Source organism: Helicoverpa zea, chromosome 31 (genome assembly GCF_022581195.2).
Source record: "Helicoverpa zea isolate HzStark_Cry1AcR chromosome 31, ilHelZeax1.1, whole genome shotgun sequence".
Classification (NCBI taxonomy): domain Eukaryota; kingdom Metazoa; phylum Arthropoda; class Insecta; order Lepidoptera; family Noctuidae; genus Helicoverpa; species Helicoverpa zea.
Genome location: NC_061482.1, coordinates 15,933,937 through 16,175,584, shown reverse-complemented (window position 1 = coordinate 16,175,584; position 241,648 = coordinate 15,933,937). Strand labels below are relative to the sequence as shown.

At 36.6% G+C, this 241,648-nt stretch overlaps 7 protein-coding genes and 2 long non-coding RNA genes across 15 annotated transcripts; 3 read left to right on the top strand and 6 right to left on the bottom strand.

Annotated features, from left to right (window-relative positions):
• Nucleotides 1-5,540: 5,540 nt before the first annotated feature.
• On the bottom strand, nucleotides 5,541-22,591 carry LOC124644835 (zinc-type alcohol dehydrogenase-like protein C1773.06c). Of its 3 annotated transcripts, none has more exons than XM_047184440.1 (5): nucleotides 22,436-22,591; nucleotides 13,474-14,212; nucleotides 12,598-12,745; nucleotides 12,108-12,260; nucleotides 5,541-7,062 (listed from the first exon to the last, which is right to left on the bottom strand). In XM_047184440.1, the coding sequence occupies exons 2-5, from the start codon at nucleotides 14,202-14,204 to the stop codon at nucleotides 6,946-6,948; spliced, it is 1,149 nt and encodes a 382-aa protein (XP_047040396.1). In that variant the 5' UTR covers nucleotides 14,205-14,212; nucleotides 22,436-22,591; the 3' UTR covers nucleotides 5,541-6,945. The 3 variants fall into 3 exon arrangements, with proteins under 3 accessions (XP_047040396.1, XP_047040398.1, XP_047040397.1); XM_047184442.1 differs by lacking the exon at nucleotides 22,436-22,591 and adding an exon at nucleotides 21,921-22,059; XM_047184441.1 differs by lacking the exon at nucleotides 22,436-22,591 and adding an exon at nucleotides 14,353-14,449.
• Nucleotides 22,592-23,493: 902 nt separating this feature from the next.
• LOC124645501 (longitudinals lacking protein, isoforms H/M/V-like) lies at nucleotides 23,494-48,469 on the top strand. 3 transcript variants are annotated; one of them, XM_047185322.1, is made up of 9 exons: nucleotides 23,494-23,622; nucleotides 30,979-31,036; nucleotides 34,550-34,729; nucleotides 35,095-35,226; nucleotides 35,489-35,655; nucleotides 39,006-39,174; nucleotides 39,691-39,766; nucleotides 46,581-46,771; nucleotides 46,997-48,469. In XM_047185322.1, the coding sequence occupies exons 3-9, from the start codon at nucleotides 34,562-34,564 to the stop codon at nucleotides 47,363-47,365; spliced, it is 1,272 nt and encodes a 423-aa protein (XP_047041278.1). In that variant the 5' UTR covers nucleotides 23,494-23,622; nucleotides 30,979-31,036; nucleotides 34,550-34,561; the 3' UTR covers nucleotides 47,366-48,469. The 3 variants fall into 3 exon arrangements, with proteins under 3 accessions (XP_047041278.1, XP_047041277.1, XP_047041276.1); XM_047185321.1 differs by lacking the exons at nucleotides 46,581-46,771; nucleotides 46,997-48,469 and adding an exon at nucleotides 42,248-45,768 and having other exon boundaries at nucleotides 39,012-39,174; XM_047185320.1 differs by lacking the exons at nucleotides 46,581-46,771; nucleotides 46,997-48,469 and adding an exon at nucleotides 42,248-45,768.
• LOC124645502 lies at nucleotides 26,465-27,069 on the bottom strand. Its single transcript, XR_006986242.1, has 2 exons — nucleotides 26,952-27,069; nucleotides 26,465-26,772 (listed from the first exon to the last, which is right to left on the bottom strand). It is a non-coding gene; the product is annotated as an uncharacterized LOC124645502 (long non-coding RNA).
• A 2,803-nt stretch (nucleotides 48,470-51,272) lies between the features above and the next one.
• LOC124645500 lies at nucleotides 51,273-57,320 on the bottom strand. Its single transcript, XM_047185319.1, has 2 exons — nucleotides 56,991-57,320; nucleotides 51,273-56,912 (listed from the first exon to the last, which is right to left on the bottom strand). The coding sequence occupies exon 2, from the start codon at nucleotides 56,813-56,815 to the stop codon at nucleotides 51,542-51,544; it is 5,274 nt and encodes a 1,757-aa protein (XP_047041275.1). The 5' UTR covers nucleotides 56,816-56,912; nucleotides 56,991-57,320; the 3' UTR covers nucleotides 51,273-51,541.
• A 2,935-nt stretch (nucleotides 57,321-60,255) lies between these two features.
• On the bottom strand, nucleotides 60,256-113,792 carry LOC124644885 (tyrosine-protein phosphatase non-receptor type 61F). 3 transcript variants are annotated; one of them, XM_047184532.1, is made up of 10 exons: nucleotides 113,451-113,792; nucleotides 111,662-111,823; nucleotides 76,935-77,197; nucleotides 74,935-75,160; nucleotides 73,009-73,158; nucleotides 70,086-70,224; nucleotides 69,232-69,339; nucleotides 68,419-68,554; nucleotides 64,188-64,301; nucleotides 60,256-61,660 (listed from the first exon to the last, which is right to left on the bottom strand). In XM_047184532.1, the coding sequence occupies exons 1-10, from the start codon at nucleotides 113,535-113,537 to the stop codon at nucleotides 61,603-61,605; spliced, it is 1,443 nt and encodes a 480-aa protein (XP_047040488.1). In that variant the 5' UTR covers nucleotides 113,538-113,792; the 3' UTR covers nucleotides 60,256-61,602. The 3 variants fall into 3 exon arrangements, with proteins under 3 accessions (XP_047040488.1, XP_047040487.1, XP_047040489.1); XM_047184531.1 differs by lacking the exon at nucleotides 60,256-61,660 and having other exon boundaries at nucleotides 62,963-64,301; XM_047184533.1 differs by lacking the exons at nucleotides 60,256-61,660; nucleotides 69,232-69,339 and having other exon boundaries at nucleotides 62,963-64,301.
• A 1,139-nt stretch (nucleotides 113,793-114,931) lies between these two features.
• LOC124644812 (ADP-ribosylation factor GTPase-activating protein 1) lies at nucleotides 114,932-172,021 on the top strand. The gene is made up of 9 exons (XM_047184401.1): nucleotides 114,932-115,138; nucleotides 115,224-115,391; nucleotides 125,513-125,626; nucleotides 159,680-159,834; nucleotides 163,030-163,159; nucleotides 165,585-165,707; nucleotides 166,705-166,838; nucleotides 168,481-168,653; nucleotides 169,645-172,021. Exons 1-8 carry the CDS (start codon nucleotides 115,079-115,081, stop codon nucleotides 168,647-168,649), a joined length of 1,053 nt encoding a protein of 350 aa, XP_047040357.1. The 5' UTR covers nucleotides 114,932-115,078; the 3' UTR covers nucleotides 168,650-168,653; nucleotides 169,645-172,021.
• Nucleotides 172,022-172,511: 490 nt separating this feature from the next.
• On the bottom strand, nucleotides 172,512-175,689 carry LOC124644813 (peroxisomal membrane protein PEX16). Its single transcript, XM_047184402.1, has one exon. The coding sequence runs from the start codon at nucleotides 175,473-175,475 to the stop codon at nucleotides 174,489-174,491; it is 987 nt and encodes a 328-aa protein (XP_047040358.1). The 5' UTR covers nucleotides 175,476-175,689; the 3' UTR covers nucleotides 172,512-174,488.
• A 509-nt stretch (nucleotides 175,690-176,198) lies between these two features.
• LOC124645038 lies at nucleotides 176,199-179,245 on the bottom strand. The gene is made up of 3 exons (XR_006986141.1): nucleotides 179,149-179,245; nucleotides 178,664-178,745; nucleotides 176,199-177,085 (listed from the first exon to the last, which is right to left on the bottom strand). It is a non-coding gene; the product is annotated as an uncharacterized LOC124645038 (long non-coding RNA).
• A 224-nt stretch (nucleotides 179,246-179,469) lies between these two features.
• LOC124644979 (mitogen-activated protein kinase kinase kinase 12) lies at nucleotides 179,470-219,815 on the top strand. The gene is made up of 8 exons (XM_047184679.1): nucleotides 179,470-179,522; nucleotides 179,612-179,822; nucleotides 185,725-185,901; nucleotides 195,935-196,136; nucleotides 201,938-202,276; nucleotides 203,393-203,530; nucleotides 205,042-205,227; nucleotides 215,018-219,815. The coding sequence occupies exons 2-8, from the start codon at nucleotides 179,642-179,644 to the stop codon at nucleotides 215,412-215,414; spliced, it is 1,620 nt and encodes a 539-aa protein (XP_047040635.1). The 5' UTR covers nucleotides 179,470-179,522; nucleotides 179,612-179,641; the 3' UTR covers nucleotides 215,415-219,815.
• The last annotated feature ends 21,833 nt before the right edge of the window (nucleotides 219,816-241,648 follow it).

Below are 241,648 nucleotides of genomic sequence, written 5' to 3'. Positions count from 1 at the left end.
ATGTATATAAGTGCATGCACCGCTTTGATTGCAGAAAACCCACCTACTTTTGGATATATAAATATATTGCAATACATAACATACATTACACGTAACTTTTTATTTACTTGAAATGCTCTAAGACTTAGAGTAACCTAAGAAGTCCTGGGTCAGCCCATAAGCAAACTAAGCAATTGCTTAGGGCATCAATGCAGTGCAATTATTACCCAAGTAGCCATAGGGGCTAGTATTGAAAGATTGTGATTAATAGGCAGGTACCAACATATGTATATCAAAGTGCTTAGAACAGATTGTGGGTAACTTAAATATCTATATCATCATCTCAGCCATAGGACGTCCACTGCTGAACATAGGCCTCCCCCTTTGATCTCCACAGATACCTGTTGGAAGCGACCTGCATCCAGCGTCTTCCGGCGACCTTTATAAGGTCGTCTGTCCACCTCGTTGGTGGACGTCCTACGCTGCGCTTGCTAGTCCGTGGTCTCCACTCCAGCACTTTTCGGCCCCATCTGCCATCTGCTCTGCGAGCAATATGGCCTGCCCATTGCCACTTCAACTTGCTAATCCGGTGGGCTATATCGGTCACTTTGGTTCGTCTACGGATCTCCTCGTTTCGGATTCGATCACGTAGAGAAACACCGAGCATAGCCCTCTCCATAGCTCGTTGAGCGACTTTGAGCTTTGAGATGAGGCCGATAGTGAGAGACCACGTTTCGGTGCCGTAAGTCATCACTGGTAACACACATTGGTTGAAGACTTTCGTCTTGAGGCACTGAGGTATGTCGGACGAAAAGACATTGCGTAGTTTCCCGAACGCTGCCCAGCCGAGTTGGATTCGGCGGTTGACCTCTTTCTCGAAGTTGGACCTACCTAATTGGACTACTTGTCCTAGGTAGATATATGAGTCAACAACTTCGAGTACCGAGCTTCCAACAGAGACTGGGGTGGGCTGAACATGGACATTTGACATAATTTTCGTCTTGTCCATGTTCATTTTCAGGCCCACCCGTTGTGAAACTCGGTCGAGGCCCTCGAGCATCATACTGAGTTCCTCCATCGACTTTGCCATGACTACGATGTCGTCGGCAAACCGAAGGTGAGTGATGTATTCGCCGTTGATGTTGATGCCAAGTCCTTGCCATTCCAGGAGCTTGAAGGCGTCTTCCATTGCGGCAGTAAACAGTTTCGGGGAGATTACGTCCCCCTGTCTTACGCCTCTTCTCAATGGAATCGGCTTCGTGCTATGCTCCTGTACTCGGACCGACATGGTGGCGTTATTATACAAACACTTCAACACCTCGATGTACCGATAGTCAATATGGCATCGTTGGAGTGACTCAAGTACCGCCCATGTTTCCACCGAATCAAAGGCTTTCTCATAGTCCACAAACGCTAAGCATAATGGCAAGTTATACTCCTCGGTCTTCTGTATAACTTGCCGCAGCGTATGGATGTGGTCTATGGTACTAAAGCCTCTTCGGAAACCGGCTTGTTCGGGAGGCTGGAAGTCATCAAGCCTGTGCTCGAGACGGTTCGTGATAACCCTTGAAAACAGCTTATAAACATGGCTTAGAAGTGTGATGGGTCTGTAGTTCTTCAATAGGCTGTTGTCACCTTTTTTGAAGAACAACACCACCACACCCCTGCTCCATGCTTCAGGCGTTTTGCCCTCGGACAGGACGCAGTTAAAGAGCTTCTGGAGGACTTTAAGTGCCGGTGTTCCACCCGCTCTCAGAAGCTCTGAAGTGATTCCGTCCTCACCCGGCGCCTTGTTGTTCTTAAGCTGCTTCAGGGCCATCCTAATCTCGTACAGACTGATGTCCGGGATATCTTCGGTATAATGTCGGGACAGCTTGGCTCTTGGATCTCCTGCCAAGCTGTCAACGGACTTTGCGACCGAAGTGTATAACTGTCCATAGAACCTCTCGATCTCGCCTAAAACCTCTGCCTTGGTCGACGCTATGCTGCCATCCTCCCGTTTCAGCTTAGTCATCTGGCTTTGCCCAATAGACTTGTCCTTTGCGAACACTTTGGAGCCTTGGTTTCGCTGTATGGTCTCTTTAACACGATTCGTATTAAAGAGACGCAGATCGTGTCGCAAGGATTTGGATATTCGTCTATTGAGCTGCCTATATGACTTCGCATCATGGGAAGACTGCAACTGTAGCAAGCGTCGTTCAGCCATGAGGTTTAAGGTTTGCTCGGTTAGTTTTTGAGGCCTATTTTTACGGCAGGGTCTAAAAAACTTAGACCCTACCGTGCGGACAGTTTCCACTAGTCCGTCGTTGATCTCGTCCACTGACACTAAGTTCTCAAGGCAAGCAAAGCGATTAGAGAGCTCGAGTTGAAAGCTTTCCGGGTTTTGAATATGGGACCGAGTAGGTCGGAGCGTAGACTTCATCAGACTGGACCTTTCAAGTTTAACATTGATATTCAGTGAGGCTCTTACGATTCGGTGATCGCTTCCGGTTTTTACCCTGTTGATCACAGAGACATCACTGAATATCCGTCTCTTGTCGGTCATGAAGAAGTCTATCTCGTTTCTCGTGAAACCATCGGGACTCAACCAGGTCCATTTCCTGTGAGGCGGCTTCTGGAAGAAAGAGTTCATCATGAAGAGTTCCTCTTTCTCCAGAAAGTCAGCCAGCCTCTGTCCCCTATGGTTCCGTTGCCCATATCCAAATTGCCCCACTCTCAACTCATCACCGCTTTTCTTGCCCAACCTAGCGTTAAAATCCCCCATAACAACAGTGAAGTGGGTTTTGGAACTATGTATGGCCCTACTTACGTCCTCATACATAGTCTCCACCTCATCATCGGAGTGTGACGAGGTCGGTGCGTATACCTGAATGACCTTCAGCGAATATCTTTCGGATATTCTGAGTATTAGGTATATCACCCTGTTCGACACACTGTCGATGGTTGTTATGTTGCTTACGAGGGACTTGTGAACGAGAAACCCGACACCACCTTGGGACTTTTGGTCTCCCTCCCGGTAGTAGAGCAAGTTACCAGACTTCAGGGCTACGGTGTCCTCTCCCTCTCTACGGACTTCGCATAACCCCATAATGTCCCAATGTAACTTGCTCAACTCCTCTTCCAGCTCGCAGATCTTTTCGTCAGTCCTCAATGTGCGTATGTTGTGTGTTACCAGGGCCAGTCGTCGTGGGGGTGGGTAGCCGGATCTCTTCCGGAGATTCTTAGCACCCCCTGCTCCGCCGTTACCTTGACCGCTACCCGCGCCAGGGATAGCGGAGCTGCCGGGGACTGGGGGCCTGGTTTCTGTGCTTCTCATTGGGGGGTAATTGCCTTTAATCGCCACGCTTGGCAGGCGGGTTGGCGATCGCAGTGAGGGTATGCAGTACGCGGAGGACGCTGCTGCCCGACCTCCGGTTTGTCCCTTAGTCGCCTCTTACGACACCCACGGGATGATTTGGGGGGAGCGCAATTCTAAGCCGGCGTCCCACGGCAAATAAATAAAATATCTAAAAAAAATATCTATAACAATGTTGAAATTCAGTAAAATATGTTATTTATTTACGGTTCCACGTTGAAAAAGTCAACGCTGAAGACACATTGCATATGTAAGGAAGCGCGAGCGAAGCGAGCGCGAAAATTTTTTAGTCTAAGGGCACAAAACAAATAAAAACCACTGTAAATTAACAAAGCAAAGTCAAAAAGTAAGATACGTACAGAAACGGAGTGCAAATGTGTAGGTATGAAGCCGCGAGCGAAGCGAGCGCGATTTTTACCTTAGATTTTTCATGAAGTAAACATATCATGAAAAGCCAAAGTGTTCAAAAAGCTATAACGAACGTGCGCGAAAAATGACTTTTCGGAACTGAAAATGAATGCCTCAACAATTAAACAAAGTTAAATTGTGATCTGACAATGAGCCGCGAGCGCAGCGAGCGCGAATTTTTTTGGGGATGCAAAGGGTGAACCCGTCAAAATTGATAGGAGACGACCAAAGCGAGGGCGGCTTTTTCTGAAATGTTATTGCTAATCTACTCATCTATTTTTAGTAAAAATATTTTTATTACGTAATTGTGGCTTAATTTTGCCGTATGGTTTAATTTTCCGCCCCCTAAATAGTGCCGCCCTGGGAATTTGCCTCCCCAGCCCTCCCCCCCCACGCTACGCTAATGGTTGATCTTTCAACAGATGCACAACTGAAACCGGCTGTGTAAGTAATATTCTTAGCGCTATTGCTGTCGGAAATCAAATCAAATTATTGGTAAAAAGATATTGTATTTTTTTAATATTACGTGATAAGTCGCTCGATTTGCCGCCCCCTAGGACGTGCCGCCCGCGTGCGGTGCACGCCTCGCACGCCCGCTTACGGCGGGCCTGCTAAGACGCTCCATAATCGTGAGGTGTAAAAATCTCAGGGGTCGGTGTACCACCTGGATACTGCTTCAACTAGTCCTATTATATTAGCAATGAAACGATTATAGACAATCGTGGTGTTTTTTCATGCCCTCACCAGATGCGAGTGTATCAAAAGACTCTAACCACTTCTGGTACTCCGTAAAATAAAATATTATGTGCCCGATTTTCAGCAATAGAGTTTATTTTTGTGTTAGAATTTTTCTTTTTTTTCTGTGATGAACGAGGAAAATTTTAAAGCTACCAATTTTTATGTGATTTTAAATAATATTCATAGAGCAGTATTTACAAGCTGTGCTATTAACTAGATTACACAAAAGGCTACAACTTAGTATGAATTAAAATATTTTGCGATTACATCATGCTAATGGTGGCGTGAAACCAGTATTTATTTTAATTTCTGATATAATTTTATTTAATTAAAGCAATTACCCTTACTGATTGGTACTTGAGAGTAATGAATTAAAATAAAGATGACATATCACAAAATTGATGAGCAAAAGGTGTGCAAAGTTAACACTACTTGGTATTCACAAAGAATGGAAACAGTGTGCTTATAATGTCTTAAGCTACTGAATAATTATGTAAAAAGCAGAGATATATGGGAAGTCAGATTGCTTGAAAGTCACGGTGACCCCAGTTTGCAGAGGGCAATTGAAGGACAATTATTAGGAAAGTCTACTTTAACTAACTATACTATTATTATTTATTACTATATTACTACCCTGAACAGCGATAATCACCGGTTAGTCGGAGTTAGAGATATTGAAAGCCGATTTGAGATCCAACGTTCAGACTCACTGTCGATCACATGCATTATAATATAGCATTGACGTTTTTAGCTAAATTAAACTAATCTACGATTATTTTATATGAGATATTTTTGGATATCAATAAAACAAAAAAAAAAGAAATTGCGTCGTGGATTTTGTAGAAACACAAACTCTTTGTGATAGATACCACAAAAGTTGAACCGACCTGGAATCGAACCCACGACACGCGGCTACTGTGTTAACTCAAAGCCGACAATCCTTCGACACCAAAACATAGATCTAAGAAGTTGTACAACGGTCAAAATGGAAGCTAGTTCTCTTCGTCCTATATGTACTGTGCGGAATATCACGCGAAGAATACGTAATATGACTTGAATCGTCGCGAACGCACTTCGCCCGAGGCGAATCCGAGAGAAAAGGCATCTAGGGACCTGTATTACTACGTTTAGAGATGCTGCACTGCGTCTGATCCGAATACGAGCCTTCATAGCTCTACTAATAAAATAAATATCGAATAAAATACTTAAAAAATATGGGTTTAATGATTTTTTATGTCGTTTTCGGGTCGGACGCAGTGCAACGCAATTTATTCCGTCTCTAAATAGTAATTGACAGCTTAAAGCAACGAAACGTGTATGAATTAGCCCTTCTTAGTAAGCACAAACTCCACGATGTTGTTAAAAATAAAATAATTATTAAAACATCGGTTTTTGGAAACCATGCTTAGATGAAGTTTGAAAGCCACCACATGCAAATTGTCATAGATATACTAACGCAAATAGACATGGCATAAGCATTTACCGTTTAGTGAAAAAAAGTTTTTAGTCAAAAATGTGGAAACACCACGCCAGCTACGCTACCGAACTTGGTGATTCTTTAGCAGCCAGACCTATTTCTGGCCGTCCGTTTTGAAACTAATGAGGTTGCACTTTATTCTCGACTGGATAAAGCATAAATTACAACAAAACAAGAAATATTGAAAGTGCCTTTTCCAAGCGCCGCAAGATTTTCTTGCATTTCGCCTAAAAGGTTTTAGAATATTACTGATAGTCAACTACGGGAAAACGGATGTTAATTTAGGATCAGCGGCTCAAACTCCGTAGGTATTATAATAACGATTTCAAAAAACGATAGTATTTGAGGGGTGCCATAAATCGAGTTGTGTGTTATAGAAACTGATATCCACCAACTTATGCTCGGCCGTAGTGCCGAACATAGTTTGCATGTCACAGCCATCAGACATAGATCATAGAGACTTTAGAATTTTGAGTTTTCACAATATCAAGTATCAAAGTTTGCTCAGCAACGGAACAAAATCATCAAAACACCAATGTAAACGCCAGCAGTAAATACTAAAGGTTTGAATATTGTTCGCTTCGCATATATTATTATAAGGAAAAACAAAATTCGCATCAAGCTCAGTACGAATCTCCGTGAAATCTTACACTCTTCAGTAACTCTAGCGTATTCGGTGCGGAAACCCATGAAGATCACTTACTTACAAATATTTAACATTCGCGTTATTTTCAAGGTTTGCCGAAAGATGGCTCGATACAATTTTATTGATATAATTTTGCTTCGGTTACCGCTATAATCTTCAATGAAGCTTAAATCTCAATCAGCTTCATTCCGTTTGTTGTTTCCACGTTCAGCTCACGAGGGTAATTTTCCCACTCACAGGGTAATTTCGACGGAACAAGGTCCAATCTATTTGACACTAACTCTACTTGCTACGTACCGTCTAATCTAAGCAAATGTTTAGTCAGTAATGGACTGCGATCGGTTAATCGATGTTGTGGAACTTGAGAATCGCTCGGCCCTTGATCTCGGAGTTGCAGAGTTTCCTCACCACCTCTTGAGCTTCCTCCGCCGGGAACACAGAGTGCGCTGGTGGTTCGATCTGTTGAATACAAACGTTCTTATAGATAGGTACTGTATTATGTCATTTCACATACATTTCGTATAATTTCTCCTCGATCTAATTAAAAAAGCTGTTTTTTGGGGGTTTGGATAAAACCGAATCCTATTAATAGACTTCGCTGTCCACCTGTCACCAAGCTGTATTTCATAAGCTCTGATAGATACAGTTGAAATGTTCACAGATGATGTAATTTTGTTGAAGCTGAAACAAACTCGAATCACTATTGATAAAAGCGTTAGACCACCGGTGTGTGGTACTCACAACAAACATACAAATGTGTTTTCCGGTCTTCTCGCTCTAGTAAATACTAAAATTGCGTGCGAACATTTCTAAAATGTCCGCGTAATTGCAACCTTTGTCCGCGAACATATGCAAGCAGTGGACTTTGGGACCTAAAAAATAATTTAACCAGTTTATAATTAGACAGCGACTACTTAGTATAGGCGAGACAACTATACTAATACATATAACAAAGAGGAACCATTTTTTTGTTTATTTGTTTGAGGCTTCAAAACTACTGAATCGATTTTTAAAAAGTACGAGTAGCGTAGGCTATATTTTATCCCGGTACGGGCAGTAGTTTCCACGGGACGCGGGTGTAACCGCGAGAAAACGGCTAGTCGTGTAATAGGTACATTTATATGGTGAATACTGCAGTATGAGACATACCGATGATGATCAGTGCTAGACTGAAACTAACCAAATGGTTGCGCAGTGGACAAATTTGTTCCTGAAAGATCGACTGCGCAACCAAACACCTGGCTTCAGGCTCGCTCATATACCGTACCGAGTAGACGCGAACATATTGATGGTACAGTAGACTGCGCATCAGTGGTAGCTGTCATGCACCGTAACTCAATAGTAATAAGTACGATTTTCCTATAAAACTGTTGAAGATGACTGTACTAGAAGGTTTGCTAACGGCCAGGACACAGTTTTCCTGATTCGCGTCAAGGTCGCTTGTACCGAGAGATTGACAGTCCCCGCCAAGTAACTTTGTACGGGGCTGCAGTTGACTGGTATTGTGCAGTTATGTATATCGGGTGTGTCGTACCGAATCACATTGAATCCTATCACATATACTTTATGATATTCTATGACGAATTGTAAAAAAATTAACCCAATCCATTCAGTAGTTTAGCCGCAGGAGTCTTTTTTCGTTTTCATAATTTACAACATCATGTGTAAGGGTGCTTACATAAAGAAATAGGTTTCCGGTACAGACAAACCTGTACGGGTAGGTACCGATCAGTGCAGGTATAATATTTCAATACAATCCTATTCACTCACTTATAAAGAAACAGGTAAGTTGAAACAGGTAAACAACCTGTTTCTTTATAAGTGAGTGAATAGGATTGTATTGAAATGATACCTGCACTGATCGGTACCTACCCGTACAGGTTTGTCTGTACCGGAAACCAGTTTCTTTATGTAAGCACCCTTAAGCAGAGATAAAGTAAGGATTATCGAATGTTTTGACCAGTTGACAGCTGTCAGTTCCTAAAGGAGTATTTCCGTTGTTCGTAATGACTAAGGCCGCGTTTCCATTGACGCGGAGCGGGGCGGAGAGGAGCTTAGCGGAGCACAAATTGACCAATGACTATGCTTGAAATCTCCGCTCCGCTTCAATGGAAACAGTACGAGTGGGGTGGAGCAGAGCTGGGCGAATATTCATACATCGAGGCGGTGCAGTGCGGAGGACAGCGAGCATTGGGGTGCAGAGCGGAGGACAGCGGGGCGGCACGGAGCGGTGCGGAGCGGGGCGGTGCGTGACTCGCGTGCAGTGTGTCAGTTGTCTTCGTTACGTCACTAGGTGCATTCAAAATCTTCATCGCTCTTCTCCGCCCAGCTGCGCTCCTCTCCGCCCCTCTCCGCCCAGCTCCGCTTCAGTGGAAACACTGACCACTTTTCACCGCTCTTCTCCGCCCCTCTCCGCCCAGCTCCGCGTCAATGGAAACGCGGCCTAATGACCGACTCTTACATGGTGTTCTAATTCTCGCACATTTATTTTATTTATACTCTGTTTGATTTTTTTTTACGTTTTTATTTTTTTCTTTGTGCTAATCGACATAATATTAACGTATTTAATTTAATGTGATTAGGTACGACACACCCGATGTAAATATGTATTTTTTTTTTCATAATAATTTTGAAGATTGTGAAGTGAATTTCGGACAATGTTCTCGACAATCTTCAGAAATGCTAAGTTATTTGGCGCGAACTGACCCTACCAAGATGTGGACTGGCAACTAAAATAATCTACTTTGTGCGCCCTGGTTACTTACTATTAAAGTACAATTCAATTAGCTTAAGGAGGTCCAAAACATATACTTAGTCAAGCCAATTTAATTTCATTTTAAAATAACGGTAACTAATGAATAATAAAATCCTATGAGGGTAAAAAAATAATTGCCGTGAAAAATATAAATATGTTTTTATTTTTATATCACACACAAGATACTTAAGTTTCCTACATATAATTGAACATCAAAATGCACAAACGTACCCTTATATTAATGTACATGCACATTGCACTTGACAATTTCATTAGTACGAAGCAAGATACGAACTTGTTTATTAATGGTCATTCCCAATATGCTATCTATCTGTTGATTTGCTTACTAGAGATAGAATTTTGACATTAGCCCCATGCAAGCATTGGAGTACCAATTTTTTTGTGCAGTTGACGTCTAAAAAATTTTGAGGGATGGTAGCATTTTTAACTATTTGACAGAATAGGCATGATGACTGTAAAAAAGTAATTAGTCCGCTTTCAAGATAACCCTAAAACAATGGACACGTATTTTTTATTTTCTCTCACAAACAAGTATCAACGAAGATATAACACGATTAAATTTTGTGTTACGTCACATCTCAGTACAAATTTGACACAGCCGTGACGTCACTAGCCCCCACTCTCAATCTTTGTTGCGTTATATCTTAGGTCTTACTACAAAAACTTAACCATGTGTCAAACACTCGTCTAAAAAAAGTGTGGTTCCAAAATGGATTTACTTATTTCACAACGTCATAATTTGAATTTTTTTAGACAAGTCTTAAACTGACGTTAAAAAAATGTTGTGGTAAAACGGTTAATGTTTTGTTAAAATAAAAAATACGTGTGTAATATTTTTGTCTAATCTAAAATGTGGACTAATTAGAATCACTATTTTTTAACTCTGTCATCAAGCCTATTGTGAACTGCACCAAAAAACGGTCAGGCGGTAATATCAAGTACCTATCTCTAGAAAGTAATCGATAGGTTGAATGTTGGGATCGGGAGCAGTCGCCCGGTATCAGCGGGCCACTAACCTTGCGTAGATAGGAAACATGGTATGTTCTCCTATATAATGATTGCATACCGATTATTATTGAACATTGTTTGCGCCAAAGTGGAAGCTATTTTTAGAATACGGGTTATTTTTTAGTGGTGCAAGACTATTTAATCTACACTGTAATAAAAAGGAAATATTATTTGTTTGCTTGTACCCTAAAGGCTGCAAAACGACAGAAACGATGTGAAAAAATTCTTTCACTGTTCGAAACCTGCACTCTTCCCGGGTAACTAGTAGTAGTAGTACTCATAAGACGAAGGTGAAACCGCGGGAAAACGGCTAGTTTATAATATTTTCAAGTGGATTTTGCATGGAATAAGACCCGAAACAACCGAGTCGAAATGAATAATTTCACTGTTGGGAAGCTGCACTCTTTTCCGGGTGATATAAGCTATATTTCATCCGGGTAAGTGAATAAGTTTCTCGGGATGCGGGTGAAAGTATGAGAAATAGCTAATCTCGAATAAAGACACAGACTACAGGCTAATACAAAGCGTAAAAGGTAAGGCCTAATCATATGTTCTACGAAAAAACTTAGTAAATGTACTTCTTCATGGATCTATTGGGTGACAATATAGGAAAAACAAAACAGCATCCAAAACAAGACGATGTACGCCAATCAAGTTACACTACCGGAATCTCAAAATTATACCACGAAGGAGTTTAATAGGTATATTGGCTAAAACAACATCCTGCGAACACGCCGAACACCTGATTCTATTATGTAGTATCAATCATATTACCTGTCTTCCCTATTCCCTATACAAGCTTGTCAACAAAATTGGAGAACAAAACACAACAAAGGAAAATCAGCTTTAAAATCCCAGAAATAAAGACTAGCCAACAAAATATTCGAGCCGAAAAATTAGCAAAAATAAAATCACTTACGCAAAATATATCACCGATGAGCGAGGACCAAGGGCCTTCTGCATGGAAACACAGGACCGATTGCACTGGTAACATGCACCGTCGAGAATGAAATATGTACCACGATTGGAAGTTAACACTGCAATTGACTAAATTGGTCTAAATTGGCCTTGCATTGAGGGAGCGAATTGCCCCCTTGTGAATCAATCAGTGCAGTGTTAGCCAGTATGTGTGTGCAATAGTGGTAGATTGCGACCCTACTTATTTGCTGTCGTTGATTTTTTGCACGTAGTTGCGAATTGGAGCCAATCTATTCGGTATTTGACCCTGATCTCTTTAAATGTATGCCTAAGTTGCTGACATACCATACATTGAAAACAAAAGCGAGCGATCACTCTGTAGATTCCTGTATCTATGGAGCAAAATTGACATTGAAAAAAAAATCGCCAATGGCCTCGGATTTCAAACCACCCCCGTTCCTAGATAAAAAAATATATATAAAAGAAAATCGTGTTAGTTAAGCTACTTATAACTCAAGAATGACTTAACCGTTGAAGCTGAAAATTAGAGGGAGAATTACCGTCAGTTGCACAAAAGTCCATTAAAATTAAAGCTTCATTAAATCTATTGCTATCACTTATTATCTTGTTGACAGAGAAAGAGTCGGCAATATATTTAAAGAAGCTTTAACTTTAATGGACTTTTGTGCAACTGACGGTTAGTGGTTTAGACTAGAAAGGAGGACAAAGGATGGTTCTCGTCATCATCCGGCTACGGGAAGCAGGTCGGGAGCTAGCGTGTGTTAAAATGCTGGATACTCACTTCGCCTCTTGCCACCAGGGTGACCAGTTCCTTCAGTTGTTCTATGGAGCCGTTGGGAACGATCACAATATTCACGTTCATTTCTTCAGATTTCTTCGCGAATTTCGGCAGCAGTTTCTCACCGACGTCCTCCGTTACTAGTACGACACCACCCTGTGAAAAATTGAGTTGTGATAAAAAAGTTTTGGTACAAAAGTTAGTCTACTTCCATACTTCTATAATAAAAGGGATTTTATGTTTGTACCAACAATCTTTCACTGTCCCAGAGTAACATAGGCTGTATGTCGTTCGTGTGCGGGAAGAAGTTCCCCGGGACGCGGGTGAAGCCGCGGGAAAACAGCTAGTATATTATAGGAATAGTAGATTTTATGCTTTTATTTGTCACTGAAACTGATAACCTGTCGGCTCTGCCACCGAATCTACATGAAGAAGTCCCAGCATCAGACCAGGTGGGCCAACAGTCTATCCTACAGTATGCGAGGGTACTTACAGGGGCCAAGCACTGCAATGAACGATGCAGCGACCTGGATGTGGTACCAAAGTTGAGCACCACATCCACGGGGCCGCCACACGCGTCAGTCGTTCTCTCTATGAGCTGCTTCTCATAGAGATCCTCATTCCATTGTACTACGTTCACTCTGCACAAAATCAGATTACCTTATTAATATTATAAATAAGAAAATAACTCTGGATGCAGGTGGAACCGCGGGGTGGAGCCAGTAATAACAATTATGAAAGCGAAAGTTATATAAATGAAATATATGTAAGTGCGTTTGTTGTTTCTTAACACTGGAATAAATGAGCACATTTTGATACAATTTGTTCTGGGTTTAGCTGACAGCGTGGAACAACAAATAATATGTTTTATTGGATTATTTCGTGTGATCTAACTTTACAATAAAACAGTTGAACCGATTGATAAATGCGAAAGATTTGACGCAAGTGAAGCAACGGTAAAATGCTATACATATGTGTGCAATTTGTAAAGTTAAGTGCTCAATAGGCAGTAGGTACAAAAGTAGAAGTGTTAATTCCGAGGACAGATCTCTTGACTACAATAAAAGCAAGCCGACGAACCGATCCTTCTTTTGTGCACTAATAAATGCAATTTCAATTGTTAAGAGTTTCAATTCTATTCGAATATGTGTCGAGATGTTATTTATGCACTTTGGCCGTGCGAATATTTGTTACGATAGGCCAGGGTTGTCAGACCTGCTAAGTCTAACAAATAATAAAACTGTTCCTCCAAACAAAGATAAAAATTATCTCCTAATCTCCGCGCCAACAAAGAGTTTAAAGATATCAAGATGGAAAATATTATATAAGATAAAACAGAAGCTATTAGGTGCAATAAAATAAGACTTACTCTTCGCATTCCTTCGCCAAAATGAAGCCTTCGTCCGTGAGTATAGCTACACAGATCCTGATGCGATTGTTGTAGGATGCATGCTTGAAGTAATGAGTCGCAATGCGGAGCGCCCACAGTGCCAGGCCACCAGTACCAACGATCAGAACCGTCGTACTATCTTTCTTAGCTGGTCCTTCCAGCACTCTCTTGAGGTACGCTCCAGCAGTGTCCACGGTATTCATAGCAAGCAAGGCACCAGTGGGAAGCATCGCCGCCACACTCAACGGCAACTCATCAGGAATAGGCACTAAACACTTAAAATCCGGCACCACAATATACTCCGCATACCCATTTGGCACGCCTTCATAAGGATACAAAACTATTCTGGAACCTTCCTTGATCCCGTCAAGTCTTTCCGCAGCCTTTCCAATGGCATCTACGACTCCAGCTACTTCATAGCCGGGGAATAAGGCACCGTCTCTTAATCCGATGTGAGCAGGTGTGGCGTGGGTGTGTATGCCGAAGTTTTCCATCTCTCCTGAAAGGCTGCCAATAGAGGATATTGAAGATGTACTGCAGACGGAAGCTGAGCGCGTCTTGTTGGCTCTGTAGCAAGCACCAGCGTAAACCACACGAATCCTAGCTCCGTACATAGGTACGTCTGGGACGGGAACGTCGAAACTGAACACGCATTCCCTGAGGGTCGGCCCAGGGGACTCGATGGAGACCTGTCTGCACAGCTTACTCATTTTGATACCTGTGAACAAAAAAAAACATTTCATTAATAATAAAAATATTTAAAAAATCTTTTTTTATTTATTGACGAGGGATTTCTACAATTTCAAATAAACCTAAGCAATGATAAATTGTAAACGGCTATAACTTTTCCCTACGTACCTCAGAGTGCAACGAAAAAACACGTATAATATTCAGACAGTAAAATAAAGCACTAATTGTCTATCACAGTGGTTACGTCCGTTCTCCCTGAGACCGGAGACAATTCTGAAAGGATAACTCCACTATCTTTCCGTCAACAAATCGATATCGAGAGATAACAAAAAACCATTTAGCACAACAATGTCATTAGGAAAATGTTGTTCACTACACAATGGAGGCAGATAGGCTTCCGTAAAACAAATTAAATAAAAAACTTCCGAATTTTAACTTCGCCGTTTTTTAACAACTAAAATTAGATTAGCGTATCTTAGTTATCTTACACGTGCTATTTATCTTCTCATCTGCTGATCTTGGGGTTATCAGATCACTAAAGGTCACGGCATCGGCAGTGTTTTATTTTACGAAATTCTTTTGTAATTTTTTTGAATGCGATCGGAGTTTTGATATACCGTTCGTCTAGACTCTAGACGACTGTTTATGTAAATCTTAGTGACGTATACAGGAAAAAAAATATTTGTTAGACATCGGACTGGTAACAAAAAAATGAAGTCTCAATAGTCCTTAGTTGTTGTAGTGTATACGTGCATCCTCACACATTGCTCTGCTCGAAAATCGATAACGAGTTTATTTCCATACATTAACAAGTGATTAGTTAATGAGTGAGTAATGTAAGCGATCATTCTGTGCGCACGCAATCACGCATCGAACAAACAAATCCTGGTGCATGAAGGTAACCTAGGTTAATACTACGTGACTGTGAATGATGTTCGCGTGAATTTACGCCCATTAAGGTCTTAAGATCTCCGCCCGCTTCAATAGTGCAGACTTAATAATCGGCCGACAGTTGACCTGATGGTTGAGGAACATTTTTTTAAATCTTGTTTCCCGTCAAAGTTTCAGACGGTTTGGTATCGGTTTGATACCTGATCTTTGTAATGTGCGCACTGCTATTCATCTCGTCAATTTAAGAGATTTATGATGAGGAAAAATGAACAAAAATGTGTAACTACAAAACGTCATTATTGCTTTTATGCCGAGTTTGATGACTGTGCTATATTGAAAATGTTTTGCATAATAAAAAAAAAGGTACGCAGCCATATTTTAACTCCAATACTATGTATAGGTACTAGTATACCCTTATGTCTCCCGGGCCGACCAGCCTCATATTATATTAGCCTTAATATAATATTATAAAAATAATTTACATATTTAAGTAGAGATCAGAGATCTCATATAAATTGATTATCTACTATATCTACATCAGAAGACTATCTATAAATTGACATTGACAGCTGCGTGGTATGTGTGAGCACCTCCCATTTTGTGGGTGAAAGGCACAGGCAACCCAGAGAAATGGGTTTTCTGGTAGCAAATAGCATGTCCTTGGCAAGATTATGTGTTTAATGAAATAATAACTACGTCTAAAATCTGCTCTAAGTTATAAAGTATTGACAATCAGTGGGTGTTATATTACTACGAAATGTTGCATTTGTAAACGGTATGTTAAGACAGAATGTAGCGCTTAGAAAAGCCTTTTAATTGCTATGTGGTTCATATGAAATACTTTATTAAATAATTGGTGTAATTAGTCTGTAAGCTTTCTTTAAAACATTATAAATCAATAACTAAAAAAAAACCTGTGTTTAGGAAACACAGTTACAGTTACAGTTACAGTTACAGCCTTTTTATCGTCCCACTGCTGGGCACAGGCCTCCTCTCTCACGGAGAAGGATTGAAGCATTAATCACCACGCTTGCTCAATGCGGGTTGGTGATTTCAGACTATATAGTCCAGGTTTCCTCAAGATGTTTTCCTTCACCTTTTTATCAGCCATTGGTGTCTAAGATATACTTAGAAAGTACATACAAACTTAGAAAAGTTGCATTGGTACTTGCCTGACCTGGATTCGAACCCGCGCCCTCATACTCGAGAGGTTGGTTCTTTGCCCACTAGGCCACCACGACTTTTTAGGAAACACATAACACTGCATTTTGTGTAAGTACTTTACGAATAACATGTAATCTTTTAATATTGTTCCAGTAAACACGAGCTATCCATATGCTCGTCACGTCATATAAAATAAAAACAACTTGATCTCGGTCAGGTAAAAAACCTGACAAGGTTATTCAAAGTGAGGTTTAGCAGCCCTACGTGACAAGTGCCTGAATGTCATAGAGGACTTTAAATCTAGGTCGTAGTTATCACCTATAGACATAGTTTTAGTAGGTATTATACTTATGTGGAATTTCAAGGTTCTAGAAAACTCTTTAAAGCCCTGCTTTGCTAAAAAACTATAATGAAATGGTGACACAAAATGATTAAATTATTATTTTTCTTAACGTTATTTATTTCCAATCACTGCAATGACTAAGCATGGTCATTCAGAAGATTACAAATTATTTATCGCACTTCATTGCCAAATCATGCATTAATAGCAAACTACTAGAAAATTTTCCGCCGCCAACAATATCTTGATCGGTAGTCACTTTGGGTGTCTTCATTTAAATAACACTTTACATTATCATATATCATAAGCTGATAACCATTATTAAATAAATGGTATACAATGTCTTGTTTGTTCGGAAATCTTATATTTTTACTAATCTTGATAATATTTTTGATAGAATTTAATTTCAAACAAACATGATCTGCCTAGCCTTTTCTCTACTATGGGATCGGTGAGTACCACTGTTATACATGATATACATGTTATAGATTATACATGAGCCTATCTGAATAGGCAGTCGCCCCTTGTATAACAGGAGGTCAGCCTCCTCAAACCAGAAATCCGCGCAAACCGATACCCCATGGTAAGAGGTTGTTTGTTAGACTATCTGGGGCCCGATTCTCCTAATTTTACCTAAGCGACATACGATTCACATTCGGTTGAGATCCAATCACGACTCAATTACGATTGAAGCGTATGTGGCATTCCTCTATTTTTTCTTTAAAGTAAACGTTTTTATCCGTCTCTGTGATTCAATTATGAATCATATTGCCTGCAAATGATTTACAATTGCAATATGATACCAAAATCACCAAAATAGCAGACTAATCGCAAACCAATCGAATGTCGTTGGAATACGATTGGGCTTATATTAGTAGCAGTATGCCCGATATGGTTAAAACTGCTATTGCGATTCAATTTTGGCACATTATTAATTTAGGAGAATCGGGCCCCTGACATCTGACTATTCGTAAAATCATCATACTGTCAAGTTATTATATGAAGCTCTTGAACTTTGTACTACATACTTTTCCTTATAGTTTTTAGGCTATCTGACGTAGGTAGGTGTATGGGAACAACAATAAATAATCTTTACATTTCATGTTATTGACCGAAGTATTCATTACAATTTTTGCAGTTGTTTTAAGTTATCATCAGTCTAGCATTTTCTCAACTAAGTTGGGGTCGGCTTAAGTAAAAAGCACAATGGTTCAAAGGTTGTTTTTTTTTCAGGAAACCGTGATGTTAAGATGTAGTATTTAGTCGATCTGATACCAGTCAGATCATTGTTATGTGCGTCTCCAATGCATATCCGTTCTGTGGATACTGTAAAACTTTCAAACATTACCTATTAAGATTGCACAAGACAAAGATTTGTGTTCGATACTGATTTAATTTTTCTCAGCGGATCATCAATTTAAGTTTTTATTCTTTAGAGCCCTTTTTTCAAAGTCCAAATAGTTCGACGGATATAATAACGTTGTAAATATGTATTATTGAATATACTATGAACTATGGGGACGGGGCGCGGATGTGCAAACTTATATTGGTGGTCTACTATAAAATATTAGGTACTAGCTTCCGCCAGCGGCTTCGCTGTGTTGATAAAAAGTTGCCTATGTGTTAATCCAGGGTATCACCTATCTACATACCAAATTTCAACCAAATCGGTCCAGCCGTTTTTGCGTGATTGAATAACAAACATACATCCATACATTCTCACAAACTTTCACGTTTATAATATAAGTAGGAAGTAGGATTTGACTGCCTACTAATGGCTCCGAAAACAACAAAAAATCTGTTAATATAATTATTTATTTACACAAACTTAAATACGCATTATTTTTACATTCAAAACTAAAATTATAGAATTTAAAAAATCTAAATAATAGTTTTTTTTTTAATTTTAATTTAAACTGTTACTACGCACATGAGCTCCGATGCACCAATTGATTGTGATAGACGGCAATAATATGCAACAGCAATAAATTGCAAGCCACAATTGGCGTCAATCGCCCCCTTCCGTTTGATACACAAGGCGCGAATTGTTACGAAAATTGCTATAACATCTTACTCCAGTACAGACATCTTTATTATTTAATCTAGAACGACACGAGTGGCTAAGGGCATTCTATAAAACGTTTTATGGTCATCAAATTGTTTACTTGTCGACAAATCAAGCCGATAGTTTCACGATATTTATAACGCTAGGTCAACTTAAAAGTGTTTAAAAGATGAAAGTACTACAGTGCAAAAGAAATGTGTTTACAAATCTTAGTCAAAATATTTATGAGGTAAGTGGTATCTTAAAAACTACCGATATATGTATTTGTTGATAATAATACATATTTATAAATTAGAAAAGAGCATTTATAAAAGCTTGTTTTTCTAGTGTAAACACGATTTAAACTAGTAGATTATGATAAGCTTTAGCCTGCGCGCACACTGCAGACTATTTAGTCGGCCCATCGTAAAAAAAAAATACCGAACAAATACCTAATCGTTGTTACGTGTGTACTTCCATTCATCTTCATACTGATTTATGAGCCCAAATCAACTATCAGCCGACTAAATCTTTGTAGTGTGCGCGCGCTCTTAGCTTGCATTACAATTGGAATTCTTCATCAGCCATCTTTACAACTTCAAACGGCTGTTGTTTTTAATTTATGGCCCGGTAAAGCGATTAAGGTTGTCAATGAAGTACAGCATTCTTCGTACTTAATTCGAAATTAATGTTTTTTTTTCTAATTTCCGTCCTAAGACAGACTCAGGTTCAAAGGATTTTTGATAGGACCATTGTCGTGCTTCGAAAGAGTTATCAGCGTGTTAGTTTTGTTTTGGTAAATCTTTATATGACACATCTTGCTGTGGATGACACGGAAAAAAGGCGTCGCACCAGACTCTTTAAAGTCAAATATTTTTATTTCATACTAGCGACCCGCTCCGGCTTTGCACACGGGATAACATTATTTCCCCACTTTCATACATATAAACGTTCTTCTTTAATCATTCTATCAATTTAAACCGCATTAAAATCGGTTGCTTAGTTTTGAAGATTTCAGCGTACAAAGGGACAGAAAAAGCGATTTTGTTTAATACTACGTAGTGACCTATAAATACTGCAAAGACTATTACGAGTATTGTTAAATCACGCACAAAATGTGAGCAATGCCTAGAGTAAATATCACTTAAGTCGCGTCAAGAGGTACTCAAACAAATAGATTTCAATTAATTGAACTGTTAAGATGTACGAATAGATTGTACAACTCTGTTTATGCTTTTGATATAATTTGCGGTTTATTTCAATTCAAGGCCAATTCATTTAATGGGACCATGTTTTCCTCTAGAAAATAAAACATTTGGCCATCATCACCGACAGATTTTTAATCGTCCCACTGTTCTTCTTCTCAAGTTGAGAATAAAAGAAGACCGATAAGCAATGAGTCTTATTACCACACGCTTGCTCGAGATGTATTGGTGATTGCAGACTTTTAAGTCCAGATTTATTCAATGTTCAGTCTTTGATGTCTACGATACGTTCAGAAAGTTTATTTTCGCTATTTACGGTGAAAAGGGCTAAAGTGGAGAAGTATGTTATTGATCTGTAATGTGTATGGGAACATAAAAGAGAGAAACGTCTAATTGAAAGAATTGTCATATGCAGGATGGAAGGCCCTTTTTTTTAACGACGTCAAAAAATCATCAAATGACCCCCTCCCGCTGTGGGTTAGCAGCGGTGAGGGAGTGTCAGACTCTTACTGACTAAAAACCGTCGTGTTCCGTCATAGGCCTTTTATGTAGATACCAGGGCCGCGGTAACTCTTTCGAACAATCCGCAGCAGGATGGAAGGCCTCAAAAGAACTTCATGTATTATCATATTTTTCCCGATCAAAAATCAGTTGCATTTGTTCAACGTACGAGGAAAACGACGTATTCAGATGTTGTGTATTTTTTCTTGTGCAGATGCCAGAATGTTGAGATAATGATGCAAAATATATGTTCTTGACTGTATTGCATACTAGAATTATAATCAAATACAATTATTTTTATTTTTTGGTTGCACTCATATTTGACTTTGGATATGCCAGTGTTGCCAGTTATGGGTCTAGTTGTCATACCCTTAGTTAAAGCCTTTATGTGGCCTTGGATGACCGAGCCTGGCTACAAGCTACATTGCCTATCCGTACGGGAGGTCAAGGCATCCACAATATTACTAGCAATAAATTTTGCGGCATTCATATCGTCTGTTCGCGGTACTGAGAAATTAACCAGGAACATGGAGGAAACCACAACTTGTAGTGCAGCCGCTCACGGCACTCAAATATCAACGACATTACACCCCACGCACTTGTTACCGTCGGGGTCCCAGTCGAAACCAAATCGCACACAGTTCTTTTTTGACAATTTAATTTGTAAAAGTAAGAGTTTGAAGAGAATAAATAATTCTAAACGAAACAAAACATCTTTAAGATGAACCTTAAAGGTGTGTTTGTGTTTTGAATGCTAGCCGCCGACTGCAACTGCCGACCGCACTTGCAGCGACTGCATGAAACCGAGCGATATCTAAAAGCGACTGCACATGCTGCTGCCGTTTCGATCAAAAACAGGTTCACGTAAATACTGGTTTGTATTCAGTAGTGCAACTGCGGTCGATTATAAGCAGTCACGGCAAGTTGCAGTCAGCAGCTCTTGTCTTCAAAACGTACCAATCAATAATCAGACATTTTTTTTCTACTTTAACAATCGTTAGGATTGTCAAATATCTAGTAATCTAGTAGTAAAACAGACGTTACTACGCATCGGCAATATTTTGTTATTCGCGAGAGTAAACATGGCTCATGATATAGGTCACTGACCTCTTGTCCAGAAAGAAGTCTTCTTTGTTGATTTCCCGCCAATTCTCATGAAGATGCGTCTTTTTTGCGTTCATTGATTCGAATTATAAGAAATAGGTTTTATTTTGGTTTTTGTTTGTGCACGCCTTTGTTAAATGATAAAATAATAACTATTGCATGCCTTGCAATATTTTCATAGTGATAATCCGAAATAAATACGATTTACGATTATTCCCTTTTATAACTTGTAGATAGTAAAACGAAAGCTTATAAAACAAATAATAAACATGAAACAAAATTACCTATTCGATTACATAATGATTTGCATTTCGAAATTGGAATATCGGAAAAAAGACAGTGCGCGGGAAAAATAAGTTCTTTGTTTCGAATAAATACCGGTATTCCATTGTTTTCTCAGCTCAAAAAATTATGCGTTTTCCGATGCTGTTGACAAAACGTACATAGGTAGCTAAGTAGGTAGCAAACAAAGCGGAGGAGAACTCACCTTCACAAATACGAGACAAAGGTTGGCCTATTTAACTGTTTATAAACGTAAAACTTTGCTCTCAGCGTAATTTTAAATGGTACATTTGTAAACCAACAAGCGCCCAAATCAATACTAAAGTCCACTTTGAAATTCTAGGGCTCTAAAAATAGTGAGTGAGCGAGAAGGGGCCGGATCACGACAACCGGGTGTTTTGAATAAGGCAAATAGTAAACAAGGGTGAGACAATGAACGATCAGCAACCAGCCGAGTGATCGCACCAAACATCGCTAAATTATATAAACATTGCTATGACCTTCCCTTACGCTGAAGGTCACACAGAAAAAAATAAAAAAACAAATCTGAGGCCAGGTAAACAGAAAAATAATCTTCTGCCAAATTTTAGAACTTATTAAGAGCAACTCGCGAGCAATTATATAAATAAGGCGTTTTATAACATTCTGTGTCAAAGTTTTATCAATCGGAAATTCATTGTAACGCCCATCATCAAACTTTTTGAATATAAAGTTTCTTACCTGAAATCTCGACCAATCAACACTATGTATTTGTTTCAGCGATTGCTTTTGTGCTTGATTTTTCAAATTCACGTTTTTATTTACAAGGACGAAACACGAAATGACAGAGGGATGACGTCAGTAACGTTTTTATATTGCGTTCCGTTTCGCTTCCAAATAGTCATCTGAATTCAAAGCAACGTATCTTGTAAACGCTTTGTTGAAATCCTCGTGTTTTGTTTCACTCTATCATACGCGTGCACAATGCATATTAAATTAATAGTTTATTATTTAATGCTGGCAGCAACTAGATGCATGGGCAGGGATGTCAACATTTTCATATTTGTTATCGAGCTCTAGTGCAACTTATTACTTAAATATAATTCGTCATAATCATCATCTTAGTAAAAGTAAAGACTAAAGTTAATTTGAAGTATCTATTAAACAATCGAAATTATTTCTTTTGGTCACTTCCTACTTTTTAAAATAAATAAATATTGCTAATAATCACTTTCTTCTTTATATAAATATAAATCACTGATGACAAGAGACCAGACGGGATGTCGTTATCCCCGTGGAAGATGGGTAGGTCTTTAGTATGGGACCTTCCTTGCTCGGTGCAATGTGCTGGTTCCGCTGCTGTGGCTGAAGAGAACCTCAAACGGCGCAATTATAGTACCCTGGTGGGTAACTATACCTTTAAGCCGTTTGGGGTTGAAACCCTCGGGCCGTGGGCTCCAAGTGCTTATCTGCTTGTTAAAGATCTGGGAAAGCGACTTGCTGACCCTTCTGCTGATCCCTTCGAAGTGACCCAAAGGCTGGTTTTTACTTTGGTCAAAGTCAAAAATGAAGCATTGCCATCCTCTTGGGTACACTCGGTAGGCAGCGATGAGGAGTTTTTTGATGCCATTTTATAATTGTTTTTAGTTGTATATATAAATAAGTATATTTTTAGGTCATGTAAATACACATAATTCATTATTAATTTAAAAAAACAGCACTTTATAAAAAAACTATCCTCGATTATTGAACATTCATACACCGTTTTTTTATTCGCCGACCGCATTTTTATGAGTGGCAACTCAGGTCGGCGTGGGTTTCGATGAATATTTTTGTAAGCGTGGGTTGATTGATAATTATTTACATGGAATTGATAGAATAAAAAGTGCACCAACACCGTCATATTATAAATATAAGCCACAACGAAGGTAAGTCGATAATTTGTTACCTATTTAAGCAAAGCTCGCGATATTCTTTTGTTATTGATTGATGTCATCTTCGGGGTGGTCTATCGGTGTGAAGCTTTATTTTTTTACGCCTTTAACTATTTGTGCGGATGCAAACGTGTTTGGGCTAAATAATGAGTTATTTTATGTATTTCAGCTGAGCTATATTTAGTAATTTTAATTAAAATGCAAAGATTGTCGCATCTATTGTGTAAACTGACGGTTAGCGTACTATGGTGATTGTTATAGTAGGAGACCTATGTATTATGTTCGCTCAGATTGTTTCTTTGAAGGGCTGTCCACCGTAAGATATTCGTTGATGACTCGTTTGCTGCCTTTGTAGCCATTCGCCTTTTAGTACGATACAATTTAACGTGAAAACTACTTCAAAAATATGCATTGCCACACTCAGTTTGAGTTGGTATCCAATGTTCACTAGTATAACTTTTTTTGTTGTTACATTATGTCATATAGACAAACATTGAAGTTGAAGTTGGAGTGAATTTACGCAAAATATTACTTTAGGCTTATTCTCTTGTTCAATATACCATGTACGAATCTGTAAATAAAAGAAACAATGAGTTTATATTAACTTTTATTTTCTGATCCTGGCTGGTTATTATCGGATATTACAATAACTTGAAAGAGATCTTACTTACACCTTTTTAACCAAAGTTTTTTTTTAACACAACTTTGTTATTTGTCAAACAATTATGTTAGGTTGTTGCAAAGCGTCCGACCCATTGTCCTAAGACCCTGATCTGATGCTGAAATTGAGGGTGACTTTCTACTCTCTTGAACTTATAACTTATGAAGCATAGTTTAGGGAATTCTTTAATCTTGTTAAGGTCTTCAATTTCACAAAAGTTGACGTGCTTTGGGTCAGATTTGACCAAGTAGTAGAATTAAACTAAAAAAATTACCAAAACAAATATTTTTGCAAGATTTATTTAAATACTTGTTTATTGAATATTTATAGTTATCTTTTTAATAATTATGAATATGTTTACCTGCCTAATATAAACGTAGTACACAGTATTGTTATACATAAGAGTAAAAAGAGGCTGAGCAGTAATGAAACAAAAACAAATTAAATTATATCTTATTATATTGGTTACACAGCACAACTGTATTAGAATACTAATATTATAAGAAGGCTGAAGGAGATGGCTAAAAAGACACCCAGATTAGTCAGAAACTTTGTTTGTATGATTGGATTCATATCATCTAAAAACCGTGTGGTTCTCTTTGTATAACATATTTCAACTTTCCACTTATGCGGATAGCGACAGCTATACTTGTCACTTAGGTCCAGTTGTTTGTACATTACGGTAAAGTTAAAATTTTACCATTGTCAATTTTCACCATGGTTAATTTGACATTTTTATTATGAAATTTTGACGTTCGTTAAACTAACTGGTACTTCAACAACGCTTTTTGAATTTAAACCCTGTTAATTGTACTTACGTACGTTACGTAACTAGAATTTAACCCTAACCTTAACGTCACTGAGCTTTGAACATCCGGGACCAAAGAGCCAAAAATTAACCTTGGCCAGTTATGAAAGTTGCATGTAACTGGAAAACCTCTCCATACTTGGAGATAAGGTCGGTGTTTAGTGGTTTATGGAGTGGTTAATGTCAATAGTGCAATGGGAAGGGGTCACTTTTAATCAGCAGGCAAACTCTGTAACTATGGGAATATTAATATTGGCTTGTATAATCTTAGTGCACCTTGTTTTTTTGTTCCTTGATGTAAATAATCTTAAAAATCAACATAAATTCAACATAACCTATTTTTGTGAAAATATGATATAGCTCCTATACCCCATGGATTTAAGGCTGGACTTTTTGGCACCATCAAAGGTCTATCATAATGAACCCATTGGTACCCATTTCGTAGCTGTCGATTCTGGGTTTTTTGACTATGAAAGCCATCTTTCTGCCTTTAGAAGAGACAGTACTCAAAACCATTTCCTATGTGTTTTTTGCTGGGAATGTTTACCATGTTACTAAAAAAAACTTGGAACTTTTTGGCACCTTGTTTTCATGGGTTTTTTTGAGGGCATGGGCAAGATAGCTTTATCCATGATGACCTAAAATTGTTGTAGTATTTTTCAAGAACATCTATATTTTGCTCATTAAGTGTTTGGTATACCAAACAGCTATAGGATTCAATGTCTTTGTTACAATCATCTGTTTTCGCTTCTATTCAACTCTTTGTATTATAATTTTGAAGCAAGTACCAGCAGCGTTTTATAGCAGTTCAGGCAAGTACCAATGCAACTTTTCTAAGTTTGTATGTACTTTCTAAGTATATCTTGGATACCAATGGCTGATAAAAAGGTGAAGGAAAACATCTTGAGGAAACCTGGACAATAAAGTCTGAAATCACCAACCCGCTTTGAGCAAGCGTGGTGATTAATGATTAATCCTTCTCCGTGTGAGAGGCCTGAGCCCAGCAGTGGGACAATAAGGCTGTAATAGTAACCAATGTCACGATTGTAAACTAGGGTATATTATGTTGTTTGGTGATTGTATAACACTAATATTTATCTAAATAGAATATAGTCTTATACTTTCAAAATATTACGTTTTTAATAAAAAATTCTAATAATGGGGTTATTGAAGTGAATAAAAAAAAGTCATAGAATATCAAATTCGTTGAAAGGTTATTTTCGGAGAAAATCACCTATTTACTTCAAAACTGGCCAGAGAGCAACAATGAATGACTTCTATGAAGTGTTTGGGTATGTGTTAATATATGACAATGGTTGATACTAACCTAAATGCTGAAAACATAAAAATAAATAAAGAACAACAACTGTTTTCATACTGTTTTTATTGTTGGACAATGTGATTTAGTGATAGAATTTGTATTTCGGAAGTTACTCAGTGCATAATGTGACAATCTTAAATCCTCTCTAAATATTGTATTATTTGCCATTGGAAAAGTTGGAGTGACAACATTGGACCGCCTGCAGTTGTTGCAGCAGACCACCAACGTCCTCCGTTAAATCATTTGTTTGCAAATTGGTGCACCGTCTCTCTGTGTTACAGGCTTCTCTTCATACTGATACTTCTGACAGCAGAGCCAACAACAAATCTCCTTTTTAAAGTCTATATTGTGATTCTGTAAAACAACATTCCAATTTAAGTAAATAGGTCTGTCTAAAAAAATTACCAGTAAATGATCTAATACACTTGAATGGGTCTAGTAACAACAAAAAGTTCTCAACACTCGACCCCAATTAATACTACACAAAACCGTTTTAAAAAAGATATAACTATTAGTTATGCATTATTCAGTACTTATATTTAATCCGTATTTTTTGTTTCATTCAAATGCACTCAACTTGCCATGTTCTCTGGCTGAACAATGAGTATTTTTTTTACAAAAAAAAAAATCGAATATTTATTTCACAATGTTTTTTATCGTAATCTCCTGCGCAATAGGCATGATGACAAATTTTTAAATTCCTTTGTATGATGTAGGTATACGTCTATTTTATATGAAAAATTATTAATTTTAAGAAAATGCGAAGTTTTTTTTTATCAAATAATTGCATTTTTCTCTGTCCACTTTGAATCCGGCGCGAAAACGCTTGTCAGTGTCATGTCGTCACTTGTGACGTCACGACTGAAATTACAAGACGCAAGTAAACAACGCTCGTGCAATAATTAAGTTTTTTGTGTTATTAAATATGAATTCGAAAGTGCATAGGTGTTGTGGGGTCCCCCAGTGTAAGAACACATCCAAAACAACTCCTGATAAGTTATTTGTGTACGTTCCTCACAATAAAAAAATACGAAACAAGTGGCTTAAACTTGCAAGGCGAGATTCAAAAGCAATATTGCCCAGGGTACAACTTTATTTTTGTGAAGATCACTTTGATGTAAGTTATTACATAGTTCTCTAGATTCTAACATAGAAGTTTTTTTAATTAAACTAATACACTTACATGGAAGTTTTTTTTAATTAAACTAGTATACTTACATGGAAGTTTTAACATTTCTAAATTCAGCTGAACAAAAATCTTTATTTGATGCCAAAAACTCTCCCAGCATTATGATATCAATTCTAGGCAAATTAGCGCTGTTTGCCTTGATAAATCCGGGCTCCATAACTCGTGTTATACACAATTAATTAATTAAAAACAAAGATCGCAGTGGAAGTTCACAATAACGAAATGTGACGTTCGCGCGCTTTCGCGCGAGTCGTTTTGAGAAATGACGTCACGAGCTCTGATTGGTGTTCAAGATATCATGGCGGATTGCCTTATTTCGTAATTTTATTTTATAAAAATACATATTAATCACATTATTAATAAAGAAAACAATGCGCGTTTTATATTCCAAGCTTCAAGTTTAATTTAATAAATATATTATTTTAATGATTTTTGATTACTGTCATCATGCCTATTATATTGATCGTCTATGTAGGGCCTAACAGGTCCTGGACCTCTCCTGGAACTCACGTTTTAAAAGTTACCATTCCTCCTTACAAACGCTGAGAAATAAATGGTACATATTATTGCAAAAAAGTTAAACAGAAGTTTGACACGTGTTCAAAAAAACTTTTAAGAACTTATTAAACTGGTATTTTCTTATTTGTAAAAGTACTTTCATTGTTTTCTAAAATTTAGTAATTTTAGTCGATTTTATTTTGTATGCTAACAACACGGTTGATCGATTGAATTGTTCACCATTTATTGCATACTAGCTTTCGCCCGCGGTTTCACCCGCGTCCCGTAGCCGGATGGTGACAAAAACTATCCTAAAACCTTCTCCCGGGCCTAAAGGCTAGTTCGCATTAGGCTAGTAGTTTAGTCGAGTGCCGAGTTATTTAGTAGCTAAATGTGTCTGAACACCAAAAATTTAGTCAAGTAGGTTGGTAAGTCATTTAGTCGAGCCAATCCATTTTGTTCTAGGTATTTCTATCGGGCGAGTAGCGTCCCCCACTACTCCTCCGTGCTCACTGGCTTATCGGCTAAATAAGTCTGAACCTGTTGGTTAGTCAAGTTCATTAGTGAGTGGCCGCCAAAATGACATTTCGCTGGAGCGAAGAAACCACTGTTTCCAAATATTATTTGTCTCTTCTATCAGTCCATTTTCGCACCCATGATTTATTTTTCTTTGTCTCTAAAATTTCCTCTTCCACCTTTTCTACAATAGCCATTGCGATTAGCTTAATTAGTTTATTAACTTCATTACGGCGTTCATCTTGTAAAACACCACACACTTGTGTACTGTACTGGACCATAATGCGAACGATTTCTGTGCAGTAGCGAGTAGTTTAGCTACTAAATTACTCGGCACTCGACTAGCCTAATGCGAACTAGCCTTAAGTTACCTCCCCTCTAATTTTCAGCCAAATCGGTCAAGCCGTTTTCATGTTATGTCGTGACAACGGAAAGCTGGTTTCATTTTTATATATATAGATATGGTGTATGCCGTACTCCCATATCAAAGAGTAAAGTAATATAGAGGGTCACATACTTAGCTCATATATTGCATATTTGGTGTATATTTATTTTATACTAGCTTTCGCCCGCGGTTTCACCCGCGTCCCGTAGCCGGATGGTAGCAAAAACTATCCTAAAACCTTCTCCCGGGTCTAAGTTACCTCCCCTCTAATTTTCAGCCAAATCGGTCAAGCCGTTTTCATGTTATGTCGTGACAACGGAAAGCGGGTTTCATTTTTATATATATAGATTAAATATTTTCTTTAGTTTTTTTTTTGTCGACCACGCGGTTCTACTAATGTAAGTTTGTTCTAGAATTTGTTATTTTCTTTATGTATTTTAAGTATTATTTATTCCCATACCAAAGAGTAAAGTAATATAGAGAGTATATCCCACTGCTACTGCCACTGTTAGCTCATATATTGCATATTTGATGTATATTTATAGTATACTAGCTGACCCGGCGAACTTCGTACCGCCTAATTATTGGAGGCATATTTTACACAATACTTTTTTTATTTTCGATTTTTTTCTTATTTGCTCACCGTTTAGACCTACCCTGGACTACGACAAACATTTTAAAACCAAAATCAGCTCAATCGGCCCAGCCGTTCTTGAGTTTTAATCAGACTAACGAACAACAATTCATTTTTATTTATATAGATAAGGGCCTATACACACCACGTTTTTTAAACGCGCTGGCGCGTTTTTATCCTGCAGAGCAGTCCTGACTTGCGTGCGAATCGCGTCTGTATCGCTACAAACGCGCGTCGACGGCGCGTTTAAAAAACGTGGTGTGCATAGGCCCTTAGAGATTTTCTTTAGTTTTTGTTTGTCGACCACGCGGTTCTACTATTTTAAGTTAGTTGTTCTAGATTTTTTATTTTCTTTATGTATTTTAAGTATTATTTATTCCCATGATCGTTGCTGCCGCGAATAACGTAGAAAAGTTTTCCGAGGTGTATTTTTTTTGTCGACCACGCGGTTCTACTAATGTTTGTTCTAGAAGAATTTGTTTGAACTTTGTGAACTTTGTTCCTATGCCTAAGCCAAAAAATGTTTCCATGTATTCTTAACGTAATTTTTTTTGCCCTTATAGAGTATCGGCGCAGTTGCCCCGATGGAAGGCATTCTTTTTTAAAGATAATCTTTATTCCAATCGTTTTGATACTGGCTAAATCCCTGATTTGCGAACTATTCATCTTCATACTGATTTAGCATACAAGCTCAAAAAACTACAGGCCGACTAAAAGTTTGCCACGTGCCATGTGTTCTTATCAGTTTGACTTCGAATAGGTTTTAGAATAAAACTTCTGTATATTTCTTTATAACCGTGTACGTAATACAGCAGTTAGCTACATAGGCTTTGTTATATACGAATGTAAGGTACAAGTAGAAGCGCCGTGGGCTGCCGTGCAATCCAACCAGTGACGCAGAACTCGCGGGAAGGGATGGGAGTGCGCTCCCTAGTTCCGACCTACCCTTTGCCTAAGCAACTGCGTGCCATATAAACTTAGCACAAAGTATTACTTACACAATATACTTACGCGATCCATTGTCCAATGTTGTGGAAAACTTCATAAGCGACGCCATTTTGTTCTCAAGTGATGCAGAGCGAATTCAAAATACCCTCAATTAGCCTATACAAAATATTGTAAATTATTACCGAATGTGCTACGCCATTTTCTTTATTTTATGTCTTTCGTTTATTTCGTTAGCATGTGTTGCAAAGTTGATAAGATTGAAAAGTAAATGCAATTTTTTTTCTTTTTATTATTGTCTTACGATTTATTTTCAAGTTTTCTTTTTCACTCAACCGTTTGTTAATGTGTGGCTTTTTTAATGTAATTAACTTATATATTTTTTATTTTCAGTAGCCGGCCCATCTCAGCTTCTCCTAAGCGAAAAGTTGCTGTTACAAGAAATAAAGTGGTAAGTCATATTTGCATAACATTATTATTTTCATTCTTGTTTTTTTTTAAGCCGTATAATTCGAATGCCACGTGGCTTCAAGATAAGGCTTCATCATTAAATCATATTATTATTTCGTATTGCATAAACGTGTATCTGTCACCGGAAAATAACAAGACTCGTGAAGTTGAAATGTACTATTTAACGCATTGAATTTTAGCTAATTGGTCAACTTACGGTACCTAGCCGTAAGTTAATAATTAACTACCAATCTATTTGACGGTACACTATTATCCGTCACTTGATACACTTTTCTCTCTGGTTGGTCGACAGCATTCATTATAAGCATTCAGCAAGTTTATTCAGAGAGCTTTTAGCCAATAAACGTACACCTCGCCTTTGTTGGATGATTTAACGGCAAGACGCCGTAAATTATTCAACTTACTAAAATACATACGTTAAATAGTACATTTTAAATGTCGTTTATTATTTTCCGAGAGTTGATCAAATACCTAGAAAATTGATCAACTTACGAGTCTTGTTATTTTCCGGTGATATATCCACATGAACAATTATGTTTTTCCTCTCTGTAACAGCGTTATATTTTGATGCCACCGTGTTCTAACTTAATATTAAGGTCTTGGCTTGCTCGCTTGCACATTAAAGCTGACTTGCACCCTTACTCTCTAGGCCCAAGCACACCGCTCACTAAACGCATTTATCATTTGCTCGTTGTGAGCACGAGGTCTAAAGGTCTCGAAATCACTGATTTTTAAACGAGTTTGTTTAAAAATCTGTGATTTCGAGACCTTTTTTTTTTGCTTTGCAGTGTTTTCAGGAGTCGGCTTTTCAGTGACAAGCGTAGTCACTATCCGCATTAATGGAAAGTTCTCATCAATACGAATAATATAAGACCAAATACGAGGTAGTTTACATATTCAGTTGTCGAGTTCCCTGGACCTTCTCTGGTCTCCATCATCAGGTCAAGTTTTTATCCTGCGCATGCCCACAACTTTCAAAAGTTGCCCTGGATTACTCAGAGTTTCCATCATCAGATCCTGACCTGTTGATTATGGGATCACCTGTGAGGTATACCCTATCAAACAAAAAAATAATTTTAAAAAGTGGTCCATAAATAGTCTTTTGAACGATGCATACATGTTTTCATAATAGCGCCTGAACAATTTTTAAAGCATTTGTTTCGTATGAAGGTGTAAAAAAATTAAGTTAGAGAGTGCCTATGCCATATTTTTTTAAACATTTTTATCTTTTTTTTGAGAAACGTCACTTTGTTATAGGACGTGGGGCAATTTTGACCCATCTTCTTTAGAATACACACTCACGCATGCTTGGCTCACCCTTTTGATGCTAGTAATATCCTACAGTCTTTAAAACCCTTTGAAATGCACGTAAAGTCCTTAAAACCAAGATTTCGCATAGGTGCCCGCTTTTTTTGCAAAAGAGTGCATATATCATTGTAATCTCTTTGGGTTCGAAACCATCAGGTTGTTATCGGCTAGGTGTTGCTGCTGGCCTTTGGACAAAGAATAAGCATTGCCACGTGGCAATGTCTATTACTTTGGACAAAGAATAAGCATTGCCACGTGGCAATAAGTCTGCCAAAAAGTTATTAGTTATAAAGTATGTCTCGTTTTTTTTTTCTTAAATAGAATGCTTTTTATTTTTATTTTTGTGTGTTATATCTTTATTTTATTTACATATAGTTATCGGCACGAATCTTGAGCTCTGACCTTCACCTGCGCAGAAATAATTAATTGGGTCCCTTTTGTGGTATGAAGTGAGGCGCGGGGGCGGGCTAAAGCGGTGATTGGCCCGCAGTGCATCGCGTCATAGCCGTCACTCGGGATTGGTTCTTTGCTAATAAATCACTTCTGCGCAGATGTAGGACAGAGCTCAAGATTCGTGCAGATAACTATACGTTATTGTAATACATTTATGTACAAACTTACTATTCTACTTCTAATACTATATTTACAAACTAAATTATTCCCCACCTTTTTGGGAACTATACTTTTGAGTCGTTTGGGGTCGAAACGCTCGGACCATGAGGCCCGAGTTCTCGGGCGCTGTTCAAGGACATAGCGAAAAGGCTTGTCGACGCTTCACTTGACCAGAGGGCTGGCTTGTTCTTTGGACAAAGAATTAGCATTGCCATTCAACGTGGCAATGCAGCCAGTCTTCTGGGCACGTTTCCGGGGGACAGCGATGCGGAGGAGTACTTCGACGGTTGTCCTCAGCTGGTTTTTGGTTTTGTTTTGTTATTTTTTTTGTTCCCTTTTTTATTTTTACAATAGAATGCTTATATATAGGCATTGGCACACTGCTTATTGTCAAACGATGTTGGCTTTTTTGAGTTTTTTTTTTTTTTCAATTTAGTTTGTCTTTATGCTTACATAGTGTAATTTGGCCGTGATTGTTTTTACCAACCTACTGAAAGCGTCCTCCGAATGCATAACAAAGACTTACAAAGCCGTATGTGCAGAAAAGGACGCAACATAAAAAACTCAAAATAAGCCAATGTTGTTTATAATAGCAATGTTGTCAAAGTGAGTAACATTTTTTTTTTGTGGAGTGGAACTTACTATCTTTAGTCGTGTGGCAAGTTTGTATGTAGTTTCTAAGTATATCTTAGACACCAATGAGTGTGTTTCGGATGGCACGTTAAACTGTAGGTCCCAGCTGTCATTGAACATCCTTGGCAGTCGTTACGGGTAGTCAGAAGCCAGTAAGTCTGACACCAGTCTAACCAAGGGGTATTGGGTTGCCCGGGTAACTGGGTTGAGGGGGTCAGATAGGGCAGTCGCTCCTTGTAAAGCACTGGTACTCAGCTACATCCGGTTAGACTAGAAGCCGACTCTGTTGGAGTCGGCTTAGTGAGAAAAGGGCTTATTAGTTGAGAAAAGGGCTCAGAGAATGAAACTTACTAACTTTAGTACTTTGAGTAAAACTATAAATTTTACTTTCTGCTACTCTTCTATATTAACTGTGATGGTTAAGTTCTATAATTATTATTTTAAAGATTTATTTACTGGTATTACAATTGAGCTTTTTTTAGTGGAGTAAAACTTGGATCACTGATATATAGATGTTGGAGAAAGTAGAACAAGCAGATTCATAAACAATATTAACATAATTGAGAATTACTTGAATTTGTTTAGTCTACAGACACAGGATTTACGAACTACATTGTCATATACAGGAATGAATTTTATCCAGTGCGAAAACTTTGTCAACTTATAGTTAAATAAGTTTTATAGATACGTATATTTTTCTTTTTGTAACCGATAGTACGGTCACAGTCGTCATAGTATGCACGGCGGCATCGCGAAACCGGTTTACTGACGGAGCTCCGCTCGGCGCGCTTAAGAATAGTTGGTATCCATATTTTGCTGATTTTAGGGCGGACAAAAGAATGAAAAAAAATTTTTACTGATGATGCAGATATGTTCTGTTAACGATTCTGGACCACCAGTTTTTTTTTTTTGTATAAACAATATATTTTTTTCGTTCCAGTTCCTGCCAAAGATGCCGCAACAGTACAGCCTAAAATGGAACAACCACCAGCCGAACTTTATATCTATGTTCACGACCTTCCTCAACACCCAATCCATGGTCGACGTGACCTTGGCGACCGATGGCCAACAACTCTCAGCACATAAGGTGGTTCTGGCCGCCTGTAGTACATACTTCCAAGTAAGTAACTAAGCCTCAAGTAATAAGACTCAAATAAATAGTAATAAGAATAAAATAAAAAGCTTTTTATTTCAAACTAGCTTCCGCCCGCGGCTTCGCCCGCGTACAGTTCGGTTATATCGCGTTTCCAAGAGAATTCTTGAAAAGTCCGGGATAAAAACTATCCTATGTTCTTTCTCAAGGTCAACTCTATCTCTGTACCAAATTTGATTAAAATCAGTTCAGTGGTTTAGACGTGAAAGCGTAACAGACAGACAGAGTTACTTTCGCATTTATAATATTAGTAGAGATGTGTTAGTAATACAAAAATGCTTACCCTATGCTATTAAAAATTAATTAATATTATATTTTCTTTGCAAATCCAGTCGCTGTTTGTCGATAACCCGGCGCAGCACCCCATAGTCATACTGAAAGACGTCACGTTCGCGGACCTGAGGATCATAGTGGACTTCATGTACTGTGGCGAGGTCAACGTAACGGAGGAGCAGTTACCTAAGGTGGGTGTAGAAGCTATAATTTTTCGTCGTCGTGTCAGCCGAAAGATGTCCACTGTTGGACAAAGGCCTCCACCCGAGGTTCGCCAATTTTCTCTTCCGGAATCCACATCCACTGGATGATACACATTGTTGTCGCTATATATAAAAAAAATCATAAAATTTATGTTTTAAAGGATTCCCCCACAACAAACATGATTTCTTGTAATCTAGCCTAAGATTTATGTGATGTACTTTCTTTAATCAAGAAATATTCTGGTTACAGGTGCTGGACACCGCTAAGCACCTCAAAATTAAAGGCTTGACCGAGATGCCGGATTCCACGTCCCTCACAAGATCTTCGGCAAATAATGCGGAGTTCCAAAACCAAGGGGACTCGTTAGATTCACATCGGCAGTCGCCAGCAGTTTCACCGTCGACCAAGCGCAAAAGGTGAGTGTCCAACAGTATTTTGCCCTAAAATCCTAAATAAAGTATTTTTTTATACCTTCCAAAGCAACCGTTGGTCAAACTTCGTAATAGTCTATCGTTTATATATGTCACCGGAAAATAACAAAACTCGTAAGTTGATCAATTTTCTAGATAGTTGATCAACTCTCAGAAAATAATAAACGTCATTTGAAATGGACTATTTAACGTATGTATTGTAGTAAGTTGATTAATTTACAACGCCTTGCTGTTAAATCATCACAAAGGCGAGGTGTACGTTGATTGGTTAAAAGACTCACGTGCTTATATGTTTATAACTAATGCTGTCGACCAACCAGAGAGAAAAGTGTATTAAATGACAAATAGTACACTGGGCAACTATTGGCCCATTTGTGGATGATTTTTGTAGCAATATAGTTAATTATTAAATTACGGCTAGGTACAGTAAGTTGACCAATTAGCTAAAATTCAATGCGTTAAATAGTTAATTTTAACTGCCTTTTATTATTTTCCGAGTGTTGATAAACTACCTAGAAAATTGATCAACTTACGAGTCTTGATATTTTCCGGTGACATATACAGGGTGTTTGGCGCATGGACCGACACAATTTTTTGGGGGATTCGTGAGGCCATGTACTAGTTTTCACTCATAGACCCAATGTCCTATATGTCACTGTATTCGAGATACGATTTTTTTTGTTTGTTTTTAAAAATTACCGGAACTATCACCTTTAAAACGCTATAACTTTTCAGTCTGTTGTCGAATTTACACCAAATCACTTTCATTGCGTTCTCTGATGTATTATTATTCCAAATAAAACATAAATTCATAGCACTAGATGGAAAAAAAATACTTGTTGAGCTTCCAAAGTCTTAAAAATGAAAAAACGTATGAAAAATGTCAAATTCAAAATTAATTATAAAAAAAAGTAAAAGCTTTTATGAACTTCATTTAATAAAAAAAAAATGCCTACTTAATACCCTTTCCAACGATATGCCACATGGGTGTGAAATCATTAATAATGTCGTCACAAACCTAAAGGTACACATTAACCAGTGCCAGGGTAATGAAAACACAAAAATGTTTTAAAATGTTTTAATTAAATTTAAGTTATAAATTATGTTCAAAATGACTGCCTCTGTTGCGAATGCATGCACGGCATCTTTTTCTAATTTCTACAGTCGTCGTCCTCAGTCGCATTTCTGCTTTCATAATTTCAAAGGCGCAATTTATTCTTTCGATTAAAATTTCTCTTGTGGGTACTTCAGTCGCATACACAATTTCTTTTGCACGGCCCCAGACATAAAAATCCAAGGGCGTCAGGTCTGGTGAACGTGCAGGCCAAGGAATTGGGCCGCCTCTTCCGATCCATGAATTTGGAAAACAGTTGTCCAAATGTTCTCGCACGTCTCGCTGGTAATGTGCTGGACAGCCATCATTTTGGAAAATAATTGGTTCTCCATCTAATACTGGTAATACCAATTCAGGTAAATCTTCGAGTAAAAAATTCAAATAATTTTCTCCGGTCAGGCGCTCTGGTAAGAAATGTGGACCGATCAGGTGTCTTCCAATAACCCCCGCCCAAACGTTTACACTAAACTTAGTTTGAAAGGAACTTTGTCTTTTCTTGCGGGGATTTTGTCTTTTTTGCGCCCAATGGTGAAGGTTGTGGAGATTCACAATTCCCTCGTGATTAAAATTGGATTCATCAGTCCACAAAATTCTTTTTAAAAAATTTGTATCATCTACGTCCGTATGCATCATAAATCGGCAAAAATCGAGCCGTCTCCTGTGATCATCATCTATGAGACCTAGAACAATCCATTAAAGACTGGTAAAAATTCACTTTTTGAATGGCAAAAACTAACATAAATTTAAAAGATAAAATTAGAAAAAATAAAAGTTACTAGGTATTTATTTGAAAAACGAACCAGTAAAGCTACAAGGATATTTGTAAACGTTTAAAATAAGTGTATGGTTAAAACCATTTTAAAATACAAGTTTTTTGGGTGCAAAATTTCAGCACAATAAGGTCGAAGATAACTGGTTCAAAATTTAGTTTTACGATTTCGCCTGATAAAATAAATAAAGTACTTAACGTACCTTGAACAGAAGTGTAGTGATACGCATGCTTTCCATTTTCCCGAAGAACTGACCAAACTTTCCAAACCGACAAGTGAAGTCTTTCAGCTACAACTCGAATACTTGTCGTTGGATCCTCATCAAAAGCTTGCAAAATGCTTTCATCAATTACAACATTATGTTGCCTCACATTAACGCGAGGCTCTTGGAAATTTATGTTTCCAGTCTCCCTCAGACGTCGATAGGTTGTAGCAAACGTCTCGTGGTGTGGTATACGCCGGTTAGGATAACGCTGCTGGTAAATTCTACGCGCTTCACGAGCGTTACAATTAGCGCTGCCATATGCCAACAACATGTCAGCATACTCTTCGTTGCTGAAGTTAGGCATTGTAACAAGCACGGTGAATACACCAACAGTTTAACAGAAAAGTTCAACAAACAAAACTTAACAAAAACAAACTTTAACAAAAAACAACGAAATAGGAAAACGTGAAATACACGGACACTTCCGATAGCAGAGATAGTCAAATCTCGACTAAACAAGGATCACATAACAAACTCCAACCCAATGATAGACAAAGACAAGAGATATTTTTCATGCGTAAGAAAGAGACAGGCAGTTTACCTGCCAATTACCTGCTTACCATTGTTCTATCAAACGGGTTCGTTGTTAGAGACGTTAGAGTGCGTGTTCGTTCCTGCTCTGATTTTGACGACATTATTAATGATTTCACACCCATGTGGCATATCGTTGGAAAGGGTATTAAGTAGGCAATTTTTTTTTATTAAACGAAGTTCATAAAAGCTTTTACTTTTTTTTATAATTAATTTTGAATTTGACATTTTTCATACGTTTTTTCATTTTTAAGAGTTTGGAAGCTCAACAAGTATTTTTTTTCCATCTAGTGCTATGAATTTATGTTTTATTTGGAATAATAATACATCAGAGAACGCAATGAAAGTGATTTGGTGTAAATTCGACAACAGACTGAAAAGTTATAGCGTTTTAAAGGTGATAGTTCCGGTAATTTTTAAAAACAAACAAAAAAAATCGTATCTCGAATACAGTGACATATAGGACATTGGGTCTATGAGTGAAAACTAGTACATGGCCTCACGAATCCCCCAAAAATTTTTGTCGGTCCATGCGCCAAACACCCTGTATATATTCAAACCAATTACTTGACTGTCATTCTCATTGCTCATTCACCCTGAAGCTCCGAGTTCCCTAACAAACTGGCCAAATGTAGTTCATCGTACATATGCTTAGGCGCAGACAAAGCTCGAGTGGCTCGGCCTCGATGAGTATGCTGGAGGACGTCCGGGCGGACGTTGGCGCGCAGGCCGGCGCCGGAGGCGACACCGTCACGCTCAGCAGCGTGCCACAGCACCGCCGCAGAGAGTACCACGAAATCCGCACTATTGATAACGCTCAGCAGGTAATTTTCAAGCATTTAACGTATGAATAGCGCTTTTAATCTGTGACATTTCTTAGACGTAATTGCTCATTGTGGGCGGGTGCAAGAGTATGCTACTACGTTGGCAGAAATACACAAGCTGGTGGTACCTGACTTTATTTCAGACAGTCCTGCGAACTTTGCTGCAGAAAGCGAATTCATACTTTACACGGTGTCTTGAGTTCATTTCTAAATTTTTCTAGGTCATTTTTCTTTTAACGCTATATAAATAATAATCACTGTCATTATTTTCTAATAAACTTTCTGCAACAAAGCAATGAGGTGGAGAATTTTATGCATACTTGCAAATGGGTATATTTGACTTTGCGGTTTCTCGGTCTTGCTAACGTTTGGCTTCGATTGCATCTCGGAGCCGATCGGAGTCGATTCCGGTATAGAAAAATGCGTGTCGATGCTCTCCGAGCCGGTCTGTCTGAACGGACCCTTAGTTACAATTTATTCACCCTGGTGTAATATTTTATTTTTTTTCAATTCCAGACCACCGAAAACACAGAAAATGCACCAGTCAACCAATCGGCACTAATGGAAAACGCACAAGCCGTTATGCCTCAAGGTAACAACTCTTTACTAGTGCTTGTGTGATGGCTTCAAATACCGTGTTAACACACCTTATAAAACGTACGTTTCGTCTTGCACCGATGAAATGACCTCGTGGTCGTTACAGATCAGAACATGGAACGTTGTCCCATGTTCTCATCTAGCCTGGCAAGAAAATTAAATTAATAACATAGTGAAGTGACATCATCAAATGACATTATTAAAGCCTGCTTGCACCATTGCTCACTAAGCACAGTTAAGGCTAGTCTGACCGATTTTTGGTGTAGTTGACAGGTCTGCTGCTACAGCGGCTACAGTCTGACCGTTTTTTAGAGTAGTTGACAGTTGCTGTTGACAGCTGTCATCGCTTGAACACTGACAGCTGTCAGTGGCACTGAGTCGCTTGAACACTGACACCTGCCAGTGATACTGACAGCTGTCAGTCACTGCTGTCAACTACATACAAAACTATTTTATATTTGTATATCCCGCTACCAGTTGAAGCATTCACGATGATATATTCTGCCGAAATAATGCTTAGTTAACAATGTTGCAAGCCTGCACTAAGTCGTCATAAGTGAAAAATTTTACAAGATAAGTCGCCATCACACATTTATTCGCCACAAACATTAATTTCATTCTTATACAATTTTTGTTTCTTTATGTAGTTATTTTCATTAAAATAGTAAGTGTTGCCATTTTCAGCTTTAAGTGTTGTCACAATGTATGAAAATAGATTGACGTTTTACTATACTTCGGCCGTTCAGAGAATGCGTTCCTGACACCTATCAGTTAGTCACGACTATAGTTCGGCCATTCAGAGAATGCGTTCCTGACACGTCGCGATTGAACTGACGACGTAATAACATTCATTGATTATTGATATAATAATGTTGTTTTAATGCTCCTCAATTGTTAAAACGGTAAACAACCAGCAAAAATATTTTTATCGTAACTGCAACGCCATTGCAAAGTTACGTCGTCAGTTCAATCGCGACGTGTCAGGAACGCATTCTCTGAATGGCCGAACTATAGTGATGGGCACAACATAACACTGAGTTCGTTACCGTTCCTTCAAAATGAACCGCCGCATTATTTTAAGATTATTTTCGTTTTAAATTGGCGGAATCATTTGTTTTATATTTTAGTTATTTAAGTGGAAACCAAAAAAAGGTAATATTCATATAATAAAATTGTTTTATTTATTCTTTGTTACAAGTACATTGAATTGAATGTGCGAACAGAATATTAATCAGACTCCGATTTGCTTGAGGAGGTGGTGTCTTCATCATCATCTTCGCCTACATGTATAATTATATTATTATCAATAACAGAATCAATCCTGATATCTCGGTCTAACAAAAGCCGGGTAATCAAATAAAAACAGATCGAAAACACTTGAAAAACGTGGTCTATGCGCACGAAACGACAACGGACGACTGTTTTAGCGTCACAAAATGGCGGCCCATAACGCCATTTGGGGTTACCATTTTTAATCTAAGTATAAAAATGCGGTTTGGTCATAGTTTTATTTTTATATTTCATAAACGTTATAATTAAGTCTTATAGTCCATTATTTTCCAATTCTTAAAAAGAAAATCAAAACGTATAATTTTATATTATAACTGTATAAGAACAGATTACGATACTTGCCTGTTATTTTTAGCACAGCACTACAAAATATAAACCGCTGACATAACCTTGTAATAGCGCAGTATAGATTTAGAAAAATATTGTTTACCAAGTTATTTGACACTCAGTTTGGCACAAAATTATAACATTCATTGATTATTGATATAATAATGTTGTTTTAATGCTCCTCAATTGTTAAAACGGTAAACAACCAGCAAAAATATTTTTATCGTAACTGCAACGCCATTGCAAAGTTACGTCGTCAGTTCAATCGCGACGTGTCAGGAACGCATTCTCTGAATGGCCGAACTATAAGTATGCATTTAAGGCACAATATTTCTATTTAAATGAAAATGTTAAGTTTGAATATTTTTCACTTTTACCATATAGTATGTCATTGAAAGTTATGTTCATGATAATGTCTGTTTTCTTTGATCTTCCCCTGGTAAACCCTTGTAGGCTTACAGTGATTTATCAAACCAGCAATCATATCATTCTAACAATTTGACCATAAGTCTTCAAAAGACTACATAATTGATTCATCAAAAATCACTCTGTTTCTCATTCATCTCAAAAATATCATTATTTGCTTTTGCTGTATGTGTACTGCATGTGACGTGCTATATGTAGATAGTCCGTGCTCGCTCGTACAGATTCAAACTTTATACTCGTAATGAGTACCTCCTTTACATCAGACTTCTAAACTAACTCGCCTAAGTTCCTTAAACAACACGTTACCGGGACGACGTTTTACTTTCCAGGGAAGGGAGATCAATGAGAAACTGTTTAATTAAACTTTAACTCAAAATATTATACTGTACCTTGAGCATTTTATTAAAATACGTACATTTATCTCTCTTCCCAGGAGGTCAGTGGCCAATGATGGAGCACCCATACCCGCGTTACTCCAACGCGTGTCTCAGCACGATGCAAGAGGAACCCATTTACATGAATAACGTCATGAACCAGCACATGCAGGAGATCAACTTCGGTCAGGGCCTAGAAGTGGCCGGGCCCTCCCCAGGCCCCTCGTGCGCAGAAGTGCATGCCCCGCCGGACGCTCCCTTGCCGACCCAGAAGCGTAGACGCACCATCAAACCCCAGTCAGAAGAGAACTTCCAGCGCGCGCTTGAGGCGGTTCGCTACGGAAACATCGGTTTCTGCAAGGCCGCGCGCTTGTTCGGGGTCAACAACCGAACACTGTGGCTGGAGTATAAGAAGAGGGGCTATCCGAACCACCGGCCGAGCATCAGGAACCGCATCAAGCGCGAGTGCACCACGCCGCCGCCCGAGCGCAAGGAGCCGGCGCCCGCCGCCCAACAGATGGCGCTGCTGTGCGCTCCTCCTCAAGGGTTCATCGAGCAGCCGCAGGCCTTCCCAATGCAGGGAGTACCCCAGAACTCACCCATTAACATTTTAGGCGTAAACTTCAATGCGCTACAATAGAACGCGGCTTGCGTGTCAGCTGACGAGTCGTACTCGTTGTGACACGAGTGGCGAGGCGCGGACCCCTCGCCGCCGCTCCTCGCGCCAGTATACATGCATCTAGCCTTGTAAATATACATGTACTTACTTATTAGTGTCGGCTGTGGTAAATTAAGTTTCAATTAATATCAACACTTTTGATGCCATGATAGTAATGACGACATACGGCCGCTTCCAATATTCTATTTATTGATAGATTTCGTTATTTCGGGTTAATTTAACGTTACCGACAGAATCGCTGTCACTTCTCACCGACCCCTGAAATACTATATACTAGTTGCCACTATTTTTTTTAATTTACTTTACTCGATTTTACTCCTGAACTATAAAGTCGAAAGTTCTTTACTTAAAAACAACTATTACATAAGTAACTTTGTTTTTTTATAATTTAAACTTAAAAGTAATAAATATATTATTATTTTTTAATTCTTTCGATGGATTATTCCAATACTAGAATATTAATATGTATTTTTTGTGATGTTTTACTTTCCTGACGTGTTTTCCATAGCCCTCTTGTCTATCTCTAGAAGTCAGATTCAAACTTGCTTTTGCGCTCTTACAATTATTTTCAACTCTGGTACGTTGCTATTGTTTCCACATTTTCCTGATCGTGATTTTAACATAGGATTATTATGTCATCATCACTTCATCGCACACATACAGTGCGCCTGACTTGTACTGTATAGGCCTATAAGTACACTCACTGGTTGGAAGCTCACCGTCGAAGCAATAATAGGTAAGTGCTGATCGGGTTAGGATGAAACTCGCCCGGCGAAGCTGGGAAGTATGGAAAGTGGGCCATGGCTCGATTTACCTAAGTTAGGTATTTCTTACGAGAAGTTGCCCACACATTCGGCTCAGTGTTCCCAGCTGTTTCCTTACCATGTAATTTGGGCCAAGGTCCAGGAGCGAGTTTCCCCCTACTAACCTCAAAATTAATTAGGAAAAGGCTGAGCAAGGCATATGCAAAGATTTAGTTATAAGTACCGAGTGGCAGGTTTCCAATTTTGTTCATAACTACCTCTATTTATAAGTATTTTGTAATAATTTTATTACATTATGGTATACATAATGTTACAAGATTTATTTAGTTTTTTTTTTGCGAATTTGTTCAGAAGTCACCGAAAATAAAGTACCTATTATGTGGTTATATGTATTATAATTCCAGTATTTTGGAGTGTGGTAGTGTTACCGACGTTAGATATTCGAAAATTTGTTCGGCAACCCGTTTGGTAGGGTACCCATACTTTCAAGTGATGTGCGCTTCTTTAAAAACAAGTCCAATACGGCTGACTACATTTGAGCATATGGTTACCGTACTAAACTGTTAGCCGCACGGAATCGCATCGCCATACTGAAGTTTAATGAAGTTTACTTGAAAATCAGCTGAAGGCACTACCACACTATGCATTTAATAACATTAGAAAAGCCTGAATGCATTTAATTACATTAGAAACATTCAAAAATTAGAAAAGCCTGTTCAAGTTTTTGTGTCATATTTTCAGTAATGAAATCAATTTTTTATTAAAAAAAAAATCATAGCGGTAGGTTTTACATGTATTTATTATCTGATTTTGAATGTTTCTTTTTTTAAATCATTTTTTTTAACTTCAGTGGCTCAGCGCACACCGCTAAAAGCCCGTCGGAACGCATTTGAAGACAACATTTTAACATAAACCTTAACTTCCTTGACATACGGTCTACAAAAGAATAAATTCGCATTTCACCGCTCGGGCGCGCGAGAGCATCGAAGAGCATGCATGCTAATCTTTTGTGGATCGTATGTCAAGCTAGTTAATTATCCCTACTAATATTATAAATGTGAAAGTAACTCTGTCTGTCTGTCTGGTATGTTTTCACGCCTAAACCACTGAACTTATTTTAATAAAATTTGGTACAGAGATAGAGTTGACCTTTAGAAAGAACATAGGATAGTTTTTATCCCGGACTTTTGAAGAATTCTTTTGGAAACGCGTTATAACCAAACTCTACGCGGGCGAAGCCGCGGGCAGAGGCTAGTATTAAATCATTGTCTTCAAATGCGCTCTGACGTGCTTCCAGCGGTGTGCGCTGGGCCATAGCGGTAGGTTTATTGAATTTTAATTGAAATGTACTTTTTGTTTAAAATACACTTGTATGAGTAAGGCATGTCCGACGTCGAAATATCGGTTAGTTGACGTCAATATTGGCGGGAACCAGAGATCTCTATCGTGTAAAATAATTAAAACTAGCAATAAGTGTAATTACGTCAGTATGCATTTATAGTAAGCAATAAGGTGATTAGGCTTAAGTGAAGTTACTGTCGGTATGTAAAAGTAGTTTTATTTAAATAATGAATTACACCTTTATATGAATATGAACGGTAGAACCGCTCACGAATACAATTTGTGATCTTGTCACTACCGTCAGGAGTATTATATTTTTCTATGCGCCTAGATTTACAATAATAACCAGTTTTGGCGTTTGCGATCTCTGTAACTTTTTTTGTAATTTAGACTGATTTTTTTATTAATTTAGTAAGTTTTTACTCGTTTAGGCTGTCAAATCATTAAAATTGTAAATGTGATGTGTATATAGTTATGTATCCGTGTTGGTATTGTATGAATGTTGCTCTGAAATTCATGTATCGAAATGTTCTCGAAAGACTGCTCACAATCGTAAAGTATTTGATTTTAATAATTATTATTAGCTTATCCAGGTTTTAAGGATCCTACCATGAACTTCCCACGAGGAAGTGTTGTATAGGTGTTCGAAATAGTATTAATCACATACAGAAAATGCATGAATATGTATTGAATATCAATATGTATTGAATATTGTGCTTAGCACTAACAATTGAATATAAATATAAATACCAAAATAAATTTAAATAGAAAAATAAAGAATTTTAATTATTTTGCATTTCTTTTCTTTTACTATTCCTTTGCCATTATTTTTTGTGAACATTAGATTTACATTTGATGCGAGTACATCTTATATCCAATGTTATTAATGTTGGTTAATATTCAAAAAGTATTTTGTTATTCGCTTTAATGCATTGGGTACAGAGGAGTTTTTGCAAACGTAATCTACAGTACAGACCATCATCCAACTACACACACAGACACGCACCCACTGAGGGCTGGCGCCCATTGCCGGCACAGCACGGTGTGTCATGGCAAAAGATTTCGACACTAGTTATTTTGAATCTTATTTCAATGAGTTTACAATTTATATTACTTTATTTTGATACCACGATGCCGCGACGTACCGCAGGATACGGCGGCATGACGTGTCTTGCTTTTTCATTCCACTTGCGGGATGCATCCAGCGAGACATATGGGTCAATTTGGGGTCGCGGAATTATGATTGCTAGCTAGTTGAAATAAGGTTAAAACTTGTGTAGTATTGCGGTGGGGCGCTGGGCGCAAAACTGATGAATACCAGAGCGGCTAGGCTTTCAGCAGGAAGCCGCGGGATGCCACTGCACAACCTGCAGTGCCATGCCGTCAGTTAAGAAACTTAAACAGTGTCTCATATATAAGTGTAGCCATGGTTTGGGTCCGAACATTGTACGCTGCACAAACCATGCTCATCAGCAGCTGACGGAGTGCGCGACCAGTACAGCTCACTTGCGCGTATCTGTGTTTGGAGATTACATGCAAGCCGCCAATAAGTTTGGAGACAGCTGTACCAGTAATATTAAAAAAATCCTCCAATATCCTCCTCTCTAGGTCCAGCAAACCCGAATTGTGAAGGCAGTTGGCACCGGCGGACCAAGCATTTCAAGCGGCAGTCTCGTGTGGCCGACGAGCAGAACATACGCAAGCAGACTTCGGAACCCATCCCGCCGACCCCCGCCGTCACCAAGCCCACGCCCACGCTTCAGAAACACGAGTCTTACCCACAATACAGCGCTTCGAAGGTAACTTGCCTAACTACCTTCTAGTAGGTACCCAATAAATGTAGACTAGCTTTCAGCTTCACCAACGTCCCCATACAACGCGCTATATTTGACCTATACTACTGACCAGTTTCATTAAATACGATTCGGCAGTTACTAGAGATAGAATTTGTTGACATTAGCCCTACATAAGTGTTACTCTAGCAAGTAAAACAATTGGGAAAGTAAATGTATTTAAATTTCCAGGGTCTACTTACACGGAAGCCGCGGATCGAACAAGAAGTGAGCTCAATATGCGGGTTACTTATCCGGGCCGTCTCAGCCGCCGATCGCCAATCCTCGACCACCACCACCGCCACGTCTACTTCAGCATCATTCGAGTCTAGCACATCGGACACGTCACAGACGCAACGAGCGAGCCATACCCCCGCCGTACGCTCCGGCCCCCCTCTCAGCTGCAACTTCTGCTGGAACACAGTCGACGAGTGCGGGCGGATCTTGCGACGGAAGACGCAGTACCACTGCCCCGAGTGCCGCACCAACCTCTGCATCGTGCCCTGCTTCCACGAGTACCACGACGGCCCGGAGAGCGACACCAACGCAAACGCTCGGTGAAGCCATCCGTCACACGGGACAAGGCGTTTGTCAAAGAAATGGTGGCTCTTCAGCCTCAACCCTTAAGGTATGACCAGTTTTTCTGAATAGGACAGGAATTTTTTGAACGATGTCGCTCTATTTTGAACTCTAAATCTGAGTATTTAAGTTCTTCAATTTGAACTCGTAGAATGAAGTGTCGTTGCAGTTAATTATCACGGCATTATAACCATCATACGTTATGTAGTATAATTGTATCTCTATATTGCATATTTATTCCTAGTAGGTGTATATTTAATCCCGGATCTCGAACATGGTAGATTTAATGTTTTACGAGTACATTACATTTTAGGCACATATAACGAATCTTAAATATTATTGGAATGAAATGTTGACTGGTTTAATCGGTTGGGGTAAGGTTTTCTTGTGTATGATGGAATATTAAGAGAAATTAAATCGGAACTTTCTCAAGATTCTAAGTAGTAACGTCAATGTCTTATTGTATAATACATAGTTTTGTGTCAATATAAATATAATTGAATGAATATTTCTTGTCGTTTGAAGATACTGTGTGATGGGTTAGGTATTAAGATTGTATTTTCATGAAGCGAAGTGCTCATTTATATACTTTACTGTGAACAAAAATGTTTTCACCATCAGATGGACCTAGCTGTCTACTTTAAGATGCACAGCTAAGTATCAAAACTAGTCTGATATTCATAAAAGGTATAATAATAAGTTTCAGGTATTTTTTTAATATTTTTTGTGTTTGTTAACTCGAATTTGAAAATGTTTATTTCGTTATGACTTTATAGTTTATGCAACGTACCATTTCTTTGGCAAATGCACTCAATATTTAAATATTTTTTCTTATGCAATTTGTAAATAGTTATAATTAAGTTAAATATTAAAGCGGTGCGACCGTTTCTCAGTATATTGTTAAAACACTTCTCTATTGTTTATGGATAGTAATATAATATTGTGATTTACCGATGATAACTGTTGAGGAAAGTGAGAGACTTGATTGCATTTTAATATGTCGTTATCGGTAAATTAAAATTAAATTGTACATCGATGTTAGGGTTAACAATGGGTGTCATACACAACGTGATTATAGGTGTATACAATAATAGGCATGATGACAGTAATCAAAAATCATTAAAATAATATATTTATTAAATTAAACTTGAAGCTTGGAATATAAAACGCGCATTGTTTTCTTTATTAATAATGTGAATAATATGTATTTTTATAAAATAAAATTACGAAATAAGGCAATCCGCCATGATATCTTGAACACCAATCAGAGCTCGTGACGTCATCTCTGAAAACAACTCGCGCGAAAGTGCGCGAACGTCACATTTCTTTATTGTGAACTTCCATTGCAATCTTTGTTTTTAATTAATTGTTTATAACACGAGTTATGGAGCCCGGATTTATTAAGGCAAACAGCGCTAATTTGCCTAGAATGGATATCATAATGCTGGGAGAGTTTTTGGCATCAAATAAAGATTTTTGTTCAGCTGAATTTAGAAATGTTAAAACTTCCATGTAAGTATACTAGTTTAATTAAAAAAACTTCCATTTAAGTGTATTAGTTTAATTAAAAAAACTTCTATGTTAGAATATTAGTTTAATTAAAAACAATTTTAGTTATAAATAATTCCTTAAATAAACACATACATATAAATACATGATACATGATATGAATAAAATGCGTAATATAACAGCAATGAGAGATGAAACCTAACCTCGAAATAGTTATTTACATTATAAACTATGCTAGAATCTAGAGAACTATGTAATAACTTACATCAAAGTGATCTTCACAAAAATAAAGTTGTACCCTGGGCAATATTGCTTTTGAATCTCGCCTTGCAAGTTTAAGCCACTTGTTTCGTATTTTTTTATTGTGAGGAACGTACACAAATAACTTATCAGGAGTTGTTTTGAGATGTGTTCTTACACTGGGGGACCCCACAACACCTATGCACTTTCGAATTCATATTTAATAACACAAAAAAACTTAATTATTGCACGAGCGTTGTTTACTTGCGTCTTGTAATTTCAGTCGTGACGTCACAAGTGACGACATGACACTGACAAGCGTTTTCGCGCCGGATTCAAAGTGGACAGAGAAAAATGCAATTATTTGATAAAAAAACTTCGCATTTTCTTAAAATTAATAATTTTTCATATAAAATAGACGTATACCTACATCATACAAAGGAATTTAAAAATTTGTCATCATGCCTATTATATGTCACATATCGGTCCGTAGGTCAAGTAGTGACGTAGTTCGAGTTAATTGTAACTTTGCTGCAAGCACGTATAATATCTATTTAAAATGATAGGATCAGGAATAATGTGAATTCGATATTTAAAACTATGTTCTGCTCGCGTCCCTCAGGAACTTCTTGCGAACCAGGATTTTTTTTTGCCTCTGGCCTTTCCCGGGCAATCTAGAACAGTAGTTCCTGAGATTAGCGAGAGAAATGTTTATGCGTATCTATATATATTTACTATATGTGTACGTAGTTTACCCATTTGGTAAATAAGACGATATTTAAATGACATAAAATATTTATGTATTGACTTTAATGCCAATGCTAGTTGGTGAATGTTTCGTAGGAAGATAAATGGATATTTTTGGATTGTTGGATATTTTAGAACGTTGGCTTTTAGTGGCAATCTGCCTTTTGGATATGAAATCGTTTAAAAACGATCAGTTGGCTTTGTGAAATGTTCAGATTTTTGAGCTGTTGGCAATTTCGAACGAAGAGGAAAGTTATGTAAGTTGTACTGTAATCTTTTGGAAGTATTAACTGTTAGGGATTTTAATGAAAACGAATTAGATACTAAGAACTTTAGCTATATTGAAAATTTTACGATGTAGTAGAACCGTTTACTGAAAATTTTATGAAAATAAAAATTGACGAACTTTACAAAAATAGAAATACGTTTTTGAACCATTTTTTACTATAATATACGACTTGATAAAATTTCAACTACATTCAATGTGTCAATGCACTTCACTTGTGTACCTACTTTGAAAAAAAAAAACAATGTTTGAAAAATCATTAACAAAGTGATATCACTTACATGTAGAGTACCTACATCCTAACTTACGAATTTACAGATAACATGTTACCTCCGACCTTGGAATTGCTTTAAAATTTAAACTTTACTAGCAAATATTTTGTATCACATATCTTGTCCAAAATCTCTAGATATATCAAATGATTTCATGAAAATATTATCTAAGGTAAAATGTTCTTTTCAGTTTCGGTATTTTTGTCTATTTTACAGACGGTCATCATTACTTTCCAAAGAAAGCGTTTCTTAAATCATCTAAAATCCCGTTTGATTTATTATTTATTTCGACACCTTTCAGATTCAGTTGAGTACTCTTTCAAAATATCCTATTCCACCCAAATACGATCCGAAGTTCTAAAACAACGTAAAATTGTACTCTCACTTCACACGGCTAGCATATCTCACAGTCAATTATTGCAAACAATTAATTTGTAACTTTATCAAAGTTGTATAATTTATATTCTCTCTAAAACACTAATTAAGTCTCAAGTTGTACTCGTATTTTTATATTTACATGTTTCGAAATGAATTTTGGATGTCATATCATGTATACAAACATCAATGTTATAAATAATCACCTTTAAGTAGATATACATAATTCATATGGCGTACAGTAATTAGATATATTCTCATTTTAAGTATTTCTTTAAACTTGTGATAACTTCGTGGTACGGATACCTAGCCTATAATTTTATTAGTTCATTTATCTTGCAATAAAAAATATTTATTATCGGAGCCGTCACTTCACATAATAATACATCGTTACATAATTATACATTAAAGGTGTTGCATTGTTCGGGATTCTTGTGTGTGTTTCAATGAATTTACTTTATTATTTTTCCAGTAACTAGTGCGTTTATTTTTTATACATGTAGGTACAGGTTTTACAAAAATTGTAGGGAAGAAAAAATGTGAGTGACATTTAAGACGTCACTGTCAAAAGTCGGTAAATGCAGGCTGCTTTCTGATTGGCGACACCGCTCGATAAAACAGAGCGGCGCCAGCCACGGTCGAAAACATCGTGCGTGCTATCGCCGCTGCACTAGATGGCGCTGATTGTAGACATACTCCCGGCCTTGGAAGCACCAGCTTCCAACGAAGTTACTGTGGTTGTAGTAGTGGACAGAGTTTTGGGTACGTCCTCTTGATAATTCCGGTCGCCGTCTTGATGACTGCTACACGAGAGAGGCCATCTCGACCTGGGAACGTCTCTTGCACTCGTCCAAGTTGCCATTTCAGGGGTGGAAGGTGATCTTCTTTTATTAGGACCAGTGTGTTCGGAAGTAATGTGTCTTGGTTAGATTGCCACTTGGTCCTCTTCTGAAGCTCAGAAATATATTCCGTAGCCCACCGACGCCAGAAGTTTTGTCGCATCTGTTCTATGCGATCATATCGTGGAAGGCGATGTGTGGCTGTCATCGTCAGGTCTTTCTTGTCAGCAGGCGCAGTAAGTGGCCGGCCAATCAAAAAATGAGCTGGACTTAACGGGAGCAAATCTGTCGGATCTGTGGACATAGGAGATATAGGACGGGAGTTCAGGACAGCCTCAATTTGTGCTAGCACTGTGCTCAACTCCTCGTACGTTAGATGTGCATTGCCTACAATACGACGCAAGTGATATTTGCAAGACTTGACTCCTGCCTCCCACAAACCACCAAAATGAGGCGAGTATGGCGGAATAAAAGAAAATTCTATTGAGTTATCGGATGTATAATTCAAAATGTCTGATTCATTGGTATCTAAAAATTTTGAGAATTCCTTTAAAGCTCCTACAAATGTTTTACCATTATCAGAAAAAATCTGCATTGGTTTGCCACGTCTGGAAATAAAGCGTTTCAAAGCCAATAAATATGCCTCACTAGTCAGACTCGTGACTAACTCCAAATGTATAGCGCGAGTGGCAAAGCATACAAACAGACAGATATAACACTTTGTCAATTTTGCCCCTCTACCTGCGCGATTCAGCATGAGCAATGGCCCGGCATAATCGACACCACAACGTAAGAATGGATATCCTGGCACAAGCCGTTCATTAGGTAAGTTACCCATTTGTATTTTCATTGGCGTAGCTCGCATTCGTGTGCACCTTACACACTTGTGTACAACTTGTTTTGCTAAATTGCGTCCCTTTAAAGGCCACCATGTTTCTCTAACAGTTGCTAAAAGCAACTGCGGCCCAGCGTGTAATAATACCTTGTGCTGATGTTCAAAAATAAGTCTAGTAAATATGTGTCTGCTACACAACAACAATGGATGTTTTTTGTCATAGGAAAACGAGTCAGAGTTCACAAGTCTTCCTCCTACTCTAATTAAATTATGTTCGTCCATAAATATATTTAAACCAGAAATACTACGTGAACATTTAAACTGACGTTTATTTTTTAAACTATCATAAATTTCTGGAAAAGATTGTTGTTGTGCGATTCGAGTTAAAACTCTCGTTGCATTATTCAATTCGTTTACAGATAAACAACCTGTGAAACGCTGTGCAGCTGCCCTTAGTTTACGAATATTATGTGTGAAACGAAGAATGTATGCTACCACACGGCGCAAGCGATTAAAACTTGAGAATCTGTGAAACAAAAAATCATCTGAATTTATCTGAACTAGTGCAGTAGATTTAACTGGTTTTAATTCTGGCAATTCATCACAATTAATGTCATAACAGCGCATGTTTTGATCCCATTCCAAATTGTCAACTTGTAAAAATGCGGGTCCGTGCCACCACATGTCGCACGACTTAAGTAAATCTAGGTGCATTCCGCGCGATAACATGTCAGCCGGGTTTTGTTTACCTGCGACGTGAAACCATTGTTTGTCACCAGTGAGCTCATTTATTTCTACAATGCGATTTTGTACAAATGGTTTCAATAAATTAGGCGACATTTTAAGCCATCCTAATACTACCGTGGAGTCTGACCAAAAATAGACATTATCAAAGTTTAATCTTAATGATTTCTCGATTTTTTTAAACAATCTTGCACCCACTAATGCACCACATAATTCTAAGCGCGGTATGCTAACCGGTTTCACCGGGGCGACTCGACTCTTCGCGCATAACAAATGTACTGTTATTATATTATTATCTGTAACACTGCGTATATATGCACAAGCTCCGTACGCACATTGTGAAGCATCACAAAAAATATGTAATTCTATTACACTTGTATTTTGTCCTATTACATGACGTGGAATGTGAATATACTGTAAATTATGAAATTTATTAATGAAGTTTTGCCAATCTGATAAAATAGACTTAGGCACCGGTTCATCCCAGTCTAATTTAGCTAACCACAGTTTTTGTAGTATGATTTTAGCAGTAATAACCGTTGGTGCAAGTAAACCTAATGGATCATATGTTTGTGCGATAGTTGAAAGAATGATTCGTTTAGTAACATGAGATTCATCTTGATTATATTTAGTGTCAAAGTATAATTCGTCAGAAGAATAAAACCATCCCATTCCCAATGTTTTAGTGTGACAGTTTTCACCGAATGATAAATCCTTAAAAGCGGATACGTTTGATTGTGTAACTGGTGAATTAAATACCCACTTTCTCAGATGAAAACATCCAGATTCTAGTACTTTAGAAACACTGTTGCAAATCTCTAATAATGTTTCTTGATCATCGTGGCCAGTGACGAGATCATCTACAAAAATGTCGTCATTAATGACTTGTGCGATGACGTCATCATTGCATTCCAACGCGAGTTGCTTCAAACACCTCATACTAAGATAAGGTGCGGACGCAGTTCCATATGTTACTGTGTTAAGTTGGTACACACCGAGAGGATCGGATGGATTCTCTCTCCAAAGAATTAATTGTAAATTTCTTTGGTCTTCTTGTATTTTTACCTGCCTAAACATCTTCTCAATATCAGAAGATGCTACATATCTGAATTGTCTGAATCGAAGCAAAATAGAAAACAAGTCGTTGTGTAACGCAGGTCCTGTATGTTGGATGTCATTTAATGATTTACCTGACGTTGACTTTGCACTTCCGTCAAACACCACTCTTAACTTCGTAGTAGAACTGTGTTCTCGGTAAACACCGTGATGTGGTAAAAAATAACAAATTTTATTATAATCAGAAATGCGACTCATGTGTCCCAAGCTTAAATACTCATTTATAAAATCAATATACATTTTTCTATAGGCCGGTGCGCTTCTTAGTAATTTGCGTTCGAGTGCAAGAAACCGGTTCTCGGCCATAGTAAATGTATCGCCGAGTACATCAGCTGACTCGCTTAGCGGTATGCGCACAGAAAAACGACCCTTATCTACCCGTAAAGTAGTGTCTTTAAATAATTTTTCGCATGCGATTTCTTCCTTAGTGAATTTATTACTACTAATAGGAATCTCTTCAAGTTCCCAAAAACGTTTGAGATCAGAATCTAATGTACTATGTGTGAAATTGCACTGAGTCTGTTTAATGCGTGAAACTCTTTTGTGTACAATACCAGATATGATCCATCCAAATTTTGTGTTTTGTAAGTATGGACCATTAGGCAATCTTACTAAACCCTCACTGAGCAGATCCCAGAACCTGTCCGCCCCGATCAACAAATGTATTTCACCGGAAGAACAGAATTCAGGATCGGCCAGTTGAATGTTGTCAGGTATTTCTATGTCACCTTTTGTACTCAGTGTCGGTAAGTGTGATGAAATACAAGACAAAACTAAACAGTTAAAGCGTGTGTTAAATGAATTTACTTTGGATCGCAATTGAATGCTACAAGAATTTGTGGATTGAGTGACAGTATTACCTACCCCTCTCACTTGAACAGTGGACTGTATCAATGGAATATTAAGTTTTTTACACAATGTTTCTGCAATGAAACAATGCTGACTTCCGTTATCCAGAAGAGCACGTGCTGTGTGATATACGTTATGCTCGTCCGCCACTTCCACTAAAGCAGTTGACAATAATACCGGGTTTTGATAATAGTGTGTATTGATATTATTATCTTCTGTGTAAAGCGTGTGTGTTTTATGAGAAGTGGTGTGAGCTAACTGCGTGTGTGCGTCACTTGTACTAGGTTCAGGGTGAGACTTTTGTGTGATATGCGCCACTGCTGATGATGTACAAGTGTTTACTGAATGGTCGTGAATTAATGTGTTATGCTTCTTATTACAATGCTTGCACGGTCCGAACCAACATTCGTTAACTGCGTGACCTATGCGTAAACAATTAACACATAAACCTTTTTCTTCAATGATACGTAGTTTATCCCGAAGCGATAAATTAAGGAACTCTTCACATGAATAAATGGGATGATTGGAACCACACATATTACATTTGTAGCGTTTTGAATTGTTTGACCTTTTGCTATCCTTTTGTGTTGCAACATAACTGTGTGATTTTACTGATAACGACTTCTTTGTGTGAGTATTATTATTAGTGTCTATCGTGGCTGGCTTATTCTGCGAAGGCTTCACAGTTTCTAGAAAATCAGCTCGATCTTTCAGAAATGTTAATAAATCTGACAGCAACATTTTTTTATCGACAGAACTGTTCGTGGAATTACTTTTATGAAGTTCCCACTCACGCTCAGTTGACGAATCTAGTTTTGAAACTATTATGTGAATAATTAATGTATCCCATGTATCAGTGGGTTCTCCTAAAGTTTTAAGTGCACGAATATTACGTAACATTGTGTCAATTAATTTACGGATTTGAGCAGCTGATTCTTTAGACATTGACTGCACTGAAAATATTGCCTTCACATGATTATGAACTAATAGACGGTTATTATTGTATCTGTTTTCTAAAAGACCCCAAGCTACTAAATAATTATCAGCTGAAAACTCCAGCGACTTAATGACTTGTAGGGCGTTGCCCGTAAGGACGGAACGTAAGTAATGAAATTTCTGCACATTTTCTAAATTATTACTGTTGTGAATAATAGACATATAAGTATCTCGAAATTCGAGCCATTGGTCATACGAACCATCGAAGGTTGGTAAAGAAATAGTTGGTAGTTTTACACCGTTAATGCGACTTTGACTTTGTGCTTGACTCTGAACGGATTGACTACTGGAATCTTTAAGAACACATTTACATTTAGCCACAATAGCATAATATTGGTCTTGAAACGCTTCTCTCTCCTGTAATTCTTTATCTAATTGACACTCTGACACAGCCACATCTATCTCGTCTTGAATTTCAGAAAATGTATCAAACAAGATTTTATCTCTTTGATAACGCTCCTCCAATTCTAACTTCTGAGTTGCTGTTAAGTTTGACTCGTCCAAAGATTGCACATATTTGAGAAACAATGTGAACTTTCTTTTAACTACACCTCGTTTTTTCACTAAATCACGAATAAGATCTTCACTACTTTCTATATCTAGGGACTGCCCCTTTTCAGTCATATTGGTGATTTACAGGAGAAAGGAATCAAGTACTTACAGTTTTAACTGCAATGTCGTGCTCGTGGCAATGTGGCCGCTGCACATGTGGCTGCGAAGACTGGAATTTGCACAATAATGACGATGTTAGCACAAATTGAGTAGCGGTTTGGGAAAGGAAAGGATTGATTGACCTGACCGTGACTGCCAATGCTGATTCTGCTGAAGATCCGGGTCTGAAGGTCCAATTTTGTTCGGGATTCTTGTGTGTGTTTCAATGAATTTACTTTATTATTTTTCCAGTAACTAGTGCGTTTATTTTTTATACATGTAGGTACAGGTTTTACAAAAATTGTAGGGAAGAAAAAATGTGAGTGACATTTAAGACGTCACTGTCAAAAGTCGGTAAATGCAGGCTGCTTTCTGATTGGCGACACCGCTCGATAAAACAGAGCGGCGCCAGCCACGGTCGAAAACATCGTGCGTGCTATCGCCGCTGCACTAGATGGCGCTGATTGTAGACATGCATGTTTAAGGTAAAATTTACCGAATGCAACTTCAACAAATGCTGTGTTTTGCCACCCACATATATCTTATAACTATTTGCTGTGTTTTTATGCAAGTATATATATTATAACATAATTATATTGTTTTCCTCTTGATTATGTGTCTAGAATATAAAAAATACGTCTTAAAACACATAGATGATAATTGACGCATGCCATATCTTAATTGGTGTCCATACCATATCTTAGGATGATTTGTAACACACACCTGTCGAGAATAATATTCTGGTCAAGGTTTGTCAAGCTTTATGATGTTAAAACCATAATGGATAAGTCGAAGAATGTACTTCAAAGTGTATTTTCTCGGGTACTTCTACAATATAAGCCATAAGCTTGTAAGTATAATTTTTATAACACGGTGGTGTCGACTTTAACAGAATATGTAAATATTATTTTATAATTGTACGTTATTAACGATTGGGTATTGTCAAGCAGTACATTTCACATGATGTTTCTATTGCAATAATTAATCAGATTTTTGTGTGAATGAATATATACGACGATCAACCTCCTTGCTCTGAAATATCAAATATTATAACTTACTTTATTACAGCCCCCGTACACTCTGTAACTGAGATAAGTAAAACTTTTTTCGCTTTTTTAAAAAAACATTTAACTTCAGGTTTTCAGTAAAATCACAATTGGATTAAGATCTCACTCAAGTCATCACATAAATAACAATTAAATGTTTGATTGTTGTAATAATTAATATGACGGTAATTATCAGTGTATATTTAAAGATGATCAATCATATTATTTAATTAGAACTGTCATAATATAAGTAATACTTAATCCAGAAAAGACTTATTCACACCATTCTTTTCTGAGCGATTTGTGCTAGGCATCCTGCACAGAGAAATGTTATTAAGAAAATAACTTGGTGTTTCCGAAATATTCTATTGGAATATTAATATTACAGATTATAATGTAAACTGTACTACTACGTAGCGGTGATTCCATGTTATGTAATAGTTATTGATGTCTCAGTGTCAAAATGTTCTGGACTCCTTACTCTTCAAAATAAACTGATTTTCTGTAGCTAAACGTTGTTTTATTATTTTTCAAAGCGTTGCTACGTTCCTATACCTACATTTAGACGTGAAGGCGCAACAGACAGACAAACAGAGTTATGTAACCACTAGAGATAGTTGACCTTGAGAAATGACGTAGGATAGTTTTTATCCCGGAATTTTGAAGAGTTCTCTTGGAAACGCGATATAACTGAACTCGACGCGGGCGGAAGCCAGTAGAGAATAAAAGGAGAAAAGAAGTCAGTCAGAATATTATATGAATTTCCCGAGAGATTTTAAAAACAATTTGTCCAGAAATCTGAATTTCTTGTGTGTCGACTCAAAGGGCTCGATGCAATGATTTTTTTAACTTTTCAATTCGGCATAGGTACACTCACGCAATAGGTACAACGCCATCTATAACTTTTTTGGGAACTATTTTTTTTAATCCTCAAAAAGACATAACAATGTGAAGTTAAAAAAAATACAGATGGCGTTATACGTGTGTGAGACCCTAGACAATCAGATTTATGGTCATTTTTTTTTTGGTGTACCTAGGGGTATTGGGTTGTCTGGGTAACTGGGTTGAGGAGGTCAGACAGGCAGTCGCTCCTTGTAAAACACTGGTACTCAGCTGCATCCGGTGAGACTGGAAGCCGACCTCAACAAAGTTGGAAAAAAGCTAGCCAGATGCTGTGTAGCAAATTCCAAGTTAAGGAGTATGAACAGCTCACTGTTTTGCTGTAATTTTCAGGTAAAAACTATAAAGAAAAACTCCATAGTCGAGATTTTTTAGAAACGTTTAATCCATTAACTTAGAACATAGGTACATAAACTGCAGGTGAGGTAACCTGGCCACGAATACATTATAAATACATCGTAGTTTTATCAAGATACATGTAAATGCCCTGAGTAAACATTTGTGGAAAGAACCAAACTAAATTGGTGTATGTAATTAATATAGGTACTAATCAAATAAAAATGATTTTCCTGATTGTTAAAAATAAGGACACTGTCACACTGAGATGAAGTCGCGGCGACGCGTCGCTTTGTCTCTATCTCAGTGTGCCAAGACCTAACACCACTTTCTATTCAATAAATGTAAATGCAGTTATTACATGAAGCATAAGAAACACCTGAAAACACTTTTGTCTACAGATTTTTTATGAAAACTGTCAACGCGGTGGAAGCTGTTGAAAAGCAGAAACAAGTCCAACAACAGGGCCTGTAAGACGTCAAAAGACAACGAGGTTAACCGGATCCCTAAAACTTGTTCAAAGCGAAACGAACGACCCACATCTATAGAACCTCCTACCTTCCACTTTCGACTCTATTCAATGTTTCAATTTAGGGTGCGTCTACACGGTGCATGTAGCTGGAGCAACAAGTGACAAGAGCACGCGGGTGGGTATTTTGCTTTGGTACACGCGCGAGTCGCTGGTAAGCTATTGCACCGCGTAGATGCACCCTTAAATCTTTGAAGTTAGTGATATTAGAAGTTGATGACTTTTACCAATACACGCTGGTAGTTCTGTTCAATTGTGGAAACATGTCATTATTCGTAGTGTAGGTGTAGTGCAATAGAAATATAGTAGTCAGCCAGTTTTCAGAATTTTTATAATTTATTGGAAAGTGCGCTTTGTTCCGAATTGGTAAAGTAATAGGTTGCAAAAGTAAATACTGTTGTAGAATAGGTGTTACGAGTAATATTTAATCCACGCAAAGTCGATAAAATGTACTACTGTAAGTCAGAACCTAAAGAACATTAACTTTCTACTCACAACATTTATTACATGAATTATATTTCCGAAATCAGACATGAATCCTTAACTTGAAAACATGTTCGTGGTTAAGGTACGTTTTGAATTCTTGTCGGCCGCAGCTGCACTACTGGTTTGTACAACAGAACGTGTAGTCGCTGCCAGATGTTCGGCAGTTGCAGTCGGCTGCAAGAACTCAAAACGTACCTTTTAGATGACAAATAAGAACTTCGTGATTCAGGTACTTTCGTTATCTCGAACAAGATAGTTTGTTTACAACTTGCAAATAATACTGCATAAATATGCTTAATACAAGTAATTCCAATATGGGGTCGTTATAGAGGGCGCCACATGAGTCGTGACGCGTGAAAGATAAACCATCTCGACATGACTTTTTACGTATACACTCAGTTGGAGTTACTAAGTCAATTGAATCGTTATTTTTAGCAGTTCATAGTTTATTTGTTTAATATATGATTGTGTAAAAAGTCATATCAAGATTGTTAACATTTTGTACCTACTCAAATGAAGTGTAGTACAGACTTTATGGTTCTACCTCCATTGGGGAACAAGCTGAATTACTCATTTAAATGACCGATATTTTATCAATTTTCCGAGTGTTTTTTTTTACTAATAAACAGTAACAGAATATGTGCCTTAATTTTATTCCAAGCACATAAAGAAAGACCGACCCCGCGTTCTTAAAGAAATTGACTTGTGAACGTGGTGTCCAAATAAATCAACAGATTCGTTAAATTACTGTCATACTATTATGAACATATTGCTCTAAAGGAAAGACGATTTCTCAAAGGTATATTAGTTAATTATTAAGCATTTTTATTCTAATCTATTTAAATATTCGTAGACTTAAAACTAGTGTTTTGATGTATTTACAGTTTGAAATCAAAATGATGGACTAATACAATGGAATAGGTGTGTAGATAATTTACTACACGGGCGTTATTCATCAACATAGTCACTCAATTTCGAAACTTGTGTTTTCTACAAGTTTCTCTTCAATTCATTAAAGTTTATAAAGAGGTTGTATAGGCCTATTTGAAATGAAACAGTTTAAGGTCGACTTTAAACGCCCGTGCGATATTAGTGATTTTGGATACTTAAGAATTTGAAAGCTATTTTGGTGAATAATTTTGTTCTATCGAGAGCTGCCTAAAGCAATGAGAACACAATGATCGAATGCAACAATAATAATAAAAAAAACTGTACAAAGAAAACTGTTAAGAAATGCAGAAAAATAAATTTCCAATAAACCTCCTGGTTTAAATTATCAATTAAAAATACCACAACATGAGAGCGTGAGAAAATTTTGAATTTGGCCATTATTCGGGCGGTTGTAACGGACTTTTTAAAAGAGAACAAATATTTAACGCAACCGGACGTTTTTTCATTCCCTACGTACCGCGCATCACATATCCGGTTAATAATTACTTTAAGAAAAAACTTTATCTTTAATTTTACCTAATTTCCTCAGTCTCCTCGCAATTTTCTTTCTTATCGTCCTCCGTTTTAAACCTGAAAGGAACAAACCGAATTACAAAATTTTGACTTTGTACCCCAATCTAAAACTAAAGTCGAGGCGTAAACAGTCTTGTGTTGGGTGTGTTTTTTTTTAATTCTAGCACCTTTCCTTTTCCCCCACATCCCTCCGAGAATGTTCCGCGTCGAACGCAATTAATCCTACCTTACCATCAGGTTTGCGGACAGATTTTAACTAACAGAAGGCATCTTTAGACGTTCGACACTTTAAATAGTATTAACGCCTTAATCGCGGTCTTGCCTATCCAGTGTGCGAGCATTTACAAAGCTGAAATCTTTACGATCCGTATAATAATAAATAATGTTTTTTATATTACGCCACGTTATCAAAACTGGTCGTGGAGTGATCTCGCGTCAACTACAATCGAACCAATCAAACGCGGTACTAATTGCACACCAATTATCTCATGTTCAGTCGGTGAAAAAAATATCATCCTAATTAATTCATAAAAATATATTCCTCACTTGATTTTAAAATATACCTAAATAGAATTGATGTAAAATTTAAAATAATACAGAAGTGTACTGAAGTGTACTGAAAATAAAGTAAATAAAAATATGAATGATAGTAAAGCTGAACATAAATGTTTGCGTGTTGGCAACACTGCAGGTTCGTCACGACTCCTGCGCAGTGCGGGGACCGATGACTAAACTTATACGAATTATTATAAGAAACTATTTGAAAAACTCAGGCTATATGTCTCTCGTCTGAAAACAGACTGTCAAGCACTGAAATATATACATCTGGAATATTTTAAGCGTTGTGATGAAATCAGCCCCGTACTGTACCATATCTTTATCTCCCGGACATAATATAAAGTAGAAATATTATCGCGATCTATCCATAATTCGTAGGAAATCTCTAAATTGAGAATAAGCTCATTAATTTGTTTGTAAACTTACAAAAACTCAATCGTCAAAAATAAAGAGGGGAATTTCAGACAACAGTATAACAAAATAAAGTGCCTCATTATAACACGTGAGAAAATTGACTTCCATTTCCGAAATAAACTGTACATGTTACAGCCATATTGCTCAAATAGATATTATCCATTATGACTGGTTATTATATATAATACCCAAATTGACTAGACAATGTGATAAAATGATCACTTTATTTGGATATTATTCATAATAGCTAGTCAAAGTCAAGTCAGGATATTACATAAAATTGCTAGTTAATGTGATGAATTCTGTGTCAATTATCACTTTATCTAAATTGAGTAGACATTATGTATAATGGCTAGATAATATATATATAATATCTAGATTTATTACTTTGGCTGTAACATGTACACCTAATCTTATATAATTGTTTTTTTTTTTTAAGATTTTCGATTATATTTTTAACATTTATTAAAGTGTAGTGTGCTATGACCGTAGGATAGATGGACGAAGTATGTGCACATTATAAATATATACATAAAGTGGGGCGTTTTGCCGCTCATATTAACAGAATCGTGTGTACGGAAATTTTCGTATACTCAAAGGGATATAGGAACCGTATATCTAACATATCGCACCAAAATATCGATTACAAAAGATCGATATACGAGCCACTAGTTATCGATATTTTGGTTTAAGAAGAGAAATTGACACCAACTAAGATTACATTAGGTTCTCGGTGACATTATTGAGTATTATGTATGTATCTGTTGATATATTACGAATTAAAGGTCACTGTCTAAGACCGCACGTTGTCGTCTGTCGATTGATGCGATTTTAGGCAGTGAGCCTGAATCAAAGGAGCCCTTGTTTTGTTAGTAATTATATTTGAGACTAACATGAGATTAAACGTACGTTTGATGTACTGAATAATTTGTTTTTTTATTAAACTGATTAATACAAAAAAATCGCAAAATTCTCATGTTATTATAAATATAAATTAATTCAAAAGATGATTATTATTGATAAAAGTGGTGTCATAAATTCGAATCTGTTTTTTGAATAACAAGAGCTCCTTCGAATTTGTTAGTACACGACTTTATACATGTTATTTATGTTCAAATAAAATACAAATAATTACGGTAAGGAGTTTCAATTAGCTGTTAGTTGATGATATGTATTGAACACTAATTTAATAAAAAATACTGTTCAGAACCAAAGACCCGGGTAAACTTTTAAATTAAATATTGGAACAAATTTGTGTCTTAGACTTCGAAAGTCATGATCAAACGGCGATCTATGTTTAAAACTTAGTTTAACGTAGGTGTAAATAATAATTCCGGCTAGTGTGAATATGAAGGTAGACTTGGGCCACCTTGTTATAAAACGTGATCTTAAAAAGTACCGGGTTTATACAAATCATTTAGGCCTTCAAGCACTTAGAACGTCAACGCTATTTGCGTACTTAGTACTAACCGGTACTTTTTTTCCTTTTTATAATAAGGTGGTTCAAGTGAAGCCCAAACGGGGACCTTCAACTTAATGTTTAACGTAGGTGTAAATAATAATCCCGGCTAGTATGAATCCGAAGGTGATAGTTAATGGTTTGTAGAAGGACCTCTTGAGAGCGTGCCATCGCTCCGCCTCTCTTGCTTTCCTCTTCATAGCAGAGACGCGGTCAGCCAGCTCGCGGGTTCGACGACGGCGAAGCTCCGTAGTCTCGCTGCCGTGGCTGCGGAAGTTTCAAAACAAATATATAAGTATGAATATTTCACAATACATAATAGCAAAACAAACAAGCACATATGAATAAAACTAGTATTATTATTTTTTTATATTTGAATGTTCTTTTCTTTCTATTTAAATGTCTAATATTCGCGTAAGTGTTAGAAATCAATAAACAAACAATTACAAAAAAAAGTTTCTATGTTATTGCGATAGAAATAATGAGGATAAAAAGTTTATTCGGTAAGTAATTATCGAATCACGTGCTCAAGTATGGGTCAGTAAATACCAGTCAACCTTTTTTTTTGCATTATTTGATCAGAAAGAAGTCCGATTCAAATGAAAAGATGCTTTAAAGACGGAGTTTTTTTTTCTATTTTTTGTAAAAGTAGTAATGGTTCAAATATGATTTTTTTTTGTGTTACTGTGTCATGTCATTATGTCTAACAAATAAGTTCAATACAGCAAAACAGCAACGACAAGTTATAAGCTTGACGAATTTACTAAACAGCTAAGGACGGGACAAACATCTTAGGAATCAACATCTTTACCTAAATAACATTTAACTATAGAGGTACGTTTTGAATGCCAGCTGTCGACCGCAACTGCCGACCACACATACCACGACTGCATGAAATCGACCCCAGCTGCATGTTTTACAAGAAACCGTTTTGGATCGAAGCGGCAGCAGCACGTGCAGTCGCCCTTAAATATCAATTGCTTTCATGCAGTCGCGGCATGTGCGGTTGGCAGTTGCAGTCGGCAGCTAGCATTCAAAACGTACCTTAAGGTGATTTTATATAACGTTTATTTTTTGTTTTTCTTTGATATAGCACATTGAAGCTAAGCAGTCTGCTATGTGGGTTTATACTAATGTTTAGACTTTAGACTATTACAACTTGACTTATATCTGTTTGTGAATGTTGGTTCATCCGTGTATTTGTCAACTTTGCAAGCCCTTTACTCGAGACTACGTACTTTTTTTGTTAATTTATACACATAAGCTGTTGGTTTTCCTTTACTAATAAATAAACTTGATCCGAATTTCGGCAACAAACGAGTTATTCAATCATCATCTTTATTAAAAGTAATATCATTTAACATTGGTATAATTTCAGTGGTTTGGAGCTTCAACCAATATTGGTTTTCGAAACATATTGTGGTATCGATACGAAATGTAAACGCGAATTTCACTTTTAAGTTCATAGCATACAATAGGCATGATGACAAATTTTTAAATTCCTTTGTATGATGTAGGTATACGTCTATTTTATATGAAAAATTATTAATTTTAAGAAAATGCGAAGATTTTTTATCAAATAATTGCATTTTTCTCTGTCCACTTTGAATCCGGCGCGAAAACGCTTGTCAGTGTCATGGTGTCACTTGTGACGTCACGACTGAAATTACAAGACGCAAGTAAACAACGCTCGTGCAATAATTAAGTTTTTTGTGTTATTAAATATGAATTCGAAAGGGCATAGGTGTTGTGGGGTCACTGGGGGACCAAGTAAGAACACATCCAAAACAACTCCTGATAAGTTATTTGTGTACGTTCCTCACAATACCTACAAAAATACGAAACAAGTGGCTTAAACTTGCAAGGCGAGATTCAAAAGCAATATTGCCCAGGGTACAACTTTATTTTTGTGAAGATCACTTTGATGTAAGTTATTACGTAGTTCTCTAGATTCTAGCATAGTTTATAATGTAAATAACTATTTCGAGGTTAGGTTTCATCTCTCATTGTTTTTTAATTAAACTAGTATACTTACATGGAAGTTATAACATTTCTAAATTCAGCTGAACAAAAATCTTTATTTGATGCCAAAAACTTTCCCAGCATTATGATATCAATTCTAGGCAAATTAGCGCTGTTTGCCTTGATAGATCCGGGCTCTATAACTCGTGTTATAAACAATTAATTAATTAAAAACAAAGATCGCAGTGGAAGTTCACAATAACGAAATGTGACGTTCGCGCGCTTTCGCGCGAGTTGTTTTGAGAAATGACGTCACGAGCTCTGATTGGTGTTCAAGATATCATGGCGGATTGCCTTATTTCGTAATTTTATTTTATAAAAATACATATTAATCACATTATTAATAAAGAAAACAATGCGCGTTTTATATTCCAAGCTTCAAGTTTAATTTAATAAATATATTATTTTAATGATTTTTGATTACTGTCATCATGCCTATTGAGGTTTATTGACGGTGAAGCTATAGTTTTATTTTATTGAATGTAAACAGTATTTTATAATTGAAAAAAATTATATTAGCGGGTCAAGGCTTGAGTAAAAAAGTAGGTTACGTTTCAATTGGAAATAAATAAGATTATGTATTCAGATCTACAATTAAAAATGTGTATCTTGGCAGTCGTTACGTCATCAAGTCTGACACCAGTCTTACAAAGGGGTATTGAGTTGCCTGGGTAACTAACTGGGTTGAGGAGGTCAGATAGGCAGACGCTCCTTGTAAAACACTGGTATTCAGATAGACTGAAAGTCGACCCCAATACAGTTGAGAAAAGGCTCGGGATATGACGATTTATATTATAAATGTGAATGTGAATTTGTCAAGTTTTTTTGTTTTTGTTATATGTTAATTGTTTTGTATGCTAAACACTGAACAAAAAGCGGTGTTTTCAGCATAGTGCAACATAGCTCGCACTTTGTAAGACGACACATATCTACCGGTGACACATATTAACATTTAGATTAAATTTATGTAAATGTTACCAGATATCGTCTATGTCTATGTAAACATGGCTGAAAATATATAAGCATTATTATATTATTTATTTATCTATAAGTACCTACTATTAAATGTTTTATCTATCTATTATAGTAAAAAATATTTTTTTTTTATATTTGTTTGTTTGTAAACTAAAGGCTCCGAAACTACTAAACCGATTTGAAAATTCGCTGATGGAAAGATATATTTTATCCGAGACGCGACTGAAACCACGGGACAACAGCTAGTCCTACTTATATTATAAATGTGAAAGTTTGTGAGAATGTATGGATGTATGTTTGTTATTCAATCACGCAAAAACGGTTGGACCGATTTGATTGAAATTTGGTATGTAGATAGGTGATACCCTGGATTAACACATAGGCTACTTTTTATCAACACACCACGCGGGCGAAGCCGCTGGTGGAAGCTAGTATATTATAAATTACTAATAAGGTACTTATAATCTAACTAAAGTTAATACGTTCTACCGAGATTTTTATGTTGTAAACCCTAATTATAAAGCGTATTTTTCCCCATCTTACGTTAGTACTTTAACTTACTATTTGTAATAAGAATATTGTTTTTTAACATACCTAATTATTATTGTGCTTTTATTACTAAGTATAGAATATTCATTTAAAACTATTTATCTAACGGAGGGTTGCACCATTTAACTATAACGATAACCAAACCATAACCAGCTGTGAAGACGCCCATTGGTCACATCTGCGATTTGACAACTAAAAACGATTCGGTTATCGTTATAGTTCAATGGTGCGACCAAACCCCTATACGTACTCTAATATATTTGACCGAAATAATTGAACTAGTTTTTTTTTTGTTTGTTTAAATTAATCTTTAGAACCTAAACTTTGCCTATTTTAAATGTAATAAAGGTTTATTAAAGCTATTTATATACATATTTACAAACAATCAAGTGAACTACGGCGACCACGATCGGTGCATTCGACCGAGACGTCGGGTTAAAAAAAATATACCTACCTCTACTAATCCTAACCTAATTTTTATCATTGTTGAAGAAATCTTTGGATATAATCTTAATTATCTGTCTCAAACTACCTATAATATAAAGCTAAATTTGAATTCAAAAGTCATTCAAAATTTCACACTATCACACATTTATAATACATATTTATATTTTTCATATTAACGTCGACATCTCAAGACGCCTGTGACTATTTACCATATTTTTTTATAAACTATAGAATCCATTATTCCATTTCCATTCATCACTCATCATCATCATTAATCACCAACTCAACCTCATTATTATTAGGATCCAAAGGTTCGCAATTCAGTCCTATCCTCCTCATATACTGGATACAAGCGCATCTCCTAGCCCTGCGTAGTAGTTCATTTACAAACCTTTCGGCGACGCTGAAGAATGGTTCGTCGTCTTCATCATCAGCTGATGATGCTGAACTGCTGTAGGTGCGGGAAGGTGGCGTCGGGGGGTCCTCATCCGAACTGGAGTCTTGTTGCGCTGATAGATTCAAGTTGCCTGCGTAAGAAGGGTTCATGTGTTAATTATGATTGAGGCCCACGGTGACCAATGTTTGTACTTACAAGAAAAATTATGTTCTCCTAGCCGATTATCGGCCATGGCGACTGTTCTCATATAAGGAGATTAGCCAACTACGCAGGACATATTATAGTGCACGAGTGTTTGCGCAGACACAGGTGCACTCACTATTCCTTCACTCTCAGCCCGATGGGACGATAATTAGACAAGACCAGAGAGAGAAAACATTTACGTGCTCTCCGATGCACGGGTGTATCGATCACCAACTTCCAGGCTAAGGGCTGCTTTGTGAAAGATTTGAAAACTCACAAGCGATTTCGGCCCGACCCGGGAATCGAACCCGAGACCTCGTGCTCAGCAGCCGCGCTTACGACAGCTACCAACGAAGCAGTTACATGAACACACTGAAAGCAATAGAGTAGCGCCAACGTCCTACACAAATTCATTCTGAAAATTCAGAGAATTAACGAAAAGAAACGAAGTAAGAACGTCAAACCAAAAAAAAAAACGACTTCTAAAAACGCAAAAAGCAAAAAAAACTTTTATAGATGCATCGGCCAAGAAGTCGGTGGCAAAATAAAAATAGATGCATCGGCCTAGAAGTCGGCGGCAAAATAAACGTGCTTCATCTAGAAGACTAATGTTTCTGTTCTTACTATGATTAGCTGATGATAACTGTGACCCGGTGTAGGTTTGGGTCGAAGGTGTGGGCGGGTCCTCATCGTCCGAACTAGAATCTTGAGGTGCCGACAGATTCAGGTTGCCTGCGTAAATATACGGTCCCATGTTAGCTGTCTCTTTTTTCGGGTGTTGAAGTACATCATCGGGCGAACAAAATGCTATTTTTGCAATGCGAATTCAAGATGTCGAAGATTTAACGAATAAATCGGTGATCCTGCTCGCTGAAAACGCGCGACTAAATGACTGTGTAAAAGAAATTATGGAAAGAACAAACCATGATGACGAAGCCAATCCTGGACTAGAAAAAAGGCATGTACATCCACGAGGAACGAAAGATGAGCAGAGATGCCATAAGACAAGTAAGTTAGGCGCCTTCTTGTAGGTCGAAGTAGAAGGCGTGATCAGTTACTAAGACTAAAGTTACTTAAAAAAATGGGTTGGTTCTAAAGAAGGCATGCAAGGGCGGAGCGAGTAACGTTCCTCGTGTCCCGAACACCCGCAATTTGGCGCGTTACTTTCTTGAGAGATTTTGCGTTATGACATCTCCGCTAGTCATTTTATTCTTCGTGGTAACATCAGTAATATAAGGCTGGAAAGTGGGCAGTCGTTACGGGTAGTCAGAAGCTAGTAAGTCTGACACCAGTCTAACCAAGGGGTATCGGGTTGCCCGGGTAACTGGGTTGAGGAGATCAGATAGGTAGTCGCTTCTTGTAAAGCACTGGTACTCAGCTGAATCCGGTTAGACTGGAAGCCGACCCCAACATAGTTGGGAAAAAGGCTCGGAGGATGGATGAGGCTGGAAAGTGTGTGACTAGTTCCCATAACTTACCAAGGGACTCGCTGGTAGGTATGGCCGGGAGGGGCCGAGCTGGAGCCCGGGTGAGACTCTCGGCGCGAGGAGGAGGCGGTGGTGGGGCTTCCTCTTCACCAACCATGACGTAGATGCTTTCCTCCAGCTCGTCTTCGTCCTAAGAATAGTTTTATGTATTAGCACTGTTCTTCAATAACCGTGTTTCGGGGGACACAAGTCCCGGCTGTCATTTGAGCGTCTTTGCCAGTTGTTACGGGTAGTCAAAAGTATCTGGTTACCCGGGTAACTGGGTTGAAGAGGTCAGATAGGCAGTCGCTCCATGTAAAATAGTGACACTCAGGTGCATCTTGTTTGACTGGAAACCTGCCCCAATATTGGGAAAAGGCTAGGCAGATGACGATGGCGCAGTTACAATTGTTGCTTGTAAACTATCAACTGTTTTATGTTTAACAAATCATTGAGCAAATAATCACAATTTAAATTCAATTCAGTGAAATCCGACAGTAATAAACACAACTACGTCTGTTTATCGGAAATCTGATTCAATAACTATTTAAAACTCAATCAGAAGTGCACTTTGAATCAGATTCAACCAATCAGATCTATGAGATAAGATTAATACTACAATTCCGGTATCTGATAAAGACCTTTTATACACGGTGTTACTAAAGTACTCGTAAAAATCCCTCAAGCTTGGTTTCCGAGTATCTAAATCTATAAGTTAAAAAAAACTGAATAGATAAATAAACCTACGGTAAAAGTGCTCAGAATGTAAATGTTTAATGCGTAATATTTACTCTTTGTCAAAGGAATAAAATTCTGCAAAGTATAGAGGTATCTTTAATTCTATTTACATAGCAGAAGCATTCTAAATAAACAAAAAAATATATTACGTATTTCCATACTCGGAGGTAATTTGTAATGACGTTCTACTAGTGTCAAATGGATTCCTAACAAGGAATAATAAAATTTATGTAAGTACTTGGTGATCCCGCGGATCTATTTAAGTCCGTAGAAAAAAAAATCGTTTTTTCAACCCAGATCAAATTCCAGTAAGTCAAAGTTTGTCTCAGAAAGTCCAATTTTTTCGGCCAAGGAAATAATGGAAAACCAAAAGACCTTTTACGATCCCTGTACGTCACCAAATGAAACAAAAAGACAAACACACATCAGTTACACCTCGATCATTTTTGGTGCAGTTAACAAATGCTGTCAATCAATACAAACAACGCGATTTTCCTATGAAAACTGACAGCCGTCAACCGCACAAAAATTCGGTACCCTTGCACTAAAATCGATCGAAAAGGACTTTATCGTTTAGAAAAACAGTTGTGCCATTCAAAATATGTTGACATGCTACCGCAGCTCTTTATAAAGATGTGCATTAAAAGCTTTAAAAACAGTACAAAAACAAGGCACTTCTACGCAGGTAGGATATACAGGAATTAATTTTAAGCAGTGCACAAAAAAAAGACTGGTATTTTTTTTTTTTTTTTTTTTTCATTTTTTTATCCGCCCTGAATTCCGCAAAATATGGGTACTAACTATTCTTACTCGCTTGGAGCAGCGCTCGCGTCAGTAAAACGGTTTCGCGTTGCCGCCGTGCCTACTATGACGGATGTGACAAAATAAACATCTTTCGCTATCAATAACTTTCCTTTTTTTATACTAATACACAACAAAATAGAAATATACGTATCTGTAAAAGTTATTTAACTATAAGTTAACACAGTTTGCACACAGAATAAAATTCATTCCTGTATAAGACTAGTTCTATTATAAGAGTAGTTATTATTCGCCTTCATCATCAGATTAGTTCGAGAGAATCACATTACTGTATCGTCAACAAAACAACGCACAGCTGTCCATTTTCATGACGTTGCGGTTCTTGGAAGATTTATTTATTTATGTTAACACGGTTTTACTAACCAATTACATTAACATATAAGTAACACACATAGTAATAAACAGACAAGATAACAAATGATAACACAGGCATAATAAAACATCTTACAAATAAAAATATAGAAAAAAAAAGTAAAAATAATTATAATAAAATAATAAAAAACAGTTTATAAACTTTCACAAAACTTTAAACATACTTTCTTAACAATATAAGGCTCATCTGTAAATAAATCACAATCGGGGAAAGTTTCCATGAGGCTGTTGAGCGCGGAAAGGACACGAGGGATAGGGGACGATGCACGGGCCACGGTACGGCATACGGGCACTGCCAGTAGACGGTGCTTACGAGCGCGGAGGTAGTTGTTCGGAGCGTACAAACGAATCAGCTCGTTGTGGAGATCCGGAGCATCAGTTATGCCTCTATTTATCTTCAGCATAATGATCAGCTGATCATATGCTCTCCTAGTTCCCAACATATTATACCCTAAACACCCTATCAAATATTTGGTAGGATACAAATAAGGATAGTAACCTAGAGAGAATTTATAGAGAAATCTCAGGAATTTTTTCTGGACCTTTTCAAGTAAAAGGGCATATGAAGCCTCATGTGGATTCCAGATGCAAGAACTCGCTTCTAACTTGCTTCTGACAAGCGTGCTGTAGAGGAGTTTTATGACGGTTAAATTGTTTTTTTTTTAAGATGGTTAAATTAGTCACTTTAGATTCTTTTAAATTACTGTAAGTAATGCCTCCTTTTTTAAGAAATAATATATCTGGACACCTTTCACACACGGTAGATTAGCCCTATGGTAAGCTATTTATTAGCCTGTGTTTTAGTTGCTCACACAACGGATAAACTGCATATTACATATACTTATAAATACAAACATACTATGACACTCAAACCACAGACAACACATACTCATCACACAGTTGACCGCACCGGGAATCGAACCCGGGACTATTAGTTTGGTAGTCGGACAACGAACGGTCTTAACGCAGCAAAAACTAGAGATAATTCTAGAATAAAACTTACGTAGTTGGGGTCCAAGCGCTTAGTCCCCTCAATGACGGCTTGGTAGCAGAATCTCAGCTGGTCAGGAGTCTGGATGAGTCCCATGCGATGATGGCGCATCTCCAGAAGCGTCTCCTGGATGTTCAAGTTCTGTATCCCCTCTTTCTCGGCCTGACAAATTAAAATTTCGTCAGGAAGGCTTTCAAATCTCTTCGAAACATTTTTGATTTGTATTGTGTGCCTTTGTCAATTTTCTCGCGGAATATTTTCAATGTCGATTTTGTTTTCAGTGGAATTTTATTGAAGTTATGTCTTACTATTATTTGTTTAAAACACAACATTAATTTTTAAATGACTGCGTGAAACTTACTAATTCTCGTTTTAGATTTAGAAATTATTAAAAGAAAGTAACCCCCTTACTTATAAAATCTCTAATCACCTTCTAAGCAACATTTTAACTAATCACTACTTAAAGTCTTAAGTAGTTATTAAATGTTAGTTAAGACATGCTTAAGCAACGTTTATAAGTAAGAATTTTCTTAAACAGCCCTTAAGTATTACTTATATTTAATTCACGTTTATAAGTAAGGCTGTAAAATATTTAAAAGTGACACTAATGACAGTGACGGGATCGACTCGAATTCAAATAGGAAACGGCCAATGTGCTCGCTCTAGTCTGGCGACTCTACGTACAAAACGCAAGTCCTGCTCAGCTCAGTATTTAATCGTTAAATCACTAGTTTTATTTCTCACTGAATTCAAAGAATAAATAGAAGTTGAATGAATCCGATGCGCGGATATCAAACGTCCGGATTGAATGCAAAAACCATTTCGAGAAATCGGAAAATTGCCATTTCAGTTTCCGTATTAAATAAAAATAAAAAGCACAGTCACGTAAATAAATCTTCTCTGAATCCCGACTAAACAAACACTCCACATTTAAATATGAAACGATGAAAACTGCCGATGGCACATTTGGTAAAAACCGCACTCGATTTAAAAAACGTTTTCGCGGACGTCGCGTATCCGAAACCGCGGCCGATGATGATGATGATGATGAATAAACTAGATGATGATTTAAAACCGAATTATTAATTTGAGTGCGAAGTGTTCGTATTATATACTGATGTTCCCGTTACCGATACGTCCGCACTCCGCCGCTGCTGACGTGGAAATGCAGCCCTGGACATTACGTTTATACGGTCGTACTGCAATTATTACATAATTTATAATTCTTCAACGTTAAAATGGGTCGTTCTACAAAATACCCCCCGAAAGACACTGGCCGATTTCTCATATCAATTAATTACCTATAATTATGGCATAAAATTATACTGAATATTTTATGAAGATTGAAAAACTGCTCCTTTACACAAAGCCAATAGTCAAGTTATTAGAAATGTATATTTATTGCATAATAGCATTAATAATCGCTTTTACAGATGTTATTTCCCATCGGCCCCTGAAATACACAGACAAAGAGAAATGCAAAATATTACAAACAGCAAACATCGTAAGTAAAATGCATGAAAATACATTTAAACAGGCGAGAAGAAGCGGGAACAAAACGGAGATGAATCAGTACAGCCGAAACCCGCCGAACAGAAGACACATAAAAAAAGAGACCAAAAATCTCCAGCAAACTAAGAAAAAAATTAGGTCAGAGGTCATCAAAAAATATATTTACAGAGTGTAACTAATGAAAAAGGGTGTGCATACGGACAGTTACCCACAGCACACACTGGTGATGGACAAGCTAAATTACATACAACCACATATTTTTACCAATTTTCATACTGAAAACTCTTTTGTGCCACTACATTTTTAATTCCATACAACATAAAAAAACACAATTTAACACATCACAAATACAGATAACGCTGAGACAGCAAATTACACTGTCAGGCACAAAAAACTAGCCAGTCAAGGACTAAAAATATTACTTACAATGACGAGACAGCAGTCGACTAAGCAGAATGTGCCCGATCTCCCAATCCCTGCACTGCAATGGATAACTGGAGGCCCGTCGGTGGGATCCAGTACTCCAGACTCGCGAACTCTCTTCAGGAATTGGAGGAACGCGTTGGGTGATGTGGGCACCCCGAAATCGGGCCAGGTGGTGTAATGGAACTGCATGATATCGCGGCTCTCACCGCTTTCTAGGTCGTAAAGCCTGGTGAAGACAGATTAGGTGTAATGACAGGGTTAAAATATAGTGATTCTTATTAGTCCGCATTTTAGATTGGCGAAAAATATTGTACACGTATTTTTTATTTTAACAAAACATTTTATTTTTACTGAGATATAACGCAATAAAGATTGAGGGGGCTCGTGACGTCTATGTAAAATTAGTAATTTAAAGTGACGTACCACAAAATTCAATCGTGTTGTATCTACTAATTACTTTCGTTTAACGGCCGATTTTTCAATTATCACGCAACTTCTATCTGAGGAATAAATATGGCGGTTTGACACACTATCTATACAAAAGCTGTCAAAACGTCAAACATATTCTTCACATAAATACTGTATGGGATTGAAAAATTGGCCCTAAACTGACAGTATTCTATGGCTGATTTGCAGAAACTTAGATATGCTGCCTTGAACACGAAACTGTCCGAGTTATTAGCTTTTTACAACATGATCCAAGAATCTGTAAGGGATTATTTTCTTTGTCTGAATGGATGCAAATCAAGTTACCAGTTACGTATCTAAAACATTGAAAATTATGTGACTTTATGGTTGAAATATACAAATTATCCTTAACAAATGCTGCTGAAAAAATATCTAGTTACTGATTTCTCAGATTCTGAACTGAGATCTCGAAACGGACTATGACACGCGTAACAATAATTTCTAGAGTATTTGAATCAAAATTAATATAATAATTAAAAAACGTTCCTATATGATAAACTTGGAGGTTTCGTTTCGGTAGCGACATGAGCTGAAGATATAACAGGAAGTTGAAGATTGAGCTCAATAAGCTTATATTAAGAGAGGCCTATGACACGGCTGATGACTTTAAAAAATAATCGGAGAATCTACGAGTGAACTGTCTGTTTCAAAGCCACTTATTTTCATAGTGATATCCTCGCATATCATGTCATCAGATTGGATTTTTAAAAATCGACGGATCTCTGTCATATGGGCTGATTTATCTGCTCTCAGTCAATCAATTGTCAATGAAGCAATTAAATTATCGTTCACCACAACGGGAGCGATTATTCTGTAGTGCAGAACTTGGGGTCAATTATGCACTCACTTTTAAGTGTTATACGGAACACAAGTTTTACTACGGAAATTGACAAACTTAAGCTTTATGTTTGAAATAATATCTAAATGTTGCATGTATTTTTGCGGAGTTCTACGTATCTGGGAAAATGCTCTACAGTGGTATTGTTTTCACATGAAAGTAAATATTAATCTCATCTAAGCTTATTTAAATAGAATTAATCTTGTGAATCTGAATATTGGAGCTATGATAAACAATAATTAGGATAATCTGAAGATTTAAAAGAACGTGGGAATTTTTATACTAGTCTATTAATTATTAATTCGATATTTTAGACATTGATGTTTTAGACATAAGTAAGAAAAAAATACTTTCAAACAAGTCAAAGATACATTACTGAATATTAATTTACTGAGTATTTATTGTGGTGTTAAAGGTGCCTCTAGGTTTCAAAATTTATTTTGTACGAGTGATATTTAATAAGATAATTTAATTAATAAGATGCAGTGCGACCGCGATGGAGTTCACGACGTACAACTTTTGAAGATGATATGGGTAATATCATGATGTATCTAACTAACATTATAAATAAATATGAAAGTTTGTGGTTTCGCACTTAAACTGCTGCACGAAATGAAATAGAATTTTGACTTTTTATATAATTGCGGAAAGTAGTATATAGGAAGCTGGTAAAACTATAAAGCTTGGCACTTACTTGAACAGCCTAGTGGAGTAGTAGCAGCAATCCTCCTCTTTTTCAAGTACAACTGCTAACTTGACATCATTGAAGGTCATTTTATGGGCTTCACCGATATCTTGCGGCCAGTACCAATGGCATTTTATTTCGTTTTTCTCTATCACCTTGTTTAGCATTAATATAGCTTTTGTATTCTGTTCCCAGATCATTAACCAAAAGTGGCCCACGGTGAATGCCAATGGACCTTGGGTTAGAATGTAACGGCGGTTGGCACGGTCCAGCTGCGAACAAAAACACTTTTTAAAACCATATACTAAGAAAAAATAAGGGTAGTCAGAAGCCAGTAAGTCTGACTTAATAAGGGGTATTGGGTTGCCTGGGTTGAGGAGGTCAGATATGCAGTCGCTCCTTGCAAAACAGTGTACTCAGCTGCTCGGCTCGTGAGATGCTGATGAAAATATAGTAAACTTTTTTTGACATCACCAACAAACAAGGGAAACAATTATTCCCTAAATTTTAATCTTAGAAGGTTAACCGATTATTTTGCTTAATTTTGTATCTTGTATCCATTCCAATTCAATTCGAAAACATCAATTTACATGAACAACGAGTCCACATCATACTGTCTCAACGTAAAGAAAAATCTTTCAAGTGCCGAAAAATCTGTTTCAAATATTTTGGGTTTCCGTACACCGATCTGATGTAATTCCGACAAAGCGAGGCAAGATCAATGTCCGCGAAGTTACGACCCGGAAACTTGACAGTACAAATTTGCAAAGTATAGGTATACGCACATACTTAGCTTTTAACAGTTGTAAGTTTTCTTTAAAATGTGACATTATCCTCGAAACGTGATTTCTTAAAGCGCGATACCAGAACTTGTTCGGCAGTTTTCCTTAACGGAAAATTTTGAAAATACCGTACCGGTTTTTGAACACGATGTTCGCGGATTTTTTCCATGATGGTTTTTAGTTGTCTTACGGGTAAGTCTGACACCAGTCTTACCAAGGGGTATTGGGTTGCCCGGGTACTGGGTTGAGGAGATCAGGTAGGCAGTCGCCGCATATGGTTAGACTGGAAGCCGACCCCAACATAGTTGGGAAAAGGCTTGGGAGATGATGAATGTAGTAATTATCTTATCCTAAAGGTTAGCTTCAAACTATCAAGAAAAGAGCTTTTGCTTTCTTATCTTACTTGTTGCTGTAACTCGCGAACAACAAAGAACTTTTAGTTTCTTCTAAGGAAATCTGAAAGCTGTACAAACCAGAAACGCTAGACAAGCGGGTAGTGAAAATATAAGCGATTAAACTTAACCCTGCCCTAGTTTCTTCAATGTTGTAGGTAAACGTCAAGTGCTCATTAAAGTTTGGAGATGTTTTAGAACGCAGTCAGTTTTTTTGACATAACTAGTTTAAAGCTTTCTTCCGTAGTTCACCGCTGTTATTGTTTTTTGATGAAGTAGCTAATAAAACCAACAATGTTTTTTTTTTCTGTAGTTTCCCTCAGCATTGCTGAGAGCTTCTTTACATTAAAATAATGATATATATATGAATTTGATAGTGAAAGAATGCTGAAATGCAAATAAAGCCTCAGAACCAGCTTTTAGACGAGCCTTTGGAAAGTCATACAAAATTAATTAAAAACAGATTCCAATTTGTAAATGTGTGAGTGCAATTACATATATCTATACTCAGTTGTATTTATGTTCGACGTTGCGGAAATCGGTAAACCATATCGAAATACAGACTAACCAAAATATCGAATAAAATTGGGAGTGTAAAACCAAAAAGTGAAAAATACAAACGGAATTAATCAATGAAATATTCACTAGTCATGATGTCAATTAGTCGGTAATATAATTAGCGAGTTTCAGTAGGCATACAATTATGTACGTTTAGCCTTTAGTTAAGACCGTCTATTGCACTTTGATGTCCCACAAATTAATAGGCACGGTGTTCTAGTTCTAGTTTTAGAAAGTAGTGCATCGATACATTGTCAATAGAGCAAAATTAAAAGGAGTGGGAATTAAACTATGCATTTAAACTTACTGTTTGTTTTTGTCTCAGATCTCGACTGTTCTTTGAAATATGGTTGAATGTTTTTGAGTTGACTACTACACTGACTTTTACAAAGCAACAAGTGTATGTACATTCCGCTTTTATTTTCACGGTTGCAAGGATTACAAAAAAAAGTAAAAAATAAATGACGATCGTCGTCAGCAAAACAACATAGCTTGTCAAAGGCCGTTCTACGAATTGAAACTTTCATTTGTAACGATGACATTTACCCAATACTCGGACGAATAAATCGAGCGAATTGTACACAATACTCATCAAAGGTATTCTGTGAAATTCGGATACAGTCAACAAACATGATAAAGCAACTAGTTGCTGCAATGTGAACGAACGGAAGTATCACTTCACCTGTTCGCTTTGTGCTTTAAACTGGCTCCAGTTAACCGAATTGTTATTTATATAGCTCGTGATTATGAGCCACTGTTAAGGTCCGACTATTATGAGACTTTCATAACAATACTGAGTGCTAGACCTAACATTACTATATGCAATTTATATCATCAGAGTAACTTATATTTGACATGGTGCTGAGTCTAATGACTCCTACGTTTGCTTCCAGTTTTATTGAACTTAGCTGAGTGCCGGTGTTTTATAAGTAGCGGCTGACTGTCTGACGTCCTCGACCCAGGCAACACGTTACAAGTTATAAGACTGATTGTTAGTTTTTCTAGCTTTAGACTACAAGTATTGTTCAACAGTTTATATTCCGAAGCACACTGCTCAACTGGCCCTTAACTGGAATACGTCAAAGAGGCTCCAATACAAATCTAAAATGTGCCATCAAAAGCCAATATTGAACCTGAAATGTTAATATGAACAGTTCTTTGTGGGAGCTGCTTTATTACCACAAATCACTTTGACCGTCCATCCGTTGTACAAAAGCACATGTCAAAGTGATAGGACGATGAGTCGATGACTACAGGTGTAAATATTATTGCATCGAAACCAATAAGCCTGCTTCAAAACATGTAGTGCGTGATTAATTGCCCCGATGTCACGGGGTGCAGTGTAAACAGAGAAGTTGATTATTAAATGGACGCCGGAACTTGGGCTTTTCAGCGTTTGTAGTGGAAGCGAGCCTGTACGGGGAGTGAATCATGTACTCGTAACTGTGTGGTTGATGTCGAGATTGCGTTGATAGGATTAGAGGCTCATTTTGATTGGATGTTAGCTCACATTCAGGTTACAGGAGATGAGATAGTGATCGCATGCCGTAATCCTATTGTCGAATATTCAATGGCCTTTTCATGGGCAGTCCCTTCTGTCTGATGTAGAAAGCCTACGTTAACAGGCTACGAAATGAACTCTTATTACTTAGGTATAATAAAATTTCAATTTATTCAGTATTATATTTTTCAGTAGACTTATCAATAAAATAGTTAGTCCGTTTTCCACTAATTCAGGAGGTAAATATTTCGATGTTAACAGATAGGTCGATAGTTTCATCCAAGCCCTTTGTCCATCGAAGCAAGTAATACGGCTACTGAACTTAGCTGCTGCGGTCATGCGAACTGGATTACCTAAGTACAGAGTGGTTGCAGGAGTCCGAATAACTTCCGAACTTGCGTACCTTCACGGGATTTCGTCTAGTTGCATGTATCGGCTAGTATTTGGATTTAATCCGGTACAGGGTCAAATACCACCGGACCGGATTAGAGAACTATGTAAGCAACCAATAGGAATTCTTCGCACTATGAGCGCAGAGACGAGATGTGGAACATCGAAATTCAACTGGTTGTTCGAAAATTCTTCGTTCCGCTCCGCGTTGGTGGTAACTGGGCTTTACGAAAAGCAGCTTATAGCTTTTGAAATAATGGATGTAAAACACGAGTGGTTCCACGAAAGGCTTTGGTATTATTTCGTTGATGGTTAAATGGTTTTATGCGTGCGATGGCTTTATCCATTTAGCTGGCTTCCACAAAGAACATCAAAATATTATTCAAACTTCATTTTACTTAATACGTTATTAAAAACCTTTTAACGTGGTCCGTCAATATTAAAACAGAATTGCTAATATGGATCGGGCCGATAATAAATTCAAGTGTATTATGCAGAAAGAGGTACCTTTGAACATGGCTCTAAGAGGATAGTTCGTCTAGACTGGCCTGTAGTTATATCTATAGAGTTTGTTTGCCCAGACTTTGTCGGCAACTATGTGCATTTCTAGTTTATGAACTTTCTGGCTGAAGTGGCCAGCCTTTAGTTGGTAAGGGATTTCGTGTTTACAGATATGAAATGTCTTGCTCAGTTATTGATCGAATGAAATAGACTGATGCTGTTCGCGTTCAGTTAAATTATTTCCTTTGCAGGTTTGCTATTATTATGGTTTGTATATTTTATATTTTTATGGCAGTCCATTGTTTAGGGATTATTTTAAGAACTTCTAAGGATTCTTTTAAGATCACGCGTAATTGAAATTTTGCGCAAACAGACGCGAAACAAAGACGACGAAAGAATGCTCTTGTACTGTCTATCCCTAGTTCCCCCTTACATGTAGAACACCTTGTAAGATGCTCAACATAAAAATAGACATGCCTCCACCTAGAAAGTACAACAACCTAAAACAAAAGCCGGTCGCGGGTGAACTCAGACAAATAGGTCGGTGCATCTTGGTCAAGGAAATTATTATATTGTTTAGAAAATGGAACCATACACTACCTTTACTTGATGAACTACAAACTAGGCAGTTACTTACAAACAAAGAAATGTGGATGAAGATACTCATAGGTTACTTGGAAGGTGACAATGCCATGATCTTTGTCCTACGTTCCCATCACGGAGTATGAAGAGATGAGTGGAGATGCCATAATGCAGGTAGGCCACGCGCCTTCTATTACATCAAATACGTACCGTGGGCATGACCAAGACGATCAGTTACGAGTGAATTAACGAGGCGTTCGAGTTCTTTGAGACATCTGTCAACGATTTTTGGTATTACAAAAAATTATCAGGTCCAAAAAAGGTAACGTTTCTCGTCATCTGCACACCCGCTTTTTGGCGAGCTATTTTCTTAGGATATTTTCCGTTATGGCACCTCCGCTAGTCATTTTGTTCTTCATGGCTCCCATTAACTACTTACCATTATCATTAACTACTTACGGATCACACACCACGCATCAATGCGTAGAATCGCTCCACAAACGCAAACAGTAGCTGTAGTAGGTACGAGTAAACACAGGCCTGCAACGATGCGTGGAGAGTGGTAATGTGTGATCCGCCTAACAGCTTAGCTAGGTACGAATCGAACTAAACATTGTATTATCGGACTGCTGTAGAAGAAGATATTGAATTGACACTGAATATCATCGCACGTTAGTTAATAACCATAATAAAGATTAACAATATTGTCAATCTTTTTATTACTTTATGACAGGAATATGGGCTAGTAAAATTACGACTATACTCCGAGTGAGTAGGCTGCAAAAAAACGATTCTATTAATTAAGTGGCAATCTTTATTATATTGTAAATTTAATTTTAGTCGCATTTAATTTTAAAGTTGAGGTTTTACATAAAAGTCGTATACATAAAGACTACTCAAACAGAGTAAAGTTATTCAAATTATTTAATAGGTACATTATTATTATTTCTTCAGCAACCTGCAGCACATTACACAATGACAGCTGAGAATTAATATCATAATCGGATTTACCTGGAATGTTCCAGAATGATGGAACGGCCTCTCAAAAACCGATCGGAAATCTACTTAATTAAAACAAAATTAATTAATGCGTTTAAAATACCGAGAAATGTAATATTTTAAAATATTAACTGTAATTCCGTGGTTGGTGGTTATTTTTGGGATATTTTCCTTTTAGCACACGTATCGAGAGATTACCGTAGACTCGAGTCGTTCAGTACAATTTCTGTGGAACTCTCGAACTGCAACTTGCACTAATCGCCTTTAATCACGTGTGGAAACACGCCACGTGTTGATACAATATGACAGTACTCCAAAACGAAAACCAGTAGTACACTATGGCCGAAATTTCCCAGAATTTGTATTTCTCAAGTACACGCTTACTTGCCAGCCTTAAATCCTATCAACTACTATAATATGTCCGTCCTAGAATAGTAGCCCAGGGTGCACAATTTACCACATTCAATCACTAAGGGTGCGTCTACACGGTACATGTAGCTGGAGCAAGTTGACATGCGCAAGTGACAAGAGCACGCGGGTGGGTATTTCGCTTTGTTAAATGCGCGAGTCGCTGGACCCGCACATTTTTAAAATGAATGTAACCTGCGTATGTACCTCAACATGCGCAAGCTACTTGCACCGTGTAGACGCACCCTTAATACCAGGTATTGCATAACGTTGAAGTTGTTATTGCAAATCACGATATAAATTAACTTAATCACTGTGTTTTCTTTGATGGCATTGAATTTCCTCGTCCTTCGTATGATCGCGGCTAATGATGCCCTTACAAACTGAAGAGTTCTTGTGAAATAAAATTATTTCTAGGGAAAAAATAATAATTTAAATCAAAGGTATTCAATGTTGTGTGGGCTGCATTCAGACGTAGTCATACTCGTATATCAGTGTTCTATACAATATCATCTTGCCACCGATAAGAAGTGGTAATTAAGCATCGGCACTTTTTATTTCAAGTCGATGCAGATAGATTTGTTTTCCAATACTATGAAATTGTTTTTATTTAGTTACAAAGAGATAGTAGCGGAAATTGCTAAATAGTTTTGTAGTGGGACCTACACTAATTGTTGACGCATCAATATTGTCTAAAGTTTCAATAGCGCTTCAAATTCATCTGATAATATCATACTGCAATAAATTCCACTACTATGGCTTCATAATTAAATGAAAACTATTTCGTAGTATCGCAAATCAAATCTAGCTGCATCGAGTACAAATTAAGAGCCGATGCTTAATTAGCAGTTCTGCGAAGCGTACCTATTGAACCGGAATCTCTTTTTAATAAGGTATAAGGGGGTTCTAAAATATAGTACAGGTAAGGTACGAACTAATAACTCGCTTGCTGATGCAGACAGCTTTTGTGAATCCTTCCTGAATATTACGATTTCCCGGTAGTGTACCGCCAGACTCACGGAGTAAGGAAGAGCGGAGATAGCATAATGCAGTTAGGTCAGGCGCCTTCTTCTAGCTCAAATACATAAGGCGGGCTTGACCAAAACGAGCAGTTACGAATGTTCTAACGAGGCGTTCGTATACTTTGGGCCATCTATCGAAATTATAAGGGCGAAAATTGTAACTTTCTCCATTCTCGCCCGCACGGCGCACACCCACATTTTGGCGCACTGCTTTTCAGTTTTTTTTCTTATGGGAAATCATCAAATGACTTCTCCCGCTGTGAGTTAGAAGCGTGAGGGAGTATAGTTACTGACCAAACCCATCATGGTCCTTCTTACCCTTTATGTACCAGGGCCGCGGTCACTTTCGAACAATCCCGCAGCATCGTTATGGCACCTCCGTTAGTCATTCTGTTCTCCATGTTAGTGCCAGACTGGATCGAAATATCGACTGGGGATACCTAGGTATAACTAGCGTCGCCTCTAGAGGATATTACTAGTTTAGCAACACATACACAAACAATTGTTTAGTGATTGGTGCAGCGTACACCGGTGTGGTGTAGATTGAAATTTGATTTTGAACTAATGCTTTTTCGAGTTTGTGGGGACATAATATTGTATGGGATTCTCTGAACATTATTAGTTGGCTATTGTTCACGTACCTAATATTTATAGGTTAAAGGTCAATAAGGAGAGAAAAAATAATATGATTGAATAAAAAGCCTGATTCCCGTTGATAGAGCTGTGGATGAATTTTGATGAATAGTTATAATTTTTCTTTTTTATTTATAAATAGTTTAAATATGTAGTGTAAATATGTAAATAAGACAAAGGTTCTTAAAAATCTTCAATAACAGCTAATATAGATGCTGTGATATCTATGTAAATTGACAGTGTTTCAGTCATTCCATTTTAGCCAACTTATGTTAAATCGCGCGTGAAGCCATATCTCATTGACTATCTAATTTATTCGCTACAGGAAAACATAGAAAGTCATACAAAACACGCCGTTGGTACGCGTAACTAGTTTTTTTTTATTGTACGATTACATATTGCGTATTTTTAGGTTCTTGAATTAGTGGACTGAATACTTTATGTCGACTAAGATAGAATTTAAATGGATATATTTATTTATTCATAAGTACAATACATTGGAACTGTAGCCTATTTAAATGAGGCTGGTCATATTTTTCACCTTGCTAATAACTATCCGTACCGGCTGAAAAACTTCGTAAAAGAATTTCCTACACCTACGGGTCAGATATCGCGATTCCGTTTAGCTTTTTGTTTAATAGTGGTAGAATTCACATGAACTATAATAGCCGTTCCAATATTCATATATTTTTTGATTTGCTTACTAGCGATAGAATTTTGACATTCGCTACATACAAGTATGTACTGTGAAATTCCAACAAGCGATGGGTTATTAAAAAACTGCAGTAAAAAGAACATGCTCTAAAGAGATTTATGTATATCACTGTGCGTGAGGCTAGTGCTGAAAACCGCATCGTTTGCTCGCCATAAGCCAATTAGAGGGACGCTATGCCATACCGTTCACCCTATATCTATGGAATAGTTACAATATAGTACGTTTAAACGATGTTAGGAATTTCTGACTAACTATAAACGGAACCGTTAGAAACTACATTTCATTTTCAATACTTCATGCTTTGAAAATTTTTACACGATTTTTTTTATACTTTCGTAGCCAAAGGTACGTCCATCGGTTTGTTATTAGACATTTTATGGGGCTCTCATACAAAAAAAAAATTCATACTTCGTGCGAAAAAGTATTTTTTTAGTGAATGTGCAAAAGCTATAATCATCTAATTGTAACCTATTCTAATTATATTGAAATTACTGCAATTACTTTTGCGTTCGATGATATAAAACATACTTACACGAAACGTTGCAGATAGTGCATCAATATCCAGAGTACCCAAAGTCTTAAGCGCTCTGCGTCTAATACACCCTACCTTTCTAATAACCAGTAAGACATATAATCCTACTTTTCCCAAAACATTTATGTGAAAATCTATGAGAGTGAATAGATCGGTATTTTAAACTCTCACGGGAAAACTTCTAAGCTGATGCGGTTAAAACTGTGTATCTACTACACTATATTTTGAAGTACCATATAAAACACTTGTTTGTCAACGTCTGGTCTGTATTTAGGTATAGTAAGCATAAGTTAGTGTTCAAAACGCCATTAAATTGCATACATTGTAAGTGAAAACGAAAATTCGTATTGTTTCGTACTACAGGGGGCGTTGAGAACAATTTAACAAAACACTAACGGGTTAAGGAGTAGTGAGTGGTCGGGGACGCATATCGCGTGACGACGAACGGAAATGTATGATATAAGCCGTTACTCGAGGTAACATAACTTTCCACACAGACATCACTGCTCTAGTAATGATAATTCACTAAGATTCTGATTTGTTAAACTTCACTGTACAAAGCAGTTATTTTGAATAGTTTAAATTGAATTGTGTGAAATGTAGATGGCTAGATATAATGGTACTTGTAAGATGAAGGCAGATAGAAGAGTTTGGATAGAGAAAACGTGCTGCACCGACCCCAAATAAAATTGGGATAAGGCGATGAATTTCAAACAAAACATCCTATCAACATCTATCGCGGACAGTTGCAGTTTTGATTTTATATAATTTTTACATGAGTTCAATTACAATGGCATTATATCAGTAAAAAATATCTGGCCGCTGCTGCTTCTGCCACATTTGAGACGGTCTTTAATTAGAATGCCGTAAATCAAAAGGGAAGACTCTTTCAAAAAATAAACTGTAATCCGTTTCCTTATACTAGAGACTTAAAAAATATTTCTACGTAAAGGAGAGGAGTATAAAAATACTTTTAGTCTACAGGTAAATAGCACAGATAACTAAATAGTAACAGTAACGCGAGACGATTACAGGAGCGTGGGAGTGGTGTCCGACGTACGTATTGACACGACGCGCAAATGCACCGGTACGGGACCCGATTGCATACTGCATTGGTAGACAGATTGACGCTTTACTTGTACAACTTTAAACTTAGTATTAATCTTTATCTAAACCACATAAAACATTCATTTTTAGGTATGCAATTACTTAAGATATGCAAAATTTCTCTAAATGACGCGATTCATCAAAGCAGAGACTAAACCACTAGAAAGTTATTTTTTTAATGAGATTGTATTAGGTACAGACATTTCGGGGTTTACCTACGTCAAAAAATTGCAAGATTTCAGTTCGATTTATTGACTTACGGTAAAAACCGTTGAGAAAAGGCAGGTCTATTTCTAATACAAGTACATGATATATCTTCTCTTCTTCACCCAATTATAACAAGCTAATACAACCTTTACGAACGCTGATTGTATGTGATTTACTTGGTACATAGGTAACATGTATTTACGTGGTACATTGATTGTGGTGGCGACCAGACGTCTGGGCTGACAATTTGTATTGTACGTAGTAACAAACGAGCATTTTCCGGACACGATACGACCGACAGACTACAATGCCTATATACATACAAAGTATAGATCCCGTATGAAAGTACGGGAACCCTGGCTGCATCAGTTTTCAAATTCTAACTAAGTAATATTAATATGGGATATTTTGTTTCAAGGACTCGGGAGACCGGATCTAATACGGTTTTAGTTTGCAAGTTTAACTTTCGAATTTTGGATGAAACTGTTGCAATTAGTTAAATTATTTATTAAGTTACTTATATTAAAAACCTATATATTTTTTTGTATATTACGTATTTTCCGTTTTGTCATCCATTATAATATAACTGACAGCCGTAGCATTTGCCTATCTACAATTATGATGTAACAGCCTGCATATTGTATACCATTTCGAGAAAGGAAGATTTTATTACAAATGTAAATAGTGAACAACTAATTACTGTGTACTGACGTCATCATAGTTTTATAACCACAGTTATTTTCGACACAAAAAGAATACTTTCCTGTTAGATTACACGCACTAACGCCATACTTTTTACAAGTAGTTATGAATGGTCGCCTGCTACAGGTATCTGTGGAGATCTAAGGGGGAGGCCTATGTTCAGCAGTGGATGTCCTATGGCTGAGATGATAATGATGATATGAATGTGGTAGTTTTCTATGAGTGTAATACTTGAATATCATGATGCGGGTATGTGATGCGGAGGAATGAAGATCCTGTAGTGAGAAAGGTCATAAAAGAAAGGAAAACGACCAAGGAAACGATACTTGGATTCCGTGAAAGACAATACGGCTGGAATGTTACTTGTGAGATGTCTTCAGATAGAAGAGTATGGAGAAAGAAATGCTGCGCTGATCTCAAATAAAAATTGAAATACGATCAGGTGAATGATGGTAATTTGCAACAATAAATTATTGATTAGGTTCGAGTGTAAGTCATACTGCATTAAACTAGTAGCACGGGTCCAAGGAATCTTACAGAAAAACCTTTACAAGATTACCATTAAAAAAGGTTTAGCTTAAAAAAGAGAATAATTTTAGTCTAACTTAAGTTGACACAAACAATTCTCGTTTAACTTTTTTCCAGACCTTTCGGTTTATAAATTGCTTATGACGAAGCATTTGTAGGGTTTAGCTTAGCATTAAGAAAGCGTCGGAACAAACTCACAGGCGTCGTCCTAATTGGCAGCGATCGCACGATGGCGCGATGCGTTTTTCATCTCGCGATCTCACTATCTCACTTGCGAGGTTCAAATAGGACACTCTGATGAAATCTGTATGTTTGAACTCATCGAACGACGAGAACGCATCGTGTCATCGTACAATCGCTGTCAATTAGGACGACGTCTTAGATGAAAAACGCATCGCGCCATCGCGCGATCGCTGCCAATTAGGACGACGCCACAGGCTCCTTGCAAGTCGAGACGGAAAAGAATGCTAGGACACTAGTCTTTGTAGTAACGTGTTTGGACAAATGAATGTCTGATGATTAGAAACATATGAATAAAATGTTTCATCCTAATAGTTTTCTGCAAACACAATATATAAAAGAACCGCAATAACAATGCAAGTTAACAATCAACAATTAAATTCTATTTCTGTTTGTGTTCTATTCTAAAATACGGACTTATATTAAATTCGCTATACTTTACAATTAGCATCAAGTTCCCAGAAACTTCATAGTGGACTGAATTTAACTCGAAAGCATTCACTAATTGTGTAGTAAACAAGTTATTATGGAACGAAACAGTACATTTCAATTAGGTACGAAATATCTTTGGAAAAACTCTCCAGACACCACTTGAGATGTAAGCCACTCAAGACCGATTTTACTGTTTGCTGAACATACGAGATTCTATTGAAATTATATTTGGTATAATATATTTGAAAAATAACTGTTGCTATGTAGCATCATTAATGATTAATATTTGATAAATATTACAAAAGAGAAAATATATATTAACCAGCTTAACAACCATTTCGGGCAAAACACACGATTTTAAAAGCCCCATAATTAATAACTGCAATCTGAACATAATTTAATTGAAAGCGACAAGTATTGAGCTTGTTTTACCATTTCAATTACTGAAACGTTCATCAATTTAGACATTTACGGGAGCTATAGGGAAGCGCATGCATAATATTCAATAATAACTTAATGGGGATTTGTGTGATTGACACTAATGCGTATTAGTTAAACGTAATAGCAGCCATAGCGTCCACAATATTGGTGATTAATTACACAAACGCTACTCAATTTGTGTCTAACATGATTGTGACCTGACCATACCATTTCAGAATCAATGGGACTCAATGGGACGTCCTGCTATTACTTAATATATTGTTACATTAATTACATCAGCAGCGCATCTCAGAATTCATGATTAAAGTGCGTAACGTCAACAGCAGAACTTCGGTGTAAAACAGCTAACAGTAACAGACTTGTTGCCTTCAAAACATCCGGAAGGTGCAACAGGTTAACAAGTTAGTGGGTTAAGAAAATCAAGGAGAAAATGTAAAATCCTCGGCTTACCGAGGTGGGAAAATATTTTTCTTAAGTTTTATAGCTGAAGGAAGTGGGTAAGAAAATGTTATTACCGCTGTGAACTTGAAACGCTAACAGCTCGATGTTTTAATAGTAAACGGTAATCTTTTACACCGACTTCCCCTTTTGCTAAATGTTATTACTAGTAAATTAATTTTAATATTTTTTTCGTTTCCGCCAACTTCAAACGGTTGTGGACAGAACGACGCTTAAATCTTATAACTACATTTTGATTATAGAAATAGTTTTTAGAAAAAAATCTACCTTTGAATGTTATTATGATTTTCTAAGAAACTAGTTCGAACTAGAGTTAAGAAGGTGCATAAGGAAATTGAAATACAAAATTTTCCATTCATTTTACAAGTATTACCATTCAACTGAACTTCCATAGCGTACTGAAAGAATGAAAATGTTAACGAAAACTACTCGTGAATTTCACGAAATACCTGAAATCTGAATACTAAATAGAAGTTAAGAACGTCATAAGGCTGAACAATAATCCACTTCAGTATTATTCAGACTGCAAACCGAGTGGTATTAGCCTAGAGTACAATCAGAGGGACAAATACCTGAACAAATCAAAATTTAAGTACACAACAACGTAAAGGGCAGGCCCGCCGCTAGCTGTTTGTTCGCCCGCGTGCAAAACCGATTATGCCGCCCTACGACTACATATTATACTGGGTTTTTTTTTTTAATATATAAGGGGGGGGGAGTCCAGGGGGTCCGGACCCCCCTGCCCATTCATATCCATTTTACTTGTCCAACAGAAAAAAATATGTACATGCACCGCTCTCATTGGGGCATCAATGCAGTGCAATCATTACCCAAGTGGCCCCTATGTATTGAAAGATTGTGATTAATAGGTAGGTACTTACCAACATAATGTATATCAAAGTGCTTAGAACAGATTATGGGTAACTTAAACTAACGAACTTAAATATCTATAGCAATGTTTAATTTCAGTAAAATATGTTATTAATGGTTTTTGGTGGGTTTCCCGTTGAAAAAGTCAACGCATGAGACATATTTCATATGTAAGGAAGCGCGAGCGAAGCGAGCGCGAAATTTTTTTAGTCTAAGGACACAAAACAAATTAAAACCACTGTAAATTAACAAAGCAAAGTCAAAAAGAAAGATATGCTCAGAAATGAAGTGCAAATGTACATGAAGCCGCGAGCGAAGCGAGCGCGATTTTTTCCTTAGAGTTTTCATGAAGTAAACATATCATAAAAAGCCAAAGTAAACAAAAAGCTATAACGGACGTGCGCGAAAAATGATTTTTCGGAATTGAATGCTTCAACAATTAAACAAAGTTAAATTGCGACTGCGATAACTGACATGAATGGAGGCGCGAGCGCAGCGAGCGCGAATTTTTTTGGGGATGCAAAGGATGAACCCGTCAAAATTGATAGGGGACGACCAAAGCGAGGGCGGCTTTTTCTGAAATTTAATTGCTAATCTACTCATCTATTTTTAGTAAAAATATTTTTATTACGTAATTATGGTTTAATTTTGCCGTATGGGTTAATTTTGCCGCCCCCTAAATAGTGCCGCCCAGGGCATTTGCCCCCCCTGCTCTCTCCCCCCACGCTACGCTAATGGTTGATCTTAAATCGTTTTTAATAATTTTTAATTTTGAAAATGATCAACAGATGTAACTGAAACCGGCAGTGTAAGTAATATTCTTAGCGCTATTGCTGTGTTCAGAAATATTGAAATCAAATAATTGGTAAAAATATATTGTTTTTTTTTAATATTACGTGATAGGTCGCTCGATTTGCCGCCCCCTAGGACGTGCCGCCCGCGTGCGGTGCACGCCTTGCACGCCCGCTTACGGCGGGCCTGGTAAAGGGTAAGAATTTCTTAACAACACAAACGCCAAAATTTACTTAGCATCCTAAACTTCAAAAAAACTATATATAAACTCTGGTAAGTTATCGACAACATGGTGTTTAGCAGTTTTGAAAATTTTGATTTGTCAGCCACTTTCGAAGCTGACTGTACGTATTTGATCTGGAATTGGAATGCCTTTTGAATGGAATAGTTGGCTAGCTTCTAGGAATATCAGTAATAAGTAAATATAATCAATGACGTCTGTACCTACTACTGAAAGACCTTAATTAAAAGATACTAATATGAATGTGCATAGAGATAATTTTCGTATCATATTTACGACATAGTCAAAGAAATAGCTTGAATGATTAAATCCCTTTAATACTAATTAATAAAGTAAGTATAGAAAACTATAACTTCCTTTTCATATTTCTTTATGAAAACGATATGTTCCTGTAAAATTTTTGCATTTATCACATTTTCTTAATTTTGTACTATCGCGCCCAATTTTGGTGCCTCATTTTTGCCATCGGTCTCATAAAAAATAGTTCCATGGACGTACTGTGAAAAACCCTATGAAAAACTCTATACCTACTAACAGTCACGCACCCCTCACACCCGCTTAGGCCATGGTCCTTAAGTTTGCTCGGCTATACATTTCGGACCATCACTCATCAACCAGAAATTTCATCCAAGCATGTAAGTCGTTGACAGATGAATCAACGTAATCCGATACAGCAGTCCCTAGCAACGGCAAACATATCGAGGGTTCCCGGGCTAATTGGTTTAAGCGACATTTTTGCAACTTTACAGGAGAGCCATTTAAAGTTTGAAATTTCGAAAAAAAATTCATAACAAAAAAACTTCTGCAGTTATTTTAATGGGGTAAACGGTATTGAATTTTAATTAAAAATATCTAGTTGTTGATGCTAATACCAAATAAAACGGACCTTTAATTGCAAAGATAAATGTCGCTTAAAACAATCCGCCCTTTTTTAGAAACAGGAAAAACGATTTAAGTGACTTCATAACTACAATTGGCTACAGGGAAAAAAAATTAAGCGACGACGCATTCTATTTACAGAGTAAGCCAAAAAGTATGAAGTAACGAAACCCAAAATTAATAGAACCAAGGTATTTATCTCAACTACCAATTTAGACCAAAATGACTGACAGGCTAATTTACTTATGTGACATGTGACATTGAAATTGTAACGTTTAATGTTTATGTTTATTTACATCTAAGACTTTCAATGGCTGATAAAACAACCTGGATATATCGCAATCACCAAAAATCTAAGGTGCTTACATCGAATAAATAAATAAATAAAAACAACACAATATCAATCAAAGTATTTATTTAGATTTATAATCATTATAGACCAGTCTCAATAGGAACATCAAATAATATTTATTAACTTTTTAGTCTTAATCAACAAAATCAGTTAAATTTTAGTAATTTGTATTATAATTAAGTAAAATCAGTCTCAATGTGGGAACGTCGATTATAATAAAATTGTTTATGACCTTATTCATTAGTTATCCTAAAACTTTACTGAGTTAAAGTATAATTAAACATAATAAACTTGTAGTAACATGATAACAATAAAATTTTAAAATAAAAAAAAATATAAAATCAACAAAGAAACTTCTCGTATTCATAAAACACAGCTGCTGCTGAAAACAATAATCAAGTGTAATGAAAAATAATGCAGGTACTTATTATAGTTGTCATTTTCATCGACATCCTCTATGTCTGTGTCTATTAAACATTCTTTGGTAGTATTGCTATGTTGGCAATCATCTTCAGAATCCGGAATTCATGCTGATATTGGGAAAGGACGGCGATTGGTAATTCTCCACGCTGGGAGTCGAAATGGCTTGGTGGATGATGCATTGACTATATTCAAATCAGATGCTAAAACTGGCGACTATCATGGAGATATGAACGGGCCTACTTTTTATAAGTGGGTAGATGAAAAGTTAAAAGATAAGTTGCTGCCAAGTTCTGTTGTTGTAATGGACAACGCGTCTTACCATAGCGTTCAGGTTGAGAAGAAGCCAACTATATCAAGCCTCAAAAAAGAAATGCAAGACTGGTTGCTACGCCTATTAAAGTACTTACGATTAAATTTTGATGAGCGTTTTATGTAAACACTGGCGGCCTGCGCGCGTCACGTCAGTCCTCGGCGCACTCTTGAGTGAGACATAATATAAAAAGTACTCTGTGGTGAGACTGAAGCGCCCGCGCACGATAGTCCAGTTGAAAAATCACGATTTTTGACACCCGGTCGATGAAATGAATATGGTATCATATGACATGGTTGAAATGTACCATATTAAAATTTTGTGATTGAAAGACCGACTCGTATTTTTATGAATACTGGCAAAATGTTTCATTATTCATCATTAATTTTATCATCAGTATTAAACGACACACATTTAAAAAAAAAGTAGGACTAAATGGTTTAACGACCAAACAAAACATCTGAACGAAAACGACTATTTGCTTTAAGTAGCACCCTGCGTTCAAAATAGATGCAGCCAAAAGCGTTTAAGCGACAAACCTGTCTTATTTGGGTCACGGACTATTGGTTTAAGTGACATCACACCGTGTGATTAGTGGGAAGGCAAAATGATTCAAGTTACTTCTTAATAAAAAAGTAGATACAGGAAAAACGCTCTAACTCTCATTGACTTATTTATGAGAGATAGGGTGACTGGTTTATGTCTCGGTTATTATTATGATGGTATGGTTCAAGTGCATAATTTAACAAAAAATGCAAAATCCACGTCGTTTAATACACTGCCATTTTGGAATCACCACGAAAATAGAATTGTTTCAAGCGCCAAAAAAGTGCTCCGATTTTAATGAAACCGGCACCATTCGACGGAGAAAAATTCGCTGATTCCAAATATATATATAACTCAATATCACCCAAAATGTCGCTTAAACCAATTAGCCCGGGAACCCTCGATATGGTTATCGATTACAATGACAGAATGATGCAACCCGGCCCACCATCGGCCTGTCATGTCATTTGTGTACCCGTGTTATGCAAGAGGCATTCGGAGATTCAGGGACTGACGTTTGCAGATAGTGCAATTAATCTGTGATGGGTACTGATGACGTTGAAGGATATTGGATATTGAAGCTTAATACATTTGCTTTCTCTTGTTTCTGTTGTTTATATGGGTGCGTCTACACGGTGCATGTAGCTGGAGCAAGTTAACATGCGCAAGTGACAAGAGCACGCGGGTGGGTATTGTGCTTTGGTACATGAGCGAGTCGCTAGATCCTAACGTTTTTAAAATGTATGTAACCTGCGCATGTGCCTCAACATGCGCAAATTACTTGCACCATTTCGATGCCCCCTTTGGAATAGTGGTATGAGTGCGCTACATCTAGTCTTTGAATAAATTATAAAGGAATACTTCAATTGTCGTGATGATCTAATTCTGAATGACCATGATAAAAAAGAAGGCCGGAAATGTTTAAATGTCAAGGGATTTGCATTCTCTTGTTTTTATGCAATGGTCACTACATCTAGTCTTTGAATAAATGAAAACCAATTTTTCAAATGCCATGCTATTCTAATCCATTTTCAGTGATTCTGAATGGCATATAAAGAAGGCCGGAAAAATTTAAATGTCAAGGAAAAACCTGCTGAACTTTTCAGCGTGGTTTAAAATCGGATACTGGAGCTGTCTGTACTTTACTTCTTACTTCTTACTTCTTACCTTCTTACTTCTTACCTCCCCACTCAGAGACATGTAATGGTTACTTAAGCCATTCCTTAGTGAAGGATTTGTATGACATTCCGTCACTAACGAGTGACTTAAGTAATCATTAAATGTCTCTGAGTTGAATCTCTCTAGCTACAGCTCTAGCTAACATGGTACACTTTGATGGAGATTTGATTCTATTTTCAGAGTAGATTCGCCGCTCTTGCGGTGTAGTCTGTACAGGACCCAAATGGATTTTCTAAGGCTCCTTATAGACTATGCATCGGCGCGACGCCGTAGTTCCCATCAATGGTACCAATATTAGGAGGAAAACGCTGCTTCTGTGACCTAAGAGTTTACTTAGTTTCCATAAGTACCAACGTAACTATACAATGTAAAGGTACATTACGTACTATGTAAACGTACGGTTGAATTCAACTGCCGACCGCACATGCCGCGACTGCATGAAGTCTACCGCAGCTGCAATACTGGTTTATATGTTTTTACACGAAACTGACAGTCGCTGTCAGATATCTGATATATACAAATTCAAATAAAAACGGAAAACGGAACCTTGCTGAAGTGGAAAAACACAAACTATGAATAAAAACGAAAAACCTATTGACCTAACTGAGCTAGTCTTTTTTGGATGCACGGTAAAATGTGTGGAAATAAACCGGTAATTTAGAACGTGAAATTTTAATGAAAAGCCGTTTTTGAATAGCCGTAACTGCATGCGAAGCTGTAAGCAGCTTTTCGGAGTAAAGTGCCTACAACAATACTCCCACATACACGATATTCATGTGCATTTTATTATTTCAATAATTAATCTCTTTATATTCTTTATTGCACACTTAACAATACATAATAAAATAATAAAGACAGTTTATGTACAATGGCGAGCTTAACCCAGAATTGGGTTCTCTTACAGCCAACCTTAAAGCCATGGAGAGATTTGATAGTGGTAGGGTAGATTAAAAAGTGCACAACAAACATTGAAAACTAAACAAAAATATCCAATAACAATATACTAAACATTTACAACATGTAACTTAATTAACGCACATCCTGAAATTAGTTTGTTCAGAATCGTTTACTGAATCGATTTATATCATTTTTAATATAGGTAATTTTTTATCCCAAAAATAATTAAAACTACGGAAATTATTGTCATATTAACCCTGTACAGTCAAAACAAATTCAAATAGACCGTAACTCAAAGTAATAAGATTTCGTTCGGCTTTTTCCGTAGTTTCGTTATTTTGTGTCGAGTCGAGCTGCGCGCGGCGCGATATTTGCGTGCGTAGTAGTATGACTAAAAAGTTCTCCAAGAATTGGTATAACTAATTTAGTAAATAACAATGCATATACATGATAAATTAAAAATTCAGTGTATGTATTATGATTATAACATAATATTCAAATTGGGGTGTTTGAGGGTGGGTGTGCGTTAATTACGTTACATGTTGTATATGTAGTAAAACTACACAATACATAAATTATAATACATATAATATATATATATATATACATACGAATATAAATGTCATTCATGTTGATAAATAGTATTCCTTTACTCGTCTCGTTGTGAAATTAAATTTTTCAAAGGGTTGTTTCCGCGTAAAATGTAAAATATTTTTAACGTAATTGAGAGTTGTGTCAATAATACTGTTTGCAGATTCAATTGATTGTCGATGTCGAGGGATTTTGCATACTTGATTATAGTGAGTGATTGAAATAATATTTTTTAATGGTAAGAGTTTTCCTTTGAATTAATTTATTTATTTAATACTTTATGCACATTTTGTACAACGGCGGACTTAACGCTATGGGCGTTTTCTACTGCTTACTTGTTACTTACTTTTATATCAAGTTCTTGTGATAGTTTTTTTTTTGGATTTTTAATGAAACAACTCTTCTTGCTGTAGCTTTCGCAAAGTACGATAACTTAACAGACGTCTTATAGATGATGAAATGGCAAGAAATTGTTACTGTAGGTAGGTAGGTAGTAGCTCTACTGGCGGGACCGCGAGATTGTTCGAAAGAGTTACCGCGGCCCTGGTACATAAAGGGCTAAAGAAGGAACACGATGGGTTTTAGTCAGTAAGAGTCTGACACTCCCTCTTGCTGCACCCACAGGGGGTCATTTGATAATGTCCCATAAAATAAAAAGGTAGTAGCTCTATCTAGGTTAAGAGTTCTAGAGCCTTCGCCATGCTGAGAGATCCTTGAAACCTCCGTTACTGGGTATCAGGCAAATAATAATAAAAACACTTCACTTGGCTTCTGCATCTACGTATTGAAAATAAACCTATCAGCACCAATTAGTTTCTGAAACATAATTAACTAGAGAGAAAATATTATTTCTAGATAGAATGTAATTGGTTAAAATTGTTTTCTCCACTTGAATATTTTTCCAATAAAAATATTTTTCATATTTTTTGTTAAAAAAAGAATTATTCGAGTAGTTATTGCATGATCGATCATTTATAAGTTAGCAACAGTAAACAATTGGTGAACATGGCCAAAATAAAAAAAGTATTCACAAAATTGTGTCATATAATCATCGTTCAAATTCTCGATTTTAGGCCTAAAATAATATAAATAAATAGTAAGTTTATGTAAGTACCCAACTTCGAAACGTTTTACATTTGTGCATAGGTAAATCGGTTCTGCAACATCTTATAGTGTCGAGAACTAGTTTCCACATTTCCCTCCGGAAATAATTTCCACATTGGAACGAAACGTTAAAAGAAAACCAGAAATAAACTTCTCGACGACCAAGAAGGTTGAGAGCGCTAGACACCTTTTAACCTTATTGCGCTCTAATAACATTTAAAGGATGCATATCGCACCGAGAATATTGTCCACTTTACTGTTTAACAATGTCTGAGTGCTACTAACAGCCAGTTTCTTCATCAAAAGTTAAAGCCAAAGTAAAAGTCAAAGTAATGACTAAAGTTAAAGTAACGGTTAAATTCAATTTTTCTATGAATTTTGCTGTCACTTTAGCCTTGAAAAAACGAATTTGACCGTTACTTTAACTTTAGACATTACTTTAACTTTAACTTTTGATGAAAAAACTGGCCGTAAATGAATATAAACTATAATAGAATATTCCTTGAATTAAAAACAACATCATTATTGTGCAGATCACATCGCAAACGACGTATTTTTTAAATAAGGAACGTTTTTCCAGCTAATCTTTGTATTAAGACTTTAAGAACCAAGTTTCAGATGAATATTACGAAGTGCGCAACGATTGTGCATCAGATTGCGTCTACAAAATTAAATTGAGATCTAAAGTTGTCCTTCTCAGTTTAATTTAAGTAATAGAGGGACTTCCGCGAATTCTGGATCTCAAGCTTCGATGCACTGGCATTGACATTGCCGGTGTCTAATGCAAAATTTCTAATTAACTCCACTTTCACGATAACTGAAATACGAAAGGAACTGCAGTGAACGGAAGCCTTTGCCGTCCGATTCCTCATAAAGCGACGCGGGCAAAAGTTGTAATTAAATACATGTTTGTTTGGACCCTACGCCGAGCTGCAGGTAAAAGGGTGATGCACGCAACAAAACTTTCCCTAACAAAGTTATTACGTACAGGAAATATGAAATGAATAAGTTTTAGGGAAACTCATCAGGTCTGCTAAAAGCATGGGACAGAGAAACAAAAAACCTTTTTAATAAACTTGCTCGGCGTTTAATATAAAAACCGCTGGAGCCTTTTCATCGTGACCATATTTTAATTACATGTAAGAAATGTCGTTGGAAGCCCCCTTCCTAAACGTGGACATGAGCAATCAATTAGTCCCGTCCCTCCCCTTTGTGGGTCCACATTGCACCCGTCGCCGTTTGACTTTACAAAGGTCACTCTGATTGAATCTCAACGACAAACAGCCGAGACAGATTCGGATATGCAATTTCAATATCAATCAAATCTTCCTTATAGATAAAACCGTTCTCAGAGGTAACTAAGCCAACTTCAATGTTGGTGACACTTGATATGATAAAGGGATATAACAAAACAAATGGAGAGGAAGGCCGATTTGACCGGTCTTTATGTATTGTGATACGACAAGGAAATTACTAGCGATTTCGCTAGAACTGACCTTTCAGTCCGCAAATTGTTTCTGCATGTTACATTTTAGATGAGGTCACATAGGAAACGATATTTTACCTACTTTGCTGAAGTTGAAAAGTCATTTCAATAGTTCATTTTCAATCACTTTAACTTTAAAGCTAAAAGGAGTCCTCAAACTCAAACTTTATCAGCTTCTTAGAACTTATCTAACTGAAATCAAAGCATCAAAATAATTAATTTCAATGAAACTATTCCGCTGCAAGTCAAAGCATACGATGTGCAAACGTTAGCGTTGGGTGTCAGAAACTGTCAGACACGACAAAGTTAATTAAATATGTCTGCGGGCGCACCGCCGAGTACTACCTGCCTATGGCGCGCTCGATACGAGTGATGTGAATGTGTCGGCTCACTTCACCGACAGTCAATTTTACGTTGATTTACTCAATTAATATTTGTTAGTCAACTTTTAAGTGAGCTTTAAAAGCAAATAGTTCGTTGCACATGTGTGCATAATATGCATCATATGGAAGAGCCATAGTTTTCACATAGTATGTGAAAGCAGCTCGATGAAAAATCGGTCTTACTTTAAACTTTCCATTTTTACAAAAAAAGGTTAAGATATTAATGAGCTTCAATGCTTTGAACGGGAATATTTCCACAACTACGCTGATCCACGCCCATCAAAACCTTACTTAAAATCCTGAAACTACCACCGTTAATTTTAATCAACAGCAACATTCCAGTAACAACCAGCTATTGAATTGAAAGCGCCCATCAGCAATACGGGATGATCTTAATCCTCCCATACATGCGCAAATGGGGTACAACCGCAGGTCGAAATTCCACCCTCCTGTTTTCGCGTCGATAGTACTCCATGTCACTTTGTTGTGTCTGCCCGGGGTGGACGCGAGTGAACCCCGGCGGCAGTCTAGTCTGGCAGCGCTTGGGGCATAATACTACGTTTGTATCCTGCATTGGGATAACAGCCAATCATTAGTACAGTAGGAGTATCTCTAAAGTCAATTAAATACAGAGCGTCCCAACAATTTTCATGAACGAATTATCGCGAATTTGAAAAAAACAGAATGTAAAGAAAATAATGTAGATTCAATAAGCATACAGGTTCACTGAAGCGCTACACTGAAAAGGACTATTTGTTGAAGTTCTGTCTGTCCAGGATTTTCGAGTTGAAAACAAAGGGTTTTCCAATGGGTGGCCACGCGAACTGGTAGTACAAAGAATGTCTTTCTTTTTTCTGTTTCGTGCACCGCCTAGTACTGTAAAATTCTTCTTTAGAAATTCTGCTTTAGAAGTTTTCTGAATTCATTCAGATTTTACACACATTTAGTCAAAGAATGAGTGAGCTTAAGAAAATAAATATAGGCAATATTATTATAGGTATTGAAAAAGCCACTTTTAGTCCATCAAAATAATTAGGCTTTCTTCGGACTTATTTAGTATGGTTTATGTGAAGATTATGCAAAATCAATCGAGCGATTCTTAATTTCTCAAATTTTTTGTAACCAAATGGTGAACTTTATATGTAGCGAAGCAGGTACCGCGGGCCACTAGTTTAATATAAACTCCGTCTGACCAAGAACCATCGTTCATACTTCTGACAAGTGCATTACGTTAGAAGCACAAACATCAAAAGTCCATCCATTTCCAGCACCTATCAATTTACTTCGATGCAACTTATAGTCAAAACTGTATTTGAAACTTGCAACTTAGTTAAGTCAATATCGGAATGAGTTCGTATGGATGCAAGATATATATGTTTATTATATAATTAGGTATATAAGTGCTGTACGGCTTTATACGTGGTTGAGTACTAAAATGGCGTTGCATTGAGAAGTTTGGAAGAAAGATTTCGTATATCAATTGAATAAGGAATACAAGTTTTGTCAACATCTACCTAGACTTTTCCCAAATATGTTGGGATCGATTCCCAATCTAACCGAATGCAGCTGAGTACCAGTGTTTTACAAGGAGCGACTGCCTATCTGACCACCCGGGCAATTCAATATACTCCTTGGTATGACTAGTATCAGACTTGCTGGCTTCTAACTACCCTTAACGATTGCCAAAGATGTTCAAATGACAGGTTTCGTATAGACCTATAATATGTGTAACAATTTAAATGCGTGTTTGAAACTGTCAAAGCGTGAATGCATCAAAAATAATTGGCATCAACATGGCGGCCGGTGGGCCTGCTAGACATGCACAAGCATGGTGCATAATAAGGGATGCTTATTATATGCATGCGTCGCCATTGTTGGGAACGACATGTTGTCAAAGTGTAGTTTTGCTCGTAAATTATTTCAGTAAAATTGAAGCCTAGCTAACCTCTTTATCGATCTATTAGAATGTTTTTACTACATAGGCATGGTGAAATAAAAAAAATATTAGTCCGTCTTTTAGATAACCCTAAAATAACAACATGTATGTGTAAATAATAATATGTTTTGGTAATCTTAAAGATGGACCAATAACGAAAACGAAAGAGCCACTATTTTTTATAAATATTATTACGCTTATTCAATTCAGTTAACATCAGTCGAAAACAAACCTCAAAAAATAAAAAAAACTTTACAATCCATTTGTATTTGGAAATGGATGTATGTTAAAAATTTTATACTGACTATATTTTCATAGTTGCATAGTTCAAAGCAATTTTCAGCTTACGTCAGCAATTCTGGGTAAAACACTTTCGGCTTTTATGTTGAATCGTTGCGAAAAGCGATTCTGAAAACCCGACAGATTTACTAGAGCCTGCATGAAACATAGTTTGTGTGTTACTCAAGGCTGTAAACTATAAACTGTATATTATCCCGAGTGCTGTTATGTGGGAACTGTTTAGTACTACCAGAAAAAAATAGTGTATAGAGTACTACGATGCATGACCATTTAAAATCGCCACTAAAATTAACATACCCACAGCACATTTACCTCTTATTTATCTGGCAATTATTCGCATTACATAGAATCGTTTTTCTTTACTGTACTCATTATACACGGCCTAACACGATTCTTTCTGACTAGCTGCGGATTGTTATAACCAATTGTTCAAAGTTTTTCAATTAGACATTTCGATAATCTCAAATCGCAATTCAAAGAATAGATAGGTTACAGAAATCCACCGCTAGTAAACGAAAATGCACCCTAGTGCAGCAGAGGCAGCTAGTATTTCAATTTTATTATTAAAAAGTTTGTAGCGACTAAATATGGACCAGAGCGGTTTAGCGCTGTCAGTCAACTTTAACTGTTGTAAACTTGTCATATGAACTGAAAGTTTTAAAAGCTTTTGTTATGTGCAGTTGTCAAATTTCGAATATATGTTGTAGTTTTTTTTCCGTTGTTCATTTTTAATTGTATTGGTGTAAAATGTGTACATATTTTAATATTCTCGTTGAAGTTTATGTATTGGGTTGAGGAGGTCAGATAGGCAGTCGCTCCTTGTAAAACATTGATACTCAGCTGCATCCAGTTAGACTGAAAGCTGACCTCTAGCATAGTTGGGAAAGGTTAGGCAGATGTTGACATTGAAGTGTCCGTTTTCAAACGACTATATTTCATTGTCATTTTAAATCCAATATAACTGTGGACCTGTCCCAACAAAATCAAGGCAAACTCAGCCATTCTCATACCTCCAAACACCGTACCAATTAAGTGCCGAAAACAGACTACGGCAAAGGTTTCGCTTTAATTACAAAGGCTTGACGAGCGAACCAACTGAAGGGAGCCTGAGGGCTTTCGCAGCCTGTTTACATGAGCGTTGTTCGACACCCATTACGTGTTAACTTGGCAATAAAAATAGAGTTGCAATTCGTAGTGTTCAATGTAAAGAGTTTTCGTTGATTTCTACAAATTGCTACGAGCGTAGACCGCTACGCCGTAGACGGTGAAGGCGTAGGCATGTTTACGGCTTTATGCTTTTGCGAGGAATTTGTTGAAGTCTAGTTTACAACTCAAGCGTCCGATTTTCTTAAGATAACTGTTTCCTTTGAAAATTGATCGTAAAAATTCATAGGACATGTTTTAAGAAAACTCATATTTATGTCGTCGATCAACTTGGGTGGGACTAGAACGCGCTAACCGGTGCTATTCCCTTCGTGTCAAATAACTTTACGTCAGCTATTTGAGTACCTACACGCGCGAGCGCAGTAAAACCAAAGCTTTTCATCAAGATCTATACGAATGTGTTAAATGGCTAACGTCATAACGGGCAAGAAACTCCGTGCTTACTCTTTTTAAAAACATAATAGGTGTTACAATTTGTATGTATTGATACATACGATAATAAAAAATAAATGATTAGTAATAAGTGGATACCATTGCATTATGCATGCATTATAGTACTCTATTCCGCCAATCTCTGCGCCATGAAACATATTTCATACTATATTCACCAATAAACAGAGGCAGGTTGTTGGAATATAAAATATAATAATTTAAAATTAATAATAATACCGGCACAAGGCCGAAGAGTGCAACTTTAAAAATTGTTCATTTTTGCTCTTCCCGTAAAAAGTACTCAAGTGCAATCTTTAAGTACTTTATTGTTGTACTTTTAAAGATTCACTCTACAAGTTAATAGTTATTAGAGTATAGGTACTGTTGCGGTGCTTTGGTCGGAAAAATGAAAGCCTCTTAGTAGTTCAGAACAAACGGTCTACGTGAACTAAAACTATTAGACGGTAATTATACATTTTGGTGCACTTATTCTTCCTTTGTTTGTTCGTTGAGCAGAGTACCTTTGTGCAAAATTAAGGCTACTTTTTATTAAGTATTTGGTTTGGTTACTGGTGACGAATCAAGCATAGCACTGACATCTTCACCAGAACTTAGCAATTTTTAAATCAAAACTTCGTACTGCTTTAATTATTTAAGTTCCCTTATCCAACTAGTTTAGTGTCGGCTTACATTCAAACCGGGTGCAGCTGAGTACCAGTGTTTTACATAGAGCAACTGCCTAAGATTCAATCCAGTTATCCGGGCAACCCAATACCCCTTGGTAAGGTTGGTTGTCAGACTTACTGGCTTCTGACTATGCGTACCGACTGCTAAAGATGTTCAAATGACAGTTGGTAGACTAAAACACGTACTGAATTTACGTTATTTATTTTCGAAAACTTATTAAGATTCATACTCATGCTTCATACGGTTTTTCAGTTATTCGCGGCCCGAACCCCGCACAATGCTTTGTTAATATTGATTGCAATCAATCAGAGTGCTTGACGGCAATCGGAAAATGCATCGTGGGTATGTTTTATAAAATCTTCAGCAATATTTTAATAAACAGCCGGTACTATGTAAAGGAGCTTTGTAGAAATTATGTTTATAAAGTCAATAAATAGCTTTTTTCTTTTCAATACTCAGTCTCTTTGGCTCGGCAAACGGAGGACCAAAAAAAATCCTTTTGAGTCAACGTTTGCGTCTACTCGGAAAGAGGGTAGCTTTCCAACAGTGAAATAATTTTTCAAATCGTAAAGTAGGTTCAGAGCCTTTAGGCTTTTTACAAACAAATGTTTTCTCTGTGTTATATTAGTACCTATAAAAGTTTAGTTAAGAAGTGCATATCTCTTATTTATATTAAAAGACACAAGTACAGGTTGTTACAGAATGGTTAATTTCCAGTTTAATATACATTCTACCTGGTATTCATATTATTTAATATGCACATTTTATTTGTGATTTTTTGAACATTTCTACTGATATTGTTTTAGTAACTTTTGTATGAAAATCTAGGTTTTCAAAGCTGGGTACTAACTGATGATACCAGGTGTGTACTGGTATTACGCGGAAAGCAGTGAACCGCTCGATACGTGACTGACTACATTAATACTTGACGTGCGAAATGTTACATTATGCCCATACAATTATCATCTGCCTAGACTCTTCCCAACTATGACCAACCTTGGGGTCGGCTTCCAGTCTAAATGGATGCAGCTGAGTACCAGTGTTTTACAAGGAGCGACTGCCTATCTGACCTCCTCAACCCTGTTACCTGGGTAACCCAATAGCCCTTGGTAAGACTGGTTATCAGACTTACTGGATTCTGACTCCCCGTACCGACTGCCAAAAGTGTTCACATCCGGGACCTACTGTTTATCGTGCCCTCCGACACAATATACTTAGAAAGTACATACGTTATACCCGTACAATATACTAGAAATATTCTCTAGGGGTTTCCCATTACTATTTCAAGAAACCTGCAAACATCTTCACGGCTGATCGAGATCTCGGGAATAGAGGTTTACTAGCAGTCTAGACGGTAGCGATTGTTAACGCTCAGTCGTATGTGCTGACAGTTTAGAGAGAAATAGCTGAGTATCCAGACGCTTTAAATAAATATAGGTACTTAAAATATACATAACATATAATTTCTACATCTTTGATTTTGTGGAAACGTACAAAGTTTCAAGTATAACAATGTAGCTGTTTTAACCACATGAACCAAAATAATATGTATGAAATGTCATCATCATGAATTTAAGAGCCCAGCTCTTGTCGGTGCAGTTCCTTCCATTTACGCATATCTAGTGTCAACTACTGAACTTCCTTATACGTCGAAAAAATAATGAAGTGATCCTGTTTTATAACCAAAATATAATGTATGAAATGATGATATATTATCGGGACCCACGAATTCGCGTCGCACCGCAGACGGCTTAACAAACGGATGTGAAGTGAATTGCAGTCGATGCACTGTAGGTAGGTGATAAATTGATTTATTTATAGGCCGAATTCAGTTGTAAAAGCACGCCTATAAAATAATTTTAAAACAACATACCTAAAATCGTATTGTGAGTTATGAGTATGATTTAGAAAAATAAACAAATTATGTACTGACAACAACGGCTGTAATTTGTATATCTTTGGCAGTAGCTATAGGAAGTCAGAAGCCAGTAAGTTTGACAACCAGTCTGACCTAGAACTAATGGGCTGCCCGGGTGATTGGGTTGAGGAGGTCAGATAGGCAGTCGCTTCTTATAAAGATGGTACCCAGCTGCATCCGGTTATACTGGAAGCCGACTACAACATAGTTGGGAAAAGGCGAGGCAGATGATGATGATGAAAGGCATTCTGTCACCTAAAATTATATATGTAGGTACTAACTAAACATGACAGGGAAGTATTCAAATTCCTTCAATAGTATCTTGGCCGCGTTTATAAAAAGATTCGAGATCGAGCGCAATTGAACACTCGCAACGGTAACTATGCATCTGAATAAGATGTTGATAGAATAAGCACGTGCAGTTTTCTAATTCAGTCGTTATTGTAAGGCAATTGAATAAAATGCAGCTATGTATTGTTGGACACTTCATAAGTAAGTCATGCCGACTGGTTAGTTGATAGCCTATTCTCTCCGAGTATACAAGATTGTATTGGCATATTCGACCACGCACGAGAGCCCTCGAAAAAGTGTTTCACTCAAATCCTGGGGGAACTTTTTCCCATACCTGGATAAAACGTAGCTTATGACACCCGTGCGTAGTATAGCTGCACGCCAGTTAAAGAATTTTTCAAAAGAGTTCAATAATACAACAAAAGAAAACTAATATTTTCTTACATTTCAGTCACAACTTGTTTGAAAACGCAACATTTCCAATAGTTAAGTAGTTATTCCTTTCGAAGTTTTTTCAAAGTTATTACCTAACAGGGTTATACATATGAAAATAATTTTTAAATCCCTAGCCACTAACAGTTTCGGTCACGGAACGGCCAAGTGAGTGACCCGACACAAGCCGTTCCTACAAAATGAGGCATAAGTGGCTCACTTACTCGCAATTTGTGTCAGCTTGAGCTTTGTAAAACAAACAAATAACGTCCAACCAATAAAGGTAACTCAATAATGCATTGGAAAATATATTTCTCATATTCCTTGAAGTCTATTTCTATTTAGAAGCCCGCAAGCCGATTTATATGTTATTAAACGTGAAGCAAACGTTAGAAATGTCAAGATATTACAAACATCGGTAAAGTGCGAGTCGGAATCGCGCACGATGTGTTGCGTACCATTTCCGTACATAAGCAAAAATGGGAAACTGCATTTCTTATTTATTACTCGTAGTTATCAACATTTATATTTATACGACAACATAAGAACATCATCTGTGAAAAAATTCTAATTCAAATTCTAACTGTCACGGCTCTTAAGATAGCTACAGTCTAGTAACAGAGCAAGAGCGAATTCTTAGTAATAGGGTCCCATTCTACCTTTTGGGTATGGATGGAACTCTAAAAATTTAAGTGCAACTAAATCGGTTTTCTAGGAACAAAATACTGTAAAGCATTTTTCTTTTCAATTATATTTACGATAACTTAGTATTGGAAACGTTTGATCTTTCTCTAGTCATTTAAAGAAAATATTGCAATATTGGTATTTAAGACTAAGTAAGGTTGCAATATTGGCTTGCATTTTCAATTTCTTTTGGTTCTGAGAAAAGCAAGCAATTTCATTTAAAGAAGTTCATTTCTCTCGTTGGGACAAAGAGCAAATCCTTCTGTTAGTACGTATCGAGAGACATAAAATAAAAACAATTCGCGGAATATCGGAGTCGACTCGATGTCAAAAGAATCGATGAAAGCTGGATTATTTTGTTTTTACTTTACAACGTTTTATAGGAAGCACAGCTTCGTAGTTGTGTAATTTAAACAGTAGCAAAGGTATTACAGTTTAACAAAAGCTTAATGTGTAGTGCAGCTTAAGCTTACGACATAGGAGATTTTTGTGCGGGTACAAATGCATTGTATTCGTATTGTCGATATGTAGTACTATAAGTTATAGTATAGTTATAGTTTTATAGTTTTATTTTATCCACTTTGAATAACGTGGCCATCATAGGTTCATTGCTACATACTCCTGAATATAATCATCGATAATTCGCAATTTTATTTGGGGTGAGCGTCAACACGTTTTCTCCTTCCACACTCTTCTGTCTGCCGTCATCTCACAAGTAACATTCTTTCTAACCAAATCGACTTTCACACAATCCATCCATCATATCCCTGAATTTTAAAAGAATTCCAAATATGTAGTGATTTTGATCATGAATTTAATGCAAAACAAAACAGTATCAAACTCATTACCATGTTAAAATTAATATAAAGCAAAATAACTTTAGCAAACATACCTACTGTTTAGAACAGTTGTGGTGCGAACAAATAATTTCGTGTTAATCGTCAAATATTAACATTTTGGCAGTTTCAATATTAACTGGAGTAATACCGCAAATTACATTTTAATCGTGCTGTTAAAGCTTTGCAATGGACAGGTTAAACCTCTGACACGAGAGTTAACTAATGTGCAATCTATACTAATATAATATAGAGGAACCATCTATTTGTTTGTTTCTAACCCTAAAGGCTCATTAGAAAAATTATTTCACTGTTGGAAAGCTACACTCTTCCCGAGTAACATCTATAGGCTATATTTTATCCCGGTACGAGCAGTAGTTCCCACGGGACGCGGGAGAATCCGCGAGAAAACGGCTAGTATTTACTAAGTAAATATTAATATCTACTCAGAACTACCTATGTCAGTTCGACACAAAATATGATATTGCACACTAGATTTTAATGGGAACTCGTCCACGTAACGAGTTCTGCGATTCACGGAAAAGATATATTACAAAGTTGGTTTCCTATTTTTTTACTTTTCTCTCGTTAGCGTTGCAGGCCTTTAATAATGTTTTATTACTGTCCACCTTTATACACAGAGAAGGTAATTATAATTAAGTTTATTGTCTATCTATAACACGCAGTACGATAATAAATGTATTATTTTCAGAATATCCATCCGTCTCTTCTCTGCTCTTCCTCTCTCTCTATCCATTCAAGTCTCTAAAGGTCATTCCCAATATTCTTATCTATCTTTCGTTTTGCTTACTAGACGTAGGAATATGACAGTACTTCTATAGGCGATAGATAGGATATTGTGTCTCCTCTGTAAATGCCCATCCCACCACTAACGCTGGCCAAGAGCCTCTGCCGTATATTAATTACTCACTCAATCAAATCTGGTCATCCCTCACAGTCCTCTCAACGTACTCATTTCTTCTACTCTCTTCTTAGTTATATATGACCCGGTCAAGTCAATATTAAAACATCTCCCCTAAAATTCTGCCTATCAGGCATCCACGACAATGCATTTTTCAGCGTATTTGCTGTACAAAATTCCCTGTATCCGATATTTAGCTGGAAGCGCTCTTTGTTCACGTCGCATGGGAGGCAAACTACAGTCAGTTCGAGTTCATAAAATACTTTTTGCCGTTATAAAATGTCACTAACTATCATATGAATAAAGTTAGTTGAAAACATGCAACGGAGTTTAGTTTAAACATCCTAATGGTGAATGTACATGGAGCCGAACGCGCCAACTAGTTCATATATTCCTTAGACGGTCAATTTAAATACGCAATCTCCAATATTAACCAATTTGCACAATGTTTCATTCCTAGTGCAAAAGTTATTTTGAAAACTTGACAATTTGAAATTATTTCAGTAGTAGTTCTCTAATTAAAAGTGAGACAAGGCATGATAACATTAATATTCTCCTTTGTAAAAAAAAATAAGTACATAAACAGTGCGCAAAACCTCATTCTCAATTAAATTGTCAAAAGCATTTTATTATACTAACCGCATTTTCATTATTTGCTCATATTTTCCTCTTTTCATGGAATACGTTCAAAAATCACCAATTCGAATATTAAATGTGAATTCGTAATCGACAAAGCTAACCGATATTGAATCGCGGTTTGATTCATAACTTTGTCAAAAAAGGTTTATTTCAACAGCATTCAGTTAACCGTTAACCTGTAAAATAGTGATGAAAAGAGTATTTTTATGTACCGGATTTGTTTGTTGGTTTGCATGTTAGTGTAAATAAAAGTAGTGGTTTTGATTTTGTTGTGAATCGTACCGATATTCATTTTTTTATTGTATTTTGCGATCGTTTCAGAACCGTTTTGGTCAATCGTCACTGAAATCAATCAGTTTTGTGTTAATTGTGACACAAATAAAAAGGAGTGTGCATCATTTTGTAACAATTGAGGAAAACTATTTAAAGCGCATTGAAAATATTGATACCAGTTAGATATCAGGAAAAATATAACTGATGTCATTTCATAATAGATTTGAACTGTTAAACGATATTACTGTTAATTAATATTATTTGACCTTTATTGTTATAGATACGTCTATTTTAATTATTCAATATAATTTCTATCATCGGTCGTAATTTATTTTGTTCTTAAAGAAACCGAATGTAAGGAAGGAAAATAAGGATATTCTTTATGATATATTATCATTCTCATTACGAAAAAAATATTCACATTTGAATTTGAAACTTTCCTCATTATAAGTTTCGAGTAAATGCCAATTTGAAGAAGTAAAAAAATGTAACTTGGTCTTGACTTTTGTAGTTTTTAATAAGTTTGCGTTTTACGTTTTTTGCCGTACTTTTAAGTTTTGATAAAAATAATGATATGTTTTAATTAGATTTTGTAGTTGGTTATGTGCATGAATACATGATTTTTTTAGATTCGTTGTCCTTCAGTGATTTTTACAGCAGAAGCCTTCATTCTATTAAGATTTCTATATGTGTTCATTTTGAAATTGAAAATTGAAATAACGAAAATCATCTCACATTACCACAAATGGTTAATAATAAAAATGAGCAAGGAGTATTTAGTAGGCACAAACCTTTGCTGAACACTGTCCACACGTACAATTATGCAGAGACCAACTAAGGCTCAAGTTCACCGACAACATAAATGTTTGTTTTTCATAAAACACTACTTTGAAAATTCAATGTGAATATTCGTAATAAACCCGTAATTTAAGAAAACTGACATTTATAAGTTCGGTGAACTTGGACATAAGACTGATGTAGTCCTGTCCTTTCGGACCATTTTGCAAAGACAGACCAAAATGTTTTGAAAGCACTTACCGTTACATAGTTGGCATTGATGTAGTCCCTCTCACAACGCTTCAGCACAACCCTGGTGTGGTCGAAGGGGTTGACGTCACGGTAGCGGTTCAGTGGCTTGTTCTGCGGCTTCTTGGCTTCATTCCACGAGTGCTGGAACTGTTGGCATTGCAAGCCAATTTTCTGTTGGACAATTGGATGTATTAGTTAGGGAAGAGGAGATTGTGTTTTGTATGCCCTAGAACGTAAGACTAGCATCTAGGAAATACTTACAACAAATTAAATGAAATTTACTTTTATCATTGACAAATTGGGACTAATTTTCAGCAATCTCAAATGTAACTATTATTGTTATGAAGTACATTGCGATAGCAGGACCTAACTATACCTAATATGTATTTAAATAAGGCATTTATTTGAAATCTTTGACTAGAGTTAAAGACTTGAAGGCAAGACACTTTAGGATTAAGGATCAGTGGGGTAAAGACACCCTAACTGGAAGCCTTTTAATCTTGATGATTGCAATAGAAATAACCCGCAGTAGAGGCAGGTTGCTGAAGATCAAAGTCAAATCATGGAGAAGAATGGGTAAGAAACTCCATGATCCAAGATTAAGTTAATTGGCGAACTTTGGGGGAGTCTTTTGTCCAGCAGTGGACTTCTTTGGCTGAAACGATGAGATAGAATGGATGGAAGGAGGGTGAAATTGATGTTTATCTAGGAATTTATGCAAAACATATACAGTAGCAAAAGAAGCGCGCGCGCAGCTTAAGCCGCAAGAGTTGTTATAATTATGATACTTTAAGGCCCAAGTTCACCGAATGAAACTATGAATTTTCAAATTCATTTATCAAAAACAACAGTTGTTAAAAGAAAATTGATGTTTTTCTGGTTGGTGAATTTGGATCTAAGAATGGTAAATAATATAAAATACTCATTGGTTATTTTCAATTTTGATTTTCAATATAATTTATGAGTCTTTGAGTCATCTTAGGTTTTGGTAAAAAATGGTCTGTTCTTGGATTTCAATTTTGTGACTTGACTTTTTCTCTTTTATCTTATGTGAAATTATTAGATTCCTTGGTTGTAATGATTTTTCAGATAGTGTTATAATTTTGTTTAATTATAATAGTGAATTATGTTGTTTATATAATAATGATAAACCTTTATTGATTTATAGTATCAAGATTGTCACATAATGTAACAGATTCATAGTGGATCATGTGCAGTTCTCCTTGCTAGGCTATTAGATACTCTTGTATAGTCTGTGTTAAGACAAAATAGTGCCAATCTCTTTAAACTGTATCACAGCACAATTTTTAGTAAAAAAAAATTATTGTTATTTAGGTACCTACATTTTTACTTTTTATAATGTATGCATGTAGCAGTTCCAAGTGTATGATGGTACATTCAGTGGCTGTATAAATATGTAATACCTATGTGTATGGTCCAACTAATATTATAAATGCATAACTTTGACAAAATATATGTAAGGATGTACATGAATTATTAGCTAGTAGTATAGTAAACATAATTTCATTTAGTAGACAATTATAACCTGTGGGTAAAAGGAAAAGAGGAAAGACGTGTAATTTTACTTATAACGATTTATTTAACTCCGAAAATAAAGTTGCAATCGCAGTTATTTCAATGCCACGGCTAAAATGCGCGAGCCAAAACACTTACTTGTTCAAGAAAAGGCGTAAGATGTCGAAAGTTAAAGAAATCGCGAGTCGGAAGAAGTTCACTGGGAATGTTGTTAGTTTTTAGCGCGTGGCACATACACACCGCGTTCCACCTACGCACTCACCTGATAGACCAATGCCCAAGCATTTTTAGATACGATCTCCATGTACTCCTCCTCAACTTTGTTGTTGTAGACGTTGTTTTGACTCATTGTTAAACTTGTTTCCTTCTTTTGCTCACTCTTAACGAAGTATTGTTTGGGTGTCGAGTACCGCAAACAGTACGAGTTTGGAAGTTATTAACAACCGGTGCAGGCGGATGATATGATGTAAATAACGAATGTACCTAATGCAGGTAATATGCAAGTTTTATAACGACCCGTAACAACTGTTCCAGCGACGAAATCAAAATGATTTAGTTTTGGATAGCGGCCTTCGACATGAGTGCACCCACCGCTGTCGGATTTAGTGTTGTCAGATTTTGTTTACAAAATGTCTGCTTTCGAAAAATTCTACCGTGATCCGTGGTAGTTTTTTTTTATCTGTGCATATATTCAAAATAAAAATCACGTTAGTTTTAAATGCCATATTTGAGCATGTAATCCCGCTTCTCATAGCATCCTCGGGGTCACGTAATAACATTTTTAAATACACTCTCAATCCAGTCGAATGTGATGAGGATGATATTTTGACACTTTTTATTATTAACGATAAAACCTCTTTATCATACAATTTTCTTTATTCGAGTAGGTAACAAAATTTTAATGTTGAAAACAATGAAGATTTTTTTCGTTTTCCTAGCTGCTGGCTAGTTGGCGCTGATATTGGTATATTACACAAGCGTCATTTATAATAAATGAACAATTAAATAATAAGAAAATATTGAATAAAAACGAGGTTTTGAAATCAATTTGTGTGGAAATCTGTTATAAGTTTATTGCAAAGTTCTTGCTTTATTGAGCCTTGATACAGATTATAAAGGACTTGGCACCATGTTTTCTTCAGCTTTGGCATTTTGGCAAAGGCAAAGATGTACAGTAGTACAAAGTCATCTATTGAGTACTTCGAAACTATTTTATTAAATTCTCATATCCACCAATGGGAGAATTCTTTCTTTCTGTGAATTAAAAATAATAGTTCCCAAGAAAGTGAAAAAATCAGATTTCTAGACAAATCTTTATCTCATGGGACATTCGGATAATAATCTGCCTGATTTCTTTTCTCCTTTTATTCCATTTCTATTTCCTTTTTTTATTGTGGATCACAAGTACTTTTCGTTAAACGGCCTCAAAATTCTACGACAAAATATATGTCGCTCCGTTCGTTCTAGTAACATCAGAACCACCAGCGCTATCTAGGTATCAGCTAGAAAATCTTCATTGCGCCGTATGTCGATAAAATTTTGTTCAATTTAACTATTTGTCCAGCAGTGGACTGCGATAGGCTGATGATGATGATGACATAACTGGACATAACGGAATAAATGCTCATATTTATGTTTTTTATTCACAGATTACATTCATTTTTTATAAGAAATCTTTGAAATCAGTTTAAGCTAGAAAACTTAACGAACGTAACTGCTAAGTTGGCAACACTGAATGTCAGTGAGTGCCAAGTGGAGGTATGAATTTTTTTGACAATTAACAACAATTCGTGGTGTTTGCGTGTGATAATTTCTCTAATGTCCCCAATGTGTATATGCTGCATAATACTTTAATCATTTACTTCGCTATTCCCACCTGTAAGCTAAGAAATGGCTTCCCCACGAACACGTAGGAAGCTGAACTCTATACGAAATATAGACGACAATAATGTAAGTCACTGTGCGTTTAATTGGGCCCCTTATGTTGAGGAATAATTGGTGTTACTAACTGAAGAATTGTCGTGATATTTTCCAGAAATGTTTCGAGTGTGGTACGTTGAATCCTCAATGGGTTTCGGTCACGTACGGCATCTGGATATGCTTAGAATGCTCCGGGGTTCACCGAAGCCTCGGGGTGCACCTTTCCTTCGTCCGCAGTGTCACCATGGACAAATGGAAAGACATTGAGCTAGAAAAAATGATGGTAAGACTGCCTTCTTCATTATTCCACCTTTATCATAAAAGTTTCCATGGTAATTTGTAGATAATTTCATCAAAATCGAAAGTTTTCAAAGATACTTTAGTGCTTGCGATTTCGTAAAGTAATTTAGTAACAAAATGCACAAATTATACCTCCTACTGTTACAGAACTTCTCTAACAATCTCCTTACTTAGCTCAAATTATTGTGGCTATGATGTAACACAAATAAATGTTATTTTACCAACTAGCTTCTTCACAAAGATATAAAAATACTTTCAGTTAATGTTAGGAAGTCTAAAACTTCTGTTGCACATGCTGATCTTAAAAATCGTCTTTATCAACACATTAAGATTTGTAATAATCTTCCATATAACATTATCTCATAATTATTTACACCTATATTGAGAATTTTTGACTACATAAGAAGTTGAAAGTAATCTTCAGACAAATTAAGAACAAATGAAACTGCATTAAAAAGAAAAAGAAGTATTCATATCAGCAACTATTTAGTCACTTGGCTATTGTTCATTATTTCACAAGAGAGTGTACAATGCTCATTGTTAGATCCGTTGTGTACTAGATTCATAACCAAACTATTTCTGGTCAGGCACCAGATGTATTTCATGGTTTTATCTAAAATTACCAAATTAACTGCTTGTATGTTGCTATTTTTAAAACAAGAAATCAATTGTGTCTTGCATATACCTATACTCTGGCATGCAACAAGTTAAAGGAACATTAATTTGGAATAAAGATACATATTTCTTTAAAATAGTATCAGTGAAAAGGCATTTTTTAATTCAACTTCTTTTACTTATGTATAGTTCATTGACTTAATTCCACAAACTTAGACAATTGAAGTTACATAAATTAGGCCAGATATAAATTACTTTTTCTTAAGATTCAATAATCCTTTAAGCAGATTCAATAGCATTGTATGATGTTGAGGTGACAGGCAACCCATTGACTCATGTTAAGGTTACAGTTGACTGAAGTAAAAAAAAAAAATACAATGCAACTTACAATTGTCTTAGAAAGACATCTTTTCAAACATTCTAGTGTTGTGTAACCAGCCTTGACTATTGCAATCAAATCATTTTCTCTTGAAAACATTCAAAATTCAACTCTCTGTTACATGAGATAGAGATCAGAACTGCTTTTTAAGTAAAGTTGTGATTGATATGACATCATTCAAATTTGAACTTTCTTTCCTTTTGAATAGAGCTCAAAATCATTTTTTATATAATTTACTTGTGATGTAACTTTTGTAGATAGTAGTTATTCAGTTGTTGACTTAATGCGGATATAATCAGTTGTGATAAGAATGTGTCATATTAGAATGGTGAATAATAAACTAAATTAAAATCTTTATTATGAATGAATTAGGCAGGATATGTGGGTATTGAAACTGACCTATTTTTTTTATCAGTGTCAAAATATGACCTCTGTATTTAAATCACTAGTGATACCATATGCATTGTATTAAATATGGATAAATTCCTTCTCAGTTTATTAAACAAAAACAACTATGTAAAATCCCATTTCTGTAAGATTATGTTTTTTCCGTTACATCAGTTATTTTGCAATTACTATTATGTAAAAGTCACTTGGTGGTATTTTAGATTGAAAGTGACTTTTTTATATTAAAGGCAAGTTTCCCGAGGGAACTGTTTTCCATACAAGAATGAAATATAGCCTATGTCACTCACAAATAACACAGCTTTCTATTGGTACAAGAATTTTCCAAATTGGTTCTGTAGATTCAGACATAACTCTCTCATTCTTACAATCTTTATAGATTGATGATGATCTTTATTGATGACAGCATATATTTAGGGCAACTGGTAATTAATGATCAGAGGTCGGAATTAGGTAGAGTTGTCCATGTACTTACACTGATTTTATACATCGTTATAATTGGATAACTATACTACTATGTATAACTGGATATGCCTCAAATCCCGAGATTAATTTAAAAAAGCAGAAAAAATATATTTACTTTTAAGACTATCAATAAGTATTGTGAATTAATGAGAACTTATAAGAATTGTATTTTAATTTATCTTTGTTTTATTTGTCTATCTCTGACGTTCTTATCAATATTTAGTTGTTATATCCTTGGTCACATGGGGTTGTCCATTAGAAATCCCGGGAAGATCCATATTAATATCAACATTTCGATGCAAGTACATAAATAACTCCACCTTATTTCGACCCCTGTTAATGACCAATACTTGATCATGGGAAAGTTGTTTGTCATTATGTGTTGAAGTATCTGTCTACGGTAATTAAACCAGTATGACACAATATTATAACTAAATATTAGTTAATTATTTGAACATAATGATTTCAAGTGGCTGGCTTATGTAGCTTGCGTTACCAATGCGAAGTTAATAGCAGCTGTGCTAATAATATGCGAAAGTGGCCTAGCTTTGTGTATCACAGTTTATTGCGTACATATATGCTATTGTATTAGCTTCACGACCCAGTTGGCGCAACGGTCACCGGACTGTCGAACAAATGGTCCCGGGTTCGATTCCCGGTATGGTTAGGGTCCGTTCAGATAGACCGGGTCGGAGAGCATCGGCGCGCATTTTTCTTTTCACACAGACCAGAGCCGATCAGCTGCGCGAGCATTAAAGAGCATGCAAGCATCAGCAGGCCAAACGTCAAGAAAAAATACACGATCGGAGCCGGTCGGCTCCTCTTATTATTTCACACCGAGCGCATTCGAGCATTCAAAAATAAACCTTACTTCAAATACTAAGTACTCAATTTTCAACGTGTTAAGAATTTGCTCTGCTCTCCGACCCGGTCTATCTGAACAGACCCTTAACATTTGTGTGATGAGCATGTTTGTTGGCTGTGGTCTGGGTGTTGTAATATATATTTATAAAGATACCACAGCGCAAGCTAATGAATACCAGCCATCTATTTATAGCTATTGCTTGCGGTTTTATCCACGACTTTAAGGAACTATGTACTTCCTTGCACTTTATTCTGATGGATGAGCTATAAAACTGCCAAGTTTCATCAAAATCTGTTCAAATCTAACTTAACAAATATCCGAACTCATTTTTCATCTTAGAATAATAGTAGGACTTTGTATGTATGTATATCAAACTTTGAAGAATTTTACTAATAACCCCTAAGCCTTAGTAATATAATCAGTCAGAGCTAAGGTCTACTAAAATCAGAGTAGGTGCAGAGTTCTTTACATGCGTTTGTATTACAATTGCAATTAGTATAATTTTTATGTAAATTATGAGAATGTTATCCATGATTAAGTAATTAAGAGAAATTAGTGTACATTAATACTTTGCCGGAACTCATAATCAAGGATATTACATCCACCAGACCAAATGCATTGGCTTGCACTAGCCTGAAACCCCAACATTTTAGTTCTTCGCAAGTAGGCTAGATGGCGCGAATCCAAATAATAATATTTGCGTAATATTTCTTTAATTAAGACTTTATTTCAATGCAATAATATACCTTAATAATACTTAATTTTGTATTGAAAATAAAATTAACTTTTTAAAGATTTTTATCAAGATTTAAACCAAGCTTGCTCCATCTATGATTCTTGCAGTGATGCATTCTGTTGCACACGACCTCTCGTCACTGGTAATGTTTTACGTGACTTCGAATAGATGGCAGCACCATAGATTGTGCCCATCGAGAGTGTTTGATAGATGGCTGCAAGCAACTTTGACAAATACGCATGTATAGAATCTATAAATTAGGGCTAGGTTGAAAGTTAATGAAGTACCTAGATGTGCCATTAACACATTTGTTGCTCAGATCGGTCTAGACGCTCAACCAATGGTCTTATTAAATTTTGCACGCTATGAGATACGTTCTCCTTGGTCTAGAAGATTTTAAGTCTTCCTGCTGAGCTATGCTTGCTATCGGCCAAAAACAAAAGATATATGTTCTTTTGTAATCACTGGGCGTTAGTTATGAATCGCAGTCATTGCACTTCATTCATTAGTATTGACTAATTATTGAGCTTCAATTGAAGTTCCATAAAAGCTATTATTTTCTACGTTCACGGCAGAATGGTCCGCCAGTTAATGTTATAATTAACAATTTCGAAAATACATATGTAGAATTATTGCTAGTGATTCTCGCAATGCGAATTGTATGTTTATGCCTTGGCAATTTAAATTATAAATATTTTTATTTTCTCTGTACAAATATGTATATAATCGTTTGCGATCGGGGATCATTTCTGAATCAACTGCACCAATCTCAATATCTTTTTTACAGTAGAAAGCTATGGTATCTGTGAGTGTCATAGACTACACTAATAGGCTACAGAAAGTACTTTTATCGGGTCGCGAGAAATAGCGTAGAAACGAACTAATCTACTTAAAAATATTTTGTTTGTTACAAATCTGGAAAGATTACAAACATAATCCAATAGATACATGTTTTTTACTATAGGACTCAATCAGATTACAGCAACGTAATTTTTAGTGCGACACTTAATTCGATATACCTCTAGGTACGTCCATTAAAACCTTTAAAAGCTTTTCACGGGAGTTCAAAAATAACTCCTTGTAATTACTTCGTGGTTCTGTGACCTTCGGGCTTAACGCATCACATATTAATTGCATTTTGTTGAAACTTTTGTATTTTCCACCCACTCAAGTACTTCGAAATATAGGTTGTTTTATAATTGAGTAGTGTTCATCAGAGTCTCGTGTAAACTACTGCCCGTACCGTGATGAAATATAGCCTATGTTACTCGGGAAAAGTGTAGCTTTCCAACTGTGAAAGAGTTTTCAGATCGGTTCAGTATTTTCGGAGGCTTTAGGGTAGAAACAAAAAAACAAAAAAAAGGTTTTGCTCTTTATTATATTAGTAACGATTAAGAGGTCTTGCTCACTAAGTTCTATCCATTACGTAGAAAGTGTGGCCCTCCGACTGTATACTGTCATTTCATTTTTCGGCATGGTTTTTTGAGGTTTTCGTGTTTTCCTGAATTCATTAGTATTAAGAATCGTGTCTGGATGCAGGTCGCCTCCAACAGGTATCTGTGGAGATCTAAGGGGGAGGCCTATGTTCAGCAGTGGACGTCCTATGGCTGAGATGATGATGATGATGATGATGAAGAATCGTGTCTTATTATCAGGTTTCAAAAGTTTAGCATTTTCAACATTTTTTTACGTAACTACAACTGACAGTGTTGCCTAATAGAAAATTACCTGTACTTTGTAAAGGTAATGTCATCCAAGGCCAATGTCAATAGCGGAAAGTTCTAGAATAATTTCATTGCACGTGGCAATGGTAAACAAGCTTCTCTTAATGAAGTGCATTTCTTTGATCTCCATTACGCCAATTTGATGCCAATTGAAAAGCTTTCGATTTTATTCAAGAACAGTTCTGTTATTTATCAATCAAATAATTATTGTCAATTTACTTCCAATTGCATTCGATGCGACCTTGCTTTTATGTGTTTAGGCAGCCATTACTGTAATATTGTAGAAAGTCTAGAAAGCTCTGAAAATCTTTCGTTATTTATCAATCAAATAATTATTGTCAATTTTCTTCAATTTGCATTCGATAGAAATTCCTGCTTTTGATCTGTACGTTAAACTTTGTTGTAACCTTTCTTACACGTGTTTTAGCAGCCATTATTGTTACCTACATATATTGCATTGTAAAGTATTTTCTGTTCAATCATGTATGTAACGTAATTGTGTAATAATGTATCAATCAAATAGTCGACAGCGATAGTGATGAATTTTTTATGCTTTTTACGTTTTTTTTTTTCGTTTAGGATCTTTACTGCATTCGATGGAAATTCCTGCCTTCTATAAATTCGTTGCTAACTTACTTATACCTGTTTCGGCAGCCATTACTGTTATATTGCATTGGAAAGTCTAGAATGTTCTTCAGTTGCGTTTGCGCCGGTTTTCACACTTGATGCGCCGGCTCACTCAAATGTATTTCAATTGGCAAATTGATAGCTGGAATATTACAAGGGGTGTTCATAGCTTCCGGAGTGACTTGATTATATTTGATTTGACGATGCAGTCTGTAAAGCGATGACGGATTTTTTTTTTCATATTGACTAAGTCATTTTTTATATTTGTTTTAAAAATATGGAGAAATTAATAAATTAATACCTAAAACGGTAGGCTGAAGGCTTTTTATGAAGATTTGAATTAAGTGTAATAAAAAGTCGAAATATGAATATTCACGTCAATATGTTTACAAGATAGTTGGCTCAATATATTTCAGTTGTTTGCCACCTGCAAATAAACAATTGAGTAAGAAGCGCCCGCGCCTAAATTGTGATTGGATAATTTGGGCGCATGCGTATTGATATCGGTGACTTGCAAAATTCGTAGTCGATAGTCATTTATCATGACGTCTCGCTAAAACTCTTTTTAAGGCTAGTATAGCCGTTCATTCCTCCCCCAATTTTATTTGGAGACGGGACAGCATGTTTCCTTACTCCTCTATCTAACTTCATCTCACAGCATTCTTTCCAGCGAAATCTTCATTCATACGATAGAAATATGGAAAAGTTGTGGCAATGGCAGCTTTAATCAAAGGGAAACTGACAGTCTTCTAAATGAGTTTCTTTTCTAGAATTGAGAATGCATACTTGCTTAACTTATAACATTTTGCAAATCCAAAAAGATTAGAAAAATCGACTTTCTTTCCGGACGGAATCCAAACAAAGAAATAAATCATGTGCAACAGATGCAAGTAACACTGTTGCGTAGCAATCTTCATATCAGGTTTAATTCGAAGATTACAATAGTGCATAACCGGTGACAGGTAGCCCTATAGGATAATGGTCCAGTTCCTGCTTCTGAGAGCTTCATAAACGAACCGCTTCTGGATTGAGTGCCATTCTTCACCGTGGCTTCGAGCGGGATTGACGTTTACTGCTTTATCATATGTGATACTATTATAAGGTGTATCTTTGTCCTGCGCCGCCGGGCCATCCGAGATGGTATGTATTGTTCGCAGTTGGGCTAATACTCTCTTTTCGTCCTATACAACTTCTGCAGCTGGCTGCAACGTATCCCATCTTTATAATTTTCACGATTGTCCAATCAAAATCTTTGCAGCATTAGGTATTGCAGCAGAATTCTTGTAGCTCTACATTATCTTCGTCGTATAGTATGCGACGGTTTTATTTACGAAGTAATTGCCATACGTCGTCATCAGTCTAGCACTCGTCTCAGACTGGATTGCTAATCTTAGAACAGTGCGCAGACGTAGATACATTTATACGCTGCGCTGTGAAGCCGTTTGTAAACAAAGTATGGCGACGAATATACGGAGCAGGTTTTAATGTACTTGATGACAAGTTTTTCGTCGTTTATAAATTAAAAAATATATATTTGCACGTTTGTTCAAGGCGGATTGGCGATCATTGTTTTTAGTGCGCTTTTTGTTGCAATGTTTCATTACTGGTCCTCAGAGCTCGAAAGAAATATTCGGAAAGTACAAAAATATAACTTGGAAGATGCATACCAATTCAATACCTGCAGTATTTTCGAATAAGTTCGTCTGTCTGAAACGCAAAAGGCAAAAGCAAACGGAAGGGAGACGAATTAGTTTTGGTCAAAGAGTACGAAACTTCCCCGACACCGCCCACGGCAGGATTATTTTGACAGTTATCCATCCCTTTTTTAACCGACTTCCCAAAAAGGAGGAGGTTATCAATTCGGCCGGTATGTTTTTTTTTTTTTTTTTTTTTTTTCTATGTATGTACATCGATTACTCCGAGGTTTATAGACCGATTTACGTGATTCTTTTTTTGTTCGACTCGGAATAGCTGCCAGTTGGTCCCATAGTCATCAGGTCAGGATCTGATGATGGAAACCCTGAGAAATCGAGGGCAACCTTCGAAAGTTGTAGGCATACATAGGGTAAAAACTTGACACTCAGGTGTACGCCTAAAAGCACTATTCAACTGTGAAGATTTGGAGCTGATCTGATGATGGAAACCAGAGAGGGTCGAGGGAACTCGACAACTGAATATGTAAACTACCTCGTGTTTGGGCTTAAATTATTTGTATTGACAAGACCTTTGCAACAGTGAAGGTTTGGAGCTGACCTGATGATGGAGACCAGAGAAAGTAAGTCGAGGGAACTCGACAACTGAATATGTAAAATACCTCGTATTTGGACTTATATTCTTTGTATTGATGAGAACTTCTCACTTGTATGGATAGTGACAACTATTCGTATCACTGAAAAGCTTTAAATAAAAAACTTTTTTACAAAAAAATTAAACCGACTTCCCAAAACACTAAAAAGCAAAAAAAAAACTATTTTTAGGTGCATCGGCCTAGAAGTCGGTGGCAAAATTAACTTAGTAACATCCATTAGACACCGACTTCTAGGCCGATGCACCTAAAAATAGTTTTTTTTTTTGCTTTTTAGTGTTTTGGGAAGTCGGTTTAATTTTTTTGTAAAAAAGTTTTATATCACTATGAAATGAGAACTTAGTCTTCAATGTTATAGGTAAAACCAAAAACGAATAGATTCTTGTTTATTCGTCGTAGCGGTGGTTCCCAGTTCATACTGAATTCTATGTTCTGAACCACAAAAGCGCTACTTACAAAGCTAGGAAGGAAACTTTGAGTTCCAGGAACATCAAATCTGCTTTTGGATTTTTATGGTTACTACACTTCGTACACAGGAAATTTTCCTACTATAAAATTATAACCGTCTTACCACAAAAACTTTTTAACGTTGGTTTAAGACTTGTCTAAAAAATTGACAAATTATGACGTTGACATATGGTTCATTTTGGAGCCACATTTTTTAGACTAGTGTAAAACAGTGGTTAAAGTTTTTGTAGTAAGGCCATAACATTTTACCTGGCAACAATTTTAAATTTTTGAAAAACGAACTGATGTTCCGTCTGCAGTCTCCAGTCTATCTAGACACACGGCAGTGTGTCCGCCAAGTTCGAGCAAAAAAAGCGACACACCGGCCGTGGGTTATATTACACGAACCATTTCGGGCCAAATTCGACCCCCCTGTAACTCAAAATCTATTTTATTTACGCATATCAAATTTCTAGTATCTATTGAGACCCCCTCACTTATCTAAAATACAAAATTTCATTAATATACCTATTGTAGGTCTTGAGATATTGACGTCAGAAAATCGCTATTTTTACTCTACACTCACTGACTGACTGATTCACTAACTCACTCATCAAAAACCTAGACCACTTCCAATGGTCGTATTGACTTGAAATTTGGCATGGAGGTAGGTCTTTATGTCAAGGTAAAGGGAAAAATCTGAAAATGGCCAAGTGTGAGTCGGTTTCAAAATAATGAAGGTGTTTTATACCCGGTGTAAATTTATACCCCTAAGGAACTAAAACGAACTAATCTATATTTATATAATATATCTTCGAATGGTTTGTATTTAGTTTAGTTAGAAGTAAAATAGTGTAGTTAGAAGTAAAATAAAAATCTGAAAACGGCCAAGTGTGAATCACTTTCGAAAATAACGAATGTGTAACTTTGATCCACGAACATAATATATGATAACATGTCATGTCAGTCAGTTGGTAAATCTAGTCCATTTAGTTAATCTAGTTCATTTCTTTGTAAGAAACATAGTGCATATTAAAAAATCTAAAAGATAGTATAAATGAGACATTCCTTTAACTAACTTCATCATAAGAAAAAAATAAAATAAACAACCTTACAAAAATAAATGAAATCCCACCCAAAACAAAAATGTGAAAGACTGCCAAGTTCGATAATATGGGAATGCTTCGCCTATAAAAGAAGTGAGATCTGAATAAGTACCAAGTTCCATACACATACCTCAGTTAAAAATAGTTACTTTTTAATGATGTTACTTGGCAAGTTTTAATAGAAAATTAAATACTTGATTCATTGCGTTTAGTAGGTTTATAACAAGGTGTATGAAAACTTTCCAAGTAACATCATTAAAAAGTAACTATTTTTAACTGAGGTATGTGTATGGAACTTGGTACTTATTCAGATCTCACTTCTTTTATAGGCGAAGCATTCCCATATTATCGAACTTGGCAGTCTTTCACATTTTTGTTTTGGGTGGGATTCTTCTTAATAGCGGGTATCTTATTCATATTTTTTGTGCAGGTCGGGGGGAACGGGAAAGCCCGAGAGTTCTTCGAGAGCTCGTCTGACTTCAAGCCGGGGCTCACAATACCCCAAAAGTACAACACAAAAGCTGCGGCTATGTACCGGCAAAAGGTAAGTTTTAGCAGTAATGTCAACTGAGTCTTAAGCTAGCTGATTGGCTGTGCTGTATATTATAAATAGGCTAACTTAAGGCTCGATACGATACTATGTATGTTCATTTCAGATTTGCATTTAAAGGCTGTATTCCTATTATTTCGTGACGACGTACAATCGGACAGCTTAAAGCGTCAAATGCATCTATTTTTAATTAATAACAGTATACATTTTGTATGAGGCGCGAACTTTTCTAAAAACATCAGAACGACGCGATGTAATGAGAACAGGCTGAGAGGATAGTTGGTCACGACATAATGGGAATACGACCTAAAGGTACGTTTTGGAAGCGAGTTGCCGACTGCAACTGCGACTCTAGTACATAAAGGGCTTAAGAGGGAGCATGGTGGGTTTTAGTCAGTAAGAGTCTGACACTACCTCACGCTGCTCCCGCGGCGGGTCGTTTGATGATTTCCTATAAATAAAAGGGCGACTAAATGTACTGCTACCGCTTCGATTCAAAACGATTTTATGTACGTACCCAGATGGTGCAGCCGCGGCACGTTGCGGTCAGCAGCTTGCTCCCAAAAAGTACCTCAACAAACTTCATTTTGACGGACATTTGCATAGAAGGTGGCATCGCAATTTCGCTTACACTGTGCACTTTGACCCTGGCCTTGTGCTCGCTGTGACGTGCCTTTATTATGTTAACCCGAGTTCTTGTTGCATTTTTTGTATTGCGAACGTTAATTGCAAGAAATTGTAAACAGCAGACCTTTTCTGTTCTGTATTCTGATGACGTATTATAGGCTTATATGTAAAGCCTTTCATGCTTTTTAGTAATGAACTAGTATGGTACAAAAAAGTTAAGCAGACGTCCGTCACTTGTTTAGGACTTTTTTTTGTAACTCGTGTCGAACTTTTGTTTAACTTTTTGTAGTAAGACCAGTAATTTCATTATTATTGGATAAAGTATTCCATAAAAATGAGAGCATCTCATTTTATTTCGAATATTGAGAAGTACATATAGTATTTCGGTTCAAGTTACTGTCTGAGTCGATAACGCGATACTCAGTTTAAAGGCGAAGAATAGCATCAATCATTTTGAGCAAATATATCATTATGGAATTTATTGGTCTTTTGAAAGGTTAATAAAATTTATGTGCATCTGATTGCGTATTAACGGTATTTTGAGAAAGGAGATATTATTCAGAGACAAAGCTTTTTTCCCCATATAGCCGTGATCTGCACGACGTGTTACAAAAAAAGGTGAGTACAATTTTATAATTTATCTTTATTTTCAGCGCTTTGACCTTACTTTACAGGATTTTTTTCAAATTCACCGTTCTGTGTTTATTTGTGTGTACGGTTTTAAACACGTTGGTTAATATACGTGACATGATTTTTCGGATACAGTTTTGGTACATTTTCTTGACTAGATAGATAAATATAAATACCAATGATTCTACTACTACTAACTTCTAATCCATTCAATAATTCCAAACAATATTAGTTCGTATAGTTTCATGGAACTATTGCACTATGACCAACACAATAATAAGTTTGAAACACCAGGAATATGTTTGACAAACAATGTGACGCTTCGCTCCTGTAATTAATTATACGCATACTATCGGTTGTCCGTGGTTCTACGGATGTTCCGAGGGAACCAGAAAATAAGTAGTCCTATGTCCTATTACTTGCTCATTTTGTATCCTAATTTCTAATTTGTTTTGGTGATAGCGAGACGGACAGTACTTTTGGCATTTGTTATATATATAATCCATTTATTTTCATTATAATTAATTGTAAAAAAACACATTTAAAAATAGTGACTTCGGGAAAATGGTTCAAGCTACCGGTGCGGTGGTCAGGGCTTTATAGGGAGAAACCTTCTGACGAGGCGTGCGTGTAGTATCGAGTACTGCAACATCATATTATAGAAATATTCTAGACAAAAATATTATTAGAGCAAGGATATTTTAGCACCAGATATTTTCGATGAAACGCGCAATGAAACATTTTAATGAATACCTACAATATTTGTCGGAAACTGCATCGAGAGACTAATTGGAAATCCCTGCAAAGTTTACCTCGATTCTCATGAACGTGAAATTGCCTGAAACTGAAATAGAATTAAATGCACTTTTTGAAAATTGAATATTTCTGATTTCTGAATAAATACTAATCTAGCTTTCAGGCTCTTGATTTGAATTTCGTATAACTAGATTCGATGAATTATTTCGGTCTATCGTTTTCATAGAATTTATCGGACTTTCAAAATATTGGTTATTGGCTATTCTATATAGCTAAGTTTAGTTGTACTGCATTTTGAAGTTAATTCTAGTTATTTTGTTAACAAACTTTTAGAGCTATTAGAGATATAAATAATTAATTTTTGATAGTTTTACTATTGTATTTTATGGATTTTGAGTATTTAATTGATCCAATGAAAAAACAAGTAGGTATTTAATTGATCCAATGAAAAAACAAGTCCAAGTTTCATCATCTTTTAGATAAAATATCATAAATATTTTTCCTGTCTACCTCTAAGACAATAAAAAATCAATCTTAAAAAAAAGTAAGAAGGAGAATGACACTGTATCGATCACAATTAAAAGTAGAATAAAGCTAGTCTAAGAAATACTGGCAGGAGCTGGATGCGAGAAGCCGAAAATCGTTCTCAGTGGCGTGCACTTGGAGAGGCCTATGTCCAGCAGTGGACTGAGATAGGCTGATGATGATGATGATGAAGAAATACTAAAGTTTTCATTGTATCATTATACTTATTCTAAACATAGTTTTCACACTGGCGGGCTTGTCGGGCGGTGTCAGGTTTCATCGTTTTTACCGGTTCTTGTTAAACTCAGCGAAAAATACACTAGTTCGACAGCGGAAAATATTTTGCGAATAAAACAATGGCGCATCTAAATTAAAAAATAATATTATTCAAAAATACGATTCAAAAGAGTCGCGCTTAATTTGGCGCGAATAATGAGCGGCTAGCTTGCTAATGACCTAGTGACGTGCATTTGGTACGCAATGCGCGAATGCACGTTGATTTTGTTCACTCTGTTTAGGACATGGAGAACAAAAAGACTAGCGGAGACGTCAAGTGTACGGTGAACATTAGGAACGTTACTAGCTCTGTTCTTACACACCTTCTACGAAACCCGCCCATTATTTTCAAAATAAAATCACCAATCAATGAAGACTCATCTTTGACCGATTGGTTTTGATTTGACAAGATACCCGAACGTCTCGTTAGTTCTAGTAACTGATCACGCCTGATTCCTCATGACACCTCCGCTATCTTTCCTTTCTCCGTGGTTTTGGATTTATGGATACGCGGGAGGTTCAAAATTTTGTCTATGGTGTTGGCCGTTGCGCTGGCCAGTGTTATCGTGTTCGGAATATGAAACGGTTGATGTTGACTAATGATGCGCGTATTGTATAACCCTCCTGTGAAAATGTAGCGTATAGGTACAAAACGTTGAACCTATTTGGATGGTTTCTTTTAAGGGCCGATTTTTCAATCGCCAGATATAGGTGTGACCATTTTTTTGTACCAGTTGATAGGTGCTGTTAGTACAAAAAACTGCACAAAAGATTCGGTACAGTTCCGCTGTTCTGTACAGTTGATAGCTGTCAGTTTGCAGTCGTCAAAAAACGGCCCGACCATAACCTTTTATCTGAAGAATATGTTTGACATTTCGACAGCTTTTGTATAGAAACTATGTCAAATTACCATACCTATTTCTCAGATAGAAGTTAACTGAAGATAAAAAACAGCTCTAAATCTATATTACTTATCGATAATATACAGTTTGAATAATAAAATAAAACCTTGTTAAAATGAATAACAGATTTTCGTTAACAATTAATTTGAAGTTTACAATATTATACAACAGTATACCTTTCTAGAGTATTACGTCAATATTACCAAGTACCTCTTGACTGCTTGAGGTGGATTTCGCGTTTCGCTATTATATTAATAACTGCACTCAATGGCTCAATTAGAGTTCGCTAGTAGTTCTCGACGCTTATTAAGAAGTTATGTTGAGTTAAATGTAATCTCTTCCCCGCTACATCATATACGATTTTTTGGCTGCACTTTAAAAAAGACCCTTATGGCTATTTTCAATTTTTATTTGTTTCATTATCATTATATCTTGCTCATGTGCATAGAGCACCTATGTTATAGAGTCGCTCGTGAACATCGTGTGTCGGACATATCTAGAGAGTCGTTTTTTTAAATCCGTGTTGTTGCAGGATTTAACTCATGATCTATTATGGATGACTATACTTCTTTGTGTTTTTTTTTAAGAATAAGAATCTTTATTTGAAGAGACATGGTATTTCAGTTTAATTAGGTTTTGAATTAAGTCATACAATACGCTTTAAGTCGAGGCTTCTTAATAAATTAGATAGCTTAGCAACAAATAATTTTACTAACGCGAACTATGCCTTAGATAGCTACCTCACAATATTAACGCATTTAATCCACAACGTTGGAGCTTGCAACGGTAATAAGATGAATGTCGATCCGTGCGTCCGATGATTCGTTGAAAGAGATAGCGCGCTCCGTTGATAGGAACTTCCTGGCGTAATTTGTCGTGAAACGGAAAACCTATGTATGTATCGCGTGCAGTATTACAAGCTAGTTGGGTAACGCGGTTGCACTCGCGGAAACTATTTCCCGTACCCCGATGAAATTAGCTTTTGACAGTCTCAAATGAAGCTGTTTTTTATTGGTTCTAGATAAGGTTTCATGAACTGCAGTCTCTTAATAATATTAGTAACCTAATTTCGTAGTTTTTTTTTTTCAGTTCGTAATGAGTCACTGCACCTGTGTACTCGTACGTATAGAGCAATAAAGAGGCCGACAAGATGAAAAAGTTTCAATTGAAAAGAAAAAAAGTACAACATATCTATCGCTTAATTTTCTACAAATTGCATGATCCAAACTAATATTATAAATGCGAAAGTAACTCTGTCTGTCTGTCTGTCTGTCTTTTCTTCACGCCTAAACTACTGAACCGATTTGTGTGAAATTTGGTACAGACATAGTTTGAAACTTGAGAAAGGACATAGGATAGTTTTTATTACAAAAAAAAATAAAAATAAAATTATTCCGGACATATAGCGCCATCTATTGGTCAAATCAAAAATCTGCTGGTAGTCACTATTCCACGCGAACGAAGTTGCGGGCAAAAGCTAGTATGACATAAACAAAAGCTTTTTATAGAAACGAATAATTAAAATAAAGTATTTCAACTTAAAACTATTCCAAAAATATGATTGTAACCGGATGGTATATTTCGAGGAATTAAAACAATGGAAACAGGTGCATTTATAGGATTTCCTGGACTTGACTGTAAAATTATTTCAAATTCTAATAAACTACTCGGGTCTCTATTTTACGTTTCGCTAAAATCAAATACAAAACTTTAATAAAGCTATTTACCGTACTTTTAGCAGAAAGTCGTGAGGAAACATTTTCTTCTCGGAATTTGTAATCAAATACTTCATCTTTCATATTTTCCGAGAATCAAGACAATTGGGTCTTGTTCAAATCGAGTAGCGAGCGGGTGTTACATTGACACTAATTTTGAAACGTATTTCAAATTAGGGTAGGTCAGGAACTGGAAATAATATGAACGCTAAAATGAGAGGTAACGACAATAAGATTTATATCAATTCTGCATAATTCTTGAGCGTTTGAAGTGCATCATAATGCTTTTTAAGTTCAGAACAAAGCATCTTATATGTTCTCAGCTTATTAAAGTTTTAATTATATTACTTCTTTGCAACCTACCAATGCTTTCTCTCCACCACCCAAAGGTAGATTGGTAGAGAATACCTAAGGCGTTATGTACGCCATTGCACATTGTATGCATAAAGAATTAAATAAATAAATGGTCTCCGCGTGAGGAATAATAATTTAAAATAGTAACTTAAGTGTTAAGCTTTGGTTTCCTAAGAAAGCGGTGCCGTCATATAGCGGCCGTAATACAGCGGTGAATGACGTCACCAGAACGCTGTCTATGTAAAAAAAATTGGGCGGTTTCCTAGAGAGCGGTAACTGACGCCGTAACTTCAAAAAGCGGTGCCGCCATTTGCAAGACGGCCGTCTTGACGGTGTCAGATAGTTTGGTGAACGTTTTATTGAAAGCGGTGAAGCTTTTTTAATACGTATTTGTGTTTTTTTTTCGGAATAACGTCAAAAATTAGTTTCAACTCTTGGAGCAGCGAGGACGACGAAATTTTAATAGATTTCGTTCGTAACCACGAAGCAATATATAATATAAAAAGTAAAGATTATAGAAAAAGTCAACTAAAACAGAATTGGGTGTCGTGAAATTTGAGAAATTTTAAATAAAACAGGTTATTAAATATAATACAACTAACAAAAAGTTTATGACGGTGCGTTAAAACGGCCGTGGAACTTTCCACATGTCATCACCGTAAAGATGACCGTCTATTTGCGTCCGTAATATTACGGCCGCTATATGACGGCACCGCTTTCCTAGGAAACCCAAGCTTAAGTAAGTTAAAAATGTCTGCTGTAAGAACAAATCCATAGATACCTGTTGGAGGCGACCTGCATCCAGCGTCTTCCGGCGACCTTTATAAGGTCGTCTGTCCACCTCGTTGGTGGACGTCCTACGCTGCGCTTGCTAGTCCGTGGTCTCCACTCCAGCACTGTGGAGATCTAAGGGGGAGGCCTATGTACAGCAGTGGACGTCCTATGGCTGAGATGATGATGATGATGATGAAGAACAAATCCATTTCGAAAGACCTATGTACTCAGCCACTCGCCAGACAAAAATGTTATATATCTATTGTCATCAGGTCCCCTGGCCATGAAACTATTAAAACAATATGTTAGCAAGTCGTTAAGGCAATAAACTAGCATAGACTAAGTTAGATGTGCTTAAATCACTAGATTGAACTCCGAAACTAGGTTACGTGGAGAGGCACTGCTAATTTATTGTAGAATTTGCCACAAAGAGCCAACGCTGTTGAAACAAATTAATTTAATTTTTACAGTAAATTAAATATCCATCATCATATATTATCATATCAGCTAATTGCTTCCAAGGAACGGCAACCGTCCATGGGCAGCCGGGTCTATCCAATATCCAGCATATTGGTCTTTATTACTAGAATAGAAAACTTACTAACTCTTCATGTCCTTTAAAATTGCATTTGTATAAAATGACTAGCTTCCGCCAGCGGCTACGCCCGCGTCAAGTTCGATTATATCGCGTTTCCAAGAGAATTCATCAAAAGTCCGGGATAAAAACGATCCTATGTTCTTTCTCAAGGTCAACTCTATATCTGTACAAAATTTTATTAAAATCAGTTCAGTGGTTTAGACTTGAAAGCGTAACAGACATACAGACAGACACAGTTACTTTCGCATTTATAATATTAGTAGGGATATTCAAAATGCATACAATTGAAGAATCGTTCTGACCTATACACACGTACATAAGACACACTGAATTCTTATGACCTCTGAAAACACTTATTCAAAACACGACTCTTTTAAGAATGAAGAATTCCTGAACTTAGTAGGTCTGTTAGAATTTGCATCTAGGCTAGGTAATCAAAGTACGGAATTATCGAAACATCATTTCTAGACGGATCGTGCTGTCCGCTAACCGAACTGATTTGATCTGTGCAACCTAATCTGCTTATCGGTAAACCTAGTCTACTTAGCCATGTTTCACTACGTGAATTCCTAAGGAATTAAACTATTTATTTTATTAAAAAACATTTCCTTTTAATGTACTTCTTCTAAGTACATCTTTTATACCAATGACCGTGTTTCGATCGACACGATAAACTGTAGGTCCTGTCTGTCATTTGAACATCTTTGGCAGTCGTTACGGGTAGTCAGAAGCCAGTAAGTCTGCTTTTGGGTTGTCCGGGTAACTGAGGAGGTCAGATAGACAGTCGCCCCTTGTAAAACACTGGTATTCAGATGCATCCGGTTAGACTGAAAGCCGACCCCAAAAAAAGGCCAGGATGATGATGATTTATTAAAATAATATTTTTTAATTATCACGTATTTTTGACTCGTTAACCCGGTCAGTATTTATTTCATTCTGCTAAAAAATATTCTGCAAAACTACGTCAAACAATTGAGGAGTGCCCTCGACTATAATCGTCCATAATACTGCAGCATTTTTAATTTTCCAGGTTGCGTTCCAGTTTTTAAAAAAGCTAGTCCTTATACAATTTCACCTTATATACCAGGTCTTAAGTACTAAGTAAATACTTTTTTTGCATAGAAAAAATTACACCACGGTAAAGGAGCTTTTCCTGTAACAAGTCTTTTACAGTCAAACAAATAGTTTAATAATTAAAAGAGTAAAAAGACTACTACCTGCCTTTTACCATCGGACCGTAGAGCTTTATGAGAAACCAAAAAGATCTTAATAACTGTTAGGAAGTATTTTTCTGTAAAGTCGACTCAAAGGGCATTACTAAGAAACTAGTTTTTCAAACTACTTTTAAATAAACTTGCTTTTCTTAATATAAAATAAATCCTGTTAAATTGACTGCCATATGGCGTTCATCGATTGACGGCCATTCCCAATATTCTATCTATCTGCTGTTTCGCTTACTATACTACTACTACTACTTATAGAGATAGGAAGTTGACACTTGTATCGGGCTAACGCCAAACTTCTATCAGAACAGCCAGTAGTAAACAAACGGCTTCCTATAAACAACATTTGAATCTATTTCTGATTCAATGAAGTGTACACTTTTAAAAAGGTCATTTTAAAAGTTAACAAAGACCTGGATTTCTCAATGATGCATATATTTCAGTTGTATAAAATTGCGACGCATTTCTGAGAGCCTCGTTATTCATACAAACAATTGCCGATCAATCGATTTGAAAGGTCGAACTACTCGTTGCGGTCAGCGCATTGATACTCTAATAATATAATGTAAAGCGACCTCCATACCGCGGAGTGCACTCTAAATATTTGCTCCCGGCAGTAAAATGAACATTAAAGTATGTATTTATTTGTTGTAGTATTGCAACTGACGGTTTTACCACTTGTTCTCTATGTAGACTGTAATAATCTGTCCTAGATTTTTCTGAAGTTCTCCTGCAGGCCTCGTACTTAGAACAAATGTACATACACACCCACATACATAAATATTCATTCATACTCACTTTCACATGTATATAAAGATAATAAATAGTGTAGGATTTTGGAATTCTCCAGATTTTTTTACTACAAAATATTTTTTATCTCGGTGATGTTGTAGGATTTTAATACTTCAGATTTAGTTTTATTACAAGATATTTTTTCTTGATAGACTTATGGTTAAAATGTATAATGTTATCTTGGTCAATACTCAACGTCTGAATAAAAGATCGTATTAATTTCACTAATTCTTACTATCGCTTCCCTTACACGTATTTTTTCTTGCACAACGTCTGTTGTATAAATACAACCCTTAAAAATACTATTTGATATCACATATCCAAGATATCAAATTCATCACAACAACAATAAGGGATTATCCGAAAACATACAAAATATGATATCCCCACTAATTAAGTAGGAAATTATAACGATAACCAAACTATAACCAGCCGAGTACTCGCCATCCATTGATTTGTCAAATCAACGATTTGACAACTGAATATGGTTCAGTTGCCTATATCGCTATGTATTTTTAAATGGTACAACTCGCCGTAAATCTACTTCAAGTTAAATTTTCAATGAAAACATACCTGGTTGTATTTCTATAAGTGGTTTAAAGACTACTCTGCTCCGCTCGCTTTGGTGGAGTCGCGGCCACAACCAATTCTGGAAATCTTATACAGATGCAACTCTCCTACGTATACATAAAAAAGCTATACACAACTGAGCATTACAAAAATATTTAATTCACAGAATGCAAATGTAGATGAAATAACTACCTCTATATACAGTTAGAAATAACTATGTAACAATTATAGAGGATATAACATGACAGACATGCGACAATATATAAAATGCTCGATGTTGTTGAGAGCAAAGTTAGACGTAGATTGGTGCAGTAGTTAACTTACTCTATCCGTGTAAAGGGCTGCATGTTAAAAGGGTACATAGCCTTTTGAATTAGCACTTAACGCAGCTAACAGCTACAAATTTCACAGCATCTAACTTTACCTCTGGAAGGCCCAAGTATACCGACAACGATAACGTCCGTTTTCTTAAAACAACTGTTCCCCTTCAATTATCAAAGTAAACTGTAGTTTTAAGAAAAAATGATGATTTAGTTGTTGGTGAACTTTGGCTTTACAGAGGTTAAAGTTTACCCCTTAAAATTCGACGTTTTGTGTCTTTGCGGCTGCCGTGCGACAACGGTGCGTTTGTCACCTGGTGCACGGGACGTTCACTTGTTTTCATACAGTCTGCACCGACACAATTTGAAGTAACCCTTAGGCATCGTTCAGACCAAACGTATTGTCGGCCGCTGACTGTGAGCGCGCGTTACGCAGTTTATTGCTTTTCCATATATATTGAAATTGTTGTTCACACCGAACCGACTATACGCTATTACGTCGTCTGTTGTCGCTGACTCTCAGTGGCCGATTATTTTACTACGCGACTATGCACGGCGGACGCGGATTGGCTACGCGGACGCAGTTGCCGAATAGCGCCGCTCCGCCGCTCGAGAAACAAACTTCAATGAGGACAGACGTGACACGTGACACCTCGCGATGTTCGACACCGAAAAGTTTATTGCAGAAGTACATTCTAGAGAATGTATTTGGAATGCGAATTCAGAAGAATCTAGTGATAGAAACTTACGAAGATGCGCTTGGGAAGACATAGCATCTGTTATGTATGAAGATTGGGGGGTTCAAATACTGAGCTCTTTTATGTGTAGAATAGTCAGCCGCTCAGCGTACGCATCTAGTGTGAACCTACACGAGCCTATTCTTTTGTTCACACATGTAGCGCATCGTACGCTATAGCTTATTGTCGGTTTGGTGAGTACGCTTACTGCAGATTGAGTCGACGTTCACACTGGGGCAGACAGTGAGTATACTCACAGTAAGCGGCGGACAATACGTTTGGTGTGAACAATCCCTTAATCTGTGCTTCAATCATATCAAAACAATAGGCCGCAAGCTTGATTTGATATGGAATCTTTCATATAAATACCTCCCTCAATTGTTATTGCACTGTCGTTACACAGCTTGGTTATGTATATTAACACAATTTGAATAGAGCAGAGATTCTGAATTTGGATGGACCGTGGTCAAAATTCTGCCTTTGGCTACGGAAATTGGTACAAATTCGGTTAGGATTGTACCATATTGAACACCCATTGGTATGCCTTTGTACTGTTATAGAGTACCTGGAAGTTATAACTGTGTGGTGTACCAGTATTTGGAATTTCGATGCAAAATATTCGAAGTCTAAAAGCATGAATGGCCAGATAATCCCCGCATAGCTAAAGTGCAGTTTCGCCATGTTTGTCTATTTTTACTTCCATTGTTTAGTTACTTTATTCGCGGGTTTAGCCGACAGGCTTGTAAAAGTTTTTTCAGTACTTCGAACAATGCATTCTTTTCACCGGTTTAGCCTACATATTCGTAATAGTTTTTTCATATTACAGCACTGGTATTCTTTTCCTCACTTTTCAGTTTTAGCCTACATATTCCCAGCAATAGACAGGATTAGAAAATTCTTATTATGCACCTCTCAATGTTTCAATCAGGAATTTTATTTAAACTACAAAATGCTAAATAAAAAGATCTGCTTCTTGTAAAGTGCTGTCGATATGTTTAGTTCCGTAACATGATGAATATTCAGTTCCGTAGAGTTTACTTTGGTTAGTCCTTTTTATAATGTTTCTTCTTTGTTAAGCAAATATTGGCGTTTTCGATCAAAGTGTTCGATAACTCTTTGAGTATGCTGTAAACAGCTACTCGCAGATAGGTAATCTTACTTCATCGGACTGCGACTAACAGAGAAAATAAAATCTAGAAATATGTTTGCACATTTTCTTTGACTTCCGGTCCATAATCTGTTTTCGCGGAATTTGTTGTAAACTTATTTACAGTTTTTTAAATAACTTTTTTTTTCAAAATCGGACTTTAGCTTTAAGTTTTGCTTTAAAGTATTTCTGTGACAGCAATTTATGTTAGTGTTAAAGCGATAAAATAAGAATACCGTTTGAGCTGTAGGTATTTGAAATTGCGTTTCAATATTTGGACCTTATTATTTTAGTTAGAAAGAACTATAGTTCGGCCATTCAGAGAATGCGTTCCTGACACGTCGCGATTGAACTGACGACGTAACTTTGCAATGGCGTTGCAGTTACGATAAAAATATTTTTGCTGGTTGTTTACCGTTTTAACAATTGAGGAGCATTAAAACAACATTATTATATCAATAATCAATGAATGTTATTACGTCGTCAGTTCAATCGCGACGTGTCAGGAACGCATTCTCTGAATGGCCGAACTATAAAAGAAAACAATTTAAATTACACTTGATTGCATAAAAAAAAAAACCAACCAACATAAGATTTTCATCATCTAAAATACCATAGTTTAGACCAAATTCATACACAGATTGCGTTAGTTATTAACCCATGACGAGTACCGTGGCTGCTGTTCACGAACCCGTCGGGTGCATCAAAACTTAACGTTTCAATTTACAAAGCGTTTTGGAGGGAATCGAACTATCCGGCGCACGCACTTCCATCACGAGCCTTTGAACTTGAATGACAAGCTCGCTGTTTTCCGAGCCAAACGGTAAATCTAACGCATGTTTAGCTAACACCGTATTATTATTTTGGTTAAAAATACAATAAAAAGCGGTTTTGGACAAGAATTTTTTAAATTTTCAAAAGCAAACAAAAACAATTATAATCATATTCTAAAAATAAATATCGGGACACACACACAATGGCTAGCCCCATTTTAACTTATATTTAACTTTTATTATGGGTGCCAACTTAACTGTTAAACTACATATGATTACGTATAACTATATTTTGTTTAAATACATAAAGATGAAAATGCAGCATGTGTAATAATATTCTAGTATTCTACTATGTTCTACTTTTAGATAGTAAGCCTCAGCTCTGTCCGTGTTCACTTACGACTAATTAAGTTGCTTCCAAAGGTCAGTTTTATGAAAGTTGAAAAATATGTTGTAACATGTTACGGCGCAATATGCTTTGCAGTCTAAAATAAAAAATAATTACTACGATGCTCATTACGAACTTAATTGAAATGCCACGAAGGAGGTACGTAAATAGACAAATGGTATTTTCAGTGAATAAAAAAATACGTCGTGGTGGCCTAGTGGGTAAAGAACCAACCTCTCGAGTATGAGGCTGTGGGTTCGAATCCAGTTCAGGCAAGTACCAATGCAGCTTTTCTAAGTTTGTATTACTTTCTAAGTATATCTTGAACACCAATGGCTAATAAAAAGACGAAGGAAAACTTCTTGAGGAAACCTGGACTATATAGTCTGAAATCACCAACCCGTATTGAGCAAGTGTGGTGATTAATGCTCAATCCTTATCCGTGTGAGAGGAGGCCTGTACCCAGCAGTGGGACGATAAAAAGGTTGTAACAGTAACAGAAAAATACGAATATATTTTTCAAAATTTCAATAAAAGATGCAACATAAAAATAGAGCCAAAAATCTTCGGTGCATCAGTCCCGCTAACAAAAACGTTGTTATAAAGAAATATGATATTATTGGCACACACACACAAATACGCGGTTTATGTACTGTTATTGAAATACCATGTCTAACATGAAAATTCAGATACGAAATTGAATATCCCATAGCATATTTCTAACATGGATATGAAAATACCTGGAACCTGTGTTGTTTGCTTGGTCCTTTAAAGGTGTAATCCTAAATATGAACTCAATAATTCAGTATAAGATGGGTGCACGAAATGAGCATCCATTCTGCGGGTATATGGTATTCCTTGCTCTACAGGCAGATAGAAATTTATTTATCAGAAATTCTCCACTAAGATGATTTCCGACGAAAAATCTTTTAATACGTTAAACCAAAGACCAACAACCGATCTTACTTAGAGGTATTAGGCTGCCTGGGTAACTGGGTTTGAAGAGGTCGGGTAGGTAGTCGCTTCTTGTAAGAAACTGGTCCTCAGCTACATCCGATTAGACTGGCAGCCGACCCCAACATAGTTGGGAAAAGGCTAGGCAGATTACAACGAATTTAAACCAAATATATATATATTTTTTTAATTTACATTGACATCATACTGATTAATCGCAATAATTAACAACGCCATGGACTTTTATTTCATTTTCGCCATTTTCCATTTTCTGGTCGACATTGGAACCCTTAATGTGCAGTTTATATGACAAGACGGTCACCGATTTACGCACTCCACGTCAGAATTGTCATACAGACAGACGTTTTGATGATAATCATTAATTAATTCCCCCATAAGTAGTGGGTTTATACGTTTAATTAAAATTTGATGTGCAGTAATTAAATATTAATTATCCGAAATAAATTCGTTTGTCGTTTTTAATTACTCAAAGCAATATCATATAACTACTGGATCTATTTTTGGAGATAAACATTACGTATGGCACTATGAAATATACCATAATGACTCTAGCAGTTTCCTAGTCCAGTGGAACTACTGTGTGCGAACAAAAAGTATTATTTATGAGTATCTAACACTAAAATATTTTTCAAATTCGACCAGTAGAGATTTAAAACAAACAAACCCTTCAGCTTTATAATATTATTATAGATTGCATTTCCCGCGTATTCATTCATATTTTAAGTACCCATAGTTCCCTTTGTTTCGACAGAATTTCAGTTCCGAAAGATATAAGTGCATTTTCCATCAATTTTTACGCATTACTAGTTTTTAGAGATATAATTTGATGCTTACTGAATATTAATTTGTGTATAAATATATTTAAGGTGGGTTGCACAAAAATCGAACCATTTTCAGTTGTCAAATCGCCTAATTGACCGATGGCTGGCAGCCGATATACACGGCTGGTTATGGCTTATTCACAACTCACCCTTAGTATGAATAAGACTTCATTTGAAAAATACTACTCGTTGCAAAGAGTAATTCCGAGTACCTCAAAGTATTGGAAGTAAAAAAAACCTTTTTAAAAACCGATATGGTTTTTTAGGGTAGCTACAGACTCTTTGAAGGTTTAAAATGTCCTTTGTCCGATCATGGTAATATTTTATTCGAGGCTAGGGTGACAGCAGGATTAGCTGGTCGAAACGACAATACGCCATGCCGCGGCGCTTATAAAATAATACTGACTTCATTTTTAGCTAAAATTCAATTATGCAATGTATGTTTGATAGTAACTATATTTGAGCCAATATACGACCAGTATACAAAATTAACTGTTTCCCGCTTTTTACCGCATGCTGAGCGAACTGTAAGAGAAAACGGAAAAAGTAGCCTACGTGTTATTCTGATATACTTATAACAATATAATATATCCATTCGTTTTTTTATTTATTTATTTATTTAGTACACTATGGAGGACTTACAGCTAATTTTCCTGAAAGAGAAATAAACATACGGACACACATAGATACATATAAACTTTCGCTTTTATAATATTAGTAGGATTCCATTGTTATACGAATACAATTTGATGAAACTTTACCAGGAATAACAAACTAGCTTTTATTAACTATATTAGTGTTGTGCAGGAATATTCTTTGTGTAGAATGCTTTTAATTAATTATGAAAAGGTAGCGTTATTTGCATTCTTTATGCACTTTGCTTTGTAAATTCATAAAATGTGTAACCCATATTCGTGGAATATCGAGTATGTTACTTTCATTGAAGTAATTATTCTTTCGCTTTTGAAAAGCTATACTAATCCTGAGTACCGCGAACTAGGACGTGGGCGAAACCGCGGGAAAATAGCTAGTTTTTAATATTTCAGGGAATGTCGAATCCTGTATAATGAAAGTTTTTTTACATAAAATAATGATATGGTACCTGACGTTGTAGAAAATAAAGTTAATTAAATTCAGAAACGAGGAAATATGATGTGGTCAATTGTTTTTACGAATCGTCTATTTAAAAGAAGTTTTGCACGATGCACTGTGATATTGATAAAACAAAAGAAAGAAGTTTCCAAATTCCAAGCGTTCTTCTAGAAATCGAGTAACGAAGATGCAAAAATAACAAAAATTCTAATTGAAAACCTCCTCCTTCTTTTAAAGTCGTTTGAAAATAGCGAAGAGATTATACTTTTATACATTATACATACATTGCATTTTGTGCGGTTATTGTGGTGACGAAATAATTTTCGCGGTTCGATTCTGTTAATGGTTGAATACACTTCTCAATGCGCGGTATGCTTAATTCCTGAAACTAGGTAGCGTATGCTTCGTGTGTTTAAATTCCAGCTTTCTAAACAAACTAGATTCTGGACTGTGGTCATTTCATGGTATTTGTCGTGATACAAGAGCACCTACTCTTCTAAAACAGGAAAGTAGGTTCTTGTATTATTAATTAATATTTAGTTTACGGTTAATTGAATTAAAATTTCTGTATGTTCGGTACTAAGGTCCGTACTATACTGTTCTTAGAGATTGGATAAGTAATGAAATGTGTGATGAGCGAGTTTAGTGATACGATTTCAATTTTTTTTTTATGTACACTATAGATTTTTTCTCCGTGGTCAATGCCAGGCTTGCAGATTCTAGGGTGGAATACAGGTTTTTTATTCACCTTCATCTGTAATTACCTTACCTGTAATAGCGCAGAAAGTTTTACTCAGATTTTCACTTTCGAATTGAGCACCTTCTCCTTTTGAGAATTCGCTTAAAAATTCCCTACATCTCGTCTTACCTTTAACCAAACGTCAGTTTGTGAAGGCATACTAAACAATAGTTATTCGGACAATCTTCACATGTCATCCACATCGTAACATGTTTTGACTCAAGTAACATGAAACTGATGTTTTGTAACACTACCCGAGTGGAGCCGCGGGCTGTTGTCAATCTCTGACTTAGAGCATGTGACTAACTGGAACCGCCGTACACAAAAACCTTAGTTTCGATATTAGCTTGACGCACGCGCCCATGATCAGACGCGCTCTCTCGTAGGCACTGCATCGCGTAGCACGCTACGATACTAGAGGTAGGACTTCAGGGTTTAACTAAGATGAAAATCTTCAAGAAGTTCAAACTCGTATTTATTTCTTTAAGTCGATGGCAGAATTGACAATCCAATATAAAATTTACGACTGTCTATTTGAAAAAACCACTATTTAAATTCATTTTTAACCAGTGTATCATTTTGCAACAGATTGATATAAAACCTCTACAGTAAATTCTTGTGGTAAAGAGGAATGACGATTCCAGTTGGTTCAGTAGTCTTAAAATATATCAAGATGTTCGTGCCTCCCTGACCAAGCCTTCGATGCATACGCCTATTTACTGCTCATACATAGTTTAATTAGTACATAGACCTCCAATTTCACTCCTCCTGGCCAGTAATTAGCCACTGATAACAGTAACTATTATAAGCGGTTAGCGGTTGCACATTTCACTGGAGCCTTTAATTAAATTAAATTGATCATAATTATCACTGAAATTAATAACTGCGCTTCAAATTAAAATATTGCGCAGTCTTTTGTTGAAAAACACCTGTTAAAGTGTATGTCAAAGTTCGTGTGGTTTCAGTAAGTTGGACAATTCCTCTTAGAATGTATGGAAAAAGTTAAACACGCAATAGAACTCTATTCAAAATGAATAAAAAGCGAACACACTAAAGTTCTTCAAGCACATAAAAAAGGACACACTTATAAATTTTAATTCTTCAAAATGAATAAAAACTAACACTAGATAAAGTTCTACTGTAAACTAAAAAGGACACAATATGAATCTCCTCTTTTGAAAAAAATATCGAGCTTTTATACTAGATCCTAATTAGCTGTTTACTAAAACCTAATTTTACTTAAATTTCATGAAAATTCTTGCAATTTGTAATACTATTATTTTTGATAGTTTACCACGAACCTAAAGGATTACGCACACCGAGACTCCATACGCAGCATTAAAATACTTACCCATGAAAATTGAAAATCCGAATTAAATTCATTTATAAAATCATCATAAATGGATTTTCATTTAAAGCCATTGTATTCGTGAAAGCATGTTGTGCCATGTCGCGGTCTGTCTGATAAGCAGATGGAATGCTCGTATTTAAGCTGCTATTGTGTACTGACCGGTAACAAAATCCTGTATTTCTCGTAAACCGGTGTGCGTGGGCCTTTAAGCACCGCCCGGTCGCAGGGGCAGCCGATACCGCGCATGCGTCAGATTCGCGGTAAAGGTATTAAGGTAAGTTGCACCGCGGTTGGTCCTCAGTTCGAATCGCGATCCCGCCGCGAAAGCGAGCTCAGGGAACAGCTGCCGTCGACCCCATCGGCTGCCTCCTAGCCAGCCCCTTGGTGTCTTCAAACTTTCAGGTTGGTGAAAAAAAGTTTGGAAAAAATCGGTTCTTAATTTTTTAAGTAAAGTCTCGTTTAAATTATATTTGTTGAAAGTTTAATGGTAAATTGAGAAAATATTTTTCAAAATTCAGATTTTTTCTCAAACTTTAAAATAATTTGGTTTATTATTTAAATCAAGATTTTAGATAAAATCTAAGTAAACTTTAACTTTAACTGTTAAAAATATATATTTTTCCAAATTCCGATTTTTTCTCAAACTTTAATAATTTACTTTTTATTTAAATCAAGATTTTAGATATAGTTTATATAAACTTTACTATATAAAACAGTCATAAACTCTATCGATGACAAAGTTCCGATAACTTTTGAAGCAATTAAAAACTTTCTAAACTATCAGTTAGATTATGCTACCGGATACACTAGTATTAATTGAATTACTCCTCTACGTAACAATATGAAATGTAAGAGACAGAATTTCTGACATTTTCATACTTATTCGTAGCATCAGTTTTCGGTCAGACCGAGATATTTAGTCAGACAGGACCGCTGCGATGTGATCTCTTAATTTGAACAGATTGTTTCAATCCTTACGTACAGTTAGCTTCAAAAGAAGTTAACCAGAACTAAATTTTCTGCGTGACATCGGTAACTTACCAGAGTATTCATGTACTTTTTTTTATGTTCAAGATATACTACATTTTGACGCATGTGTTGCAAAGTTTAAGTTGAGGACGTTGAGTAAATTTTAGCGTTTGTATTGTGAAGAAATTATGACTCTTTACGTTGTTAGGCATTTTTGAAAATTGTGGGTTAAGCTACTTTTGGCGCTCACAGTACAGTCGCGAAGAATGAGTTTTCACACTTAGCAAAATAAACTAGTGATTTCCTCCGGTGGATTAATTATTTGTTTGCATCAGCATATTTTGGATATAACAAACTACGTCTCATCTCAACGTATAAACCTACATCTCACAAAGTTTTGTTAAGTGAATACTTATTATTGCACGTGTCTGTACTTGATAAATAATTAGGAGCCTAAGTTTCAATTTTGTTAATAACGGTAGGTCCACACGATACCTACTACACACAGACTTTCATAGAATTTTGTCTGCGCAACAAATCGTGCATACAAAAGTCTGAAGGAAAATTGGTTATAAGTACAGTTTATTTTAAAATACCGGCTAGTCCAAGTTTTTGGCAATAGGTGGCGGGGAATTTTAAAATAATTCCTATTTTACTTTCGTTTCTGGTCCCATGAAACCAGTTTAGACAGACATATTAAAACTAAAATTTGATATACTAGGAGTTTATTTGACACAGGCACTATTTCAATACCACAGTCAAAAAAATGGGCTGAGTAATAAATCAACCCAGATTGCAAAATAAATACGATACAAATATGTTTATCAAATTATTTTGGTACAAGTACCTGTATTCATTACCCGATAATAACCAGAAATGTATTATTAACACCTTACAAGGCATAATAAAAACAACTTTTCCATCCGTGGGTTTTTCCCGTCAATGGAAAATACGTAACAACCACAATCAGCTTTAATAGTACAAACTGGGTACCAACGCCACTCCTACGCAATTTTCAACGCAAAAAAAAAATAAATAACAAGAGACGTAGAAACCGCCGTCAAAAACATACAAATATAAAAGAAACATGTATGTTTATAATACAGTTTATACTTAATAGATCTAAAAAAAACTTTTTTACAAAAAAATTAAACCGACTTCCCAAAACACTAAAAAGCAAAAAAAAAACTATTTTTAGGTGCATCGGCCTAGAATTCGGTGTCTAATGGATGTTACTAAGTTAATTTTGCCACCGACTTCTAGGCCGATGCACCTAAAAATAGTTTTTTTTTTGCTTTTTAGTGTTTTGGGAAGTCGGTTTAATTTTTTTGTAAAAAAGTTTTTTATTTAAAGCTTTTCAGTGATACGTATAGTTGTCACTATCCATACAAGTGGGAAGTTCTCATCAATACAAAGAATATAAGTCCAAATACGAGGTATTTTACATATTCAGTTGTCGAGTTCCCTCGACTTTCTCTGGTCTCCATCATCAGGTCAGCTTCAAACCTTCACTGTTGCAAAGGTCTTGTCAATACAAATAATTTAAGCCCAAACACGAGGTAGTTTACATATTCAGTTGTCGAGTTCCCTCGACCCTCTCTGGTTTCCATCATCAGATCAGCTCCAAATCTTCACTGTTGAATAGTGCTTTTAGGCGTACACCTGAGTATCAAGTTTTTACCCTATGTATGCCTACAACTTTCGAAGGTTGCCCTCGATTTCTCAGGGTTTCCATCATCAGATCCTGACCTGATGACTATGGGACCAACTGGCAGCTATTCCGAGTCGAACAAAAAAAGAATCACGTAAATCGGTCCATAAACCTCGGAGTAATCGATGTACATACATAGAAAAAAAAAAAAAAAAAAAAAAAACATACCGGCCGAATTGATAACCTCCTCCTTTTTGGGAAGTCGGTTAAAAATAAACCTTTTGCAAGCAAGCAAAATACAATTCTATTTATATAAACTACCAATTTAGAAAGAAACTCGTACACAAAGTCTATTACTGCATATGTTATAACACAATTACAGCGGGCTTACATAAAGAAAATAACAATCAAAACTATATTCTTTATGCTAGTAAAAAATATCTTGAAACACACTGCACACTGCAAGCTTTTAGTCGGCCGATAGTTCGTTGGGCTCTTAAATCAGTACCTATAAAGATGAATGGTTGTACGCACAGTACAAAGACCAGGTATTTAGCCGGTATCACAAAGACTAAAGACTATGATTGTAATAAATATTTTCTCTTAAAAAAAACCTAAATTCATTCAAAGTTTTTGGTGGGTCTGATACCAGCGAAATACCTGATCGTTGTTATGTGCTTTCTACCATACGTTTCCATACTGATTCATGAGCCCAAACAAGCTGTTGGCCATCTGAAAAGTCCATAGTACGCGTATACTCTAAAGTGAATTAAAAAGAAAGTTTAAAGTGCACGATTATCTGCTTTTGTCCAATTATAAGACCAAGATGCATTTTCTCACGGCTGTAAATCCGTTGACAGTATATTTTTTCTATAAAGCTAGTAAAGGTTGAGCTTGGAAAATCTTTTTAAAAGCATTATTCGCCTCGCGACAGGAGTTAAATCTCCGGCACTTTTTATAAAAAATAATTTCTGACTTCACTAGTTTACAAATAAAGACTTAAGGACTTTATAGTCTGAAATAGTCTGAATAATCCTATTGAATGAAGTTAGACTTATAAGTGGAAATTGTAAACACTCGATTTTATCGACGAAGTTTCAAAAAATGGTGACTTGGTTTCGCTATTTCTTGTTCCTAATAAGAACGCATAGGAAGTCGTGAAGGGCGGGTGTTTTTAGGCCTGTTTTTAAGTTAATAATATTTAATTCTATAAACTAAAAATTCTAATCAAACTCGTTCACCGTAACAAACTCCATTTGCATTGGATTTTTAACAATTTTCAATGTTATTATAGCTGTTATTTGTAGTTCAAAGGTAACAAATTCTTTAGTAATTTTTGTCGAACGTGGAGCCTTTTGAAATAAAACGAAAATAAAAATACCCAAGGCATATATGTAATTATCACATTTTTATCCATCTCGAAATGCCTTTATTACCGAACATTATCGATAAAACCAATAATGAGTTTAATAGAATGCATCATGACAGTCGCTCAAGTATTTGCTCTCTCATATTTTGTGCATTTTCATATTCACATCGTAAATGCATTACACATTCTTGAACTTCGCTAAATAATGTTGTTCAGGTTCCATTATTTTTAGGGTTGGCTCTTTGACGTTTTTGCTTCGGATTTATTATGATTATAGTAACGGATGTATTATGAACTTTCGCGTTGGTCTAGTGGTCAATGAGTATGATTACATGTCCTATTCTTCGCCATCCCATTTACAACGATTAGACCGGTTGCCTTCCCATAAAGTGCTTTTGAGTTTTCATGTCTTTCTTTTTCAACAGTTCAATAATTATTTCTTAAGCAACAAAAACGATAACATTACAGTTAGCGAAAACTATTTCTTTGAAATCCCATAGCTCTGTAAAGAAAACTTTAATTAAACGGAGACAAAGAAAATAGCGAAATGTTCAAAAACCGTTGTTTCTGTAACTGAGAGGTTCTGCAGCGGACCTGTATAACTTGATCCCATTGTCGCGACTCGTTGAAATAATATTTCCAACGCCTTGTTCGCGATTCAGGGAATTTTCAGACCAGCCCTAGAGAGATAAAGCCGATGCAATCTATTGAACAGGACTAGGAATGCGAAATGCATTGAAGCTTCTAAATTACTTAGTGGATTTCACGTTTCGTTAGTGTTAAAGTCCGTTTATAATATTATAGTATTATAGTTGTTGTAAAGGCTCCTGCCTTTAGCCAGTTACATTAAAGTCGACTGTAATAGGGCGCAGTGGCCCTTCGGATTTTAACTTGCTTTGTATTAGGTTGACCTGTATGTGACTAATGTAAAGGGTAACTAATTTATTCGACTCCCAAGGATCGTAGCGTCATGGTAATTAGCAGCTGTATGTAGTCTTTGTATTAATATGGTCGAACTGATCTGATGGTAGAGCCGGAATGTACGAAATGGAACTCCATGATAGAACTCGTATCGTAGCCCTGTTTTGACTTGTTGGAAAAGCCTTGTAATGTCCGCGAATGAACTTTGACTAACAATTACGTGCATTTATAAAAGCGTGTTTTTGTTAATTTATTATCTATAGTTTATCTAACATTTCGTTGACAGACTTTCCCTTCTTCCGACGGCATATAATTTGCAAATTACAGCCGGATTCATCTAACGTGCTATCCGAGACAGTTCCCTGTAAAATAATATCACTATAAAATATAATAACGAAGACAAAAGAATTTATTAATTTGTGCGGGTTCGCTTTGATCAGCCCTTGTCCGGCTTTGCTGTTCGCTACGGTCAATGACGTCGTATTGGTTTCGAATTCAACTTTATTAGGTATCTTTTCATTAACGCGTAGCTTTTGCTGAGTTACTTTTCTGTGAAGCTGTGAGCTATACTTACTTTTTCTAATGTCAAAGTTGACTTAAAGTTTATGTTCACTAAATACATGTCAATCCACCTTGTTCTCACTGTATAAAAATATGCTTGTGAGCCTGTACGAAATTCGAACCAATATGGTCACTATGCTCTTGTCTATCTATATATCAGCCTTGTCTATCTACGTACGCCTTTTCCGCACTCTTCCACTTCTGACAGTCTTAACCTGGCGACATCCAATCTCGACCTGTGTGTCCTTTAATGTCATCCTTCCAACTCATGGGTGGTCTACCACTTCCACTTCTTATTCGTGCAGTATGTCCTGTCCATCTCTATACTTATACTCTAACTATAAAAACCAGTTTTGTTTCCCGACAATAAGCTCTTTAGACACAAAGTCGCAAATTTGTCCTCCTCTTAAATAACTTTTTAGTACACATAGCAACCCTATTACTATGAAAGTTAATAAAATCAACGGTAATTGAACGCTACAATCATGTAGTATATGTGGCCCTGTTTTGAGTGAAGCCTCGTGTCATTGTAATTAAACTTATTATTGGTTTTTAGCGTTCTGCTCGTACCAAAAATAAATGAAAATGGCAGTTTTGATCGAACTTTCCCGCCGATATGTTGGTAAGGGAAGCACGCTCTATAGACTCTGTATGTAAAAGGACCAATTTTCTCAGCACCGTTAAAAATCATCAAACTAAAATAAAATACATTGCAATGAAATGAAACAAAAATAATTATGGTCTCCCATTCATGCTATTTATTTAAATAACTTTTGTATGCTCACTAATATTTCGGTCCCATAACGTACCAAAAAAAAAAACACGAATTCTTCAGTACTAACTCAACATACCAACAAAAATACATTTTTCTGTACAAAATTCACTCTCTCTTTTGCTGGGCCGTTTCTCCATATCTTCCTTTGCCACTATTATATATATAAAAAAAACATTCAAGCTTCTTCTCAACCTTTTCCCACATTTGTTCCAATTAACAATGAATAACATAAGCTTAGTACATAAACTTCACGAATTACCATTAAAACGCACCGAGAACATACTTTAAGCATATATTACGGTTATACCTTTACTGCAATTTGTTCGCTACCTCAGTCGGGCGCGAAAGTTCGCGCCGTACGGTCGCTACTAACTTCCAAGTTAGTGCTGAAAGATCTTTAATTGAGTCGAGACGCGATCGCGAGCTTCTGTCCGCGGCGAAAGTTTCAGGTAACGTCTTTAGAATTATTTTATGTCGATAAGGGGAATAAATTAATGTTGTTGTTGAACTTTGAGAAAAAAATTGGTTTGAAGCTTAGGTAATTAAGTTATGGTGCTTGTATGTATAGCTTATTAATTAATATATATTAATAACTCATTCAAATTAGTGAGTACTTACATACAATGATCCATTAATTTACTTCATAATTATGTATCTTGCCTGCTAAATATGATACGGGCACCATACATGATCTTCTTCATCTTAATTCTTATCATCGTATTTTTGCCATTTTTGCAAGACGAACTTAGTCATTTCACGGAATCGCGAGTAACATACAAATAAATTATGGGGTGCACACATTTTTTCTATATTAATATTTAAATACTTTTTTCCATACTGCATTTGAAAGAGTTAGTACATAACGACCGCTATTGATTCTCAATCATTTCTTACTTAATAATTAAACAGACCACTTCATGCTACTGTAACTTTTTTATTCTTGTCTATAACTGGTTTCTATTATTAAACAAATGTAGAAACTAGGCCACAGATGAATAACCTGCAATTATATAGACTGTTTTATTATAAAAATGTCTTTATTGACTTAAGGAAGTCATCATCAGCCTTTCGTCCCACTGATGGGCTGCGGCCTCCTCTCACACAGAGAAGGATTGAGCGTTAATCACCACGTTTGCTCAATGTGGTTGATGATTTCACACTTTAGTCCAATTAGGTACATGTATGTACTAGGTTACTTGTACTGAAGCTTCTGCGGAACTAGATAAAGCTTGAGTTATCAGCTTCCCCATTAAAAGTTCTTTAAAAGTTCTAAAGTTCTTACTATGTTACTAGAATAACACCATTAATGTTTTATGCTACCATTTGTCCTAAGTCCAATCCAGTATTGGGTATTACAAGTATTTTATATTACTTGTAGGTACTGAAATTATATGGAATTTCTCAACCATTTTACCGTATGGTGTAAGTCCTTGCCAACAATACATTTTAGATTGTAAGCGTCCACGTTCTAAGCCTTTCAATTAAATTCCGCCTAATAGTTTCTGATCGTCTATACGGTACATTGAAACGTATTTTAAAGAAATGGAAATAATAAGGAAGTTAGTACTTTTAAGTACTAATATTATAACTTCGTGAGGTTTGCGGGTTTTGATGTTGGTTCCTCAATTACTCATTAACGGCTGAACCAAATGAGAGGAATTTTTCACAACTAAACATCTACTTAAAATATTCATAAATTTCGTATAGAAAATCAATAAAGAAGAAAGTAGCCATAAAATAAATAAAACAAGCATTTAATGAAATCAGTATCGAGCGGAAAAAATAATTACACTCTCCATTCGTTGTGGTTTCTTTAATAAATTAGAGAAAAACGATGTACCTGACGTTGTTTCTAACTTTGAAGGCAATTGATTTTTAAAAGAAGTCTAGAAATTGATTTCTAGTAGGTACTTTACCCCATCATAATTTCAATACAAACTGCCAACTGCAACTGCCGACCGCACTTGCAGCGACTGCATAAAATTGGTCGATATCTGAGGGCGACTGCACGTGCTGCTGCCGCTTCGATACAAAACGGTTTCATGTAAATACATACAAAGCAGTAGTGCAGCTGCGGCCGACTTCATGCAGTCGGCAGCTACCTTTCAAAACGTATCATGAAGGTTCTACAACCAGGCAGTCAAAAGGCTGAGCCTTCTATCTGCATCTAGAAACCTGTATTAATCTGTTGGTCCTTTTGTTCCATTAAGTAAACCCTCAATGTATTGCCACTGATTACCCAAAGCAACGCTCCGATTCACGGTAGCTGTTCACACGAAGAGATTAATAGGTTATTAATCTAGTATTACATGGCATCAGAGCACGGGTAATCAATTTAACAGTATATTCATGCATCGAAGTGACGATGTTCCAACGTTGCTTAGAAGCTTAGATGCAGTAAGGCATCTATAAACGTATGATAGTATCCGCACTCTGTGAACTTGTCGCCCGATAGTTTAGGCTCGTAAAACAGTATGAAGATGAATAGTAGTGCGCACATTACAAAGATCAGGTACTAAGCGGGTTTCAGACCGACTGCAAATTCTGATTGGAATCAAGATTTGAAAAAATTATGTCGACTATCGGGTCATCTATTTGGTCTGCTCTGTGCGGGTACTATAAGCTGCCATTAACCTACAAATGTAAGGATTTGTATCATTAGCTACGTATGAAAAGTTTTGCGTAGGATTCCAAACTCCCATACGATACCTCTATCAATAAAATGTGCCGCGGAAAATCCCTAAGTGGGAAAATTTTCAATAATAACTTCTGTGTTAAAATTCTGATGAACGTTAATGTGTCATGCTATTGAATATAAGAATTAGATCTCACACGTTAAAATGAGGACGAAAATAATTCATAACATAATGCAATCTATTTGGTCCTGTCGTCACTTATGGGAATCAAACATTCATACCAAAACGCCACATTGCGTCAGCAATAAACAGGAGAAAGTTTGATACAAATTAATAAAAAAAATCTAGAAAACGAGATTTAATTATCGGTTCCACTTTTCTATATTAAACATCATCACACCAAGTCGTGGTGGCCTAGTGGGTAAAGGACCTACCTCTCAAGTATGAGGGCGCGGGTTCGATCCCAGGTCAGGCAAGTACCAATGCAACTTTTCTAAGTTTGTATGTACTTTCTAAGTATATCTTAGACACCATTGACTGTGTTTCGGATGGCACGTTAAACTGTAGGTCCCTGTAGGCTGTCATTGAACATCCTTGGCAGTCGTTACGCGTAGTCAGAAGCCAGTAAGTCTGACACCAGTCTAACCAAGGGGTATCGGGTTGCCCGGGTAACTGGGTTGAGGAGGTCAGATAGGCAGTCGCTTCTTGTAAAGCACTGGTACCTAGCTGAATCCGGTTATACTGGAAGCCGACCCCAACATGATTGGGGAAAGGCTCGGAGGATTTTTCTATATTAAACATCATATGTGTATCAATTCGTACGAACTAACAGGAGGTGCGCCGACATGAGTAAAATGCAATATTAGCAATTTAACTTCTAATAACGAGGCGCCCTGCTGTTTTTGTCTGATAGTTATACTTATCGCGGTGTTAGACTGTCTGGTTAGGACTAAGTTATTTTATGCGTTTACAAATATCGTAGACGAGCTGTTTACTAGTTTCATTCGTGTCGTCTGAAAAATGCAGTCTGTATCAGGATAAATATAGTCTATGTCACTCGGGGACAGTGTAGCTTCCTAACAGTGAATTTTCCAAATCGGGTCTGTGGTTTCGGAGCTCTTACGATGCTAGAAAAAAGTTTTTCCTCTTTATGATATTGGTTTAAGTATATTATGTGTAATTATCTAAAACGAAATTTTGACCAAAACGCATCTCATGCCCACGTTAGCATTTATACATATGTTGTCTAAAAAGGTCTTCTAATGCTGCGCTTTGCTGCTAATTTGAAGGCATCATATTCTAATCTAATCAAACTAAATTACGCCTACATAATTATACATAATCTGAGCAAGCCTGATCTTCAATTCTCGTATAATATAATTATGAGAGTTACCAGTCCGGTTGAAAACGCCTATAGCGATACTGAAATAACGGTACATGAAACATTGTAGTTTTGACTTTGAAAAGCACTCAAACTCAATTTTGCATCACGGTCGTGCCAATAGGGATCAACAACAATATTGCATCCTGTCGACCTCGAAACTTGTTTGTATGCATTTTGATATTAAACCTATTCTAAACTCCCTTCGGCCTAGTCTCCTCTCATCTACGCCGCTGCAGTCAACTGTCACTCCAACTAGATGAATATTTAACTTGGCGTGCCTTCTATCTGACCTTTAAGATGTTCTAGTGAGAAATACCAAAATAGGTGTCAAATCAGCTCTGAAACCGCTGGCAGGCTTTCAAGCTGCTATGCTCGGAAATAACTGGCATAGATTTTAGTACAATAATTAGAACAGATTTGAAATTAATTTTAGTAGGCCTATAAATGGCAATGTACCTAGCTACTCCTTTTGGACTGTTGTTGCATTTTCTACGGGACCATAGAACATCATCCAACTTGTAACATGGGAAAGAAAAAAATGTGTTTATGAATTAATTGCCAGTTCTTCAATTGCGATTACATTTTATTTAAGGTTGACTATAAGGAATTTGCCTTACAAGACCCCCTGTGTTACTACTGCAGTCACTTTGTAGTTTAGGGGCCCTATTGGAATGCTATCGAAACGTTTTATCTTCTATGCAATAAAAACGCTCTGACGCTCATGTATAGTACACTAATATTCTCCACACACAACAAAAAAAGGATAAACTTTTTGAAAGTTTTTTAGAACGCAAAGTGCATACAACGTTTTATACGCATATAAAACCAATAACCAAATACGGCTGACATGAAAAAAACTAAAGCAAAAATGGTGCCTTCAGTAATATTGTTAAATGGAATTTCAGTAACAGTTTACGGATTTTCGTAAAATCCTGCAGCCATGAAAAGACGGACCAATAAAAATAGTCCATGATTAAGCTCATCCGGATTACAAAAGATTATTGAGTCGATTGTGCATAATGCACTCAGGATGTCCCTTCACAAAGGGAAATCGCGAATCTTTAGTATAATTTGTGAATTTTGTGTCATTTTTATTTTGTATTGTTTCGTTTTTTTTTTTTTAATGTAGAAGGCATGTAATGCATCTCATGGTTATTATTGATGCGAATACAGCAGCTTTAATTGTATTGTAAGAAGAACCTACTGACTTGATTAATCGATTGTTTATAGTGATTAATGCTATTACAATAGTTTTGTTCGTATTTTACGCTAACAAAATTGTATTTTACGCCTTTTTGGAGAAGCGCATCTTAGTTCGAAAGTCTCTTAACCCGTTGTATCTCATTGCCCAGATATAAGCGAGACACAATTGATTTTCTTTTGTTCTATAATTGGCACCGTGTAAGCGGTTAGTAATATTAGCTCTTCTGAAACCTATCTCCAGTTCACGGCCCACATTGGCCCCAATTTTCGTATGTATGATGTAGTTTCGTATGTCAGTATGTAAGTTGATCACGACACGTGAAACAACCGGGTTTATTTAAAAGTAGGTTTTCATCAGCGAAATATTTAGCTGCTGGCATTGATTTCAGAATTGTTGACTCGACATTTGAACTTGACCTTATTATAATATTGACATTATTGTTTGCCATCCAGTAGTTTGTAGGCTCGATATGAATTTGCTTTTTACATTGAATTTTTGGACGACTCTATATTGTTTTACAAATAAATGCTTTTAACTCGATGAAACTTCTGCGATATACTCTCGTCTTTTATGGTCTTGTTGTATCTTATAACACTATTTCCAAATTCTATAAAGAACTTAAAAAGCTCTTTACTTAGTCGGGTAACTTCGAACTGATAAAGATTTTCGGAGCCAATTTTGCAAGGAGCTGACGTTGTTCTTAATTAATATTGTATATATGCAAAAGTAACTAATTCCTTTTTGACATCATTGTAAAATTTAAATAATTAGTTCAAATAAATAATTAAATGTAACTAGTTCCTCGGTATGATGACTGAATAGAATACACTGGATTATGAGTGGATTATGTATTGCCATATCTAAAGTTGTTTCCCCGGGACACAAGGTTACTCCTTGCACGAACAACGAAAAAGCAAATATATGTAGTTCTAATCTAAAAATACCTCTCACAACTATGTCTAATATACTCCTATAAAAAACAATACAAATATTGGATTAAGATGACATTCCGATTTCATAACAATTATATCGGGTGTGTCGTTCATAATCACATTAAATTCTATCACATGTACTTCATGATATTCTATGGCGAATTGTAAAAAAAATAACATAATCCATTCAGTGGTTTAGCCACAAGACTCATTTTTCGTTTTCATAATTTACAACATCATGTGTAAAGCAGAGATAAAGTTAGGAGTATCGAATGTTTTGATCAGTTGACAGCTGTCAGTTTTCAAGGGAGAATTTCAGCTGTTTGTAATGACTGACTTCTATATGGTGTTCTAATTTTCGCACATTTTTATTCTATTTACTTTGTTTGAAAAATGCATTTTTTTATTTTCACGTATTTTTCTTTTTTCTTGGTGTTAATCGACATATATTAACCAGTATATTAACGCATTTCATTAAATGTGATTATGAACGACACACCCGATATGAATTGTGTTTTTAATAAAAGCGCTCATTGCATTGCTGACGGTCTCTCAAAGATGAATGTTTTCAATATTACGTCTTTGCAATAAAGAAGCAATAGAATGTCTGTTTTATTAAGTCCTGTAATTGTTAGTATTGTTACTTTTGCAGTGACCTTAACCTTTTGTGCTGGTTATCTAGTGACCTGCTTAGATCATTAATGGTACTTGTAAGCACTTCATTACCTGCATCCATTGGGTTGTACTTTACTGCATGTTTCTAAACTTTGGTTGCATTATTATGCAACTCAAAACTATCTATAAACTTGTCCCTCTTGGGCATCTGTTTTTTTTTACAATTGGTTGTTTGTAAATAATAACGAGATAATTTATGCCTGTATATTTAAACTAGCTTTTGCCAGTGGTTTCCCACGCGTCCCAAAAGTGAGCTTTCTCGATAAATAACCAAAATTCAAATCGGTTCAAAGGCAAACTCTTCAGCTTTACAATATTGGTACATATAGATTAAACATATCCCTTTCTCCATAAGCCTTATCGAGTACTCTCAACAAGTGTGTGGATAAAAACATTTTTGAATAGCCGTAGCTTTATCACAGTATGCAGGCACTGATTGAGAACATACTGTATGGTACTCAACGAAAGTTCAATTTTATTCACAACATCAAATATGAAATATTTGAGGTCAGGGCTGCCAATCAGATGAGTAAGTTGTATAGCCCTTCAAACTTGCGGTTTTATGCAATATTTTTGTTCAAAATGCGTCCGGTATTTCGAGTAGTATCAAGTATGCAGTTTTGTACACTGGAGTCAACAATAGCTTTTAATTAGCTGACTGCAATTATTGTTGTAGTCAGCATTTTAAAGTAAATTTTATCCTGGTCATATTAATTTAGAAGCCAGACTTTGTGGGCGATGTTTCCGTTGGATAAACACACATGTGATGGTTCGTAGGTAGTTGTTTTTTGGATCGTGGCAGGATATCCATCACTAGACTTTAATATCGGCAACTGGTTTTTTTACGGTACCTGTGTGTGTTTACAGACATGGATTGCAGATAGATGAAAACATGGGGATGCAAATTCTTGATATTTCGATACAAGACTGTATTTATTGATGCTAGTACCTATCTCTGAGGACTTGGCTGTTAACGTAATTGTTCCGATTTACACACACGGATGGTAATCAAGATACAAGTAAAATATTTTCTAATTTACCTTAAATGCTGGCACTCAATGATTGCCGTTTCGTCTACCATTCTCTCATGGGAAACCATTATGTATTTTCAATTTACATTAATGGGAAAAGTGGCCAGCTACTCTATAATCCTTTCAATCACTAATGAGCCATTAATTTTCATAATTGACAGTATCAGATTATGCATGTTTTTTGTGCAAAATGGATTACACACTGATTAAAATTGAAGTGTTCGTACACTCATTACGCCAGATTTAATACGCACTTGCTAATTAAAATTGAATGGTGGTGATCGTGTTGATACGTCAACACAATTATTTCGGTGTTTTGACTGATATTATTAATTTCATAGTTATTCCCTTTATTGAAGCTTACTAACAAAGTACTAACTGTATTGTATAAGGTCGCCCGCTGTCTGCGGGTGTTTTCGATGTGTACCAGCGACCAGCCCTGATGTTCTGAGTGACAGGGGGAAACGCCGCTAGCAAAATGCTTGCGGCTGACGAGGTAAGTAAGACCCTTCAGGCCAAAATGGACATGGTGACTGAAAAAAAGTAATTAGTTAGTCCATCTTTTAACCCTAAAATAAACGACAGGTTTTTGTACTTTTCTCTCCCAAACGAATACAACACGATTGAATTTTGTGTTACGTCACTTCTAAGTACAAATTTTACATTTTACATTACAATCTTTCAATGGTCAATGGAAACATTTGTTAATTTTAGTAAATATTTAATGTTTTCTTAAAATAAAAAATACGTGTACAATATTTGTGGCCTTTCTAAAATGCGGACTAATTAGAATCACTATTTTTTACCCGGTCATCACGCCTATTTGTTCTATGGTTTATACAAATTGGGTTGTAAACTGTATGGTGGTCTAAAGGTACGGTGCCTTCGGCACCGTCGTTCTGCTTCGACCCCGCCACCGCGGGGTTCTCGACGCGCATCTATAGAAAGAACTCGTAGGCGGTACAGTACCAGCGTACCGCCATCCCGCTCATTGCAAAATGACGTAAGTCTTCTAAACTGGATACGGTGTTCTGGATTCTGAATTTAAATTCGTCTTCTGGATTTCGTTTTTATTTTTGTTTTCGAATACCGAATTTTTGTATTCGGATTTTGATCGTTCTTATTATTTGTTCTTTTTCCCGTTTTTTCAGTTCTTGTTCGTCTGTTGTTGGTAGATTTTACTGTTGGTAAATAATTAGAAATTGACAGTGCGTGTAGCTTGGCTGTGTCTACGAATCCAAACTGTGCAAATGTCCGTCACTTAGCTGTAGAGTTATAGTATTTAAGTGTGTATTTATTCGTGTTGTGTGTAGTTATTTTATTCGATTTTAAGTTTTCCCTCGTATGATATTATGTTAGTGTTTAATTAGTATTTTAATGGTGTTTATTAAGCTGCTAGCAATATGGCTGTGCTCCCCCTTGCAAGTATTGTAACTATTAATTTCTGTCCTGTTATTGATGTTTTTTAGTCGCCAACCTAACCGCCCAGCGATTGAACAAAATTTTAGCATCGGCGAACAAACTTTTTGCATTTGCCTTCTTGAAATTCTTTACACCACATTAGTTTATATCGAGCTCGATGCAGGCGCATATCTTTATATAATCTACCGTGAAATTATCCCACGCTGTTGCTACGCAAGTTAATCATCCATAATACTAATGCATTTGTGCATAGCAAATTGAATATAGTGAAATCTTTCTGAATCTCGCGCACGTATTAACTACAAGATGTGATAGTCTAAAAGTGACTCTACCTTTAACGACCGCGACTGTACTTTACATTACAAGCCGATGCTAGAATTAGTTCAAGAACGAGCTACAAATACTTAGTGCTAATAAAACTCTCTTTTGCAGATCTGTGCACTAGCGGAGGGTAAATCATGGACCGCCTCGGACTACAAACCAGAGACTCTGGAAAAGTCCCAGGACTGGGCCGTCTCTCGCGACTTCTATTCGTCGGGAGACAGCACTTTCCACACGAGCGGCTCGGATAATAACATCAGTTATCAGTAAGTGTTCATATTTTTCCATTATCTTCAATCATCATCATCCCTTATCCCAGTTTTATTTTGTGTATGCGCAAATGCTCGTGCACTATAATATGTCCCGCGCAGTTACCTGATCTCCTTATATGAGAACAGCCGCCGTAGCCGATTATCGGCTAGAAGCACATCATTTGGAGTGGGTATAGCAAAGTTTTATTTTTCCATACTCTTTTGTCAGCTATCATCTCACAAGTAACGTGCTTTCTAGCCATGTCTTCATTCCACTGCCCTTTCTCTTGATTTATCAGGTGTCAGGATCAATGTTGTAATTCTGACTAACTTGCCGCGAAGGAATTAAAAAAAAAACTTCTTATTTTCATTTTGCTTCTGGTTTCTGAGGAATACTACCGTACCGTTGAAAAAGATTAAAAGACTGATTACACTCTCTTTGAAGGTGGCTTGTAAACATTCCTATCTACAAGTCTTATATGCAGTTGTACATGACACTCCCACCCAATAGTTTGAGATCCTAGGGCTGCCAGACTTTACATATTTCACTAATTAAACCTATGCCATAGGTTGAAGTAACTTCAGGTATTGACTGTACATCGACAGCTAATTCATAGATATCGACTGAATTTATAAAAATAACGATATGAAATATCGTCAGTATATACCAAATCCATTACAGCGAATATTTTATCAATTACTACTTCAAATTAAATAGCTATGGAAATTATTTTAAACGTCTACACGGTTCTATTTTATTTTTACAAGTATTCAATTGGGTTTCAGTATCTAGAAAATAAGTGATGTCTGACAGACAGCCCTTGAGATCTTGGTCTATAATTTAATCTAGTAGCCACATGTGTGCCTTTTGATCTTTTAACGTTGTTATAAACGTACAACATCTATACAGAACATATATGACTGTAAACCTGCACATCTGAAACTAATAGACATTCAGAAACCACACAAATACACCCAAAAAAAAATTCAAAAAAACCCGAAATTTTTCAATATTTCAACCGATGGTGGTCCCTGCTGTAGGAAAACCTATAAAACATAACGGGCTCATGTTTCCGTGTGTTGTCAAAATAGACGAAATAAAAACTGGGATATTGATTCTCCCTGGTATAGCTACTGGCTGTTTTGATAATGTTCTGAAATTGCAGCCCGAAAAATACACCGCGAAGAGCAGTAAAATATAGAATCATACAAACAAAAGACAGTCAGAAGTAGGTATACTGAATGTGATGTTTGTTTTTTTTTTTATGAGAACTTTTAATAATTTTTTCTTCCCTTCATACATATCTTCTCTCGATGTCTTGCACCGCTAAACGTGAAAGCAAAAAGCACTTGCCAAAATTCATACAACAAATGTAAAAAAAAAACATTAAGAGACCTTCAGAGCGCAAACAACAATCTTACAAGAAACTACATATATACATATCTATATAACATTGGATCATGTTCTAGGACCATTCGATGGTTTGATTACAACTACAGAACATTATTAGGAACGGTACTTGCAAGTAGATTCTCGGTGCAACTGAGTTATTGCCGAGTCGCTGATCTGACCTCTGATACTTGATACTTAGTTCATAGTTAGTATTCCTTCACGGTGATCTCAGATACGGAATATGAAGATTTGTAGTAGGGTTGTCAGTAAAAAAATGTTTTGTTTTACTTCACTTGAAAAAAAGGTTTAGGTATATTATTGTGGTCTTTTTTTGTAAAAAGTTTTTAAATTTTGTATAGCTGCATGACTCTGACCGATGAAAGAGTATAGAAACTATACCTATACTGTTACTGTTACTGCCTTTTTATCGTCCCACTGCTGAGCACAGGCCTCCTCTCACATGGAGAAGGATTGAGCATTAATCACCACGCTTGCTCAATGCGGGTTGGTGATTTCAGACTATAGTCCAGGTTTCCTCAAGATGTTTTCCTTCACCTTTTTATCAGCCATTGGTGTCCAAGATATACTTAGAAAGTACATACAAACTTAGAAAAGTTACATTGGTACTTGCCTGACCTGGAATCGAACCCACACCCACATACTCGAGAGGTTGGTTCTTTTAACCACTAGGCCACCACGAACTATACCACGAACCATACGAAGAAACTATACCTATACTAAACTAACATAATAAGCTTGTAAACTTTTAGACACTGTTGTAATATAAAAAGTTTATATAAAATCCCTGTTGAGTTCTGGCCGCTGCATTTGAAATCACGAAGTTAAAGCTGATTTGGGTATTTATAAGTCATGCACAATAGAAAATTTAACGTGTAGAGTTTGGCTCCTGTTTTGTTTGAATGCTTGATACCGAGTGTTATTGTTTAGTTTTAAATACTTACATTGCACTGTTACGTCGCATTATAAAATAGATTAAATTGACACTTGTTGTGCCAGCCCTATGACTTTTTACCTACTTGTTACCAACAGTTAAAAGTTACAAAGTTTGTATTGACAACACTCTCAGATTGTTATTTGTTACAGGTTCTAACAGTATTTCTAAGCCAGTGGGCAGAATAGATTATCGAGAATATTCTGTGCTATCAATACTTGGTGTCCATAACGATGTTGGCAATTGATGTCTCGTGTATGAGGTTTTGGAAAGCCGAACCCCGTTGTGTTGTAGCCAGCCTATGTCCGGCGATTGATTGCTTCAGCCATGACGGATAGGAAACAATATGTCTATTGATATCCGACGTTGCACCAAAGGGCGGTCCCGGAAAGGGCAGTAATTATCCACGGTTCATTACGCGTTTGATGGGGTTTTGGATCTATTTTGGTCTAGGTTTTAGGTTGTTAGATTTGAAGGGTGCTTGTCTGCGCGTTTAATGAGCACACATATTGGTTCTCGTCTATTGTTTATTTATAGTTCATTTAGGGATAATGCATTGTTTTAATACATATTAATCACATAAAGCACATTTCGGTGGGCTTTATTTGCGTTCAAATCACACTCGAGTGTCGGTTAATGTTTTTATCGCATTTTCTGACAGACAGCATCGCGGAGTGTCGACATTCTTTTGTCTAGTTTTTTTATTGATAATACGAATGTTTTTTAACATGTTTATATTACCTTCACTTGTAACTACTATGTAAGAAAATCTTAGAATCTTAATTTGACCCACTTCCCGGTCTTCGGTTAGGATGAAATTTTGCGTGTTTTTTTAGTTTTTTAAACTTTTTTTTTTAAACACCAGTACGGAGTATGGGAGTGGACGTTACACCGGTTTCGGCAACTGCAACAACCAGAAGCAGTCGGCGTCCACTCCGATGTCGCCGATGCACGGCAACGAAATGGTGGACAACACTCTTGCTTCATTAGCTACTGTGAGTAAACTGTGCATTATATTAACTAGACTATCCGTCAGTTGCACAAGTTGTCAACAAGATAAAAAGTGTCAGCAATAGATTTAATGAAGCTTTAATTTGAATGGTGTTTTGTGCAACTGACGGTATTTCTGTTTGAAGAAACAGGTATATATAATAGCAGGTCTATATAATTATTTAAGATCGCTTTCTCACTATTCGCTTTTTGTCATTTGTCTTGTATTATATACCGCGTATTCGTTCACAAGTGTAGCGCGGAAAAAAAACAATAAGCCACTAGTTTGAAAGCTTTCTTAAAATCCACTAACTTATATAATCTTAGATGAGGAACACCATGTAATTAATTAAATTAAAGGTAACTTATTAACGTTAAGTATATATTAGGGTTTATGTAATTAATTAACATGTTTAATAGGGTGTATACAATAGACAATAACAATACAATTGGTGAATAGTCTCATTGTTTATAACAATTCATTTTCAATGCAAGAAAAATTTGCATTACTTAAATATTTCTTTTAATTTTTATTAGTTTTTGAAGGTTAAACTTCATCGTACCACAGATAATATATGTCGTGCTCTCTTCCATTCTACGCTATGCAGTTCCATAATGACATTACGGTCTATGTTCGGTTTCCCAATGTCAATAGCCAATCATAGGACGCAGTTGCAAGGATGGATTTGCATTTTTATATGAGTACATGTCAGTGTTGTATTGTTGGCACACATCTAATCATTTATTGACAGCTGTTTTATTACCATTGCTATATTATTTTAGGAACCGATGCGACAGCTAAAGTAAAAAAAATACATGAAGAGTCCTAAAAAAGTTTTGTTAAATATTTTTGGATTTTATGAGAACAGATGAAGTTTTGTTTCGATTTCTGCAGGTTTCTTCAGCCTTTAACGATTTTAATAATTTTGACTCGTACAAGTTTTATATCTTATAATTGTATTTTCAATGGACTACACACCATTTGGAAAACTAAACTTCTAGATATTAGCAATACTAAAAATTTGTTAAGGGCAAGTTCGAACGGTTGCGTAGGCGACAAAACGACGACAAAGAACGCATTGTCGAGCGACAATCTAAGTCGTATGGGCGGTCTTTGCGCATCGTATGTATTTACTCTAAGAATCGCTCGCTATCGCATGTAACGCACGGTTTCGCACGACCTTCTGAACTTACCTTTATGCTTGACTTTCAATCATTGTATCGTCCATGGAGAACAAAATGACTTGTGGAGATGTCATAACGCAAAGTCTCTTAAAATCCGCACATTATTTTCAAAGCATACGTCACTTGAGTTACAAGAAGGCGCCTGGCCTACATTGCTTATGGCATCTCCGCTATTTTTCTTGCTCCGTGACATCGACTCATTAATTTGTGTGTTAAGGAACATCTGACTGTTGAATGGATCGAAATTTTTGAATATTATCACGGCTGACTCTAATGGTGGGTCCACACGATACCAACTTCAAACAGACTTTCATAGACTTTTGTCTGCTCAACAAATTGGTGCATACAAAAGTCTGAGCCAATGGTAAGTCTGCACAAACATCTTGTCATCATATTTTCACTCAGACTTTAAGTTCGTACAGATATTTGTACTTAAAGTCTGTATCGTGTGTACCCACCATAATATTTATTGTTCGTGGTGCAGAGTGTATCATTTGAACGACTATTGGCACGTTAAAGCTGGAATTCTGTACCAAGCGTTTGTCGCTTGCGACCGATAACCGATGGTTTTGTCAATGGTCATAGTTTGGGAGTGTTCGGTACCGTTTCCGCTGCGATTATTCACATATTTGATTGCGTGCGTCTGTCGTAAGCCATCCCGGCCTTTGACGTTGAATGCACGCGACAAACGCGCGGTTCCGAATTCCAGCTTTATGCAGAACTGTTTCAATAGTGATTAATATGCGGATATATCTTTTCACTTACATAAAGCAGTCATATCACAGCTGCATGAAGCAAGATCATAATGTACACCAAAAACAATTGTTGTTGCCTTGCAAAATTATGATGCATTTGAACTGTGCATGTATTGTTCGAGCCAAACTTAAGGGCGGCAAACTTTATGTTACACAAAAATATTATATGGTACCGATGTTTACCTACTGTCATGAAAGCAGGTGAGCCGTACGGTGGATATGATTGAAAATGAAATCTATGGACATTGTCTTTGTATGCGTAAGCTCACACGCTCAGTAGTGGCCAAGTCATACAAAGACGATCTGCATAGATCTTCAACCTTATCACAACAATGGAAGGTTAATCTTCGATTGGTAAAATTTGACTGATTGACATAGGTTGACCTGCTGGCATTATATTTACAATCAAAAAACATCCATTAAGGTCTTGCCGCCTTTAAGTTTGGCCTTAGGAACTGTTAAACTCAAGCCCCTACTCCTCAATCTTCAGGGTTGGTCCATGTTTGCATCATCGGTGACTAAGGCAGCTCGAACGGCAACTGAGAGCGCCGTGCGTTACGGAGGCATCGCTTCCCAAAAAGTATCGGAGATGGCATCTACTGTTACTGAAAAGGTAAATCATTTATATGTTTTTGTTTTAGAATAATTACATGATGGTTTGAAAGAGTTACTGCGGCTCTTGTATATAAAGGGCTTAAGAAGGAACACGATGGGTTTTAGTCAGTAAGAGTAAGAGACACTCCCTTTCGCTGCTAACCCACAGCGGGAGAGGTCATTTGATGATTTCCAGCAAAAAAAAGAAAGGGTCGGCTTCCAGTCTAACCAGATGCAGCTGAGTACCAGAGTTTTACAAGGAGCGACTGCCTATCTGACGTCCACAACCCAGTTACCAGCGCAACCTTAAATTAACCTATGTAGATACCTACATATATTATGGTCGTTGAACTCACCGCTACAACCAGCCTACCGAAGCGTACAATATCAATACAAATATGTCCAATCCATCACTTGCCTACGGCACGGTGTAACTGACCTACGCAACAACTAGTTACTTGTCCATGTCAGTTCGAGCGCTGACACTTCATACCTGTCAGCTGTCAGTAATGAATTGTTGTAGTTTATATGATACTGGCTGTTGGGGTTTCAATCATGTACCGTGGGAACTAGATTCCGTACCCCGATGAAATATAACCTATGTTACTCGGGTATAATGTACCTTCTCTAAAGGGAAAGATAGTTTCGGAGCCTATTCATGTCAAACAAACAATCAAATATTTTCTGATTATGACATTAGTGTAAGCTAGCTACTACCTGCGGTTTCACCTACGTCCAGGTAGGCACTAGATCTCTCTCTTTTAGTAGGTAACCAGTTAGTACCTATCTAAATAATTTATCTTTCATTGGACCAATTAAATCCTATTTTAGATTTCGAAATTGATCAGCCTAAAAATTTTTTAGCTTTTTTGGGTTTATTGGATAGATTCACCGGCAGTTAAAAAAGTAATAGGAAATTACTTTCAACAAATCATACTGTTTATCTAAACTGGGTGAGTAAATTAAATTGAGATTTTTCAACACAAATCTTTAAATTGTTTGAATGGTACTTACAGGTGAACACCCGCGGCGGTTGGAGTACTCTGGGCGGCACTACCGATCAGAGACGCGCGTCCAACACCAGCACGTCTTACCAGTCGCCCAGCTATGGCGCCATGAAGAGTTCCACTTCCGAACCATACTCCCAGTGGTAAGTAACGTTACCAGTTGTCACCCGTGAGCAAGGGTGAATGCGTCTTACCAGTCGCCCAGCTATGGCGCCATGAAGAGTTCCACTTCTGAACCATACTCCCAGTGGTAAGTAACGTTACCAGTTGTCACCCGTGAGCAAGGGTGAATGCGTCTTACCAGTCGCCCAGCTGTGGCGCCATGAAGAGTTCCACTTCTGAACCATACTCCCAGTGGTAAGTAACGTTACCAGTTGTCACCCGTGAGCAAGGGTGAATGCGTCTTACCAGTCGCCCAGCTATGGCGCCATGAAGAGTTCCACTTCTGAACCATACTCCCAGTGGTAAGTAACGTTACCAGTTGTCACCCGTGAGCAGGGGTGAATGCGTCTTACCAGTCGCCCAGCTATGGCGCCATGAAGAGTTCCACTTCTGAACCATACTCCCAGTGGTAAGTAACGTTACCAGTTGTCACCCGTGAGCAGGGGTGAATGCGTCTTACCAGTCGCCTAGCTATGGCGCCATGAAGAGTTCCACTTCTGAACCATACTCCCAGTGGTAAGTAACATTACTGCCTGTCACCCATGCATGCTTCAGCAGAGGCTACAACTACGACACATCCCAACTAATCCACGAAAGATGCACTTCATGACGACACATTTTTTTTACTAAGTTGTCAACCGCGACCTCACTCACCAACCTCTCAAAGGTCTTAGAACTTCGTATGTATAGGAGCTACATACTGAAGACCTGGACTTCATCATCCTTTTTATAGTCATACTGCTGGGCACAGGGCTCCTCTCACACACAGAAAGACTGAGCGTTAATCACCACGCTTGCTCAATGCGGGTGGCTAGTTTCGAACCTTACTGTCCAGGTTTCCTCAAGACGTTTTCTTTCACCTTTCATCTGCTATTGGTCTCCAGCCGTCTCCAGGATATTTTTAGAAAGTTTCATAGTTCAAATAATAAACAGTAAGTACCTTTATCCAAAAAACAGCTCTTTACGGTTGAAAACGCGGGTAAAGAAGGCTTGTAGTAAAACATAAACAAGCAGGTTGACAGTAATACGTACTGTTTGAACATTGCAATGCAGTCGAATTAATGCTTTGTGAGATTATCTGGGGTAGAAAACTTACCGTATCGAAAGCCACACTGTTTGTTTTGACTTCACGTACAAAGGTAGACTTTTGTCGTCGCATTGTTTAACAGTCAACAGTTGTTTGTATTTTCAACCGATTTCAAAGAGAACTTACCCGGACAAAAAATAGCGTATGTTACTCGGGCAGAATCAATGCCTTTCCAATAGTGAAAGAATTTTTAAATCGGTCAAGTAGATTGGTACCTTTTGGTTATAAAAAAAGAAAGAAAAGTTTTTTTCCTCTTTATTATAAAATAGACCGGCTGTTTTATCGCGGCTTCATTCGCGTCCCGGAGGTTCTTTTTCTCGTACCCGGACAAAATATAGCCTATGTTAAGCGCAGATAACGTAGCTTTATAATGATGAAAGAACTTTTATTTTTTGAAACCTTTAGAGTACAACCAAACAATAAAATGTTTCCTGGTAATAACCAGGAAACATTTTATTGTTATCTTTATTTTATTGTTTAGTACTATAGATAGATAATTACTGCACATACTCAACAAGTTTCCCAACCACTTTCAGGAACGAACAACTTCAGCCATGGAAGGAATCGGTGACAACCCGCAACAACTTGGATTCCCGTGATCTGTCCCAATTCGGGGTGTCCAGCCCCCCGCCCGATATCAAGAACATCACGATTAAGAAGAAGAACGCGTCTGATGAAGACTCTTGGGACTGGCTTAATAACTAAGCTGGTAAGTTTATATTCTGCCTAGCCATTTTCTCAAACCAAACCAAAATGTACTACCCGTGCCGATAAAGAATGGGATTAGAAATCGCGACAGCTGTATTTACCTCTCGCTCATACGCTATAGCACATGAACGAGAGTTGAATACCGCTGTCGCGATTTCTAATACCATTCTTTATCGGCACGGGTTGTAAATGGTATCACTCGCATCTCGAGATAACTGCTCACCGAAGGAGGATGGTGACAAAAACTATCCTGTGTTCTTCTCTCAGGTCCAAGCTACTTCCTCTCAAAATTTCAGCTTATATGCTTCAGCTATTCTTGAGTCATAAATAATGAAACTGACGCCACTTTTTACATCCCATCTCCATCTCCCGAGCTTTTTTCCCAGGTATGTTGGGCTTCCAGTATAACTGGATGCAACTGAGTACCAGTGTTGTACAAGGAGCCTACCCGGGCAACCTAATACTTCTAGCTACTGATTGTCAGACTTACTGGCTTATACCTCTAACGACTGCTAGAGATGTTCAAATGACAGCTGGGACCTACAGTTTAGCGTGCGCTCCGAAAGACGATCGTTGGTGTCCAAGATATTAAAAAGTATATACAAACTTAGAAAAGTTACCTGACCTGGAATCGAACCCACACTCATACATGAGAGGTTGGTTCTTTACTCACTCGGCCACCACGACTCCTAGGGAAAAGTCTATATGTGAACAAAGTCCTATCAACATTGCGTACCTCTAGTTAAATACCTGTTCAAATGAAGTATATACTTATTATGTCTTAACAATAAAGTTCAATCATGTAAAAACATATTGACCATTACGGTGCTCTTAATATAATAGTGGATTATATTATACATTTATATAACACAAGAATAAAAGTATATACTAATTTCATCATCATCATCTCAGCCATAGGACGTCCACTGCTGAACATAGGCCTCCCCCTTTGATCTCCACAGATACTAATTTAAGCTTTATGTATTTTTCAGATCATCACAAGAACGCGAGAAGACGGCCTGTAAGATCCAGATAAGGCCGCAAATATCTATCCTTTAGTTGAATTACGCATTTTCACACATTTATATATATGTATAAATATGTATTCAAAATTACAATTGTAAGATATATATTGAGATACAAAATTCACATATGCATGTATGTATATGTATTAATTTAGCCATGGAAATCAGTATTCATAATTGTTGAAGATTTTATTTGTAAATACTTTGTAAAAGTTGGCAATGTATTCGGAATTACTCTTAAGTTGGCAATCGTTCTTTATTGTTTTTCTATCGATTCTTAGTTATTGTGTGGCAGTAGGAAAAATGTGTTTAGGTAGTGCTCCGAACCATTTTGTATAAAGCAATATTTCGACCATCATTGGGAATTGTATCAACTATAAAATCAATATCAAAAAATTTATTCAAAATTTGCTGAAAACCAGCACTTTTCGAACATCAAAATTACATCAGACGGCCCACCACTTCCTTATGTTTAGTCTGGGAAGAAGTTGCATTATAAACTCCACAGCAACACATGTCTGTCTGTTAGATTTAAAGATCTCAATACAACACTATGTATGTCTATGTAACACGATAACATACTCTCACTATGTATGTCTAACCAGCATGACTAGACATCTCTTTCCTGGACTAAATGTCTATGGATCAGAGTCGCCACAAAATGGCTTCCCCACTACCCTAACAATATTTTTGGGATTGATTGTGTAAAGCGTACATCTTATGAAGGTAATTAAATAAAGGAACTAAGAGTCGATAGAACCGTTTTCGCTTGAAAACCAATTGGCATGATATATAATTGTATTACATTGACCACTCACCCTCTGGGTATTTACAAATAAAATATGACATGTATGTAGTTACAGCTTTATTCGGAACTGAACAAATTGTGTTGGCTGAATCTATTATTTTATTATATCTATTAGATACATTGATAACATTTATTTAAGAAAATCTACGAAGTTATTTAATACTAAAATTCTGTCCATTTTAGTGCCACATTGTTTTCTAAAAAAATATTGTTTAAACATCTGTTATGTGATGGCACAAACGCCAATATCTTTGTCCAATAATTTTAAAAGGCTTTGCATACATTCTTATAAAACACTGTTACTACAAAGTGACTTTTTCCTCCTCTATTTTCATTAATAGCCTCGTGGACAAAGATCGCTCGAAGCCATACTGGCCTACTTGTAAAACTAGGCCTTCATTATTGTCGTAATAGCTTAATTTAGTTTTAAGAAAGGTGTAAGACGGCATCGCAAAGTTTGCCATTCAAAAAGACTTAAGTCTGAACAAAATGGCAGACGACGCGATGAGAGATTGCTAGGCAAATTAAGATGAAGGCTTATATTATATATATATACGTGTTTATATTTTGTTGGATGAACAACCGCTATTAACATATCGTTTATAATGTTTTGAGACATAGATTTCATGGATAAATCGTCTTTGCATTAACAGCAGCGATAGTTTATTTAGCAGTGGTTTTCACAACGCATCAATGAGCCCATTCCATCTAACTAAAAAAATCTCGGCATTTATATTTATAGTTTATAATTACTAGGCAAGCCATAATATGTATTATGTTGCTAAAACGACATTATTATTTGTATTTTCATTTTGAATAAATCGAAATTCTCGGAAGTTGTTTTTGTATTAAGACTGTTGTATCGTTCGATCCCCTACCCTTTTAGTGATGTCCACTACATCATGTCCTCTCGATGTCGATAGATATTTTATATACAATTTTAATGGTATTAAAACATCCTATTATAACTACTCTGCCTATCCACTACCGTCCTCTTGTGATTATTCAAATTTTATCGAAATATTATTTACTATGAAAAGGCTAATGTAATTTATATTTTTATCGTCAACTATCTATCGACTTCGACAAAGGCTTGTACGTTCATCCATGATTTGTTGAATTTCGTACAAACATTGTGATATACCCTGAAATAAATTGCAGAAATTCTTTAAATTCTATAAAAAAAGAAGTAAAATTGGTATCATTTCACGGAAAAGGGACAAGGCTTACCTTCGTACATTTTGTATTGGATCGAAACAAATTAATTTTCATGTTACCAATATATTTTTGGCAATGTTTTTACCCTCGATTATATTATTTTCTACGTTGTAAGATCAAGGTTTATACTTATGTACAAATTAATAATATTATAATAATTTAATTTTATATTTTGCTTGTAAGATTCTGAATGTTATTTACTTTATATTGTAATTCGTTTTACAACTGTGGGCTCACAGTTAAACAGACGATGTAACGATTACTTTAAAAATTTTGTCATCAGGTTATTTGATCGAATTAAAATTAGTTTGAAGATTATTTTTGTTTTATTTTTTCTTTGGATTAAGGAGGTAAATAAGTTTCCCAAAGCTAAACATACGACTCTTTACACCACTTACTTAATCAATTGAAGCATTCCTTTGAGTAAAATTTCAGTAGCTTTGAAAATAAAATGGCATTAAGTTTGTAAAGTATTCGTGCCCAATCACGAGAAAACCACAATATCACATTGTGCGATTCAGGTTTAGGGATCGCCTAAAACAATAGACACAGCTATTGATTTATGTATTAAATATTAGAGACAGCAGATGATAGTGGGTACAAACAAATAAAAAAATGGTTGCGTCTACGTACTTGAGTGAGTACGCTGGATGTCACCAAGTTTACAGTAATGAGAATAAGGTACTTTCTCAGATGACATTGTTAACTGAACGACGCTTAAAAATAGGTACTGCGCCTTCCGTGGTCGTGGCGTGGAGCATGTCGGCAGGTATGGGTGGATGCAGGAATATTAAAACAAAATACATGATTAAATAAAAACATTGTTCCATTTATTTTATAGTATTTACATAAACAGAAATAAGAACAAGACTTAATTAAACTTTACACATGGTATTCGTTAATTCTTGTTCAGTCACCTTTTATTTTTATTATATTATTGTAATTATAAATATTCAATTGAAAACACTCGAAAAACTTAGGTATACAACCACCATACTTTTATTGCTACAGAACAATATTTGCCTACTGATATTTTAGGTCATCTAGAAGATCCCGTTGCTATATAGTTTTAACTACATACATAATTTGGCAGCTTGTGAAAAATGCTTTTCTTGTCTACAAAGTCTAAATAAACATTTACCCCCTTACTTATAAAATCTCTAATCACCTAAGCAACGTTTTAACTAATCACTACTTAAAGTCTTAAGTAGTGGTTAAATGTTATTTAAGACATGCTTAAACAACGTTTATAAGTAAGAATTTAATTAAACAGCCCTTAAGTATTACTTATATTTAATTCACGTTTATAAGTAAGGCTGTTAATCAACTAGTTTATCCATGCTTTGCAGTGGGATCTCGGACCCATGGAATGTATATATGTAAGACATATGTATAACCTCCACATATGGTTTCACCTGACCTTAATTTGCTGTATCTCAAACAATGTTGGAATTTAATTGGTGTGCAATAGAATGTCAATAAAAATATACATCAGAATAATCAATACATGTCAGAATATTTGCAAAGCACTTATTAAATACAGTTTAAAGTTTTAGTTATTGCTTCATTTTACTGTACTATGTTTGCATATAAAAATATTGTGGAATATGTGTAAATATTTAACATTTTAATTGGTGTTTTTAAATATATTAAAAACCTCTAGACCTCAACAATTAACTATAATTACCCATACAGCTTGGTGGGTAGAAACTTTCACAAAGCAGCCTGAAGTCTGGCAGTTAGAGATTGATACACCCGTACATCAGAGAGTATGTTAATGAGTCCTGCGCTTAATCTTTCTCGGGTCGTGTCGGATTGTCCCACCGGGATATGAGAGTGAAGGGATAGGGAGTGCTCCGGTGTCGGCGCAAATGCTTGTGCACTAAAATATGACCTGCGCAGCTGGCTGATCTAAGGAGATAAGAACAGTCGTGGCCAACAATTCGCTAGGATGCAATTATTACACTTTACAAACATGTATGTACATATTGACGTCAGGTACTGACAATATTTGTTTTAATTCAGCCTTGTAAGCATACCTACCTATGTGTTAAGTCCTATTCAATGACATATTGGCACTTGTGTGAAAATGTAATGTTCTTTACTATTTGTTGAGTAGGAACAAGAATTCATAAGCAATTTGCATCATTTAGTTAGGCAGCTATGAATAACATTTGTATAGGCAACTTTGTGTGGAATTGATTATAACAATAAAAATTAGTGAAACTACCATGTTGCAATATTGCTAAGAAGTAATTTGTAGATGAAATAGTTGAGCTCAGAATTTAGTTTGGTAAGAACTATCTTTACAAAGATAGATAACAGAAAAACTCGATAAAACTCGTCACAACAGAAGAAATATACAAAATGTAAAAGATCAATGTTCCATGATTCCACTATACAATTTTTTCATTAAATATAAATAATATACATACATTCGCTTACTTTGTCACAAATTATATCAATTGTGTCTCACATATATCTATGCTCTGACATACAACGGGTTAATATTCAAATATAGTGCAAGAACTGGTCAAACCTGGACACGAACAGTATGTGAATTGCTCTGAATTGATCTAATATGAATAATTTACACAGCATGAAATTATAGCTGAAGCAGCATACTCCTGGTCATTAACATCATATAAATCAATGATAAAAAATTATTTACTTGTATTTAATAAATACAACATTAGCAATACAATACATTGAAACAAATAATACCATACCACCCAATATAATTACTTTATAAGAGCTCAAGTCATGATTTTGTTTAATTAAACAATTATGAAGCCCACATGTAGAAATAAATATCTTGCCAATGACTCAAATACTGTATAATTGGCCCACAAATAAATGACATGGCTGGCACTTTCTTTGTCAGAGATGTTAGAGTATTCTCAATTACATTCTTAGAATAACCATTGTACATAGGACTCCTAAGTAAGTACAGAACAAGACCCAACTTCCTGCGACTTATCTCTAGCCGTTGGTCATAAGACAAATCCTTCATATATTTACCATACAGTTTCATACTTGCCAAGTCCACACAGAGGGCTATGACCCACTGCTTCCACGCTTTTGTACCAAACACTCTCATAGAAGCTAAATGTATTAAAGGCTTCAGAATGTGTAGTGACTCAGCATAAATTAAATCATTAACGTTCACGGGTGCAGGCCTGTCATCTTTGATCTTCACTGGCTCCCAGTCACGGAACGCTACTGAGGGCGCACCGTCTACTCGTCGAATGACGCGCCCTGACCTGCGCAGAGTGAAGAATGAGTTGGAATTCTCGTCTGTCTCTTTGCCTTCTGTAAACTTCTTTCTCTGTAACGCGGGAATAGGGGGATGGGCTATCGGCAGCTCCTTGAACCTGTACAGCAGGACGAGGGCTGAAGAACACTTGAAGACCTGCAGTAGCGTCGCCACCGTCCATTTACCTCTTGTTCCCCACCTGTTCTTGACTAACAGTTCAATAAATACTTCGCAGTAGTGTACTACTGTTAGCCACAGCTTGATCTGCTCCCGGAGCCCGTAGTACGGCTCGTCTGACCCATAAGCTTCTCTAATGAGCTTGTCGTTAAACAGTGACACGAGTTTAGACACCGAGTACACTAATTCCGAGACGATGGGCGATTTGTTTATCTTCCCAGCCACAAAATATGAAGACCACGTCGCTACAGTCTCGACGTCCGTCACAACACCAGGGTTGCTGATTACCCATCGCTTATAAACCGCATACAACTCTTGTAAAGATAATGCTTTATCCATTTTACTTGGCGGCTCTCCAATAAACACAGCACGGACAATAACGAATAACGGCTTTCCTCAATTAATAGTAGTTCCCAGAGTTCTGCAGACCTAAAAGTAAATAAATTAAATTATAACTCGTTTCTGCTGCACGAAAACTCAAGTCTTTGTTGACTTTTGCCCCCAGCCGCCAGCCACCGCCAGCCCAAATTCCATTCCGTACTCTATGGCCCACAGTAATGTCAATTTTCTAACGTCATCAATCAAATGCCATACTTGACATTCAGGGGTCCATGTCCGGAAATTATATTGTTAGGTTTGTAAACAGGGCAGGGTAATATCAATAGACATGGTATAAGATTTGATTGACCTTTACGCATAAAACATATTCTAACGATAGACAAGAACATCCATACAAATAATTTACCCGCTTATGTCGTCTGTTGACATCTTATTGACGTATTGTGACAGGTATTCATCCCCAATGATGTTAATTGCAGAAGTGACACAATATTTTCGCTCGAATTTTGCCTATGTTCTTCATTACTCAAAAAGCTTAATAATAAAGACCTTCAAAAAGACCACCGGTACCTTGGACCCTGTGCCCGATATCGGTGGCAACTTTTTTTTTATATTTAAAAATGTAATTTATATTAAGTTGAAAAATAAATAAATGATAAGGACAAAGACCTTCTATTTATATGTAAGTGAATTCAAAATCATGCAATATATTAAAACCAGGAATTTATTTTTAAGGATTTTTTAATATTAATTACAAAGTTTTTTTTTTCTTAAAAATAATTATTAGGAAAATCTTAGACTTGCAATGCACTTCCAGTGTGATGCATGTTTGTTATTGGATGAAATGAATGGATATCGATGTTTTTGAGAGGTATGGCTTATATGTCAGAACAACATACATATGTAGAGTTTTTAAGAATGTGGACGTGGGGCCGCATCCCGGCCAGGCTTTCCCCCCTGACGTAGGTGTTAAAATTGCTCTGATTTGCTATTTTGGGCTACGTTTAGTCTGCAGTTCATCTCAGTAAGGTACACTATTTGTTCGGCACGTTTTATATATCGATTATTTTCGTCTTAAATTTAATGATTCATTTTCATAATACAATTTTATTAGTGTATTGTAATAGGTTTAACTCCAGCTTTTTTAATAACTGGTTCTGTATATGTGTACCTGGTTCAATTTTTCTTTTAATTCTTTGACCATTGCAGTTAAACGTTTTGTTTTTTTACGGAGATATTTATTTTGGTTTTGTATTTTACAAAGTTTTCCACGGAGCACATTTTTTTCAGCGTTGAGTTTTCTTATAATAATTTTCAGCTTATTCATTTCGTATGAATCAAAAATTGAATCAGAGTCGGATATTTGTACTTCTTCTAACGATGTGGGGGAATCCTGTCGACTCTCTGAAACAGGCTGGGTAGGATTACTGCTCGGAATTGCTGTCTTTTTAAGGAAATTTCTTCCAGTTTCAGACCTGTAAATGTCATCAGGTTGGAAGTGAAAAGAACAGACATGAGATGCTTTAGAAGGCAGCCACGTGTTTTCGGATCTATCCTTTCGAACAACCTTAATCCATTGCTCTCTATTCGGGTGCTCAGGGTGAACAAATCTGAAATAAGCACAAACAGGAATCAGTACGTATAACTCTTTGTTGACGCCTATGTATTACAATTTTGGGACTTAAAGTAGTACCGTAAATAAGAAAGTTCATATGGAAACTATAAGTTACTTTCCTATTAATAAAAGGACTTAAAAACGACGCTACCTTTTTGCTAGGGTAGACTAAAAAATGTTGACACTGACAATGAAAACAACTGTAAAGTGAAGCTAGCCCGAAAATTTTTGAGTTTTGGATCAGTAAAAGTCCTAAACATATATAATAAAAGGTAAGTGTGAAGTGAAGAAACCGCGAGCGAAGCGAGCGTGAAAATTTTTGAGTTTTGGGACATAAAAGTAGTGTTTGTTCGAGAACATGTTTCACAACAAAATTGATTAGTATCTTTTATTTTATTCTCGCTTTAAACATTTTTGAGGCGCGAGGCCCCTTGTACCGCGAGGCCGTAGGCGGTGGCCCACGTCGCCCACGCCTTACGCCGCCTCTGACAGGAATAGATGATGAATAATGTCATAATAATATCCGCGTGGCATTGACTAAATTATAAATTCACATATTTTAATATTTTTAATTATCTAATAATATTTAATATCTTTACATATTATGTGTATATGTTACAGCCATAGTGATTAAATATATATTATACATAAACTCTGGTCATTATATATATTACCCAAATTGACTTGACAATGTGATAAATTAATTACTTTATCTGGATATTATTCATAATAGCTGGTCAAAGTTAGCCAAAGTAATAAATATGGTATAACCAACTTGGTACTGACTAATTCTTAAAAACGGTTTAAGTTATTGTCGACTTTTTTTATGATAAATCATCAAATGATTCCTCCCGCTGTGGTTTAGCAGCTTGAAGGAGTGTCAGACTGTGACTTAAACCCGCTGGGGTTTGCTGAATCGAAGGACGATGAGCCCACCGAAACTCATCGCCCACAAACCCACGCCTACGATGGGCGGGAGACGTCACTCGACACCCGGCGCCCGTGGTGTCTTCTACGTTCATGGCAGCAGCTGGGATGAGAGGTGTGAACTTCTCTAGCGTCTGCATGAGACGACGGCATCCCATTACCTCTCACCCCGGACCATGGCTTGAACCAGGGCCGAGTACGAGAGGTCACCGCACATTGCCTCGACGAGGACACGGCGGTGCCCCTCCCAGGCAGGGCACACCAGGACTGTGAGTTTCACCGTGTCCTCCGGGCCGTCCATATAGTGGCCCGAGCCACACCTCAAAGAGGAGACTTTTCGCTACTACATATTATGGGGTGCCCTGCACTGTGCTAACTAGCCTTTTTCGAATTATATTAAGGTCAGCTACCAGACACTTTAGTTAGTTAACGTGAAATCATAATTTTTACCTATTTGTTTTATTACATTATCTAAGTCTATGGAGATATTATATAAAATTGCTAGTTAATGTGATTAATTCTGTGTCAATTATCACTTTATCCAAATTGAGTAGATATTTAAAATAATAGCTAGATAATATGTATAATATGCAGACTTATTACTTTGGCTGTATGTAACATATATTATATCTTTTCCTTCTCTTACCGATGAAAACTGATCCCTGATGATGCGCTGACATTTCTAGAAGTGTTTTTACAGTAGCGAAATACACACGACGTCATATTATCTAAAAAGAAAGAACATAAAATCACTAACTGAAATCTGTTTTCATTAATATTTTACCTACTACCAGTTTTATGGCACATCTGCACTGCATGGTTTTTTTGGTTCATAATTTTATCGTGCAAATTTAATTGTAATGAAATTACTTGCTATTCAAACACTTGAACTACATTTAATTACATAAAAAAATTTGATTACCAATGAATTGTTATTTAGGTCCAGATTTAGATTATAGTTGTCAAATGTCAAAAGTTCGTCTCGCTCCGGACACATCCAACCTGAAGCTATGCCAAAATCGCACTAATGCCTGATGTAATGCGCGAAGCTCAACTCAATGGGAAAACACGAAACGTTACATCTGGTAGTGTAGTAAATATATATCGATGACAAAGTGTAATTTTACTTACCTACTTGACTATAAAATTGTTAATAATGTGCGTAAGTTTATTTATGCCTTGTTTGGCGCTTCTTACCATCGAGCTCTTACACATCTATCTGACATCTGACACAAGTGTCAAAATCGGTCTATGCTCTAATCAGCACGATTAAAATTGAAAATGGTGCGATGTTGAAAATCTAAGAGAATAAAAGAACCTCTCTTTTAAAATAAATTCAGTTAAATTAAAATCAGGTTATGTTTGACCAACAAACTCTTATAATTTGGAACAATGCAGAATTTTATTATTTATTTCTTTGTGTATAATCTGTGAAGTTTCACTATGGCTGTGTGTGTAAACTGTAAAGAAAAATATTAAGTCTGTCTATGGTTCACGCCTCAGAAGTGAGTGAGATCCTTGTTTTGATTTTTATTTCCAAAATGGATTTTCTTGTTTATTTGTGTAAATGATTAACATATTACTTCGTGTGCAGATAAAATAGAGCTGCGAACCAGCATACAAGATGGACGGGAGTCCTCCCGAGGACCCCGATGCACCGGATATTTTGGAGGACAGGCTTCAAGGATGTTTTCCAGCCTTGGAACCCGAAGAAGACAAAAAGAAATTATTATGGATGGGGGGCGTGATGGAGTGCTTCTCCACCGTCTTCTCCCTATTCAGCACAGCAGACCACAAGCCACAAGGTGAGTTTTTAGTCATTTTATGTGGGGTACGCAATACTGGGACCCTATGCATTTTGTGCTATAAATAGCTCGAGACTGAAGGCCGCTGCGCTGCCTGTTCGATTCGGGGGATGCTGCGTCGCGGATTTATTGATGTTTTGAATTAAGAATCATTACTAGAGGACTATTATGTGCCATTATTACAAGGATGGCGCGTGTCTATGGAGTTTTGCTTTTTCGTTAAAGATTCTGTAAAGGTCGCATCCTTGACCCATTTTCCCAGTAATTTTATCAGTAACTGAAGAGACTTGATGCTTGTGTATTCAGTTAAAATGTAATATAATGTTACTATAAGATTCTTATTAGTTGGAAATGGCTATAGAGCTGCTTAGACAAGCTTTATTGCAACTTTTGTGGAAGACTTCAGGGCATAGCATAAGTTAAAGAAAGACATGGAAGAGCAATAATGGCCTTGTTGTTCTGTATTCAATTTGGTAGTTGTATGCTGTTATTATCTATCAATTAGCTAATGTGTTACATTGAAAAGCTATCATTACATGTGGATACAGAATTAAATTAATGTTAACATCATGTTGATAGCAAATTGATCAAACTTGGTTTCATCTTGGTTTGAAGCTGAACAGCATCTTCCTTAATTTTATTTTTGTCATAAATCTAGCAGTTTAGTACACAAAAGGAATCATTGAATCAATCCTTATTACTAAAAAGATATACTTCAAGAAAGCCTGCAACACTTAACCATCTGATGCACTTCCATTTTCCAGTTCAGTTAGAATCTGGGTCAGGTCTCATATTTAGGACATAGGGGCATAGATATTGATTTTACTGCAGCTCAGTCTAGGATCTGTTCTAATTATAAATTCCAAGAATTGACATAAACTGAAACATTTGAAGGTAATCTTCACATGATTTAATACAAATGCTTATTAAACAAATGAACTACTCATTGAGATAATGATTCAATTGATCCATTAACTATAAATAATCTGTCAATGATTTATTGATTGTGATTTTAGGGAGAATTTTGAAAAGGTTTTAAAAATAAAATGTCATGTTTTGAAAATTGTATAGGCATGTGAGCTGAAGGTCTTGGTTGTCATTTGAAAATATTTGGCATTCGTTACTGGTAGTCGGTCTAGTAGAGATGCTAGTAAATCTGACAACCAGTGTTAGTTACAAGAATTGGGCAGACTGGGGGATAACTTGGTTGAAGAGGTTAGATACGCTGTCGCTCCATGTAAAACATTAGTAGTATCCGGTGACACTGGACGCCAACGCTAATGTGATTGGGGATAAGCTAGGCAGTTGGCATAGTGACATATGATTGGTATATTTTTTAGTACATATGCTTGTATAATCATTTTCGAAATATAAGCTTACCAAAGATAAAGATGAAAAAGCTAATGTTAGAGCTTCATCTTTTTTTTTGGGAAAAATAGAATTGGGTATTCAAAGTTATTCATTAGTTGTTGTTAGTTACGAAGGACTCGGGGCCGGTTTGGATCCGGTTTGTTTCTTAGTAAGTTTTTTTTGTCATTTTCAATAAGTGACAGATTGACTCAAATTCAACTTGTTTTAGTTTCAAATAGGCCTCAATTTCAATTTGTTATTGAATCCTGTTCACTATGGAACATAACTGCACTCTTAATTATAAAAAACATTGTTAATTAAATGTCTTATGTTATCTAGAATATACATAATAGTGTCTTAGTAGGAAATTGATTAAAAGTATTATGCATTGAGTACTACGGAAAATTTTCGTTATATTTCAACAACGGTGTAGAATCTTCTGTCTGATCTTTAGCTTTTGTGTATGAATGTGGATGGATATAGTGGAAGGGGACGACCAAAGAGACGATGGATGGATGAAATTCGATATGGCAAGAAAGATCTGTCTATACCTTCTGTATATACAGTATGGATCATCATCAGCCTTTTTATTGTTCCACTGCTGGTTTCCTGGAGATTTTTTCTTTCACCTTTTTAATCAGTCATTGCTATTGCAAAGAACTTATTGTACATACACATAGTTTAGTCCTTTTAGGTATTGTCTGCGGGAAACGTCCAAACGCAAAATTTTCCAAGTAGCTTGGCCAAAGTGCGGGTGTTCGGGATCGTTCATCGTCCCCAAACAACTGAGTACACCCACAAGCCCATTGTTTTCAAAATAAAATCACCAATTAATTAAGACCAATCTTTGGTAGAATGGTTTTGATTTGTCTTTTTTTTTTGCTCTGGCAACACTGGTGTAAAAACGGCTCTGTGATTTAATACTTTAGAAAAATAATTATTTATTGATAATTGTGTTTAAAATATCTTTCTTTATAATCGTGTAATTTAGTTAATAAGTGTATGTAACAATGTTGTTAATATGTGAATGAGTGAACCAGCTGCTAAACGGATGATTTGAAATCGGTGGAGTATTTTTTCTTTTTTTATATACACGCTTATATTATTTATTAAGCTTGTATTGCACTATCATTAGCTTCTCGCGTAAATATGTATGTAAGAACATCTTGGAATCTTAATTTGACCCACTTTAGATTAGGATGAAATTTTTCATACGCTCTGAGTTCTGATCATCATCATCATCATCTCAGCCATAGGACGTCCACTGCTGAACATAGGCCTCCCCCTTTGATCTCCACAGATACCTGTTGGAAGCGACCTGCATCCAGCGTCTTCCGGCGACCTTTATAAGGTCGTCTGTCCACCTCGTTGGTGGACGTCCTAGGCTGCGCTTGCTAGTCCGTGGTCTCCACTCCAGCACTTTTCGGCCCCATCTGCCATCTGCTCTGCGAGCAATATGGCCTGCCCATTGCCACTTCAACTTGCTGATCCGGTGGGCTATATCGGTGACTTTGGTTCGTCTACGGATCTCCTCGTTTCGGATTCGATCACGTAGAGAAACTCCGAGCATAGCCCTCTCCATAGCTCGTTGAGCTACTTTGAGCTTTGAGATGAGGCCGATAGTGAGAGACCACGTTTCGGTGCCGTAAGTCATCACTGGTAACACACATTGGTTGAAGACTTTCGTCTTGAGGCACTGAGGTATGTCGGACGAAAAGACATTGCGTAGTTTCCCGAACGCTGCCCAGCCGAGTTGGATTCGGCGGTTGACCTCTTTCTCGAAGTTGGACCTACCTAATTGGACTACTTGTCCTAGGTAGATATACGAGTCAACAACTTCGAGTACCGAGCTTCCAACAGAGACTGGGTTCTGATGGCAATACATAACTAGCTAAGAAACGATGCAAAAAGCCTGTTTTTTGTTTTTGAAACAATTAGTTTTTTTTTTTTTTTTTTTTTTAATACATATTATTGTGTCTCTGTGTTTATACACTATACAAACCACTTAAGTACACTGCTCATTGTTATGAGCAACGTTCCTACACAAACATCGGCTCAGTTACTGTCTCCTTCTGCTTGACAATATATTGTGGAAGCAGAATCGACGACGTTAACGTTTTCATTTCATTTATTCAAAACAAAATTACAATGTGTAGAACATTAGGACATTAAGTTAATTACATTACGTAGGTACTTATCAGTTACAATATTTGGTACATGCAAAAATATTTGTAGGTAGGTACTCACAACTTATAGTAAAGATAGTGACACAATTCAATTCCCTGACACAGTGATAATGATTAGTATAAAAAATCATATAGCATCAGGCATGAAATCTGATACCGAGTACAAACATTTTTCCAACAAAAATGCTTTTAATTCCTTTTTAAATGAATGAATAACTTGAGATTAGTTGGTAGCCTATTAAACAATTCCACTGATTGGTACCCGGAGCAATGCTTAGTTATATATATTAAAATTTGGAGCTATCTTATACTTTTCTCGTATCTTTCTTTCCTCTTCTGTCTTTACTTAGCAAAGTGACTTAAGGTAGTTTATATGTATAAACTTGGAAATGTCAGTATTTTTAATACTTTGAAGTGTTCTTTAAATGACTCTGTTTGTGTGAAAACAGACATACAAACACTTCAATTGACTACAACAAGTCAAACTTTCCTGTCTAATGTACCCTTCCTTAATTATAGTCACTTTTCTTGTTTACCACTGTATTTAATTTTTATTTTTAGTTAAATTTTCTTTTTCTGCTAGTTCTCATTCTGTACAACTATTTGCGCTGTCCTAATTGTGTCCTTAGAAACATTTGCCTGCCACTGTTTCCTGTCACATTTCAGGTAACTAAACTCAAGGATTACAAAATGATGACTTGAATAGTCTCCGCTGTCAAAGACTTGGAGGAAAAGTTAAAGGAACTTGAGGCATCAAGAACACTTTGTAATCAGTTAAAAGTATAAATTTATTCATGCATTTTTAGCTCAATTTGCATTGTACAACTTTCTCAGGAAAAGATAGAAAACTATTGTAACTAATTTAATTTTCTTTTAAAAAGAGTATCCATGGAGTTTCTAGCCGGTTCTTCTCCATGAGACCAACTCTTTGAATTAAAAAAATACTTCTTCGTCTGAACCTGACCTACAAGAAATCGCCTGACCTACCTTCTCCTTCCTGCTTATATTTCCTTCCTCCGTGGTTTCATCCTACTATGATTTATTTCACTTGTTTTGTTTCATCCTACTATTTTAATTTATTATTATTTCACTTTTTTAACTATTTTCAGGGGCTTCGGCGGTGGTTGAAAAATCTAAATCTCTAAATTGAATTAGACGTTCGCAATCTAATACGAAAAGTACCGTCGCTACTTACCGAGTGGGATGAATATACGCACAAACGTTCTTAGCCAATATTGCTAGGTTTTCTAAGAAAAGCGAAGACTTTCTTGAGAAAAGTAATCCGTCGACTTCATAGCATTTGCATGGGCGTACAACTGTATTACGGAATTGCATCTTAATAAATGTACATAGTATGTTTGACCTACGAGTCGGTTTGAGCTTTTTGAAGTCTGTGACTCCACTTAAAGGATTACTTCATGGTGTATTTATTGGTCATATGTATTTGATTTTACAGTTAGAAAATAAAGTATTGGTTAAGGTTATGGATTTATATATTTGTGTACATACAAATGTTTTAGACTGAAAAAATTAAAGTTTCTAAGGCGTTGGGTTAAAAGTGTCACTATAAAAGCTATGTACCGAACACATTCAACATTAAAGCTACTTTGCTTTAATTAAATTGTATATTTACCTTTTGTTCTGTTTATTAATATTGTATTAAGTTTTATGTGTTTTATTTCATATCATGTTATTTTTTTCTATTTATTTTCCATTATATGTTAATGTAATTGGTTTGTAAACTGTTTTAAGCATAAATAAATATTTTATCATTATTCACATTTGCAAGTAGGTAAGTACTTAACTCTGTGTCAAACTGCCTATCAAGTTTATTTCCAGTAACAGTGTCCATCCCTTTACGCTCTCTATCAATTAATAAATCCGTATTATTGGCTGTAACCCGAAAGTCCTTTATGAGCGTTATTATTCACAAAGACCTATAGGTGAGGCATTCAAGTTATATAAATTAATCCTATTGGCTATGTTTCGAAATTCCCCTTTGAATTAGGCTTTGTCGGCGCTCTATGACACATCCAGTCGACTGATTTAATCAATTATGGTTCAGCGGAAATTCTAGGCAGATTATTGGATACGATCGGATTTCAGATTTGCAATACTCAGAATTTTAGTAATGAACATGGAGCAATTATGCCGGATTATTGCTAATTATTTTGAGTATTCCATGCGTGGTTTGTGCCTTCCATTTGAGTTGAAATATAGTCAATCGGGATGTTCACATGAATCCATGGCATAAATAGAATGTAACCGCTATGGTAAAATACGGACTATTTTACCATAGCAGTTACATTCTATAGTTTTTGTTTCTCAGTATCCTATCCTCATTTGTTTTTTTATGTTATCCCTAGAACAAGAATGGGAGATACCTTACGATCAGCTGTCGAACCTGGTGTACCTGGGAGCTGGGGCCCAGGGCGTAGTCTTCAGCGGCCACTACAGGGGCGAAATCGTCGCTGTCAAACAGCCGCAGGACCGCAACGACACAAACATCAAACATCTAAGGAAACTCAACCATGAAAATATCGGTAAGTCTTAGAATATTTTGGTATTTTAAAAGGCTCCTTTTCATTGGTTGTTAATTTAATTGATAAGCTGCAAGAAATTTTATAACCTACTAGCTCTTCTCGGTCAATTCGATATCAGTCGAAACAATATCTAATCGCACTCCGACTGCGAGCTTTAATTACCAATGAAGAAGAGCCTTTATAATTGTTAATTATATGTTTTAATACTGTTTCAAAAACGAGTGATTTTTTTACCGTTGGCTACTGGACTAATACATCGAAATCGGTTCGGGTTTAATTAGTTTTAGTTGTTACTTCTTAAATTCCTTTTTGTAGTCTTGTAAAAATAGTGATGGTCGAAAATGGTCGCGTGGTATGTGCATTCGTAATTTTATGAATGTAAGCATTAAGCAGAACGTATGAAAACTATGTACTTGACACTACCGTGATGTGGCTTATATTAGTAGTGAAAAAAAAATAGTCTTCATTGGCGACGATAGTCTAACAACTAGCACTATATAAAAGTACATAATGTCAAATTCCTATCTTTAGTACGCAAAACAAAAGATAGGTAGAATTTTGAGACCGGTTGTGAATTTACTGACAGCGTAGGAAGAACTGTTCATATTTCTATTTTATTCCAAAATCTAATAGAAGTAGAAATTGAAATACCATAATTGACCGAGATTTCTGTATTCCGGGAAGCAATTTATCAGGAAGTGCCATTTACATCAAGATTTTAGTGAAGTAACAACAATTTAGGTATCTAAAACTACTTGGTTTTCTTGAAAATAAATTTATTTTATATTAGAATCGTGGAATTAATTAGGTTCGTAACTTACGGCTGAGTTCAAACCAAACTGACTGTCAGCCGCCGAATGCGAGCGAACCTTACGCATTTTATTGTATTTCCATCCTTATTCAGTCTTTCGTTCACATCTAACCGACGCGACAATACGTTGTTCGTAATATGCGTAGACGCTGACATTCGGCGGCTGACAGTCAGTTTGGTTTGAACACAGCCTTGCCTTATGACTATAGGCTCGACTCATTTTCCGTCTGATAAGAACTTTCCCTTAATTCGAGGAATTAATTTTGGTTATCAGCTTGTCTAGATTTCAGATACCTGATGAGGCGTAGCTAATTAATACATTAGGTAATTAGAGCATCTTGTGGCTAACAGCCGCAGGGATCAGCCTATGATATGTTAAGCAAGGCTGTCATTTGAACATCTTTGGCAGTAATTATCGGTATCAGGAAGTCTGACAACCAGTTTAACCAATGTTATCTTGTTGCCTTGGTAATTGGATGAGGTCAGATAGCCAGTCACTCCATATAAAATGTAGCATCAGGTTAGACTGAAAGCCAATACCCATATGCTAAGGTAAAAGCTAGGCGTATGAAGTGATTTTGGTACTTGTTAACGTCTCGTTCAAGTCATAAGTTCCTACTTTTTTATATTATTGCTATCTCAACATTCTTTTCCATATGTGTAATACCGTACAGACCGTACTGTTTACTGTCACCCTATGAATGTACACTCAAAACGACATATCATTACGTCGACGTAAAAAGCGGTGTCCTTAAGGCAAACAGGATCCAAAATTTTAAAATAAACTCTCAAATGAAGTAACTAATTGGAAGAAATAAATTGTGAGCCAAAATTGGTCACGAAAACTTCTTCGAAATCGGGCTATTCTGCTCCTGTTTTATAATTACCGTGACGTCTGTTAATTTAATACTTCACCGGTAGTTTATTTCTGTACAGCAGTAATTACAAATCAAAGTTTATATAATTAATCTTTTCAACTTAAATAAACAGCTCAGAGCCATCGGTGTATCGGAATTTTATTTAAATTCAATAGGAAGCTCTATCTACTTATAAAACCTCTCATCACCTTCTAAGCAACATTTTAACTAATCACTACTTAAAGCAGTGGTTCTTAACCTTTTTGACATGAGGGACCACTTTAACTAAAGTTTGTCTTGCCGGGGACCACCTCATCGGTTTACCTAAATTAGCACTCATTTCTTTATTATTTATCAGTAAAAAGTGAATTTTTGGGTCACTTCTAGTCAAAGCTAAACGCATGTCGGCAGTTGTGTAGGTAAGCAAATGCAAATGAAGAAAAACTTGCCTATGTAGTTTCCAAATGCGCGAGCGAAGCGAGCGCGAAATTTTCAACGGACTTCAACCAAATATTACGTAAAATTTAGCCCAAACGTACTTAACTTTTTGTTTGTTGACAAATGCAACAATAAGGGCATACAGTTTCTGAATACGCGAGCGAAGCGAGCGCGAAATTTTAATTATTTTTTAAGACTCAAAACCAAAATTACGTAAAATGTAGCTCAAACATACATTTTCATGAATGGGGGGACTAGGTACGACACACCCGATATACGTCCATACGAAAACCCCCGCTCGCATAGATAAGTCGATAAAAATTAAGTTAGATAACGTATAGCAACGTCGCGAAGATAAGCTTCGCGGACCACTTGGAATGCCTCCAGGGACCACCAGTGGTCCGCGGACCACCGGTTAAGAACCACTGACTTAAAGTCTTAAGTAGTGATTAACTGTTAGTTAGGACATGCTTAAGCAACGTTTATAAGTAAGAATTTTCTTAAACAGTCCTTAAGTATTACTTATATTTAATTCACGTTTATGAGTAAGGCTGTTAATTTTTAATATTTTTATAATAGGCTCGACCATCGGTAAATACCTTTAATGGGAAATAATTAATTATGCGGCGAAATGCTACATTAATATGTTGTGATCGATTGATTTTAGTGTTAGTAGGTACAGTAAACAATAAAATAATTGTGGGATTAAAACCGCTGACCAATTGAAATACTTTTCAACCGACAAACCGCTGTGATGGCATAATTATTTTGCTTTATATTGAAATGTTCGTTTATTTATGTCAATAGATATTACTAGATATATACAAAAAATATTGAATAATTTCATTCAACATAGATTCCGAAATTCATCAGCTAACGAATAGGAGTCTTATACACAAAGAGACGGTGAATTAAAGACTACCTCCTAATTGTGTGTATCCAAATAAACGTAGGCGGAGGTCGCTTTAGGAGGGCATAAACCGACCTTATTAGTGTCCTCCAAAGGTCAGGCACGCCATTGTCAATACCTTATCATTCATGTCTAATAATAATCGTACCTTAAAATCTGACTTTACCTAAATGTTTGTTAGTGGAAACTTATCAATTCGTAAATGACTTGTGAACCAAACAATGGTTTATCAGAGGATTGAACATCAAATTTTCCTTTGTGTTACCATCTCTCCTTGAGACAAAGGGACATGACGCGTCTGCCTCATAGGCCTCCCCAAACCTGATATCTTGCGTCTCCCTAACATTGGATACAAACGGATATTGGTTTCGGATTAATCTGGATGCATTGACATTACCAACTGGAGCCTGATACTGACGGACTTTGGATGCTAGGTAATTACATGTCAGAGTTGAGAGTACACTGGCTAGCGGGTAAAAGCGACCATAGACGCCCTTTGGTGTAATACAGTGCTTTGCTTGCTGTCGTTCCAAATAGCTGTTTCGAATTCAGAATGTCTCGAAGTTCACCCGAGAGTGATATAATCTCCAGATAGGACATTAGTTAGATGGTATTAGGTAGGACGTCAAACAAATTACTTATGGTGAAAGCACATCTACCGGTGATGAACGAACCGCACGGAGCAAATTTTAGTCGTCTTTTCACGAAATCTTAATCGTCATTCTGCATAAATCTTGAATCGTCCTAATTTGGGAGAAAAAATACGTCTTTTACCCTGCTCATACTTGTTCCGTGCAAATGTTTATAACGTTCAGATGAAACAACTACCAGAGTCATGTTGACAGTTTTATTTAACAAGTTCCGCGCAACTTGATCGGCGTTAAAACATAAAAATGCCTCTAAAATTTCAGATTGGCCTATGACCTATTTAAAATATGCTATGAACAAGTTCAAACGAAAGGATTCCATTATATAGGTAAAATATTTTTAAATCGAATCAGAAAAGCTCTTCAAACCATGAATATATTTTAACTATTTCATGGAAAACCCAATTTGTTCGAGTACTTACAACTCGATATCAATTGAAGATTATTTGTATTTTATTTTTAATCCGATTTATATCTAGTCCATCTGCATCTCTATTGAAATGGGACTATTATAAAACCTATAACGAATTCCAATTAAGTTGAATACCAGATCGGAACAAATTATCCTGAACTCGTTGAGTTGGATTGATGAAACGTGAAGTGCTGTTGGTCTGTTCCGTTGACCTACCTACCAAAAAGGAGGAGCTTTTCAATTCGAATTTGAATGATTTGTTTTAGAATTTAGAACATAAAAAACCGGCCAAGTGCGAATCGGAATCACGCACGAAAGGTACCGTGCCATTATTTAGAAAATGAGCAAAAAAATCACGTTTGTTGTATGGAAGCCCATCTATCGTCATCAGGTTTAGGATCTGATGATGGAAAACCCTGTTAGACAGCCTGTCTTACCAGTATAAGGGTCGTATCTTATTGACAGTGTAAGGGTCGGTTCATATTTGATGGAAAATGTGTTGTATCGTAAATGTATGATCGACGCACTAACGCATCATCGGTTAGGCGTGAATGATTGAATGTTTTATCGTATGTTTGTTTGTCATGGCGGTACGTGACCGATAATACGCGACGCATTGTGCGTCAAATGTGAATCGACCCTAACTGGATTGAGGAGGAATTACGTTAGAAATGATTAGATTAGTAATCCACAATCTTATATTGCTCAGTTGTAAATGTATCGAATAATAATAAATTTAAGTCAGAAATATATGATAAACGATTTGCCTACATTCTGACCACTTGTACGGATCAATTGTAGTCATAGGTAGCTTAGGAATTAGCTGACCGTTTATCGGGTTTCATTTGTTTATCCTGATATCAGGTTTCTATTTCTTGTTTAGAAAAATGTTATCCGTGTATGTGTGTGTGTGTGACTTTGTCTTGTAGGTACACAAGACTATGTACGTACTAATGTGCATGCCTTTCAAAGTTTCAAATATCTCCAGTGTCGCTGACAGCAACAATTTTATGCGCCCACGCTTCTGTATAAAGCATGCCCACATATATTTAATTGCATTCGACAAATCTGAACTCAGTTCGCGTTGAAACTTTTTCCGTTTTTCCCGCAACATTGTACAATTTTAAATATATTCTAATTATTCATGTTACCCGCGTGAGACTCCAACAGGTTGCGTACCGCCGAGTGAACCCGCTCGAAGGTTCGAAACCCTGACAATGACCTACTGACACAATTCCACTTGCCCGGGATACTTGGCGACATTGAAACCTTCAGTAGCTTATGAGGCTCCCGAAAACTTTACCCGTGCAGGTAAAAGACATTGACACAACTTCTTGGGGTAGTCTTGATCGCTTGATCTTCCTTTATCTATTTGTTGGCACATCATGTATTTTTCCCTAGTACATAAGCTATTTTTTATCCGGGTACGGGAAGAAGTTCCCCGGGGAAACAGCTAGTAGAACAATATACTCAAGATGATTTCTTGAGTATACCCTATCAACGTAGCACACGAGCTTCTGTCGAACTAACCAACCTATCTGCCTAGCCTTTTCCCAACTCTATTTAAGGTCCGCTTCCAGAATATCTGCACTACTACTAGTACCTATTACTGCTCTAGTGCTAATGTTTGACATTTCGCGACAGCTTATATGACCTCCACAACTTTGTATCCCGGGCAACTCGATACCTCGATATTGTGGCACAGGGTTTTAACAGTCAAGTTCCTGTCCTCTTTATCTATTCTTCGAACGCGCCTACGTGTATCATTATAAAGAGAAATATTGCAGCGCAAATCAATAAGTACATAGCAATGTTTGCATACCCATGTTAATTTTTCCTGCAACGCCGCACAATCATATGTCAAAGGAAAAGCATGTTTTTTCTAAGAACACGTAATAACATGCAAACGGTACGCTGAGAAATGAAGGAATATTGGAAAGTATCAGTTAAAAAGAGTATCTAACGTAAAACATGTCGCCGTTTGTGATACTTTCATAAATGAGGAATATCAGTTATTAGGTATTCCTCGAACCAAATACATAAATGTCGTATGTTGTATGTTGTAGATATCTCATTAGTTAGAACATGAACATATTATCCTCTTACTGGCAGGGCGGTATTATGTTTATCAAACAATTATTATAATTTAGCTTTTATATTGTTTTGCCATTGAAAGTGTCCATGATATATTATTGCTTGAAGGAATTGAACATTTGATGAAGTCCTTAAGTAGTTAAATGTGCAGTGGACAATAGGTAGTCCGGTAATTGTCCTTAAGTAGCTCTGCTACTGATCATCATTCTCCAGACAGTCCACGGTCGGGCACAGGACTCTCACGGCAGACTTTCAAACTTAAGCTTTTCTCATTCAATCTTTACCCGCTGTCTGACAAAGTTTTAATACTATTAGTAAGTCAGCTTAAAAAATATAGCCGCCGAATAAATAGCTAACCAGGAACCTTCCCTGCCTTTTAATATTATCTTAGAGTTTTAATCCAGGCAAAATTCTAAGGAAGTGTCTTCAAAAGTAGACTTTGTAAGGCTATTTCATGTTACAAATTTTCCAGAATTAAATAAAAATGTAGCAAGAATTCAGTGTCTTCAAAAAGGCATCTTGATAAGATTGTAGCAAAAACAAGCAAAAGTAGTCGTCTGCTCTCTTTAAAAGAGCATAAAATCCTGTTGATAAATCTCACCGCAGTTGAATAAGAACACCCGAAAGAAATAATTGTAGCATAAAAGAGCATATTTCAGTAAACTGCTTACTATAAGCGAGGACTTTTAATTGGCTCTCTGTCGACTATGTCTCCTTCTATTGTTTAGTTTTTGTTTAGCTGTAAGTTCTCCATAGTATACTAAATAAATTAATAAATAAAATGTTAAGAAAAGTTTGCTAATTTAAACGGCTGAAAGAAGAAATTGGTTAAAAAAACGCTCCGTTCTGCTTTGGTGCAGTCTCTGGGCTTGACATGAACGATTAGTTTTTCGTAGGGAATATGTTTGCGTCAAAGGTAACTTGGATAATCTGTCTACATATACGATGTCACATCATCAAAAAAAAAAGCTCTAGTCTAACAACCCAGTTATCTTGGGAGACCCGAAACCCCTTAGGTAAGACTGGTTTTCGGATATCTTGCTTCTAATATACACTCCGACTGTCAAAGGTGTACCAACATACATGTTTATGTATGTACCTATGTATGTATATAGATATTGCCATCCTAACTAAGCATACTGAGAATTGGCAAAATGTCGTACCGAATTCCACGAACTGGGAAATTCGTCGAAATCGTAGTTAGATTTGCTTCTATTAATTTCATAGTAAATTCAATAACATTCTCAATTTGGAGCTTCAGAATTTGCTTTTAGATGCCATCGGTTTTCGTTCTAATTAGTACACTATTTTAACCTCAAACTACATTTTGTTGATTGTAAGCAATATATTTGTTGTAAAATTATTGTGACGAGAGATACGCCATTTTTTTCGAGATGGTCTTTAATAAAAAAATCGGTTTCGGATAAATATCATAATCTTAATGACTCTGAAACGACAAATCAACCAGCAAGCTAAATCTTTGTCCCAAATGTTACACTAAGCATTTGTTAACCGCTGAAACTTTAATATCGACATAAAATGTATAGACACACACAATTTCATAATCAAACTATTGCTTTAACCGCAACAAAGTAAATACAGCTAATCACGACAGCCTATCGCATAACAAAACACACCTATTTTCACGGCCAACCGGTTGACAAACGTAAACACAGATTAGATTTCCCCGTGTAAATTGCAGGCTGCAATGCAATCAAGGGAATGGATCAAAACGTCCCGAACAACGCACACTCGACATTGACCTATTTACATCCGCTATTTCACCGCGACATTCAATTATTGCTAGGACTCGAATAACAACTGAATCAAAAGGAAAATAAACTAGCCCGTGTATTGTCGAGGGTTCGTTTTCCGGCTGTCGGCGGCAGTCCGGAAGGTTACTTTAAAGAGGATTTCAATGTCAATGTGGCTTGTTGTTATTGCTCAGTCTGAGAGCAGTGTATCTCTACATATGTTGGTCTATGTTTTTTGTTTCTTGCTGTGTAGCTTGACGGCTGTTCCAAATATTAATATTGATTTGCTTACTAGAGATGGAATTTTGAATTTAGCCCCATAGAAGTAATGTCAAATTCCTATCTCTAGTAAGGAAAACAATAGATAGATAGAATATTGGGACTGGTCCTAAGACGGTTCACGCACGATTTAGTAGTCTTTCTCCGCGCGATCGGGCGGTGTTTATGCGAAAGTTTCCACGGATTTTATTGAAGTTCGAACAATTTTTTTACAGTCAATGCAAGATAAGTTTCAATAAAAATATCCAACTAGACTTCTAGTTATAATGACGTTCATTAAAACTTCAAGGATTTTTTTAAAAACTTATTTGAGCCGTTTGATTCCCATTGGCACACGTCATACAATACAACTCGTCATTGTAAAAAGTGATCAAAAATCATGATTTTTATTTAAAATCGTCAGCCTTTTCACTTTTGAAATACCAAAACGCAACGCGTCGCGACGTATTGTGTCTGCCCCTTTAAAAAAAAACTGCCGCGCTGTGCGTGTAACCTACCTATACGTCATGTAGTTCAGCTGAATTTTTAAATTAAAAGCGAAAAATCAATCTTTTCATTTCACCCACCTGAACCAAAATCAAATATACTCGTAGTCTAACTAACTAACGTTCGATCTGTCAACGTATAACGTCTATCCATCAATCCTTTCAGTTCTGGGTACAGACAGTATATCGAAATCAATACATCCATTCCTTTGAGCCCTTTGAGGCTTAGCAATAATACCTGGGATATACTATTGCAATTCGACAGTATACTACTAATAATCGCGGAAGAGATATTCGATGTAACATCTTGATTGCACTGTCAAGTTTAGTTTGATGCCATCGAAATGTTCGAATGGCAATTTCAAGTCATGTTCAAATCAAACATCTGTTAACACTTGTTTTAAAAATGTGTGTGCAAAACGGACCTCATATCAACGCCTGACAATTTCTTTGACAAGTGTTCAACAGACCTTTAAAAGTTTTTATGGTGTAGTGCAAAATATTGTTACAAGTTTTATCGGTTCATTCATAGAACACCTCTTTGACCACGTTTTAATTTCCTTGAGATGGTACATCCGCAGCACTAAGTTGATAACAGAAATAAACCAACGTGTCTATGAACAACCAAGAGCTTTGTCAAGAACTGTTTTCTTGAAAATTTAATGTTTGCTTCTTAGATCCTTTAAAACGAAGTGTTCATCGATACAAATAAATGGGAGACTGAAGGGGTTTTACTACTTGACTGCACAGTCTGCACTGTACAGAATTAGGCGATACTGAATTGTGTATAACAAACTTCCTAAAACCCTGTCAGCGTTGTGGTACAACAAGTACGTTACATTTACAACACTTGCTATGCTTAAACTTCGCTTTTGAGTTGAGCTCTTAACGGCTTAAATCAGGCACTGCACGTTAGTGGAATATTAATAGCATTACCGAAGCACCAATAACTTTAAAGAGAACATTTGGAATATTCCGAATTACGTAATTACAAAATATATAGGCTATAATTCGACCTTCACTAATTTATATCAGACGTGTAACCCACACAGATTTAAACTAATGCAACTCTCGGCCAAAAGTGAGTTTGGTTTACTCCAAATATCGAACTAGGTTGAAATTCGGATTTGTGTAACAGACCAATCTGTATCGTGTTTTGAATCGCCGCAGAAAGCTCTTAACCTAATACCTTCCTAGTTTCACATGACATCTGTACCCCACATTAACTTAGAATTTCCTGTAAACTAAGACTTGATCCCAGAGTTCCCTACAACTTTCTGTTTAATTAACTCTCGAGATAAACTTGTCTGTTTGTTCTAATTCGTGTTTTCTTTCTCTTCCTCTAGTGCAATTCAAAGGAGTCAGCACGGACGGACCACATGCATACATCATAATGGAATTCTGCCAGTACGGCCCACTATTCGAATACATTCATAGTGGGTCGGGCTTCTTACCATCGCAGATCCTGAAATGGGCCAAACAGATCGCGCAGGGGATGACTTATTTACACAGTAATAAGATCATCCACAGAGATTTGAAATCTCCGAAGTAAGTGCTTTATTATTATTGTGTACGCTTGCCAGCTTTTTGTCATATATGCCATTGTTTTTTCGCAATTTCTTTTTCATTTGAAGCGGAGAATTCCTGCTTTCAATTTGTAGGTCCGCCTTTCTAGATGTTTCGTTACGCAGACAACAAAAGCGTGTCTATGTTGTTTGCAAAGAGCCGACTCAATTGTTTAGATTTAATTTCTTCCATTGTTTTAATATTTATTCTCCTTTGACTGCATTTACTATTCCAATGCTAGAATAACATCAAATAGTCAATACGAGGTCACTAGGTGTATATGAAATTTTTCTTGACAAAAAGCTGGTAATTAATTAAACAAATATGAGGATATTTCTTTGTGTTTTCAGTACCTGAGAATTTTTCCATTCATGTAAAAATATATACGTTCTCGTATGATGTATCAATGTATTAATTAACAAAGAAGTTTCATAAATTGCCGGATTCTTGTGTTCATTACGTTTCAAAAGCAAGAACGATCTTTTGAAAAAAAGCTCGTTGTTCCGAGATATGAATTTAATCAACTTTTAATTGGAGTACATATTCCGAGTAAATAAATATTCGTACAAATTAACTGTTTCTCTGTTTCGGTATTTACGAGGCCCTTTTTGTTTGATACACCGGCAGTCGCCGTCGGCATAGTTCACTAGGCGTATTATTATCTTGCAGCGCTGTTTCAAAGCGCTGTGACGCTCGTTAAAGCGCTGTGCAGCCTGACAAAGCTCTGTACGGGCTAAAATACAATCCGCTGCACCAAAAAATATTAGCTGGTTTGCTAAAAAACATCACAAAAATTAGTTAGCCAAGTCCATTGTTAGTCAATACGTAGAGAGGTAGTCAAGGTTCCCAGACAACCCTTTTCCAACTACGGATTCCTATTGTAGGAAAACCAATTTGGTTGCACATTGCCAGCTCAACAATTGAATAGGAAGACAAATATGAATCTTTATTTTTGTGTTGAGTAACAACTCGTGACATGGTTTAAAGCTTTTATTGTACAGCTGCATTTTTTGTGCACTGATAATATTAAATCTAGTTTTTTGTCGTTTTCTTCACCGGGTAACAACGTACCTCTGGACTCCTAGCTCAACAGTTTTTCTGTAAAATCTGGAGATAGGTTCAGATAGAGTTACTTTCGCATTTTGGAAATAAACAGATAAACACATAGGTACTAATGAGGATTGCGCAGACTCGCCTATTGTTTTTGGACTCCGCGCATTGCGCTCTGTTAATTAATACCATCTTCTGTGTTGGCCGTACGGTGCGTACGTACTGTGCAGTCATGAATAACCTACCTACAATATTGAGTAAGTCTCAATGTTAATCGGTATGTGATTGAGTGTTCAGCCCTATCTCCGTAATGTGATGACATACGTAATGCATTAGAGCTTTACCTGGACAACTTAGGGTACAGTTTATACAGCTTATTGAAATCAGTACTACGTACAGAGCGGGCACGTGTGATTGAGAATATTCATAACGAAGTAACCCACTTAATTTAATCCAAACGCTATTATTGGCCATACATTTGCAATTTATATGACTACTGGGTATTCAGCACATCAGAGTGTCCTCCGAACAGAAACTATTTTTGTTTGGACGTATTTGTAGGCGTCAACAAAGTACGGTTGGCGCAGTAAATTATTCACAGAGTAAACTGCAGTCAAAAGTACTGGCTTCTTCGAGGTCCCCGTCGATAAATAGGAATCGATAAACTATACTTAAATGTAGGTATATATGCTTCGTATATACCATTATTTGTTCAGATATTCTTTTACTAAATAACATGTACGTTGAAATACTTACGACAACTATTTGTCTCTGTAGAGACTGACTCTTGAATGGTATTAGTTCTTCATATAAGTGGACACCTCTATTTATATCTACAAACCACGCTTGTATTTATGTCTTAAAATGTATTTTATGCCTTGCACTTTTATTTTTTTCACTTTAACTTTTTACAAGTACCTCTCAAGTAACCTACTTGGGAATTTGATTCGAGTATTGCTAGTTACCGCGTTGTGCCGTTGAACAGTCGGCATTGGCGTCGAAAAGTGCCCCTCTTAAGTACACATAGGGCTCGCGACGGCTAAGTTGGTCGTTAGACTACCTTGTTATCGATATCGATTAACCATTATTACATTTCCAAGTGCCCTCTGCCCCACATAATCTACCTGTTAAGTGACACAATACTCTTGTATCTCATATTCCATTTACAGAGCAATTGCTTTAGGAACTAAGCGAAACTTTTACGCGGCGTCGAGTGTATTCAATCGTAGACGCTTTAGAAATTAACAACTACGTTTATAGTTTCTATTTTAATACGTTGTTTCTATTCTTGCTTACGTCTCAAGTCTCAAGTTTTTAATTGCTCATATTATAATGCTGAAGAGTTTGTTTGTTTGAACGCGCTAATCGCTAGTCTCTGAGACTACAGGACTGACTGTTTAAACTCGATTTCAGAAACTACAGGACCGATTTGGAGTTTTATTTTAGAGTTACATAGCCCATTTATCGAGGGAGGTTGTAAGCTATATTCTATTCTGGTGCGCGGGGTAGTTCCCACGGGATGCGAGTGCAACCGCTAGCGGAAAGCTCAAGAGTTTGTGTTGAACGCGCTAATCTGAGACACTACACTACCAATTTGTAATTTTAATTTAGTGTTAAATGACCCATTTATCGCGTTATGCTCGGAGCTACACTCTCTGTCCTGGTGCAGAGTGGTTCTGAAAGGTTGCGAGTGAATTGGCGGTGCAAGTTAATTATATCCCACTATCTTTTATAATTATAAGTTAATGTAAACTGCATCCTTGATTTATTTGCTCAGCCATAGGGGTCGTCTACAAAATGTTGCAACGCCGCTCATAATTTTTTATTACGTCTGGTCACTTTTAATCCTTTTACCGGAACTGTAATAAATTAGGTCTTTTTACAATCTTGTCAAATTAGTCTTTCAATTATAGTTCGGCCATTCAGAGAATGCGTTCCTGACACGTCGCGATTGAACTGACGACGTAACTTTGCAATGGCGTTGCAGTTACGATAAAAATATTTTTGCTGGTTGTTTACCGTTTTAACAATTGAGGAGCATTAAAACAACATTATTATATCAATAATCAATGAATGTAGTTACGTCGTCAGTTCAATCGCGACGTGTCAGGAACGCATTCTCTGAATGGCCGAACTATAATGCATCGTTCGATGTTTTGTATCTACTTAAATGTAGGTGTTCCTTAGGGGCTATAACACAAGCGGATTGCGAGCGATTATTGGCGGAGCAAGTACGTTTTGCCCGCTCTCCACTTAGCCCGCGGACCGCGCGCGATGACCGTAGGTGTAGAGCGGGCATTACTTGCTCCGCCCATTATGATCGCTCACAATCCGCTTGTGTTAGGGCCCTTAAGACGAAACTTATGGGCAACTTTTTCATACAAACGTAGATCGTTTCCTCCCTAGGTAATGCTGATTAAGTTATTTCTTTCTGAATATGACATGTATACGGTGTTATAATTTTCTATGCCTTTATGTTTTTACCATATTAATTATTATCAAAAGAGAATAACAGTAAATACCGAGAAAGACTAAACATTTTCAACATAACATCTTGTTTCAAGTCTTTTTTATTTTTTGCTAGCTGATTCTGACAAAAGCCTTTGTTACTCGGGCTTAGTTTTTATTTATCGTTCCAACAGTGAATGAATTTTTCAAACCGGTTCAGTAGTTTCAGAGCCTTTGGGGTACAAACAAACAAAATATTTTTTCCATTTTTATCAGGAGAAAATACAAAAGACAGTTTCATGGGGAAGCCGGTCGTTTAAAAATAAATATTGCATAAAAGCCTTGGCTATTTGATGTTGCTTCTCAAATGATCATTATAATGAGGTCCTGAGCACGGAACGTCTAACAAAGACCGCGGAACAATGAGGAACTGTTTCGATACGGTTAAAAGTTACAATAACTTTAGATTTTTCGCTACATAGCGTAACGGCCTTTCCTATTCTTTGGTATCTGTTGATTTGTTTACTGGAGATAATTTTGACATTAACCTTATACAAGTTATATCAAATTCCTCTGGAGTAAGTAAAACGACCGATGCATTGAATTTGGAACGACCATTCAAAATAATTTCTTTGAAAAAAAAAAAGAAATACGCAAAAATATTGTTTTGCTCAACAATGAACTCTACAAATGTTACATAATATTTTTTGCTGTAATTAATTATGTTTAAACTTTTTTGTTAAAATTTAGCATCGGAATGATTCAAAAAATTCTCGCAACAAAGGTAACGGGAAAAGAATTAAAAATCTCATTCAAAAGTTTACAATTAAGAATTAAAAACTACGGCTTAATCCATATAAACCCTTTCTCGCTATTCTATTCACGTTCGGAGAGATCTACTGTCCTATTAAAAAAAAAAAAAAAAAAAATGATGTCAAAAATCATCAAATGACCCCTCCCGCTGTGGGTTAGCAGCGGTGTGGGAGTGTCAGACTCTTACTGACTAAAAACCGTCGTGTTCCGTCATAGGCCTTTTATGTACCAGGACCGCGGTAACTCTATCGAGCAATCCCGCAGCTCTACTGTCCTCATCCGGATAAAAGTAGCCTATTTAGTTTCTTGGGCTCTAGAAAAAAACATTTACATTAATTTAGTAGTTTGGACTTGAAAGACCGACTGACGGACAGCTACATAATTAAATTTAATTAAGGATCTAGCAAGTCTTCACACGTGTTAAAAGTATTTAATTACAGTGTTTCTGTTGTATGGTGCAAAATACTAAAGTTAAGACTTTATTTGCGTCTTCGAGGACACATTCATATTTAATAAACTTGCTAAGAAGTGGCTCGGACCTATTAGGCTTAAAATGCCTCAAGTCTTCTTAAGGCCGTACCCGATATTCTATCAAAGAAGAAATAGAATAGAAGCAGTGTCAAATTAAAATCTCCAGTAAGCAAATCAACAGATAGATAGAATATTGAGAGGGGCCGCGAGACCGCACAAAATCGATATCAAACTTAAGTAATAAAAACAAGCACCGGACTGTAAAATTAATCTCAATAAATATTACCTTTGGCATTGTGAAGAAAAAAACAGTTCAAAGGAAACACGTGCAAATAAATTCCCTTTACAAATAAATGTTTGAACAATATAGAATAAGAAAATACTTCACCGCCCACTTTAGAATAAAGAAAAAAATAGCATTTTCGCAGTAATTGAACATTTTACACTCGTGTTTTACTATTACATTTAGCAAACATGTTTAATTATTAGGCATGTATTGCATAAATGCGAAAAATGGGTACACGGAAAGTTAACGAACGAAACACGAAACTGAAAAAGAATATAGAAAACTTTTTATCCAGGTGCAAGGGCAGTAGAGCATACAAATTCGTTATTTTTACTCAATTCCATTATGGGCACAAAGTCTGAAATAAATTATTTTTATTTATTTTATTTTATAAAATAAAAAAAATTGAATAATTTATGTTAGGTAATCCGGTTTACAAAGGATGTTAAATAATTTGATATTTATATTGACAACGGTTAGACTGGAAGCCGATCCCAACATAGTTGTTAAAAGGCTCGGGAGATTGATTGATTGATTGATTTATAGATTTATATTGACACCAGATATAAACTCAGTAATCTTGCTTGAAAACTGGATTTTCCAGCTATCAAACAAAATACACAACCTAGGGTTCGACTGAGTCAAAAAATATTCTCACTCCACTCCCAAAGACTATCCAAATATGTAGATAGTACAGCAGGAACTTTCTTTTCAGCATACTGATCGCTGATAATCTCGTGGTAAAAGTGAGCGACTTTGGCACTAGTCGCGAGTGGAACGACGTAAGTGCCGTCATGAGCTTCAAAGGGACCGTCGCATGGATGGCCCCAGAAGTCATTAGACACGAACCCTCATCCGAAAGAGTGGATGTCTGGTCCTACGGGGTAGTTCTATGGGAACTGCTCACACAAGAAACGCCTTATAAGAATTTGGAAACAAACGCTATATTGTGGGGCGTGGGCAATGACACCATTGCCCTGCCTATACCCTCGACATGTCCTAGTACTATGCAGCTGCTGATGAAGCAGTGTTGGAACCGCACACCCAGAAACAGGTCAGTAAAACACTTTTTAATCCAAACTTAAAAATGTTCGTAAAAAAATAACCGCGCTCTCTTTACCACAAACACGCAATTACATTTTTTGGTGGTCATTTTTCTTTATTTTCGGTCGTGTTTATTTTCCTATGCCGTCAAACGGCAAAATAAAAAACAAAAAAATATGGCTTTACAGTTGCAGTCATTTGTAGTTAAAAATGGTTTCATGACTATTTTTAGGTCAGTTTTTATTTTGCTAGTTCACAGGGATTTTTTGGCTAAATAACTCGGCTCTAAAAAATCCAAGTGACTTTAAAATTCAACCTATACTTTTACGCTGTCCCCTAAAAAATAACATTAATAAGTAACATTATTACATTATGTTAGATAAAGTCTTCTTGGAAAGTCCTATAGTACCTATAACTATTATGTTTACCCGGCTCTCGCAGTAGATGCAACAAGTCGGGCGAAGTCGTCTAAAGCTCGTCAAATTTCGTAGTTGACGTCGCCGCCATTTTCACGCATAGCTCTTCCTCTAAACAACTTAACGTTACACGATAGAAACTGAAATCAGTGTTGAAATCTACTAATACGTTTTTATCCTAAAAAAAAAATATTTAGATAAGTTTTTATTGTAAAAGTTAAGTTACGATTGACGAAAAATAAACATACACGTCAACATAAAGTAAACCAGAAAATGTTAATTGATTGACCTACATTTTTTATTACCAATGTATATATCTATGTAAATATAATTAAAACACGGAAAAAAGTAATTACGTAATATAAAAGTACTAAATAAAATGTATGTAAAACAAAAAAGTTAACTATCCGTAAAGTTTTCAATAAAGAACAATGATCAACAAAAAGTGACGCCCCCTCCAAACGGACCAATCACTAAACACGAAAATCAAAATACACGGTTATGTAGTTATCCCCGTAAGCATCGGTCTATGCACATGCGCAATTCAATTTGAATTCAAGGCACCGCGATCCGTCAGCGCGGCTACGGATGCATGGTGCAACATCAACCCTACCTTCCGGCCAGTGTTGGCTATCACTCGCAGTGTAACACACGGGGCGCTTGCAACGCGACTTTAACTCTAAAATACTGACGCGAAATATTTCCGCCAGGCCGCCTTTTAAAATTATCGCCGCGAATTTGGAAATTGCTGGGGACGAAATGGCATCCTACCCGGCTGACCTCTTCAAGAGGACCCAGGCTGTGTGGCGCAAGGAGATCCGAGAAAGCATGCTGAGATATTACGCGCGGTAAGTTTTTGAAAATTTCTCGAAGTCACTTTTTTACTTTTGTGTTTTATTAAATTCTTTTTTTTTGTGTTTAGTTTTTGAAATATAGGTTTTATTTTCACTTTTTGTGATTTTAAACTTTTTTTTTAGTTGTTTCGGAAACTTTTTTTATTTTAATTCGTCGTGAATTTTGATTTAATTTTTTTCGAAGTTACTTTTTTAATAATGTGTTTTAATTTTTTTGGGATGGGTATTTGGGTAGTATTTGAATTTTTTTTTTTACTTTTCAAGTTTTGGTGATTTTAAACTTTTTTTAAGTTCGGTAATTATTTCTCGAACTTTAAATTTATTTTTGTCGTCCTGATTTTTGATTTGTCTTCGATTTGGAATTTGTTATACTTTCAGCCGGATGAAATGAGGTTGATATTCAGTGTTCATTAGTTTCCCCGCTCTTCCGTATGTAGGTAGGCGGAGTCGTAGGCTCCGGGAATTATTAATAGGCTTTTAGAGTGTATCGGTGACTTTAGTACGGTTTTGAATTTTGCTGATATTACTGAATGTATTTTAGGTGTCAGTTTAAAATTTTGGACACTATTAGTGATTAAAAAAATACTTTTGCTGTTTTGAAAGTGGAAATACTGAATGTATTTTTTGTTATAGTTATAAATTTTGGAAACTTTTAAAAATTTTGGAAAATTTAAGTAATAAAAAATACTTTTACAGTTTCCGAAAATGGAAATGCTGAATATAATTTTATTTATGAGACAATCTAAAATTTTGGAAACTGTAAGTAATCAAAAAAATATTTATTACAGTTTACGGTAATTTAAATATGTACTGAACATAATTTTATGAGACAGTTTAAAATTTTTGAAACTTAGACCGATTAAAAAAAAGCTTTTACAGTTTCAAATTTTCAAAACTTTTTAAAAGTTTGGAAACTGTAAGTGACCAAAGAATACTTTACAGTTTCCGTCTTTGCTCATACTTTTAGTTACTTACTTATATTTTGGAAGCTGAGTACACAAAAAAAATACAGTTTATTGAAAATGGAAACTTACAGAATATTTTATATTACTCGTGACTGTCACAGAGCTTCGGAGTGCAATTAAATACAAATATTGTTTTAACTTTTCTCTACTTCGATGTTGTTGATTTTCTTTGTTCTTTTAATAGGAAAATCAATGGTGGTTTATTTAGTCGCGCAGTTTTCAGTATTTCTTGGTCAACGATGACACTTTCGAAGGGCACGTTAAACTGTAGGTCCCGGCTGTCGTTACGACATTTTTGGCAGTCGTTACGGGTAGGCAGAAGCCAGTAAGTCTGACAACCATTCTTAACTAAGGCTATTAGGTTGCCCTTGTGACTGGGTTGAGGAGTTCAGATAGGCAGTCGCTCCTCGTAAAACACGGGTACTAAGCTGCATCCGGTTAAACTGGAAACAGATTCCAACATAGTTAGGAAAAAGGCTAGGCAGATGATAATAAAGTTTGTTTAAACGCCATTTATTAACGTTGGGGATGATTTCCCAGTGTAACGAAGGCGACGGAGGGGACGGAGGGGGCCGGGAGCGGTGACTCCAACCGTCGCGAGGAGCTGAAGGATGCTCGCCAAGTTAAAAGAATTTACGAGAATCATCTGAACCGGGCCAATGACCTGTACCTCGAGGTGTGCTCCGTTCGCCTACAACTTGAACAGCGCGAGAAGGACTTGCAAGAGTGAGTACTTTATTATTAATGTCGTCGTTTGAGTTCTAAAAAAATATTAGATTAAAAAAAAAAAGGTAGATAAACTATATTATTTAGTTTGTCGGTAAAGTTGTGTATTTTCACTTTTAATTGTGTTAGAACTTAAATGATAATTACTTTTACATGTGAGATTTTCTGCAGCCGCAATCTTTCATCACGCCACAGGATCCTACAAAAATATTTATGGCCTTTTAACCGGTTACTGATAGTCTCTGATAGCCTATCAGGAACTAACCTGACAGATAAACTAGAACTTTAGGTTTCACAGCTCTTGGATACCAATATCCAGCACAAATTATAGGCGGTCTTAACTATCAGATAACTAACTGACACTTTATCTTCAACTAGTGAAACAGGGCCTTCTTGCTTACGATTTAAGAAGTTTTTTCTCGGTCGCGTATGACTTGGAGTCGCGACGATCGGTTGTCTTTTGTTTTTCAGCCGCTGCAAAGCTACAGGTTGAGTACGCTAGCTATTTGAATTTCCCAGTCAAAGTTTCAAGCAGACGTGTATAGGCTTTTAAGCGCTTAAAAAGCTGAAGCGAGTAAATAAGTTGACTGCACCGATCTTAGCTCTGCTGCTATTGCCATTGTTGTAATTTGTAGTTTTTGTTCATAATTAGCCCCTTGGTTCATGATGCCAAAGTTTCAAGCTGTGCTCTGCGGATTTTATATCTGTGAATGTTTTTTTTTGTTGGTATGTTAAATAGCTGTAGACCGACAATTGCTGTTGTTCTATAATAAATTGTAATCACCATGCTGGACAGCCGAAAATAGTCCCGGGTTCGATTTCCGTTGGTTCTAGTTCCATGGTTCGATTCCATGGCTCATATACGTGGTACTAAGTAAATAAGTAATTTTAAATAAGTATCGGGACATATTTCACACACGGTCGATTAACCCCATGGTAAGCTATTTTTTAGCTTGTGTTATTGGTGCTAAGACAACTGATAAACTTCATATACTTATAATTCTTATAAATACATATTATAACACCCAGACCACAGCCAAAAAACATGCTTATCACACAAATGTTGGCTGTACCGGGAATTGAAACCGGGACCACGGACGGAGTTTTCACTCGTAATTTTAACTTCATTTTTCATTAACGTTACAATGAAATACTTTCATATGCCTCGTACTTGCACGTCTGATTCATCCCAAAATAGAAACTATTACGCAATTCTCAGTTTGGTAATTGGACAACAGAATTCCTCTTTAATAATAACGTTCAATTTTGTGGTTGCTATTCTTGGTATTAATACTGACTTGATATAATTACTCAGATCGTTTGCGAAAGCAAAAATTCGGTAGTAATTATGTAAGTTTTGTCATGTTGAATTTCCCGTGAAAAATATGTTTAATATCAAACAAAGTTAATCCTAAGATTTACGTTTTTCATAAAGCAAAAATTCTACAAAGAAAATTGTTGAGCCTTACAGCAATATACTCTGATATCAATTCCTGTAATAATCATATAGGGTTCATATCTCGTACGCGAAGCTTGACTTGATAAGAGCTCTTGTAAAACTTGACATAATTATCTATGCATCTGAGCAGCTATTTCATCAAATAAAATGCAAACAAGACGCTCAGCGTATCCGCAGAACTAATACTCTAGAATTTTCCAAATACTCTTTCGAAGAAGGGCCCCAAGAACTGGATGTACCCGGTCCAATTCTATATTAAATGCTGTTGACCGCTACCGGAGTACCTACGGAAGTTTATTTTAACTAAAAAGAATAAGAGGCCATCACTAAAATTACTCTCTGCTCACTAAGTTAATATTTTTGTAGAAACTACTCCAATTTTTGCTGTCTCTTTGAGATCATTCATCTTTGATTACTTCAACTGGTTCAAAAAGCTACTGAGCGGTTCAATCTTATTAGGTTATTGGCTTAGTTTTCTTTCAAAATTTTGTTGGGGTCAGTTTCAGTCTGGCTAGAGTGACTAACATGACCCAGTCACCGATTAACACCGTAACATTTTATTTGGTTCAATATTCATCTTAGGGTGCGTCCACATCTGGCGAATGCGCCGCGAATGCGCAGCACGCGAGCCGATCGCGAGCTGTCCGCGAGCTGCGCGCGTGCATTTTTGTTCGTGCGCCGCTTCTGCGCCGCCCGCGCGCAGCTCGCGCGCGACCTAAGCGCCGCGCGCGAGCGGCGCGCAGGCGGCGCGCGAGCGGCGCGCAGGCGGCGCGCGACGTCTGCCATCTTCGATAGTACTGAGCCAATATACGGAACTGTAAGGGCGAGAACTGATTGCGCGCAGATCGCGCGCCGCTCGCGCGCTCTATACGAGCCTTGCGTGAGTTGCGCTAAAGAGGCGCACCGAACTATTGCAGTGACTGCACGCGCGCAGCTCGCGGACAGCTCGCGATCGGCTCGCGTGCTGCGCATTCGCGGCGCATTCGCCAGATGTGGACGCACCCTTAGGATCAGTACAGAATTAGTCAAATAGCATCTAGTTCTACAGTCTAAAGTTCTATGCCTCGGTATTGCCATGTAGTTTTCGGTATTTCGATTCTCATTAGCAATAATCTTAATACTTTTTGAATCTTAATTTTGCCACGGGCCCCCACACTTCATTAATCCGGCCCTGCTTAAGATTACAAAATGTAAATTGACATAATGCAAATTGTCGAATACAATTAGTTAGTAAACTTAATCTATTTTTCCTTTCCGATACAATACGCAGAAACTCACTAATCTCTCTCTTTGTGCATATCAGTATGAACGTAAAAAGCTGGCGAGTGGCATAATCGCATTATTGGCCAGCCAAGGTCAGTCCGTGATAATGAAAATGTAATACCCGAGACGTATATCCTTTAACCCGATAATATGTGCTATACATTGTTTAGTCTGAAGGGAGTCTCAAGTTCATTGCTAGTTAATCTATTATGTGCGTATGTGTGTTAGGGAAAGGGGTGACCAGAGGTAATGTTTGTCTAGGATTTTCTTCACGCAATTTGATGCCATGAATGACTAAGTATCTGGTATCAACCAGATATCAAGTATTTCGTATTGTTAATGAGACCTAATGTATCTAACGCGGTGTCCTGCGTGAGCGACGAACGCGACGCGACGCGACGCTGCGAACGCGACGAACGCGATCAACTCAAAGGAATTCCCTACATGCGGCCTATGTGACAGTCTGCGGCGAGACGCGACGTAACGCGTACTTGTTTTGAGGGCGACCAGACGCGACACCGCGAACTATTCAGAAGCGTTGATTGTTGTGGGACAAAAAAAACATAAATATTAAAGAAATCGTTTATTAGTACAAACAAGTTGGAAGATTGTTGCTGTCTGTACTTTAAATATGAACTTTCAAGCAAAATTGTAACACAACTTCTCCATGATTTGAGAAGTAATGACCAAAATCACGTAGGACATCTGTCGCGTATAGCATCGCGTCGCATTACGTCGCGTCGTGTTGCGTCGCGTCGCGTCGCGTTCGTCGCTCACGCAGGACACCGCGTAAGAAAAAAGTACTTTTAAAACCAGTTTTTGGTTGCCGGTTTGGGTGACGCGAGCGCAAATTGTTTATACGTTAGGGTTCATCTACACGGTGCAAGTAGCTTGCGCATGTTGAGACACAAAAACGTGCGGTTCCAGCGACTCGCGCATGTACCAAAGCAAAATACCCATCCGCGTGCTCTTGTAACTTGCGCGTGTTAACTTGTTCCAGCTACATGCACCGTGTAGACGCACCCTAAGCAACGTTTGATGCGGTCGGTTTGTGAAAGGGTGACGCATCTTGTCATGATGAGTTTTCCGTGTTTCGGAAGGCACGTTAAAGTGGTGGGTCTAGGCTGTCATTCGAACTTCTTTGGCAGTCGTTATGGGTCGTCAGATGCCATAAACTTTGACAACCAGTCTTACCAATGAGATTGTCCGGATAACTGTGTTCAGGAAGCCAGGTTAGACTCTAAGTATCCATTTTCGGAAGTCTATTTTTACAACGAAGAGTTCCACGACACCTGTTAGTTAAATTATTTTTGGATTTAAAGAAATTCTGGATTAAAATATTCCAAGAATCAGTAAATTAATTAAAACATGATCCTCGGTACTTACTCCGAAATACTTTAATTTATAAATAAATGTTTTACGGAAAAACCTAGGATTGAAATCACGCTCTGAAAATAAAATTGCGGGAAAGAAAAAATGTGTGTAGTAATTATGTATATCAGACGATACTGTAGAATTAGGTACGCGGATATCTGGCAGTGGGTCTATAACAAACTGGTGCTCTTATAATCTGTCTCTTTTATCTGTCAAATGCGGTTATATACATGCGGTTATATACATACAACATGTGTTGCTGGGGAGTTTGTTGCGCCACTTCTTCTTCCCAGCAAAAACACATAGGAAGTGGTGAAGGGCGGGCGTTTTGGGGGCCGTCTTTTGTTTTTGACGTTCGAAAAGTGCTGATTTATCAGCCTAATTTGAATAAACGATTTTGAGTTTGAGTTTATAATCATCGGCACGAATCTTGAGCTCTGACCTTCACCTGCGCAGAAGTAATTTATTGGGTCCCTTTTGTGGTATGAAGTGAGGCGCGGGAGCGGGCTAAAGCGGTGATTGGCCCGCAGCGCATTGCGCCATAGCCGTCACTCGAGATTGGTTCTTTGCTAATAAATCACTTCTGCGCAGATGTAGGTCGGAGCTCAAGATTCGTGCCGATAACTATACCATACTTGGGTGTAAAATATACATGCACATTGTCCTTGTATGACTCGGTGACTACTTATTGGTCCCGAGTTCACGCATACAAAACAATTTGCGTGTCTTTTACACGTAACGTGAAATAATACGTCGGCTCCCGTTTAGTAGAGAGATAGATCACCAGTGGAAGAAAATTGAGAATAATTTTACTTATATTTGTCAGAATAATCTCAAGAACAGAAAAAAAATCTCTTATACCATTTGAAGCAAAACATATTTAAAAAATACATATGTACAATCTAAATAATTCCTTGCAGATAAAAAACAGGATTTTTACAACTATACAAATAAATATGTTTAAAGTTTGCACTGGAGGCAAATTTTTCGTGTGAAATTTCTTTGAGCCGCATAATTACGCAGTAACCTTGAAATCTAGGCAGACATAACGCCAGGTAGAGAACCATACCTAGCTATTTACAACGAAGCTTGTGGCTAACTCATAGCTATGCGGTCCCTAGACCGCATAATATAAGGGAAGGTTCATATCTGGGGACCGATTCTCCTAAGTTAATAATGTCAAAATCGAATAGAAATTGAATCGCAATATGATCGCAATAGCAGTTTTAACCATATCGGGCATTCTGCTACTAATAAAAGACCAATCGTATTCGGTTGACATTTGATTGGTGTGCGATTGGTCTGCTATTTCGGTGATTTTGGTCTATACGGTAGTTTGCTGTACAATCATTTTGCAATCGTAAATCATTTGCAGACAAAATGATTCATTATTGAATAACAGAAAAGGATAAAAACGTTTATTTCAAAGAAAAAATAGCGGAATGCCACATACGCTTCAATCGTAATCGAGTCGGGATTGGATCTCAGTCGAATCGAGTCGAACGTGAATTGTATATTGCTTAAGTAAAATTAGGAGAATCGGGCCCCTGACGGAACATGCGTCGCGTAACGTAAATCGTAACGTAACAAATCACTACATAGTATAAAACAAAGTCGCTTTTTCTGTCTTGTTGTCTCTTTGTACGCTTAAATCTTCAAAACTACGCATCCGATTTTCATGCGGTTTTTTTAATAGATAGAGTGATTAAAGAGGAAGGTTTACATGTATACTAACATCCATTAAGTAGTGGCGAAATACTGTTTTCCCGTGCGAAGCCGGAGCCGGTCGCTAGTATACGACAGAACATTCAATCGTTCACATCTAACCGATGCGATGATGCGTTAGTGCGTCGATCACACATTTACGATAAGCTCGGCGCATTTTCCGTCAGATACGATTGAACCTTTCCAAATTGCGCAATATAATGATATTGTGCAATATTCACGTGTAGTTAATATCGAAGATCGCGTTATTCTTTTGAGCAAACATTTTTATTGCACAATATCGTAATACTAGCTTCCGCCAGCGGTTTCACCCGCATCCCGTAGGAACCTCTGCGTGAACCCGGATAAAAAGTAGCCTATAGCCTTCCTCGATAAATGGGCTATCTAACACTGAAAGAATTTTTCAAATCGGACCAGTAGTTTCGGAGATTAGCGCGTTCAAACAAACAAACTCTTCAGCTTTATAATATTAGTATAGATATTGCGCTAGCAATTATTTCGACCGCTTAGTGACCGCCTTATAGAAACGTAAATAAAGTAATTATTTAATTGCAAAAATGTTTATACTTACTCGTTTTTGGAAGAAAACTGCTGCTAAATGTATTTATTTTCGCCATGTAGGTACCTTTCTTTACCATGTACATACATTTGATAGCCGATACCCAGTGTTTTGATGGTTTCCTGCGAACACACTCGTTCCTCAGTGTATTTGTAGATAGAAAGTCCGAATAGGCATACAGTGGTTATAGCAACCACGATTTTTAACATTCAAACGAAGATCGCGAAATCGATTGCTGTGGAAGCTAAAAGTAACTCCCTTTGATCCTTTGAATATACTGTTTTTACTGTGCGTATGAGTAAATATGCAGGGTGCCTAGTAAATAGTACTACATACGATGAAAGGATTCAAAATGTCGTAGTTATTTTTTCACAATTTTCATAGGGTAGTTAATTAGACTTAGGGTAGGTAAATTAAATTGTACGAAATTAAGTACTTTCGGATTAGATCTAGTTCACATACTTTTGAACTTCTAGAATGTTAAGTCAATTCTGGCGTTTGTGTTTCAAAACAATTTATGAACGCTGCGTTGTTCGGCAGTTTCTGAATTTTGAAATTGTACATCGACTTTAAGGGCCGACCGTACCTGGTTTTGTACACCAAGCCACACAATTATAGACTTTGTGCAATGTTTATCCGCCCCGCTCCCGCACCCCGGAACGTCTGGTTGCTCATTAACCATAGGATTTTTGCGGAAAAGAGATAGACAGAATTTAGTACGGTCATGACTTAAAAATGCAGTTTTCATATTTTGTTATGCTATTTTTGCTATGGGAGTTAAAAAACGTTTCTCATACGCTCAAAGTTAATGCAGTTAATAATTATGATTTTGTGGTATGCTAAGTCGTTTCTCTCGGTTTTACGTCAATCCCGGGGAACTTCATTCCGTTCCCGGATAGAATGCAGTCCATGTCAAGCAGACATACAGAAGCGACAAAGAGATTTCCTCAAATACGTTTAGCAGTTTCGAAACCTTTAGGATTCAGACAATTTTTTTTCTCTTCATATTGTTAATTTAGATTTTTCCCCTTTGACATATGTCTGTCCTCGAATTCAATGTCAATACCTGCAATTTTAAAGCAGGGGCTTATAAATGTATGGTCCAAGGCGCGGCCCGTTACGCAGAAAAGGGGCTTAACTATCACTGATTTTAGACACAGAGAATATTTGAATAAAGGCTTTCAGAAAATTTCATCTTTACCAAGTTCAGTAGAGAAAAGTTTGGAAAGATGAACTTGAAACTAGCTTCGGTAGCAAAAGTGTCATGTATATTTTATTTTGTGACGAGACACGAAGAAAATTCAAGGTCAGGTACGACGGGTGTTTAAATTTTGAAGGGGAAAGTGTAGGAATAGCTTGCTATATATCGATTTATTTGTTCAGAAAGTAATTTTTTAATGCAACAGAGACCAAGGAATCGGTTTTCGTTCATTGAAAAGTGAATCAATAGAGAAATGATTGCGTGCATGATATTTTTGAACTGAGTTTATATTTTTATGATGAATACTTTAGTGTCGTTAGTTAGCAATTGTTAACTGCCTCGTTGGTCTAGTGGGCGCACGCGCGACTGCTGTGTACTAGGTCTCGGGTTCGAATCCCGGGTCGGGCCCACATTGCTCGGATTTTGGTGATTGATACACCCGTGCCCTGGAGGGCACGTTAATATCTGTCCCACGCCCGATCATTGTTATAAAGGAATACTGAAAGAATAGTGACTGCACCTGTGTTTCCGAAACAGCTTGTGCATTATAATATGTCCTGCGGAGCTGGCTGGTTCTTAAATGAGATCAACCGCCGTAACTGAAATTAGACACCATAAAAATCGCTTACAAATACGTTCTCAAAGGGACGTCTTGCTGGGCCTACTGATTAACTTACAATGCCTACGCGAAAGTATTATACCTAACCCTGGACTAAGCCATATCACTCAACTTATAAGATATATCTCTATCATTGGTATAATAATATTATAAAGAGGAAAAACTTTTTGTTAGTTTGACCCATTTTAAAAATTCTTTCACTGTTGGAAAGCTAAAGGGATGAACCCGAGTAACATATCCCACTACGGGCAATAGACCCCACGGGACGCGGGTGAAACCGCGGGAATACAGCTAGTTTTTAATAAAACTAAAATATTTCTAGTTTTGTTTAAACTTACTGTAGAACTTTTACTTTTGTTTGTAAATAGTTTATCACAAATTGTAGACTGAGTTGTGAACCGTGGGAATTTACGCCATACGGTCTTACCGCCCTGCAATTTTCAACTTTGAATTCAGCGATTTAAACATTTAGACTATCTGTTTAAAGTATTGCTTTTATTCAATTAGTAATTGCTTTCTTAAGAATTATTTCATTATAAATTATCATAGAAAATCTGTATCTTAGTCACGTGGTCTTACTTATATTCTAAAAAATGTTATCCTGTCTTCCTTTCCGAGTTTTAGTAGCTATTGAGATTTCATCGTCATCGGTTCAGCTATTTAACGGAAACGGTCAATGTGAAACAAAAGGACAGACAAACGTTCAATATAAACTATCTATTAACCAATTGACTATACAGCATTCAAGATCTATTCACAATCAATGCGAACACAGTACTTGCTTTAGTCTCCGTTCACAGCCACCGAGCTCTTATCTAAGCTTGAGATCAAAACGCGCACGTAGAAACTAAACGCATGTTGCACCTTGCGTTTAGTTGCACTCAAAGCTGGTGTTCACAGGTACAGCTTAAAGGCTCCTACTATATGTAAGCCTTTACTAAAATAAAACTATTGCCGTCCCCTTCACGGAGTGAAAACAGAAAGACACTGACTAAATGCGGACGATGTTAACGTGATAAAGTTCCTGCATGTATTTAAAGCTTGCGTACCGTAAACTTAGGGTTTTATTTAAAAGTTGAGCGATTAGCACACTGCAACAGTTTTGTAGATAAACCAACTTTCCTTGTTACCCAGTCTATATCAGTCGATGTGAAGTCAGCGCTAATGTTCTTACAATAACGGCGAATGTTCACCGTCTTACCACAAAAACTTTTTAACGTCAGTTTAAGACTTGTCTAAAAAAATGTCAAATTATGACGTTGACATATGGTTCATTTTGGAGCCACATTTTTTTTAGACAAGTGTAAAACAGTGGTTAAAGTTTTTGTAGTAAGGCCATCATTGTTTAAGATAAGCAACGCAACTTGCTACTACGCATATTTCTGCAAATTTAGCTAGCGACTCGTAGCCTATATGTATACATTTCATGCTTCGACTCATCTGATCTGTGCGGTTTAATCCTCTACATGGATTAGGTATATAAAATTCAAGTGCGCGGCGTGTATGAAAGATTGTGTCTGCCTGTGTAAAATAGTACATGTAATTCCTGATCCATGCTCGTCTGTCCCCTCACACATTATGTCTTTTCAGACGTGAGACTGCATTGAGGGCCTGCCGCTGTGGACAACGCCGCAACTTCAAATACCACTACCAACCCTCTAGCTCGTCCTCTGACCTACCAGCCAACGAGGCTTGGCGCCGCCTTGGCAAGAAGAAAGAGCCGGCACAAGTTGTCGTCTGCTACACCGAGAAGAAGCAGCGAGGCTCCACCGTGACCGTCGCCGTCCCCGAGGACGACGTCGCTGAGGTCATGCATGACGTCACCTGTCTATGCTCCACCAGCACCCAGCCAGAGACCAACAATAACTTCACCACTCCCCAGATGAAAGACACCATCGTCGAGAAGAACGGCAACATTGACTTCAAGCCGAAGGGCAAGCGCCGCAACGACAACCACAACAAGGTCCCAGATATAGCCCACGTGTAAAGCGTGCCCATCTTATGTGTTTGCTAAGGCTCAACTAGTGAGCCCTCTCGGTGTCCGCGAGGTAACGCCCCGCTCTTCTTAGTTGGAGGAAAGGATCTCATCTGGAATCTCACTTTGTCTATCATTCTATCTGTCCGTGTTTCAGGTGTAATCATAAAACAATAAAATCAATAAAAAAAATAACTGTTAGCGTAAGTACCCACGCTCGGTCTGTTTGTTACGATCCAAACTAGACGGGCAATTGTAATCATATTTACTGAATGTGTGTTGTAGTGATTTCTTCGCGGAGGCAGCATTTCTCGTCGTTTTACAACGAACTTTTACAGCGGTTTTATTACACTATATTCTGGTCCACGATTAAATTGACGACAAAATTGACGACAGACTAGCTCTTGATTCAGAAATGACAATTATCGCTTTATGACTTTTAATCGTAGACTTGAATATAGTTGCGTAATAAGAAGACTAGCATCCTAATTGCGTATTTCGACATCTTCAGTCGCGCGTCATCATCTATCATTTATTTTCAAATCATCATCATCGAAACTACATCTTTTTCACTTTTTTACTTCTTCACTTGTTTTTTCTTCACAATTAGGGTGCCAGTCGTGCTGCTTCCGAACGACATTACAAATAATATTGTGAGTAGTTCTATCCTTTACAGTTGATCACAAAATCCATGTATTACGGTGTAAACTCAACATTCCATCGAAATTGATACCGATCCTTTCCTTACTTCATGTAGCGGACTGGAAGTTCACCATCACTGTACACGGTAGCACGGCCAAGCCCACATGATATATATTCTTAAAGACTTTTTTGTTCACGAAACGCCCCGAGACTTCGAATAAAATTAACATCTAGTCTAACAAAGATTAGGCGGCCGAAACTGGGGCTTATAGCCTTTAATGTGGTCTGAAACCGTCTGCCCACATGTCAGACAAAAATACATAATACCATCAAATCATGCACTTTCCATAGGTCACAATTACTGGCACGCAACCATCATATAATGCCAATAGTAATTTCGCATAAAGAAAATGTGAACTTACCACAGTCATCATTACCACACCATCATTCATTCAATGACTTTTAGTCCGCGAATTATAACTGTTGTAGGTACGTGAAGTAGTAGTAGTACGTGTATACATACTATGATTTCGAATTGACTAGTTTGAATTACATTTTCGTTGCCCCAATTTTTATATACGATCTACATAAAATTTCATTGTTTTCACAACGAAGTTCGAACTAATAATTGAAACCAATCAAAATGGAAATTTAATAAAAAAAAAAAACGATTTATCGTGAACTGTAATTACAAGCATATTCATCCGAAACCTCTCCTATGCGGAGTTAGGATTCGCAGTTTAAAATTGGAATTAAAAAATATTCTCCAATAACGTTATTATTTAGCGGAACTTTATTCACTTAAATATCAGTATTTCGAAAATAGCACGTAAGTTTGACGAAATTCATATAAATCAGATTCCATATTTCACCTGAACATTGGCAGTCGGAAAAAGACTTGTGATGCTAAAAATAATCTCCTATTTTCATTTCCTCTATTATACTTTTTTCTTATTAAGCCTATGATTAACTTTTCCCGATTTAAATCAGTCATCGTGTAATATAAAAGTACATAACTATATGTACACTAGTATAATTATTTAGTTTACTTAATTTTGACAGTTTTAGCTGGCCTAAAACTATTTACATATGTATGATTTCCAAAGATTTTTTTTTTGTATTTTGACGATTTTACCAGTTTTTTATTTTTGATTAGGTTAGATTGATCGATAGTCGTGTTCCACTGTACAGTGGGCCGACCATTGGTTGCAGTTTTTTCACGTTCCGATTTAGCTTTTCTACCCTATTTTTGTATAAAACTTAATATTACGAGTAGTGAAAAGTAATATTTTTATAACATATTTTTTGCTAAGCGTGTCGCGTCGCGCGCCGTGCAGGATACACACAGTACTTTAATTGAAAGATCTCTTTTGGCGTTGAATTTAAATCCTAAATTCTAAATTGAGGAACGTACTCATCTGGCTGTTAACAAGCTTTCCGAGGCCAGTTTTGCAAAAGAGTACTTTGCCAAATGATTTTAACGATAAACTTCGGGCAAATCACTTGAATAGCTGGCAGTACAGATTATCCTCCCCTTCGTACGAAGCGGAGGTATCTGGCCTGGTTCATCTATCAATAAAACTTTAATTCCTCTCAGGAACAACTTTTGAACAACAACTTTTCATAAATAAAATAAACCTGAAAATACGGTGTTGTATTCTGTACGGCGTATTATCGCGGCGAGTCGGACAGAAAGGGGGCTAAGTTAGGAAACAAATAGTATTATTAAAATTTAATATAAGCCCATGCGTATAGAAAACCATGGTAATCTCATGGCGTTTGAAGCTAACGGGTAAATTTAAGAGCATTTCGCTCAGTTTAGGCTATGGTGTAATTGAAAGCGGTCTTGTACAGTCAACGTTTCATGCTTGCTTAGGCTAGCGGAAACGTTGACTCCTTGGATGTCAAATTTTAGTTTCATCGGCATTTAACGTATTTTTATTTCAATTATGACGTCCAAGCGAAATAATATTTAGGTATTTTATAACTGCTGTAAAAACATACGTTTCACAACGTATTCGTAAAATTCAATATGTCTAGAATAGTAAAACAGTTTTCAAAATTCTTCACTATATAAAATCATGGGAGTGCACTCGACCGCTTTAGAGTTAAAATTAGAATTGAATTAAGAGTGCGATTGCTAACCTTTTGTAAATATAGTCGTCACGCGAGCTAAAACTTGCCAGAAGCAAAAAATATGTTACCGTATCTTTATCATTTATTTATTTACTATTTTTGTACTCTTTTTTTGGGTTCCGTACTTATTTTTTTCTAAATGGGTGCTCAATTTTTTGTTATTTACTTTATATTTAGGTTTATAATTAACGGAGTTATGTAAGGGTCCAAATTGTAAGATCTCGAAACGGTTGCATTTATTTTTCACTGAGATTGTTTGTATGTTTATTTGTGCGGAACCCGCGCGAGTTTGACTTGCGCCATTTTGTGATTGTAGTTATATTATTTTTAAACAAGATGTTGTTTGTATCAGAGTGGTTTGGAATAAACTCGATCAGTGTTACAAGTCAATATATAAACCAAAGAATTCGGGTTGACCATTCAACTTCTGGTACACATCAACTTGAACTCACCGCTTAACTAAAGGTTAGGCTACTTTCACTACACTACGAAAATAATGTATAGACTGCATTTAGTCTGATTGATATTTTTGACACTATTTACTATTAACCTCTTCTAATGACCTTTTGGCACTGTTCTCAACATTTAGAACGTAGTTTGGAACCACTTTTGGCACAAGAAATATACGAGGTATTTTTACGATTTTTGAAATGGTAGCCGTAAATTAGAAAAAAATGGACACAAATATTAGGAATAATAAAATAATAAGAAATAAAAATGGACACAAGTACAGAAATCTGTAGCTGACGGTCAAAAGTCACTATTTTATCTGCATTTACACCCGACAGTGCCAAATTGTCGCTGTACAGCTAAAACCCCTAGTACCTCTCTGCTAAACTTATTCGCTATCTGTTATAAATACTTTTTTATGAAGGTTAATATTTCTAGACTACAATTATAAGGAAAAAAAAAACATTTTATAAAAAACGTAATTCAGGAATTCGAACAAAGTTAAATTACAACGTACAATACCGTGATTGGCTGAAATCCAAGTTCCATATAAACCGGTTCGAACCAGTTTTGGCGAAGTCCGGTTACATCCAGATTTTTAACGACTTATTAAATTCATATGAAAAGTTCATCATGTCGCTTTTGACTGTTTGAAATTACATACGCAGGAGTATTTATAACAGATGCAATACCTAGAATGTTGTGAAAAGGTTGTAAGTCACGAAAAGTGCATTTAGTGTGTGTATAGTTGATATCAGCATCGTCTAAGATCGCTCTTACATCGGCTGGCGATTCGGTCCATTCCGAATATCATATCCGCCCATTTACCATTTTAGAACATCTCACGACCGATGTTAAAAGTTTATCTATGCCTGTAACTCAGCAGCGTGAAGTTTTACCAACATTAACTTCAAAAGATTTACTAAGTAAGAGTACTCTTCAAATATAAGTCAATATAAATATAAATACCAGGGCCTTATACTATTAGTTTGTCCCGATTAGTAGTTTTTTTTTTAAAGTAGTCACCATTTTGTTATATAGTTTTTGCAAAAAATGTTTGCCTTGTTTAAATATAAATACGGTCCTGGTTTATGATTGGATTAGCCTAATTTGTGGTCTAGTCGAATAAGTTCTAAGTGATTTCGAATATGTGTGATTTACTATAAATAAATAATATATCAATAATTTTGTTTTTTTTTACTACCTTTCCATGGTTTAAAATGCGTTCTACTAAGTCTCGAAATACTTGATGATGTTTTCCTAACCTTTTGTTGGCCACGGCTGGCTGTAAGTAGATCAGCCAGCTGTGCAGGATATACTTATTATAGTGCTCGAGCATTTGCGCAGATACAGGTGCTCTTTCTACATATCCTTCACTCTCATAGCTTGGGCATATGGGCGTCATTTAGTAGTGTTTTATGTAAACTCACGCAAAAACCCACTGAATGAATTTTGATGGAACTTATCAGTAGCAGTATAGCTTACACGGATTAAAGTAGTGATTAACCTACATAGTTCAGGGTTATTATTCTTTTGTCTGTCACACAATACACGCAGATTCTACTAAACTCGTTTTTGTACTAGCAATACTATGAATTTTATTTTACCGTCCACTCTGATTGTTTTGTAACAGATTTTCAATACAATATTTTAAACAAGTTACGTTGTTTTGTTCTGGCAACTAAAAGCTGGGTTTACTTGGTTTAGAATTCATTGTTCTATATGTAATACAACGCACGGGTTGATAGATCATAATAGGTTATATCATAAGGCTGTCCATTCACATCAATGTAGGACAGATTAGGATTTGTGACCGACTTTTTGTAGGACCTGTGAGTTGCACATTTTCTTTTTCTTAACCAGTATTGTCCCACTGCTGGGCAAAGGCCTCCCCATTTTATCTCCACACCTCTCAATCTTTTGAGTCTTCCCACCAACCAGGGTTGTAAGCATTCAGGTCGTCCCGCCATCTCTTCCGGGGCCTACCCCGCCTTCGATGGCCACCCTGTGGTAGCCACTGGGTGACGATGTTGGCCCATCTGTCAGGATGCATTCGGCTGACGTGCCCAGCCCAGCCCCTACAAAAAACCGATCACCGATATCGGACGTGAGCGGGCAGCCTTAGGAGTTGCGCGGAGGATCTTTGGATGGTTGGCCATCTATGTTATAACGAGTTCCGTATTTCCGTCTATCGGTACGGGTAATCAGAAGCCACAAAGTCTGACAACTAGTTAAGCTAAGTGGTATCGGGTTACCCAGGTAAAATTGGGCTAAGGAGGTCAGATAGGCATTCGCTTCATGTAAATCACTCAGGTGCGTTGGGTTACACTGGAAGCCGACGCCAATCCCGCCACATTTATATGTACTCCCTTATGTACCTACTTTCCTTATGCACTCTCTTATATATAAAGTGTATATGTCGCAGGGATGTGATAAAAACGGGGATATGATCAATTCCCTAAGGGATTTGATCAAATCACGGAGGATGTTAAAATAACAACACGATTTTATCTTTTCTCCAAACAAATCTAGTGAATTGAACAAATCCCTAAATTGGTTCAGTGAAATGACAAAAAAAATGTCAGTTCTTGTTTGGGTCGCGCTTGCAAACACTAGGCAAGCCGTAGGTGTCATAGATGTGCCTGTAAGAAAAATAATGTTTTATGTTATTCACGATGCCTCAAATCAGCTTCATGTTTTAATAAGTGATTATTACAAATAGGCATATCATACGCAACTAAAATATTTTTTAAAGAAATTTTTGTTGATTCTTTCAAAAATTAAAATATTGTTCTGAGTAATGGTGATTTTTTATATCAATATTTCCTTGTATTGCATACACCTGATTATCATAATTATGTAGGTATATCTTACCAAATAAACCTTTAAAATATCAAAGCAAAATTATTTTTGTCATTTCACTGAACCAATCTAGTGATTTGTTCAATTCACTAGATTTGTTTAGGGAAAAGATAAAATCGTGTTGTTATTTTAACATCCTCCGTGATTTGATCAAATCCCTTAGGGAATTGATCATATCCCCGTTTTTATCATATCCCTGCGACATATACATTCTATTATGTTTCCCATATGTATGTATAAACCTGGATATTCCCACAACCTGTTTTAAGGGCTGGATCCGGCCGTGTGAAAATAGCTTACATTTGCTTCATATACAACTAAGTATTTAGTGAGTGTCAGCATGATAAGTGACAGGGAGGAATAGAAGTGAAGACTTATTGCGCAAATAATCTTGGGACCAAGCAGGACGAAGAAGATTCAACTCAACGAACAAGAATTATGCATGTACGACCTACAGAATACAGGTAAGCAAAATCATTTTATTTATCTACCAATAAACTACTAAGATTTAATTCAGCACTAATTTATTGCATCCCTCGAGAATCTCGGATCGGAATCAACTTCAACCTACATAAGATTATGAATTCGTAGAAATAAATTCATATTCTATTCTAGAGAAACGTCTCGTGCTTTGTGAACTCAATTAAAACGTACGACAGATCTTTCTACTTCGAAGTTATTACGGTAAGAAATTGAAATCGTACCTACCTATATTTTTTTACGAAATCTCTCGATGCTGAATTCGTTGAGTCGTGAGATTCCTGAATGCTCACTTAAATAGACTTGAATTATTTTCTGCGTTATAATCTACAATTTTTTTTCTAATAAGAATTAACATAATTTTAAAGTAGTTTTAAAATAATATCTGATGATGATGATGTCCTCCTAGCCGATTATCGGCTAATGCAGCTGTTCTTATGTAAGGAGATTAGCCAACCGCGCAGGACATATTATAGTGCACGAGCATTTGCGTAGACACAGGTGCACTCCCTATTCCTTCACTCTCATAGCCCGATGGGACGGCAATCCGACACGACCGGAAAGAGATCAGGTGATTGCCTCGTTGGTCTAGTTGTCGCAAGTGCGGCTGCTGAGCACGAGGTCTCGGGTTCGATTCCCGAGTCGGGCCGAGAGCACGTAAATGTCGGTCCTGCGCCTGAAAATAATATCTTTAGTTTATGTAAGTACATACGGTGAGTTGCACCATTTAACAATATCGGTAAACGAACCATTTTCAGTTGGTAAGTATACGGCTAGTTCTGGTTTTGTTATCGTTATAGTGAAATGGTGCGACTGGGTCTTTATCAGTTTCAGTCATCATGTACTTCAGAGAGAACGATCTCCCACACTCGTATTGTTCATCAGGAATCCAGATTCTTCACCTGCTTTCTAGTGCCCGGCCTGCTTTGATTCCATCCTGATTGGGCTGCCCGCCCACGTCAAAACTTTTCTTACAAGAAATAAGTTTAAAATTCACTTAGAGATGATTGGAAGGCAATTTCTGTTCACTGAAAAAAAATATTATAAAAAGTACATACGTATTATGAATTTGGTTCCTGCTAGTTTTTATTGAGCCACAGAAACTCCGGTTCGCGTTCATCATTCAAAAACTATAATTCTGTTTTCTTGAACTACTAATATCTAGTTTAAAATATAAAAAATACATTGAAATGGTACGGAATTATTTATTAGTTCTTTCTTATGCGCGAATAGATCTTTTAAATAGCTAACCTAGTTATTTTTATTAGTTTTATGAAAGTGCCTGATGAATTCAAGCGAGCTACCGATAGCAGGAAGGGAACACACTGTTACAGAGCTATTAGGTAAAATGTTATTATACAAGTCTTAGTAAATCAATAGATATATTGTGGTTAAATGTATGCTCATAATGTGGATAGTAGTTTTAATTACACGGTCGGCTTTATATCAGAATATTACAATTTGGTACATTTATTTGAAAGCTTGAAGCTTACCTATAATAAGGTGTAGAAGGTTTTGAATAATTTGAAGCTGCTTTCTACCTTATTCATACATCATTGTATAGGTATAATGTGGTCATAAAAGTAAGGCTTACACGATAAATACCTATGTATGTACTACCTACGCTAGGTAAATAGAAAAAAATGTGGGTATTAAGAAAAAAAAAATCGTAATAAGCTACGTTTTGCTTATATGGCTTAACTGGTAAAACCGTGAAAGGATTAATGTTGAAAAACAGGTAAGTAAACAAAAATACACATATGTAACTTGTGAATATCCGAATTCATCCGAATTGATGTCAATAAACTTAGGTTACCGATAACTTAATAATATTTATCTCAAGCTGTAGACCAGTTTACCTATCTAAGGAATTTCTTAAAAAAAGGCAAAAAGCTAAAAGGCTAAAAGTTTATTAAGTGCTTAAAGTTCATAGAAAGCTTGGACCGTCATTCAATCAGCTGATTGCGTTCAAATCCGAGCACACTCGCGGTATTGGCAAAATATTCGCGTCGTACGAATTTCGGTGGCGCGCGCGTAACATTTTTCCGTATTATTTTTAGATAGGCGGCGGGCGGGCGGCGTCGCGCGCACACGGCGAGTCGCGCGCGCGCCGAGAGGACCGGAGCCCTATGGAGCCCCCGGCCTTCCCTCACAGCGGCCTGGCCACCGTGCGAGCGGCACCCGGGAGCGACGCGACCCTCGTTCTGCCTCTCCCCACCGGCACACCACCCTTCAACTATCAATGGTAGGAGTTTCACATTTTTTCTGTCCAGCTGAACGGATTTAGGTTATAATTGAGTCCTGTACTACGATCACAATAGATCGTGCAGTGTTCGCCGCGGCAGCATGTAGGTTAGGCGAGACGGGAGGTGCGCGAGCGCCGCTCGCCGGCAAGCGTTGTTTGTTTTTCGTGTGTCGATTATAAATACAACACCAGGAAGCTAGCAAAGACACTTGACACTTCAGCGCTTACTGTTATTATAATTTGGGGCATTTCATTATAGAAAAATGTGTGTACAGCATCAATGATGTGTTATTAAAAATAAAGACGGGATGCAGAGCACTACATTAGCTCGAGGCTCGGGAATGTTTCTGTTTTATTATATTTTTAAAATTTTAATGTTGCCATTAAATTTTTGTTTAAAGTCGATGTTTTTTTGGTTGTCAATGTCAGTTGCGTATCGATCGCTGGGTGCATGTTGTGTATGATGTGTGCTATGCGCGTGCGCTGTGTGAGTAATCGTGTCGTTTGCCAAACATTACTGGAACTAAATACTTTCTCTGGTGGCGGGTCGATCTTAGTTTGTAGTTATAGTTCGGCCATTCAGAGAATGCGTTCCTGACACGTCGCGATTGAACTGACGACGTAACTTTGCAATGGCGTTGCAGTTACGATAAAAATATTTTTGCTGGTTGTTTACCGTTTTAACAATTGAGGAGCATTAAAACAACATTATTATATCAATAATCAATGAATGTAGTTACGTCGTCAGTTCAATCGCGACGTGTCAGGAACGCATTCTCTGAATGGCCGAACTATAATGCTGATATTTTAGATTGGATTTAGAAAGGTGCAAGGGTCGTTAAGCACAGCTGGTGACCATTCACACGAGATGTTTATTGCTTCTATTCTTTACTATGTTGCTAAGAGCATCATTAGTGTTACATACATACACCTATTATCATCGGTTGAACTTCGAGAGACGTGTAAAAAATACTACCAAAATGGTATTTTTCTGTGCACTCAAATATATGTACGCATACATATCAATAGTTATAATAAAATAACAATTCCTTACCAAATTGCTAAAGAAACAATACCAATAAAGGCCTTCCCAGTAAAATTGTTAAATTCTGTTAATTATACCGATAAACTAAGTAAACATTTACATATAAGTAATTACAATTTTCATCTTAAAATTAAGTTTAAATCTTTCGAGTTTTTACTTATGTGTAAATATTCCCTTAAAAACCATTTCACCTTAACAGGTAATTATTATGTAATAATTTGTTCCGAACACACAAACAATACTGATTTTTAAAGGAAGGCAAGTGCTTTTATCAGGTTTCAACGCAAATTCTGGCTCAACGAATCGGTCTGGAAAACTCAGCAATTAAAGAGAAGATTATTCTCTGAAATCGTATTTATATGTTCCACGTTGTACGATAATATGTATGATATCATATTTATTGGGAATTATTGATACAATAAGGAGATTTTAATAAGAAACGATTATATATAAATATGTTAATGAAATAGCAACAATATTTTACACCAGTCTGTGGTTTCTCGAGAGTCTTTATGTATAGTTACCATGGAAACTACTACCCGAAGAAGGATGAAATATAGTCTATGTTACTGGGCAAGAGTGCAGCTTTCCAACAGTGAAAGAATTTTTCTAATCGCTTCATCAGTTTCGGGGCCTTTAGGCTACAAACAAAATACTTTTTCTTATTTATTATATTAGTATAGATATACCAAACACGAGATGAGGAGTAGAAGATTGTCGTGGTATGGACATGTAATGAGGAGGGATGATACGCATGCAACAAAGTGTGTGCTAAGTATGAATGTAGATGGATGGAGAGGAAGAGGAAGACCTAAGAAAAGATGGATGGATTGCCTGAAAGATGATATGAATAGGAAGGGAGTGAGTGTCAGTATGACGAGTGACAGGGGAAAATGGAAGAAAATGACATATTGCGCCGACCCCAAGTAAAATTTGGGAACAGGGCAGGAGAAAGAAGAAGATATACCAAACACACACATACCTACTCGCAACCTTTTCCGCTTATTAACTACTAGTTAGTTTATGGTTTTTCGGGGCAACTGTTAGACATGACCTACCATAAGTTTTTCACTTGAAAAGCTCTTCCATTAGACGCATTCATCTTTTCCATTTAAAAATCGACCACATTTTCTCCTCTTTCCCGTGTTTCAAAATTAGAATAACATGGATTTAGCCAAAAATCTATACTATCTATAAAAAAATAACAAAATCGAACCTCATGCGACAGCAAAAATGAATGCAGGGTTTTATGAATTTCCACATAAAAGCAAACTAGTACCTTTGCGCAAACTAAACGTAGCAGTATTGCAAATACTGTATTTAAATAGAGAACCCCGTGAAATAAAATAAATAATATAAAACAACATATTTACATTACTACTCTCTGTTCGTCTGCCCATAAGTCCGCATGCAGTTTGAAATTAGTCGGTTTTCATTCAAAAAATCTTCGTGAGAAATGGACACTGTTTGTCTGTTTTCTGATTAACAAACTACGAAACCTGGACAGTATTTTAGCATTATTTTGGTAAAGTACTTATAAGTTTGTTTTGTTATTTATTTAATTTTGTAACATGCATTGTGAAACATGTTATGGAAGCTTAAGAGCCCCCGCATATAGCAAACTTTTAGTCGGTTGATAGTTTGTTTGGGCTCATACAATCAGGGGCCCGATTCTCCTAAGTTAATAATGTCAAAATCGAATAGAAATCGAATCGCAATATGATCGCAATAGCAGTTTTAACCATATCGGGCATTCTGCTACTAATAAAAGACCAATCGTATTCGATTGGTGTGCGATTGGTCTGCTATTTTGGTAATTTTGGTCTATACGGTAGTTTGCTGTACAATCATTTTGCAATCGTAAATCATTTGCAGACAAAATGATTCATTATTGAATGACAGAAAAGGATAAAAACGTTTATTTCAAAGAAAAAATAGCGGAATGCCACATACGCTTCAATCGTAATCGAGTCGGGATCGGATCTCAGTCGAATCGAGTCGAACGTCAATCGAATGTTGCTTATGTAAAATTAGGAGAATCGGGCCCCAGTATGAATAGGAATGATAGAACGCACATTACGAAGGACATGTACGAGGGTCATTTGAAAAGTTCCTAGCCTAACGTACTTAATGGAACCACATGATTTTCATTATATTTTTATTTTTTAACATACTCTCCCCCGAGCTCAATACACTTTTTCCATCGACCCGGTAAGGCTTCGATACCCATTTTAAAAAAATCTTCGTCTATCTCCTCAAAATAAGCGTCTACGGCGGCTATGACCTCTTCATTTGTAAAAAAATGTTTACCACCTAAAAAAATTTTCAGCTTTGGGAACAGATAGAAGTCTGACGGTGCTAAATCCGGTGAATATCCCATATTCAAAGCCACACCGATGGATTTCTGCCATGGATTGCACAGAAGTGTGAACGCGTGCATTGTCCTGATGAAAATAAGTCCTCGTATAAGTAATTATTTAAAGTATAGGTCAACATTCTGGGACTATGGAGAGTACAATAAAGTACTCGTACCTATTATATGTATTTTATTAACAATGAGTCTGATTTTTAAATTACAACTTCAGACAAACCTCATAAAAAGCTAGTCAAAGGCACTCTGTAAACAACCATCCAGTCCAACTTTGCCATTAAAAATAAACATCTCTACTTACGGCCAGTTTCTTCATCAAAAGTTAAAGTTAAAGTAATGTCTAAAGTAAAAGTAACGGTCAAATTCGTTTATTCAAGGCTAAAGTGACAGCAAAACTAATAGAAAAATTTAATTTAACCGTTACTTTTACTTTAGACATTACTTTAGCCATAACTTTAACTTTAACTTTTGATGAAGAAACTGGCCGTTAATATTATAAATACGAAAGTAACTGTCTGTCTGTCTGTTACACTTTCACGTCTAAACCACTGAACTGATTTTAATAACATTTGGTTCAGAGAGTTGACCTTGACAAAGAACATAGGATAGTTTTTATCCCGGAATTTTGAAGAGTTCTTTTGGAAACGCGATATAACCGAACTGGACACGGGCGAAGCCGCGGCCAGAAAGTTAGTTAAAAATAAATGAAGACACAAAATCAAAATACACCATCAATATATTTATTTCATCTTTTTCCTCGAATGGTCGCGAAAAACTGAAATTTTCGAGTCAAAGTCTCTTAGAAGTAAATACTAACATGAGCATAATTTTAATTACCGAGATGCTGCGTACCTACTGCGAAGGGTCTGGTAGACTGGTCTTTTTATTTTATGTCTGGCAGTGAAGGAAATAACTTTTTGCTTGGTGTAATATTGTTGGGCAACTGTTCGATGTAAATGTTAGGCTAGTTTTGTAGGCGTGGGTCTGTGGGCGGTGAGTTTGGGTGGCTCATCGTCCCTCTATCTATTTAGACGACAGACCCGTGAGATAGACAGACGACGGCGCGCGTTGTTCCACGCGCTCCTCAAAGAGATGTCAGCAACCCCAGCGGAACCCAGCAGGGCCAAGGCCTGCCGGGGCTGCGGGTTGTTCGAAAGAGATACCGCGGCCCTGGTACATAAAAGGCCTATGACGGAACACGACGGTTTTTAGTCAGTAAGAGTCTGACACTCCCTCACCGCTGCTAACCCACAGCGGGAGGGGTCATTTGATGATTTTTGACGTCGGAAAAAAAAGGCTAGTTTTGTATTGTATGTGTAGACTGATTAATTTGTACTTTATTCAGATAATAACTAATATCAAAAATGCGAAAGTAACTTTCACGTAACTTTTTTTATAAAACTACTGAATCCGTTAATATAAAAGGAACACAGGTGGTCTAAAGCTGCATTTGACCGGGTGAGGGTAGTTACCTCGTTAGAAAAGTTTACATATGATTCATTATAAAAACCCAGAAAATAAACAGCATTTCGAACATTTAAGTGTTTGCTTCTTGCTATGAACTGTTATTATGATCATCTTGTATCGGAGTAGAGTACATTATTATTTAATCAAAGCAAAACTAAAAAATAAATGAAAAAAAAAGCAGTAAACAGGATAGACGAGACCTCTTCCCATACAGAGAACAACAATATTATCAAAAATATATTCGTTATTAATGACTGTCTTTTACCAAGCTTCCTTTACGATAATTTTCTTGACCTTCAAAAGAACAAATGACTTTAACAACCGAGATTGTGAGTACAAAGTTTTCCAACCAATAACGGTTTAAGACGAACCAAGTAAACGCACTTTAACTTTTAATATCAGTCAAAAGGATTCACTTTACAAGTCTATCCCGGGTCGTGTCTATGTAATATTTGCATCATTTGGCAGCGTATTGCAAGATTTATATTATAAACGTATAGGAATTCAAGCTGCATCTGAATTACCTGGGTACATATGTATATTTAAATGCATTATTATAGTGTGTATTTATGGATAGCTATCTTCTCGCTATTATTTTATCGTCAGATTATAGGTATGAAGTTGTCTACAGACAATTTACACAGATGTCATCATTTTGCATCACTGAACTCAGACAATTTTGTTTTTAAATGCAGTGTTTTGTTTATACATCACGTTTTGCAGTCAGTGGTGCGATGACGACTACTGCACGAGTCGTTTATACTGTCGCACTGCAGGGCACAGGCTTCTTCTCAAAAGGAGGATCAATGAGCGTTAATCACTACATATCAGATTTTAATTAATGTCCAGCGGTTTCGTCAATATTTTTTTGCTTCACCTTTACTCAGTTCATATAAGTAACAAAAATATATCTAGAAAGTACATATAACTCAAACAGTTACAATGGTACACGCTTAACATGGATTCGATGCCGCACACTCGAACTCGCGAGGCAGAAGCTTTCACCACTAGACCACTACAACTTACGTGGAATGACGTAACCAAGACGTCAGTGTGTAGTCATCATGTTGTCATACTATTATTGATACCTATGATGCTCTTCCCTATGAGTGTTCCAAAGGAATGTTTTGCTATATGCACCCACGTTAGATTTTAGTATTTCAATAATATCGTTTATTGCGAGACTCGTTCTTGGCCGTGACTTTGTCTGTGTATGTGTATGCATGTTTATCTCGAAATTATAGAATTTTTGGCTTTAAAGAAATCCGTAATATCTCTCGAACTCTGGTTAATTTCTATTTTTCATTTTTATTATCATCATCAGTCCATTTATTGTCCCACTGCTGGGCCCAGGGCTCCTCTCACTATGTAACCAAACCAGTTATTTTCTTAAAAAGATTATCCATGGAGTTTCTTGTAGGCTCTTCTCTATGAGACCAACCTTTTTGGAACCGTGCAACTAGTGTGACGTTTCATAAGAGCCTACAAAGGCCTATTTGAATAAATGTCTTATCTATCCATCTATCTATTTGAAATAAAAATATTTCACTTCGATCTAATTACAGGTACAAAAAATATGATAAACAAAATTTTTATTTTTCTTACCAATTTCTATTTCTGATCTCTCCCTTCTGATATTAAAATTAATTCCCATTTCCTTTGGGCACAGACATCACGCTTGAACGACTGAACTGATTGCTAATGCATTTATGTTCAGTTGTTTTTTATAGTCTGTAGACGTCTTCCTTAAAAAAAGAAAGCACCCAGGCTCAGGTACACCGACGACATAAACGTTCGTTTTACTGAAAACAACTGTTAACTTTAAAAAGGACCATGCCCATCTGTGCCCCAGTAACGCCCAGAGAAAGTATATTACAAGATAGCCCTATTAAATAAAAACTAGAATTATGATGATAATTTGAAGTCTTAAAAAGCACCGGTTAAAAAATAAAAAAAATAAGACATTCTTGTTGATATTGCAGTACCTACATGACATCGTTTCAATCATGCTTTATTTATTACGGTCTGTAATCTCGTCCTTTGGCCCATGTATATATTCATTTACTGTATACAATATATTCAAATAACTGACATGTTTATCTAATAACATACAATTAAGACATGAATTCATGATGATCATGAAGTTCCTAGTGAAAAACTAATAGCAATGCTGTCTATAAACGATAAAATGTATAAAAAACCAGTGGGAATTTATCATGTTTAATGTCCAATATCTTTTGAATCGGTGCTTTATATAATATTAAATCTAGATATCTTACAAATATGGCTGTAAAGCTATCGTATGACATAGAACTGGAATTTGGGCATTGCATGGCGTTGCTGACTTTTGACTCCATACTAATATGGGCATGATCCTTTAACGTGAAAATAAACATATTTATTATGCTGCTGGTTTAATTGAAACTTAGTTTGACATAAAAACTATACTAAAACCGCATTGAAAGTGGTTCATCTAAAAATAATATAATCGCACACAAACACATAAAATGCAGTTCTGAGAACCTCCTTTTTGACGTTGGTTAATAACTGCGAAATTTCAAACTTTAACGTGAAAATAAACGGATGTTTTGAAAAAAACTGGCGTTTTTGCTATCGGTGAACTTGGCCTTCGTTTAGTCCTATTTCTTACTGAACATCGCTTCCTACCTGAGTGATCAGGATGCGAACGCGAAGCGACGCGATGCGAAAACAACTAATAGTTGGTACCGTGGAGGAACGAGAAATAGCGGTGATGCCATAAGGAAGGTAGCTCAGTTGCCTTCTTGTATGTCAAGCAAAATACGCTAGGTGTGATCAGTTACAAGAACTAACTAGGCGTCCGGGTTCCTTGTCAAATCAATACCAATCGATCAATTAGTCTTGATTGATTGGTGATTAAATTTAAAAAATAATCGACGGGTTCTTAATAAGTCGTATAACGGCGGTTTAGTAATCTGAGAAGATTTTGCGTTATGACATCCGTCGTAATCATTTTGTTCTCGATGGTCTATACCTATAGAAGTGCCCTGCGTGACGTACGTGACAAACGTAACGTATTGTATCGCGGCCAGTGCACAAATATTATTTAATGCAAAAGTTTGTAAGGATATATGTCAATGTTTGACACTCTTTCACACAAAAACTATAGGACGGATAGTGTTGAAAATTGTCAGCTATACAGCCTTTCATAGATTTATTAATGAACAAAAAATATGATAAATAAAAAAAAACTATCCTAGTAAAAAAAACTAAAACTTAAAAAGCGCTACTCTTCGATACCACTTTGGAACCCTGTAGCCAGTTTCAAAAGAGCATATAGGCTTATTTGAAATAAAAAAAATATTTGTTTGAGTTTGGAGTATATGGCAACTTTCCAGCCTATTTTTTACCCATATGTGGGGAGTACATAGTTATTACATAGTTCGATAGAGAGTGTACGAGGTTTGGTTATCAGCGGGCAGTAAGCTCGGCTTCTGCCTATGTTTATTACGCATGATATCTGCGGTGGTAGGCAATCAATTATCTAGCGTTTGTAGGTAACATACCTAATACAAGGAAATAGGTTATAATGGTAGTTTGTAAGCTACGTAACTTCTAACTTTGCTTTATATTAATAAAACAACGTGGCTACTAACTTTACTTGAAACGAACTGATTTTATTCAAAGACAACACAAATCTATTTCATGAGATCCGCAGACACAAAAAAAATTGAGTAGCGGCTGGCAAACCATTCACAGTTATTATCCTACTTATATTATAAATGTGAAAGTTTGTGAGAATGTATGGATGTATGTTTGTTATTCAATCACGCAAAAATGGCTGGACCGATTTGATTGAAATTTGGTATGTAGATAGGTGAAACCTTGGATTAACACATAGGATACTTTTTATGAACACACCACGCGGGCGCAGCCGCTGGCGGAAGCTAGTTTTTATATAAACCGACATGTATATACTGTTTTCCTTCTGCGGTGTCAAATCAAATCAAATCAAAAATCGTATATTCTAACTTGGCTGCAGAAGAGCACTTTTTAGCACAATATATATTTAAGTTCCATGGAAACCTCAACAAAATTAGGCTATATAAAGCTAGGCAAATTATGTTAAACACACCTCTAATTAATAAATTAAAATTATAATTAAACCAGTTAAATTAGTTTCAATGTAATAATTTCATATAATAATTTTTAAAAATATAGTAATAAATAAATTTCATATAGTTTCCGTTCCCACATAAAATATGGCCTTTGTCACTCACAAATAACGTGGTTTGTTATTAGTATATAAAGTACTAGCCGTTTTCCCGCGGTTTTACCCGCGTCCCGTGGTAACTACTGCCCGTACCGGGATAAAATATAGCCTATGTTACTCGTGGATAATGTAGCTTTCGAATAGTGAAAGAATTTTTAAAAACGGTCCAGTAGTTTTTGAGCCTATTCATTACAAACAAACAAATAAACAAAGTTTTCCTCTTTATAATATTAGTATAGATGTGTAAATACATAAAGTAATTGGCAGTTTATGTATTGTACAAAAGTAGATATGACGGGAAATGTCTATCATCATCAAGAATAAGTTTCACTAAACTAAAATTGGCAGTTGTTAATATTGAAATCGGAAAAAAATTTTGGCGTCTATGTTAAAAAATATTTTTTTTATGCATGGTGTTAACATTACTGTCTACCAAAATAATAATAATGGCGTCCGCGGCCGATTTCGGCCACGGCGGCTGTTCTCATTTAAGGAGCTCAACCAGCTGCGCAGGACATATTATAGTGCACGAGCATTTGCGCAGACACAGGTGCACTCCCTATTCCTTCACTCTCATAGCCCGATGGGACGGCAATCCGACACGACCGGAGAGAGATCAGGCGCAGGACCGACATTTAAGTGCTCTCCCATGCACGGGTGAATCAATCACCAACTTCCAGACTACGGGTTGCTTTGTGAAAGTTTAAGAAAACCCACAAAGCGAATTCGGCCCGACCCGAAATCAAACCCTACTACTACTAACTACTACTACTAAAATAAAGACGAAACATACATATTTATATAAATACTAAAAATAAACTCACTTCAATAATGCATAATATTAAGTGCATCAAAAGATTTCAATCTGATTAGTAATTGAAATGATTGCACAGTTAATTTAAAACTACGAGTCGTAGTAGCGTAGCCACGCTACGGCGTAGCAGACCCTCTACGAAAGAGCTCGAAACTCGTAGCAAGTTTCTCGTAGTAACTTCGAGACACATTGGAAATAAATATAGAAATTATTTGTAGAACAGAAACTTTTGAAATGATGAAATAGTATATTTAATTTAATTAGTCTGGCTTTTCTGTGTATATGTGTTTTCATAACACAAAATCCCAAACAATGCTAGGTTTTATTTTGGAAAGACAAAGAAGAAATATTAGTCGTATATTTATCGGGTAGTCTATAATAAACTTAAATATTAATTCAAAAATATTTTTTAATTAACCCACTTTTGATAAAATAATTAAACTTCTTTCGTATTTGTACTAAAAATATTTGAACTATTCGGGAACTAGTGTTTAGTTGAAAGGTGTTAATTAAAAGCGCTGAACTTTCAGCTTCAGACAGCTTCATTCATTTTTCATCGAAGTATTATGAAAATTAATTATATTTCGTATTCAAGGAAATAAATAGTGAAGGGGTCATAGACCGCTGTGGGTGCAGTGTCAGACTCTTACTGAATAAAACCCACCGTGTTCTTCTTAAGCCCTTTATGTACCAGGGCCGCGGTAACTCTTTCGAATAATCCCGTAGCCCCAATAGATATAACTTAACAACATGTAAAACTATACATCGTCGTATTATTCATTTCGAAACTTACTATACTATTGAAAAGTGGTACTTAATTTCCTTTTTATTCTAATAAAGTGAGTAATTGTCTGCCGCAAGCAATTTCCCCGCCACATCATAGTAATTAACTACTAATAATGCCTACCTTTCTTACTTTCAACCCTTTAGTGGCTGCTTCCCTTCAAGGGAAATTGCGTTATGGTTCGCTAGACTTTTTTCTGTCTACGTCTAACTGCATTAAATGATTATGGAAGTCCATTGAAGTTTTTGAACGATACAGGTATATCTATTCTAATATTTTATACATACTGTGAACATATTACTTTCTTAAAAAGAGTGTCCATGGAGTTCCTTGCCGGCTCGTCTCCATGAAACCAACTTTTTGGGACCGTGCAACTAGTGTGACGTTTCATAAGAGCTTGCAAAAACCTATTTAAAATAAAAGCATTTGACTACTACACTAATTGTACTTAAATAAGTGGAAAAGTTTGTTTGAACGCGTTAATCAACGATTTGATTAAATCTTTCAGTGTTAGATAGACCCGGAGGATAGCCCATTTATCAAGGAAATCTAAATCATATTTTTTTGCGTATATAATATTAATATAAATAGATTAAGGCCAAATCCAAACACCAAAATAAAATCAATAGTATTTACTATTAACTGAGTTGTCCAGGAACGTACCACTTCAGAAGCAAACGGTTTGAGCACACAGGCAACAGGTAGCCCGGCAGACTAATCTCCTTACCACTAACTTTGTCTACCGTCTGCGTGTGGCAGTGAGATTGTGTAATCTGCCATATTGCATTACGGCTAGTTCGAAACGGCCTTGTTTTTGATAGCGGCTTATCAAAGGGCTTTTCGATATTTATATATCGAATGAGCGGCAGGTTTAATTAATCAAATCAAAATAACTTTATTTTCAGGCTGAATTGGTCCATAGAGATAGAGTTTTCTTTTATCTACCTATCGGCCTCTGACAGTAATTATAACAAAGACTGTTACTGAGTAGCATTCGGGGACGCCTATTTTACGTGTCCTCTCAAACATGGGTAAGTTTAACACCCCAGACCCCCTACCTGTTATGTAAAAGTTTCTAAAACCCGCAAAGTGATTTCGGCCTGACCCGGGAATTGAAGCTAAGACCTCGTGTACAGCAGTTGCGCTATGACAATCCGGCTAATCATTGAACAGCCGCATTTCAAAACGACTGCTTCTTACGGCTAGGCGTAAGGTAATATAGCCGATTATACAATGTGACTGCGACATACGCAGTGCATCTTTTATCCGTGGTATTGTGTGACGGCTAGACGGGTTACAAAGATCTTAAGGGCAAAAGAATATATGGGAAGAAAAGGTCGTTACTGAATAATACCATGAAAGCTCGTCTATTGTCTGTCTGGGTCACAGGTCTGGGTTATTTTCTATAAATATGAAAGCCGCTTTCTTTCTCCGCTTTACAAACCTTATACGATTTTAAAATCTGTAACGTGTTTTCGTTCAGTGCGGTGCAACTCGAGTTCTGAGGAACCTACTGCCCACACCTGGATTAAAAGTAGCTCATGTTTCTTGTTATGCTCTAGGCTATCTGTATATCCATTTAAATTGGTTGAGTAGTTTTAGCTTGAAAGCCGGACAGACGGACTTATTTTTGCATACATGATGTTAAAGGGTGAGCTACACCACATAACTATAACGATAACCGACCATAGCCAACCGTGACAATGCTCATGGTTTAAATCGGCGATTTGACAACTGAAAATAGATTGGTTATTGTTATAGTCAAATGGTGCATCTCACCGTAAGCAATGAGAATAATAGTCATAGTGAAATCTGGAATCGATCCAAAATTTGAACATGCTTTCCGATCCAGTTCCATGTCCGTCCCCCATCCATTGACCGACCGTAGCAAGCGCAGTCTATCCATAACCAAATGGTCTGTTAACGAATTTCATTTGATCACTTAACTTCAAACACCAAGATCTAATATACTAATCTATATTTGCTTGTGTGTTCGCTCATTACTACATGAATAATCCCCATCGATTGTCAGTTATTTATTGGGCCAATGAAAATAAACTGTGCGCGCGCCATCTTGCGGCGGCAACCTAAATAGACTCGTCCTATCTGATGCATGCACAAATGCATCTGACATGGTTGGCAGGAGCTACTTGTAATTGGGGCAGGGCAAAAATATGGAAGTAATTTATAATTCGAATAAAATATTTTGCACAAATACCTATTTGATAAAAATAAGAATTGTTAACTTTTTAATTGTTGTACAAGGGCGTTGAATTGTAGTTAAAAAAAAAAACAGTTGAGTCAATACTTTCTTAGACTTTGTAGTGTAAGAGAAAACAAGCTTAAGTGTTTAACTTTAATTTGAGAAATAATTGCTAACGTTTAGTAAATCTAGCTAGTAGATAAAGTTAAAATAATAATTATTAAACACAGCTGCGACATTTACTTACTAAAATCCTAGAATCAAAGAGACGTATGATTGGCAGTAGTCAAGTGAAATATGCCTTAATGGAGTTGGCAATGAAATAAAAATAAAGGTAAAGTTTCTGTATCGAATCTCGCGCATACCACACGCAGAGACACAGAGTAAATTTATCAGCTGCTAAATCCCAGGCCGGGAATACTAACCAATTTAAAATAAGGCGCCAAACACATCCGTAGCTAACTTTACTTTCCCCAATTTCCCCGGACTATCGGTCTAATTCAAAACGGTTAATTTAGAATTATGTCTGCCGACGTGTTTACCTTTTACTACCAAAAATAAATGCGACTCTTGCGCCGAGGCGCCACTAACGCCATCTAGCTTTATATGTCGGAAGCACATTGCCACCGTGACCTAGTAAATGTTTGTTTGTACAACGCCATCTGTTAGCGGGAGCATGAACTAGTTTCATGGCAGTTTATTTATATAGTCAGGTCTTTTGTTAGGCAATATAATTTTAGGAGCTTAATTTCTTCGAAAAGTTTGTTTTTACTTTTGAAGCCATTGCCTGTGCCATTGCCATGCTCCAGTTTTATTATACCGGATAGTGATTCAGAGCACATGCGTTTGCGCATGGTTCATTGCTATGTGAAAGCGTTTTTCTATTATTTTCATGTTCAGTCTTGCTGTCGAATGTTATGAAAATTAATGCCTTTGTAACGTATGTTAAAACGACTTCTTGTTGAAAGTGGCCACAGACTCGTCAATTGAATACATTTTTGAACTAATCTAAAGAAGTAATATTGTAATATGTTGGTATCCGAAACTACTAGCTAACCCTGAGTGCGGGAAAAACCGCGAGAAACAGCCAGTTTAAATAATAAAGCTCTTACCTTTTACAACACCCTTTCAACTAATTAAACAACAGAACAAGAAATTTTAGTTTTACAAAGAACTTATTAGCACTTGCCATCCCGTTACAACACGAGGCTAACTTACTAACTTAGCTATTGCTTAAGACATGTTAATTAAAACTATTTTAATTAGGAAAACATTTCTTTCCTCTTCCTCGGATTACCTTTATCCGAGGACACAGCCTTTTGAAAATGCATCTACTGTATGTCATGACGTTTCATAAGAACCTGCAAAGACTTTTTATAAAAATAAAAATAAACTTTTGACTTTGACTGTCCAGTCTCCACCCCTTTCTTTGAGAAAGAAGGAAAAAAACAAAATGGGAATTTTCTGTCTGAGTAAAAATTACTTTGTGATGTCTGTTCAATTTTTTTTTTATTTGACTTGCTTTGCCCGACGTTACGTCCATGTAGAATATGTAGTTGTGTGTATACTTAGGCCTATCATTATGTACCTATCTATATTGTACATCTGTCTATGGTAGCCAGTTTCCGCGATTCTCAGGTGGAATTATTTAGTACTCGAGACAAATTAAACGATTTTATTCTATAAAATATTGCTGACATATTTAAAATATACGCGAAAATCATAACCATATTTGGACCAAAAACGAATGAAATGTTCACATACAAACAAATGAACCCACTTTATAATATTAGATAAAGATTTATCTTGACTGTGTGACCTGCACTGATCGGTACCTATCCGTACAGGTTTATCTGTACCGGTAACCTGTTTCTTTATGTAAGCACCCTGTGACTTTAAAAAGTACTGGCAACACTCTTTTGTAGTAGGACAACAAAAAGGTTTTACTTGTATATCCTAGCTACAAGGTATTTCAACTAACTGTTACAAAATTAAAAGGATTTTTTCTCACCTTTTCTTACCTAGAATTAAACAGAGAATCTTGACAAATTAATTAGTAAGAATTTTCTTAATAATGTATATGTGTAATTTCGTAGTGAAGTCAGTTCTTTTACACTCTATAAAGCAAAACTGCTCTATAAGTGATAATCTTAGGAACTGGTCCTATATGATATATTATTTTAGTAAATCAGCTAGATAGATTTCACCCCGGTTTCAACCACGTCCTGTATGAAAGAATAATTTTCTAATCGATGTACATAGTACATAGTAGTTTCTGATCAGCTCAAAAATCAGTATGAAGATGAATGGTAGTTAGGCACATTACAAAGACAAGGTATTTATTTAGCCCGTATCGGACCGACTGATTACTTTGATTGGAATTAATATTTTAAAAAAATTAGCCACCATCAACTGTCAGCCGACTGTTCAGTCAGGAGGTTACTGTAAGTTTCACAGTATAGAAAACCAAGTCACAAAATCAATATCAACTATTGGACAGAGCAACCCACGAATATGGTGTCTATGCGTCCCCCACAAGTTTTGGCTCCCCAAGCCCTTTCAAAACTTGCACACATAAGTCCTAAAGTAATAAGTAGTTAGTGATTGGCAAATGCAAACACATAAGTAGTTTACATTGACACCAGACGGACTATAATCTGATTTAATAAGTAGTATCTTAAGTTTGAAGACGGACATATTGAAAGGGGCATTTACAGCCAGGCTAGCTCGTTAGGGTGCATCTACACGGTGCATGTAGCTGGAGCAAGTTAACATGCGCAAGTGACAAGAGCACGCGGGTGGTATTGTGCTTTGTTAAATACGCGAGTCGCTGGACGCGCACGTTTTTAAAATTTGTATTTTGTAGATGCATCCTTAGCGATAGAGACACTCCCATGGCTTACGCGGGGATCGAGATGTACGCAACGGGGGTGATTACAGGTGCGCGGGGGACAGCCCTGTCAGCTGTAACCGTCAATGAGGAGTTGGCTAGGCTATAGTATCCGATTTTCCCCAACAATATAAAACAATCGGCTAATTACGAGTCAGAAACGAACACAAAGGTTTCCGCACCGTTATCAATAAAACGAGCAAAAAAATCACCTTGTGTTATATGGAAACTCCGTGAAATGCTTATTAGTTTTAATTAACAAAAAACTCTATTGCAAATGTTCTTTCAAGCAAACAAACAAACTCTTCAACTCTATAATACTTACAAATCCTTACTAATATTATAAATCGGAAAGTGAGTTTGTTTGTTTGTTTGTTTGTTTGTTCCACTTTCATGCCGTAACTACTGAACCGATTGCTTTGAAATTTTGCAGACGTAAAGTTAGAAGTCCGGATTAAATAATAGGGTACTTTTTATCCCGAAAAAAATAGATATTCCCGAGGGAAAACAAAAATATTGTTTGCTTGATGGATGGATTGTAGATGGCGCTGTGTGTCGTTTAAAACAAGGTAATATATTGCAAACGAATATAAACATGTAAATTTAGAAGCTAAATGATACGATAATGAATCCCCGAAAATGAGGAATTCCCGAGGGATGATGTACAATTTGTTTAATCGTCTAAACTGTTTTTTTTTACATCTACTTATATATTGCAAACGAATATGAACATATAAATTTAGAAGCTAAATGATACGATAATGAATCCTCGAAAATGAGGAATTCCCGAGGGATGACGTACAATTTGTTTTATCGTCTTAACTGTTTTTTTTACATCTACTTATCCTGAAATAACTATAATTCAACGAATTACTAATTGGTATAAGTATTAGTTAAGTTATTTAGTTCTTGAGGTATGCGATAGATGGCGCTGGGTGTTTTTAAAACGTGGTAACGATGTGTTTTTAAATACGTAAGTGGAATGATAGCTTTTTAAAACGTGGTGACGTTGTTTTTTTTAAGATACGTAAGAAGTGCAATGATATCTCGCGCTTTAACCTGTAGCTCATCGTATCCAGCGTTACATCGCGCTTCTTAGATTTTTCCGTGGGAATGAGAAGTTTTCTTATAGTTGTGATTTATACCGCAATATAACCGACTTCCACGCGGGCGAAGCCGCGGGCGGAAAGCTAGTAAAGATATATGCATAAACTACTCTTCTTTAATTTATAGGATTTCCATAAAGCCTTATGTTAAACTAACATACGGTACATTTTCTGTGTCGCCAAAGTGCCGCATTGAATATTTGAACAACTATAACACGCGTGTTTCGCGAGCTATCTTAGATCAAGTCTGGTACAAGTTACAGATTTCTAACTTAGTCCTAGATAGTTATCTTGTCTTGTACAATAGTTGGTGTATCAAAAGTTTTTATGTAGGACACGATTTTGGATTGTTAGATAAGTTTAATCTTGAGGATAAAGTTATTTGGGTGAAAAATCTATACATCTGAAAGTTGTTTCTTACAAAGTTATCTATACTAATATTATAAAGCTGAAGAGTTTGTTTGTTTGTTTGAACGCGCTAATCTCAGGAACTACTGGT

Coding starts and splice junctions, on each gene's coding strand:
- LOC124645501 (XM_047185320.1), top strand. CDS start 34,562: ATGCCGCAACAGTACAGCCTAAAATGGAACAACCACCAGCCGAACTTT. Junction 35,227..35,488: donor CGGAGGAGCAGTTACCTAAG/GTGGGTGTAGAA, acceptor TTCTGGTTACAG/GTGCTGGACACCGCTAAGCA. Junction 39,175..39,690: donor CTATTGATAACGCTCAGCAG/GTAATTTTCAAG, acceptor TTTCAATTCCAG/ACCACCGAAAACACAGAAAA.
- LOC124644812 (XM_047184401.1), top strand. CDS start 115,079: ATGGCTTCCCCACGAACACGTAGGAAGCTGAACTCTATACGAAATATA. Junction 165,708..166,704: donor CATCTACTGTTACTGAAAAG/GTAAATCATTTA, acceptor TGGTACTTACAG/GTGAACACCCGCGGCGGTTG. Junction 166,839..168,480: donor TCCGAACCATACTCCCAGTG/GTAAGTAACGTT, acceptor AACCACTTTCAG/GAACGAACAACTTCAGCCAT.
- LOC124644835 (XM_047184440.1), bottom strand. CDS start 14,204: ATGAGTAAGCTGTGCAGACAGGTCTCCATCGAGTCCCCTGGGCCGACC. Junction 12,261..12,597: donor CATTGCAGTGCTTGGCCCCT/GTAAGTACCCTC, acceptor AATTTTTCACAG/GGTGGTGTCGTACTAGTAAC. Junction 7,063..12,107: donor CCCTGGTGGCAAGAGGCGAA/GTGAGTATCCAG, acceptor TGTATTCAACAG/ATCGAACCACCAGCGCACTC.
- LOC124644979 (XM_047184679.1), top strand. CDS start 179,642: ATGGACGGGAGTCCTCCCGAGGACCCCGATGCACCGGATATTTTGGAG. Junction 185,902..195,934: donor ACTCAACCATGAAAATATCG/GTAAGTCTTAGA, acceptor CTCTTCCTCTAG/TGCAATTCAAAGGAGTCAGC. Junction 203,531..205,041: donor ATGCTGAGATATTACGCGCG/GTAAGTTTTTGA, acceptor ATGATTTCCCAG/TGTAACGAAGGCGACGGAGG.
- LOC124645500 (XM_047185319.1), bottom strand. CDS start 56,815: ATGACTGAAAAGGGGCAGTCCCTAGATATAGAAAGTAGTGAAGATCTT.
- LOC124644813 (XM_047184402.1), bottom strand. CDS start 175,475: ATGGATAAAGCATTATCTTTACAAGAGTTGTATGCGGTTTATAAGCGA.
- LOC124644885 (XM_047184531.1), bottom strand. CDS start 113,537: ATGAGTCAAAACAACGTCTACAACAACAAAGTTGAGGAGGAGTACATG. Junction 75,161..76,934: donor TACTCCACTAGGCTGTTCAA/GTAAGTGCCAAG, acceptor TGTCTTCACCAG/GCTTTACGACCTAGAAAGCG. Junction 69,340..70,085: donor ACCTACCAGCGAGTCCCTTG/GTAAGTTATGGG, acceptor ATATTTACGCAG/GCAACCTGAATCTGTCGGCA.